The sequence below is a fragment of the Nipponia nippon genome, unplaced genomic scaffold, assembly GCF_047370975.1.
Source record: "Nipponia nippon isolate SJK-2023a ecotype South Korea unplaced genomic scaffold, ASM4737097v1 scaffold_9, whole genome shotgun sequence".
Lineage (NCBI taxonomy): Eukaryota > Metazoa > Chordata > Aves > Pelecaniformes > Threskiornithidae > Nipponia > Nipponia nippon.
In genome coordinates, this window is record NW_028262413.1 from 28,015,058 (window position 1) to 28,277,112 (window position 262,055).

General features: G+C 51.8%; 1 protein-coding gene and 1 long non-coding RNA gene across 7 annotated transcripts; one reads left to right on the forward strand and one right to left on the reverse strand.

Annotated features, from left to right (window-relative positions):
• The first annotated feature begins 220 nt into the window (after positions 1-220).
• Positions 221-166,512, forward strand: LINGO1 (leucine rich repeat and Ig domain containing 1). 6 transcript variants are annotated; one of them, XM_087744674.1, is made up of 5 exons: positions 221-375; positions 15,667-15,830; positions 51,338-51,380; positions 95,207-95,377; positions 164,231-166,512. In XM_087744674.1, exon 5 carries the CDS (start codon positions 164,243-164,245, stop codon positions 166,082-166,084), a length of 1,842 nt encoding a protein of 613 aa, XP_087600800.1. In that variant the 5' UTR covers positions 221-375; positions 15,667-15,830; positions 51,338-51,380; positions 95,207-95,377; positions 164,231-164,242; the 3' UTR covers positions 166,085-166,512. The 6 variants fall into 6 exon arrangements, with proteins under 6 accessions (XP_087600800.1, XP_087600802.1, XP_087600801.1 ...); XM_087744676.1 differs by lacking the exons at positions 221-375; positions 95,207-95,377 and adding an exon at positions 100,512-100,597 and having other exon boundaries at positions 15,721-15,830; XM_087744675.1 differs by lacking the exons at positions 221-375; positions 15,667-15,830 and adding an exon at positions 28,506-28,617.
• A 70,629-nt stretch (positions 166,513-237,141) lies between these two features.
• Positions 237,142-258,393, reverse strand: LOC148050246 (uncharacterized). The gene is made up of 3 exons (XR_015701641.1): positions 258,332-258,393; positions 238,723-238,851; positions 237,142-238,150 (listed from the first exon to the last, which is right to left on the reverse strand). It is a non-coding gene; the product is annotated as an uncharacterized LOC148050246 (long non-coding RNA).
• Between the last annotated feature and the right edge of the window lie 3,662 nt (positions 258,394-262,055).

The window sequence follows — 262,055 nt, forward strand, 5'->3', positions numbered from 1 at the left end:
CGATTTGTCACCGGGGCCGGGCGCGGAGGGGAGCGGGGAGGCGGGGGCGGGCGCGGCACCTCGGTACGGCGGCAGCGGCGGCTGCTGCTGCTGCGGGAGGTTCCCGGCGCCGCGGCGGCGAGCGGAGCCTTGAGCCGCGTTGCGGGGCGGGGGGAGCGGCAGCAGCTGCAAGCCCCGGGGTATGCCCTCGCCCCCGCCGGAGCGGGGTGTGGGTAAGCGGGCGCGGAGGAGCGCGGAACAAAGCGGAGAGCGGCGGGGAGCGGGGCGCAGGAGCCCGGCCGAGCCCCCAGCGGCGGAGGATGCGCCGAGCCCCGCGGAGCCGAGCCCAGCTGCAGCGAGGCGCGTCTCTCCCGGCCGCCGCCCGAGCCCTCGGAGGTAACGGGGAGCGGGGCAGCCGCATGGGGCCGGGGCTGGGAGGGGGGTATCCATCCTGCCACCGCCCCGTGCTCCCTGGGGACCCGCGCCTCCTCGCAGCGTCACTCAGCAAGTGGTACCCGGCCCCCCCGCAGCGGGGCTGGGATGAGGGAAGGGCCCCCCCGGCGCGAAGGGCTCTTTGGCAGGTGGGGGTCACCGTGCTCTCGGCCCCCCCGGCCATCTGCCCACCGCCCGAGCTGCTGGAGGCCCAGCCCGGAGCGATGGCAGATGCTCGGCACCAACCTCAAAACCGCCACGATCGAAGCTCGGCTTTGAGGTTCGATGCATCCAGTAACCTCAGGCAGCGCTCACGGGAGATGGGCAGAGCTCGGCGCGGGGCTGCCTGCTGCCGGCAGGCTGGTTGCTTGCCCGCCTTGCCACCCGCTCCCTGATACCAGCCAACTTTGGGCTGACTCTATGGGGCACCTGGCACCCAGCGCTGCCGGCAGTGATACGTGCAAAGGGAGACGGTCCCTGCCTTGGACAGCTTAGGCTAGAGCTAGAGGAGATGAGAAGGGTGCCTGGAGCATCAAGGCTGGACCTCTAGGGACCAAAGGCTCAATGATGGATGATATCCTAGGTTTAGCAACAAGGGGAGTTCAATTCGATTCCAGACATTTGATTTCCAGTGCTCCATTCACCAGATGATCCGCCCTGCTAGGGAAGCTGCCTGCATGCATCTTACGTCTTGCTCAGCTCCCCTGCCAAATTAGGGCAAATTGCAAAGCTGTCCCCCTGCCCCCCATCCACGTCTCTGTTGAGAAACTGAGTCTCTTCTCGTGTTGCTCAACTTGCACAGGAGCAACCCACTGCAACAGCGACTGGAGGGCCCCAGGGCTCTCCTTTTATCTGCTGCGCTGCTAACAGAGGAGAGAGAGGGGTTTAATTATCCTCAAGTGTCAGTTCAAGATAAATCTGCTGGGACACAGTTCTTGGCAGGTGCGAAATAACAGGACGTTTTCATGCATGGGAGGCTGAGCTGAGAACAGTTCAGTGGTTTAATTGGCGGCTCCTAGGAAAGGTTCATAGCAGGGTGTACAGAAAATGGGACGGTGCAGGCTCCAGCAGTGATCCTGGTGCTACAGCTGTGGCAGAGGGAAGATGGATGCTGGAGGTGAAGAGCTTTCTCTAGTGTGTTGCTTTGGGGGCTTGGTGCAGAGCAGGTGCTCTGGGCTGGTAGCACAACCTCAGGTCAATACTGTCCTCCAAGGGGCTGATGCTTTTCCAGCATCGCTTCATTTCTGCTAATCTTTTTAGTCCGTTCCTGAGGGAATCCTTGCAGGACCATCAGGAGATGTGCCCTGCTTTATGGGGTACCTGGGGAGCTGAGAACAAGGGGATTACCTCCAGAACCAGGGCACTCAGCGGCTGTCTTCTAGGCGTGTAAGGTGGGATGGCCTCAGGGTTTATTGAACAGCTTCTCTTCCCTCCTCCTGCCAAAATCCCTGAAATGCTTTACAGGAGCTCTTGAGATAAGCATTTGAAGAGTTTTGGTTCTCCTACTCCATGGGGAAAACCCTCTTCCCTCTCCAAATGGCTGTGTCAGGGGAGCTTGGCGCCCGTGGGGATGTCCCCGCCCTGCCAGGGCTGCAGGGATGCACGGAGCATCTGTCTCCTCGTCTCCCGTGCTGTGCTCGTTGGCCCCTGGAGCTGGAATCGGATCAGAGAGCAGAAACTCCTCCATGCAGTGCTCCAGCTGTGGCATCCCACCGAGGCCGTATCGCTACCACGAAATGAGGCCTCTCTGCAGCCGGACTCTATAATGTGTTGGTCTAGGCTACACCAGCAGGAGGAAGGACATAATATTCTATTTTATTCATCCAGATGTGCTGAGCTCTTCTCTGTCCTTAGGCTTCCCGGGGTGGTGTGGGACAGATGTTTTAAAGAAATGGTGCCCCCCATCCCTGCTGACTCGTTGGAGGGGATGTGGATACGGGGAGCTGGTGCTGCTGCTTTTCTGGATGAAGCTGGGTGTTGTGTTGTTATTGTAGTTATGTTCCTTGTTTTAGGGTCCAAGATAATGACTTAGTTGTACTTCATTTCAATGCTGGGTGGAACAAGCCAGCCCTCACGCAGCTCCCACCAGCACGTAACAGCAGCTGGCATTAGAGGTCTGGGGTTGGTCCTGTCTCATACGTACTGACCACTGTCAGTTCTGGCTCCTCTTGCTAATCGCTGGCATCTGTCACTGACACTGTTAGGAGAATTCAGTAAATGTTCTTGTAAGACGTTGAGCTTGTAGATGCGCAGATACGGTGTGTTCAGGAAGACCCCGTTATTAGACGTCATCTCAGCACTGTCCCTTTCCATTTGCGCTTGGTAATGCCGTCGTTTGCTGGCAGCCATGCTCCAGTCCTGCCAGAGTCGCATTCCTCCTTTGCAAATCCGCATTAGTGAAACTTGTAGATTGTTGTTCGGGTGCAAACCTCGTTGATGCTTCTGGTGCTGATCACTGTGACATGCATGCTGCTGATGTGGGATAGTTGGGTGTCTGGCCAGGGGTTGCTTGGCTGAGGACAGCTCTGAGAAGGGGCTTTCTGTCCCTCACTGTAGTTATCTGTGCCTGAGTCTCTGACAAAGGCATTGTGGAGGTGTGATTGAGGGTCAGAGACCCTTCCTCGCTTCTCCTTGGAGGGCAAGCTGCCATGAGATGGGCTGGATCAAGTGAGAGCAGAACCCACACTCATTTCAACTGCAACAAGCTTTTGATGCCACCTGTGAAAGAAGCATATTTAGACTTGATGTATATCCCCCGCCTAGACTTTGGGCTTTGGATCAAGGTGTAAGAGCTTTTGACGCATGCACACACAATAAGGGGGAAAAAAAAATTAAAACCACAATCCTCAAAATGTTTGCAAATCCAAGAGCTTATCCTCACCCCGGGTAGGCAAAATTAACCAAGGGTAGGATCAGTAAATCATAGAATCAGCCACTTTCATCATTGAACATGAGGCAGCTGGGAGCACAGCTGGCACAAAGCAATGTAACCACACCAAGTCTTTGTGGGGATGCTCAGGATCTGGTGCCGCGGGTTTTTTCTTTAATACCATTGCAGCGAGTGGCTTGGGAACCAGTGATACATGGTCAGGATTGGGCCTAAGATGAGTGTGATTGATTAAGAAAAAAAGGCTGCCTGAGGTACCAAGGGCATCCACTGAATGAACCCCTTGGGTTGGTGGAAGGAGCAGTGGCTGATTCAGGACCAAATGGGCTGAGCTAACGCAAGCCCCCATCTTTGTCAAAGGGCTCTGATGACTTCTCCCTTCTCAGCACTACAGATTTTGGTCGTACTCCCACACTTTTAGCCCAGGGAGGAGATTTAAACCATCCCTGCAAAGCTGAGAACATCCCATACAGAGATCAGCACGTCAGTGCCAACAATAATAACCATAAAGGGGCTGGTTGTCCAGCATCCCACCACTTTAGCAACTCTCCTACCTCCACTTGTCATCAAAGCCCCTCTCCAGCGAGGCTGGGTTCTGCTGCAGAGCAGTGGCCGTCATCTCTCAGTAATTGGGGGAGCGGTGGGAAGGTGGAGTGGAGCCGTATGGCGAGATGGGAAGGGATCAGGCTGCCCTAGCATATCAGCATCAGTGGTGCGCGACACCTCGAGGCAGCCTCTGCTGCAACTGACCATATGTGAGGCACGCGCCAGCAGCAGCGGGGAGAAGACAAGCTGGCATCTGGCCTTCAAATCTGTCCTTCTGCCACGCCGAGAGCAAGCTCAGAGCGGGCAGAAGTAGGGCAGGTGGCATCTCCCTCACCTACGCTTCTGTTGAGCCAGGCTGGTGTGTGCTCTGCGGGCAACAGCGAGCCCAGGCTGCTCTGGGGCAAGGTGCGAGTGGAGGAGGACAGCACAGGTCTCATTAAAGTCAGCGGGGGCTCAGAAACCCAGTGCACAGGGAGCATTGCAAGCGTCTGAAGGTTTTTTCAGTGTGTTTGGATCTGGGACATCAGCCGGAGCAGCAGCAGCAGCTCCCGAGTACTCTGGTGGTGTTGGAGGCTGGGGTCAGGCCAGTCCATCTGGAGTTTCATGGCATTATCTCTTAAACGCCTTTAACTGTAATAGGATGGCCTGACTGATTGGATTGTGCTCTGTAATTAATTAGCTGGGTGCACTGCACGGGAAGCAGCTACAGTGGGAAGAGAGGGGGAAACCTGTCAGCAAGAGCCATTAAGCTCCAAATGGCCATTTCTCATTAAATCAGCATCGTGCAGCATTAGTCACTGGGCACAGGGGGTTAGTTCCAGTGTCCTGGCCCTTTTCTGGGCAAGTAATTGTGTTTTTGCTGCCTGATCGTTCCCCCAGAGCTCGGTGTGCTGCACCCTACTGCTGCCATGGGAGCCACCAGCCCATCCGGCCTCGGGGACCTGCTGGGTCGGTTCAGGCTGGGGTGTTTACAGGGGTGGTGAGGGGGTGCCCCCTCTCCTCGGGAAGCCCTTGCTGGGGTGACAGACCCTTCAAGGGGTGTAGGATTGTGCAGCCCGAGCTGCCCCGCAGGTTCCCTTCCCATGCCGGTGATGGCTCCTGTGTGTTAGAGGCTCCCAAGCATGGCTGGCACGAGCCCCACCGCTGTTCCCTCCCTTGCCAGGGCCCGTGGGCTGCTCCCTGCTCCTTCTGCCATACTTGGGCTCCTTTGTCTGCTTTTAGCATCCATTTGTATCTTTAAACAGAAAGCATCCCTCTTAGGTTAATTGTTTTTTGGTTTTTTTTTCTTTTGTGTTTACTGTGGGGATTAATAAGGAACTGCAGCATAAGGAAAATCTGCAACGGCTCCTTGTTTATTGTTTAATTTAGGAAAATGCTGCTGGGCTGGGCTCAGCCTGCCTGGTGCTGGTGCTGGGCCAGGGGCAGGGAGGGGAGGGCAGGGCAAGCATCCGCGTGCCCAGGGGACAGGCCGGGAGCCATGGAGCAGGTCGCCGCTCAGCTGGCCTGGGCAAGAACCATGCCTTGCCCCTGCAGCCGGTGCTCCCTGGCTGGCTGCTGCTCCGGCCCGCAGAGGGCGGCTGGGCCCGGTCTGGGCGGGAGCGGCGGGAATGGCAGGCACCCCTGTAACTGCCGGCGGGTGCCATGAGGGCCCTGGGGAGGGCCAAGGCCGCTGGGGTGGGGGAGCCCAGGCAGCCGGCCTGCAGCAGGGTGAGTCCGCTCGGCTCCTTGCGGTCCCCGCAGCTCTGGCTTGCTCAAGTATTTCAGGTCTTTCTTTGCTGGTTTTTGAGGGTTCCTTTTTGGGTGTGTGTAAAGCCCCGCGGGTGGCTGAGTGCACCTCAAGACCCATTTGCGCAGCTCCCCGTCCCCGACCCTCCCCTGGCTCTGGCTGACGGCAGGAAGGGCTTTGGCGGCCTTCACCCAGTGTGAGGGCAGGAGGTGGCCCCGCAGGCTGAGCTGTCCCCCCGCTGCTGTTGTGGGAGGGGGGTGTCCCCTGCCAGCCCTGGGCAGGGGTAGCTCCCGGGTGATGGCACCTTTCAGGCCTGCAGCCTCTGCCTTCTCTTGCTGGGTGCTCCTGTGGGTGGAGGAGAGAAGTCTCTTCTCTGGGTGCCTCCGCCAGTTGTTGGATGTGTCCCCTGTGAGGTGAAGCCTGCTTTCTGCCCGGGGCATCCTGCCCCCCGGTGCAGGGACAGCAGGCTCGTCTCGTGGTGCGGGACCCATCTGACTGATCCATCCAACGTCCTCGGCTCCATCTTCAGCTCCCGGGTTCCTCTGGTGCCTGTTTGGAAAGTGGCGAGCTGGGGTGTTCTCTGCTAAAACAGGTGCATCTGTGCTCTTGTAAAATTTCAAGCTGGCTTGTGACGGGAAGCTGATGCTCTGCCTGCAGATGCCTGCTGGCATCAAAATGGTCCCTCTGCCTGTTTTGCCCGTGTTCGAACGCCTTTCCCCTCCTGCAGGCATTGGGAGGCTTTGCCGTGCAAGCCTGGGTGCAGCTGTGGAGCACAGCCTGTGTCCCCCTGGGCACGCTTGGCCTCAGAGCTGCCCATGAGCACCCCTTATCAGGCAGCCTGCTGTGTGCTGGGGGGTCGGGGATGGGCTCTCCCCAGGCTGCTGAGGGCCAGGGGCTTCCCGATGGTGTGAGGAGGCTGGGGTGGTGGGGGGTAGTGTAAAACTCCAGGGGGGTCAGCATCACTGCCAAGCTGGAGAAGAGTTGTAGTGCCCTCTGCACCAAAGGCTGATAAATCTTGGAGGAAAAAAACAAAGAAAAACCAACAAAAAAGGCATGTGCCAGCTCAGCTTAACCCACAAAGGAAAATTACGTCATTTAAAAAAGAAAAGGTATTAAAAATAGATTTTTTTAGCAGAGAATGCCACTCAGGAGACTCAATGAGCTCTGTTTCAAGAGTTGGGGAAACAAAACGCTCCAGGAGCTGTGAAACGAAACCTCTCATTTTCAAAATTTCCAAGTGTCAGGTGTGGCTCCTCGAGCTCAGTGTTTTTCCAGCCGGCTGTGCTGGATCTAGCCTGGCTGTGTGATGGTTACTGGCTGCTCCCGGCCGCTGCTGCTTGCTGGAAATGAGGAATTCACCATCTTGGTGAAGGGGAGAAGCTGTGACTTGGATCTGTGTTACATCTTGCTTTGGTTTCCTACTCGCCGGCGGGGCCGAAGGGGAGGTGGTGAGCCCCACGGGGCATCCCTGATTTTTTTGTTTTAATTGGCTAAGGAGCCCTCTCATTTGCTTCAGCTCTGACTAATGAGGCGCATCTCACTTTGACAACGTGTCACAAGCAATAAATTTCTCGGGAGCTGCTGGGCTGCAGGGATGCCCTCGTGATCCTGCCTGGGCTCACCCTCCTCCACGTCGCCCTGTACCGCTGGCTCTTTCCCCAGCCTGACCCTTGAGCATCCTCCCAGAGAAGGACAAGAGGGTTGCGATGAAAAAGTCTGGGTGTGAAAGATCCTATGGAACACACTTTTCCCATCAAAAATGCATTTTTATTGGAAGATTTTGCAGGAACAGGTCTCCTTTGGTGAGAAGGGGTAGGTGTCCAATAGGGAAATCTAGATGGATCCATGATTTTCAAGGCATTCTCCATGGGAAGGCAATTCTGGCTTTATCAGAAGTGCCCCGATCGCTCCAGGGGGGTGCAGAGACTAAATTCTCCTTCCCTCCCCATCCTTCGGCCATCGGGCCACAGAGCACAGTGACAGGGGCCAGAGCAGCCGTGTCGCAATCCTGGCTCTGGAGGGTGGCATCCTTGTGCATAGTAAAAGCATATGGTATAGGTATTGTATGGTGCTCATACAGGTGAGGAGAAGGCTTGTGGGTGAGCTAGGGACTGCCACCCTGGGGCAGAGATGCTCAGCCACGTCTGACTGCGAAGGAAGGGGACAGATGCTGCTCTGTTTGAAGGTGCGGATACCTTTGTGCTGTTTGTCAGTTCTCCTGGGTGACACTAACCTTAATTCTCCCGGTATCATTAAGGGACTGCTCAAGGTTCTAATCATTGATGGGAAGCACCAACTATTAACGCAGCTCCTCTTTGTATTCTTGATGGATTCTCTTTAAGCGTTTCTCTTAGTGGCTCTCCACTGTTAGCTTTTGTTTTCTCCTCAATAGCTTGTCTAATAAACGCCATTATCTTGGGCACAAATCTACTTCATGTCTCAATTCCGCTTCCAAGAGTTGGTAATAACAGCGGAACAGCATCCTCTGAAAAGGGGCTCTGTCACCAGCAGCCGCGGATGCCACTTCTCCGCTTCCCACACCTGTCCCCAGAGCAGATAAAGACGAGGGGAAGATGCGTGGCCAGAAAGCAAAAGGGGCACCTGCCTGATAAATTGGATCTCTAAACAGTGCCAGCAGCAGTCAGTGCAGCAGCTCCGGGGATCAGGGCAGCTTCGCTCCTGCCACCTTGGTAATTAGAGAAGATGTGCTATGGCCTAGGATCCTTCTTAATTCCAGCAGATTAGAGGGGAAAAATGGCTGTGAAGGGTGATGGCTCGTAGGGGAAGGAGATCAGAAGTGTTTCTTATACCTTGAAGGAGCTTCTCATCTATGGCCAAATAAAGCTGTTGCCTCCCAGTCTAAATCTGGGCCTGGAAAGGCTTTAAGTGGTAGGTGCTGGGGTGCTTACTGGGTTTTGGGTCAGTCTGCGGGTTCATAAATGGAAGTATTAAGGTGGCTCCATTTTTCATCTGAGGGCAGCATGTTCCCGAGGGTGTTTAAGCCCAGCGAGACCTGACCCTGATGCCGGTGCTGCAGGAACTCGTGCTTGTTACCGTCCCTCCTGCACAAGCAGCCAAAGCGGAGGGTGACCGGTGTTTTAATTAAGGCAAACCCTACTTCTGCTGGGCCAGGCAGAGCTCAGCTGCTGTGCTGTCAGAGCTTCCCAACGAGGATTTGCCAGGCTCAGGGGGAAGGGGACCGTCAGTGGGAGTGTGCTGCCCAGGCTCCTCTTCTGAGCTCTCAGTTGTCCCATTGCTGGGATGTCTGGCTGCCTCCAAGATCTGTCCCCTCCCAGAGTTATAAATATTTTATCCTCTCAGTACCTACTGCATCAAATAATTTTTTTAAAAATGCATTTTCTTTTTCTATTTTTTTCCTTACTCGATTCTTGCATTTTAAAATGTACCCGCCACGTGTGCGGCACTCAGACATGCTTTCAGCTTCCCCCCAAATGTAATTGCTTTAAAACTGCAGATAGTTGGCGAAAGCAATTTTCTCTACATTACGGAATACTCCAGCTCCTCTCATCCTTCATGCAAGTCGCTCTTCTGCAGTCCTGCCTTCTCTCTGCCGCTGTGCGATGCTCAGTGCCTGGGCTTGCGGTACCTCTGCTTTCTGGGTTGATGCTCTTGCTTTTCCAGGGCTGTGGGAGGAGGCTCCAGTGGGCACGTGGCGAGGGACTTCTCTAGGGGGGATAACTCACTTCTATTGCAGCTTCTGCTGAGCAAGGGTGATGCTCGCTGGCACCAAAGCCCTTCCCTTGGCCGTACTGCTAGCAGGGGGCCTGCTGGTGCCACGTCTCTCCGGCTGGCTGGGTACCTGTGCCAGGCATGTGTTCATCTCGGTTTTGCAGCTCCACCGTCCACACGTTTAACATGCTCTTTCTGTTTGCAGGACGTGTTGGGCTTTCAAAAGCATTAATGATGGAAAATAAATTGGAACCTGAGAGAAATAATCTTTAGGCATTCTCTGTAGGCCTTGTCTTGCCTTGCCTTCCTCAGCCATGTTGAAGGCTGCAGCTGGAGGGGAATACAAATGAGGAGGAGCCCCAGGTCCCTCTGATCTGTTGTGATGTCTCTTGCTCAGTGGATCTTGCAGCAGGGAGCCTGCCTGCTTGCTGGTGCTGGTAAACCCGAGGAGGTTTGGAGAGGGTGAAACTGATAAGGCATTGCTGGACGTTCTTGGAGGGCTTACAGTCCTGAGTCCAAAAAAGGAGCTTGGGGCATGAAGGCTTCTGAGGGTCGTGCCCTGCTTGAGTGGCTTTAGTTGCATTCTGGCATGGGGCAGCATTTCTCTGTGCCGTGCTCTTTGGTTCTGCACCAACCTGTCCTGGGGAACCAGGACCTTGTGTCAGGGACCCACCTTGCAGATGGAGTTAGGTCGCAGGTAAATGCACTTAAGTGTGCTCTGTGCACGCTCCAGCTGCAGCATTCCCTGCCCTGTGCTGAGACTCCATCAGGTCTCAGTCTCCTGCTTGGAGGGAAAGATGGGATCCTCCCCAGGACCACTGCCCTCACAAGTGTCAGGGCATTGGTAGGCGATGGGTGCAGGATGTTTCCTGCCTGAAGCTCAGTTTGAGCCTACAAAGGATGAAATTTGCTGTGTGTCTAAAAGCCAAGGGTTTTGGCAGGAGCAGATTTGGACACATGGAGGACTGTCTGCCCCTCTGTCATAAACAGTCCCTGCCTGAAACGTGACTTCCCGTGACTGGATAATTAATGGCATGGCAGGTTATTCAGATGGGAACATGGTAAAGGAAATCCTATCAAGTTCTCAGTGCTGACGTTTTCATGGCAGCCTTTGGAGGTTCCCTCTCCTCCTTTCCCCATGCTTCCCATGCTGGAGAGAAGGTGCTCGTCACCCTTGGGATGTCCCTGCCAAGGCCAGCAGCATCTCTGGAGGCACCCAAAGCTCTCAGCTGAGCACTCTCACAACAGGAAAGGGTGCAGTGGCTTTGTCGGCATCAAAACATTTGGTCCCTGGAGAAGAGCCAATGTGCCAGAAAACCCGCTCATTTCTCTTGCCCCTGCTCCTCCAAAACAAACGTGGAGCTGGACCATGAGTCCACGGAGAGCCATACCTCATGCCAGCCTCCAGCGAGAGGCTGTTCAGGCACCGTTTCGTATCTTAGCCCAGCCCCTGAGCTGCTCATGGACAAAAACCAGCCTTGTACTGAAAGCTTTTTCTATGTCTGTTGGTTTTCTGAGCACCAGTTTGACATCTGCAAAATCCTGTTGCAGTGCCCAGAGCACTTCAAAGATGCTCGGGGAGAGGTCCCCTCTGTAGGGACCCTGCGTATGCCAGGCTGGGAGAGAAAACCAGCTGGCCTCTGCAGACAGCTGCCCGATCTGGGGGTCAACTCTCACGCTTGCAGCAGGAAGGGCTCAGGTCTGGTGGCTCTGAGGTCTGGAGGCTGTATTGCTGAACAGTATTTTCCTTGAAGGACAGAAACTGTAGGTTTTTGGTGATTCTAGCTCTCGGTTGTTCATGTGCGCATGCATCTGCACACACTGAGGGCAGATTGTCTCCTTCTCTCTCCTTTTGAATGGGAAGAAACAGATGTCTCCCACTCAAAACCTACTGAACTAAGATTTTCTGTGCATTTCCAAGGGATTAGGCTTGCTGTGGCAAGGGGAATGCCGAGGTTTGCTCCCACAGCACAGGTGCCCATCACGGGCGGTACATACCATGTCCTCCCAGCCTCAGACCTTTCGAGATGTCTAGATGAGGAGCTGGGGGTTTGGGCAGGGAGGATTCACAGGTCTGAAGCCTGCTGCAATCCTCACGTTAGCATGTTGAGTAGTGCTTGTACATCCCTCTCTTCCGGGGCTGAATGGTGCTGGTGGCTTTCAGCTCCCACCAAAGCCGGAGTCGGGACCATCTGGCTGTTCCAAGGTGCTCTGTACCTCCCCAGAGTGGGACTTCTTGCAGCGGTATCCTCCCAGTTGCATAGTTACGTGCTGTCTTAATGGTATCAAGCTCTGAATGAGCTCGGGCAATTTGCTTTATAAAACAATGCACTAAATATGTCAACACTCAGTGCATGTTTTTAATATAATATTTCAGATTGTTTTGAAAGAAGCCAAGATCCTTCTTTCCCTCTTCATTAGGAATGTTTTGTGTGAAAGAGATGAACAATAGAGAGAGTTTGCCAGAGAGAAAGCTTTCCCAAGTATTTATTGCTGCTGAGAAATCAGCTGCTTTTTACCAAAAAAACCCAAACCCTCAATGCATAACTATCAGGGCAATTAAGCAGCACGTAAGCTGCCAAGGAGGATTGTAGGACTGGCTTTGCTGGAGATGTTGAAGGCCAGGCTTGACCATAGCTGTCAGGCATGCTTTAGGCACAGTGAATCCCTGTTCCTAAAGGGGGAATGGATTAAATGACCCACCTGCAGCTCCCGGCCACCTGGGAGTTTCAGAAATACAGTCTGAGCTGCTCTGGCATGAGCACTTCCATGCTGGGGGGTATATTCTTGCACTGTTCACCCAGAAATGATGGCTTTGGCTTTTAACTTGCTTCTCGGCAGGACCAGGGGTGGGTTCTTCCCTGGTCTCCAGCTGGGAGACTTGGTCTCTTGCCATGGAAAGGGTAAGACCTTCTGCCTGGCTGGTTGCAATGCTCTGTTCTGGCTGGTGCTACTCAAAAGAAAAAAGAAAAAACAAAAATCCCACTGCAATACTTTCATCAGGGAAACGGGGTTCCTGTCTGTTCTCTAAGAGTTTCGCTTTCATCACAAGTTGGAGGAAACTTTCAGGCAACTCCAAACTTTCATCTTCAATGAGGACAAACCTGAAGAGATGGTGGGAGGGAGCCGTTCCTCAAAGTCCCTGCCAGCTCTGGCTCTCCTTCCATCAGGCCTCCCCAGCCGTGGCCCTGCGGAGGCGGTCTGAGATGATTTCCTCACAAAACAGAGGGCAGCCAAGAGCCTGGTGCCTTCCCATCACAGAAAAACCTGTCTGAAAGCCAGGGAGCCCCAGCCTCATTAGCTGGGGTGGGTGGCACCGAGGCAGTGGACCTTGGAGAGGGATTTGAGCAAAGAGGGTGATTTCACTGCCAGGATCAGTCCAGGAGAAATGCTCCAGGCAGGAAAGCGTGCAGATGTTGGCATGACAGCTGACTGTGCCGGGATGCTGGCTGTGCCGGAATACTCTGATCCAGAGCTGGGCTGTGCCCTGACCCAGGGCAGGGCAGGGGAGAACAGCCAACGCGGCTCCGAGGTGGGACCTGGCACTTGTGTGTGTGTTCGCTGCAAGATGCTGCTGGGGACTAGGGGAGGCCCGGTGAGAAGCTCCCTGGGGATGCTGCTGCCCCACTGCAGCACCATCCCCTCCTGCACCCAGGACAAGCAGGATTTGTTTTTTCTTCACCTCCAGGTAATCCTGCTGCTCAAATATTCTTCCTGCAAATCTGTTTTTTTTTTTGTTGGTTCCCCCCCCCCCCCCCCCCGCTCCTAAATGGAGTGTTTAAGCTTATTCTTTTCTTTTCTGTGAAAGAGGCAGTAAATCCTTTATCCTGCCTGGCTATTTCTGTGTGCGTATTTTCTCATTGTGCTCCAGCTTGTCAGCTGTGTCAAAGCCCGGAAACCTTGGCCTCTGTTGGACTCCAGACTTGGATTTCTCTGTATTTAACAACACAGGCTCCCTTGGACTAACAGTTCTTTTTTCTCCCCTTGGTGTCTTTTTTTTTTTTTTTTTTTTTTTAACTATCTGGCTAAAAAAAGCCCTGACAAAAGAAGAAGAGAGAGCAAGCGGAGAGGTAATGGTCTGTCAGGTTCATCCCCAGCACAGCCTGCCAGCACCGGCAAGGAGTCACAGCGGGGGTGTCCTCCTGTCCCCCCGTGCCTCTGGGGTACCACGGCTGCCCTGGGGAAGGGGAAGCCTGCCGCTGCCCCCCCGGGCAAGGGAGCTTTCTGGAGATTAGCTTGAGATTGGGGGTGCCTCATGCTGGGGCAGTGGATCTGGCAAGCACAAAGGCAGGATTTTGGCATGCAGGGGGATTAGCCGGGGGGAGGTGGATGGCTGCTGGCACACCGAGGCCGTGTGCCAGCTCTGGCTGCGGTGCCTGCTCCTGGGAGCAAGCGTGGGGTGTCTCCCCGGGGGAATCTGATGGAGGGACAGACAGACAGCTGTCCCCGTGGCTGGAGAGAGAGGAAGACCACGTTGTGGTGCTGATGGCCACAGCTGGGACTTGGGTTGGTGGCACGTGTGCTCCAGCCTGCTCTGTGCCCCCGTGGTGGTGGCAGCAGCCTCAGGCAGTCGGTGCCCCCTGTTCCCCGGGGCCAGCTCCACCAGCTTTGCTTTGCAGCCGTGCTGGCACTTCGTGAACGCCATGGCAGCTTACCACGCCGAGCAGCACGGGTGTTTGTGCAAGAACAAAAGAATAAACAATGGAAACTGTGATTAATTAGTACACCTAATTAGCAGCATGCTTGGCCTGGGCTGGAGCTTGGTAAGGTGCCAAGATCAGAGGAAAAGCCAGGGGAGAGACTCTGGTGGGAACCTCTTTGGGGAGTCAGCCGGGGGAGAGGGGAAGGGGATGCTTTCTCGCCACGCCTTTGCTACATGCCTGTGCAGGGAGCTGGGATTGGGAAATCGCCACCCATATACCTCAGAGGTGCTGCTGACATGCAGCTATCACCATCCCCAGCAGCATCCTTCCATTCCCCAGTGCTGCCTTTGCCGAGAGAGCACTTCCCTCCGCCACAATCGGTGTCAGGAGCTGGGCGTTAGACCCACCCTGTGCTCCAGTGCTGCAGGTGTTAATTACCGAGCCCTCATTAGGGTTGGCGGAGTTGTCTTCCCTGTGGAATAGGATCCTCCTTGCTTGCCTTCCCCTACGCCGTCTTATTCTTTGCTCTCCTTTTGCAAATTAGCGCAAGGACCATGATCAGCAAACAAATTTGCAGCAAGCGTATGGTGGGCTTGGAGATTTGGAAGAATCCTTGGCAAATATTTGCCAGCCTCCACCGCAAACCTCGTGAATACTTTTCATGACTGAGAGATGCTGAGTGTAACTGGCAACTTGGGCTAGGATGCCAGACCTCAGGTTGAGGATGACTGCTGAAAAATACCTAAGCTACCAGCACTTGCTTCCATCCCTCCTCCTCCCTGCCCTCTCACTGTGCAGTGTGGGGATATCTTAAGATGTGATACACTTGACTGCAGCTGTTGCAGGATCACATCATTCCCATTAAAAGGTGGCTGCGGCTAAATACCATTTGCTCAGCGAGGTCTAAAGCAGTGCCCTTTGGAGTAATTGGGAGACGCGGCCCCTTTTCTGAGGATGGGAGAGTCTATTTTTCAAGGCGCCATTGCTTTATTATTAATTTGTTAAACACTGACTGCTGAAAAGTGTTTGAGACGCAAAAAAGGATGTAAGCTCTGCCTTGGGGACCTCACTGCTAAATAAATGTATTAAATCAAACCCATGCTGGAGAGGATAGTGCTGCACGAGAAGGTGAAGCTGGTTAGAGGAGGGGTGAAGGTGCCACCTCCTCCATCAGAAAAGGGTCTTGCTTCTCTTTCAGCATCGAAGTCAGGAGGAGCGCTCGCAGATCAGCAGGTCAAGGACCTGCTTTCTTGTAGTATTTCAGAGGTAGCAGTGGGACCCCTTGACTTGGGAGCAGAGAGGAGAGCTCCCCCAGCCTCATCAGACCCTCAGCTGGGCCCGTTGAACTGGGGGGGTCCTTCCCTTGCATGTTCTTGACTGTGTGCATCAATGTGGGCAGGGGGGCTGCTTGCCCAGGCAAGCTTGGGCTTTCTCTCCCTCCCCACCAGTGATGCTGGAAGTACAGTACCACCCTCTGGGAATATCACCCTATGCCTGGCAGGAGCTCCTCAAGGGGTGCTGGACCTCTTCAGGTATCCACTTAGTGTCCAGAGCTGTGTGAGACCAGAGAGGTTCCCACCTAATTCTTGTTTACTTGATGATAGGGAGGGAGGAAATAAAAGCAATATAGAAAAAAGTCAATGTTTAAAGTTCTTCACCTTCCTAACTTTCAAGTCAAACTTGCTGTAGGGTCGGGTTTACTTGGTGGGTGCTCAAGGCCGTGCGTTCCCAGCCTGATGTCTCCTGTGCCTTCTTACCCGCAGCCCCCTGCACCCGGGAGCCATGAGCCGCCCGCAGAGCCGCCGGAGCAGCTCCCCGGCCGCAGCCCCCCAGTGCTGCTAGGCTTCCCTGCTCCCTCAGGAAGGTGCCTGTCGCTGGCAGGGAGAACTGGCTGTGCCTGCACCCAGCCTCTCGCATCCCTCCCAAGGTAAGGACCGCATCCTTTCTGTCTGTGAAAAGCAATGGGTTTGCAAATGCAAGCAAAAGCCGGGTTATTTCTTGGGTCATTGCATCTCCTGCCTTGCCCAGGTGGGCACTGTTCCCTGGGCAGCGTGCGTGGCTGCCTGCATGCAGTTTGCCCCTCTCCACCTCAGCTTGCCAGGAGGGCGAGGTGCTGGGTCAGGGGTGAGAACTACCCTTGTCTTTAAATTAAAAGGTGGTTTTGAAGGTGGAGTAGCTCCTGATGTCACCCATTGCTTGCAGACTGAATCCCATCTGTGAATTTGCTCGTAGCTTTAGAATTGCTGCTGGGATGTAGGCTGGGCTACTGCAAGGAGCCGGGCTTGGGTGGGACTGGCGCCTTGCGACTGCCTTGGCTTCCCTGATGTACTTCTGAGGATAACTGTCTATAATTTGCCTCTTAACGATGCTCTGGAGGCTTCCCAAGCACACGCTGCCTTTCCTCACACTGTAAAAGGTCTTTGGGCTATTTTGGAGGCTTCCTGTGGCAAGGGAGCGAGGGGTGGCTGTGGGGGTTGTTTGAGAGGAGGCTGAGCCACTCTCCCAGTGAAACAACCTCATCTGCTCTTTGCATTTTGCAGTATGGGTTTTTTTAAGGCTAAACAAGTAGAGCTTGGTTTGCGGGGAGTGAGCCGGGGCTGAGGCTGATGCGGGGCTAACCACCCTCCCGATGGGCACAAAATCGGTGTTCACAGCTGAGGAGTGGCAATCAGGTTTAGAAACCAAAACTCAATTTCTGGGATTGTTTTGGGTTTTGAGATTTTTGGGCCTCTTGTTTTCAAGCTTCTCCGTGCAAACAGAGGCATCAGCTGTGTGTGGGAACATATGGGAATCGTGATTTCTCCATGTGTGTAATCCCCTGCACAGGGGAGCTGGGACCCAGAGGAAGATGTGGATGTCACCAGCCTATTGCAGGGTGGGCATGGGCACAAGACTCCTGTTTCGGGAGATCTGCGAGAGGGTCGCAGTGGCCCCAGTGAGCTAAAGAACATAAGTTAGAGCTGGGGTCTGGCTTGTTGTGATTCCCTTTGGGAGCTCCCTGCCCATACCTCTGGAGCTGGGATCAGCTGGGATGCTCCAGCCCTCCAGCTGGGGAAGCAGGGGCCAGTTAGCGCTGCTAAGGCCGACATCCTCAGCCATAAATATCCAGCCCTCTCTAATCCTCCTGGTAGCTGCAGCACTGCTGTTTTCCTAAGAGTTATTTGACTCTTTGTGTTGCACTTCTCAGACAAATGGCTTTTAAATAAAACCCTCTGCTAACTCGTTAGGCCTCCTGTCCAGGTCACTTCCTGCATGGGTGATATATAGGGCTGCTTTTAACATTTTATTAACTTTAAATCGCTGGGGCCAGTCAATTGGAGTCTATCCCATTAGCTGTGGTGAGTGGCAGACTGGGGCACCAGGCTCTCCTGCAGCCTCCCTCGCTTCTGGGGAGGCCTCGATGCTCTGAGAGCGACCATGGGGCGAGAGATGGGAAAGAACAGGAGGAGGATTCAGATAAGGAAGAATAGATCTGGGATGAATAAGTGAATTGCATAAGGGTTAAGGAGATAATGGGGCTTGTGATCATATCTGGGGAGCTGGCTTATCTCCTGCCATTGGTACTTGTTTTCTCGGCTGCATGCCCTGCAGCGCGTGCTGGACCATGCAGCGATGGAAGAGGAGCATCAGGGCTTGGTAAGGAGGTGGCTGCTCCAGACTGATCCCAGCAGAGCATTGCTGCTGGAGCATTCCGGAGCACCCACCCTGGGTAGCATGTGCCTGTGTTAAACCCCTCCTGTAGCAGTGCCAGAGACAAAGCCTTCCTCCTTGCCTCCTGCATGCACAAGCCCCTTTAGCTCCTGGCATCCCATCCAATCCAGTGGGCTGCTCCCAGGGAGCCTTGAATCTGCTTCCCTGCCATCTCAAACCCTCCTCTGCAGCTCCTTCTATCTGAGCAGAGCCAGCTCTGGACAAGTCCTTCAGTCCCTGGTTGTGGGGTGAGCAGGGCTGGGCGCAGCCCCAGCACGCAGGAGGCTGCTGGGTGCCGCTGGGGGCTGAGCAAGCGGAGACTGCTCCGGCTGGGAAATCCAAACGAGACGGAGGTCATAAGTGATGTGAGGCTGCAGCAACAGCTTTGATTATCTCTGGTTTTGTTGCTGCTCTCCCCCCGTGCCCTGTCTTTGTTCCACCCGTGCTCGGAGATGTTATTCAGTGGAGTTTTCCAGCTCTTGGTAACAGGGGAAAAAAACCCAGAACTTCTGCACAACCAAAGCTAATGAGCTCTCTCTGGAAACAAAAGCATCCTGAGGACAGCCTTGCCATACAGAACAGCCCGTTCTCTGTGGCTGCTCCGGCCACTGCCTCCGAGTGATGGCCCAGCGCGGGGCTGTTGGGAGCTGAGCAGAGCTGTCACCTCCCATCCTTCCCCCCAGCCATCGCTCATGTGAGGCATCGAGAAAGCTGAGCCATGGTTTGCTCCTCTGGCAGAGCTCTGCTGCGAGGACAGGGATTTGGGAGCACCCCTGTGCTGTCCAACACCCTTATGCAGACACCATTGCCTTGTGCATGCTTGCAGGACAGGGGACACACATACCCACAGGCCAGGACCAGCTTTAACTGGCTTGGAAAGGGATTTGGGTAACATCCTGGCTCTCATCACCCATTCCCCTGGGGTGGATGGGCGTAGGGAGATGGGCCAGCCAGGCTGCAGCCCCACGTGCCTGCAGGGAGAGCAGACCTGCAGTCCCCAAGGGCTGTCGGGGTTGTCAGGCATACGGCCAGGAGGGAATTTATCTTGCAACAAAGCCGGCATCTGAAAGCCATCACTTCTGATGTGCCCATGATTTGCTGAAACCTGCGTCTCCTTTGTCATATTTCTGTCTGTCTCTGCCTCAAATCCCAGAGCAAAGACTGAGAACTTGCTCGCAGAGAGGAGTGGGGTTTTTTTTTCCTCCACCTTTAAATATTTATTCTGAGCTCTCAAGATACACATGCTGTGATCTGGGGAGCCTGCCTGCATGCTGGCAGTGTCTCCTGCATGGCAGGGCGGGGGGGCTGGCTGCCCTTCCCTCCGGGGAGTGCACGCAGAGCCTTCCCCCTCCTCCTGCCGCTGCTCCTGTGCAAGAGCTGGGTCCGAGAGGAGTGATGTGGGGTGTTCACCTCTTCCCACGCACGTGCTCACATGGGAACAGAACCCAAGGCCCACTAAAGTGCTGTGCAAAGAAGGCCTGGGGTTGTGAGCTGTGTTTTTGGGGAAGGGGCTGAGAGAGAGGTAAAAGCAGCCTGGCCCATCTGGCGAGCTCCATTGCTGGGGTGGCACATCCCAAATGGCACCCACCCCTCCGTACCCTGCCTGACTTTCCCTGTCAGCACACAGAGCTGCCGCTGGAGGCTTTCCCTCTCATCTTTGCAGCTTGTCCTGGGCTCTCAAGGTCGTGCAGGTAACCAGAGCGATGCTGCCAGCCTTGGCTTTGCAGCCTGAGCTGCTGTGCTCAGCTGTGGCTCTGGGTCTCCTTCCCTTTTGCTTTTCTTGCTCTACTTTTCAAAACCTTCCTGCTGCCACCGCTTGGGTACACAGATTGAATTCAGGGAGAGTGGCCCCATGCTGCTGGGATGCACGTGCCCGACATGCTGATGAGGAGCAGGGCTGGTGCTGGGGAGCAGTGGCTCTGCCCTGGGATGTGCTGGGCACTGAGGGGCTGTGCCAGAACACAGCCACGCTGCAGATGTGGTCCTGTGTGTCCCTGCAAAAGGGGAGATGGAGTCCCAGCTGGCTGTGAAGCAGCACCCTCCAGCACTTCCCTGGAAGCTGTTTATCCTGCAGAGCTGGCTCACCTCTGGCTTGGCCACAGAGGTGCCTGGACCACGGGAAGAGGGGATTTTGCATCTTCTCCGTGCAGCTCAAGTATGGTGGTGTTAAACTTCTAGGAGAAAAGCTAGGAGCTGGTTTCTCAGCAGCTCTGCAGGGGATGGGAGGACGTCTGCCTTTCCAGGTGAGCACACAAATTGCTACCTCTGCCTCCAGCTGCTGCAGCCCAGGCGACCTGCTCAGCAGCTGGCACTCATCAGCAGACTGGCTTGTCCCTGGTCCCCCCCGGCGGTGCCAGCCACGGGCTCCCTGGGACCTGTAAGCATGTGGGCACCGAGGCAGAAAATCCTCTGCAGAGGCCTAGGATTGGATGGCAGGTGCAGCTCTGCTGGGAGATGCCTTGAAACCAGCACGTAGCCAAAGGCAAGAGGAGGCAGAGGAGACAATAGCTGATATAGTGGGATTTTTTTTTTTTAGGAGAAATAAATGCAAGCCAGCTCACTGGTACAGTGCTAGCACTGGAAAGCTAAACTCCAGTAAGCTGCAAAGCAATGAGGTTGGGACCATGGAGGTGGTTTCCTGAGCTGCTTTTCCCACGCCTGCCTGCCCTCTGCCTGTACCTGCTACAAGCTGGCAGCAGGACCAGCCCTCTCAACTCTCACTGAATTTCAGACCAGAACAGCCTCATTAGCAGGAAAAGTTTCCCCGAGATAAGTTACCTCTGCTGTAAGAAATGCAATTATCTCTCTTCTGCTGCAACTGTGGGCATTGAAGTTTGTTGCTCTTACACCGTGTCCTCGCAGAGCTCTTGTGCACAGGAGGGCGCCGCCAGGACAAAAAAGTTAAATTATAGCAAGGACATTTTTGAGAAAGAAGCTCTCATTATGGGTTTGTTCCCGCTTGGCTGTCTCATTGTGTCAGAGCCGCTGCACCCATGCAGAGGGATGCCACCCCTGCCTGCCCCTTCCCTCCTGCCTGCCCTTCCTGGCACCTGCCTGTGCATGGCTTGGTTGGGGTGGTGGCTGTGAGTGGTTTTTACGGAAGGCGGAGGAGATGTGCTGCGTGCCGGGCTCCTGCTCTGCCTGTGCCCCTTCCTCCTCGCGGTGTCACCCCTTGCCCAGGGCTCCAACAGCCCAGGGCTCCCTGGCTCTGGTGGGATTCTTTGCCGAGCAACACGTCTGCAGGAACGAGAGTGCCAGAAGTGCCTCCTGGGAGTGAAAATATGAGGTCTGAGACTTGCAGGAAACATTTCCTTAAGATTCAGGTTTATTCAGTCATCGGTCATCTGACCTAACAAAACCCTATGGCACTTCATGAGCCATGGTGAAAGCTCCCAGAGCACAGGCAGGGGAAGTTTGCAGCTGGATGTTGCAATAACTTATTAGTGAATGGTTGGGATAAGTCATATTTCATAAAATCAGCCAGGAAAAAGATTGCTGATTAATTCTTTTTAATAAACAATGGTGAGCAGTGTGTCTTGGTTCAAGCCAGACTGACTTTTACAGTGATTCATGGATTTTTCCACAGGAAAAAATCACTTTTGTGGGGATTGCTGGTGCGCGGGGTGTCTGCTTGCCTCCGTGAGTAATTCCCCCCCTGAAAGCACCGGGGTGTGGAAAAACGATGAACTTCTCTGCGGGAACTGCAGGGGGGACTTGAGAGGGAGGAAGGGTGTGCTTGGCTCTACCACTGTAGCCGATGACTGTATCCTTTTGAAGAGCACCGCAGGAGGTGGGGGAGTGGGAATTTCACCACCAGAAATGCTGAAGGAGGCAAATCTTGGGGAAAAAAGAGCAGAGCCGAGACATCTGTGCGTGCCGTCCTGGGCTCGCTAAGTAAGGTTGGCTGGGACCAGCTGATGCTCCCCCTTGCAACATGCTGCAGTGCTCCTCTGGCAAAGCAAACACCTGAGGAGAAGCGTGTCCCAGCATCGTTCATTTCTATTTAATTTCTTATTTTTTTTTTTATTTCCAGCACTTTGGCTTTGTGCTGGAAGCTGGCCAGCCTCCGTGGTCCTCCGTGCCGCTGGGATCCACGGGTCCAGGGCGGGAGCGTGCACAGGAGGCGGCAGCGTGCGGCTGGAGGTGTAGCATGAGTCTGTGTGATGCTGCTTTTTTAAAACGGCCAGAGTGGGATGGGGAAATGCCGGGCGAGGCACTAGTCATAGGTGTGAGCAGTGCCTGCGCCTCGGAGGCGGTGCTGGGGGCGGCGGCGGCCCTTGCTGCGGCGTTGAGAGTTGTTTTTTAGTTTGGAGCTGGAAGCAAAAAAAAAAAAGTAGTAGTTCTGCTAAGCCTAAACTTGAAACTTAATTTGGTTTCTTGGTGACGTGTTTTTGACTGTTCTTGGTGAAAAATGCAGGTATTTGGCCAAAACCTTGAGTTTTCCAGCACAGGAAAGGAAAGGTGGCACCACGGCAGGAGATGCTTGTGTGGAGATGCAGTTGGGAAGGAGGAAGAAGAAGTCAGCCTGGAGGCTGGTCCAGCCCTGGGAAGCCACAGGCAGGCTGACACATCCCGTGGTGCAGTAACACCCCACAGCAGGGTGGATCTGCCCACCAAATTCCCACCTGGGTCCCCTGTCCCCACAGCCACTCCATGGCATTGCCAGGGGCTGCGTTCCCAGCCCAGCGTGCCACCTCCTCCTTCTCCAGCCCTCCCTCCACCATGGTCCCCATCCCATATTCATTATGATGCCCGTGTACTTCTCTAAGCCCAATATACTTTGAATTACTGCTCATCTATTCCTCTTGACATCCTCATACTCATAACTAGGAAGCCTGCGTTACCCATTTGCACATCTGTCAAACTGCGTGTTCCTTGGCCATTTCCAGAGATACATAAAATTGCCCGTGGTTATGACATTATTGACAACTCGCCCCATCTCCTTCCCCCTCCCCGAGACCAAATGGCTGCCTCGCTTTATGAGGATTGATATTTGGGCAGTAAATATTTTAGCGCCTCATCTGATGAGTGTGTCTGTGCGGGTGAATACATTTCTCGCTGAGGACAGATGTTGGAGCTATCTTCATTGGAAATGCAGGGCCTTGGCTTTCTCTCTCCAGCCGTTGCGGCATCTCTGTCATCTCTCTCCAGCCCCCCAGTGCTGCCTGTTCCCGGTGGGAGGAAAGGGAATTAGAGGGAAAAGCCAAGCAGAAGCTGCCTGGAAGGACTAGGGCTGGCTGGGCTGGCAGAGCTTTGCGAGGGATGTTGGGTGTCAATGGCCCATCGCTGCAGCATCCTGATGCTGGACTCCCCATGTCCATCAGCAGCAGGATTGAATTTCTACGGGCAAAGCGTTTTCCTTTCCCAAACCCGGGGAAACCACCAATTCCTGCTGTGTTGGACAAGTAGTTCCAGCCCTTTTGAAAAAAAGATGACAAGCGTCAGGTTGTCTGTGGTTTCCAAGGGATATATTTTGACTCAGCTGTTCTGAAAAGCTGCTTCATCTCCAAAAGTTTCAAAACGCACTTTGGTAAATGCCTCTAAAGAGGAAACAACTTGGGAACAACACAGCCTGGGTGACCTGAACAATTTTTTTTTTATCTTGCTGAGAAAAGCAAAGGAGCCCATTTTCAGTTCCTCAAAATGATTTGCTCTCTTTTCCTTCAATCAGCAAAACAAAAAGTGTTGCCTGATTCCTAGGGAAGAGCAAAAGCAGATGCAGCTCCTGCAGAGCGAGCTGGTGCAGTGGGAGCAGTGCTGGGCTGGGCTGCAGCTGGCTGCAGTTGGGGTGTCACAGCTGGGCTTGGGCTGGCTCTCAGCTGTGGGCATCAGGAGTCAGGCAGCTTTTAAAGTACATCTGCACTTGGGCTCTCTGGGAGTTTTGCTTGTGCTGCTAAGTCAAGTTGTCCTTGCACCCAGATCCGAGCCTGGGCTGGGACCCAGGTCCCTTCCCTGCAGGGAGGAGAACGGCGCAGGCGTCTGGCACAAGCCCTCTCCCCTCCAGCAGGGTTGGAGCACATGCAAGCCAAGTCAGCCCATGGGTCCACCCGCTCTGTGCCTTCTTGTTGCCATTTTGCTGCATTTTTTTCTCTCTGATCCTGGAGTGAGTGCATTGAAATATGTAAAAAATCAGCTGCCTGAGGGTGGCTTTGTAACCACCACTCCCCGTCGCAATTCCTCTGAGCCTTTGCTGTGAGGGCAGGAGTTTCCTGGCTCCGAAGCGGGGTGCTGCGTGCCAGGCTGGGACCCTCCACCGGGGGGACTAGGGCAAGGTGAAGCGGGGGCTGCCGGGCTGGCACCCCCGCCAGCACGTCACCCGAACACCGGCTGTTCCCAGGGCGTGGGTTTCCTTTCCCCACCCTCTTCGCTTGCCGACGGGGTAGCAATGTGCAAAGGGGACTCGGCAGCATCGCTGGATGTTTAGGGGCAGGGAATAGGATGGAGCATGTCTGGGTTCTGCTGCTTGGGCTTTGAAGCTGTTGCATAGGCAAGGGGGGTGTGCAAGGGAGTACGTGGACTTTCAGGGGTGCCCTTTGGGGCAGAGCCCGTCAGCCACCTTCTTGGGGACCACTGTGCTGGTGCTGGTGAGTGCAGGTGGTTGCTGGTACCACAGTGCCGGTGTTTGGTACCGTGGAGTCCATTGCAGCTCTCACATCCAGTTTGCTCATGAAAGGAGAGATCTGTGACATCGAGGAGCTAATCGGTGTGGGACAGATCTGCAAAAGTCCTGGGGAGAAGAGACGATGTCCAACTCTGCTTGCAAAGGTTTTTGTCCCCATCTCCAAAAAGCCTCGCTGCAGGAGCCGCGCACCGAGGTGAGGAGTTCAGTGGCCTCGTTTACTCGCTGATGAAGGATGCTGTCCTGGCCCTGGCCAGTCTGGTCTTTAATGGCAATATAGTATCTATTTATTTATGATTTCCGTGGGTGGTGTTTTGGATGATCTATTGAGCCAGCGTGAGATATTTTGAGGCACGGTGAGATATTTTAAAAACATCTCATCACTCTGGAAATATCCATGGTGCGATAGCTGCGTATTAGTCATTTGGAAAGCGAGTGATTTCAATGAAAGAAAAAACATTTCATCTTGTCAGAGCATTTTCACTCACTGTCTGCCAGGCAGCTGCTGTCAGTCTTCAGTCTCTGTGGCTGGTTTTACTCTTCTCAGGCTCTGCCTTTTTATTTTGTTTTCTAACAAGAAATAAAATAAACCCTCTAATGGATATTGGTAGCTATGAACTCATCAATTGTCAGTAAGAAAGAGCCTTTAAAAAAATGCAATAAACCCTCTTTGCACTGGATTATTTCCAGTGGGATTATTTCTCCCGGGGACTATCTCCATTTGGAAGGAAAAACTCCTCCTCCAGGTATTGGACCTTGAACAAAAGCCCCTGCTGCCGACATGATTTATCCCCCTGGATAGTGGGAGTAACTCCAATACTCTCGCACACCAGCTGGGGATGCAGAATTAGTCTCACGGAGAACAGGATGGTTTTCTCCTAGGAGAAAAAAAAATCTGTAAGAAAACACAAATGATGAGGCCCCATCCTGCAAGGGAAAACAGCACAAAGCCGTTCAGCAAATCAAAAGCCAAATGAGCTGTAAAAAAACCACCACCATGGTAGGAGAGATTTTCACTTGGAGGGAATCTGCCATAAATCACCTAATATTCAGCTTTGCACTGCCATTTGGGAAAACGTTCATCATATTCTACTAGTCTCTGCTCTACTTTATGTGTATCTATAGCTGGGGTTTCTATAGCACAGCCCACGCGCCCTGGGGAGGAGGCGATTCGGCCGAGATGCTCCCATCTAGTTTGATCATTCTCCATAATCAGGCTAAGAGTAATTACACTGTAGTTACGCTGTGAGTACTATGCACTGTTGCTTTGCAGGACACAATTGCCGTTGCCTTGTGCAACCAGTAGATAACTGCTTGAACGACTAAAAATTATCCCTTTGTGATTAAATGCTTGGTTGGTGTTTATACCTAGAGTTTTCCTGGGGTGCAGGATGCTCGAGCACATTTAAGGGCACCTCCAGGGAAGCCTGGTGAGGATGTTTTGAGCTGTTTGGGGGATGTTTCTCTGCTGCTGTGGCTCCCCCTTGGCCACCTCCTTTGAGGCTGGGTTTCCTTCGCACCCTCTGCCAAAGCCCTGCGTGCCTGGGCAGCTGCCTTCGCTGGGGCTTGCCTGCTCCTCTCGGCATGCTGCTGTGGTGCTGAGCTCTGGCTGCATCCCCATGCATGCCCACTCCACCTCCCGCCACTGCGGTCAGAGCGACTCCAGCCGGGGGTTTTAAATAGAAGCTATTAAGTAAAGAGCAGGAGAGGGCAGGGGGGAGGCAGCTGGGTCCCTCTGGGAGGATGCCAGCGCTGTCTTGGGGTTTAGTGAGCCCTGGTGTCTTGGAGCCTTCTCCCCAGCTCCCCTGGGATGGAACGGGCATTGCTCCCCGTGAAAGCAGGGGTCAGAGTGGTGGCTGCCCTAGACCAAGTGCCCATAATCCCCATCTCTCGCTAAAAGCTAGGCTCGGCAGTGGGGACTTGTAAGCTTTACAACTGTTGCCTTTTATTTCTGGCAAAGTCAAATGAAAATGACAAACCAGAGCCATTTCTTCCCTTTCACCTTTTCCCTTTCACGCCCACACTTGATCCAAAATATTCTTCTTTTGGTTTGCACTTGGAGCTTCCTTGCCAGACGCTCTTAATCCAATTAATAGAAGCCGACCTCTTGCATTTCTTGGCCAGAGGCAGGACTTATCACCCATAAGGTGAATCCTCTACTCTTTTGCCCTCTCGGTGTGGCACCTTCTGCATCCCTTTGCTGGTGGCGAGCATGTCCCCGTCCCGCGCCCTTGAGTCAGCAGTATGCTGCTGCTGCCGGCATGCTATTTCAGCTTAAAAAAAAAAAAGAAAGTTTCAGTATTTAAAGTATTTAAGCAGATGGGAAGCCACAAACTACAGTCGGTGGATGGAGCGTGTTTCATGACTAACAAAATATGCCAGGTAGGCCGTTCCACTTGAGATATTTTCAGGAATATAATCACTTTCACACATCTTCATAAATTTGCCAAAGTGTTAGTTTTCCCCCATATGGATCGGGGAGGATGCAGCATGTCATGACTGTTGCACAGCATCTTGAATGCTGTGTCTTCATGGTGGTTTTTTTTTTTCTTTCTTCCCCCCACCCAGGCTGTAACTGAAATAAAAGTTTGATTCCCCCTTCCCTGTAATTAGCGTGGGCAGAAGGTCATTGAGCGTTTCGGTGGGGGAGCTCCTTGGCCTCCATCCAAGGCAGGGCAGAGGAGGCAGCAGTTAAATCTCTAATAATTCCCCCAAAAAGGGCTGGGGTTGGGCTGGAGTGGTGCCAGGGATGCTGTCCGTGGCGGGGTACCAGCAGGTGAGAGAGGGATGCTCTAAGCGAGCCCCAAAGGCTGCATCCTTCCTATTGAGCTCCTTTGAATAGGTGCTCCAGCGTTGCACTGGGGTAAACAAATGCAAAATATTTTGAAGTCATTCAGTCTCAGCATTGGATTCTTTCTTTTCTTTTTGATATCGTGGCAAAATTAAATAAAAGGACCCGTTTTCTGCATGCTATTGATCTTTCACTCAAAATCTGGGCCCTTTTCCAGGAAAAATGAGCCCTTTTGTGAACAAAGAGACAGGCACCTTCCCAACAAAAGTCAGCTTTCAAATCCAATGTTCCGTGTGTTTGAAATTTCATGTTTCTGATAGGAAAATATCAATTTCACTGAAATTTGCAGAGAAAGGGTGTTGGAGGGTGGAGTGGGGAGAGACTGCTCCGAATGGATTGATGAGCACTTGAAGGCCAGATTGCTGGAGGGATTTAAAAGCAATGGGAAAAGTAACCTTGTCACTGATTTTGAACAGCTTGTGTTGTGAATCCAGAGCCAGGCTGGTGGGCTGGAGATGGCCCTGCTGTCCTCGTCCCTTGGGGACCTGGAGCCTTCATTGTACGCCCTGCACATGGCAGGAAGGCTCAGCCTGGCTCTCCTGACCAGGTCTCAGCCTCAGTGTTTTATACTCCCTTTTTTTTTAAAACGGTTGCTGCTGGGGCCGAATACTGAACTGCTGTAAGTTGGTGTTGCTCTGTTACCTTGTTTGGGTGCCCCACTGAGAGCTGTTTGCTTGTCTTAGACAAGCTGGGCTTTGCCAGCAGTGTTTTACAGGTTAAGTTGTTAAATCTCTGTAGCTCGTTTATTTGTTGGTAAAGCACTTGGGAATTGCTTGGGAGGGGACGTGTTATGCTCCCTTGGACTACGCTACCACGTGGATGCTCAGCTGTTGAGCAGGGCTGCCGAGCTGGGTATCCTAAACACGTTTATAGCACAGCCCATCGCTGCGACACCCTCATTATAACGAGGGGGGCTGCATTCACCTCCCAGTCCTGCTGCTGCATCCTTTGATAGCAAGTACATTGGTTTTCTGCATCTGTTTTCTACCTGTGCAGCAGTGATGCTCTTTCCTCACTGTAATGCAGAGGGGATGGAGGCAGAGCTGGCTCAAGGGCATCACTCCCAGGGCTGTTCATCTGGCACCCTGCTCATTCACCACTGCTACATAAAAAGTTTGCCTGGTGACTCTGAGCAGAGAAGCTTCTCGCCCCACCCCGATGGGGTTGCTCCTGGTGCTTTGATCCCTGGCTGCGTGTGTAAGCTTGCTTATCTTTGGAAAGCATGGCGGCGCTGACAAGCGGTGCAGGAGATGGGGGCTGTAGGTGGATCGTTTTTAGCAGCGCGCACGCATGGAGCAGACAGCTTGGGCATGTTCCAAAACACTTCCCACGCCCCCAGGCTGAATTTTAAGAAGCTGGGGCATCTGCACATTCAAAACGCTCCGGGGGGGGTGGGGGGGGCGGGAAAGAAGGAAAAAAATCCCAAAGGCAGGCAGAGCAGCCAGCGCGTGGAAGGGGCGAGCAGCACCCACAGGCTGATGTCTTGCTGCGGAGGGGAGTTTTGTTGCAAAGGCTGAGCAGTTCCAAGCCACTCTCTGGAGGGGCAGAGCACAGGTGAGCATGGAGCAGCAGCCACTGGCTTGCCTCGCGGCTGCTTGCAGGCTGATCTTGCTCTTGGTTGAGTGGGGGGAATGGGAAGAGGAGCTTGAGTTATCCAGGAACGGTGTCTGGGTGAGTGCCTGTTCCTCCCGTCCAGCTGGGGTAGTGCAGCCTCTGAGCAGCGCCCTACATTTGGGGGCCCCAGAGCCTTGCAGGAAGAGGGGGAGTGGTGGGGGGCAGAACTGTCTTCCTTACAGTAATGGGGAGCTGGGAATGAGCCCTGTACTTGTCCCATCTTGGGTGCTTCCAGGGGCTGCCCGGGATCTTGCCCGTTAATGGCAGGAGGTGCCCCACCGACTTCTTTTTGTGGGGCTGCAAGGCTGAGGGCAGCCCTGGAACGCAGGACCAGTGTCAACCCCTTCTGCATCTGCTGGGGGGGATGAAGCAAACAGGCAGTGGGCAGGGGTTGATGCTGGGAACTGCAAGCCCTGGGCTTGCACCAGCTGGCTATTTCAGCCCTATCCTGGGCTCCCAGGGGCAGGGTGGGACATACAGCTGGGGAGGGGAACCTCTGGGGGATGGAGGATGGAAGACAGCTTGTGTGTACAGTCCAGTGAAGTCTTGGAGCCCCTGGAGTGGTGATCTAGGGCTTCTTCTCTGAGTCCTGGTAGAGCTTTGGATAAGTAGCTTCAGGCTGTGAAAGTTGGGAGTCTTTCTGTGCTGGGTGCCCAGCTTAAGTGCTGAGAATAGCCCCAGTTCTTGCTGTTGCTGCTCCTTTGAGATCCAAGGTCCCTGGTCCTGGTGACATGGGGCCTCGGAGGTCTTGCACTGGAGCGTTAGGAAGGGATGGGTGTAAGTCTGGAGAGCCTGAGCTGTCCTCCGAGTTCCTCAGCTTACCGAGCTGGTCTGCACTCTGAGATCCAAGAATGGAGAGTGCGTCCATCTGCATGCTCCATCGAGATCCTATTCCTGCTGCCGGCGAGGAGGACGACTGCGTGACGTCCTGGCAGCCCTAAGCCATCCTTGTAGGGGTGTCTGGACTCCGACAGTTCCCTCCTATCTCGCAAAGCGCACGTCTGCTGGGCCAGGCACCAGGGGATGCTCCTCCCGGCGCATCACGTGCCAGAGGGGCATCTTCCCGGCGCTCCCCCATGGTTGCCTTCAGTGCTGCTCAGCAGACTATCACCCTGGCGTCTGAGCGACTTGTGCTGTGCCCTTCTGCAAACAAAGCGGGTGGCTTATTTAAACGTGACTTTTGCCTGGTGGCAGCAGCTGGCGGTGAGGAGATGGGGAAGCTGGTGAGGAGCAAAAAGGAGAGAAGTCCAGGCATGGAAAGCAGCCCTCCCTCTCCTGCAAGCGAAATGTCTCCAAGCTCCGGACTTTTTTCTTTTCCTTTTGGGAAGAGGAGACTTCTTGGGAAGCCTCCGCTTCCTAAGCGTCCTTCCCAGAAGAGACTGAAGCAGACTCTAAATTATGAACTTTGTAAGTCTCTTGGTATCAGCAGAACTAGTGCTCTCTGCCGTGTCCTCATCCCCCAGGTAGCCTCATGGCAAGGAGCAACCTCTTGGCAATGGATAAGTTTCTGGGGTCCTTCTGTCCTCTGTCCCTTGTCCCTTGGGTGGGCAGGGGTACCTTTGCATCTCTGGCATCCAAGGGAGGAGGACAAGGCCCTCCCGGCTGCGGTGCTAAACACAAAATGCTCTTCTGCTGTGCACCCCGGGGTGAGGAGGAGGAGGAGGAAGGCAGAGAGGGATGGGGACGGACCCAGAGTGCCCTGGGGGACTGGCTTATTCCTGCTAATTAGCGGTGTAACCAGCCATCGCATGGCCGGGCTCCTGGCAGATAATTACCTTGCTGGGTGCAGGAAAGGGAGCAGAAAGACTCGCTGTCCACGGGGACTTTAAAACCTCCCCATTCTTGAACTCATTTGGGAAGCGCAACCAAAAAAAAAAATAATACGTATATATATTTTAACAGAGCTATTTCTGCCAGTCAGGCAGGCCAATTTGTTACCGAAGTGACACATTTGATTTTAACTGTAAGAATTAAGGTTTTTTCGCTTTTCTCCTTTTTCAGTCCTTGGGGCAGGGGGTGGCTCAGCTGTGGGGTGAGCTGGGGGGCTGCGGGGGGTCAGGCTGGGGGCTATGGCTTCCTCCCCAGCCGAGCATTGCTAAGCTCCTGGGTGTTTTAGAGAGGGGGGAGAAAAATAAACCTGGGAGCAATTCCCAGTCTGGCCACTGCAGCACGGTCAGGTTTCCATGGGGCCAGGGTATCCTGCCATCCTTTTGCTAATGTGACCGTGTGGATGCTGCCTAAGGGCTGCCGGGGGTCCTGGCCCCGAGGCTGGCTGCTCTGCCGCCCTGGGGATGGCTGCCGGGGGGTGCCCCGCAGGTCCCTGCCAGCTGCACTGGGGCTGTGCCGGGCAGCACCATACCTTGTGTGCTCCTTGTGCCCGGTGGGTGGGATCGCTGCTGGCCAGAGCAGCGCCTATGCTCTCCTTGCATGTTGCACCGGGGCCGGGGACCTCATTAGCTGCCCCCATCTCCTCTCCCCTCTATTTATCTCCAGTCTTTCAACTGCTTGTCTGATTTTTATTTTCTTTTTTAAAATTTTTTTTTCTGGCTTGAGGGGAGAAATGACTGCATGAGTCATGATGGGGCCTGACAGCTCCCTGAATGCCCTGCCAGGCTCTACCAAAGTTGGGGCCGGGGTGGCTGCAGCGATGGCTGCCCGTGCGGATCCCATCGGTGGGTGCAGCGGGGACCGGCCATCCCAGCATTTTCCCCCCATCACCCATTAACCCTTTGCTCTGCGGTGCTTGGCACGGGGTCTGGCAAAGCTCAGGTGTCCAAGGAGGGGTTGGGAGCAGCTTTGTGATTCTCCTTGGGAGAGAAGGGGGGACATCATGGCATGGTGTGACAGGAGGGCAGCAGGGTGGGAACAGCTTGGGATCAAAGCCCCGTGCATCCCTGCCTCTTTCTGTTGGCTGTAGTGGATTTGGGGCCGTGCTGAGCTAAAGGAAAGGCTCTTGGCAACATGCATGCACCTTGTCCAGGAATAGGCTTGCAGGGATGACAGGCTCATTGGGTTGGTGGCCTTGTCCCCATTCCAGTGCACCCGGGATGTCTGCTCCTGTGCAGAGTGGGGTCCTGGGCTGGTGCTCTCTGCAGCACCTCCCCGCTGAAGGACCACTGCTGCTTGGTGCCACACACCGGCAGGGTGCAGGGAATGGCAATTCCTCCTCCTCAGTGTGGAGCTGCGGGTGCCAAACAGTGTCTCTCCTGCTGCCAACCCTGCCCTGTCGGCAATCTCAGTCCCTCTTCCTCCACACCCTTCGGAAAACCAGCAGTAGCTCTTAGTCAGTGCTGTCTTACTTCGGAAATCCCAGGGAGAAGGGTGCTTGCCCATGGTCCCACATGGCCAGTGCCATCCTCTGCAGCGCATTGCCACCCTGGCACCCCTCACTTAGAGGGCAGGGCCACCCCGACCTCTTCCTCGCCGCTCTAGGATGCTCCCAGCATCTTGCCCATGCTTTTTATAGCCCGAGCCCGCTCTTCCTGGCAGGCTCACCAGCTGACCTGGATACAGCCATGCTGCATTTGGGCTGCGCTCATTCGCGTCTCCCCTGCTCCCTCCTCGCTTCGTGGTGGGCTGGAGTGCGCTTTGCTGGCTTGTTGGTGCCGAGGAGGTGGCCTGGTGCTCTGCCTGCTACACCCCGGGCTCTTCTCGTAAAGACGGCAGCATCTGCCTGCTCTTGCATTGAGTGTTTTCAGTCTGGGCTGGGTAACAGAGATTTCTGCAAGCACACACCCTCGGATCTCTGCTCCATGGGGGTCCGTTCTCTGTAGCAGGTGCTTTTTCTCCCAGATGCTGTTCTGCAGAGAGGAATCGGGGACAAATTAGCATCCCCGGCATTTCTGGCTCTCCCCTCTCCTTGCCTGCCTACCCCCCCTCCCTTCTCTCTTTGAAGAGATTCAGGTCATGCCTGGAATTAGGGCTCGCTGAACTGCAGAGAAACAGTGTTTAAACTGCTTACCATCGATTAGATGGAGTGGTTTGGGTTTGGTTTGTCCCCCCACCTCTGCCCTCAGCTTCGGATGGGTGTTTGCAGCACGGTGTGTTAATCCTTGCTTCAATGCCTTTGCCATCATGGGCTGCTCTTCCCTGTGCAGGCGGGTCTGGGGTCCCTGGGGGGCTGCTCCCCCCTTTGCACCCCACTAGTAGCCAGCTGCTCTCAACCCAGAGACTTTGGAGGAAGGCATTTTACTTAGCCAGCTTCGTTTATCGTGGTGCTCCGGCTGGGATTAGACGCAGATAAGACGATCGATAAATCCTCCTCTTCGCTGAGATGTGCTGCGAATTTTTTGGGGAAGGGTAGGGCAAGGAGGGCGCCCCTTCAAAGGCAGCAAGCTGGATGCAAGGGAGGGGCAGCCAATGCTGCGAGGTGGCAGGGAGGGGACCCTGGCCAGCCCCACCACGATCTTGCTGCTGGTTTATAAGAAGATATCTGTACATGTTAGAGGGGACAAGAAACCCCGTGCCGCTGCTGCGGCTGGCGTGGCTGTGCCACTGGAGAAAGTAGGTCAGGCTGTGCTGCAGAACCTGGCGCAAAGGCAAAGCCCCCGGACCACCACCCGCTTCCCCCGGCACAGCTGGGCACCCACCTCTCTCTCCCCAAATCCCCCCGGGCTGCTCTGCTTCCTGCCCAAGGCAGCCACTGCAGGGCTGGGTTGGCATCAGCCCCTCACCCTGGCATCAGGGCATATTTGGCTGCAGGAGAGATGCCCAACGGATGCAACTGCAGCATCACGAGGGAGCAGCTGCTACTCTGGCTCCCCAGCATTTTGGGGTCTCCCATTAGCTGGGGGCGGGCAAGTGCAGGGCCAGCCCCCCCCCTTCTGGGAGCATTTTCTGCATCAGCAGGGAGATTGGGGGGGGGGGAGAAAAAAAAGGTTAAAGGCAGGTTTTAACATCTAAATCTGCAGCTATTTTGGGTGCCTTGCAGGGCTCTCAAAGCCCCTGTTGGAGGGGGAGGTGGGGCAGGACAGGACGAGTGACGGGGATCCCGTGGGTCGGGCTCAGGCGGGGCTGGAGGATGCCCCAGCTTGGCTCAGCAGTTTGGCTTGGTTCATCACCACTTCGAGGAAGGTTTCGTGGCTGCTGGGGCGAGGGGAAAATTAAGATGTGCTTTCAAGACAGAGGTGTTTCAAGTGCAAATCAGGAGCGTTTCCCCAGCGGAGCCCAATGCAGCACTTTTCTGTAGGTACCTGTTGTGAGATGGAAGAAAACTTTGAAATTGCCTTTGCCATGCAATGGTATGGCTGGGCTCCCGCTCCCAGCCGCACTGTGGGGAAGGATGCTGTGGGTGCTGGATCACAGCCATGGGAGAACGTCTTGCTGCAGCCAGGGGCACGGAGCCACCAGTGCAGGACTGCCAGGCTCAGGGAGGTGACAATCCTACGCTAACATGGCTCTGGTGGCATCGGTGCCATGACCCAGAGGGGAGAGGTGGGCAGAGGGACTGCATCCTCCAGCGAGAAGCTGGATGGAGCCGAGAGGGCCGGTGGTGAAGATGCAGCAACCCAGGCGGGGAGTAAATTGAATGTGTATATCACAGGCAGGTCTGGGCTTTATTGATTTTCAATGAAAGGCTGTGTCATGAATTTTTCTCTCCCACTGTATTTGCTGCAAAGTTGCATCTTGACTCCAAGCATTAACCACTAACTAGAGAGCTTGTTTCCCCCTGCAGGAGATGCTGGGGGCGGGAGGCAAGTTTGCACATGGTCTTTCTAAGTGCATGATGGATGCAGTGGCTTTACTAATCCAACACCAGAAGAGAAAGCCGGTATTAACAGCGGAAAATGTTATGTCCAGCACTTCAAGTGACTTATCGCTAAGGGGCTGCATGTAGGATGTGTCTTATCTGATGGGCTGCGTTATGCATCCCCTGCTGCTCTGGGATCCACCCAGGAAAGGTGGTCCTGGTCCCTGCTGTCCCCAAGAGAGATGGGACATCAGCTGGGGGCCTGGTGGTTGTCACTGCTCTTGCTGGTTTTCCTTTCCTCCTGACGAGGGGAAGACTCTAAAAGAGAGGGGACATAGTCCCTATGTCAAAACTTTTTTGGAAGCTGCTGAGACATCTTGTTGCATCCCGCTTTTAAGCTGTTGTTTGGAATTTGGAGCGTCTCTTTAATCTTGAAGTCATTTTTAAACATTAAAGAACATTTGGAAATGGGTATGGTATGAAATATCTTAGGAGACATTTCTCCCCGTCTTCAGGAACTCTTAGAAGTCTTTTTTGCTTCTCTGATGAATGTGTTGAGAAACCAGGGGAAAGCATTGCAACCAGCTGAGGGCTTTAAAAATAGATGACCAATGTTTGAAGGGCTTTGGATGGGTTTGTCTGGAAAAGAGGCGATGGAGAGGAGATGTTTTACCCGGGTTTGGGTAGCACCGTGCAGTGAGATGCACAGCTGCGGCAGCTTGTGGCCTCATGGGGAGAGGCTGGGAAGTCTTGCAGAGGGTTGGGAGTGTCCTGGAAGGGTTAACTCTGGTGCTTGGATATAGCTGGATGCACTGAAGCTGAAGTGGAGCAGTATGCAAATCTATCCACTTTCATAAACTGCTTAATTAGGCGAATGTTAATGAGACGTTAATTACTGTTGTGCCGGCGAATCCCACGGAACGGAGATTATGTTTCTCTTCAAACATCCAGTCTTAATTATAACTTGCACTTAATTCCACTGTCTTGTCTGGGACGGAGCTGGGTAGGGAGGACGAGGCGCCAGCTCCCGTGGGTGCCCGCAGTGCGTCCTCCATCCTCGCCCACGCCGCGGCTGAGGGCACGTGGTGATGGCTTGGGGACAGCGGCTGTGAACCCCTCCCTGCAGCCAGCTCCTGCCGCTCGGCTCCAGCCCAGCAGTGAACCCTCTGGGGGCATGTCACTGGTGGCTCGGGGTGGAAAATCCCATGTCATATGTAAAAGCTCCCATCTTTTTCCTTTGTGGGCTTGGGAAGCCTTTAGGAGGTCCCCGTTCGTGCCTCGTGTGCTCAAGGGATGCCACATTGCTCTGCAGTGGAGGACCCTGCCCCAAACTGGTCAGACTGGGGTGGGGGAGCCTCCGGGGATGCGAGCATCCATCCTGTGCCCAGTCCCCTCCTTCCTTGCTTTCTGTTTCTACCTGCCTTGGCCTTTCCAGTCAAAGTGCAAGTGCTTTCTTCTGCCTGTGATTCCCGATTCCTGTATGGATTTTTCATTGATGGAAGTGCAAACTGCTGGAGGTACTGCTTCCACAGCGCCTGACGTGTGCATGTGAATGTTCTTAAATTATGGCTTCAACCTGGAGATCAGCAAGAGATCACTGTAACAATGAGCAGAGAAACCGCATCCCATTTCCAATTTTAACACCTGTTTTGTTTTAGGTTTTTTTTTTTACATGGCTTCCATTAATGTTCAGGATAATGTAATGCTTTCAAATGAGGTATTAGCGAGCCATGAAATCTGCATCCTCAGGTTTTTTTCGTCTGTTTTTCATCCGTGCATAGTTGCTGCTGCTCTGGGCTAACTGCGAGGTTTCCTTGGTCTTTGCTTGTCACCGCCAGCCAGGTGGCAAAGCACGCTGGGGCTCCAGAGGGCCAGAGGGGATGGCGTCATAAGGCTGAAACATGAGGTTTGGGCTCCATCAGGGCTTTTTTGGTAGCTGCGAGGAAGATTTCTTCCAGCAGTGGGGCTCTTTTTACGCAAGGAGTTGCTCACCTCACTGCTGCTGCCAGTGGGAAAGCCCAGGGGCTGCCTGCACCGCTCCTCTCTGCAGGAGCTTGATGTCCTTCATGTCCCCAGCAAACGGGCTTTTTAATTATGCATGCTGCATCTGCACACCTCAGAGCTTGTCGCCAGAAACCTGCAGCCGGAGGGCGGCGGCCATCGTCGTCTCGGGCCCCCTCTGCCAGCCGGTGGTGGCTGGGGAAGCTGCTTGGGGTCAGAGTCGCTTTGGATTTCAATCGCACGCTGCTGCAGCCTCGAGGGGTGATGAAAAAGTGTGTTGTCCCCCGAGCGACCCGCACTGGGGGTGATGATTCTCCATATTGGATTTTTTCAGTTACAAAGGGTGTCAGCTTACGTTTCCTTTTCCCATCATTTCTTTCTTTTCTTCCCTCTGTTCCGATTCTGCTGTTTGATTTCCAGACAGGTTTGATATTTCCTCTCCCAGCAAGCTGGCAAGCCCTGGGGACTTTTGCGGGCGGCTCACTCCAGTGCCGCTCCTTTGATCGCAGGCAATGTCCCTCCCGTGAGGGACAGGCTGGGCTGGAGGACCAAGCGCGGGCAGGCTGGAGGCTGCACCCGCCACAGCACCCACGGGGGGTGGCACCGCTCGGGCTGCCCCGCCGGGCTCCAGCCACCTCTGCCTGCTTCTCACTGCCTTCTTCCAAAATCGTCTGAACGTGATATTTTTTTAATCTCCTGAAAAGCTTTTCTACCAGAAGAAAAGTGTTCAACAACCAGGGATTTTTGCCTTTTTTTCTTCTCCTCCACGCTTTGCATCTCTCAATGTTGAAGTCCCTGTTAATTAATTAAGAATTAATTAATTCCAATTCCTTTAATTTTTTAAAAATGGCAGGATCCGGCCACGTAACCCCTCGCAGAGCTGCCCGCCACTCCCTCCTCCCCTCCTTGCAAGAGCAAATCTCGAACAAACAGAGCCCTGCTGCAAAATCAACAGCTGCGTGGGAGGCAGAGGCAGCGTTTTGCATACGATTTCAATAAAATATAGCATGTTTGGGAAACATGAAGGATGGCAAAGCCAACACAGGGGGCACCGAGAGAGGCTATTGCCTGTGTCGAGACCCCACCGCTGAGATGCCCCCGCATGTCGGTGGCTCCTGTGCCGCTTTTCAGAGCCCCAAAATGTCATGAGCAGGCACCGGTGGGACCGGGTGCTCCGGTGCAGCCCCCCCTGGGTGCCAGCACCCAGGGTAGGTACCCAAGGGGAGCGGCTCTAGATGGGCATCACGGGCAGAGGAGCAGGCAGGAGGGGAGAAGCCTTCACCCAAACGGGCAGTGTTCTGCCTGCAGCTGCCTGTCGTTTCTAATTGCTGAGCCCAGCACCTGCTGGCTTTAAAATAAAATAAAAGGAGGAGAGAGGAGAAAGAAGGGTTTGGCTCAACGGCATGTTGAAATTAGCCTTATTGTGCTGGGAGTTGGGTGTCGGGGTAAATCCATTTCCACAGCACCGTATATCTTTACTGAGTGGGAAGCTGGGGGATAAATGAATGTTCTTCATATATTATCATGGCCTGACAACGATGAGGCAGACAGACGCGATGCAAAGGTGATTAATGAGAAAGTTTGAGTTAACGAAGTGTGGTCGTCTCTCATTAGAGGGAAATGAGTTCCCTTTACCACCAGCCGTTGGGCTTGTGAAGTTGGGATCGCTCTCACCTTTCTATTTTTTTTAAATGCCAGATAATTTGTTTCTTACTTACCATTGATTGCCAGGTTGATGGCACGATATCGCTCACCCCATCTGGAACGACAGTGCCGGACTTGGGGCTTTCTTGCTACCCGCTGATAGAGTGCTGAGGGCATGTGGGGGGATGCTGATGGTGGACGGAGATGCTCCTGCGGACACCAAGGCAGGGACACAGTGTGCAGAAGGGGATGCTCAGGGCTGGGGAAGTGAAGCCCCTCTCTGCTGGGCAAGGAAGGGGGGAGAAGTGGCTCTCCAGCAATCAGCCAGAGCCAGGAAAGCAGGTCTGCAGCAGGAACCTGCAATATTAACAAGTCTTTTAATGAAAAATACATCTGCTGTTCAGCTGCCTCATGGCCCGAGATGCAGGCATGCCTTTTGGTTCAGTGATGGTTGCTGCAGGACCTTTTATTTTACAATAGTTGAAACAAAACTGGAATCTATTTTTAATCCTTTCCCTTTCCCCCTTGCTGCCTTCCCTTGTCACCCTGCTGTTTTGCTAACCCCACAAAAGCTCACTTGGGGTTTGGGAGAGGCCAAGGGCTGAGCTGGGTGCCCTGGTTCACAGCAGGAGGTCAACCTATCCCTATACAGTCCCTTTTCCCTGCAACCTTGGCTGAGGCCATCCCGGTAAGGGCTGCTTTGCAAAGAAAAAAAGAGCCATGGCTGGCTGCCATTTAGCAGCTTTAGCTTTTCAAGGAGGGAGGATTTTTTTTCCCTGCCAGATTTGGGGCAGGCTGGGCAAGATCTCCTCAGCCTGGATTTCAAATTGTCTTATGGCAATCGTGCCCGGAGGCAGAGGTAAAGGCTGGGTCACGACAGTTCGCTCTTCGCTGATGCTTTTCATGCTGGGATTTCTTAGCAATTCCCAGAGAAGCCATCCATTGTGAAGCCCATCCTGCCGGCAAGGAGCCCAAGGGGCTGGAGAGGTGGGCTGAGGTCCCATGCAGGGTATTTGCTGCCAGACCCTGCTGCTTGGTACATTTGAGCATCCCCAGAGGTGGAGTACATGTGTTCAGGCAGCATCTGGCCCTGCTGGGGCCACGGGCAGCCAGGGCTGCAGCCCCCAGGAGCTGCCTTGCCTTCCCTGCCGCCGCTGCCTGCAGCCACAGAGGCACCGTTTATCTAGAGCAAAGAGAGACCTTAGAAAAATAACAATAAAGAAAAGGTATGTGAGAAGCATCTGTGAAATAATAACAAGATCCCGGGGATGGAGCTGCTTTCATCTGGGAGCTCTTTGCTAACTGCGGGTTGCTCCTGTCCCTCGTTAGAGAGGGAGCCGGGCGGCGATGTGCCCGCTCAGATCTTCCTTCCCTTTCAAGATCCCCTCGTGGCATCCCACAGGCTGGTGAGCCTGGCCCCTGCCAGCACATCCCTCCTGCCGCCAGCTGCTGAGCTGGTTTTTAATCCCTCTAATCAGCCCTGCATCCAACCCCCGTGGCAGTGGGAGAGCTGGGCTCGCCCGGGGCCGTCGCGCCTCCCTGCTGCATTACATCCCAAATGATAGACGCGGCAGGGCTGTTCCTGTGCTGGAAGCTACGGAGTATGGAAACCCCACGTCTTCCTCAGCACGGCTTTGTAAGGCTGAACTGCCGGCCTTGCAGCTGGTCACCTCCCAGCCAGGGTAGATGCTGGTTTATGCTTGTGCCGGGTCTGGTCCAGACCCCCAGGGAACACCCGAGCAGTGCAAATTATGCCAGGCACCGTGCTCCTTTCCAGCTGGCTGGAAAATGTCCATCAAAACTTGCTTTCCTGGGAAAAAGCTGGTTCGGCCAAACTGAAACACTTGTGGGACTCTGTGTTGAAACCTGCGGAGATTTTTGATGCTCCCACATGGGTGCAGAGGAGCCTGGGCTCCCAGGGCTGGGCTAGGGGAGAGCTGCCCCTGCAAACGGCCCCAGAGGGGGCTAAAACGTGAAGGGACCCCACTAGCAGATGCTGGGGAGCAGAGAGGAGGATGGGGGGCTCCGGGCACATGGAGAGCCCGCTGCTGGCCACGCCTTGGGCAGAGCTGATGTTTCCAGTTGAAGCCTGCATTTCTCTGCCCTGCTCTGCTGCCTGCCAACGAGAGGGCTTTGCCGGCTTTTAACATGTGGTTATTTGCACATGGCTTGGGAAGGGCTTTCAGTGTGGTCCCTGGTTGAACTTTTCCTATAATAAAATAATTTTGCTCCTCTGGAAAGAGACCCTTCTGTGAGTGAGGATTGAGATGTATTTCAGAGCGTTTGTCTCTTGGTCTGTGGCATGAAGGGAGGTACGGGGGAAAGGTGCAGCATCTTATTTCGAGGCTTGGTAGTTGAAATGTCTCGTGTGAGCTCAGGAGAGGAGGGATTTCTGCAGACCTTGAGAGCTACAGGCCTCTGCACGTTGCTGGAGCTAAAAAGTGGGTTTGTGGAAAAGGAACTGTGTCAGACCCAGGTTACATTGGTGAGGTGGGCTGGGGGTCTTGCAGGCTCATTGTCACCTTGGAGGCAAAGGGAGCGATGAGCTGGTGAGCATCCGAGATTGCACTCGGACACTGGTGTAACATCCAGCAACACAACATGCTTTCAGCTGTGGATAAACACATTTACACTGCTGTGCATGAGAGCAGGATCTGGCCCAGGGCCTCCAGCAGCTGTGGAGACACAGGAGGCCAGAAGCAGAGTGTTTAAAGGCTAATGAAGACACACTAGAAAATGATTAGCTTTGCAAGCAGCATTCCTGTGTGCTGGAAACAGGGGTATTATGAAGTTCGCACTAAGCCCTTGGAGATCTCTTGAGCAAGAGTGATCTGCATGCTGCGCAGTGCTATTATTGGAAAGGGTGCTTCGCTGCCTATCATCTGGCTTTGCTGAGTTAGCTCCATGGACTGTCGCCAAACATAAAGCATCTTTTCCTTGGCCGTTGCCAACCCACCTACTTGGAGTGGGTGATGACTTGTTTGTTCCTCAGCTCAGCTGGAAAAAGTGAGTGTCCCTGTGGGAGGGTGGGAAGAGGGAGCGTTGCAGGGTGGCATCTCCCAGGGAAAGAAGCGGATGGCTGGACTTGGGTGTTCAGCCAGAGAAATGTTTGGTATCCCACTGCGATCTTAAGATGGTCCTGCTTGGCTCCTGCAGACACCCTTTGCTGCATGTTGGGCTGGGGCATCGCTGTCTGTCAGGCTTGGTCGACTGATCGCTCCCGAGCTCCCAAGAGAGCTGCATGTGGTGGCAGGGCCCCCCTGCTTTCACTTCTCGGGGAGCATGGGGAAGCTCTTGTTTGGCCTGAACCCGACCCAGAGCAGCCAGTCTCTCCCCAGCTCTGCCGCTGCGGTGAGGCTCAGCCCAGCCTGGCTTTCCCGGTGCTGGTGTGGCATAGGATGAGACGTAGTTCCCCTCTTGACTCCTGCTGCTTTCAAGGCGAGGAGCGCTTGCCGTGCTCCTGATCGTTGTGGGAAGCATCCGTTGGACTTGGCACTGGATCCGCGCATCCCCGTGGAGACATGCTCCTTGGGGGATCACTCCCTGGGGCTCTGACAGCAGCCGTGCTGGCAACGCCTGCCGCTGCCAGCCCTCCCGCTGCCGCTCCAGCTGCGGATTCCCCTCTGTGTCACTGCTAACATAAATCCCCAGGTCCCTTCCATGTCAGACACAAAGGGGTTGCTTTGCAATGAATTAGGTTGTTGGGGTTTTTTAAAGAAAGGAACTGGAAAGCATCCCTTCGGCCCCAGAGCTGCTGCCCAAAGGACAGGAGTGGGAAGGAGGTGGAAGGTGCCGTGCAGGGAGAGGGGAGATATCAAAAGGAGATGAGGGATGCCCAGGTGATTGCCAACACAAACGGGAATGACAGGAGAGACCTCAGGAAATGATAAAGAGCTGGGGCACAGGCACACAGCCTTGTGGCCAAAGGCCTTAAATCTGGCTGGCGAGGGCGAGTGCTGGGGAGAGGGGGTGTCTCTCCACCCCCTTGCCCAGGGTGCGGGAGGGGAAGACTGATTCGGCTGCCTCCCTGACGGTGAGCATCCCTCCTCCTGTGCCAGCAGCCCCGCCGCTGCTGAGGCCGAGAGGGAGTTTGCAGATGAGCCATACTGCATTAGGGCACTAGGGGTGCGATGCTGCCGGGGCTGCCAGCCCCCCTGGCCTCATTTCCCTGGCAGGGAAGCTGGGGAGGAACCGGGAGTCCAATTCCGCAGGGACCTCTGGGAGGGCAGCATCACTCCGAGTCAAGGATTAAATCCATTACAGCGAAGCGCTTGGGGGAAAGCCCTGGACGTGATGCACGTGGAGGCTGATGCATTAAAACTGCTTCCTGCGGAGGTCTCCCACTCATGAGGCAGGGAGAGGGGTCGGGCACGAAACCACCACGCCGGAGCTGCCTCCAGCGCTAATGGCTTGCATTTGCTGGCAAGCCAGGAGCAGCCTGGTTACCAGCCTGGTGCTGGCTGGTGAAACAAGCCCTTCAAACCCCAGCCCCCTCCGAGGCAGAGCTGAGCACCAGAGGCAACTGAGACCCTTCCCTTTGCTGTGCTGGTTGGGTCCCGCGATCCTGGTGGCTGCCAGGCAGAGCTGCAGCCTGGGGACACGGCTGTGCCTTTGCTCTGCCAGAAGGTTATCAAAGCCCATGTGTTTTTTCCCAATCATTTAAAATCCAGCCATAAGCATCGCGCAAGGAGAAAACCCATTTAGTCAGAGGGTTCTCGACCAGCTCTGATCATAAATGATATCTGGGTTCCCTGGAAGGTCGCGTTGCCTTGCTGTGGCCCGGCACCCAGCTGGAGATGGCTGCCTGCACATGAGGGTACAGGCAGGTGTAGGCAGGCATGCCTGTGCCACTTTCTTCCTAGGTGTTGCCTAACAAATGACAGGATGCAAAGAGCCTTCCAAAAGTTGCCAAATTAGTAGACCTTTCCTGGAATGGGTGCTGGAGTCGAAGCAATCGGCCATTCTTGATTTGCTTTGAAAAACGTGTATTTTTACTCTTCTTGTATTTTTCCCTTTTCTCCCTTTCCATCTTGCATCCCCACACATTTCCTTTTATTCCCTCCCCCTTCCTCCTCCTTTTCATGAGCTATTTTGAAATGCCAGGATGGGCGAGATCTGAGGGGAGGAGGAGTAACCGAAAGAAAAAAAAGGGTGGTAAAACTATTTCACACATTTGGGGGAGGGGGGAGGGAAGGTGTGGGTGTGGGGAAAGAGAACAGCTCCAATTCCCACATGACAAAAAGCAACTTCATTCATTTCCTGATGTAATTTTATCAGGTAGAAAGGTTTGGTTACATTTACACAGCCCTACAGCTCCCAGTGATGGTCGTGGCGGTGCCGCTGCCGTGATCTGGCATGGGTTTGATGCCAGGGCTTTGGTACCGGAGGAGCTGGGGCAGGAGGACGCTGAGTGGGGACAAAAGGAAGGATGAGCTGCTGAAAAACCTGGCTTTGGATTAAGCCAAACTTTTATCCAGCTAGGCCCCAGGAAGAGTAGGGGAGATGTTGCAAATATCACCAGCTTCACGGGAAGCATTTCTTCACACAAGGACAGTATGTTGGATGATTTCCCGTGTTTAATAAATAGGATTAAGCCCAGCAACAACAGTGCTCACTGAGAACTAGGAGTTCAGGTTGTGATAAACTCTTTAGATGGCAAAATCTTCTTATGCTCAATTGTTTTTCCATTTAGCTGGGAAAACTGGAAATAACTGTTTTGGCTTGATCCGAACCAATCTTTAAATGTGATTTGTTTGGTTTACTGGCCGCACTGACAAATCTCGTACCCACTGGAAAAGGGAAGAAAAAACCCACAAATCCCAAAGGCAGCTTTTCTGAGCCACTCGCTGCTGTGATGCTAAAGATAACGCTGGAGGACAGATGCTCTGGCTGTCCCACACTGAAGACCTGTCCCGTTCACGCTGTTACCTTCGGTGAGCTTTGGAGAAGACCCCTGGCAGGAGGAGTTTGGGGACCCAGCAGCAGGGATTAGCCTGCCCGTCTCCTCGTGGGTGAGCCTGGGCGCTTGCAGCAGGCTGGCATTTCACACCTTGGGGAGGGTGACATTTTCTTTGCAGCATTTCCACGTTCGAAACCTGGCATTTCACCCCAAGAGGAAGCTGGTATTTATAAGGCAGGGCACTGGCATTTCATTCATTGTTACCATCCAGTGATTCAGACAAGGTCTCTTAGCCAGAAAGGTCAGCTGGGTCTCTGCTGTTCTTTGCTGCTTTTCTTTCTTCCCCCCCCCCCCCCCCCCCCAAGGGAAAGAGGGAAAAACAAAGCCAATCCACACACCAGAACTGCTGATTGCCATTTTTCTTGCCTTGAAAATGAAGGTCTGCTATGCTATTTAAAAGCTAAGACTTTCCAAAGTCTGTCTTGCAAGGGTGGCTTTTGTAAGGTTCTTATTTTATTTCGCTTTGAGTTCCAAAGATGCAAGCCAGAGCCCAGTGCTGGGGCAGCATGCGTCGCACCAGCGTTTGCCCCAGTGCTGTGCCGATGCTCACCATTGCTCTAGTAATCCTGCATCATCCTCTTTCTTGGCCTGAAGAGCTGAGCTGAAGCCCACATGAACCTTGATATGTTTCAAGGAGCCCCAAACTGCATCTTTTCTGACCAAATATCAGCTTTTTTCCCCAGAGTTGCCCTGGGGCAGGTGATTTCGCATTGCCCCTTCCAGAGTGGGCGAGGCATGAAGAGCAGGAAGGGAAAAGCAAGTGCAGGTCCCTGCCGTGACTATGGGGCTCTCGTTGGACTGGGGCAATATAGACACTGCCAGGGCCTGGGGAACATAAATAAAATCAATAAGAAGCTGTTAAATTGTGCCTGAACCTCGCAAGGAACAGCGTGGGGAGTGCTGGCTGCAGAGATGTATCTGCTGCCACTCCGCGGGCTGTGGCACATTCATTAAGTATCTTTAAGATGGATACACCCCCCAGTTCACCTCCTGCAAAAGCCTGGGAATTTATTTCCTCCTGAACCGTGCCATCAATCACCGGTGACAGCACCGCCTCGGCACTGTGCGGCTCAGCCGCCAAACAGCCAGAAAGGCACAGGGCCAGCCGCCCTGCCTCGTTGGGAGGGGGCTGCCTCGGACTCCCACGCCCTGGCCGGGAAGAGGGGGACCCCGTTCCTCTGCCCTTGGCAGTGCTGTCGGGAGACATGCTTTCTTGCCCACAAATGCCTCTGTGCATTTTTTTGCATTGCTCAGGACCCCACTGCGGCTGGGCTCCGCATCCCTTCGCCATCCAGCGCTGAGTGCATTCGTCTCTAATCCCCGTGGGCTGGTGGTGTGGAGAGAAGTCGATCGTTCCTCCTCTTCTCTCCCCTCAGCACAGTGCCCTGCGGTCCTGGCCCCCTCCTCGGCACCCTGGCTCCGCTCCTGGCCCCGCGTTCGGCTGCTGGGAGCTCCCGGGGCACCGCACTGCGCATGTAAATGAGAGAGCCTGAAGTCTTTGCAGAAAAATTTTGCCGTGCCCGACTTGATTCTTGTAGCTTTTATCAGAGCAGCCAGACAGGAGCAGGACGAATCCAGAGACCAGGGGCAGTAGGGGAGATGCCGCTCAATGACTGAGCTGCTTTGCTTTCCCTCCCTCCTCCACCTGCTGTGTCAGTGATCCTTTGGACTGGAAAGATGTGAAGGGTCCACCTAGCAGGAGAAAAGACCAGCTAGAGGGGGCTGAGTGACCCTCCTGCCCTGCACCCACACCCTCTGCCCAGCCCTTCCCAGACCCCCGGCTTCCCCTTTCCTTCCCCATGCGTTTCACCCTCTGGTGCCTTCAGCTGTCAGCCAAGGTGCACATTACTTCAATTTATGCAGAGTCCTGGGTTTTACTTCTTCCTGTAATTTCTTCTGATGCTTTTAATTTTCCCCCCATATCAGCTGGGAACCTACAGATTACCCTGTAAGAGCAGAATAAAGACTTGTCAACTTTTCTTCCACGCTCCTTGAGATGAAAATAACTTCCTGAACCCCTTATAATGCTTTATTTTCTGCCGCTTCTGCTACTCTGAGTATAATTTGACTGACTAAAGGATCTTGAAGCTAAGGGAAAAAAAAAAAAAGATAAAGTAGACTAATAATAATAACGATAAAAACTGCTTCGGAGAGGGCGACAAGGGCCTGGAGACTCACACCCCAGCACCGCCTGCCAGGGCAGGTGTGAGCCCGGCTTTTGTTCCCCAGCTCCGTAAGCCGGCGCTGGGAGTGGGGACAGTCAGCCTCTGCAAAAATGGGACGTTTTTCAAGAGAAGAAAGGTATTGTGTCCCCTGTGATATGGAAATGAGCAGGGAGGTAAGGGCAGGGAGAGAGGATTTCTGATGATAATGAGGCTTTACACTGGCTTTCTCGCCTTGCCTCCATCCCTCCCTTTCAAATGTAGGATGGGGTTTCAGGGGCTGTTGTATTCTTTTCCTTGGATTGTTTGTCATGTTGTTTTTTAACCCTGCCTGTTGTGGTTTTGAAAGATAAAACCTGGGAGCTGCAATTAAAGGGAGTTTGAGGAGGGCTGGGAGAAGCTGCAGAGGTTATGATTACTGAGCTGGGGCCGATGCTACAGTGCTATGAGCTCTCGTAGGCGGGTTAGGTGGGCTTGGGAACGCTTTTCCTCTCCCATCCCACAAGCCTCAGTGCTGCTGGAGATGGATGTGACCTGCTGAGCTGGAGCAAAGGCTGGTGGCGAAGGTCAGTGCCATAGCTGAGTCCACGGTGGCCGTGCCATCCCTGAGCACCCTGTCCCAGCTCTGCGTCCCCCTCCACAGCGCTGGTGGAAACCAGCCCCTCCACTGCTGGTGTCCCCAGGCTCCTATGGGAACATTTGTAACTCTTGGACGTTGCTTATGAGCAACCATATAGCACCTCTTTTGGAGGAACAGCCTCTCTTCCCCTTGAGATAGCTGAAAACAGAGTATTCCTCTTGCTCCTAACTTAGTGGCTGCAATAGTACTTGTGACTGTCCAACAGTTGTGCCTTATTTTTAGTCTGAGCTTGTCTAGATTCAGCCTTCCAGCCACTAACTCTGGTCCGACATTTATCTGCTGTCTTGAGGAATGCTCTGCTATTCCAAAACCTTTCCTCATGTAGGAAGCTGCGCTGCTTGATGTGGAAAGGGCTGGACACAAATTTCCTGGGCAAACAATTTCTGATGGAAAACTGAGGTTTGGGCTGAGCTCAATTTGTCATGTAAAATATGTGCTCTCTGCTGAAGAGGTGAACTTTCTCCTCTGAAAAGCCAGGGCTGCAAGCCCATGGACTTAATTCCTGCGGGAACAAGGTGGGGAGCAGCTGACTTGGGTCTCGCTAGAGGAACGAGGGGGCATTGAATGAGCAGGAGCTGTTTCTCGGGCAGTTTCAGGGTTGCTGTTGCCTCTGCGTCATGGACGGCTGCTGAATTCCTGCGTGGCCAGCAGTGCAGCGAGAGCCACCTCAGCCGGGAGAGCAGCCCGGGATGAGAGCCGGGGCTCACCCTGTGCTTGACTGTCAGTGATTTTCATCCTTTGTTGATCTGAGGACCTTTACTGACCCCCCCCCCCCCCCGGGGCAGCTCGTCTGCCCACGCTGGGCAGCACCCGTGGGCACAGGAGCTGCCTGCCCCTGCTGCCCTGCCTGCCCTGCCTGCACTGCAGCGAAGCACCACTGAAATCTGTCTGATTTCAGAAAGTGCTGATTCAAAACCCAGCCAGCACTCTGCTGGGCTGCCGTGGGTCAGGAGGGCTCATAGGTCAAATTCGCAATTCAGGCAGGAGCTGTAAGCAAAGATGCCTCATGGTGAGCTTCGGTGGTGTTTATTCCGGGGCTCCCTTTTTTAGCCAAAGCCCTTGAGTCGCGCTAGTGGTTGCTCCCTCGCTGCCCAGCAGACATTGCTCCTCAGCTGTTTGATTTTAACCCTCCTAATTTTACAAGAAGTGACAGTAAATCTATCCTGTACGCACAGGACCGTGTGGGGTGTTTAAACAACCATTCGCATCCAGATGTGTTGATAGCTTTGGGGTATCTCCTGACAATGTGGGTTGGTGCTGGATATATATTACTCCGTAAAAGTTAACGTTCGGAGTTTGACATTCAGTCCGCAAGAGCAAGCAAGCGTTTGGCAATGAGCTCTGCTGTGTGGGGCAGTCCCATTGCCCATGGGTGCCAGGAGGGTGTCTGAGGGGTGCCGGGGATATCTTCCATCAAACCTCCCTGCAGACACCACTGCACCACCATTTAACGGCTCCCAAGCACAGACAAGGGTACCTATACAGCTGTATCCACATCCAAAAGCCCATTAGCCTGGGAAGAGGAGGAGGGGGAGTGAGGAGATGTGGCAGAGGAAGATAAGGCCGGGGAGCGGAGGATTTGCAGGGAGTTAATGGGCGGTGAATTGGCATTACGCCCCGGCAGGTTCTCATTTCCCTGGCTCTGTGCTGGCTCATCTGCACCCCGGCGTGGGGAGGGAGCACCTCCCCGAGCATCCCCACCTGCCACGGCTGGACTGCGCAGTACGGGGCAGGGCAGGCAGGCACCGCCGGTGCCAGGGGTGCATGGGGAGGGGAACACAGCCAGAGCCGGGGGCTGCCCCAGCACATCGTGGCCACGAGCCCCCGGAGCGCAGGGAGCTGGGGTTTGCAGCTCTGGCGTGTGGCCCTGGGACCTCTGGCACATGGTGGGTGGCAAAAGGGACAAAGCAGAGGAAAACGAGATTACTTTGCTCCTCTCCCACTGGTGATGCTGAGGGAGATGCTCCATTTTAAATCAAACCCGGATCAAAGTGGAGATGGCTCCTCTGTTGCTTGGGGATATATAAGGCTGTGTCTGAGCTCATAACATAAGGGCAGCTTTTACTACTTAAAACCATCTCCTTGCTCTGCTTCGCTCATCTATGCTCGCAGAACAACCCTGTATCTGCTGTGCTTCATATTACATCAGCTTGGAGGAGCTGGATCTCGCTCACTGTGGCTTCTCCTTTGGGCAGGAGCGATGCCCCAGCTCAGGCTGTGCCCGCTCTGAACCGGGAAGGATGCTGACTCCCTAGGAGGGTTATTTTTGAGGTTTCCTTGGGCATGAGGGCTGCAAAGCAATGGTTGGCTACCCTGCTTCTAGGCACCAGGACAGGATGTGCCCCCCCCCCCCGCTGTGGGCTCAGCTTTCACCCCCAGGGCAAGTCCCCGCCAGGGAGCTGGGGTGCAGCGGGGCTGGGGGCTGGCAGCGAAGTCTGGCCCACAGGCATGCTGGCATTGCGGCTTTCTTTCCCGCGAGGCAGACAGAGGCCATTGCCTCGGCCAAAGCAGAAATTTTCTGATGTGGTTATTAACTCTCCAGCTTGAAGATAATGGCTCTTCTCCTGGTGCCTGGAGAGCACTCTCAGCAGCAGCACTGTGACCGCTTAAGTCCTTCACCGTGGCCACTGTGTCCCCGGCATGCCACACCGGGGAGGGCTTGGCACTTCAGTGCTCCAGGTGCTTGGCATAGGGTCGGGAGCATCCTGGACGGCAGCACACTGGGTTTGGGAGCCGCCAGTGCGGACTGATCCCTGGGGCTGTGGCTGCAGGTGCTTTGGCCCCAGCAGTTCTGGCCACCTTCCTCCATGTTCCCCCTGCGCAGAGCTGAGAGCCACACGCAACAGGTCCTCAGCAGCAAGGGGATATGGTGGGATGGTCACCTGCAGGCCAGGTCCTGCTCAGTCCAGGGGCTTCTGCAAGACTTTTTTCCTGCTCATATTCCCTTGCACGGACCTGGATGGATGAAATGGACTTTGCAGCCCCAAATCCCTTAATCTCCAGTATACTTAACAGTATTAGCCAGATTATAGGAGTCATATACACAGTAATTGCACTCATTGGAGGACAGGCTCAGAATTTCATACTGGAAGGAAGCGTATTATTCATTTTCCCCTGTCTCCCAGCCATCTGCACAGCAGTACATGGAAGTCATGATAAGGATACATTAAAACACGCAAAGAAATGTCATAGCTGAAATACAACATGCTCTCCTGGCAATTAACCTGGGCAGCCTTGCAGGAGCTGCTTGGGATGAAATCTGCTGAACATGGGGTCTAGCAGTGAGGCAGATTTTTCAATTTTAATTTATTTATTCTTTCTGAAGAAGCATGGAAATGCTGGGCACCAGTCCCTGAGGTGCAGGATGTCCCTTGGCGACATGGACCTCTGGGTCTAGCCTGTCCCCCCCTCCCCAAGAAGCCACCATAGTCCCCTATGTGCAGAAGGGGCTGTGGACATTGCCACTTCCCCGGGACCTGCCACGGCCCCGAGCAAACACAACCTGTTGCTGATTGTGTCATTTAAAGCATTCCCTCAGAGGAGCTGGTGACGTAAGGAGCCAGTCCCTCATCTTTACAGCTGGGTGTTTGCACGCCCCGTGCCTGGCGCTGCTCCTGTTTGCAGAGCCGATAACTGATGGCGGAGAAGACTTTATTGTCTGAGGAATACTTATGCAAACGAGCACAATGGCTTAATAGGGAACACCTGGAGAAATCTCCAAAGAAAGCGCTGTAAATTCCCCTTCCCTTGGATTTATGGAGAGATTTTTCACAGATATTTATGGTTTCCCAGGCGTGTTGTTGTGACTTCTTAGCATAGATTTGCATGGCATGCTCCAGGAGCTGATGAGGCACTGGGAGAGGGGAGCAGGGATGGGACAGCCCTGTGCTCATACTGGGACAGGAGCGGCAAATGGCTCCTTGAACCCTTGGCGAATTCCCACTGTGTGCCGCAGTTTGCAGCCCTGCCAGGACTGGCCGAGCGCCCAGAGAGGCTGGCGAGCAGGACCAGGTGAATTTAGGTGGCCCTAATGAATTTAGATGGCCCTGATGCAACGCAGGCAGAGGTAACCTCCCTCCCTGTCCGAGCGTGCTGGCTGAGAGGGACACAGGCAGGGAAGGTTCATTTTCTTGCTCTTAGGATTCAGCAGCATTAGGCTGCTTTGTGGGAGCCTGTTGGGTGCTGGGACACCCCGGCCAGCTCCAGAGGCAAACCATGTGCGCCTGGGTGCCGTGGCTGAGAGTGCAGCCCGGAGGGTCCATATCCAAGCAACTCTGGTGATGTCCAGGCCATTAACTGGTGCTAATTAAGTAGGATGTGTAGGCACCTCGTCTAAGACTCTGTCAAACTCTATTGCAGGGCAAGGCTGTGGCTTGGGGTGGCTGGGGTTTGTGGAGCAGTTTTGTGCCCTGTGGGGCTGGGCTCAGCGCTGCCACGGGGGAACATGCCCCGTCCCGCCCATGCGGGGCTAGTGCAATGCCAACACTCCCCTGTCGCTCTCTTAAAATGCCCACTGCTGTCAACAGCCAACCCACTGAACCGCATCTCTCTCTCCTCCTTTCCAGGTTCCTTGCCTCGCCAGCAGGTCCTTGCAAGATTTCAGCTCTGGTAAGTGCAATAGCGTTTTCTCCTCGCTGAGAGTGTGCCTGTGCTAAAGCATTGCGTGGTGCTGGAGGAGCACTGGGGCCAGGCACCATCACTGCTCCCCAGGCAGGTGTCAGAGCCTGAGTGCACCTCTGCCAAGGAGCCAGCTCCTGGCGTGCTTCACCCAGCACGAACAGAGGCCTGCATGCTAGTGCAATTATTTCCCTGCCATGTGAAAATTGGCTGAGATACATTTATTGCTGCCTTTCTGTAATCCACGAAGGGAAACTGTGTGGGCATCTTCAGTCCTTCCTGGGTAAACTTTGACGGATGGGAACTGAAAACTTCAATTGAGTAATTGGGGTGATGATTTCAATAAAAGCCAGGATGGCTCAGCCACTGGTGCCGCAGCAGCTCTGAGGTGGGACTTGGGGGACCTTTGGAAAGATGACAAGGCAAAGCAATGGGTGGGAGTGGAGCAAAACCTCCCTGGGGACCTTGCAGAGGAGCCAGGCTTAGAGGAGCATTTAGGATCTGGAAGAAATGTGAAAGTCAGAGGTTGCAGTCCTGGCTGCAAGCTAGTGTCGTCACCTGTAACCTTTCCAGCAATGGCCTCCTCTCAGGCCACCCGCTCTGCCACCAGCCACCCTGTTTGCTTTCTCCTGGGGAGAAGCATAAAATTTCCCCATTCCCTGTTGCTGTTTTCCCCCAGCAGTCCCTACACCACTGTGTTTGACATTTTCACACTTCCATAGTCACCGCAGATTTTCTAACCATGCACTTAATCCAGCAGAAAGGGTCATGCTTCTGTGCTGGGATAAATTAGCAGGACTGTCTTGCAAGCAGCAGGGCTGCTGCGTATTGTGTCGTCTTCACCCTTGCCCTCTTGACATGTGTTCTTTAAAAAAATATGTATTTATCAAAAAAGCAGCTTCTCTGTTTGACACTACCTGTTGGGTTGATAATTGAGTCCCACCGAAGGCGTTGACAGTGGCTGTGTGTCCAAGGATTTGTCGCCATTGTCCCAGCTCGCATGGCCCTGTTGAATTCAAGGGTTTTTCTTTTCTTTAGCAGAAAATGATTCACTAGTTGGAGCCTAAAAATGTCAAAGGGAGGGGGATTATGGTGGTCTCAGGGTTTCAGGTGCTGCCGGCATCACCTTGCTCTGGGACAGAGCTACTCTGGGATGGGAACACCATCCCCCAGGGCGTATCTGACCACAGCATAGGGCAAACAAATGCCTGCAATACTGTTTGCTTCTTGCTGTTGCCAGCCATGTGTTGTGTTCCCTGGTCATCCCACCTTCATCCTGTCCATCTCCTTGGTTTCCCAACTGTGTTGTTTGACAGCTCCCTGGGCTGTTGTCCGTGTGGGAGCATTGGGACGCAAGCTGCTGCGCCGGCTGTGTGTCACCTGCCTTGTCCCCTCCCTGGCTGCTGCTGGTGGCATGGGCGGCTGTAAAGCCTGGTGCCCAAGGGACTGGCCTGGTGCCCTCCTTGTGTATCCATCTCACCGGAGAGCATCTGGCATGGCATCAGCTCACACCAAAAACTATTTCTCACTCCAAAACTGTGCAGAGACTCCTGATCTGTTGATGCTTTGCTCATGATGTTGGCAGCCTCAGCTGGCTGCAGCTCAGGTCCCTTCCCTGGTGCCGCTCAACTCCAAGAGCCCTTCCTGCCCAGCCAGGATGGGTGGGCTGGTGGGAGACATGGGCTGCCGTGTGTCATCCTCTCCGGTCGTGTCTGCTCCGGGAGCCCCCGCTGCCTCAGCTATCGTGTCCGCCATGCACGCGCAATTGCTTGAGCCAACGATTCCCATGAAGGACATGTGCAGCCCAAAGCCAGCATCTCGCCCCTAACACTGGCTGGCACTCTGAAGGGGATGTCTGCTAGCAAAAGGCATCACCAGCCAGGAGAGCCTGGAGAGCCGGGGAGGAGTAGTGCTGATGCCACCGGCGGGACGGACCCTGACCTGGGGCATGTGCCGGTGCAGGATGCGATGTCACGGTGGGAATTAAGAGAAGGGCTGTCTCAGCCGCTGCTGAAACACTTGCAGGCTGCTGTGCAGCAGCATGTTGGGCTGCCTCGGCCCTCGGGAGAGCTGCTCCATGTCATGCAAGCAGCATCGCCATGTTGGGCGCTGCTCCAGCGCGTAGAGAGACTCCAGTCAAGGGATGGATGAACCGACTGGCTGATTTTTCTGTGTCAGGGCCGTGTTACATTGGGAAGTGAACAGAAAGCTCTGCCTTCCCAGGCAATTCCTCCAGGAGCAGCTCTGGCCAGCAGCGAGGAGCAAGTGTCTCTGGCTGCAGAGCAGGGACATGCAGGACGGGACCAGCTTGTCCCCAGAAATGAGGAGAAAGTGTAAAATGGCCTGGAGGAGGGGGCAGTGAGGGGAGAAGTGGCGGCAGTGGTAGAATTGCCTCTCCTGAACCGCGGTAATTGGCTCATGGCTTCTTCTCCCCGATCCTCTTACACCCCTCCCATTGCACATCTCTCCCCAGACGCCGCCATGTGTGTTAGCAGAGATAAAAGCTCTCTTCCCACGCGGGGCTCTTCTTCCCCAGTGTGCTTAATCACCAGCCAACGTGGCAAACAGCCTTCCTGGGAGATGCCCCAGGCTTGGCTCCTCGCTTTCCTTCCCTGCCTCCTGCCTTTTGCCTCTGCTTCCACTTTTCCCCGTGCCCCGGGGCTCCCCGCACGCCCCTGCAGCCTGCGCGGCCGTCACGTGCCTCTGATAAATGAGCTTCATCTGCACCCAAAATTAATCACATTGTCATGCCGGCAGAGGATGAGGCAGCTGCACGAAATGCCTGAATCTCTGGCTAATTTATCACAGGGGCTGGATGCAGAGCAGCTCCGCATCTCCTGCCGCGTGGGGACATGCTCTGGAGAGGCAGCTGGAGCTACGAGGGCTGGGAGCGGACGCCTTGGGAGGGGGTCTTCTCTTCCTTCCTGGAGCTCAGCCGTTGACTTTCAACCAGGAGAACCTGGCAGGTGGTTGCTCGCATGCAGGAGGGCTGATGCTGCTGGTAACAGCCCGGCTCCTCTGAGCCGCCTTGGACCTGGGAGCTGACGTGTCCTCCTGCACTAGAGGATGCTCAGGAACCTGGAGCAGGAGACTAATGAGGAAAATGGACGTGAAGAAATCATTCCAGGACTTCCAAAAACGTGGTGTTTGCGGATGGTGGAAGCGGGAGGTGTCTGGCCAGGCTGATGTGCCTGTTCGCTTAATTACTACAGCGCTGCTTGTCAGAAGGAAAGCTGTCATCGGCTGCGTGCCCACAGCATGCGTGCAGCCTGTGATGGGCTGGTATCGATGCAGAGGACCAGCTGCAGGGCTGGGGGCACTCGGCTGTGCCAGCTCCTGGTACAAGACACATTTGGGATGGGAGTCGGTTGTGGTGTTTGCTCCTGGTGCTGCACGGGGGATGCACATCTTTTTGGGATTGAGATCATCCTGCTTGCTTGTTGCCAGCTGCTCCTCTCCATTTCAATATGGGTTTGGCTGGGCAGACCCTCTTTTGCTAGGTCCATCCCTATGACAGACGCGGGTTCCTCCAGTATATTCCCTCTCTCTTGTCTTGTGGCAATTAATTACTGATTCCAGACCAGACTCAGCTCTGGAGTGCTCGTTAACTAATTGGACGCCTTCCAGCAAGTCCCAGCAGTCCATCCGTGACGGGAAAGTCGTGCGTTCATTGTCTGCTCCCTGATTGCTTTGTCCCCCTTAGTCGATGGGAGCACCTTGGAAGAGGTCTGCGGGGGCTGCTCTCCTGGAGCTTGCAGGGGGGCTGCTGACAACAAGGCAGTGAGCAGATGCTTGGCTTTGGGATGCAAAATAACAGAGAGCAAAGCAAAACACCTTGTAGATGCCCTGTATGGTGGCTGATGGTGTGCTTCAGTAGGCTCCAAGCTGGTGGAAGAGGCTGGAAACTTGCTCTGCCCACTGGTTTCTGAGGGTTTCTTTGCAGATGTCATTAGATGTGGGTTTTTTCCTTGTGGCCCAGCTGAAATGTAGGGAAAGAGTTGTACTTTGTGATCTGAGGCTCTGTGTGGCCCACGTTTTGCTGTTGTGCAGAGAATCGGTCCCATGTTTTTGGAGAAGAGAGGCTTTTATCAATAAAACTTGAGCACCAGCTGGGAGCACCAGCAGCTCGCTCAGACAAAACAATGAATTGCTTTTGTTAAAACTTTAAATCTTAACTCATAAGGACATGGGCTCCCTTACACCCGCAGTAAGCTAGCTTTCAGACAAAGACGGCGTTTGGGGGAGGGGGGAAGGGTGCTCTGGGTCTCCTTCTGACACGTGTCCATGACGGCCCTGTGAGGTCTCTGGCCAACAGGCACCGGCATTCGTGGGAAGCTGAGCAAGAGGGGATGGAAAGCTCAGTCTGACCATCTCTGAGCCTCGTCCTCAGACCTTGCAGCCTGGTGGGCCAACCGTGGGGTTTTCCTTCTTCCTCGTCTGCATGCTTTAGAGCAGTTTTTGGGGCTGTGCTTGTGACAGCATTTCCAAGCTCTTGGGAGAGGCAGATGTGTGCATGGCTGTCAGTGGGAGACATGTCTGACCTGATGTTCATCCCTGACTTCCCCGGGGGCCTGTGGTTTATGATGCAGCCTTTGGTCAACACAGAGGAAAAATTTCTGCTCTCTCAGCTTGGCCACGTGCTCAGAGCGAGCTGCTGCTGTGGGGGGAAAGTGCTCCCAGGGGTGCCACTGCTCACCCTGGTGCCACTGGTGATGGGTGCTGGCGGTCGGTGTTACTCAGCCTTGCTGAGGCTGCCTGCTTCATCAGGCTGCCTTATTCTATTCATATTCTCTTATTTTTTTAAAGTCAGGGCTACAGCCAAGGCTTTGTAGGCACCTCTCTGCCAAAACACGAGAGAGACTGGCTTGTGCCCCCAGTTGAGTAGAGATGCTGGGGAGGAGCTGGGGAGCAGCTGAGACATTACGTGGGGAGTCGGAGGCGCGTGGTGACGCCTGTGCGAGAAATGATTCAACAGCCTGGGAAATAACAGCTTGGGTTGCCAAAGCGCGTGTTGAGAGGGTGGCAGGCAGCGCTCCTCGGGAGTCTGACAGCAGAGAACAGCGATGTTGGGCGACTCTGAGAGATGCCTTTGGCTTGGGTTTGTCTGAGGTGGAAGAGTGAGGATCAGTCCCAGGTCTGGCTGAAGTGGCTTGGTGGCTGCTGGTGCTGGGATGGGGCAGGACCTGCTGCCAGAGCCCGGCCAGGGCAGCCGCCGGTGGCTCCGCTCAGCGTTTCGCCCTTGGCTGGGAGGGAGCCTGGGTGCTGCCTGGGGCATGGTAGAGCGAGGCATCCCTGGGAGGACATGGGATGCTCCAGGGATGCTGAGCCACCTTGGCAGAGGGAAGTGTTTGTCTGCCTGGAGAAAAGGCTTTTCCAGTCTCCAGCCACTGTCAGAGCTTGGGGAAAGCCAACTGTAGCTATTTTGAAGTGCTTTGCCACACTCTGCAGCAATTGCTGCGGAGGTGCCCAGGCTTTTTAGGGCTCAGAGTTCAGTTTCTGAAGGACCTGATCCCTTGAAATTCAAATAAAATGTCTCTGCAGATCCCCATGTACCAGCAGCCAGGGCAACACTCAAGGACCTGCTGTGGCAGGGCTGACACTGGCAAATTTGCCGCCTGTCTTTTCCTAGGTGCAAATAACTGTGCCACAAATTACATCAGATTTAACTATCTGTTAACAGTCCTCTGTTTTCTGCTCCTTCATCTTTCATTGGCGCCAAGGAACTGGAAGTGTTTCTTTGGGTCTAGTCCAGCCACACGGTAGTAAATCGGGGTGGCGGTGGAGGCTGCGGATAGGCAGGGAGTGCCAGGGAAGCGCTGCCCTGCAGAGCCTCGGCCTGCTGGCCGTGCCCTGCCCCACGGCTCGGAGGAGCAGGGGACACCGTCGCGTCTCTGTGGGCACCAGGAGATGGTGCTGAGCCATTCCCTGCCTGGCTTTGCAAAACAGCTCCAAGGCAAGTTCATGGCATCTCCTGTCCCTCTGTCTCTTGTAGGATCCATGTGGATGCCATGGATTTTAGTGGCATCTTGCATTTTCCTCTGGTCACGCACAAATAACAGTATTTCGCCCTTGCACCTGGCAATGCAAATCCCCTGTACCCATGTTTTGGAGAGGGCTGTGCTGTGAAGTACCTGCCCAGGTTCCTCTGAGCTCTGCCTTTGGGGGTTTGGCATGGTTTGTTTCCTCGAGCCTCCATGCTTTTGGACAGAGCTGGAAACGCCAGCCTCCCTGGGGCGGGTGGTCCTGGCACGCTCCAAAGCCAGCTCAAGGGAGCTGGAATAACCTGATACGACTCTGCAGAGCCTGATTTCTAGTCCCTGTAATTAAACCCAGCTGTTGAGATCTTTTATGTGTATTCAAATTGAAACTTGGCAGGCTTACGGGTAGCAGGGAGCTGGATTTGGTGACCAGGAAGATCTATTGCACTCTTAAAGCAAACTCCATTATACCCCAGCCAGGATGGGCAGGGATCTGAGCCTGCCAGGGATGCTTTTATGGGCCAAGCTGATGAGACTGGGTGGGAAGCTTTGTGGTGTTATTGCTGATACCTGGCCTGTGGGTGGGGGTGAGTGGGGGCTTCCTTAGAGATGAGGTCTTCAGAGGCCAAAAGGAGCCTCCAGAACCCCCTAAGGCACATAGGGGCCACACGTTAGGCTGTGGTCTTGGAGAGAGAAGAAGGTTCAGCTGCTGGAGATCTTCCAGGCAGCGCCTGAGCTGAGCCTGAGCAACAGCCGCCTAATCCCGGTGGAGCTGGCAGGAGAAGATGGCTGTTCCTCTGAACCAAACCCCTAAACTCGAGATTTGTCCATCACTAGCGATAATGTACCGAGAAGTAAATGTCACTTACAAAATTTATGGGAGAGATGCTTGGCTAGTCTCCTTTTTAAGGTTATACTAAAAATTAAACCACATTTTCCCCCAGGGGGGAGCGGTAGGCTGTCACCGTAAAAAATGTCCCCGTGTGTCACAGAGCGGCACACATGTGCGTGCACAAAGCATACGCAGGGATCAAAAGGCGGGGCAGCACAAAAGGCACCACTCATGTGGCTGTTTAGCTGAGGAAAATCGTTCATACATATATTTTTATATCGTAATTTCCTGTCCACATAAAAAAAAATCAGAGTGTTACACAAGCGCAGAACTGAGTTCTCAGTATAAAAACCTGGCATGTGCCTTATTTATGCAACTAAAGCATAAACTCATCAGGGGTGCAGGCAGAGGTGCTTGGCATGGCCTCCTGCTGCTGCTCAGGTAGAGCAAGAGAACATCCCATCCCGGTAGGACCTGTGATTCCAGAGCCACGTGATATAGGCACCGTCGGCTCGCAGGAAATGTTCATTTGAGGTTAGGCAAGGGATCATCTTGGCTTTGACCAGTGTTTTCCCTTCCCACCCCGAGCGGTGGGGCAGCGGCTCAGGGTCCAGCTCTCCCCAGCCGCTTGCGTGGCACGTGGCTGGACGGGGCTCTGTGGCTTGGGGATGTTCATCAGGTCTGGCAGCGAAGCTAATGCGATTAAGGGCTTTTCTCACCCTCCACTCAGTGCTCATTAACATTTTCTTTCTAAGGCATTTATGAGCATTGCTTCATCTTTCTGCAGCTTTGGCTTGCACTGAGAGGAGCGTGCGGGCCAGCTGCATGGGGAAGGCTCCCCGAAGGCCATGGGTGCTGCCCAGCCGGCAATGGGGCAGCAGAGGGAGGGAATGTGGCTGGGCGAGCTGCCGTGCCACGCCATGCAATGCCACCAACCCCAGCGCTTCCAGCAAGGAGTCCTATTTATACCAGGGATTGGGAGCTTGGGGAAGGCAGATGCCCTGGATGAGGGAGGGTGAGGCTGCCTATCTGGTAGCCTGCGAACGGAGACCTACAAACGGCTTCTCCATGGTGTCACAACCCCATCCTCTGCGCAGGCAGGGAGAGAACCCAATTTTGGAAACCTCCTTCCCAGCTCTCTCAATCCAGAACCAGGAGAGGTATTTTTATTTGGTCTTACAAGTAGGTCTTGAGACATCTCTAAGTGGGTGCTTCATAGCCTGCATGCAAAGAAAACCCTCAACACAAAACCCTTCACAGCAGTAAGCCTGAGGCTTTGCTCTGTTGTCTCAGCCCCATGCTCTCCTTTTGCTCCATGTCCCCATCCCAGCTTGAGCCCTCTCTCTGGGGATGCCTGCAGCAGGCTGCCACGGGGACTGACCCACACCCAGCGGAGGTTGCTTGCAGGAGATGCTTCTGGACTTTCCATGGTGGCTCCCAGACAAATGGAGTTGGTAGGGCCTTTTCATTCTGGGGAAAAACTGAGGAATGGAAAAGTAAAAATTTTTTTTTTAAATACAGCATTTCAAAAGAAACATCCCGCTGATGCAAAAGGGGATGTTTGGATTGTGTCCTGCTGCTTGGCTGTGGTCCCTCATGTGCTCATGGGGCACGTGGAGTCCATCTCCAGCCCAGGGAGATGAGGGCAGGTGGAAAATGTGGAGCAGGGACATGGTTGAAGGTTTAGTTGAATCGGAGCCAAACTTTGTTGTCTTTTTCAGTCACCTGAAATGTGTCGGCCTGTGTTGAACCAAAGTAGAAAAGCATGTTTGATTTTTTTTCTGAATATTTTAATTCTTCCACCAAGAAAACCTGAATTTCCCATGGAAATTGCATTTCCTATTTGGAAACAGGTTGTTAATGTGCCGATCAGCACTACAGAAGGCTGCTTTTCCAGAGGCTAATACCTGAAGATTGACTGATTTCAATATCTAGCAAGATGCATCGTCTGATTCAGCCTTTTCCCTGCGTCGTCAGGGCTTTCATGCTTTTTCGTTCTCCCATGTGGATACTCCAGAGCCTCGCAACACCCGGGCTCCTCCTGCAGCCTGGCTCAGCTGAGCCGAGGAAGGCCTCTGCTCTCTATCCACCTGCCTGTTTTCATGAAACCTCCAGGAATTTAATATCTTTGAGATTTCCAGCTGTCACTCACACACTGTTGAATTTGACTGCTGAGTTGGGAGAGTAGTTAGGGGAGACAGACAACACGTGGAGCATGTGATTGCACAAACCTTGTTTTCTTAAGGAAATCATGCCAAAAAAAGAAAAAAACCCTTAAAAATTCCCCTTTTGAAAATTTTTGGGTGCCACCATGTGCAGGATGGGTGCTCTCGTCCCCGCAGTCCATGGGGACATGGCGCTGAGTGCTTGGTGTGGTGACTTTGGTCCTTCTGCTGTGATGTTGGGTCTTCATTAAAGACATGGCATGAGCATATCCAGTGGCACTGCACAATTTCAGGGCAGACCCACCAACTCATAGCCATCCTTTATAAATAAAGGAGATTTTAATTAAAAGCACTAATTGTTAACAGTCTATTATACTGCACATTAAGGTGAGATGTTAGCAAAATAGTGGAACACCCATTAAAATACTTGTTAAAATACTGAATGGTGCTGCCACTAAAGGGACTTTGGCTGGATGCTGAAGGTGTTGCCTTCAGCCCTAGGTCAGTGTCCTGCTCCAGGACGCGTTGGCGGGACGAGGCGTCTTGGTTAAAGCAGGAAATGTTCAACGGTGGCTTTGGAGGTGACGCCTGATTGCTTTGTGTAGCCTGTGTGCCCCATCTTGCCATTGGCATGGGGGGACACCAGTGTCGGGGAGCAAAGGGATGTGCCATGGGAGCTACCAAGCCTGTTGGTATGTCAGGAGGAAGCATAAAAGGTGCTGCCTTGTGCTGCAGGCAGCAGCAGGCAGGAGGAGGAGGGCTGCCGATGGAGGCTGCAGCTCCTGGCCTGCTTGCTGCTCTCTGGGGTCCGGCTCAGCTCTGAGATGCTCAGAGAAACCTGGACCCGCACAGCTGCCTGCCCATGCCTGCTTTTATTCCCCTTCCTCGCTCCTTTCTCTCCCCGTTGGCAGACAGCCCAGAGCCAGGCTTTTTATGCTTTTTCTTTTTGTCTTTTTCAACGAGAATAAATCTTTTATCTGTTGACTGTGAGACCGTGCTGGAAACAAAGTCCTACAAATCTTGTGGGTTTTTTATAGCCACCTCCATCTCCCAGGTTGCCTGTTTGCAGCTTGGTCTGTGCCTGGAGCTGGCACTGCTGGCTAGGACGGAGCTTAACCCCAACTGGTCCGTGCTGGAGGCAGGGATGCAGGGATGGGGACATGGGGGGCCCTGCCACCCCCATGACACTATGCTGCCTCCACTCGCCTTGCAGAGAGTGTGATAGGAAAGGGGAAGCATGTGGATGGGAGGAAGGAGATGTTCAGCAAGGAAAACCAGCTCATTTTGCTTAATTATGACTGACTGTGACAGCCCGCATCTTTAGTTTGAAAAGTATCTGTGAGGTGCGGACTGCTTCTCTCAAACAGGATAATTATGTTAATTAAAATGCTTTCTTGATAGCAGTTCTGATTAATAAAAACAGTTCCAGTGCTCTCTTTAAACACGCTAACCTTCTGTTGTGCAGGAAAACTGGCTTTTCTCAGCAATTTATGACTTTTAAAACAGATTACAGCGGGACAGCCTGCTGCTTTCACACAGTAACGCTTCCTACCCGGGGGAGAGAAAGGCAGCCCACCACCGCAGCGCCCTGCTCCCAGGGAACAGACGGAGGAGAGCGCTTGGGCAGCGGCGCCGGAGCAGGCAGCAACATGTGCCCGTGTGGGAGCTGCGGATGGGAGGCGTCGGGGAGCTCTGCGAGAGTGCCAGGGAATAAAAATACCACTTATTTCTCTAATTGCTGTTTATTTCCTCTGCGAAGTATTGGGATAATTAACAAGCTCCCAATTAAGAAAAAAATTGTGTGTAGGGGAAAAACAGGTACGGGTGCCAAGAGAGCTGGGTTTGTGGCAGAGCATGGCGAGGGGCACGGGGGTGGTCCCTCTTGCTGACCACTCGTGGGATGGGGCCCTCCGGCGACTCCAGGGCTCTGGAGGACACAATGGTTCCCCAGCTCCTCACTGGAGACCTTTACCAAGGCAATGGTTGTGCTTCTAGACATTTTAAAGGTTAGGAGCTCACGTGACCATTGGCATTGGACTGGTCGATGTTTCATCTCTTGGCTGGTTTGTTGGCTCTTGAAGAGGCTTATTTCTTGCATGTGGAGGTTCAAACCCCCTGAACATAGTCTGATGTGGGTTTGGAGAGTGGGTGAGCATATACCACCCTCCTGTGAAGCAGTGGCAAGCCAGGAGGGCTTGGTATTTCTGCTGGTAGCTCTGAAAATACTGTAAACAGGCAGCTCAGTACATCACTTGATGCTCCTAAGGAGGGTAGGATTGCCACACACTTGTCCCCAAATGCCGGTCCCCAGCCAGCTCTATATTCCCACCATGGCAAGGAGGTTTTGCGTCTTCCCCTCCCTCCCTTTTCCTTCCTCCGCGTCTTTCCCCTGGCTTGCTGTCCCTGCTGGCAGATGGTGCTTTACGCTGGGCCAGATGCTGGAGCAACACATGAAGCACTTCTCAGCTCCCACTTATGCTTCCCAGGCCCAGCAAGGGGCTCTTACACAGGGATAGTGATTTGCATCAGATCCCTTCCCTCCCTCCATTCCCTGGAAGGGACCAGCACCGCCAGCAGCCCATCCCCAGGCTTGGGCATTGCCATCAGCTGGGCTGGAGCCGTCCCACAGCTCCTCTCCTTCGTCTGGTGCTTTGGGAGGGGTGGAAGTGTCCGTCTGCCCCGCAGGCAAACGGCCAGAGGGACATGGAGGAGTTTGAATCTGTTCTGCCTTGCTCCTGTAAAAGAGGAGGAAAGGGAGAGCTTGTCTCTGGTTCTGTGAAACACTGCATGTGAAAAGCCGCCCTTGCCCGGAGGGATGACGACATTAGTTTGTCATCCAGCTGTGACCCCTGACGTAGAGTGGGGTGGCTGGGTGACTTCACTGGGTTCGCTCAACCCGGGTGAACTGCTGGCAGGCGTGGGGAGAGGGGCTGCTCAAGAGCTCCTGAGTCACCACCCCGTGACACACGCACACTTGGAGGCAGCCGTGCGATAGGATTTTCATGCCCTAAACCCCTCCAAATGGCTGCTGCTGGCACTGCCTCACCACACACACACCACGAGCCCCCTGGTTTTGAAACCTCACCTGGGCATCCAGCGAGGCTTGGCAGAGCTCGCCCCCTTGGGCTGGGAAGGCTCTGCCAGCCCCGCGGCTGCTGGTCTTTGATTCCCTGATTGTCTCCTGTTGTCACCACTTCTGTCCCCCCATCCCCTCTCTCCTTCCTACTCCTGCTTTCCCTTTCTTGCCATGTGTGAAGCCTTTTGGGAAAGACTGGTGGGGGAGAAGGGGCAGCCCTGGGTATAAACCCCTACAGGCTTTAGGGTACCGTATATAGGGCAGGGGACTGAGGCGAGGGGCCGTGGTGGTGAGGCTCCCACACATGTGCAGCAAGGCATCTCTCCCCTCTGGCACGTTTGCACCCCGCAGAGCCAGGCGAACGGGGCAGTCGCACAGTGGGGCCATCCAGAGCTTCCCTGCAGGTTATTCCCCCAACGTGGGGGGCTGCAGCCACCCCAGCCCACCTCAGCGGGGCTTCAGACCCTCAGCTCAGCCCTTTCCCTGCCCCGCAGGCTCAGCTGGCTCTGCTCTGCTCCCCTCCTCTCCTCTCCTCACTGCCCCGTTTACCTCTGCTATATTTACATGTCTATTTTATGATTTCAATTTTTAATGCTTCTGCTCTTTGAAGATGCTTAATGCTTTGGAGTGGAACATTTTCTTCTGAGTCCTGAGTGCCAATTGAGGACAGACCAATAAATCAACTAATAACTGGAACCTCATTTTCTGCTCCCGTGGCTGCGAGTTAACCCTCCTTGTGCCGCCTAGGGTCTCCTGGTGCTTCCCCAACTCCCCTGGCAGGACTTGGCTCCTGCTGCCGGGCTGGGCTCCGTTGCTGTGCCTGCGGTGGCCAGGCAGGCATTGCCTGTACTGTGGTGCTTTGAGGGCATCCCGTGCTATGGGTGTAAATACAGCAAGCATTTGCATGGTGCCTCTGCCGGCTCTGAACCTCCCTTGGCTGGGTTGTGTCAGGCTTTTGGGGTTCCCATGCTGGGCTGTATCTTAAATGATGGTTTCCAGCTGCCACCTTCTTTCCTCTGCCGTTACCACCGGCCCTAACGCCCCATTGCTGGATGGTCAGCAGAGCTGGAGATTCGCAAGGCTGCCTGTGGAGGAGGGAGGAACATGGTGGATGGGTCTGGCAGGTCACCTAGTGAGACACAGGCTGTTCTCAAGCCCTCGGCAGCTCCTCAGACTGGAACAGCCAAGTGACAGCTTCGTGGCTTCACAATGCCACAAAATCTGGGACCTCTAACTGCGCTCTGCAGGAACGATATCCGGAGAAAGCCTCTTCCCTGCTGCTTGCACAGGTGCTCCACAGCCTGGCAACTTGTGGCAGAACTGGAGGAAACCCTCAGGAAGGCATCCCATCTCTGTTTCACTGGCAGCTGGAGCCGACGAACCTCCAGCGCAGGACAATGTGCTCTGCACTACGAGTCTAACAGAAAGTGGCAGAACTCAGGAAAATCTTTCCAGCTATTCACCCTAGCTCATAAGGGCTGAGGACTTTCCACACTGCTGCCTTCATTTGCCCAACTCTATTTACTGTTCCCATTCATATCAATACCATCTAATCCTTTAAAGAAGCACCCGCTTTTACCACCTCCTGTAGCAGCGAGTTCTGCAGGTTGCTCGCAGGGCGTCTGTGCTTCCTTTCCGCTTCACCTGCACGCACAGACCTGCATGCTTGAGGATTCAGGTGCTAGCCCTGCTCTCAAGATACCTTCCCCAAGACAGGCTGCCGGGCTTACCTTGCTGTAGTACTTTATTGCCTGTTGAATTATGAAAGCACTGCTTGCATCACCTGGCAGGCAGCCACGGAGCTGCCTCTCAGCTGCTATTTAACTTCTGACTCGGAGGTGTTGCATGCATTAGCCTCCGCTCCTCTACATCTGGAGCCAGGCTGTGTCCGTGGGCTGCGTTAACGTGGTGTGGCCGGGGCCCTGGGGAAGCCCTGGCCATGCAGAAAGCCGCCAGCCCCAGTCTCCGCTCCCTGCAGGCTGCTGCAGTACCGTGCTGCTGTACAGCTGGGCAGTGCAGCGGGCAGGGGTGCAGGCAGGCCAGGCAGGGTGGGCCTTTGGGCAGGCAGGACACAGGGGCTGAGCATGATGTCCTTTGCTGAGCCCCACCGGGCAGGGGAGCTCGGTACCCCCATGCCCTGGTCTCCTGCCGGTCTCTCTGTGCCCCAGTGCCGGCCTGCTGCCTTCAGCACTGCGGCCTGGCAGGGTAGAGTGGGACTTCACAAGGCTCCACGGCTGCCTAATGAAGTGCTGAGGCTTCATTAAATGGTTCCCGAGACAGGCACATCTCCCTTGGTACCCTTCCACTGCCGCATAGTAATAACACAGCCATGGCTATGCTATTCCCCCCACCTTTGTTTTTTAAACAGGCTTCTCTTCAATGCTGTGGTTTTGCTCCCAGGGGCTGGGGCCCTACAAATACATCTGCACGGCCCTCTGAAGGGGCTGGGGCTCGGCTGCAGGTGCCTGGTGGCAGCAGGAGACCAGGCTCAGCCAAGGTTTGATTCCCACTTTTGCTGTCAGAAGTGATTTGTCCCCAGGGAGCCCTCCCAGTGTTTGGCTCGGAGCAGCCTGGCGCCCCGCCAGCTCGTTTCTGGCAAGCCAGGAGTGCCCGGGGCTGGTTGGCAGAGCTGCTCCGGTGCACGGCTGATGGCTCAGGCTGCCCATCACTGTCTCCATCGCTCCCAGTGAGCACTGGGGAGAGGATGGGGAAGGGAACAGGGCCCTTCTCTTTCCAGCCTCGCGCTCTATTGCGCTCCAATGGCCCACGTTGTGTTTATCCATAATTATAATGGGGTGACACAGTTACAGTTTCCAAACCCATACACAAATGCTTAATAACCCAGGGGAGTGCTTTCCCGCTCATTAAGTGACACAGGCAGGAGCTGCTCTGCCTCTGCCCCTTTCCCGGGTCCTGCGCAAGCCGAGAGTGAGGAAGCATCTCAAGGCTGCAGCCTGGTCCCCTCTCTGCTGGGGACCTGATGCTGGAGGGACACCACCTCTGTCCCCTGCATCCTCGGTCAGGCAGATCTGTGCACCTGTGCTATGGAAATGGAGGCAGGGGGTATCAGGGATAAAATTTTCCATTGGAAAATGCATTTTTTATCAGGCTGCATTATCAGAATTGGCGTGTAGCCATGAAGCAACCATTCAGGTGGGAGAGTATCGAAGCAGATCATTCTGACTTCCCTCTGTTGAGAGTGTCCAGGAAATTCAAATGTATCTCTTTGATTTGACATATTTTGACTTTTATGTTTTAATTTAATAACCAGGTTATATTTAGCATTTTATTATGGTTTGTGATTGAGAAATGAAATACTTTTTCCCTTACTGCAGCAAAATGCCTGAATGTTTCCCAGTGAAATGCGAAGGCTTGGGTTTTTCCTGAGTCCTGTTCCGTGGATGATTTTGATTCGTTGAATTCAGTACGAAACAAAACTTTTCATTTAGGAACCTTGCACGGACCAGATATTGCAGGTTCTGACAAATTTGCGGCTTTTTGGTTACCTGTGCCCTGCAAAAGGGGCACCTGAGCCCTGGAGCAGGTTTGGGGGTGCTGAGGGAGCACCGCGTGTCCTAGTCTGGTCTTTGGAAGTGCTGCTGAGATAACATAGAGGAAGATTTGTGGGTTTGACCTGACCACCCGGGGATGGAGATGTCCATGGAGGGCCATGTCCTGCACTGGTGTGGGTACATTGCTGGGGAGGGTGCCTGGGAGGTGGCATGTCCCTCCGGCAGGATGCCATGCAGGGCATCCTTCCCTGCCCCGGGGCAGTTGGACTGCTTTGCTCCCACTGCGACCCTAACAGGTCTTGGGGTGCCACAGATCAAATCCACCTTTGCACCCCCAGCAAACCCCCACCCCACTTGAGCAAAAGGAAAGTGGAGCTGCAGGCAGAGCTCAGGGCGTCTGAAACGCTGCTGCCTGTGCCTGTTGGCTGCTCGCTTGCGTGCGCACGTGAGCACGTGCGTGTGTGCTTGTGCATGCATATAAGGATAAAGCTGCTTTCCAGGCAGCTTTTTTAAAAAACAAATGACAGCTTGTTTGCTGCTAGGATTGCAGAGCTGCCTGGCAGAGGCTGCACACCAGAACTTTGTTTGGAAGATGCCGCCAGCAAATAGCCAAATGCATTTGTACGGTATCAGTCGACAGCATGTTCCAGCCTCCAACTCTGTTGGGGGGGAAAAATCATCTCACTGATATATATGTTTCAACACCAATTATCCAAGCCTCATTTGCTCTAGACTCACAAGACCATGTCCCATGACATCTATTAATTGCATTAAAAATCTCTCATTATCCTAAATCTCCAGGATGCAAAATTGGAGTTGCTCGGGCCCAGGTTTTTGGGAGGGCACACATGTGTGACAGCGTGGGGTGGAGGATGCATCGTGTCTACGGCAGGCAGGGCACGCACAGCCACTGCTGTCAGCAGGGCCTGAGCCCTTTCAGGTTGGCAGCAGTAGTGTGTTTCTCCCAAGCCTCTGCCCCCCATTTATTCATAATTGGGTTGTACTTCTTATGTGGCTGATCCGTCCGGCAGGACGTGACAGTTCAGCTTGGGGTGGCTCGGCAGTGCCGTTCCCTGCAGCCCCTCGCAGTGTTAGGCAGCGTGATGTGAGCGACCCTGCCAGCGCTCCGCACCATACGCCGCCAAGCACGAGCCGCTTGCCTCCTCCTTGCCAAATACTTATTGTTCCTGCTTTGAACTTCTGCAAAGCGAGGTTTGCCAAGGCTCCAACATGAATCATTAATTAATTCCTGGAGGGTTTTTTTTTTTTGTGTGTTGTTTTGCTTTGATAATTGAAAACAGGGAGCGGGAGGCACTGTAGGTGCAGGAGAGCAGAGGTGCATTCGGGGCTGTTTCACCGTCCCCGGTCAGGAGGGTGCTGCGGATGCCCCGCTTGCCCTGGCTTCTTGGGACAGGCTGTAATTGCTACCAGGCGCTGCTGGCACCAGGACCCTGTGCTCAGCCTCTGCCCTCATTCTGCCTGCTGGGCTCCATGTGAGAAAACATACCCATCTCTGGCTGTGAGCTTCCCTCTCCCCTCGTTGTCCTCCTCCAGCGACCTGTGGCATGGTGGGGTCTCCTCTGGTATCCGAGTGCTGGGGGTGCCCTTTGCCAAGACCCTTGCTCAACACAGAAGCCCTGAGGTTGAGCGATGGTGGAGAATCGCTTTGCTTCCTTTGGAGACGCCGCTCCCTGAGGGGGTCCCTAGCGGTGCTGGTGGAGGCAGAAAGCTCAGCAGGGCACCAAGAAAAGGCTTGGAAAGAAAAAGGCAAGTAAAAAGGACTGAAAAGTCTCATTACAAGAGAAAAATATAATTACTGGGGCAGCCTTGGGATTGTGGGGAGTGGAGGAGAGCAGTAAGATCTTGCCTGGAGGCTGAAAACCCACCTTCTCCTTGTACACCACGTGCTCCAGTCCCCAGCCATCCCGATGGCTCCCTGCCAGTCTCACTCCAGTATTTCAGTGCCTTGTTGGGCTGGGGATCCCCAGATGGGTCAGTCTGGTGCTGAAGAGAGGGAGTGGCCTCAGCCATGGCCACGGAGAGCAAACTGTGTCCCCACACCCCAGAGCCCAGGGACAGCAGGAACAGGCTGCATTTGCAGTAATGCCCAGGCCCCCGAGCCTCCGGGAGCTCTTGCCATTTCCATTCTCTTGCTGGTTTAATAACTTGTTCCTTATTGACATTTTTATTCCGAACACAGCAAAAATGCCAGCACGGTAATTGCAGTACATGTAAAGCAAGGCACTGTGCCACATCCTCCAGATCATCTCCTTCCCGCTTTCCCCAGCTTGTAAGGCCCAGGTGGAAGTGAGCAGTGGCTTGGCTGGAGGGTGGGATACAGGGACCCACACGTGCTATGGGGCTGCCACCGATGGGTGGGTGGGACATGGACACCGGCCGCTCCTCCACGGTGACTTACAGGGCAGCGGCAGGGCTGGGAATAACACCAGCTCTAATTGCTCCACTAACAGCTAGACCCGCTGCCTCCAGGAACACTTACATCTGCAGATATCTTGTGGTTTCTAATACCATCAGAAATCCCTCTTGCTCTCATGTTTACCAGCATGCAATCGCAACCCCTTGATGTCTGCATAACAGCCTTCCATCTCCTAGTTCCCCGCAAAGAGTGACAGAGCTATAACAATCTGGAAAGAGGCAAACAAGAAGCAAAAACCCACTGGGATCCAGGGAAAAATCTGTGTCCTGCAGGATGTAAATTAAAAATAGAAATGCTCTTCCCTCTCTCCACCCCAAAAGTATTCAATAAACAGATAATGTAGGAAATGTATAATTTTGCAAAGCCATGGTAGCCACCTTTTTTCATGCAATAAGCCAGATAATGTTTACTGCATGAGCAGAGCAGAAGCTGTAATGTTGTAAAATGATAGTGATGGGGAGCCATCTGCTTATTGACTGAAGTCTGGAGCATGGGCTTTCTGCTACAGTGTCTTACATAGATGTGTGCGCATGCATATATGCCAGGTATACATACTGAATGCATACTGACTACATGATTCCTTGTGCCCAGGGGCTGTTTGCTCACGCCTGGACACACGAGAGCGCGCGCTGCGGCGCACGTGCAAGCTTGCAGGTAGGGCTGTCCCGTGCACCGGGGCGCATCCCGCTCAGCAGAGGCAGCAATGTGCTTCGGCAGCCTGTCCGTGCCCCGCGTGCACTGGCAACCTCTCCGTCTCAGCTTGGCTTTTTCTTTTTTTGTCCTGACACATTTCTCCTCCTGCCTTCATCAACCAGCCAAGCCTCTGAGCCCTACCGGCATTCTTTGTCGCCTTCTGTGATTTGATTGTTAACATGAAACCACTGTGGTTTTCCTAAATTGCACTGTCACTCACAGTGAGCGAGGGACCCCATCCATGCACAGTGCTGGGACCGGTGTGGAGCTGCGGGCTCTGGGCGAGCTGCTTTCCCCGTCATTTGGAGCAGGGCATTGGTATGGGTGGGCTGCACTTCACCAGGGCTCCCTATTTAGCTCGGAGAAACCTCGGGGTGTTGCTGGGTTATGTCGGGACGGGCTGTCGGGTGGTGGCTGGGGTGGAGGGTGGGCTGGCAAGGTCAGGCATAGGGGATGCAGCAGGAGGGTCTCCTCCCCTTGCCCCCTGCAACTCACGGCTCTGGTTTTCAAAGCAGGGTGATAGAAAAGCGAATGTGAAGCAAACAAGCAGACCCATCAGCTTAGGGGCTCTCAGGATGGCTTTGCACTACCGTACAGTGAGAGGGGGATTTTGCTGGCACAGCACTGGCAAGGGGCGCGTCAGAGGGCTCAGCACAGACCTTTCACGGATTTGCATCCGATGAGAGCTGCGTGCCTCCGGGGCTCCTCCTGCTAAAGCCTCCAAGCCACGCCAGCACATGGTCGCCTGTAGTTAAGTGAGGGATTATGCATGTATGAATGGTTGGCACTGAACTCCTAAACCCTCAAAATCAAATTCTGCCCTGCAGAACGGCGGCACCGCTCCTGCTGAGGTCAGGGGGATTTGTGGCTGCCTGTAAGAGAGCCAAATCTGTCTTTCCTTCTCCCTCTGAAGGTCGTGCCACAGTGCCCTCAGCATCTGGCTAATCCAGCCAGTGCCCGTCACCCATACGCAGACCCACACCTCTCTGGTGCCTGCCAGGGCCATGCTGAGCCCCACGCTGATGTCCCATCTCACACCACGGGAGCAGCAGGGACCCGGGCTGCCACATGCGTCCACGCACCCAGCAGTGCAACAGCCTGGCTGCAAGAAATCAGTCTGCAAGTCTCTGACGCAGTGAATTTGGTCTGTAGCATTGCATGCCTTTGTTTTGATGACAGGAGTGGTGAAATAACACCCATGGGACAGAAGGGATACCAAAATTATGATATTGCCCTTTGGAATTATTTCACAGTCAATGTAGCTTTCCTGTCCTCTCGGTGATATTTTACCCAGATGTTGCTCAAAGGATCACTGTCTTATATTAATCCATTTCTGTTGATGCACCGAATAAAATGCTATATTCCCCCTAGCACTCCTGCTGTCCATTTTGTTTCCAAGCAGCAAGCTGCCACCGTTCACGGGCAGCGGTGTTTGTCTGCTGCTGTGAATTATGATCGGCTATTGCAGAACAGGAACGGGGTACAGATTCATTCAGTCTTCTGCTCTCTCACAAGCTGCTCTTGTATTATTGATAACCCAGGGCTGAGTGATTATTATATATATAAATTTATTTTAATTTCTTATGATTACTGCTGTGATTAAATTACGTGGCAGGTTGTACTTACCCTGGCACTGATTAGGCGCTGCAAGCTGTGGCAGAGTTTACGTTAGTGAGACATAGATGAGACAAGACTGCTTTTCCCCACGCAGGGTTTTGGCCCAGACCCGCAGAGGGATTTCAGTGCGTGCATTTGCTTGATTTCAGTTTTGGTGGGTCTGGGTCCTGGCCTTGAGCTTGGTGCAGTGCAATTGTTCTGGATGTGTGGACTTCACACATTTCCCAGGAGAGCTGTGGCCCCGGTAGCAGGTGTCGGGCTCCTGATGTGGATTTTCTTGGCTCAGTTCCCTTTTGCATTCCTGGCAGGGTTGTCCTTGTGCCCTGGGATTGTTTGGTCCAAGCCAGGCAGGAGCGAATGGCTCTGCCTGGGCAGCCGGAACCAAATCCAAACTGTATTGTCTCTTATTTTTTCCAACTTGTCCCATTTTCTATAGAATTACGAACTTTGGGCTGGAGTTACAAAGGCACTTAGGCCCCTAAAGATGGAGAGAGGAGCTGAGAAAGATTAGGTGTCTCTTCTCTTGTCCCTTAGACACCGATTTGCATTTTAAATATCTTTCAATATCTGGCTATTAGGGCCAGGTAAAGCTAATTGTATGAGTAATTCTGTTGACTTAGTTACTCCTGTAAACATTGACAGAATCAGCCCCCCTGTTATTCAATAGAAAACACTTCCCAGCAGAAAATACAAACAAATAGCTCCTTATATCATAACATTTTAAAATAAAAATATCAATAAGGAGCTAAGTCAAAACTGCATTTTAGATTCAACAGATTATTCAGCAGAAAACGCGAAAACAATGAAGCTCCTCTGAGTATGATAATAAGTGCACACAGACGTATTGCTTTTTCAGATCACAAAATCTCAATACCCAAGATCAGTAGAAAACTAAGTAGAAAATGCTTTTTATAGGATTCAAATTCCAATTAAATTAGAGCAGATTATTCAACAAGAAAGCCTACAAAATGAATTCTCAGCTTATGTATTGGAAAGCAAAATGCAAATATGTTGCTTTCCGGCTCGCAGGTTTTCAAACCAAAAGACAAACTTACTTTAAGTAAAAATGATTTCATTCAAATTCTGGGGGAATCGACTCAAGTAACTGATCCTCAACTGAATTATTCAGCTTTTTTATCAACAGACTTATTTCTTCCCTCTTTATTCTTAATTTGCCTATTCATAAATTCCACCGCTTTGTCAGTCATAAGAAATACTTTCCAGTAGCTTTGACAAAGCAAAAATTAGCAGGGAAGAGAACTGGCACATAAACGCTTCGCTGCAAAATACTTCCTTGCAGCGTAAGATATTTTTCTCTTCCTGGAGCTTTAATGCCAGCAGAAATCAATGCCATCATCTCAGCCAACCCTCCTGCGCGGCGCTCGCCGCAGGGCTTCCACCCAGGCTTTGGAGACAGTCCCCAGGCTGGCCCTGCAGTGGCCGTTTTGGACCTGCAGTCTTCGGTGGCTGTGGGAAAGGCGGGTGGGGGGTTCCGGTGCCGCCGCTCGACCCTGGATCCCTGCTGAGCTGTGAGGCGTCCTTGGGCATCCCCAGGGGAACAGCTTTGCTTTTAGAAACGCTGCTTTGGGCTGAAAGGTCCCGCGGGGCAGAAGAACGCGCTCTTCAGTAGACGGCTCTGTTACTCCATTTCCTTTGCTCTTAAACAGCGGTGTCTTCTCTCCAGCTTGCAATTGCCTGGCTTTGACTTGGAGCCATTGGATCTCATTACGTGAGCTTGTGTGGGTCGTGGGTGTTTCTAGGGGAAATACCGGTGATCATAAATCTTTCCTTTTGATCTACAAACATCAATCTCTGCTGATCTAAAGAAGACTCAAAGGTTACAGTAAGAGTTTGAGTCAGAGGGGTAGAACTAGATGAAAATCTTAGTTCTGTAATTTTATTAGGAATTGGAAAATATTTTAACAGGGGGATTAAATGTATCTTTAAATGCAGAACTTAAAAAGAAGGAAGGGATTTGTTCAAATGATACACCAGAGGAATTGTAGGACCTCAGAAACAATTTGTAAAACCTCATTAAATAGGAGAAGGCTCTGTGAATCCATCCAGCTTTCCTGAAGAACTTTGAACCTTCCTTCTTGCTCTGGTTGTCAGCTATTAGAGCAGTAACCTGCCTGCAGGCACCACGAGCCACCAAGCCACACCCCGGGACCCTGGGGCTGCGATGCGGGGTAGGAAATGCAGTAGGGCTCCTTGTAATCGCTTCTGATTCTCCCAGTTTCTCCAGGCGATGGCTCTCCGTGACGCTTGCATTAGCACATGGAGTGGAAGGGGCAGTGGATGCCTTGGGTTGGAGATGGGACTTTGGGGGTGAGATGTGGTCTTCCTTCTGCTCTGGAAACATTACCTCGTGCCTCTGCTGCGAAGTGTCTCCTTGTCCTCATGTCCTTGTTTGGAAGCATCACAGAAGAGAAACCAGTGACGCTGTTACCATTTTTCCCTCTCTGGAGAGCGGGCTGGGAGAGGACACAGAGGTGCCGTAAGGATCAGAGGTAGCTGCCAGAGAAGCACTAACAGGGGTTGACAGCTTGGACCCGGCATCCTTGCACCCTGCTGTGGCATGCTATGGTCAGGGCGCACTGTGCCGGTGGCTCATGGGGACATGCCACCCAGCCCTGTCCAGCCCTGCTGCCAATGCCCCACGTGCTGCAGATTTTTGCCCCTTGGGATGTGAGGAATGCTGGAGATTTTGGCAGCAGCACAGAGAGCAGCTGGGGTTTCTGGCACCCGGGAAGCTATTGAAGATGGCTTACGTGTTTGAGAGACACGAGATGTGTTGGTGCTGAGAAAGCAATGTCCCTCCACCTTTCTTCTCCCTTGTTTCCTGTGTGGGGGTGAGGGTTTTCCACCCTTTGGTGCTCCAGCTGCGAATGAGACTCCCTGTGCAAGGGGCCTTGGGAGTGTCACCCCTTTGGCACAGCTCCAGGGCTCTCCTAGCAGCCTTGTGACGAGGTTTCCCAGTGTGCTGGTCCCCCCGTGGGGATCTCAGGCTGCGTGGTGGGGGACAGAGCTGGCAGTGATGCTCCTCTTGAGGAGAAGGCAAGCCCTTCAGCCACTGCTGCTATTTATAACACTGTCTTCATGCTGCCCAAGCCCTGTTCTATCTCTATCTATCTATCCTGTCCTCTATTTTGAGGACATGGTTTAGTGGTGGACTTGGCAGTGATAGGTTAACGGTTGGACTCGATGATCTTAAGGGTCTTTTCCAACCTTAACGATTCTATGATTCCATGATTCTATCTGGTGGCAGAGAGGCACAGAAGCATCAAAGACTAACAAGTGCCCTGGGGAGAGAGGAATGTGGATTTGAGGGAGAAGGGCTCTCATCACCCTCCTTCCGGATTTTAATGGCCCGCTGATATGTAGAGGTTGGCAGCAGAATGAAACCCCAGCCTGTATCCTCTTCCCTGTGTGATCTGTGCTTTGTGCCCATGAGGGGAGAGCCATCACGGCTGCCGCAGAGCAGAGGGGCTGGGATTCCCCCAGGATGTGGCTCAGCAATGCTTTATCAAACCCTCAGCACTGACTGAGCCAGCAGCTTTTAGGTCCTGCCTTGGACACAGCAAGGGCACAACTCAACCTTTGCTGGAAGGAAGGGACAAAACACAGAGCAGGAGCTGCCTGTGCTCCAGGGGAGCTGGGGAGGGAGAGGCAGAGAGGGAGGGAGAAGGAAAGGGAGGGGAAATAAAGGGAGGGGGACACAGGGTGGTAGAGGGCTGCTCCCTCCATCTCATTTCCCATTAGGGTGCCTTGAACAGCCCACGGCGTCCCCTCCTTGCAGAGGGTAATGGGCTTTCTGCAGAGCGCTCTGCTCTACCAGGAGAGAATGAGAAAGCAATGTCAAATATATGTTTGAAATGTCAACAGAAGGGCCCTGCAAGATTGACTGCAGTCTCGTGAAATATTTAATTCTTTCTCTCCTTATGAAGAAAGACGTTATTCTGGATGAATCAGGGAAGTGGTTGAGTCACCATCCCTGGAGGTATTTAAAAGACATGTAGATGTGGTGCTTAGGGACATGGTTTAGTGGAGGACTTGGCAGTGATAGGTTAACGGTTGGACTCGATGATCTTAAAGGTCTTTTTCAACCTAAACAATTCTATGATTCTATGGTTCTATGAAAGATTTATGCAGGGAGAGGAGGGCAAGAGAGGAGGGGAGAGAGAGGGGGAAGAAGCGTGCAGGGAGAGGGAGGGGACCGGCTGGCTCCTTCTCTCACTGCTACCCCTAACAGGGTGCCTGTTTGATCTGCCTGCCTATTACTCATCGCTGGATATGTTGGATGTTGCTTCACTATCTCAGCCTCCTTGATTTCTATCAGCATATTTTCCCTTTCTGCTGCCTTGACCTTTGCACAGATGTCTATCGCAAAGCGTGTGCCCACCTGCACACCAGCCGCTGAGCCCCAGGCAGCCCCGGCACAGCCCACCCCAAAGCACAGGGTACCAGGAGCTGGGGACACTGGTGGTGGCATGGGGCCCTTGGTGGGACAGCCACAAGGAAGCCGTCCACACCAAATGGTGGCAGAGGCATGTCATATTGAACAGGATACCCCTTTTCCAGGCCTGCAGGTTTTATGCCGCCCGAGGGAGACGTCTTGCTTTCCCATGTGGGGTACCAGTGTCTGATGCTGCAGATCCAGGAGGACACAACTGCATCTAACCAGGCTGGGGGGGCCAGGGAGGGCAAGGAAAGCATTCCCCTTATCTGCTTCCCGCTCAGCACTGTCATCTGCTCACTGCCTGTCCGTCTGTTTGGGGTCTGCTGAACGGGGAGCCTGTGAACAGCCAGATATCTCTGGGTTCCAGAGGGACCCATTGCTCTTGGCAACTTGCACCAGGGCTGTAACCTGCATCCTGCCCTGCCTCGTGCCATCAGCTCACGAGGGTGACAGCTGATCCCACGGGTCTTCCTCGCTCACCCTCCACGGCAGGGCTGGCACTCGAAGCAGGAAAGGAATGGATGTCTGCAGACATGCTCACCCAGAGCCTCCTGGGCAGTGGAGCTTAGCGGAGGCCTCTGGCATCTGTTGTAATGTCAATAACAGCAATAATCCATCTGAGGTCATGCTAGCGAGACCAGAACCGGCTGAGGAAGCATCTCCCCACCCCTGCAATTCTTGAGATAGAAAAGAAATGAGTTCCTACCAGCAACAGGACTAGAGATGTAAAATTCCAATAGCAGTACAAGGAAAAAAAATCTTGAAAAAAAAAAACCTTTTGATTCCACTGAATAGTTTTTTTTTTTTTTAAGTTATTTCAAAACATTTTGATAGTTGCTTTTCATTTCTAGTTCTTTTTGCAAAACTATAAATTACCTTAGATTTATTAACCTAAAAATTGATTTTCTTTCATTTTGAATGTGTCAAAAATGGAACATTTTGACCTCTGAGTCTTTTTCCAGAATTTTTGTGAAATAGGTAATTTGTCACAATTGATCCTTTTTTGGAAGGCTTTGAATTTCAACGAACTGGTATTTACTGATGAAAACACATTTAGTTGACAAATTCCCGAACCAGCTCTATTCAGGCGGTGGCTGTGATTTCAGGTTTCCAGAGCGGAGCCGAGAAAGGTTTTGGTACATGATTAGGAGCTTTCACATCCTGGGTGGGGACGCGTCCTGGGAACGGGCGCCTCTCAGACAGTTACAGCTCTCTGCGCCTGCCTAGCTCAGATTCAAAGCAGAGACCTGGAGCTGAAAAGGGCGGTAGTGTCCCCTCTCGAGTCCCCTTGGCCACCCGTGTCCCCACTGTGCTCTGCATGGCTGGCTCTGGGCAGGGCAGAGCAGCTCAGAAACCCATGGCTCCCCTTGCACCTTCCCGCTGAAACCACACGCACTGGCATCACTGGCATCTGAGCTGTTACACTCACTGCAGCATTAAACCATGATAAATGCCTTTAATATTTAATTGGTCTTTAAAAAACATAAATAGGCAGGATATTAAATGCAATTCCTCAGGCAGAATAAGGCGAGTAATGTATGTTACCCAGTGACTGGTGGCATCTTGCAAAATGCACTTAATGTGGTTTGAAACTGAGGGCTTGGGAAACATTTCCTTTTCTTCTGTATGCTGACAGGAGCGGGAAGCTGGCAGTGCCAGGGAAAGCCCCTTTCCTTCCAGCCCCGTGCCCTGCAGCCCAGCCCCGCTGCAGCCGTGCAGAGTGCTCGACTACTGTGCCCCACTGCCTGGTGATGAAGAGGTGGTTCGAGAAGCCAGGCCAGGCTCATGCTCACTCCCAAAAGCAGATGCATCACATCTGCGGCACAGACCCGCCTCGCGCCACCTGGCCCCAGCTCGGGGAGCCCTGCTCCGTGCCGAGACGTGTGAGTCGGTGCATGGCTTGTTCTTCAGTGTGGATTTTAGAGGTGCTCAAACGTGGGACTTCACTGTCTCCAGAAATGAGATGTGCGCCTCCGTTATGCACGCTCCGTGGTGCCTCTGAGGCCACGGTGCCCACTAACGAGATCACCAGAGGCCCTCCTGCTTCAGCCTCCACCGGCTGCCTCAGCCAAGTGGGAGCTGTTAGTTCCAGCCATTAAAAACTGTTTCCTGAGGGTCCAGCAGTTTTTGTGCAATTTGCAGTAGTAGATAGGGGCAAAAAACACCGAAAAGTTCAGATGGGAATAAGGCCATGGATCCAAATTAGGGGTCTGAATCTCAGGGCTGTGTCCTCTGCGGGTGACAGTGGCAGCAGTTTCTCCAGCCGCAGTGCAGCAGTGCAAAGTCGCATCTGCTCAGGATTTTGCAGGATTTGCTTGCAAATTCCCACCTCCAGCTGTGCCAGGTTTTCAAAGGACTTCAGCTCCAGCCCCACATATCCTGGCGTGAATCCGTCCCTTGGGAAGTTGATTCCACTGCCCCATGGAGACACGAGATCACAATCCAAAGCTTGGACCTGGCTGTTGCTAAGGGTAAGTTATGGACTATAAAGCAGATGTATGGGCAGATAATTCCTGGGAAAACTAAAACAAACAAACAAAAGCCCCTACTCAAACATCTTTTGAAGTTCACAGGAGGTTCAACTGATGTGCTGAGGGAAAATTTAGGTTTATTAGGGAAGCTGGGTTTCAGTCATTCTCCCCTAACCACCCGAGCCAGCAGTCCTCGCAGAGGAGGTGGGAGTAATACAAAGAGCATCCTCCCCTGCCATCACCAGCACACTCGTCCGACTCCTTCAGCATTGCCAGCACAAGTGGTGGGTGAACCTCCACGCATCTAAAGGCTGATTTTTCAATCAGATGAGCACTTAAGCCTCCCAGAGTTCAGGTACTTGTCTCTCCGCTGCCACTCCTGCCTCTTCAGCGTGAACAAGTGGGCTGGAGATCCCAAGAGAGCAAGCTTTGCTATGAAGTTGCTAGCGCCTGAGGCTCGCGGGTTGGGGGTGGCACGAAAATAGCCGCTCTTCGAGCTCAGCTCCCTGTTGTTCACCCACAGCAGTGTCTCAGCCACCATCAACTTCTTCTAAATATGGAGAAATGCTGCAGGCCTTCGGCAGCAGCGCCGGGGAGCTGCCACTAAACGTATGGGAATAATGATCCCGCTGCTGGGCGGCCCTGGAAGAGCAAAGACTTTGGGAGGGAGTGGAAGCAGCAGCAGCAATAATAAACAAGAAGTGATCTGGCGGGGAAGGGCTTGATCTGAGGGCTGGGTGGCAAGGTCTGCTGGGGCTTTTCCTGCGCAGGCTGAGGGAGGGACCTGAGACTTGTTGGAAGGAAGCAAGAGGCAGGAGCAGCTTACACCTCACCCGCACAGCATTCAACCCACTGCAACTGTGCCTTTGTGCGCAGCAGGGAGATCCCTGCGCGAGCAAAGCCTTCTGCTCTTCCTCCCTCCAGATGGAGCAGGCGGGGGTGGCATGCAAGTCTGGATCAGCCAGACCTCGCAGCCGTGCCGTGCTGTGCAGGCAGTCCCTGCCTGCCCAGGACCGAGCTGGCTGCCACCCTGCACCAACCAGCAGAGTGGCATTTCCCACCCAAGAGCAGAAATGCTGTGCTATGGGACCCGCTACACACATGCTGGTCCTTCTTCTCTCATGAAGCTCCTCAAAACCCACGCAAAGCAACATGGAAGAAGCCACCATCGTCCTGCAGGAGCTGGCAGCATCCAACTCTCTGCCTATTCCTTTCTCTTTTCTTCCCTCCTTCCTCCACTTTTATTCTCCCTCCTCTGCAGAACCAAAACATTTTGGAGACTCTGCACTCTGTGCTAGCCTATTATTCACAGAACCTCCTATCTCCCTGCTTCAGGATGCTGCCTGGATCCGACCAATTACCAGCTCCCTTGATGTATAACACCATAAAACCCTTAACCTCATTATAGAAAATTTCTTTTGAATGGCCTTTAAAAACCATCTCATTACACAGGAAGAACTGTAATTACCTTTAACAAGACAGAGATATTGTGCGAGCGAGTGCGTTTGGGCTGTCAAAACAGCAGCGGTGGGAGTTCATCTCCAGCCGGTTTCACCACAAGGGCAAACACTTTGTAATTCCCTCCCCTGCCCCGCTCTTCATCCCGGCCCTCCTCCTGCCTCTCGTTCCTCCCTTCTCCACGCATTCACCGGGCAAACACAACTCCTTGCTTGGCTCCGCTTTCCACAATAAAGCCCATCTTTCCCAGGTCTCATCTCTCTAATGCTCCTGGTCTCTGCAGTCTGAGCAAAGCTCTTGCAAAGCCTATCCCTGCTCTGAGCTACCATGTGGTCGATGCAGTCCAAGGGCCGCTGGGGTTCCTGGACTGAGGGTTCGGCTTGGCCAAGTGGAGCCAAGAAGGAGGTGACAATGTGGCTCCTGGGACTTGTCATTGCCATGGCCCTGCAGTGCCCGGGCTGCAGAGATGATACCACCTTCACCTAAACAAGGCCACCTGGGTTTAACAGGGAGGGCTGAATGCCATTTTGCCTTCACTGCCTTGCACGGAAGAAGAAAAATGCTGTTTTGTACGGCAAAAATCCTGTCTCTGCACCTTCCAGCTTTGGCCTCTATTGCCCTGAAGGGCAGGGGTCCGTCCCTGCAGCCCAGTGGAATCCAGCTCTTTGCCGCCATGTTACAGCTCACCCTTGGAGGGGGACGGAGGGGTTAAGCTGTTTTCCTTTCTGCATGCATGTGACACAAAAGAAGATATTTTTTCCAAACAAAAATTTTTCCATCCCATCTGTCACTAATGTCAATGCACTCCTTTGCCCAGATCCATTTTTCTTAAAAAAAACCACCCTAAAAATCTAACATTATCTTAGAAAAATCTGAGTATGTGTTGCCAGAGCTGTGATATTTTCCATTGCTCGGGAAGGAGCTGTTACAGTTTTTAACCCTTGGTGTTCATCCCGAGGGGCTTCACTGCCCTCGCCCCCACCAGGCAGCTCTGCCCCTTCCTCCCTGCTCTCTCCTGGGGTGTTTCTGGCTGTTGCTTCTTTATTTCTGTCCTTTACTATTTCTGCCTCTGGGTTGGGTTTTTTTTGGGTGTGTTTTCATATTGACAAAGGAGAAGCTCATCGAGTGCCGTTTACCCATGCCCAACATGTCCGCCTCTGGGACCCCGGCAATGTTCACTCTGGTATTACGTGTTGATAGAGAAAGAGCATTTACCATGTGTTTCCCCTGGTTTTGAACATTTATGAACAAATAAAAAGTCAGGGGCCGGGGGGCAGCCAGACCCACCGCACTGCCCTCCCCGCTGCGGGGTACGAGGGAGCGCAGGTCTCAACCAGGCGGGGGGCTGGCGGGGCCCTGGTGGAACCAGTCAGAACTGGTAGGAACCGGCACGGGGCAGCCCCGCTCTCCTCACAGCGGCTGCCCCGGCAGCCCCCTTCCCCCCCGCAGCCTCTCAGCACTGATTGCGCTGCTGGTTGTACTGGGAAATGGTGCCAAAACCAGTATAGGGACTGGGGCAGCTGCCCCCCACACCTCAGGGCTGTCTGGAGGCAGCGCAGCCCATCTAATGTCCCCTGACACAGGTAGCTCTCCCCAGCGGGCTCACAGACCCCCTCAGCAGGCAAGCTGCTGCCAAAATATGGTTGTCTTCTGCCATATGGAGAAGGAGAGGGTGGGCATTGAGAGCCCAGCTGCTGTGAGGCATGCTAATTGCTTAAGGACCTTAATTGCCCTAAACAGCCCCACCTGCAACTTCCACCTGACCCTCTCCAACCACTGCTCTGGGAGCCATATTTAAGCTCAGAGCTGGGTTCTTCACTTTTTTTCCTGAGCTTTGTGTGGGTGGATGTATCTTCAGCCCTGTCTCCTTTTGCTACAGCCTGGCTGCCCATGGGGCCCCTGGGCCTGGTTTGTTGCTGTTGATGGGCCTGGCTGCAGCACCTGCCTCTGCCTGCTGTGTTTGGAGCCACAGACCTGTGCCCCACCAGGGAGGGCACCCCCTGCTCCTGGTTTGCCTTCCGTGAGAGAGCAGCCAGCCCATGCTGCACCCACATGCTCCAGGGGATGCATTTCTGAAGCCACCTGGTGAGCTTTGACCCCATGCTAGAGGGCCAATAGCCATGCTCTGGAAAGGCACCACCTTTCCTCCCACCTCCCTGTTAGCAGCTCCCTGGTTGATGTTCTCCATGTGGATCTTTGGAGCTGGCCTTTCTCAATGTAGTGTGTTGTGACTCTGGGCATGTTGAGGACCAGCATGGAGAGCTAGGCTGGGTTTACATGTGTTATTCACCCATGGCCCTGCTTGGGATCTGCAGCCTTGCTGAGGGCACGGCTCATGCTGCCCTCCTGGGGCTGGAGGCTGTGTCTGGGAGGAAGGTTAACTCCTCATGCTTGCCTTTCTCCTCTCCAGAGCAGACAAAGGGGATGCCAGGTCTTTAAGGAGGGGGTGCGATGCTCTTATTTCATGTAAGATGGCTGGGCTGTGGCTGATCAAAAGGCTGTGAGTGAAGCAGCTGTGCTGTTTGTGTGTGTGTGCTGTCCCTGCCTGGTGGCATGCTGTGCTTGCCTGCCTGGCTTGCAGCCTGCTAGCAGGGCTGAGTTTTCCTTTTGCTCCCAGGGGAGGCCTGGACTCCAGACAGTCTTCTCTTACATCTACTAAAGATGGGTGGTAATCACATTGGGTAGTTGCCTTCCCTATCCCAGTGTGCCAGAGGCTCTGGGAGATGTTCTTGGTCCTCTCCCTGCTGGCAGTGCTTTAGGAGCCTTGGGCCTCTCTGTCACACCAGTTGTGACTGTTTCTGCAGCCTCCCCCTGTGCTGGGTTCTGTGGTGTAGGAGCATGGCCCTGGCTTGTGCTTTTCTGTGTTGTGGAGTTATTTATTGCAAGTATCTGTACCAAGCGTATTGCAGGGTGCTTCCATGGGCAGGCCCTCTTGCTGCAACAGCTGGTCTGGTTGGGAGCAGGCATGCCTGTGGTGCAAGGTCCCTGCCACCCCGGGGATGCTGTGGCAGGAGTTCTGCCTTGGGAGGGTCCCTGGAAAACAGGTTGTGGTCTGTGCCTTGCACTGGCTGAGGAGTGTTCCTGTCCCACTATAACTGCCCCCCTGAGAGTGGCTTCGCTCAGCCTCAATGTCTCTGACCTTTTCAGTGTTGTGCAGTGGCATTGGCTGCTGGAGCTGCCTTTGGCTCTGCTTGCTGTCTAATGAGCCTGTGGGGATTGAGGGGAAATGGGCAGCCAATAAAAATACAGAATATTGAAAAGGTCAGAGCTGTTTGGTGTGACACAATAACTCACAAAACTTGTGAGGCATTGCATCTCCTCTCACTGCCAACCCCCAGTCGTGTGCCCAGGTGCAGGGGCTGTGGGGCTTGCAGCTTGGCTGTGGCTGGCTTACATGGCCCTTCCCAGAGCATGGGGTAAAGACTCACAGCTGTGCTCTTGAGGCAGTGGTGAGCTTTGCAGGCATGCCAGTACCTCTGTGATTTTGCACATTGGTTACACCTCTGCAAGATGTGTTGGAGAAATCCTCCTCCAGAAGGAGTCTTCAGAAAGTGGGCTTTGCTCTCAGGCTGTTTGTGGAGGGAGATTTGCCTCTGTGGTTGGGGTGTTAGCTGACTTTTGCTAGCAGGTTCCTGCCATGATCCCAACAGCAGGGAGCTGGACAGATAGGTACCTGGTTAAGGTTGTTTCAGTGTTGTGCTCTGGATCCATGCCCTGGGTGTCACAGCAGTGGCAGGCAGGGACCACAGACCTCCTGGAGAGTGCTTGCTCCTGCACTTGGTACTGCTGGGTGCAAGGGGCTCCTGCTCATCCCTGATTGCCAGTAGCTGAGGGTGCATTTAGAGTCAGATGTGCACCTGGCTTTTCTGTGCCCCTCTGGCAGCTCACCTACATGGGGGGAGCTGAGCCTCTCCTGCTTGCCAATAAGGGCAAAGCTCTCCTGCAAAGCTGTGCTGATTTAGCAAATCTGTCCTTTCTGAGGGCAGGAGGGAAACATGCATCCAAAAGGTCTCTAACTCACTCCACTTCTTCAGCATTAGCATGAGGGGAGTCCCCCCTCCCTGCCTCTGACCCTTTTTAGTTCTCCACCTCTGTCCTAGCACATCTGTCTGCTCGTCCTCTGCCACGGGCAACTGGCTGGTGGGGACCTCACCTCTCCAGCCAAGGTACATTTGATGGCCCTTTGTGGTGGCAGAGCAGGGCCCAGTGATCTTTCCATATGCCTGACTATGGAAACACACTGTAAGCCTGCCAGGTGCTGGGAGCAGAGGGAGAAAAAGGTCTTCTAAAAACTACTTTTTCATCCCACCGAAACTGTCATGACAATTTACAGCTGAAGGCTCCATATCAGCCCTGTGCCACAATGACAGTTATTGGAAAATATCAAACAGCACTTCATGCAGTTCCCTTTCCTGTGGGCAAGAGGCATTTGGAAATGACAAGTCATCGAGCTTAGGAGTGAAAATTTTTAAGTGCTGGAAGTGAAAACAAAGGAGCAGGAGGAAATTGCGAGTTGGTGCCAGGCAGGCTGCAGCCAGGGCTGTGCACTGGCACAGCAGCAGGTCTCGCCCTGGATGCTGCATTCCTTGTCTGGATGCTGGTTTCTCTGCAGACTCTATGCCCAATGGTTGGGGCTTGCCCAAGTTTCTGGCAGAGGAGACCAAGTGTTTTATGCCGCTTCCTTTGGTTAAATGAGATTATTCCATCAGCTCCCCACAGCCATGCTCCTGTGTGCCCAGCTCTTGTGTGCACCCGAACCCTGGCCGTGGGCACTGTGGATGTCTGCCCAGCCTGGTGCTTTTTACAGCCCTCGGCTTTGCTATTTCAAGTCCTCATGTGGTGTCCTGGGGATGGTCTTTTGTGTGACATGTAGTTCAGTAAACATGTAATGTGTTGTTTTAGGGCTTTATTGCTTTTATGCAGCACTAATGTAATGCTATTCAGAGAGCTCTGGCATGCCTATTAGCAGCTGAAGTGGAGCAAAGGAAGGATGTTCTTCCGCTCCAAGCCCATCATCTTTCCCTCTTGATGCTCTCAGCCATGATATAGTGGTCTAAAGGAGACAACTTGTCTCTCTTAGCACTCAGTGAAAAACAGTCAATGAGATGGTTAGAAGTGACTATGGATTGGCCTTGTTTTTAAAAGGGATCTAAAATATTTGGCCAAAGTCCCATTGGAGCATTTTCAACTTCTGCAAAAACCTTTTGCTAGACAGCTTGTTTCTAGAGTTCCTATCAAAATCATGCTCTCAGGTTTGGGGTGGACCTCCATAAGGAATTGCAGGTGCTTGTAAGGCCTTTAGCCAGTCTAGGAGGTGTCATCAGCAGCCTGCCCTGGCCATGTGTCAGCCCTCCAGCAGCTGGGCACAGGGTCAGGTCTTAGCTGTGTGTTGGATGGGGTTGGAAACACTTTCCTCCCTGGGATTCCTCTGATTCAGGGTAGGACTTAGCTCATGTTCCTAGCTGCATGCAAATCAGCTTCTTCCAGGCTGTTCCTGGGCATGGGTGTTACCCTGAGAGCAGAGCCTGCTCTGTGGTGAGCCTTGTGCCCCTGTCCCATGCTGCTGCACCAAGGTGCTTGAGCTTACAGATGCATGGGTGCTCCCAGCAGGTTGTTAAGCCACTGTTATTCTGGATTGGCTCTTCAGCACCTTGCTGGTTTGGGCCCCTAGCAGTTAATAATTGTAATACCTAATTTTAGTGTAATGGCACTCGTTCAATTTGCAGCTCCCAGAATGTGTAAGTGACATAGTTTAATATTACACAGAAAGAGTCAAGCTTCTGGTGTGAGATCAATAGATCATAACTTGGTGACATTTGAAAATACATCTTATTAGCAGTTCCTATTTTGGCATTTTCCATATATTCCCATGAATGCCCCTCCCTGCTGGCCCGGGGAGTCACTGTGCATGTGGTTGCTGATGGCATCGGAAGTTCTGTGAAATAACATTGCCTGTGCTGGATGCCACTTTGTGGCTTTTATCTCATGGAAAATAAATACCCTGATGGAGAAAGGTGAAAGTGCTGTTGGTCACTGCGGTGCAGCGACCAGGAGCCATTAGCATCTTGCAGCTGTAACAACTAGGGCTTTTTTCCGAGCTGGCTTGGGGCCTCTGAACCCCCAGCAGGCACCTTGCTGTTGATATTGTGTGTCGCTGCTGTGACCAGCCTTAATAGAAAGGTGAGACTGGGAGAGCAAAGGGAGCCCATGGTGACTGTCCTCTCCTAGATGAGGACGGAAGTTCATTGGAAGGACAGCAGAGGTCCTGTGTGACCTGGGCTGTGCTGTTGGGTAGGTGAGCAGAGGCTTTGTGCTTTTGGGGCACAAACCAGCACCTTTTACCAGCATTAATGATGAAAGGAAATGCAAGGCCCCCCCCATGGCAGGGCATGTCCTTGCCTTGCAGTGATCCTTCTCAGCCCCAGCATATGGGGATCTTTGCACAGAGGCACTTGTTTGGCAGCTTAAAGTGACTTCCTTGAGGACAGGGCTCAAGGTAAAGGCTGAGTCTATTTGACTCTGGACCTGGGTCTCCTGTAGCTCCTGTGCTTATCTCCTTTTCCCACATGGAGTGGATGGTGCTGGGCTGATTTGTCTGCATGAGTCGGGCTCTTTGGCAATGAGTTCAGAGCTGAGTTTTGCAGCCAGCTGTAATCATCTCTTCAGGGCATGCACACGCATGCGCGTGCACCTCTCCCCTCACATGTCTTGCTCTGCTTTCTCCTCCTTGGGAGGAAGCTAATCTCCTCCACAGTCCTCACCCATCAGAGCAGATTAGAGCAGCTCTTGGCTCCTGTGCTGTGGAGAAATTGCCAGGATCAGAGGTTTGGATCATAGCTGCGGGGGATGATCCCTCTTTCAGTAAGCCTGGATGAGAAAGGTGGTGTGCAGTTATTCTGCATGAGTGGAGTATGCTGGAGAAGATGCACTTCCCTTCTAGTCCCCAGAGTCAACGGGAGCTGTGCCGAGTTTTGCTCAAATGGAAGATACTTGTGTACACTTCTGTAAGCAATGAAGTGACTCAGGTTGCCCACTCAGTCTTCTCTTTCCACAGACTGTTCCCGAAGTCCCTCCGGATGTGTCTGAAGCATCCTAAATAAGACCTGTGTGCGCTGTGCTCCGAGGTGGAGGCTGTGCTGAGCTGCTCAGAAAAAAATAGGCCATTGCTTTTCTCACGCAGGCAGGCATTTAAAGAGCCTGTGCGGGAGGAGTGTGGGCATGTGGCTAAATCAGAAGTGAGGAGCTGTCCCCTCCTTTGGCACCTCACCTGCCTTGCATGAAATGGGGACATTGGGAAGCCAGGCTGCAGGCTGGCTGGCTTTTTTTGGTAGCTTTCTTGGTGGCACTGGCTTTTGCAGTGCTCCTAGCATCCAGCAGAAATCACTAGGGAGAAGCAGCTTACTTTTTGCTTTGCCTTTCTGGGTAGAATTTCAAAAACTGCTTAGTTTTTTTTTTTACCCCTCCTTCCAGAAAAGTGAATGGCAAAACTTGCTTGCCTGTAGTGGGATTAAGTAATTCACCTCGCAGGAATCCCTGCGTTGCTCCCACAACCATTTCTCCAGCCAGATGCCCAGGTGAAGGCTCTATCTTTGTCTTACAACCTGAGATGTTGTCTCTTTGCTAATTAAATAAGGAATATCATCTCTTTATATTTCTGTCAGCTGATTTCAAATTAAAAAGGGACCTATAGGACCAAGAACAACCTTATCCTCCCTTTGGGCATTGCCTTCCTTTTTATTTAAGTTTTTTTTGCAGAGTGATAATTCCATCTGAAGGTCTCCTGCGATATTGCGGTAACCCTTGGATGCTATTCAAGTGCATCCTGGCCCCTGGCGTGTGCTCATTGCCTCCTAATTGCTCTAAATAAGTTGGGAATGATGAAATTAAAGTGCCATTGATATCAGGCAGCCCTGGCACACTGCAGTTACAGGCATGTGAGGGAAGTGGACAGATGGGGAGATGTTAGAATAATAGGTATTAAATGCAGATTTTACCCTGTTTGGGATCCCCATCTAAGCACAGTTCAACTTCTCAGTGCAGCAAGTTTGGCAGCTTCCATGCTGGTGCCCCAGCTGAGCATTTGGCATGGGTTTGTTATGTACAGGACATAAAACTGAATGACCTCCCTTGATTCCCCAGAGATTCCTGGATATTGTGCTCTTCAGGGGTAAGGACATGCAAAATAACCCTGAGGCCACACAATGTCACCAATCTGTAAATCCTCAGTCACCAGTCCTTGGAGCAACATGGTCAAACTGAAGCAAGTAGGCTGTTGGGGCTGTGCTGGTTCATCAAACATGCAGGGCTTGTCCTTATGTTCACTCCCTTAATCTGTAATGGACTGGCAGCTGAGTTTTGGGTTCTGGCATTGAACCCAGAAGGGAGAGGGTGGGGTGTCCTCCTTCCCTGGTGTGCAGGAAAGCCAGCCTGAGACTCCAATGTGCCTGGGAGTGGCAAGCCCTGCTCTTGCTGCCCTGCCTGGGAAAGCAGCCCTTGTCCCAGTGTGGAGCAGCGCTGGCAGGGATGATGGAGAGGTAGGGAGGACATGGGGGATGGTGGGGCTGGGAGCTGCCCTGGGGAGAGGCTGGGATCTGGTTGGTGTCATTCAGTAGCTGCTCTTGTGCTCTGCTCACCTGGAAATGCTGCTGCCTTTAGTTTCCTTTGCTCTGAAAGAAAAGAAACTTGATTTTTAGCATATGTAGTCAAAGGGGAAGAATGATACCTTGTTCTTGACTGGCAGTGTTACTGTGTCCCATAGGAGCAAAGGGGCTTGGATAGGACCTGAATACAGATCCTAAGCAAAGGTAGTTTTGTGACAATCTGTTCCCAGACAGAATAGACTCATCATGTAACCCACGGGGTGAAATTCATCCAAGTCATGGGGCATGCAGACCAGCAATTCAATACCTGTCCCCAATCCTGCAGTGAGAGCTATCCAGGTGTGGTAACACAATGCTCAAGGGGAGCATCTTGGCCAAAGCCCCTCATTTCTGGAGCCTGCAGGGGGTGGCTCGTCCCAGGACTGCAGGTGAGGATGAGCTTCACCAGTCTGCAAGCACTGTTGTGCTTGTGTAGCCTTACAGGTGCATCCAGTTTTGTGACTGTACAGTTAATAGCTTTCTGAAGATGGATGGCAGGTACAGCGCAGCAGTTTTCTTTCCAAAAAAATGCCAATCATTTTAATCACTTGCCTAAGATTTGGGTCAAGTCCAGCCACCTGGCTTTGGATAATAACTCTCCCAAGCCTTCTTGAGCTAGTCTTATGAAGCATGGGTGTTATCAGGACACTTGAAATGGATGGGAGGTTCACTGACATGGCAGCCAGCTGGCCTGCAGGATGGATGGCTGGTTGCAAAGTGATGGAAAGTTACATTTGCTCTGTCTGAGCCAGTTCTATTCTTGTAACTGGACTTGGCCATGACTTCAGCTTCCCCATGGCTCATCAGATGCTCACCTGGGGGCCTGTTGCACAGGCTGTGGGTTGAGACAGCAGGATCCCTTGCTCTGGGCAGCCCTCCAGGCTCAGCACTGATCTTTTAGAGGAGTTCAAGACCTCTGAATTCCACCTCTTGCACGTTTAAAGGCCAAAGGAGGCAATTCATGACCCACTAGTCTGACCTGCTCAGCAGAAGCCAGAAGTTGTCCCCTGCTGATTCCTTTGTCAAGTGCGGTAACTCCAGGTGCACTCAAGCATGCAGGTCCCAAAGACAGGGAGCTGCAGGGTCTTGGCTCTGCTGGCAGGCAGGAGAGGTCTCTGTGAAGCTGCAGAGGAGCAGTCATCTCTTCCAAGCTGGGGCATTTGAAGCAATCCTTCAAGTAAGGGTGCTCTTGGAGTGCCTGGGCTGGCCGGTGCCACTGGCACCCTGCTCTGGCAGGGGGCTGCATGGGGTGAAGCAGCCTGTTTGCATGAGGGATCATGGACACTGCTCTGGGCTAGTCCAGGTGACTGAGTGCTCGAATCTCTCTAACACATGATACCTCCAAGCAAATGGCTCATGCTGCAGGAGGTGGTTACAGTGGCTGTAAATTCCTACAGGCAGGAAACACCCGGGGTTTGGGTGTTAATTCATTGAGTTAACTTTCTCAAAAGGATCTACAAGCTCCAGGACCATGAGCATGATGCCATTTGTGCTTTCCAGTGAGTGAGTGGGACAGTCTCCCTGGTGCCCAGCACCCTGCAGTGCTGCAGTCCTGTTCAGGGGTGCCCTCCCACCCATTGCTGCCATTCCCTCTGCCCGGGTAGAAATGCCCCCTCCAGCTGCAGCCCCTCTGCAGTTGTACCCGTGGCCCAACATGCTGAATTATTGATGAAAGCTGATGCATGTGCTGGTTGGCACAGTGGTCTATGACCTTGAGATCCCCTCTCAGTGCACCCTTCTGCCTTTGTGTTGGCTGGAGCAGAGTTAATCCCTTTCTCATCTTGCGTGCGTGTCGGCTCATCTCTGCTCTTGCCTTGTCTTCCTTTGCTTCCCTTTCCCCTTGGCCACTTCCGGGAGGTGACTGCCTCTGGGCTCGGTGCCTTGGGCTGGGATAGGTCTATGCCAGCTCCCACCAAGAGCCATTCCCTTCTCTGCATGGCTGAACACAGCATGGTACATCCCTGAACCTGCAAGGAAAAGGTCCTGGTGTCACTCATCAGCAAATGAGCTGGGCACTGCCATAACACTAGGGGAGTGCTGGGCATGGCTGGCTTATTTGTGCAGGCACACTGGGTTTTGGCCAGTGCTAAAGTTGGCTGTTCCTGCCAGGCAAGGAAGAGGAGGAAGGAGCAGTGCTGGGTAGAAAGCCCTGGTGAGCTGGGCTTGGCGTGGGTGTAGGAGGAGGAAGGGAGCAGTGCTGGCTGCTCCCAGGAGGAGCCACAGGAGCTGTCACCCTGTACAACCCCCTTTTTGGCAGCTGCAGCCAGCTTGGCTATCATGGGCAGTGAAAAAAGCCAAGCAGATCTCCTCAGGGCTTGTTTTGCCACCAGGAACTGCTTGATGCTCTAGACAACTGCCTTGCTGGTCTGTGCTGCGTGTAGCCCTGGCAAGGCTTGGTCTAGGGGAGCTTCGTTCCTGGGGAGCAGATCCCTTGGGTTTGCTCCAGCCGAGTGCTGTTCTGGTGGTGGTGCAGTTTGTCACGCTAGGACTCTGCTAATTGGACCAAACTTCAATATCCCATGGTCTTTGCATCCCCTCCAAACAGGGCAGGTCTCAGACCCTATTTGGCACTGAGCAGAGCAGGTTGTTACTGGTCCTCACTTGCCCTAGGTGCCCAGCGATTTCCTGGCCATGCCCCACAGGGCAGTAGGTGGAAGGAAGGACTTGTTTTCCCATCTTGATCCCTCATGGCTGACACTTCATGGAGCCTTTCACCCAGAGGTGAAGTCACTCACCATGACCACCTTTAGCAACTGCTTCTCTGCATTGTGGGTTGTAAATGTCCCCTTAATTTAGTGCCTGCAGTGCACTAAAGCAGCAACCTTAGCACAGCCTCTGCATAATAACTGAAGAGGCTCTAGATCCATTGCTCTGACATAAGGCTGCTCTCCTTGACTGCTGTAGCCCTGGTCGCTGATGTCTCCCTTACCCCTGGGTGCCTCTGCCCCATCCCTGCTGTGTGCCGTGGCCAGGTCTGCTCCTGGAGATGACAGGAGGGACTGGTGCCTCTGCAGCCTCTGTGCCTGGGATGAGGGCAAGAGTGGACCAGGAACGGCAGCAGGATCCTGCCCCTGGGGTTGGAGGTGCGGCAGGGCTCTCTGCATGGCTCTGGGGTCCTGCCTTGTCTGAGCAGGCACCAAGCTGGTCAGTGAAACACCATGCTCCTCCTTGTTTGCACCAGATTGCCTCTCTGCCCCAACACTGAGCCTCCCCACAACTTGCTTTTGAAAGATAACTCCCTGTTAAATAGAGATATTTAGCCTAATCTGGCCAGGCAGGTCAGTCCAGGCAGTAATGTACTCACTTCCCAAATGTTTCATTTCTTTTGGCTAAACTTATGAGTGAAAGGTGGGTTTTTTTCCTCCTTCATGGAAGAGAATAACAGCTCTGACCTTGAGGAGAGAAATGATGAGGGTTCAGAGTTTTCTTTCCTTTTTTGTTGCTGTTTTTCTTGCAAAATATTCAAGTTGAGAGGGATTTTTTGCTTAAACAATTTATGCTCAGTGGATAGATTTATTCCATTCAGCTGCCAGCCACAAGAAAGCCCCATTATTCCCTGTGGCATGGCTTTTTTTTCCTCAATACTCATAAATACTCTTTGCTAAATCTGAGTTTCTACTCCTTGCAAACATGAGGGACCAGGTACTCCTGCCCTGTTCCTGATGCTGGATCTGCCTCCTTGTAGCTCTCTCTCCTCCTTTGTTGGCCTGGCCCTAGGTATCCTGAGTGGTGCTCAGGACCTTCTCCTAAATCTCCCTCTGTCTCCCCACACCTGATCTCATTCTGCTCCCTCATTATTTCTGTCTCTCAGGGATAAAGGCTGTGTAAAAATTGCTTTTTTTTGAATGTCCTGGCACCAAGAGGTGCTTTGTAGGCAGTGCTTCCAAATCCCACCTGGCCACTACGTCCCACGCCTCTGCTCCCAGCCAACACCCTGCTGTCCTGGCTTTTAGCAGGAACTGGGCAAAGAGTGGATTTTGAGGCTGGTTGGATGGTTTAGCATCATTCCTTCAAGGGAGAAGGGGAAAATGTGAACGTTTGGTTTGGTTCTGAATGATTTATTTGAATGAATGTGGCAGAAATGAAAGTGAGTGTTTGGGCTTGACAGCAGAGTTTGGATTGGGGGTAGAAAAAAAAAAAGAGGAGATTCTTAAAATGAAAAGTGGGCTCAGAGGGAGGAAAAAAAGGGAGATGTTTTCTTTTAAACACATCAAAACTGGCCATTTTTAATGTTGATTGATCACTTAATATTCTTTTCTGAAACACTGTTCTGCATGACAAGGCACGTTTGCCAGGGCTGGGATTGCTGCAGCTGTGTGGCTCATGGGCACATTTGGCTGTGGTAGCTCCAGAGCTGGCATGGCACCACCTGCCTGCCAGCCCCTTGCACCACTTCTGCCTGCCTCAGTTTCCCTTCCCCCATCTGCACCCCGTGCAGCTCATCCATGAGGTTTGGGGAGCCCCAACTGCCTTATCTCATCCCTACTGGCGTGGGCTAATGTAGGGGATCCATGTGCTGCTGCAGCTCCCTTGCTCAAGAGATTTAATTGAGGTCTGGACTGAGACCTCCAAACCTCATTGCAGTAGCGAGCCTGAAATGTAGCATCCCTTCTCTGACAGGCAGCTTGCTGGCTCTGTCTCTCTGGTACTTTTGATTTCTTTAGAGCTCAGATTTTCAGCCTCCTCACCTTTCCGCTAGCGCAGTGTTTTAGGAACAGATGGGCTTAATTTCCGATTGCCACCCCCTGAACTTAGGAGGAGGTTTGAGTTTGGAGCAAGTCTGCCTCTTATTCCATGTGACTCCATCCGGCAGACTCCTGCCTGCAGGCAGCCGGGTCTGCCCTGCCCCTGCGGACACAGAGCTTCCTACTGAGGACCTGGCAAATACCGCGCTTTGTGCTGAGGAGGGCTCTCTGAAGTAAGATTTTTCTCTCTTAGCAGATAAATCTGTCTCTGTGTTACCTTAGCAGTAGCAATGGCTGAGCATCATCTTACGGCTTGATACTGTTGAGATGCTTAGTCTAAGCTTCATCTAATCCTCTTTCATCTAGAAATCAGGCTAGTGATCTTGAAAAAACAGGTTTTCTGACACCAGCCTTGGCATTTTGTGGTGTGTCCTCATGCTGGAAGGGTAATGCTCCCGCAGTATCTCAGTGCCGCTGCCCCTGAACTGAGCCAGAGGCAAAAGGGAGAAGAAAATGAACCTAAGTTTCTAACCTGAACTCTGTACCTGACTTGTGGATTTCGTGTTTAGGTGTCAGCTCTTGTTTTCATAGGATTTTGTGGCATGTGACTTCCTTACCTGGCTGCTTGTAGAACAGATTTTTATAACCATGACTTTGGGTTCAATTAAAGGTTTGGGGTTTTGTTTGAGAACATCCTCCCAAATCTGACCCATTTTGCTTCTCTGCTGCACACTGCCAGTGCACCCCAGAAATCCTGCAGCTCTTTAGGGAAAGATAGGAGTCACAGTGCTTGGCAAGAAAATGGAGGGTCTCAGGTCAGCACTGAGGAGTCATTTGGGAGAGGAAGAGAAGGAGGGATTAAAGCAAAATTAAAATATTTTCATTCCCTTCCTGTGTGTTAAGGCCCTGAATTCAAGGCAGAATTGGGGGCTGCTGGACTTTGCTCATGCTTGAAAATGCTTGGACTGTGAACTTTGCAACCAAAACCTGATTCCTGCTTGCTGAAGGTGGGAGCCTTGTATGTGTCGTTCAACGGGCTTGTTGCCTCCAGCGTTGCAATGTTACCTAGACACCCAGCTGGGGGACAGGGCTTGTGGTGTAGGGATGGAGTGACCTAGCTGTGGTCCTGGCACAAGGCAGTGGCAGGGACTAGCACCCAGGACCACCCTCCCATGGCCTCAGGGCACGGGAGAGGGATCATGAGTTTTGCTGCCAGTAAGATCTGATCAGCCCCAAGCTGGTTACCAGCTGGTAACTGCTCTAACTGGAGCTCATCCCTGGGATCTGATTTTGGCCAGCTCTGGTATGAATATCATCCCTCCTTGAGCAAGAGAAGTCAGGTGGGCAAAGCTTTCCTCGATGACTGTCTGCCAATGCTGCTGTGGTGTGGGCTGGCTGCAATGATCGATGGCTGTGGGTGAAAGGGAGTGAGTAACCCCTCCTGGACATGCTCTCCAGCAGGGCAGGTGCCTTGGCTTGGGTTTGCTGCTAGTGTGATACTTCAGGAGTCCTCCTGCTTATCTTTTGTGTGGCCACTGGCACAGAAAGCCTTGTGCTAGCAAGCAGATGGGCGAGTGCACCTTGAGAGCAGGGCAAGAGATAAAAACTGTTGCGTGGGGCAGAGTGTGGTGTCAGAGAACAGGCCTGACACCAGCAGCTGCTTGCTGCCACCACCTTGCCCTAATCCCTTACTGTGCTTGGCCTCAGCCCCCAAAGCCTGCATCCTTTTCTGCCCAAATTGGATGTTTCTCCCCTCAGCACCTTCTCACGCTCTCCCCATGCTCCTGTCTTGCAGGGCTGTGTGTCCAGGGCTGAGCGAGGTGCCCTGCTGCTCCGCGTTGGGTCCCATGAGACAGGCAGGACCACCTTCTCCTTCCCGCCTGGGGCTGCAGCACCCCCCTCTCCCTCCGCTGCACAGGAAGCCCCTTCAGCACCTGAAACGAAGCTGCAGAGGTCTGCTGCCACGGTAAGGCCCTGAGCTTTTGCTTTCCTTTCCTGTGCCCCTTCTCTGGAGAAGGACATGCTACAGGGTTTGCTTTCCCATTTACTCCACGTGCTCTCCCTGCTGCTGCAGCAGGATGCACGCGTGGGGTGCGTACGCAGGCCTGCAAAAAAGGCTTTGAGTGAACAGCTTATGCACCGAATAATTCAGGTTTCAGTCAACAGAAACAGCTCACGAATTCAGGTTGTATTTAGCAAGTGGTTTTGGCTGGGGAAAAAAAAAAGTGAAACACTGAAAAGTTTCATTTTGACATTTTCAAAATGAAACCTTTCAGCCATCTGTTTCGAGATGACATTTCATTTTGAATTTTTTCTAGTTTTTTTTTCAGTGTGGGGGGGGAAGCCACCTACAAACAAAATGAAAGCTTCACTTCAGACCAAACAAAATGTTTCATTCAGCCCCAGGTTATTACTGGGGTTTTAAATTTGGAAAAAAAAAAAAAAACTTCAGTCAACCTGAATTACTTTCTTTTCTCAATTTGGCCACCAAAAAAAAAAACCCAACAAAACAACGCCCCACTCCCCATTTTACCAGCCCAAATCCTCAGAATATGTTGCTGTCGGGGTTGAAAGCTGGAGGAATGGGTGTTACACCAGGGTTGCCGGGCTGGTGGGCAGCACGAGGGAGTTTGGGCAGCCGTGCAGGCAGGAGGAGTGAGCCTTGCCCTCAGCAGCGCAGAGAGCGGGGAGGTGGTGGCCACAAAACCTGTGGGGTTATTTGCTTTGTGCGTGCGAGGGAGTCGGAGCTGCGAGGCACGTACTATGCATCATTGGGTTTTTTTGAGTGAGAGCTTGGGAAGAGCCTGTGGTGGCAGAACATGTTGTACCAATGACTTCAGGGATGGCAGGAGAGACTCTGTGGGAGCTAATTTTAGCTACGGCAGAAAGCTTGTGCCTGCAAGGAGGGCATGCTGTGCTGAGCCCACCTGGGAGCCAGCATCCTCCTGGGAATGGGATGGAGCCCCAAGGCTGTGGTGGTGGCAGCCACTGGCACTGGTGCCCAGACCTGTGCTGGCTGCTGCTGGGTGCCACGGGTGCATGGCAGGTCTCACCCAGCCCTGATTGCTCCCCGCAGCATCTGTGCCTGTTATCTCAATGCTTTCCCTGTCTAGTGTTTGAGAAAGTCCAGTTTGGGGGGGATTGATGTGAGACTGAAGGAACCTTCTCGTCTGCCTGGAAAGTGTTTGCAGCTGGGCTTGTCCTGCACAGGAGAAAGTGTGCTGGGGAAGGAGCCTGCTGGGCTGGGGAAGCAGCAAGGAGGGAAGGGAGACAGGTGGCTGGTTGTATGGCCAAAGCATGGAAGTGAAGGGTTCAAATGCATCAGCTTGGTTTGGGGTCAGAAAGTAGCAAAGTCATGGGAATGAGGGAGAAACCCCATCTCCCAGCAGCACCTTGACTTGCAGAAGAGCAGTGGTTGGGCACTGTGAAGGTGACAAGCTGCTGATGCAAGGCAGAGGGACAGTGCCTTGCAGTGAACAAGACCCTACCCATGGGGCTGCAGAAGAAGCCTGCATGGGCTCCTCTTGGCCCCTTAATGACAAGGAGGGAGATGGTCTTGCCAAATCCCATCGCTGTGAGCCCTTCCACCATGCTCTCAGCTCAACTGAAAGCTGAAGCTACCTACTTAGAGAAAGAGGCTGCACTTTTCATTTACAACACCCTCTCCACACCCAATTTGTCCCAAATGTGACCTTATCAACAATCACATTGCAGAACTGCTGGATGTGGAGGTGTGTGCCGGAAGGGAGATTGCTGTGCTTGGTGGGGGCTGCTGGACTCCTCCCTGGCGTGGGCTGTACCTGCCCTGCCATGGCTCATGCCCTTCATCAGGAAAGAGGAATGGAGGGCTGAATTGTAGTGGGAGAGTTGGAGACCCAAAATCATGCCATAAACAAAATCTGTGCAGCAGTGGGGGGGGGGGGGGGGCTGCAGGAATGCATCCTCCACTGATTTCCTAGGAGGAGTGTGCTGCTGGCATGTCCCTGGCTCCCAGCAGCCTGGGTGCACAGGACTCCTACTCCAGCAGAAAGGCTTAAAATACAAAGAGTACCAGGCAGGTGTCTTGGTATGTGGTGGGACAGCAGGTGTTTGATATCCATTCTCCTGTGCTCCCCATGCTTTTGTCAGGCTAGCTCCCTGCTGAAGTGTTACAGTGTTGCTGCCTTTGTTGCAGAGGCAAAAATTGGCTGTTCAGAGCTATGTGAGATCAGAAGGGATCAAGGGTTGTTGCAGATCTGAAGTCAGTGTCAGCCTTTATTTGGAGGGGAGCCAGTTGTGCCCAAGCCCCTGTCTGCTGTTTTGCAGGTGGCTGTGAACCCAGGGTATGCAAGTGGCAGTGCTGGGGAGGGTGGTGGAACCTCATCCCTGTGGCCTCCATGCCAAGAGGTTCTTGCAATGTGCCCATGCACAGCTCAGCTTCTGGGTGCTTGGAGCAGGGACCAACCTCTGGGATGTGGGGTAGATGCACAGAGGCAGAGCTTGTGGGGCTGTATCTTCCTATGCATGATATGGGCCTGGAAGAAGGTGGTGGTTGTCCCTGTGCAGGAGGTGGGTTTGAGGAAGGGGATTTATCCCACAGGGAATCCCTCCAGTCTGGTTTGGGAGGGATGGGAAGGGTCTTTCCCCAGGTCGTTACCGGAAGCCCCTGAAACCTGCTGAATCACTTACCTCTGTTTTTGCATTTATTATTCCCATCTTCCATTCTCTTTCTCTGTTTTCATCTCTCCCTCTCTTTTTTCCCCTCTTCACCTTTATCAGTAGCTAATGAAACAGGCAGGGAGAAACCCAATTCGTACAGTAATTAAATTTACTTAGTGGGTATTCAGCTGGAGTAATGAGAAGTTTAATTCAATGATTAGTTTTTTCTTTCATTAATTAAAAATGGAACAATGGTGCAGTTACAGTGGGCTGCATTGATCCTCCTTGTGGAAAGCTGCTGATGGAGGAGGAGGAGGAGGAAGGAAGGCCTCTCATTTTTTCTGTCCTCCCTGGATGCTCTCCCCACACACAGATGCCTTTATTGTCCCCTGTCTCTCACTTGACCCCTCTGCCCAGGTGTCCCTGATGCCCTGGGTAAGGGGTGCTTGGGGCAATGATGGCAGAGAGTGGTGGAACAGGCCCTCCCTGCCCCCAGTCCTCTCCCTAATCTGTCCCCAGAAGCAGCCTTTCAGCTTAAAAAGGGGTTTGAAATATTTTCTGTGGGTGGAAGATTGAAAAGCAGGTCCCAGCCTACAAGAAGTTTGGGGTGGGAGAGTTGTTTTCCTTCCCAGCTAAACAGATTTTCATCCATTTAAATATGTTACATTCATAAACATGTTTTTAGTCTTTTAAAATAAGTGATGTGTGAAAGCAAAAATAAATAAATAAACCAAATAAATTTCCCATTTTTCAATGCTTTCTGCAGGCTCTTGAGCAATGTTAGGACCTCAGATGTCCTTTGAAGGGAGGTTGGGCAGATTGTGTTTCCCTAAAGCAGAGGCATTGGTTTGCTCCTAGTTTTTACATGAAAGGTGTATTTTGGTAGCTTTTGGGATCACTGTAAAATCTGCTAAGTATATGAGTTTATAAGGAAGTGTAGTCAATAATGGGAATAGAAAACCCCACAACAAACAATGAACTAATTAGTATTATAGATCCAGTCTGTGCAGGAGCCATGTGCATAAGGGGGCTGGCTCAGGCGGCTGGGCAGGAGAGAAAGTGCTGCATCCCCCCTTGCCTGTGCCCTCTCTGCCCCATGTATCTTCCAAGTCATCTGTTTCTCTGCTGCTGTTGTGGGGACTCTGTGATGGTGAGAATTAGCCAAGGGCTGGGGGCAGTGAGCACCTGGGGTTGAAGCCAGCAAGTGCCAAGGGCACTCAACACCTCTGGAAATGAGATGTTTTTGCTTTCCTTGGGTGTTCTTGGGTTATCTCAGATAACTGCTTTGGAAAAGCTAGTGGGCAGGTGAGAGGCTCTTGGCCAGCCCAGTGCTGTGTCCCTGTGCTGGGAAGGGCAGGCAGAGTCCTGCAGCGGGGCTGCAGCCCCTCCAGCAGCTCTCATGTCTCCTGAGGCTCCTCTGTGCTCCTCCCCCCCCACCCCCCACCTTGTGGAGCTCTTCAGGATTCAGAGAAATCTGAATCCTGGCAAGTGTCAGCTTGCCCAGGTAGCATCCTCTACCTGCCAGGATGGCAGCACAGGGTGAGGCTGCGGGAGAGCAGGGTGCGACAGGGCCAATGTCCCTGTGCACTCCTTGGCTGGACTGGAGCTCCTGGCATCTGGCGGTGCCCAACTGGTTGTCCCCAGGGAGGTGCAATGGTACTTTGCTCTGGGCAGTATTTTGGGCTGTCCCTGGCTGTAACACAGCATCTCCAAATCCCAGTACATCTACGGGAGTACCCCCAAACACTCCCACTCCATGGGATGCAGTGTCCCCCAGCCAGAGCCTTGTGCCCCATTGCTGGGGTCCTGAGCTGCAAGACCCTTTTGCAGCTCTGGCCTTTAGTGGTGTTTTGCAATTCCTGTCCTGTGTGAAGCATTGTATTGCTCTGCATGACCTGGAGCCACCAAGGCTGGGGTTCAGGGATGCAGCCAGGCGCAAGGCCTGGGTCTGAGCTGCCCTGGCAGTGCTGCCTACCTGGGGAGGCTTACTGAGTGCAGTGCAAGCCCACGCTGGCCAGCGAGTGCTATCTGGCCTTGTAGACAGCTACAGTGCTGTTTTACAACAGTGTTTTTCAGAGGGCTTTTGCATGCATGTGTTTCTTGAGAGATCACTGCAAATGATTCCCAAGTGCTCTGGCCCAAATCTGTCCCGGTAGCTGTCAGCAGATCAATGCTCTGCTAAGTACAGGCCTGCTCTATTTCCATGAGAAAATGGCTTCTATTAAGCAGTTCATTTTGGTCCTTTCAGCAGCAGGTCCACTAAATTTTGGTAGTTGTGTTTTTCTGTCTGTTGCAGCCTGATTCATAGCTTTTAAATATCAGCTCAGATGAAGATTAAGCTCAGCTGAGCTCTGATTTTGGGAGGGAGAGGGGAAAAGCATTCACAGCTTTTTAATTTCTCCCCTGCTTGCCTCTCAAATGCCAGGTTTAAAGCCCTAACTGCAATACCATTTCACCCACAGTGCATGAGTGGAAAGCAGAGGAGAGGCCGAAACCCAGCACACCCCTGGCATCTGATCCCCCAGCATCCTGCCTTCATCTGACCTGGGTAGGTGGCACGCAAACTCGGGCGCTGTTGTATTGCTGAGCATATGACACTCGCATGCCTTTGTCATGCTGAGTCCAGGACTGGACTGGTTTCTGCTGCTGTAAGCATGGTAGAAATGCCTTCCCCCCCTGTAGTCCAGGGCTGCTACCCAGCCCTCCTGGGGCATAAGGCGATGCAGCTTTCAACCAGGATTTGGGGCAAGTGCTGCCTGTATGTCTGGAACAGGTAGGAAATGTTCAATCCATCATGCCTGCACAGTGGAGGGTTTTACTGGGGGGGGGGTGGGGGGGGCATCCAAAATGAACATTGTGGCACTGTTGAGAAAGGAGGACTTTGTCCTGGGGCTGTGCAGCTCTGCTTAGACAGGTGGGCTTGCTCCAACTCGTATTACGTTGGTGAGGGGCAAACACTGCCTGCGTGGAGTGAACCAGCGTGGACAGCTGAACACTGCAGCCTGGGGGATGCTGGCCAGAAATAGTTTCATCTTCCAGGAGAGGGCAGGCGAGAGGGTCCTCGAAAGGCAGTGTTTTCCAAGATGTCTCTATTACTGTTGCACGATGCCTGCGTGGTCTCCGCCGACTCAGCTTCCTTCCAGCGCTCTCGCTGGGACAGTTAAAAGAGGTGGGAGCAGGTTTCAGCTTGTACTGTACATACAAATCCTCAGCTGAAATCTGTGAACTGTCAGTTTGGTGCAGGCAATGCGTGAGACAGCAAACATCAGAGCTGACTGGGCTGAGGCAATTTCCCAGGATGTCAGTCCTCAGGAGAGAACAAAGGGATCTCTCTGTGAAGAGCAGAATTCACTTTCCTAATGAAAAAAAATTAGGATGATTCAAGCATCTTTTATGTGCCAGAGCTGAGGAGGGGATTTGTTCAAATTGGATGTTGTCCAAGGTGGTATGAGGTGGCGGGGTGTGCTGTGATCTTGGTGCCGCATGTGCCACCAGGAGGGACACCTCTGCTTGGGGTGCCCCTCTGCAGGGGCTCTCCTGGGACTGCCCAGGAGGCAGCTTCCCGCACCCATGGCGGGTTCAGAGAAAAGGGAATCAAAACTGCGAGGCAGAACTGGCTTTCACACTCACACATGCATATAGATACATAATCTCCCCTTTACATCGTGTTCTTTGCCCAAAGCAAAGAGCAGCCTGCATAGACTCAACCTGATGCATGCAAAAAAGGGGCCTGTGTCCTCACCTTGCCTCACGTTCCTGCGCGAGAGGGGCTGGTAGAGAGGTATTTCTAGCTTCTTGTTGCCGTTTCCCATTTTATAGTAAGCAGGAATGAACCCAGGCACCCATCCCTCCCTTCTCCTGCAGCCACTCCTTGCAGGTTGGGCTCCAGGGAAAGGTGTGTGCAAAGGATGCTCGATCAGAGGAGTTCCCACTGTGTTAGGGCTGACAGAACAAGTGGAGGGACCATGGAAATAGCAGTTTTCTGTCAAAACACCTTCTCAGCAGCAAGCCCTGAAACACATTTATTCTTAGTGATCTTCTATCAAAACAAAATTCCACCAGGAAATGGTCATGCTGGTTAAAGTCCTCCCTGAAAAAACGAGCACTGAGAGCCATCTGGTTTTAGTTTAGATCTGGGTATTTTCTTCCAGAGCAAAAGCTGAAGATTTTTTTTAAGAACAGTATTTAAAAAATGAGGTGGTCTTGATTTTTCTTGTGCTTTTTTCCTTTGAGAAAAGAAAAAAATTAGTTCCTAGGAAATTTGGGATAGCAGTGTGGGGTGTAGTCTGTTTCTCAGCCTGGTCTCTCCACTAACTAGTGCGAGACCAGGGCAGCCAGGTGCTACGTAGTGTAACGGCGGGCAGCAGCCACATCTCAGGTTCTGAACACCCTGGGGTCAGCACACAGCCCCTTGCCCTGTCCAGCATCCCAGAGCAAAGCAGGACCTGGTGCTGGGAGGGGGCATCTCAACCTGCACCTTGAGCGGCTGCATAAGCCCTTTCCCCAAGGAGACAGCGAACCTTGGGGCTGGATGATGTGGTGAGAGGTTTTATTTAGTTCTGAGGCAGGGCTAAATCTGAGTGGATTTTTAATGCATGAATTTTTAGTATTTAAGCTGAGCAAATCTTTGAACCTATGTGGTTTCTGAGGGATGTTTCTCTTCCTCTCTGAATGTGTGTACCATAAATGCTCCCAAAAAATCCTCCCTCTCCTCTCTGTTGCTAGCTCTGGTGATGCAGTCACAGACTTGCAATAGGTCAAGCTTTCCACTAAGCACCTGTGTCTTGGATTTTCACTTTTTAAAAGCAAGTTTTCAGCATCAGGGTTGTCAAAAGCCTATAAATGCGATCGGGGCACCGCAGGCTCCCCATCTCATGCTGCAATGGGCCAGAAACCCCTTGTGAGGGTGGCCAAGAGCAGAGAGGAGGATGTGGAGGAGCTGGGAGTGCAGGAAGAATGAGAGAGGGGAAGGAGCTGGTGAGGGGAGGAAAGGGATGGCAGCTCATTTACCAAAAGGTATCTATCCTGGGAGCATGCCGCACTGTGCAGGTCAGCGCTTGCTTGAGAAGGAGCAATAGGTAGAAAACATTACCTCCACTGATAAGTTCATTTTGCTGAACAACCTCCTAGCTCAGAGCAAGGAAAATCAATGCAACAGAGCCTGGCTGCCTGTGCAGCAGGAAACCCTGCCTGGGACCCCCTGCCACCCCATGCTGTCCCCAAAGGGGACCAGCTGGTGCCCTCAGAAGGGGGGGGGGGGGTGTCTCATGTAGGAGTAGCAGCAGTGTTGGGGCTGTTCCCAAGAAAGTTGCATGGGACAGTGGGGACACTAGGGATGCTCTTGTCTTCAGCTGGCCCAAAAGCTGTGGTTAAATAGGGTGGCTGGAAAGAGCCGAGAGACAACAAGGCTGGAGAGGGGGATGCAACAGAGGGAGAGGTAGCCTGTTTCGGTAGGTGCTGTTTTGGAAGGTCTGCTCCTTCACCCCAGCAGGGCCAAGAAAAGCCCTGGAATTTCTTTTCCATACCTTACCTTGCTCCCACCTGGCTCTCTGAACTAAACCAGATTCCTCTCCAAGTGTCTCAGTTGGATGACTGACAAAGCCATTAACAGATTTTTGCTGTTTAATTTTTTTGGTAAGCACATTTGCAAAAATAAATATCAATTGTGCAAAATGCTAATAAGCTAGGCAGGGAGCCAGGCTGTGTAGCCTGAGGATGGCACCATGCATGCAGCTGCGGGCCCTTGGTGCAAACCTGGATGCCACCACCACAGTCCAGTGGCTCCCAGAGAGCTTTGCAATGTTGGGATTTCATGCAGGGCACCTGATGCTTAGGGCTTTGCAGTGTCCGTGAGGCCTGGCAGGGACCATTGGGGACTATTTGTGGCAAGAGCCTGGTCACTGTGTTAGCAAGGTTGAGAGGCACTTGAGGTTTTCTAGCAGTCGAACAGCTCTTCCCTGTCTCGGGGTAGGAGATAGTATCGTGCACACACAGCTTGGGATGTCACATTAATGTTAAACACAGGGAAGAAGCGGGAGCAAGCGAGAGCAGGAGCTGGGCATGTATGGCAGTTTGTTTCTTTGGGTTCATGCGCTGATACTTTCTGCTTAATTGCACCCTGACATGCACAAAGGGGGCGGGGGTGAAAAAGGGGTTTTAAAGCTTTAAAAAAAAATTACCTTCCATGAAATACTCAAGACAGGCTGGTTTCTTTTTAAAAACTGGCATAATTACTCCTGCAAGGCTTCCAGTTTTCCTGGTTTCATTGCATTTGGAGAGAGGCAGCAGGAGTGTTTGTCCTCATTAGCATGGAGAGGGGCTGGGCTGGTTTGTATTCATTAGAGGGAGGCAATCACTGTATTGATACTGGGAGATGGGTGAGTTGGGGGCCAGTGCGTTGGTTTGTTCCTAAGAATGCTTGCTGGGGATGGACTGGGGACTCGGGAGGGAATGAAGGCAATTTAGTGATGTATTAGGGTGTATTAGGAACAAGAAAAGTCTCTTGTGCTCTGGATGCACTGGGCTGTGTACCAGGGTGCATCCCACCCTGATCCCACTGCTCCTTCCTTGCTGTGTCCTTTCTCCTGCAGATGTGGGGGAGATGGCGGTGGGCCATGGCCACGGGGAGCATATCCACCTCTCTGTGGAAAGGGGGCTGCTCCAGGAAGCGCTCTCCTGACGCTGTTAGGTATGATCCAAAATTAGCATCCCATTCACTTGCTCTTAGCTGTGTTAGCTCTGTGAGGCTAATAGGGCTTAAAAAAAAAGAAGTCTCTTGTCACCGAAATCAGCAGCTCTGACTCACAATACACGGAGGGAGCAGACTTGCTGAATAAGGCAACATTGCTGTTGTAAGCACTTGCTTGGCTGCAGCAGTGCTGGGGGACTTGCCCAAAGTCAGTTCCAGAATCAGTGTCAGAGCCTGGGAGGGGTCCTCAGTTCCCATCTTGGTGGCTAAACCGCTGGGTGAGGAGGATGAAGGTGTGAGCATCAAACCCAGCCAAACCATGGAGCGTTCCCAGTGCTGTGCCGTGTTCCACAATTAATCAGTTCCACCCACATTACACCTTCCCCCCTCCCCTAAATCCTCCCTCGCCTGGTACTGGAGTGGGGAACGGAGGCAGCTCCAGTTTTATGAATCAATCAAGGACAATGCCTGCTTTTGAGAGCTGCTGATTTAGAGAGCCCTTTGCAAGCATGTGTGCAGTATGATTTCTTATCAGAGCACGGCTCTGGATGAGCCTGCCAAGAGGAGCTGTTCCAGCTCCTGGCCACATCCTGGGGAGACAGGCTGAGTGGTCTTTTCATCTACAAATAAAACAAACAGGAACAAAGAAGGCAATAATATTGACTTTCATCATTGATATTCCCATTTATCTCAGTAATAATTAGTATTTCTATTGCTGCAAGGGTATAGCTCATAATCTCACTGTTTCAGGGGAGCTTATTAATGTCATCACCAAGAACAGCCAGGCATAAAGTGCTGGGCAAGTGCTGAGGAGGGTGAGTGGGGTGGAGGACTGGGAACAGAGCAGAGCTGGACATGGAGGAAAGGCAAGAGGCTGCAGAGGGGCACAGGGATGCTGTAGGCAGGGGTGGAGCAGCAGAGCTGAGGAGGGTAGGAGAGGTGATCTTGGGCATATGGGCAGAGCCTGGGTCAGCTCTGACCTGATGCTCCTGCTGTGCCTGGGGTGAGGTGGGAGAGCAGTACAGGCTTGCTGACAGGAGCTGGGGCTCTCAGGGTCCTCATCACCCAGCCCCTTGCTGCCTCTTCCAGCACAGCCAGAGCAAATCCCACTTGTCTGCGTTCAGGAGGGGAGGGCAGGACAGGACTGGTGCTTCATTGCAGTGGCCCCGGGGGTGGAGGATGCATGGTGAGATGCAGTTGCAATGCCTTCCCTGTGGCGTGATGTGCCTCCAAGCTGTAACAGTGCCCTGCCCCTTGTCACTGGCACACCAGGCAACCTGCGAAACCAGGGCAAGTTCTTTCATCTGTCCCCATCTGCCCTCAGGGGTGCCTGTGCCATTCATGCACAAACTTCCCGCAGCATCCCCAGCACTTGTTACTTGCTGGCACTTCATTAGTCATTCCCTGTCCTCTTTTAAAAACCCCTCACTGTGCTGTGTGCAGGTGCCTTGTTCTGTCAGAGATGCATACCTGGGCTGATCCTCCTCTGGGATCCCAGAGGAGGTGGGACACTGGGATTTCAACACTGGTGCTGCTGCTCTCCTATGTTGCTGTGAAAGCTTTGGCACCCGACTGCTCCGTGCATCATCCTGAATCAGTCTAGAGGTCCATTTCCTGCATCTATTGTTTTAATTGTCCTATTAAGTGCATGTCCCGACCCTGACTGTGAGGGACAGTTTCTGGTGTGCAGCATCCTGAGCATTATCAATTCCACAGGAACCGCTGTCACAGCAGCCGCAGGGACCAGCGAGAAGCGAATGCAAATGCAGGGTGGTGTTTTTATTAGGATTTAAATGAGTTTAAGGCTGTTCAGAATTACAATGTGATCTGAGCCAGGAGGGGCTTATAAAACTGGTATGAGTTCATATATTATACAGTAAACGTGCCAAACCCTGTGACTCCTGCTGAGCACTTTCCTCACCAAGGTGGGGAAGGGAGCAGGGCAGCTGCTGGGGCTCAACCCTGTTGCCTCATCATGTATGTCCCCATGGGGGAAAGGGCTGTTTGAGGTGGAAGGAGGGCTAAAAGGCTCAGCCATGGAGGTTGCTGGGTAGGGAAGCTGGTCCCTGTTAACAAACCTGAGCCCATGGTGCAGTTCAGGCTGGCAGATGGTCTCTGGCTGGAAGGCAGGAGTACAGGGGAGGCTTGAGGACATGTTTTGGGGCAGGGTGCACTTCACTCGTGTCCTTCCCTCTCTGTATAGCTCCACTGAGGGAATGTGGCAGTGGGTGCTAGCGATGCTCCAGTGCTGACCATGCTGGAGGAGGCTGTGCACCAGGGAAGCAGCACAGCTGCACCTTCTTCCTCCCTGTGCAGCAAGCTGTGGCTTCTCTGGGTGGACACGCGGACCCTTCCCCGCTCCAGGTTTCTGGTAGCAGGGAGCTTTCTTCAGTCTGTCCAGGATGTGCTAGCCCTAGCTTGCACCTCTCTGGAGACCTCATAGCACCCAGATCACCTGCCTGTTGCACAAGCACCACTCATAAAGGCTTTAATGGCCATTATGGTAATCTATGGCTGTGTGGGGCTTTGTGCAGAGATGGAGGAGAAAGGTGGGTGATGTGACAGAACTGCACCTGTGTGCACAGGTGCCCTGGGGCTATGACACCTGGGAGCCACTGCTCCTCTGTCTGCTCCCTCAGCCAGGACAGAAATGAAAGGGAAGTTTGAGCTATTGGCTTGGGATGTTTGTGCTTTACCTCATTTCAGTGCTGTGCTTTTGATCTCTGAAGGATACAGCTGAATATTTGAATGAGAAATGTGGTTGTATTGAACTCCTAGACAAAATGCCTTTTGTGCCTTCCTGCATGTTTATTTGCGTAAGAGAGTGTTTTGCTGGAGAAACACGGGAAGGAGCTCGAGGGAGAGGAGTGAAGGTGGGGGTGAGAGCATTGGGAAACTCGCAGTACGATTTCAGGACACTTAAGAGCCTCTTATTGTCAGTGGTGAGACAGTGACATTGGAGGCAGCTCACGCAATTGCCTGAGACAAATTGCTTCATTTGATGGGTTTGTCAGTCTCCCACTGGTTAAGTTTCCGGGTCTTTATATATATATATATATATATATATATATATATATATGTATGTATATATACACACACACATACACAAAGCACAGGAGAAACCCAGAAATACACATACAGATGCATATATACATGTCTCTGTATCCGCAGTTATCTCCCATAAATGACCTTGCAGGCATGAAATAATGTTATCAGCCTGCCTGGTGCTTCTGAGCAGCTAGATGTTTGCTCTGTAGATGTGGGGAGCAAGGGAGCCAGGCCACCTCTCGGGGCTCCTGCTCTGAAGCCACCAAGGTGCATGCTCTTGTGCCAGGGAGCTGGCAGTGTTTGCCACAGGAGGGAGCATCTCCCCTCTTCCCAAAAAAGAGAGGTTTTGCTCACTTCAGGAGGTGCTGAGGGAAGAGCCTTTGCTGACAGGTAACATGCTGCTAAACAAAGCTGCTTTCCCTAGAGAGAGAAAATTGTTGCTGGTGCCTGTGGGAGAGGTGAAGGTGGAGATGTGATAGATAGCAGCCCTGCTGTTTTGTCCTACTTGGAGGAGAGAAATGGCAAGCCAGAGATGCAAAGGCACCCTGATAAAAAGGCCCACTGGTGGCATTTGGATAGTGGCTGGTGACAAGCAATCACTCAGCTTTCCCTTTCCCATGCATCTGAAAGTGCAGAGCCCCTGCTTTGGACAGCCCTGCCCATGCCAGCAGCTCTCATTGCACCATCCCCATGGTGAGGATGCAGGAGGAGGGCAGCCAGGGCGGTGCTGGCCAGGAGAAGATGTGTGCTACATCCAGCAGCCCAGATCAACGGGACCTCAGCCAGCGACATCCACCAGAAAGCCTTTAATGCCTAGCCCTGGAGCAGGGAGATTTACTCAAGGGAATAATTTCCTCTCCTGAACACACCAAAAAAACCCCAAAACAACAAAACAAACACACACACACCAAACCCAACCAAACCTGTGTCAACTTGACTTTCAGGAAACTTTATTTAATACCTTTTGAGTCATTTAACAGTTTAGCTAATTGCAATGCTTTTTTGGTTATATTTATATACTTTTTTGATTCTTTCCGACTTTGTCCTCATATATTCTTTGTTCTTTAAAGCCATTTCATTATGGGTAGTTATTGCCTGTGCTGGTTCTCTGAGAGGATGGGGGAAGGAGAAGGGGTGCCCTGACTGCACCCATGTGCCAAAGCTTTTGGTAGCTCAGGTGACACCAGCCGGTCTCAGCAGACTGAGGCAAGATATTGCAGAAGCTGCTGCTTGTTCTCGTGGTGGTGGTTGTTGAGAAAAATGAATCTTCAGCAGCACTGGAAGTTTGCAGGCATGGCTCTGTTTTGCTGAATTGTTTGTTTGGGGTAGAAAAACAAAACAAAATGTCCCAGGGTTTCACTCTGCTGTTTTCTCTATGAAGTGATTGCCATTTTCCTTCAGAAAGAAAACTTTGGTTGTCAAGTTCCTCAACTTTTATCTTAAAGAAACAGATAAATCCTTAGAAACGTCCAGATGTAAAGTGAAATACTATTGTGCTTCTCTACATTTTAGATTCACCAGCATTTAACAGAAGAAGTTTTCTTCTGTTAAGCTAATTCTTAGTGAATTGTCAAAAATATGGAAAAATAATTGCAATAATAATAATTACACTAATGGTAATGTGCTTTCACAGCCTTGGCTTTTACCAGAGCTAATTGTGCGCTTTCATTCCTCCTGCTCTGTCTCAGCTGTCTCATCTTCACTCAGACCTTTCCCCAGGCACGGTGGATCCCCACACAGCCCCCCAATACGTGACCTCCCTGCGCCCAAGCTCACGGCAGGCCTGGCTCTGTTATGTATTCATGTGACCAAGTCTCACTGGAGCCACCCCTGCCTGTGATTAGCCAGACAGATGAGCCTGAGTTTAAGTTGTACCTGCCTCCAGCCTTGCCCCTCAGTGCTGGGGTGCCCTATGGCATCCGTACCCCACAGCCCTGGGTGTTGGCCTGCCTAGCACCAGGTCCAAACCATCCCATCAGGCTGCTCAGCGTGCTCCTGAACAGGGCTGCTCTGCCTGCCTCCCAATGGGGTGCCACCCCACTGCCCAAACGGATGCTTTCAAGGCCAGGAGCAGTTTACAGCCTCCTTTCCCCCTGCCTGATGCGATTGTGGGTGGCTGTCTTTTCTGCCAAGTAACAAGTGATAGGACAAGAGGAAATAGCCTTAAGTTGCACCAGGGAAGGTTTAAAGTGGATACTAGGAAAAATCTCTTCACCGAGAGGGTTGTCAAGCACTGGAACAGGCTGCCCAGGGATGTGATTGAGTCCCCATCCCTGGAGGTATTTAAAAGATGTGTAGATGTGGTGCTTAGGGACGTGATTTAGTGGTGGACTTGGCAGTGATAGGTTAATGGTTGGACTTGATGATCTTAAAGGTCTTTTCCAACTTAAATGATTCTATGATCCTGGCTTGCCCCCCCACCCTGAGCACACAAGGACCAGCAAGGAGCAGAACTGGGGAAAGATGTCAAGAGCTCTTACAGCATTTGTGGGAGCTTATATAAAAGGATCCATTTTCATTTTCCTGCTTGTCTGCTTCAGTCAAAATACAATGCCGCAGCTAACAATGTTTTGTGTCATAGCAGACCACAGCAAGCTAATGCACGGGCTGCTGTGGTAGGCGCTACATCTCTCCGTACCGCAGCTGTCCTGAGCCCCTACCGCAGCCCCTGGGGCTGCCTTCACCCCCAGCCCCTGGGAGCCCACAGCTCGCCCTGCTGTGAATCATGTCTCCCACTGAATTGTAGCTCCTTGTGGGCTCTGCAGCTCCTGGCTTGCAAACCACAGCCCTGCTAGGCTCATCTCCCAGATGGAGGAGTGGCTCTCTGGTGTCTCTGCCTTCTCAGTGTGAGATGGAGCAGACCTCTATGTGCTCACTGCGGCCCAGCTGAGCCCACCACAAGAGCAGGCAGGCATCTCTGGCCCTGTGGGGGTCCTGGCAGCAGCACTCAGTTGTGTTGATCTCTCTCTGTTCAGTAGACACACGTGTGTACGCATGCACACACATTCTGGACTGCCCTTGAGGTGTCTGGCACCTGGTGTCTTCATCTTCATTATTTAGAGGCTGTAAAGAGCATCTCTCTTTGTGTGTCGCTCCATGGGTATGTTGCAGGGCCGCTGGGAATGGCTGTGTGGCTGGAAGTGGCAGGGACCCAGAGATGGTGCCTGAGGCAAAGCAGGGGTAGTGGAGGTTTGCGTGCTCAACCCACTGACCAGACTACCTTAGCCGGGGCAGGGTGACGGCCATGGAGCAGGGTCTGTGCTGAGAGTCCTTAGAGATGACATAAGGAGAGTGTGTAGGGACCTGCTTCCTTTCATCTTCAATGTACCTTCACCCATTCCTTAGCAGGGCTGATCTCACCTGGACACCTCTTCCTGTTGAGCTGCAGCCTCCATTTTGGGGATATTTGGCTTTCCTCTGCTGCTGTATCAGATACAAGATATGTTCTGTGTGGCATGGAGCACGGGCAGTGTGTGTGCCAAGCCTGGTCTGTGCATAACTGCTTGGACCTGGCATAGGCTCACAGATGCTCTGGGCAAGCCTCTGCTATTGTGTTTTCTTCTCCCCCTTCCCCCTTAAAAGTCAGTTTTGCATCTCCTTTGGAAATCCGGGCTGAGGCTGCGTGGTTGGGAGCTGTGGCAGTGCAGCTGTGGAGATAAGCGGCTGCCCTGACTTATAGCAGGCTGGAGGGTGCATTTGTCAGGGAGGTGGATGTGGACAGCTCTGCCCTCCAGCAGCACTGCTCCATGATCACGCACCATCAGGGACCATCCTTTGGATGAGGTACCATGTCTTTGTTCAATATCTGCAAATTGCTCATTACAGAGGACTCTGCTCCATGAGCAGGGCCTGGATACTGGAACAGACAATATGAATCGTGAAACCTCAATGCACTGAGCCATTTTCATCAGAGGTTTCCACACCTTTCCTTTCTCCTCTTTTCTTTCTGTCATTTCTCCTTGGTTAGAAAGACATGGAAACAGGTCTCCTGAGCTTTGATTGTGAGCTCGCCACCACCCCTTGCCTCTCATTGGCGCAGGCAGAGCAGCTGGTGGGGCCATGGGGACGCAGCACAGCAGCAGCAGAGCTGCAAAACTCTTCCCAGTGCTGGCTGGACCAAGGCAGAGGGCACCAGCCATCTCCCATCCCCCCAAAATGTTACTTGCTTTTAAATGCACTGGTAGTTTAAAATAAGAATAACCTGCTCCAGGGCTTCCTAAACCGTGGAATTAAATATGGTTCTGGTCTCTAGGCAGTGTCTGACTCTTCAATTCTAAATCTGCTCAGCCAAGCGAAATATTGCAGGGGGGGAAAGAAATCAATATTTCTCAGGCCCAGCATGGAGAGGAAGCTGTCTGTGTGTGGCTGCAGGCGTGTAAGTGCAGATGCGCACACAAGTGCGCGAGGCTGGGGTAGGAGTGAGCGGCATGCGTGAGCACAGCAGGGAGGAGTGCTGCTGAGAGACAGGGGATGGGGAGGAGGATGATGTGGTGTTTGCGGTGCTAGAGAGCCGTGCATGCTGCTCTGGGAGAGGCAGAGTGGGTGTGAGTCAGGGGACACAGCTGGTTTTCTCTCCATGTGGTTCCCAGCACAGTCTTTCACATAAGGAAACACAGCTTTGTCTGTTTCATGGCATGTAATTTAGTGGTCAGTGAGAGGCTGTGAGCTTGTGCAGGTGCATTGTGGCTGTCCTGTCCATACCCAGTATGTGGAGCTGAGCTGCACAGGAGACAGGAGTAATCAAGGCTAATCAGGGTTTCTAGCTGAGCAAAGGACTTTCCCCTGTGACTTGCAGGCCCTATCATTTGGAGGATGGCAGTGTTTCAAATAATGGATGGGATGCCCCTGCTCTTGGTGTTGGTGGTGTGTGTAATCTATCATGTGGAGGCATTTCTGCATGGTGCATCCAGAGCAGTCCTTGAGGTGGGGGTCCCACCACCACGTGCTGCATCATGTGGCCTGTGGTAGCGTGCCCCAATGCCAGGCACCCTGCGCATGGCTGTCCTTGCCGAAGGGCTGCCAGTTGCCCAGAAGACATTGGCTGGGTGGGTAATGGCCCCTGATGTCTGCTCAGGGATGGTTGCTGAAAGTTTCTGTCCTTTCCTGCAAAAAAGGGCTCGAGCTATAGTTCAGGGGAAGATGAAGCTGACTTTCCCAGGCCTAAGTTCTTGAGGTGGTTTCTGTCCAACCCCTCTCCCCACCGTCAGTCTTGCAGAGTCCTGATGTTCTCCCTCTCTGCCACTGTGTGTCCTCCACGGTACATGGTGGTGGGAGGAGGGAGCTGTGTGGCTGCGTTGGGATCAGGAGCGGAGGAGGATCTCCATCTGCAGCGGAGAGGGCAAGGACAAATATTATTGACCTGCTCTGGCATCTGACCAAGCCACAGACACTCATCCCTCCCAAAAAGCCTCTCTGATAGCTTAATTTCTTAATTGCTGTCTGTGATCAGGATGTCAGCTCTGGCTCTCCTCCAAGATATGTCACTTCCAGCAGCCCATGGCTCTCTACCACCTCGCTTGGACACTACTTTCAGCTCACCCACTCAACCGAACGGAGACTCTCCCATCTCCTGCAGGCCACTTCTGCTGTCCTGAGGGTGTCACAGCAAATGTTGAGGGTGCCCAAATTGTTGAGTGCCAAGGCCAGGGCCTGAGCTCCAATGCTGTTTTGTGCCTTGGCCAGAGAGCCAAGAGTTGGAGCTGGACCATGTGCTTTGAGGTCCCAGCTAGAGTCCAGCACAGTGCCTGAGATAAGCTCCTTGGATGCCTGGTGCTGGGCTTGGGATGGAGAGCTGGAGAGCAGGCATGGCAGGGTGCCTGGAGGTGAGGCCCTAGGAAGGTACCCAAAGGAGAGCTGCCCTCTGCGGGGTCTGGAACTGGGCTGATGGGAATTCCCGGCAGCTCCAGATATCCAGATGAGGCAGTGCCGTGAACACATGCAGTAGGAGCTTACGAGCTGCTGCGCAGCGAGGCTCTATATCTCAATAAGCAGCACTACAAGGCAGACCTGAAAATAAATATTTGAAGAGGAAATAGTACTGTCTTCTATTGTCTCTCCTCCTTTCTTCTCTCTCTTTCTCTCCCCCTTCTCTTGTCTTTTACGTCTGACTGAACATGAGAGTTCATTGTTAAAGGGATTTTGTTTTCTTGTATTTTTTCCCTTTCTCTATTCTCCCAACAAGGAAACTACAGGAGCTGCACTATTAACAATTTAGACCTGTGTAGCAGCAAGGGCTGTCTTCATGCCAAGCTTGTCCATGCCCAGGTTGCTGGGTGCTTGTTTTTCTTCTCTGTTGCTTAGTTTGTTTCCTATGATAAAAGACGACTAGGCAGCTGTTTCTTCTGCAGGGAGCAGAGATATGATGGGATCAAACTGTCTGAAAAGAAGTCTGCAAGTGAGGTTCAGCCCAACCCAATTTTCCTCATTCTTGGTAGCTTTGGCTTTGTGCAGGGCAAAGCGAGCAGGTCAGGGTGCCATGAATGATACTGCTTCTGGTCCATGTTGGCCTTGATGGGAAAGGTTAAAACTGGGCCAGGAGGAGGCACCTGGCCGTGTGCCTTCCTGGAAAAAGAGGAGTAAGGGATTGTTAAGCTGCAGATGGACGTGAAGGTCGGTGCTTGTGGCACTGCATGTACTCCAAGTGAGACAGAAGGTAGGTTACTGAGACAGTGGATTTTCACACAGGAGTGGGAAAACCAGTCTCTTGCCTGCCACTGGCTGCTAGCTGGGTAACCAAAGAAAGAGGAGCCCCCTACAGAAATAGTGTGTGCCCCATGCGAGTTGGGATGGGACTGTCAGCAAGGCCCTCCATGGGCAAGAGCTGGTGAAAGTAGGGATGTTGTGTGCAGAAGTTGGTCTTGGAGTGGAGAAGTGAGTGCAGAGTCAGCCCACCCCCCTCTGCATTTGAGGATCCGTGGGCTGGGAAAGGAGCATTGGCATCATCTAGAGCCCTCCTCTGAGCGTGAAGGGAAGTGTTAGGAGAAATCAAATGTAAAAGTAGAGGTGAAGAGTGGCTGTGAGAAGGGAATGGGGAAGAGAGGGGAAGGGAAAGACTCCAAAAAGGAAATGGGACTGAAAAATGCAGAGGTGTTTAAGGATATCCGCGACGTCACAGGCAAGCAATATAGTCCGGGGAAGATATAACTTCGAGAGAAGTCTTCTCAGCCTGGCTGCAAATGTTTGCTAAGCTTCTCTGCTATATTTAGCAGCCTCCGTGTCCTTTGGAGAGTTCTCCACACAGATGGCAGAGGAGCGGCTTGCCAAATGGTGGATGCCGTGCTGCGTCGGAAGGGGGTGCCCAGTGTTCAGGGAGAGAAGTTTAATGTCGGCTTCGCCCTTTCAGCAGCAAAGCCAAACGGTTCGCTTTGCTGCCCAGTGGACGGGGCTGCCAGATGGCTAAATATTTGCTTGTAAATTAGCAATGGGAAACATGAGACATAAAGCTCTAAATTGAAGAAACACAGTGCCTGGATTGGACTCTTCCTGCAGAGGATGGTCTCTGCAGAGCAGGGTTGGGTAGATCCATTACGGGAGCAGCACAAGGAGATCTCAAAGCAAATAACATGGGCACTGTGCTGCCATCTCTCCCCTGTTCGTTGGCACAGTCATGGGCCATTACTCAAGTGGGTGCACCTCTGGCTGCGTTTGCTTTAAACCAATATGCAGAGAAACACAGCTTTTCTCTCTAAGAAAAAAAAGCTGCTCGTTCTGTATCTGTGCAGTATCTCACTGAATGGGATATGACTAGAATGAAATTTCCAGGCACTAATGCAATATAAGTACTCATAATGTGCGTGTGTGCATGTGTGGGGATAGGCAATGTAATGGTCCTGCACTGTGTGGCCCTGAGCAGCATCCCGTACAGTCCTGCCCTTCTTGAGCACAAGCCTGCCTGCGAAACTGCTTCATGGCTCACTTGGGGTGTCTCTACTTCGCGCCTGATCTGAGGCTTCATGCTGGGGTGGAAGGTGGGGAAGGAAAGTGTGAGACATGTCAAAAGACTGGGGGGGACATTCATAGAGAATCTCACCAAGGTAGTGTTAATGCTGTCTCCTGCAAATCCTCCCAAACCATGGGGCTGCCCAACTCCCTGCACACCTCCACTCCAGAGGCGTAAGATAATTTTAAAAACAAGTAAATATTAAAATATTAGCTTCCTTTTATTTGCCATCTGGAGTTGGAGCCTAGTGTTTTCACATTCTCCAGTGTTTCTGCACAGCCAGGAGGGCTGGCCCCTCTCCTCTCCCCTTGGTTTCTAATGAAAGCCAAGCTTCCCGTATCTTAACTTGACTCCAGGGGCTGGGGCTCTGAGAAGCTCTACCTCTGTAATACTGGCAATAAAATCATAAGAGCTGGCTATGCTGCTGTAAAACTTTTATTGCTGTGTGAAGAGGAACAGCAAATCCTCCCTCCCTTCTTCCCGTTCCTGTGCCTCCCCAGCTCTTGCTCCGCTCTTCCTCCCGGGCTCTGAGCCTTTGTGCCAGGCAGCACAGACTGCATCCCATTTCCTTCTGCTCCTGCTGCCCTTGATCCCCTCCCTGTCCTCCTTCCCTGGGGCTGCTCTGCCACTGCTCTTCCCTCGTCCGGCCTCTCCATGCCCTGCCAGCAAGTCTGCTCCTGCCCCCCATCCTTGTCCTTGCTGATGTTGCGTGGCTGCGCGTCAGCTCTCAGTTTGCGGCATGATTGAAAGGAGAAGAGCTGTAATAGCTTCCTGCGTGGTTAGGCCATCCATGCATTTTGTGTTTCATGGCGACTAGGAGCGTCGTCTGCCTTCCCACACCATCCCCTACTGTATTTATAGATCACAGCGGCATTATCCATGTGGATGCAGATTGTGCATGATGGTTTTCTATAAATACAAATGCTCTGTAATTATCGTTAGAACTATTTAGCCCAATTCAAAGGTAGATTAAATAATGAATGTGTGTGTGATATGCCTGTCGACATCAACAAATGGAAAGAGACATCTCTGGACGTGTATCTGGAGGTTTCCCCGGTGAAAAAGTTGGGGGAGGAGAGCGGGGAGGGAGCTGAGCAGCCGTATTGCTGTAAATGCCTCTTTCGCAGGGGTTTGCACAGCACAGTGTGGCCCGACAGGCACTCTCTGCTTCCCAGTGGGATCTTGGGGCAGGATAAATAGGTGGTCCAGGAGATACTGTGCCAAGGGATCAACAAGGAGGATCTGCATGTGCAGAAGCCACTTGGTATTTACGGCTGCCCATTGCTGTGCGTCTTCCTCCGTCCGCTTTCACTGTGCCTCAGGAACAGCGGGAGGTAATTTCAGGCTAGGCTGCTGATGAAGAGCAATGGAAGGCATATGATAAGGCTCCCCAAAACTTCTTGGCCCCTTGTTTCATAAGGTAATTGATTTTCTCTGAGGCTGTGCATGCCCCAGTGTGTTTCCCTGTCTGCTAGTCTCTCCCTGGCCACAAGCTGGTCCACAGCAGAGCCCTTTGGAGACACTGGCTCTCTCCCCTGTTCCGGCTGTGCTCCTGTCCCAGCCCTTCCTAAGGAAGAGGGGAGCTTTAGCAACGCGAGCCCAGGGACAGTCCCCTGGTGGGTCCTTGCTGAGGATGGATGTGGCTTTACCAGCATCCCGGAGGGGAGCAACAAGGCAGGACTGGCATGCTTGGGAAGAGCGGTGGCATTGGCATTTCAAGGAGAGGATGCAGATGTGGCAACCCCTAAATGCTGTGTGTGCCCCAGGAGGGGAGTTTGCAAACCAATGGAAGGACGAGGTAGATGTTGCCACTGCTTCTAACACTGGAACCTCTGTCTCTCCCTCCTTCGCCTGCTCCCCAGGCACAGTGAAGCCTTGCCACTGCTCGCAGGCAATAGCTCCATTACTAGTTCTCAGCCCTTCCCTGGCTCTGAGTCACATCATAGCTGCTCCCCTGCCCCAGGGACAGTAGCGTTGGGACCAGTGAGGGAAGCAGGGCTGGGAGGAAGGGCTCCATCACAGTAACTAATAACTGTGTGCTGACAAATTGAATTATACCTTTTCCAGTTGCCTGCACTATTGATCAGAGAAAAGGTTTGTGTTTGTTAGGCTTTTTTTTTTTTTCCTTTTTCCTTTTAAGTTACAGTTGCACTGTCCTGGGGGCTTATAATGAACTAAATAAGGTCAGGTTAGCAGAAGAATCAAATATGCTCTGGCAGCAGAAGCGTGGGCTTTTCCTGGTGATACTGAGTGGAGAGGAAAGCAGCAGTCAGCGGCTCTTGCTCCTCAGTGCCCTGGTGCATGGGAGCATCCTGCCACAGCCTCCCGCTCCCGGGGAGGGCAGCGCTGAAGCAGAGGGTGGCCTTGCGAAGTTGGCAGTGCAGGACCAAGCAGGCAGCTGATGAAGGATGAGCAGTGTGAGGTGAAACCAGACCCTGCTGCACCAGGCAGTGTATGGAGGGCCACTTGGAAATGGGGTGATGTGGGTGGGCTGTGGGGGAGAGGCGATGCAAGTGTAAATGTGCTTGGCCTGATCCTGACCAGTGTGGCAGGAGCTGAGGGGTGGGGTGGGGGAGGGAGGGAGGGTTCACCAGGGTCTCTCTGCTGCCTGCTGCAGCTCATGCCAAACTGTGCTGCTTGGGCTGCTCGAGTGGCTCCCACCCTGCCTGGGAGGCTGCTGAGGTGGGCAGGAGGTGCATGATGGGGTGCAAGGAGCCAGGATTTGGCCAGATGCAGCATTTGCCCAGCAGCTCCCTGTGGGGTCCCTGCTTGGGGAAGCTGATGGTATTTGGTTCTTTGCTCTGGTGCTGGGATCCCGCTGTGAACTCAATTAAAGCTGTGTTGGGGAAGAGGGAATAAATTATCCAGATGAAAAGGATGAGTAAAATACATGTGCAGAGAAATGCCAGCCCACCTTTGAAAGGCTTTATCAAACTCGGACATGTGTCACCTTGGCAGCAGCGAAGCTGCAGGGAAGGGGGAGCACTCCCTGGTGTCCCCCTCCAGGTCCCCGCTCCTGGGCTGGGACCAGCGATGAAGTGAGGCAGAGCTGTTACAGAAGAAGCAGAGAGTTGAGGTAAACCTGTCGGTGCCAGACTCTGGATGGGGGTGAGGGGTTGGAAAACCAGCTTGAAGCTGCGCTCAGGTAAAGGTTTCCAGTGGTAGCAATGTCTGCCTAAGAGAGGAGGGCGGCTGCAGGTTCAGCAAGTGGCTTCACTGGCTCTTGTGTCCCATTCTCTGTTTGTCCAAATACCCAGCCATCTGCCCTGCTTGCCCCCAGCCCCTTGAGTTCCCGCTCTGTGGCTTGAGTTGCTCTCGTGTTGTTGGAAGAGGCTGGCAGCTCTGGGTAAAGGCTGGATTTGCTGCTCAGGGCCATAAACATTATAAAGGGAGCAGCTGCCATATGGGAGCAAGCCCTACTGCCACCAGCCCCAACACCCAGCTTCCGGTCAGCTGGGGCTGGCAGATAAACCCTGTAATGGTGGAAAAACACTTTGAGAGGCCAGGACTAGTGCAGGCTGGATCCCGCCCCGGGCTGCTAGTTGGACAGACCCGCTCCTCCAAAAGAGGAATCTCAGGGCAGTGTAATGCAGTGGCCAACTCCTCAGCCCTGGGGCCGTGCTTGGAGAGGTGACCTGAGGGCAAGCCTTAGTGAGTAGTAGAAGCAGGGACATTCACGGCTTGGTTTTGTGTAGCTCTGTTTACAAAGACTTAGATTGAAATCTCAGCTGCCCCAGGGTGGATCTGGATGGTCTCCAGAGCTGTCTGTGTGCTGGCAGAGCTGCTGTGCTCCACACTGTGGATTTTCCCACTTTGCACACAAGTCGTGTCCCTGGTGACCCAGGAGCCCCAGGCTTTGGAAGCAAAGGCTCTGCCAGGGCCAGTTCACAACCTGCCTGTGTCCCTGCCACTGCACTGGGGCCTGCTTCTCTCCTGGACTTCACTGTACAAAACTCACGGATCACATGCAAGGACCAACAAACTCTGCGCTGTCATCACCTGTCTTAGCATATTGGGTCTTGGCGGAGAAACAGAGGCTCATTTCCGGCTCCTTTCTGTGTCACTTTGTGTAATATGATAATCCCTCCTGAGAGCAAGTTGTGCCCCCGTCACCCCACAGCCACACTGGAGCTGGAGCACTGGTGCAGGGTTCAGAGGTGTATGTGAGGTGCTGTGCACGCTTGGCAGCCGCTGCTTGCGTTTCTGTCACGTCACCAGGAAGGTGAAGTGCTGGTCCCTTGACAAGTGCCTGTCATCCAGCACCTTACCCGGTTGCTCTATACCCAGCCCTGAAAGCCAGGGCAGAAGAGCTGGGTCCCATCCTGCTCGATGTCCCCTGGGACCTGCCAAGGTGTGACCAGCAGCTGGGGGACGCTGTCTGGGCACAGACCTGACAGCTCTGCTCCTAAGTGCAACCTTCCTCCTCCCGCACTGCCCTGCTTGAGAGTCCGGCCACATCGGGTACTGGATTAACATTCCCAGCACAGTGTCACTCCATCACCATTTCTATTAAACTCATTTGCTATCTAAAGGAATTCATTTTCCACTTTGTTTGCCCATGATAAAAAAAAAAAAAAAGTCCTCTGAGCTGAGGCTCTGGTGGTTAGGGGGGGGAGCACCTGACCAGGGAGCTGGGTGCCAGTGTCCTCTCCTTCAGGCCATGTGCTGGGAGGAGGGAGGGCATTCCCACCATCCATGCAACACGATGCCCCCGATGCCCCCGTCTCTGTGTGCTTCCACCATGCTCCTGGAAGGAGGAGGTGCCAGCTGCAGGCACCAAGGCTAGTGCTTGCTTTTTCTCTCAAGCAAATGACACTGTTTCACCCTAGGATGAGGCTTTTCAAAATCAAATTGTCCCCTTTTTGCTCGGGATATACCTGGACTTCAGGAAATCATACCCCCTTCCAAAAATCAGGTTTTCTTGGAGTCTACAGCAAGTCCAGGGAAGGTAGAGACAAGCTGGGTTCTCTCTGCCTGCTTCCCCATCTCCTTGTGTGTCATGTCCTTCAGTCAGTCGCTTTGCAACAGGCTGAGAGCTGGATTCCTGCCCTTGTCTGGCGTTCATGGCCTGTGTGTGTGTTTGGATGCACGAGGGAGGGGGAAAACAGGGCTACGGGGAGAGGTGTCAGAGGGAGAAAAAGTGCGTGTACGCATGCATGTGAGCAAGCCCGCTTGCGTTTGTGCGCGCATCCCCTCCAGGTACTGCGGGGCTCCTGTTGACAGCCCTCCCTGCAGTTTATCACCGAGCCTCCTGGCATAGGCACCTCCTGCTGGAAAAAAGGAGCAAGATGCTCTGCAGCCCTCTGCGCTGCTGCTTTCAAGGTCAGAGGCTGCTGGTAATTGATCTACAGCCTTGCTATAAATCTCATGCCGAGGGGAGCCTTCCCTGCTGGCTCTCGACAGCAGCATCCATCCTGCATGGCTCGGCCAGCCCAGTCACCAGCAAGTGGGGCTTTAATCACTCCCTGCCTCTGCCGGACAGCATTTGGGTCTACAACTGGCCTCGCTGGCTCCCAGTTCTGCCACGCACACTGTGCTGCTTGTGGCTGCGTTTACAGGCAGTTTCCTCTGGGGTCAGCTAACAACTGCTGTGGTCTGCAGCCACAGGGCAGGAGAGCATGAGCGACTGGCGTGGGGCCTGGGGTGCAGCTGCTGGGGCCAAGTGGCTGATCTAGTGGGCCTGGGGTCTCCAGCATGGCCTTGGGTGCCCCACAGGACCCAGTGTTTAGGGTAATCTCCCATCAGATGGGAAATCTGGCTCTGAGGCAGGCAGAGGAGGAGTTGGAGTTGGCATCCGCCTTCCTGGGGAGCTGTGTGTTATGGGGGAAAAAGGAGTTGGGGGGAGAAGGGCAGTGATGGTGGCCATCAGCTGTGGAGCACTGGGGCTCAGCGCTGGGCCACCCTCTTCACCTGGTGTTGTTTACCAGGTCTCAGGCCTAAGCAGTTGGATGCCAGGGTGGGTCTCGGCTGCAATTCTGCTGCCTGATCAACTGCTGTGGTCAGAGCAATTGAGTCTGTTGTTGTCAGCACATGAGCTTGCTGGGTGTAGTTTGCAAATTGAATTGGAGGCCCTGCAAAATGACAGCCCTTCATAAATGCAAAACGTTTCCCTTCATAATAATTATTTGCAACTAAACAGCAGCTCTGTTAGCGATCATGGCAGCTTTTGGCCCTGGAGCAGGTGCTGACTTCAAGCCCTCTTCACCCGCACTGTGAGCAAAGCTCTGCTCTCCCGGTCCCTTCCCATGGGATCAGCCCAGGTGCCTGCCCTGTTCCGACAGAGCAAAGGCATATCCTGCTCCATCTGGAGAGAAACCAGTTTCCCTCATGCAAATCCTTTCTCAGAGTCGCTGGTACTAAGGGAGAAGACAAGCAATCAAGCCAGTTTAACCCCCCTGCTACCTGTGACTTTCACTGCAAAGCCTGCTAATGAGGGAGCTCAGGTTGTGTTAATTACTCTAACCCTGGCAGGCCAGATGAGAGCACCAGGAGTTAACTAATACTCAATTAACCCCTGGTTGCTTGTGCTGATTTCCCCTGTTTCCAGCAGCCGTCAGAAAGTCAACATGTAAACAGTGACAGGCAGGAGACAGATAAACCTCCATGCAGCTGGGGCGGGCCGATAACCTCCCCTGTGTGGCATAGGAACCATGCAGCCCACCCACACAAGGGACACGAGCCCACGCTGCTGAGCTCTTTGGGCACTCTTTCCTGGTGGCTTGGGGCACCTTGGAGCCCCTCTTTGAGTCAGCAGCATTAGGTCCCGGCTGCCTCTCCATCCCTTGATGCCCTCATCCCTGGAAGGACCAGTGCAGCTGGACGGACGGATGCAGGGAGCTCCCAGCCCTGTGCAAGAAGGCAGAGCAGGCAGGAAGGAGAAACCTTCCTGGGGTTGGGTGGTCAGAAGGGTCCTTCACCAGGAGCACAGCTTGCATCCTGTGAGTCTCAGGGAGCTTTTGACTGTGTTGTTTCTCACACGCGCAAACCTGCTGGTTCCTGAGACGCCTTGGCTGCGGGGCCGGGATGCGCAGGAGCCGGGGCTGCCCAAGCCCATCGGCAGCCCGCAAGGTGTGCTGAAGGGCTGGGGTGGCCCCGGGTCCTGCCAATGCGCTGAGCTGCCGCCCAGAACTTGCCCTGCAGTTGCTATGGTGACGTTGCTGTTTCTTACCTCGTTGGGGGGGAAAAAAAAGCCTCCAAACATTTAATTCTGCAGCCCACCTGGGAGCCTTTTAAACTCCCCATTCGGTGTTTGACATGTAATAATTTTTCTGCTTTTAAGATTATCCTAAAATGCTCATTCTCTTTCTCTCTCTTGAAATCTCAGCAGTGGAGCCTCAGAAAGAAATCAGCATAAAAAATACCAATACAAGTTTCAAATGCCAATTTGTCACCGTCATTGGGAACAGGCAGTGACAGGCACCACGGAAGGGGATGCATCAGCAAGAGTCAGGGCTGACCACTGGCGGCACAGGCATGGTGCAGCCACGACAGAGGGCTGGGCCCAGGGATGAGATACTGGTGCCAAGTGAGAGAGGGGAAGGAGGCGATGGCCTGGATGGCAAGTCAGGGAAAATAGTGAGGGAGCAAAGAATTTGGGAGGAATTTGGGGAAGAGAGCTCATCCTGGTTGGTAACAGGGAGCACTTTGATCTGCTGCCCCATGTACACAGTGATGCCATTGCTCAAGAGAAGAGACTCATCAGTGGTGTAGGCATCAATGCAAAAATGAAAATAAGATAAAATCTCCCTAAAGAAACTGAATTAAGACTTGGCTCAATTCCCTGAGTCTGCCTCGGGCTCCCCAGGTGACCTGGGCTCCCCCGTCCCTCCCTGGATTTCCCTGACGGTGCAGGGGAGCAAAGCCCAGCTCTGCATCACAGCCTTGATGTGCAAATAAATATAGTCAAAACTGTCAGGTGCCGGGTACTGCGGAGACAAGAGGCGCTTGGGTACCAGCAGTGGGACACCGTCATATGGCTGTTTATGCTTGGGTATCTGCACACCTTATCAAGCAGATGGTCTGCTCCAGAGCACTGGGATCCAACAAGCCTATGGAGCAATTTAATCTCCAGAAATAATTTAATATGGCTTCCTCCAGAGTATGGTGGTTTGATTTTTTTTTTTTCTGGTCAGCCATAGAGTAATTTAATCCTGCCTTCTGTGTGAAGGTCTATTTTGAGCTTGCCACCTGCAGAGTGTTTTAATCCCACAACTCACAAAGTAATTCAATCCTCTCCCTTGGTGAGTAATTTAATCCTCTATTTCCAGGGTAATTTAATCCCCTCCCTGGGGAATAATGGAATAATTTGATCCTCCATTTCCAGAGTAATATGATCCTCTACCTGAAAAGCTCAATACTTTAAACCAGCCACCTGTGAAGCTGCGCACACGCCTGTCTGCAGGCACTGCTATCACTGCAAAACGGTCCCGGCCTGGGGGGATTTGGCTGTTCACAGAGTAAATCCATCCCCGCGCTGGCTGGGGTAATCCAGGCAGGTTCAGAATGGGCAAAACCATTCGGTACTGCCTGACCTTGGGTGGGCTTTTTGAGCCTGGATGTGTGTGATTGCTTCATTTAAATTCCTCCTCAACCGATTAATCCATTTGCTCGTGAATTAGTTTTAATCTGGTTGGTGCCATGGTTATTAAAGCAGGGCAGCCTTTGCCCCCCTCCGTGGGGCTGCTGGCATGAGGGAGGTCTCCTGCAGGCTTGTTTTGGCCCTAGTGGGGGGCGGCTCAGTTCTATCTATAGATAGATAAATATATATATATATATATATATATAGGGATTGTCTTCCCATTTATCTGGAAGGGCAGTGCTGCATCCTCCCACCTAGCATCACCTCCAGCAGGACTTGCTGATGGGGAACTGGCTATTGAAATGGCTGAACCCTGGGTGCCATTCAGCCAGGACCCCCCTTCTCTGGGGGTCTACAAGCAAGGTCCCAGTATCCAAGTCTACCGCTGAGGAGCTGGGACCACGGCAGGGCCACAGAGACTGCCTGCTCCTGTAGCTGAGCATCCTTGCCCTGCCACAGCATCTGGGACACCTGCATTGCCTCTGTCCATACTGTCATCCTCTCATGAGGCTTCTGGGCATGTCACACACCTCCTCCCAGCATGGAAATCCACCTTGAAAGCAACAGAGACTCCCTGTTGGGCTGCATGAAAAAGAGATTTGCAGCAGGACTCTGGCTGTTTTACACTTCTTCCCCCTCATTTCTGCTATAGCAAAGGCTCATGGTTAATAGGAGAAAGAGTATTTCCTTAGCTGAGATGCTAAAAAGAGAGAGAGAAGTACCAATAATGATAGTGTCCATTTCCATGCAGAGGAGTATCTGTGGAGTATTCAGAACAGAAATATTTCCCTGCCCCTCTGAAGACTGCAGCAGTTTGTACTCAGGAGAGAGATTAGCACACTAAAAAAGAAATAGCACCCTGAAAAAATCCTGTGGAAGAGGAGAAAGAGGGAGAGGTGGGGCATGAGGAGGGCAGGAAGAGACACCTGCCTAAGAGGAGGAAACGCTGAAGGACTGCGCTGGCCCCAGGTTTTGGTTGCCAAAGCATAGATGGGAAGATGCCCCAGCATGGCAAGGCAGAGGGGGGACCGGGTCAGAGCCTACTCACTGCCCCGGGGAGCCCCCATGCCAGCAGTCCTGCCCACACCCCGTGGGATCCTTTTGCACAGGGGGATCTGCCCTGCATCACCCATCACATCCCCAGGGAAAAGTTAGGAGGTTGAGGCTATTATTATTATTATTGTTTAATCCCGCTGTCAAGTTAGTGCTTAAGTCTTTCGGAAGCCAAAGGAGAAGCAAGTGGTTTGGAGGACCAGAGCCAACTTTCATTACTCCCTGTCTGCAGCTCCTGTCTGCACAGTGTTGGAAACAACTCCCCATTCCCCCCAGCCTGCTGCAGCGCCCCGGGACCACCCCGTCACCTGCCGTGGCTCTTGGCAGCCTCCAGCCAGGGCTGCACTGGACTCAGAGGTGCCAATGATAATTGTCTTTCCTAGGGACAGAGAATTCAGACAAAAATCCTTGCCTGGGCTAAACAGAAATCATTGCTACTTCCACCACATGCTTTACGTGCCCAGTCCCTCCTGGGACTGCTAAAATTCTGCTTTTAAAACTCTGCTTTATACAAAAGTCTGCCCTGGATATGTCATCTCACATTCTAACGTGATATATTAGACAAATAATTCTTTATGTGCAAAGCGTTCCCAAGTACCTGCAGGCCAGAGGGAAGAGAGGGGCTTGAATATCTTTAGAAATCCCATTCTAAATGTCTTCACTTCAAAGTCTCTTCTGCAAATTCTGCTCTGTGCCGCATCTCTTGCCCAGAAGTCAGCTCTGCCTGCAGTTTCTTGGTCGCGCTGAAGGCCCTGCCAGCCTGCACGCCTGGTTCAGGTGGCTGTGCCCTGCCCTTTGGCCAGGGAAATGGTGGGCTTGCGCTGGCTATGGGGTATCTCCCAGACTTTGTAGTCTTGTATCAGGGTGGGGGGAGAGAGCAGGAGAGAAATATCTCCCTTTACTCCTTGAAATGTGAGCTGCTCTGTTTAACTAGTCTTGGTGTTCACTCACCTCTCTTCCCCTCTAATGAGTCAGTTTTTGTTCTCCCATATCACGTCTGAATGCACATTGTGGGTAATTGATGGACAGGACCTGGCCTCTGAAAGCTATCAACGTAGCGACTGTGAAATCACACGTCCAAATATGTTTATCTTCTCAGCTTTTTGGGCCCAAGTGCTCTACGGACATGGATTTCCGTACTTCAAGGAGGAGAGCAAATTTCCTTCAAAATGTCAGCATAGAAATGAGAGATAAAAGAGAAGACACAGGGGCTGCTTAAACTTTGCATTCACGACAAAGCAGGGCAGCTTGGCTTGGAGGGAAGAAACCAGAGCTCAGCCACAGCTGAGCCTTATTTCAGGGGGTGGGGATGGTTCCTCGGGAGGTCTGCATGCTGCAGTGGCGGGATGAGAAGGCTGGTGCCATCCCTGGACGCTGCCTTGTGACAGATATGCCTCCCGTGGTGGCCTCCAACCAGTGTTGGTTGTGCAAACCACCCGCTCGTTTTCCTCAGGAGGAGACATATCAACAGGTTGGGGTCTGGGTGTCTTCTCCCACTGTGAGCTGACCCCTGGGTGTTTGGCATGGGTGAGTCCCTGGGGTCACACCTCTGTGTCTGCCCCAGCATTGGGGAAGGTCTCTGTGCACCCCGCATTACTGCAACATGCGGGGAAGCAGCCATGCCAGCTGCAGCTGCTGCTGAGCTGCTTTGCTCTGCGAGCACTGGGACAAGGCTGTGCCATGGGCTGCGGCCCGCCAGGGCCAAGTCGCAGGCAGTGGCCTCACGGCGAAGGGCTCAGGTCCGTGCCGGTACACCCTGCCTGCTCTCGGCATGGTTCTCAAGTGCTCTGAGTAATTCTCGAGTGCAGGAATTACTCTCCACACAAGGACCTCTCCAAGTTTCGCATAGTGACAGCAGATGTTAGGTGTTTTCTGCTCGGTCCCTCCCTGAGCACTGGGCATGGGAGGACAGCGGGTGAGCTGCAGCGAGGGAAGCAGGAGGATTTCCCCAACTGGCGAGGAGGATGGAGCGTGTTCCCACTGCCTGGGCACAGCCATCCTCCTCCCCTGCCCAGACTCTGGTGGGGCTGTCCACAACCACCACGGAGTAATTTCAGTGAAACCATGAGCTCTCCTCCGTTGCAGACGGAGACGGAGCAGCCACAGTGCGCTCCCTGTACGCTGCTGATTGACGGCAAAGACGCACGACCGCACATCTTGTTTTCAGCAATGTCGGTATTTGGGTTGGCAGAGCCTGGCTCACACTAATGACAGGAGCTGCCTCTCACTGTCAGCAGCAGCTCCGCTGTTGCTGAGCCTTTTCACGCCCCACTCTTCCCCGGAACCGCAGCAGCTTTGCCAGTCTCTGCTCCTGGCACCACTTGCACATCCTCTTGCAGCCACAGTGCTGGTTGGTCCTGCTCTCTGCCCTTTTGCAAGCATGGGTTTTGCCCCTCTTTTGATATAGCCCTGTTGCTCACTGTACTGCAGCCGTCATCCCTCTCCTGCTGTCCTGGGGGGCTCCTCGCACACCAGCACCAAAGCTTAGTCTCCTTCAAAACTGCACTCTTGAAGACAGAGCTGTGCATCTGTCTTAAATACCGATGCTGGGTTAAGTGAGGAACCCTTGTGGGTTTGATGTGGGAGCTCCTGGGGGATGATGTGGTTTGTGCTCAACAGAAGCTGGGAGTATAGGCTGAGAGTGGTCCCTCCGGGCTTTCTCATCATTCAGTCTCCAGTCTTCTTTTCCTGAAGAGCTCTGCAGGATGGGGACGAGCCGCAGGAAGGAACCACAGGTCCATGGTGGGACGTGGGTGGAAGCAGGGTCAGCATGCCAGGGCCCAGGGTGCTGGGGCCTGTGCAGCCCCGCTCAGAGTAGCACTGCTCAGCCCATCAGCTGCAGCCTGTCTGCCTTGCTTGCACTCCCAGAAACTCCCCAGGAGCTCTGAGGCTGCACTGACTGTGGCTGCAGCCCCCAGGATGGGGCTTCCTGGCCAGGCTCCTGCTGCATTTCTACCTGGGCCCCATTTGATCCGTTTCCAGTGTGGAACACAGGTGCTGGATATGAGCTAGACCTGCTGAGCTGCAGCCACTGTTCCACCCGATGTGAAGAGCACAGGTCCCCAGAGTCCTGCCTTGGCTCCTGGCTATGCAGCTGCGATGTCCATCCCTCACAGTGCCGTGTCCTCCTGTTCCACTGTCACCAGGAGGCTTCCATCATGGAGCCGGTGAGCCCACTGCCTGCCACCAGGACTCGGGCTTCGCCCACTGCTGCCGTGCAGGGACCTGACAGTGGCACGGTGCGAGAGGCTTGCCTCTGCCTTGGGATGACAGATGCTGCCGTGCCACTGCAAAGCTTTCAGACTCAGCCTGAGAGCAGTCAGGAGCATAAGAAGGTCTTGCCTGGCATTGCCAGAGAAGGGAGGTGAGGAGAAAGAGGAGGACGAGCTGGAGCACGGGTGCACGTGGGGACATGGGCTTGGGAGCAGGGCTGTGGGGAGGGGAGAGCGCAGGAGCATGGGAGGGCTGCGCGCTGCCATTGAGCCCAGGCAGTGCAGGAGAGAAGCCTGGACTCTGTGTGTGTATGTGTATGCGCAAAGGTCGTGTATTCATTGCATTTGACTTACAATGCGTCCGTGTAACAAAATCACTGCTGAGGGTCCCCACCCCAGGGACAGCAAATAATAATGAGACATGTGTAGATGCTTCATGACTCAAGTGAGAGCTTGGTTGCCAACCCACTCCTCTCCCTCTTTCCTACAAGCACTAAAACAATCAGAAAGGAGTTTTGCAGCCCCAAATCCAGCTCCTGGCCCATTGTCAGCCTGCTGGCACAGTATTAAATTGGGGCACTTGGTCTCCAAAGGCTGGGGCTGCAGGAGGAAACCTTGAGCCACCCTTGAGACCTCTCAGTAGCCCCGATGCACCTTTTGGTTCTGTCACCAAAAATGCACCTCTTTAATGGAGAAATGGAAACATTTTGGATACCAAGAAATAGACTTCTGGAAGTATTTCTGCAGCAGTGAGGGAAAGCCAAATTTCATCCCACTCCCACCCTCCCTGGAGCCCAGGAAACCCCTTTTGCTGCCAGAGAAGCTCTTGCACATGTAGCCCTGCCTGGGTCGCGTGTACCCTCCTCTCTAGCAAATGCGTTTACCACAGTGTGAAGCACTAACTTGTCTTCTCCACGTGTGACTTCAGGCTGTACTGTAGATTAAAAGATTTGTCTTTCTTCTTTATCCAGCAGGTGGGTCTCTGGTGGCTATTTCAATACCATTCCTCGCATGGGCTCTGGGACGTCTGTGCTGAGGTTCTCAGTAAACTCAATTACACCGTGGTAATAGCATGGTATTGACTCAGGAGCCTCAGCAGCACAGGACTCTTGCCGTTTATTAGTTGTTTAATTATATGGCACATCAGGCCAAAATAATGTCATTAGCTAATTAGCCCGTGTTGGGGTTTTTTGTAATTTTTCTTAAATGAATGTTAACATCAATGAAAGGTGCCAGCTGGTAGCCCAGGAGACCAGGCTCCTTTTATTCACAGAGAAGGTCGAGACTGGCCCCAGCCCAGATGCTCCTCCACACTGTCCCACAGGCACAGGTCCCCCACCACCTTTGGGGAGCCATGGGGGATGAGACATCCCGCACAGCCTCTTCGCAGGGTTTGGGTGAGCTACCTACAACAGCACCTTCTCATTACAGGCCAGCGCCAGTCCCAACAAGACTGGGACCCCCAGTACCCTCCAAAGAGCTTCCCATGGGCATGGCTGGGCCAAGCGCATCTCCAGGGTGCTGGACTTGCGCAGGGTTTATTCACTAGCAGTGCTTTTAGGATTTAAGGAGTAGTACTGTGGTATTAGAAAGGCACAGCTCTCCAGGACTGTCATGCAGCTCACCCCGGACAGTGACCACGCACTGCTGGAGCCCGCCCATGAGTCACTGCCCCCTTGTTCGACACTGGTGCGATTATGCACCGCTGATTATGCACCACTGAATAAGCAGCAAAATGAGAATAAGTGTTCAAATGCCAACGGCATGTACTACATTTATAACCCACCAGAGGGGGTGACAGCAGCGCAACTATAGGTCTAAACCTTTTATTACACACCCAGCGCCGCTCAGGCTGCCCATTTTGTCCAGGAATTAACGAAGTTACTCAGCAATGCTTTTCTCCTGTGTGAGAGGGGCTGAGCGTGGGTGTGCATGCGTGGGGCTGGGGAGCCTATGTGTCCCGTGCAGGAGACACTGCCGGCACTGCTGTGACTGCCTGCACACGCAGCATCCCCGTGCATCCACCAAGACCTGTGCCTGCGTGCAGGCAGAGCTGCCTGCCTTCCCAGACCGCAGTATGGGAGCTGCTGGACCAGGACCATGTGCTAGAGGTCAGTCTGCAACAGGATCCACTCCTCATTTCACCCTTGTGTAGGTGCACAAAGGAGCAACATCCCAGTGGTTCACCCTGGAGGTGGACACAGGCTGCTGACATGGAGATGGGGTGTGTAAATCCTGTGGGATAAATCCTGTGGGATTAGGAGATCTACAAGACAGCTTTAGCTATCACTCTGTGGTTTCTGTGGCTTTTCTCAGGAGGAGGCAGCATTGCCATGTGGGAGACGCTCTGGGCGGGACGCTGCAGGACTTCCATCAGTGGTGTTTTTATAATTAGCATGTCTTGGCTGCTTTATCACAACAGCACCAACGATTTTCAGCGTGATGGCTGCTGACTTATGGAGGTCCTTCAGCTGGCTGCTTCAGGCCTGCAGTTCCCAAAGTGTTCATGTTGTCCCTGCAGGCTTCTTACCATTATTTAAACCAAACAGATCAGCTCTGGGCTTTACAAAATGCATTTGCTGCTCCTAAAGATTTCTTAACATCTTTTGACCTGGCTGGGTCTGTTCCAAACTCTGAAAAATTGCAGGACCCTGCAGATGCTTTCATGTCCTTGAAGACAAGTGCTGCAGACTTGAGAAACTCCCTGGGGAGCCCACGCACTTTTGAGAGGTTCAGGAGTCCGTAGCAAATAACTCCAAAATTAACCAAGCAGTCCTCCCCCAAGTCCTCAAAGGCACTAGTTCAGATGAATAAAATGTTTGGAGTTAATAGACCACACTGAATTTAAAATATGACATTCCAAAAAGGGGGTGGGGGGGAATAGAAGACTTTTCCAGTAGTGAGAAACTTTCAATTTTTCAAACTTTCTTGTCTCCCCAATGCCTTAGCTGATTAATTGGAGACTCTCTTGTATAATTATTTTCCAGAATAGAGAATTCTTTGCCGTACAGATTTTTTTTTTTTTTTAAATTTTAAGAAGCACTAGGGAGAAACAAAATTAGGCTTGTAAGGAGAATGAGTTACATCCTTAAGCTGGACATTGCTCGTGTGCTTCCACAGTACTGCTGCGAGATAATCACCCATTCTCCCATGCTCTGCCGCTCACCTTAATAACTCTCCCAGGATTTGATGTAATGGTTTACATAACCTTTCTGAAGCATCCTGAATTCTGATGCATCCAGCACTTAAATGTGACATTGAGTCAACTCCGAAGTACTTTACAGCTGGGTGACGTTGCTTGGGGCTATCCAACACAATGAATGAAAAGTTTCACTTACCAAGCTGAAGTGGTCATAACTTTCTAAGAGCCGCGTGGCTGGAACAAATCTCAGGGTTTCAAACCCTGAGCCAGGGGTGTGTGTTTGCCTCCCTGTGCCGCCTGCGGATCTGTGTAGTGCCAGGGTTGATCCAGAGCAGCAACTATGTACTTGGATTTGCTTCACCTGGGTGCACGTGGCCCCTCTGTAGGTACCTGCCTCTGAGCCTGCTGGCTGGATGACATTTATAGTCAGCAGGGAGAAAAAAGACACGTCCAGGCACAATTCATCTGACCTTTCTCAGGCAGCCACCTTAGAAAGAGATTAATCCTGCCCCTGAGCGGCTTTTTCTCTCCATTAGCGATACGACAGTTCATCTGGCTTGTTCATGGATACGGGCTGCATTGGGGCAGATGGATCCCCTCTGGCTCCCTCTCGCTCTGTGGGATTTAGGTACCTCCACACCCTGTGCATGGCTCTTGGCTTGCACACCAGGGAGGACGCTTTGCTCCTTCCCAGGGCAGTGTGCAGAGTGCGTGTGGGGGAGATGGGCAGCCCTGCCTCCCTAGCACCCTCCCAGCACCCATACTGCCTCCCTACAACCCTCCCAGCACCCTCCCCAGCTGGGGCTCTGGCACGTGGTGTTCGCCAGCCTAACCAAAGGCACAAGCTGAGAGGGCAGAGATAAAGATAGCCATTTTCTGATATCTGGGGCTGATTCTGCTGTCTTAAAAATCCTTCAGTGATTTCTGGTGTTGATTATATATGTAAATCTGTATCTATAATAGTCTCTCTCATATATGTCTGTGTATATATATACGCACACACACGTAGATGTGTGTATATCTAACATATGTGCTCTCAACCCACACAACATATGCGGCTCTGAAAGCCGCTGGAGCGTGCGCATTTCTCAACTCCGGCCTGCGTGGCACCCACGGAGCGGAGCAGGGTGACGCGCCTGCCTGCACCAGCCTCACTGCTTGCCCCAACGTGACATTGCCCTCACTGTCTTTCCAGCCAGGATTTTCGCCCTGCACAGCACTGGCACAGGACCACTGTCGCCCCCAAATGTGTGCAGGGTGGTGGCACCCTCCTGCAGTCCCCAGGGTCTGCAGGGCTTGGGCTTTTTGTGGGGAGGACAAGGCTTGTGAAGAGCGTTGGAAGGCTCAGTTAGCCCAGTGCAGGTTGGTGCTATGGGATGTACCGGGCTCCCAGTACTTCTCAGTGGCTCATTCATTAGTTTGTGTGTCTTAATAAATCAGGCCGGCCTTCTGCCAGCAGGCATTAACTCAGGCTGGATTTGGGGAGGGGAGAAGCACCTTGGGCATGGGAGTGAGCCGGTGCCCCTGGAAAGCATGGCTGTGCCCCAGGCACACACAAGACCCCACCCCACAGCCCTTGGGACTTGTGCTACTCCAGATTCTGGGCCAAAATCACTTGGAGAAGGGGCTTTTGGGCAGCAGCGTTATCCCTTTCACCCTGGTGTGAGACCCATGTGGCTGCAGGGCATTCCTAGGCCAGTGTCCGGCACCAGCACAAGTGTCCGTGACATTGAAGGTGGCAGTGGGGGTGACTGGAGTTGCCTGGGCACGGTGCTCCAGGGTCTGCAGGCACAGCGGGGTCTCCGGCGTGCCAGTGGCTGTACAACACTCAAATCCCACAGCAGTTGGATGTGCAGCCTGATCCTTTTCCCCATCTCTAGAAAGGGCATCGTGTCTCCCAGCTTCTTCCCTTTGCCAGTCTGGGTACATCAGACAGCCGAGCACAGCCCCGTCGCTGTAATGCAGATAGCAGTAGCACGGCCAATCACAGTTAAGCAACATGATTCAACTTTGTAATTTCCAGCCGCAGCATATTCATATTCTGCCTGGAGGAGCAGATCTGATGGAGGCATGCATCTGTGGGAGCCGCAGGGATGGGGAGGGAGAGCGCACACATCTGATTGTCTCTCGGCTGGCTGTGAGCTGAGCATATCCTGCAAAAGAGCAAGAAGCAAAACAGGGAGGGGAGGAAAGGGCAGGTCTAAGAAAACTTCAGGTGCACAGCTGAGAAAGAGCCTTTCCTTAAGAGAGCTGTTGGTGTTGATGACATTAGTAGTGTCACTGATGGAGAAATTCAATCACTTCCAATGAGGGAAAAATAATTGTCTTTTGAGGTACAGTAGGTTGTTGTCATTTTCCTATGACACACTCCATCAACTTTCAATTTCTAGCACAAAAGCCCTTCGTTCTTGCTTGGGCCTCTCTAATCCATTGTGGTGAGCACTCATGGCAGACCTGGCATGGGCTGGGTGAGTTGTCTGGGAACAGAAATGCCCAAATTGTACCAAAGTGAGAACATCACCCTGACCTCGCTGGGGTGGGGAGGGTGCCAGAGGGAGGAAACCAGTTTGGGTTGGCAGTCAGTGAAATATCTCATCTCCCTGAGTCCCCGTTTCTGTAAAACAAGGAGAACAGTATGGTGAGCGGCTCACATAGCTTGGGTGGAGGGGTTTGGGCTGACCCCCAGCACCGGTGTCCCAGGCAGGTTGGGCATGGGGAAGCTCAAACCCTCTGGGGCTGGAGGATGCAGGTTTGGCTCTGTCATCCCCTCCGGTATCGGTGGCAGTAGGGAGGGCAGTGGAGAGGAGAGGAAGGGGAGAAGTGCGTAGCGGTGACTCAGAGCAGAGGTGTGCGTGCAGGAGAGCCAGAGCTCGGCATGAAATGCTTCCCTGCCACTGGGTGAAATAAGAGGTGATTAGCAACGTATCCCAGCGTCCCAGCCATGGAGCTTTCTCCTCAGGCATTTAAAAAGGAAATAGTATTTAAAAATACTGCTCTAACAGAGAGATGTAATGATGTGTTTCGAGGCAGAGATGGTATCATTCATAAAGCCTGTGCTGCTTAATTACATCAGCACCATTTAGAAGAGGAATGATTTCCCAGTGAGTTTCTGGTTTGTTTTCCCTCTGCCCCGCTGTATCTCGCCATGTCTCCAGCCGTTTGTCAGGCTCTTTGGTATCTCTGTCTCCAGCCACAGCTTGAGGCTGGCTGTCAGCCTCAGGGACTAGCAGACTGTCACTGTCACCGTCACCAAGTGTCAGCCCCCAGAGAGGCCCCAGAGGCTCAGGGTGGGCAGCACTGTGGCACTGAGGTGATGCCAACCTATTTGGACCCAGGGTGGGGTAACAGGGGTGAGCAGTGGGTTGATGCTCCTTGTGTTTTTGGGGCAATAGTCAAGACTAGTTGACTTCACTAACTCTACATCCAGTATTCCCATGGTCTAGGGAAGATCTGCTGCCGTGCGAGATGAAGGACACCATCTCCATTAGGCGCATAGCCGTACTGCCCTTCCTGGGGGCTCCTTGGGGACCCCAGTATTTTTCTAGCAGGCTTTTCCCTGATACGCTGCTGTCCTTGTGCAGACATGTGCCTGCTCACCCCTGCACCTGCTGCCGGCCCTGCTGCCCGCCGGCCCCGCAAACCAGGGCTCTTCCTTCCAGAGAACAGTGTTTCATGCTGCTTTTAACCGGGTTTACCTCATGGTGCTTTCCTTTCACCTGTCAGATCTAGCCTGACGTTATTTGGGTAGGAGCAGAGGGGTGGGAGTTTAGAGAGGCAAAATGGTGGGTTTTTTCCTTGCATTCATAAGACATTTCAGGTGACACACACAGACAATAATGTATCACTCAGCCTGAGTACAGCTTGAATGGTTTAAAAATACGCTCCTGAACTTTCCACCCCTATTCATGCACAGGCACCATCCCTTTGGGGTCTGCACTTTGGCAAGAACAAGCAAGGAGTTAAGCAGCTCGGCAAGGCGAGCTATTTATGGATGTTGCAAGCTCCCTGCTCTCCTCTGATACCCCATTCAATCCTTTAATTATCTGCAGTTGTTTCATGCTGTGTCTCACCGCATGCTCTCTGGGGGAAACCGCTGGGGCTTTGCCAGTTGATGGGGAGGGGAGTGGGAAGGGAGAAGACTCTGCCACGCGCGCCAACACAGCCCAGGAAAATAAGGGACACTGTAAGGTTGCTTATTTGAGGGCTGTGAGGGCTGCGGGGAGACCAGGGCATGGCCATGGGAACTTCTGGGACAAGGAAGCAGAGCTTATTGGAGCAACACCCCCCGTGGGAGTTGCCTGCGGGGAGGAGGACGTAGCAATAGAAAGTGGGAAGAGACTTCCCACATCCCTGGGTTCAGTCCCCTGTGTCCCCAAGCCCTCCCCATGAAATGGAGCCCAGAAGCTGCAAAGCGTAACATGTGAGAGGGAAGAAGGCAGGAGGGACCGCGTGGCTTGTCAACCTCTGACGTTTCTGCCCTCCAGACAGCACTGTTTCTCTACAACACTGCCAGTTTTGGAGAAGAGAGCGGCTGTTGGCAGGACTCTGTGCCTCTTGCTGTTCCCCTGGCAAGCCCGCCCAGCTGCAGACTTGCTCTGGGGTAACATGAAAGCTACCCCTTCCACCTTCCTAAACCCCCTGTGAAGATGCTGCTCCAGCATCATAAGAATTTTAGTTTATCCACTAATAGTCTTTGAGTAAGTTGGCCAAACAAGAAAAGAGACGAGAACAATCTCCAGCACCTGGAGCTGCGTAGCTGTTAATGAAACCAGCTCTTCAAGTATCCTCCATACAACAGCCTGCACCCCACCTCCCCAGGTGTTTCTTACGCCTGAGACCCACTCTCAGCACCTTTTCTGGCCCTTATGAACTGTGACAAGATGGTCCAGGGGAGGCCAGCCAGGACCAGTGCCTCATGTCCCCTCCACGCTGCAGGGAAAATGGGCACTGGGAGGGTTGGAGGGGACAAGCGCACCCCTGCCCACCCAGGGGCTGGCCAACAGCCAGGCCAGGGGACCATCCCCTGGAGATCTTTGCAGATCCATTTGAGCACAGGGTCTGATACCCTCCAAGGCTGGCATCTGCAGTCAGTGCTGTTGGACTGGTAAGAGCTGGGGGAAGTTACTGGTTACACTGATCTCAGATATGTTGCTCATGGGAACTGGAGATTCCCGAATTCAGATTTTTGTATGGGTCTAGTCCCAGGCATGCAGGGCTGTTATCTTCCCTACCTATAGCTACCCATGTCTCTCCTTCTTCCTCCAATCCACCACCTTGCACGTCCCTTCTGGCTTACGCTGGCCAGCACCAGGGATCCTGGGAGATGCCTGGGTCCCTCTTCCCAAGCAAGCTGTGGCCCTGCTCTGTGCAGGGATGGCAGGGAGGGCAGGAATGGCTTCTGGATTCCTCGCCTTCTCCCCACGCTCTCCTCAAGCTGGGCCAAGGGGCCATCTGCCCTGGGGGTATGCCACACATTACACCCCTGGGAACAGCGCTCAGACCCAAGAGCTTTTACGGAGACGCACACGTACTGCATGTATTACCTGGCCTGTGCCTCTCCTGGCATCGGGGCTCTTCCAGCCATCCGCCCTGCTCCCAGCCTGCTCCCAAGCTCATCAGCAGGGCAGGGAGGCTGCAGCCAAGCCAGTGCGTGGTCCCAGCAGGCAGCACAGGCAGCATACATCCACTTCCATCTGCCATGGCAGCCGGAGGCATGGGCAGCCCCTGCACCACACACCTGGGCTCGAGGAGTGATCCTGTGCACCTCCGTCTGCTCCATCTGCAGGGAGTGGGGCCAAGCTGCCAATGCCCCTCCAGCAGCTTGGGCTGCACAGGAGCTTTGCAGGACCACGCAATTTCGTAGGAAATGTCTCTGTTTAAAGTGCTATTTCAAGTGGAGACATTGTTTTTTAAAAATGGCTGGATACTGCAGATGTCAGGGGGGTTTGTCCTAATAATCATAACAAGATGGGGGGGGAGGGCTCCCCTCCATCTCTCTGCTTTCTTCTTGGCATCTGTGCTCTGGTTCAGCTCTGGATGGCCCTGGGGAAAGGCAGGGCCCTGGCAGCCCCTGTGTGTGTGGGATTAGATGCTGGAAGGGCCCCTCCGTACAGACCCTATGGAGCAGAAGTTTGGGGCTCATTCCCGCAAGAGTGGGGGGTCCCTTCCCCTGGAAGCCCAATCCTGATGGGTGCTGATGGGGCGCAGGGGACCATTGCCACGAGCCCCCTCCAGCCCCCATGGGGACATGGCTGTGGAGCCGGGAGTGCTGCCAGGAGCTAAAGGCTCCCCCTCCTTCCCCAGCTCCTCTCTGCACGAGTTTGCTGTATTCTCATCTGCTTAGCAGATTTGAAATACAGCCTTTGGCTTTGAGACCCAAAATAGATGTTAGGTTGTCTTTACTCCGCTGGAGGCTCCTTAGTATGTAAATCCCTCCCCAACGCGGTCGGTGCAGCACCATGCCTTCTGAGGGGATGGCACTGCCGGGATCCCAGCTTTGTGGGAGATCCCTGCCCCAGCTCCAGATCTGCAGCGTCCCGCTGAGCAGGGACAGCCACGCTGTCCTCTGCCAAGCTTCCCTGGGCCCTGCTTGCAGCCGTGGCACAGGGATGCCCTGCACTGTCTGAGCAGGGCTCCTGGCACAGCTCCCCTGTGCCACCGCTTGTCCCTGTGATGGGCACAGAGGGGGCCTGTGTAGTGGTGTTAGGGACAGGGCTTTGCTGGGGGGAGCAGCATCCCCCCTTCCTCCCCTTGTGCTCCACAGGGCCCGGCAGGTTTCCAGGGAGGCGTCAGGGCCAGCAGGCAGTGACATTTGTTTTGTCACTTAGGCTGTCATCACCAAAAAACGGAAAAAATAGCTGCCTCTAGGGGAGAGTTGGGCCCTGTGACATTTGCTTCATCTTATGGCAACTAATGCATCCCGCAGCATCCCCAGAAACTGCACGCTCCACCAGGATAAACGAGCTCTCTGCTGCCAGCAAAGCCGCAGTGGCAAAGCTGCCTCCCAGGCCATCCCGGTGCTGGTGAACCACCACGCTGAGGACCCACCAGGCACAGGGCAGGACCTCTCCCGGGCGTCAGGGATGCCCTATGCCATAACAGCCACCTGCTCTCCACGAACCGTCAGCTCTGCACAGAGCAGGGAGCGGGTGTTCATTAAGTGACACTAATTGCTTGATACTTCTGCAGTGTTTCCTACCTTGTAAAAATTGAGTCAAAAACCAGTGCCCTGAGGAACCGCCTCTATTAAACTGATGTTCATTAGAGCTGACTTTGCGCTACCTCATTAGGCTTCTGTAATTGAAGGAGTTAATTGATTATCAATAGTTTCAGCTCCCTCTTCCCATGCCCGCAAGGCCCTGCCGGGTCTTCTTCAGGGTCCACCACTCATCATGTGGCTCACACGTGCCTCACTGCTGGCAGTCGCGGACAGAAGCAGCTCGAGTTGCTCCATACGTCCCCATCTCTGTGCCATGCCGTGGTCATTGGGATGCTCTCGCCGCCGGGTTCACTGCAGCAACATTTTCCATGTGGGTTCTTTGCATTGCAGCATATTCAACCTGATTTGGCACTAGCTACTCTAAACTCTGTTTAAAATGCGTTTGATGGCTCCCCTTTCTGTATGTTTTTTAATGAATATGTATTATATTTGGAGAGGGTGCATGTGGGGGTTCATCTCTTCAGTGACTCTCTCATGGGTGTGAAAGTGGAGCCTCCGAACCAGCTGCTCCCTGAGCGCAGGCTTGCTCTGCCTTGGCGGCGTGCATTCGCTATGCCCCGTCCCGCAGCGCAGAGGTGGGGGGCACAGCCTGCGCGGGGGGGCCCGGCTGGCCGGCGGAGGCTGCGCGGGCGTGCTTGCATGCTGGTTTTCCTGTGCGCGGGTTCTCTGGCTGACTCCCTCGCACAGACACGTGCTGCCTGACTCAGTCACACGTCTGCTGTTTTTAGAGGCGGCCTTCTAACACCCTGCCTCTCTCAGCAAAAAATCACGGAGAGGCTGTGCTTCCCCCAGCCAGCCTGAAACCCAATCCCCTGTGCTCAGGAGCAGCCTTCAGACTTCACGCCCTGGCCCTGGTCTGCTGGAAATGGGACAGACATGGCTATTGCGGTGAGAGGACCCCCAGGCAGGGACACATCTGTGCTCAGCCCTCCTGCCCTGTCCTGCCCTCAGGGTCCATCTTCCGTGCTTGCCCTCCCCCTGGGAGCAGAGCACCCAGAGCATCCTTGGGTACCCCCAGGAGCTAACAGAGGAGCACCCCAGAGGTTACGGGTCCCGCGGGCCATTTCTCTGCAACCAGTGCTTCTGATTTGCCCTGGGACTTTGGTTTTTAGGTTAATGCCACTGCTCTGCCCCAGCCTGGGGCGTGTGCTGCATCACAGATGACAGCAGAGACAGCGAGAGGGGAGATAGACAAGGCAAGAGGAAACTGTTGCTCCCCACCTTCGTTAGTTTTAACTAACGAGCTGTTTATAGGAGCGACATGACACCTACTTTCCTCTTTATAAATTCAATAATTTATGAAAGGTATTAAAGGCAAAACAGCCTCCCGGATAAAGCCTGTGATGCGTGCACTCTGGGTATTAGCCAAACGGGACAATGAGCTACACTTGAATAACACACGAAGATATTTACCCTCTCCCTCTATAAATTATTAAGGGACTTTTTGCACATAATTACATGAGCTTTTATGTTTCTCACTCCCTGCTTTTAATCCTTTTTGGAAAGGCGCCAGTCACTTATGACAGGAGCTGAGCAAACAGCAAACGTTAGAGCTGGTTTTAGGGTCGCTGCAGATGAAGGTGTTGCAGGAGAGGGCACTGGCGTGAGCCCACCCCACTTGGTGTGCACCGAGGCCGGGGCTCTCCCCGCAGACCTCTGCAGGGGAGGGAAATCAAAAGGCGCGAGCCGTAGGGGACCGGGCCAGGCTTTGGCCCTGGCACAAGGTGCTCTTCCTCCTCAGCATGGGTTCATGGAGGTGGCCGTGGGAAAGTGCGAAGCAGGCTCCAGTGTTTTAATTGCTCTCCAACTGTGCATGTAAATCAATGATATGCAGGTGTAATTGGGCGTGCAAATGTCACTAGGCGGCTGTTTACATGTGCAGCGTACATTAGGGGAGCATGTATGTGTGCAAAGAAACACTAAGGATATTACTAATAATTACACTTCCGAGGGTGTCTGGGTGCTGGGTCTACCGCCTCTGCTTCTCCAGCTCTGACCTTTGGGGAGCAGAGCTCCCTCCTCACCCTGCCCCATGCCAGACTCCCCTTCCCCAAACGATGTATTTGCTCCCCATCTCTGCCCGGCCTCCAATGCAGCTCAGCTCCTTCCCCTGCTCCCCAGCATTACCTTTCCCTGCGCCGCTGGCCAGGCTGGCTGCAGCCCCAGCTGAGGCATGCCCATCTCTCTGCCTGGCCCACCAGGCAGGGGCCAAACCTCTTTTAAACATTAAGGTGAGGAGCCCGTTTCATCCCTTCCAGGCACCCTGACCCCTTTCCATTAGTTGCCAAGCATTTGTGAGTCAGCCCCAGCGGGACATCTCCCACACCACCTTCCCATCCTCCTTGTCCAACACAGCGTTTTCTTTTTCTGCATGGGCATTTGACACGACTCTCATGTCCTCCACACTCACTGCAGTCTCCAGGCCCTCTCTCCTTTGTGAAAAGATCTTTAATCATTGCTCTTTGTCCCATTGTGCGCCTCCTATTCTTACACCAAGCTGTTAAAAAACTGTCACTGTCGTAACTTCCTTGTCCCAGAAATTATCTTTCATCTCCTGGATGTGGGCTACAATAGACACTGAGATGCTTGATATTATTAATACCTTCTGTATATGTGTCAATGAGCTTAAGAATTTAATGGAGCCTTTTCCCGCAGCCCTTCACGCGGTGTATTTGGGCTGCTTGACAGAGCAGTCAAGCTATCAGGCACTTGAGTCAGGCTGACATTAGGACATGTGGCCTCTCTCCGCGGCAGAGCATTTCATAGCAGGATTAATTTCTGCCCCCTGCGCTCAAACAGGACGGGGTGGTGGCAGTGCCCTGGCAGAGACCTGGGTGAACTGAGCTGGAGCAGCCCCTGTGCAGCAGCATTGGCACCAGCAGCTCATCTCCCCTTCGCAGCACCTGCTTGAGGGGGGCTACAGGAAGGCTTTTTTCCCCTCTTTCTACCTGTTCTCTGGAGCATCGCAGAGGTCGTCTCATGATTTGAGATGGGCAAGGCATGAGCACGGCATCTCCTACCTCTCACCTCGCTTTAGTTGAGCAGAGATGCTTCGAGATGGGCTGGGCCACATGTCTGCTGCCAGAGGGGCTGCAGCCTCCCAGCGAGTGAGGCTGTGCGTGGGGATGGCAGCGGGATTGCCCTCAATGGCCTGCACAGCCCAAGCCCATGTCAACGGCGACGTTGCGTGGCTCCTGCCGCAGCTGTCCCAAGTGGGCGGCTGGTGGTCGAAGGATTTTTGGTACATTGCCTCCTTCTGCTCCAAATCAATCAGCTGACCAGGGCAAGGAGCAGTACAAGACAGTACAGAGAGAAACCATTATGATAATACTTGATAACGATCCTCAATTTCACTCAGGAGCAGCCGTACAATGCGGAATTTGGACTCCCTCCAGCTGATAATGAGAAGCCACTGGACTGAGTCAGCCTGCTGTGAGGAGGCATCAGTACACATCCAGATGGCCATGGGGACGGGGGAGCAGGAATATCCTGCATTGCCCCTTCGTCCCACTCTCCGCCACACACCCTGAAATGTCACCACCTCCGAGGAAGAAAGCACGCGTGATCTGAGAGCACGTTTCTCTCCTGACTGTATCCACAGGGGCTGGGTGCTCTCAGCTGTCCTCAGGAACAGGTCCTACTGCCTGCAGAGCTGCGGCCCCAAGGTGGGCAGAGGAGGTCTGTGCGCATGTATTGTGCAAGGCAAACACGAGACAGCAGGGTCGCTTTTCCATCCCTGTCCTGAGCAGTCAGGAGGTTACAGCTGCCTTCTCCATGGACTGGTTAGTACTGGGCAGGATTGAGGAGCCAGCTGCCGGCTAAGCGCTGGGGAAATGCAAGGCACCCTCCTCTCCGGGTGCGCAGGGGCAGAGCGGGCACAGACCCTCCCTCTGTCCTTGCTGACAAAGGGAGGAGGCTGGAGGGGCAGACAGCCGATCTGGCGTTCCCAGAGCTGGTGCTGGCAGTACTTCAAGGTGTGGTACATCTTATCTCAGCCTGGCATTTGCATGTATTTTCTCAGCTCAGCTTGTTACGACAAAAGTGTGAAAATCTGAAAGAAAAGCATCTATAATAATAATGAGAGTAATTAAAATCCATCTCCCTCCTGCCAGCTCAGCCCTTTCTGAACCTTTTGTGGGATTCCTGGACACGCGCACTGAAACCAAGAGAGATGCTGCTGGGGAACATCAGAGCATGTCCCAGCTAGCCTGGTTGAGGGGCAGGTCCACTCCCTGCTGCCCGGACGGACGGGAGGCTTGGTACCTCTGCGGTGTGCAGGTGCTGCCTCTCCGGGAGGGAGCTCGGAGCAGGGATAAACTCCTGCCTCCTGCCAACAGAAGGGAACCATCTGCCACAGCCCGTTATCATCTGAGGATGGCAGTGGCAAAGAGCTGGAGCATCTGTCTGAGGGATGAGCCCCCGCAGATGGACACCCAAATGTTCTTGCTGCTCCCTGCAGGTTTTAAAGAGGAAAATGTTCGATGAGGACTTGCAAGCAGAGTTCCTCTCTGTGGTGTCCTCTGCAGCCTGAGGCTACATGGAGGTCAGGATGGGATAGTCACGCCTGGAGGGCTGGGATGCCCTTGTTTTGAGTCACTCCATGCTGCAAGAAGGAGGTTGACCCAGCTGAGTGGGTCTTTGTGGCCTCCCACAACAGCCGGAGTTGGTCTCCACAGCATGGGGGAGGCCAGTAAAGGTGATGGGAGAGGGAAAAAAAAGCATGCCTACTGTAAAGCTGGCAGCTGCAAATAGATACAGGCTGTTAGTGGAGACAGGAAAGGGCAATACTTCCAGCGAGGTTTGGGTGCGTACTTCTAGCTGTCCCCAGCGCTCTGTCACCCATGCTACAACACCTCGGGGACCTTAACAGTAAGCTCACCCTTACCTTAACTCTGATGTTCCTCTACAAAAGCAGCCCCTTGCTAGGAACAGTAGCACCCAGTTATCCTGTTCTTTTTCCTAATGTCTCATTGATGCCCTTCTCCCAGGTAACATTACAAACTTAGCCCCTCTGAGCTGCATCGCTGCTCCCCTTCAAGCAGGGCCTTCATGTTAAGGGTGGGCTGCGTTACTGTCTGTGTGTGGGATGATCTCAGCCCCTCGTGGTAGTTGTTTGTCTGTGGTGGCGAGATGCTGGCCAGCGGTGGCCCATGAAGAGCTGGGGACAACCTGACAGTCCCAGGTAGATCTGGGTCTCTGGTGCTGTGTGGGGTGAGCTGTGCTGCTCACTGGTGTCTGGGGGAAAGTGCCTTGGCCTCACTCCTGGGTAGCCGTCCTGATTGCTCACACCAGTCCCAGGAGTTCACTGCTGCACCAGGGCTGCACAACGGCAACATTTTGGGGCAAGAAGGGCACAAAGGGTTGTCCAGCACGGAGCTTACTATGACAGGTCAATAAATGCAGAAATGTCCGAGCCTTTGGGGCTTCTGTGCAGTTCCTCCTGCAGAGATCAAGGGGGTTTATTGCTGCTGGGATCTGCCTTTGCCCAAGGTGTCCTTGGGGCTGTTGGGGTAAGGAAGTGTCACCCATGAGGTGGGGTGAGAGTTTTTGGAGGAAGGAAAAAGCCCAAGTGGCAGCGCTGCTCCTTCGGGGTGTAGCAGATCTTGGGGAGATTAGGTGTAACAGCTCCTGATAAACTCTGGTGCCATGGATAGGGGCCTTCGTGCTCCTGCGCCCAGCTAGGAGAGGGGTTATTAAGTGATGCTTTCTTTTCACTGTGCTCTCCATGTTCCCCATTGCCTTGCCTCACTGCTGGCCAAAACGCACCACCATAGCTGGCAGAGCAAACCAGGGCTCTGCTCCGCCGCCGTGCCTGGCATACCTGTGCTGCCCTTGCCTCTCCTGCTGCGCCGCTCCCTCTGCCTGCCCAAGTCGGAAATCACACACAGAGGGTACAGAAAAGGCAGGTGCAGGTTTTGCACAGGACTTTTCTATAGGAGAGGCGTGCATGGATGCCATCTTAGCCCAAAAGCTCGTCTCTGCTTCTTCACTCCAAGTCCCCCATCCTCTGCTGCTCACCGCGCCACCGGAGTGGGGTTGGCAGTTGGAGCTGAGGTGGGAAAGATGGTCTTGGAAGGCCCCCTGCTTCCAGGCAGCGTATAGCATCGCTCTCACATGGCCACCAGCGCCGCTTGCATGGCGTTATTTGCTGTATCTTTGTGGAAGGGCTGAGGTGAAATTTCCCCTCTCACACCAGACAATGCCAGGAATTATTCTGGAGTGTTATTATTGAATACGTGGTGCCCTGCACTTTAGTGGGGCTTTAACCATGGGGGGGAAGCATTAAAAACGGCATTCAGAGCTCTTAGCCTGTCTTTTGTCCTCTGTTTGTTTTTTCTGGCCGCATTCAGATTGCCAGCTTTGTCTGTGTTTGTGAAGTGCTATTAACATCGATGGCATCGCTGAAATAGCCATAATAATAAGAGGCATCGATCTGCGCTGAGTAAAGGTCTGAGGACCACTGAGAGGGGCCAGGCTGAATTTCCTTGATGTCAGGAGCAGAGCGCGCCTGCACGCACACACACGCTCTCACCTCCCCGTGTTTCTTGCCATGAGGACCCTTTGCACAAGCCCACGCAGGGCTGCACGCCTGACAGGCACCCACCCTCCCAGCCGAGCCGGGGTCTGCGCCCACAGGAGGAGAGACGGCAGCCTAGGAGTGGGCAGGACCGCCAAGCGGGAGCAGGGAGCTGGAGTGATTCAGCCCTCAGCTGGCAAGCTCTTGGTGCCTACCCTTTGTTTATTCCTGCTCCACTCAGAAGCTCGCGTGTGCCAAGCAGGAGGATAACGAGCTCCGCTGCGGGCTCCGGGGAGGCAGCAGCCTCTGTCTGAGTGTGGAGGGGGGCCCATGCCGCCCTGGGTTTGCTCGTAGCCCACTGCAGGGACATGAGCTCGGGACAGCCGCTGGGCTCCCATGCTCCATGGCAGGCACGCGTGGGCGTTTGGCCCAGCTCTGGCACGCCGCCCGCTGGCCTCCCCGCAGGCTGAGGGGACGCCATCACACAGGCGAGGCCTGGGGTTAGCACGCAGCTCTGCTTTCGCAGGTGGGAGGAAGGGAGGCCTGCCCAGAGGGATGCTCTGCATGGGAATCTCCACCCCTGGGCTTGGTTAAATGGCTCGTGGAGGAAGGCCAAGCCATTGTCTTCCTCAAAAGCTCCCACTGGCTGAAAGAGCCGTCCAAGGGAAAGCTCATGGGACCCAGCAAAGGGACTCCCGCAGAGCCTCTGGCCCCAGCCTGTGCCAGCACAGAGGGCCCTGGCGCAGCTGTCTCGGGCCCACCTTGGCCCATGGCCGGCCACGCTGCGGGGACAGCTGGGTAGAAGCAGGATGGAGTGGGAAGCGCCCCAGGAGAGCCCTGCCGAGAGGAAGCAGGAGGGGAAAGTGCACATTAGAAGCAAAGTTTGTGTCCATTACTGCTGGAGAAATCAGCCTCCGCTGGAAGAGCCAGTGCTGGGCAAATCTGCTAATGCTGCTCAATAAATCAGTGTCCATTATGGAAGGGGGTGAAGCAGTGGGCAGCGCTTGGGAAGTCGTGCACTTAGTCCTGAATGAGAGGCCACCAGCTCAGCATGCGCCGAGCCTCTGAGGAGGCCTTTGGGATCACCAGGTCCTAGATCAGTCCCCGGAGGCGTCTCCCGCACCCCTTGCAGCCCTTTTCCTCTGATGTGCTTGGAGGGGGGGGGGCAGTGAAAAAAGAGGAGCAAAACGCTTTGCAGAGGTAGCTGCTGTAGGACGGACCACTCTGAAATCTCCAGGGTAGCCGGGCATCTTCCCTCAGCAGGCAGGGTTGGGCACTGAAGCAAGGGCGACCGGCAGCGCTCCTCTAGTCCGTCCCCTGCGAGCAAGGAGGCTGCACCAGCGGCGGAGGAGCGGGGACTGCCGGTGGCCCCCCTCCCTGCAAGGGCTGCCGGGGGCGACCAGCCACCACCGGCCCCGGTTCGCCGCCGGATGGCGGGGGCAGCCGCTCGCCCTGCCGGTGCCGCAGCACCCTCGCCCGTGCGAGGGAGCCAGCGGCTCTTCCCCGAAAAGCACCGCTGCCCCCTGCCCGCGGGGGACGCGGCGCCGCTCCCGCCCCGCAGCCCCGGCCCCGGCCCCGGCGGGGCCCGCACCCCCGCCCCTCGCCTCCCCTCGCCTCGCCGCGCTGGAGCGGGGGCGGCGGCGGGAGGAGGGGTCTGGCCGCGGCTGCCGCCGCCGCTCCCGTCCCCGCTCCGCTCCGCGCACCGCCCCGCGCCCGCCGGCGGCTCCTCCCGGAGGGGAGGCGGGGGCCGGCGCGGCGGCGGCGGCGGCTTCCAGCCCGGCCCTGCCGCGGCAGACCCGGCCGGCGGCAGCGGGCGTGCGGAGCCCGGGCCGTGCCAGCCCGCCCGGTGGGGCGATGCCGCCGCCCCGCAGCGCCGCCGGCCGCCGCCCGGCGGGAGCGGAGGGGAAGCAGCCGGTCGCCGCGCGTCCCTAGGGCGGCCCCGGAGCGGCCCCGTGCCCGGCCCGGCCCGGCCCGGCCCGGCCCTCCCCCGGGCTCGGGGCTGGGGGGGCGGCTCGGACCCGGGAGTGCCGCCGCTTCCCGTGCTGTCGCTGCGGAGAGGGGGAGCTGCGTTACTGCAGGTGGAGGTTTTGGCGGAGGGGGTGGGGGCCGGGGGAGATGCCATTTCTGACCGAAGGAGATCGCCGGCGAGAATGAGATGCGGGTAAGACAGACGGGGATGCTGGAGCGGGGGGACCGGGGCTGGCGGTGCGGAGGAGCTGGGGGGCTCCGTGCCCCCGGGCCGGACCCGCGCCGGTGCTCGGCGGCGCCGGGCTGGGAACTTCGTGCGTGCACCGGGGAGGGCGGGGGGGTGCGTGGGTGTGTTTGCGGGTGTGTGTGTGTGCGTGCGCGCCGCGGGTGCCCGCCGGTGCCGGGTGTGCGCCGCGCCCCGGGGTGCGGGTCGCGGGGAGCGGTGCGGGCACCGCCGGGCGGCGAAGGGACAGCGGGGCCGGGGGCTGCCGGGGCTGCTCGCCGTGGGGCGGGGGGGGGGGGGGGGCGGAAACGTGTGCCTTGCTGTCCTCCAGCCCCTCTGGTGCTGGTCCTGCCGCCTCCACCGCCCTGCTCTGCCCGGGCGTCCTCCCTCCGCTGATCTTCCCCCCGCGCCTCTCCCCAGCCGCTCCCCGCAGCCCCAGCCCAGCCCCTGCGGGAAGGGCAGCTTGCAGCCAGGCGAGGCCGGCGTGCGGGGCTGGGGTCCCGGCCACCCGCGGCTGACTCCCCCGGCCAAGGGCTGGGGCTCGGTGGTGCTGAGGTGAGCGCAGAGCTGCATCCTCATGTGGGAGCCCTCCTCCTCCCCCCGGTAGCTCAGCAGATGAGTTATCCAGCCTGGAGCAAATTACATATTCAGGTAGGGTATGGCCGGGACAGCGCTAGCTGCCAGGGCTTGCTGGGGAGCAGGGGGATCAGTTCTCAAACAGACTGTGCGCAGCTCCCCAGCCAGCAAGGGTTAATTCAAGAGGAGGAATCGGCCTTCTGCCTATATCCCCAAGGCAGAGACACAAAGGGTTAAATACAGGCAGAGGGAGCCCACCAGCCCTGAGCAACCAGGCTGGAGGCAGGAGTCATGAGGGGTAATTTTTTGGGGTGGGGGCTCACCCCTCCATCACCAGCCCCCCTAGCCTGGAGGTAGGTGAGTTGTGGCCATGGGGAGTTGCTGCTGGATGGGATGATCCCTCAGGCTCTGGGGGGGGATGTGGGGGCACTGAAGGGTCCCCCCGTGGGGCCCCACACACAGGAGCCAGCCTGGAGGATTGGAGATGCTGAGGAGGGTCAGGCTGCCAGCGTGGGCTCAGCCCTCGGTTTGCATCTGGCAGAAAAAAGAAGGTTAATGTTGAAGGGGCTTCACAGGGCAGCCGGGATTGCAAGGATGCCCAAGAGCCTGCTGGCCAGAAGGGCTTTGGGAGCCCTCCCGGGCAGTGCTGTTGCTTGTTGCTCTCTGATGCTGTGTGTAGGTTATTGGATTTTTTACCTTGTGCCTTGGATGTATAAATAGCTCTGAGCGAAGGGCAGAGGCACGCTTCGCTCCAGGTGCTGGAGGTGCTGCCTCTGAGAAGAAATGAGAATGCTGGTGCTGTGAAAGTGATTTGCAGTAGGAGGGAGGGACAGCGTGAGTGTGGGCACTGGTGGGATCAGGTCTCCTCACCGTGGGTACGTGCTGGTTGTTGAAGCCGAGGCTCCGCTGCCTCTCCCTGCCTGTCACTAGCCCAGCTACTACCCAAGCAGTCGCCATCCACACTCCTTCCCCAGCAAACGCCCTTTCCAGCAAATGCCTCTACCTGCTGGCCTGCAGCAGGGGACCCGTGTGACAGCCCTGCGCTTGCCCCCCAGCCCACGCTGTTCTCTGGGTCTTGGCCCACGGGGTGAGCATGGGGCAGAGCAGTTCAGGCATCCCCAGGAGCAGCCCTGCTCTACAGATCTGCTCCTTCTCCCTCCATCTCCCCTTCCTCTGCACCACCTACCGGAGCCCCACTCTGAAATGATATCCCTTCCACATCCCCATCCCAGCCCTCCCGCCAGCCTTAACCCTCTCCTCCCCGCTCTGCCACTTGCAGCAGCCCTGACCTGACCTTCACGCCTGCCGGAGCAGCAGCGTGGCTGTGCCTCCAGCCAGCCCGCCGCTGCGGGGGCTGCAAGGACCTCACCAGGGCTGCCTGCACTGCCGACCCATCCCCACCCCAAAGGCAGCTATTCCAGCCCCACGCCCGCACCACAGCCCCAGCCTTCCTCCGCTTCTGCTTCCCCGGTTTCAAGTGCAGCTTTGTCCGTCTCCTGGACCTCTTGCAAATCCCCATGGCCACTAACAGCCCGTGCCTGTCCCAGGTGGCACAGAGCCGAGGGCAGCCTCGCTCTCCTGGTGCACGAAGCCTCGCTCAGCCCTCCGCCCATCCCAGCAGCATGGGCTGGGGCTTGGTGGGAGGAGATGTCTGGGCTGGCCGTGCCTTCTCGCCTGCTGCTCCTGGCTCCTTCCTGGAGCACGTTGGCTCAGTAGCTGAATACCATGGAGGAGACGTGGTCTCTGAAGATCTTAGCCTAGCAAGGCTGGTGAGCAAGGCCGAGAGAGAAATGTGGCCCTGGGCTAAAGCTTCCACGTCTTCCTTGCAGACATGCTGGGGCAGTTTTCCCCATAGCCAGGGCCTTCCATTCCCTCCCTGGCACTGCCGCTCTGGGGTGGGGACAGACACTCCCTGGAGGCAGCGGTGTCCCTGGCGGGGACTTTGCAGGTTACCAGGTGGCAGGAGGGGGCTTCTCTCTCAGCCGTAAGCCCCTGGCCAGCAGCTTGGAGATGTCAAGGCCAGGGGCAGGGGCACGTGCCTGCACCAGGCGCTTGGGCAGCCCCAGCTTTCACTGAGGCTCCCACAGGACGGGCAGGAAGCGACTGGAGGAGACAGTGGAGCCGAGTTTACGGCACCTGGTGAAGAGTCAGGTTTTCCAAGCCTTTTTGTGGAGGGATTAATTACAAAACGAATGGTTATACTTCTGTAATACTGTACCGTGCTGCAGTTACTCTACACCTATAACGTAATTACTCTGTGATACCTCTAATTACCACTGTTTCATATCTCTGGAAGGTTAACAGCATGACTGAACGACTTATTATTCCTTTAGTTTCCTGCTTAATACAGTCACTGTAATGATGCTGAAGTTTATACTGCTTGATGTATGTAACAAGTATGAAATCCTGTAACTTGAGGTTTAATTTCAGGGATTGATAAATCACTTTATAATAACGCCACAATTATAGTGTAGTTATAGTGTAATTACAGTTGCTGAATTATAAAGCACAGCTGAACCTATCGTGGTTCGATGAGGATTAATACACCCCCTCAGGTGTTGCCTCATGTATGTGGTTGTCATTGGGCAGCGAGGGGCCCGGGTGTGTTGGATGGCTGTTGGGTGGGGGTGCTGTGATAGCTCTGGGGTGACACCTGTGTCAGGGCTGGGGGTTGGACCCGTCCCCTCGAGGCAGGGGAGGACGTGTTGCAATGGGCACATCTCCATGGCCATCCTGGTGGAAAATGTGACTCCACCAACTCCTTTGAGAAGCTTCAGGTGTGGAAACTGCTGGAGAGACACTTTTCCATGTCACCTCAGCTGAGCCCTGCCAGCCCTTGCGTCCCCCCCTTGGCTTGTGGCTCCTTGGGGTGTTCGCTTGGGCAGTGCTGGCGCTGGGGTAGACGTTAGCGGCGCCATTGGCTCGTATTGACTCTCCTTCCATGGTGCAGGCTGACGTGAGCAAAGAGTCCCCATACTCACCCTTTATGCTCGACACCGGCCACCATGGCGGTGGTTTGGAGGTGGCGAGAGGAGGGCACAGCCAGCGGTGCAAGCTGTGGCACAGCTCAGCAAGGGAGGGTCTTTGCCCAGCTCTCAAATGTATCCAATGCACTGAGTCAGCAGCTCCCCTCCCTTCTCTGCTAAACTCTGAGAAGAGAAGGGAGAAGGGTTTATCCTAACATGAGCAGAAATGGTTTTTGGTGGGAAAAGAGCCAGATGAGCTTGTCAGGTAGTGGGGAAGGCTGGGATGAGAGAGAATAGGGCTACAAATGCTTAACTCAAATCAAACAACGCAAGAAAAATAAAGGGAGAAAGCAACTGAAGGCCACGGCCTCAATTTTCTTCCAAGTCAATTTTTCCCCCCCTCTGTCTCTCCATCTGGGGGAGTAAAATTGGAGCTTGCGGAGGGAAATGGCTGCATGGAGAGAGGTTTCCCTGCCTTTGCTGCGTGACCCTGGCTGGGGACATGTCTTACTAACAGCCAGTTTTGGTGGCTGTTTGAATCTGCAGCCTCTGGGACAGTGTCAGGGCATGTGTGATACAGAGAGGGAGAGGAGCATCCAAGGACGGGACTGGCTTGGGGAAGGGGAGAAACACCACAAGTAGCGCCCCCCCCCCCCCCCCCCCCAGCCGTAGCTTCCCCAGCCCCGGGAGTGCCATCAGCAGTGCGGCGTGGCCTGTGCCCCACCTTGGCACGGCGAGCCACGAGAAAGACAGGTCGCACAAAGGTGGCCGTGTCTGAGCGGGCAGCGTTAATTGTCAGCTTGACCCGGGCAATTGAATAAATGCTGATAAATGCCACAGAGGGCCTCATCTCCTGTTTAGCCGAGGCAGGGAGCAAAGGCTCCCTCCATTCCTGAGAGCAGCAGGTCGTGCCGGCTGGCTCGGGAAGGAGGGACAGTGGGGGGAGAGCCCAGCTTGAGTGGAGACCCCACACTGCTGGAGTTAACAGCTGTGCTGGGGCAAGATTCCCACCTTGCGGGAGCAGCAGTTAGGAGTCAGTAACAGAATCCATCCAGGCCATGCCTTGCCCGGCCAGGAGAATGCACAGAGTGTATTGATGCATTGGCAGCAGCATGGCCATGTCGGGGGGGAGCCCTGCCATGAGCCCCGCCAGTGGCTCAGTCCTCCCTCTGGCCTCGCGAACACCTCAGCCACCATCCCTTACCCTCCATGGCCCCATAGTTCATCCAAACAGCATCTCCTAACTGAGCATGGGACCAGGCTAGGCAGCAGGTCAGCATCCCTGTCGCGGGGGCCAGGGAGCTTGGCTTGGTTTCGCTCATTCTCCTGGTTAAGCACAGAAATGGCTTCTGTTTAACCGTCCTGCATGTTTTCTTCCATAATTTTTTTCCTTGTGTCTCTATAAGCCAGTCAGCCTTTCGGTGCCCACGGCATCCTGCAGCGGACATGTGTCCATCCGTGGACATGACTCTCCTGGGCTCCAGAGGAGGACAAAGCAAAAAGCCTTTGCCCACTGAAGCTCATGTCCCTTGTCTCAGGGCTGGGCTCAGTGTCCTGAGCTGGGGACAGTCCTGTGGATGAGCTGGAGGGTCCCCACAGGCAGTGGGGACAGGGTGAGGAGGTGCAGGACTGACCTGTGCCTCCTGGGACATGGTTCCTGCGACCCAACCCATCCAAGTGATGCCCAAATGGCAAAATACTTGCTGGCAGCCATCAGGCTGGGCTGATCCCCTGCTTCGGGACACAGGCTGGCCACTGCTCCTTGAGGGATGTGCCATGAGCACCCAGCCCCTGCCCTTGCTGCTGTGGGGTCTCCAGGCTGGGCACCCATGGTGTGGCCCAGCCCCTGCCACCCTGCACAGCCCTCGCTCCCCTGGCAGCCCTTTCCCTCCCGCCACCCCACATTGCTCTTAGTTATCTCAGCAGGACCCACAATTTCTTTTTTTTTGTCATTTCCATTCTGTTTCTTCATCAGACTGCAACACATTAAATATCACTCTTGTAATTATGGTTAATTTCATAACCAGCACCTTAATTGGATTGGTCTCTGATGGGGAATTCTCGTAGGAGGGAGAAGCAGAAATATTTTGACGTGATCTATTCTTTCAGCTCTTTGTTTGGATTTGAGATGTCGAGTGTGAAATGGGAAACAACTGATTTAGACCTCAGAGGCAACCTGGGGGTGGCGAGCAAAGTCTGAGCACTCTCAGAGGCTCTTCCCTCTGCGCAGGCACGTGGACAAACCTCTCCCTCCCGTACCTGAACCCGGTGTTTCCCCACCGCCCCTTTGGATTGGGGGCAGTTGCAGAGAGCCAAATCGATATGGTCTAACCCAAAATGTGAGCCTGGGGAGCCAGGGAGGGCATTACAGGTAAGCACTGGCCTGGTGGCTTGATTCTGCCCCAGCTCCACTGGCAAGCAGCTTGTGCACTGTACCATGGAGCAAGGCACAGCAACGAGGATTGGGTAGAAAAAATAAATGGGAGCTGTAGCCATGCTTTAAATGAACGTGCGCTGCTGGAGCCAGGCGCAGGAAAGGAATTGGGGCCACAGTGGTGAGCAGGACGAAAACCTCCTTGCCCAGCCCATGCTGGGGGAGCAGTCTGGCACAGCTCCGCAAGCTCCCAGTGGGTCTGAGTCTGCTGCCAGGACCTCAGGGATGTGAGGGACATCCAATGAGACACCTCTTTTCTGCTGGGACTTGGCCAGGCAAGGGCCCGCTCGCATCCCAAAGCCCGGACACCAGCCCGTCTTGCGCCCTGGTGAGCCAGGTTATTTCAGCACTGCTGCCAAGGGTGGAAAGTCCTGCGGGAGCCCTGGTGGTCCCCCAGTGCTCAGCTGGGGCTGTGCCATGCCATGGCCGTCCCACGGAGCTGGCATGCTGTGTATCGTGCTGCCGCTTTGGGCTTGAGCTACGATTTGCTCTGGGAAACGTGGAATTGTGCTGCCATTAGGTGCTGCCATTAAACTGATTTGTGCTCAGCATGTTTATCCTTTTCAATGGGAAATGATACAGAAGCTCAGCCGAAATGGAAACCCTGGTCTTGCATTTCCGATTTAATTTCTATGCACTGTATTTCCCTGTGATTACTTTTGTTCTCACCTACAGCCCAGAGTGCAGTCTCTGCATTATTATCAACATCACTGGGGAGAAGGAGGAAGGGGTGGAAAGCATCTCTTTCAGCTAAAGCAAAACACAACAAAACCACCCCAAAGCAGCCCTCCGCTGAGGGCAGCAGGGGAACCGCTCCATCCCCACGGTGGGTGCCTCCTTTTTCTCTGTGCCCACAGACTCAGCACGCTGCCCGCTGGAAGACAGAAAAGGCTGGGGAACGGCGCAGCTCCCTGCGGCGCAGCTGAGGCTGCCGGCGTGCTGACAGCCCTTATCATAGGCATTAAACCGATCGTGCTTTTCGCCCCTGCTCCAGCTGCTTTGCAGCCGCGGGCCAGCACTGCCCGCCCTGCACTGAGCCCTTCCCCGGCACAACACTGCAGGACGGTGTTGCGCCTCCCGGGATGTGTTCCCAAAGCGCCTGGGGCTGAGATTTGCTGGGGCACAGCACCCGCAGCCAGTGCCAGCTCAACTTGGGGCACCCTCGCTAGTGAAATCAGCACGTTGAATTTCATGAAATGGCTCTAAAAAATCCCAGAGTTTCCACTGCTTCGTTTTCTCCTCTCAGCCGGCATTTCCCACCTTTTCCTTCTTGCTTGGGGGATGTTTGAGGTTTGGGTTGCAGTGCCAGGACCCCAGGAGCTCTGTGTGCAGCCCCCATACCTGCAGAGGACACATATCTGCAGGGCTGGCAGCACCCAGAGCCCAAATCCTGGCCAGGCCACAGCACCTCCCCACCCACAGGGATGTGGGCTGGGAAGGGCTGGCGAGGCGGTGACCCCTCGTCCCCAGGTGGCTGGCACTGCCCGGCCACTCGCACCCACAGCGCCCGCTCTGCCAGGCTTCGTGGGTACGGCTGACTGCAGGACAGGCGGGCTCAGCCATGGCTCAGCACAGTTTGTTTTTATCTAATCTACTTTATTGTTGAATGAAACAATAACAGCAAATACAGGCCCTGAAGACAAGCCATAAATAATGCAAAAATCAAACAAGCGAGAAAGGGGGAAAGAAAAAAGAATTATACATGTAAAACCAGCACAGAGAAAGCCAGGCTGGGAAGAGGAATCTTCTCCCTGCATTTGCCATTGCTCATGCTTTCTTTGGCTCCCTTTTTTCTCCACTTCTCTCTTTCTGGAAATTCCTGCGGCACTAAATTTGTTATTATGTGAACGAAAATAATAACTGGGAGGGGGGGAGAGAGAGAGATCTGGCTTGCGGGAAGGAGCTGGATGGAGAGGACCGGGGCTTTTGTCTCTCACAGTGCCTTGAAACGCAGCCATGCCCCTGCCCGAGCCTGCCACCCTGCTCTGCCCCTGCATCCCTGCAGGAGACGGGGCAGGGACAGCTCTGCCGATGCCGCCCGGCGCTCGCGGGGCCATTGGTCCTGGCAGCACGGCACATGCACCCTCATTGCCCCGTGCAGCTTGTCCCGCCAACGGGTTATCAGAGAGCCATCTTTGCTGGGCTGGGCTGCAGTCGGCCTCTCCCAAAAGGCTTCCGAGGCCGCTTATTTTAGGCAGCAGTATAAAAATATCAGGGCTGGTCCTAAAGGGAGGCAAATCAGCAGGTTCCCCTGGAGTCAGCGGAGCTGCCAGGTTTATGATGTCCTCTGAAGTTTTCTCGCTATTATCCCAAAGGTTTCCAGGGAAAGACGCAGCACTCGGAGCAGCCCTTATACATTTCTAGGTATCCTGCACTGGTTGTCGGGGTATTTAAGGGATGTGGCATGGGAACAGAAGTGGTGCCGTAAGTATGGTCTAGGCTTAAATTAAACGTACAGAACATGACCAGTCCCTGGCAGCAGCGTTGCTCTGTAGCACTGCAGGCTTGGGACACGCTCCCTGGTCCCCACTTGCTGCATCTGTGCAGTGTTTGGGACTTTGATCTGGGGTTTCCACCTTCAGGCAGTGGCAGGGACACAGTGAGGACACAGCGGCTTGGACTTGTGGCTGTTAGAGGGGGTCACATCGCAAAGCTTCAGCGATGTCCCCTTATGGCCCTGTGGAGTGAGGTTGCTCATGGGGCCAGGGTGTTGGGCTGGTTTGCTGTTTGCTGTCCTGCTGAGCCGGCCCTGGGTAAAGGAGGGCAGAAAGCACCAGGGATGCTCCCCCATCTCTGCTTGTGGCCCTGGTTCTCTGCTGCTGGAGCTGACGGGTGCCCCAGCCCCGCTCCGGGTGCTGAGCAGAGCTCCAGGGCGCTGCAGAGCCATGGGACTGCAGAGCCATGGGACACCTTTTGTCAGAGGCTGATGGCTGGAGGGGACGGGATGTCCCCAGGCAGGGAGTGGGAGGGAGGGAGCAGCTTGTCTTGGTGCCAGACAGCCGCCCCTGCGAGGCCCTTTGTCGTGTCCCCAGGTGTGGTTTGTGCATTGGGACTGCCAGGAGCAGCGGCTCAGCCTGGCAGGGCCTGCCCACCTTGCTGCTGGGACGCAGGCGCTGGCTGCAGCACAGGGACTGTCCTCGGGGTCTGGTGCCTGGGTCTGGGGGGTGGGAAGCCACCAGTTCCCAGACCAAGCATCGAGATGAGCCCATAGAGAAATGCCATCTGCTCCTGATCTGGAGGAAACGCGCTCTGGCAGCAGGGTGACTTTGTACCAGCCACTTTATGCTAGATCAGGTGGTGTCCTGCCCCTGACACAAATGCAGGGTTTAGCACAGGCACCGTACAGCTGCGCTCCGGCTGATTCAGCAGCGCTGCCACAGCGTGCTGATCCACGCAGAGCCGCCCCAGCAGCACTGGGGCTGTGTGGAGCCGGTGGGCAGGACGGCAGAGCTGCCTGGGCTGTCCCCCATCCTCCAGCCCAAAATCTACTGCTGCTGCCCAGGGTAGGTGCCAGGGCTGCTTGGAGCGCTCCTGAGGAGCGCAGAAGGTGTTCAAGTACCACTCGAGCCCATTCCCAGGAAGAAAACCATCCTCTCTCCAGTGCAACAAGAAAGGGTGGCTGCCAGCCATAGCTGGGCTGTGCTGGGAGGAGAAGGCAGATTTCTCCCTGCATGAGCAGGAGCGGGACGGTGGCCCAGGCTCTGGCAGCTGCCGATGCCCTGCTCTCCCCGAAGGGCGTTGGGGACAGCTGTGTCCTGCGACGCCTTGCTGGCCGCAGGCACTTCGAGGCAGAGGGCAGGGGATGCCTTCGCAATGTCATCGTGACACTGGCGGCTCTCCCAGAAGACATTCATTGGACAGACCTTTCTTTCACCTCTCCGTTACAAGTGTTTCTGTAGCCCTAGGAAGAGGCTGGGATTTTTCCATCCTGTCACAGCTACAGACAGGGAAGAAAAAAACATCTACAGAGGCCCTACATGCCATACTGAAGCTGCCTCTGCTCAGCGCGCGTTCATCACTCAAGTACCTGCTGAGCTGGGTGCCTTTGGGTGAGCACCTCAAACATCCTGGTGACCCAGACCATGTCCACAGAGACGGGAATCCCAAGGAGATTTGCCGAAATAAAGAAAAAGGAGAAGCCCCATTCAACTAGCTGTGCATGTCCTTCCCAGCTTCCCAGTGCACACCATCCTCCTGCTGACCCAGCCCAAAACATCTCCGGTGCTGGAGTCCCAAGGCTGACCCTTGGGAGATATTCCCCCAGGAAACACAGCTCTCCTGCGCTTTGTCTTGCAGGCAGAAGATAATCCCATCCTCCTCCTGGCTTGCCTGACATGGGAAACGTTGAACCACCAACCGGCAGCGGCTGCGGCAGCGGTGGGCCAGCCCGGGTCCTGGCCACCTCGGTCGATGAGTAGGGGAGCGTGGCTGGCTCCAAGCCCGAGCTCCACGGTGCGCTGCACCCTTACACTCCTCATTTATCTCTTGCTAGCTCAGGGCTTTACACCCCCAGCATCCGCAGCTGCCTTTGCAATTACTTATTGATCACTTGTCAGGATGTTTTCTTTGCTGATGGGGCACTGAAGCATCTGCAGCCAAAGATAGAGAAAAGACGTTACAAACGAGGGAGCAAAGGTGCGAGGAGGGTGAGCCGCTCTTGCACAGATGTGATTGCAGCAAGAAACAGCCTGAGCAAAAACTGCTCTGAGCTTCAGTGTCCTGCAGAGACAACCGGGATCTCCTTCCCATCACCCTGCTCCGATAACCTCTCCAGGTTGACTCTGGGCCATCGCTGGTTGTCCCTCCACCATGCATATCTGTCCCCACATGGAGTCAAGCAGATCCACATCCCAGAGCTAAAGCAGTGGAGGGCTGGGCCAAAGCCTCCCCCCTCCAGCGTCCCGGCCCCTCAGCCCACTGTAGGGCTTTTCTCCCCTGTGCATCCTCCTCCCTTTTTTTTCTGCTCTTCTTGCTCTTTGGCTTGGTGCTTCCCTGCCTTAATCCCCTGCAGCACTGGGGCACCACATTTTTGGTAGAAGAGCCAGTTGCCACGATGAAACACTTTGGGTAGAAGAGCCGGTTGCCATGAGGCAATGCCTTTGCAGGGCAGTCCCGCAGGCGGGCTGCTGGGGGTATCTGGTGCCAGCCAGGCGTGTCAGTGCCGGAAGGGGATTTGCATCTTAAATACCGCTTCGTGCTCTTTTACAGCCTCAGAGCAACTGCCAGAGCAGATCAGGTTGCGGCACACCTATTCCAGGCTCCCGCCTCAGAGCAGCTGAAAGCAGATACTTCAGAAGGCTGAGCAAAAGCTCCGGGCTGGAGAGCCATGCCTTGACGTGGGTGAGCGGGAGCCAGTGACCTGGGGCAGCCTGTGGCTGGTGGGGCTGGAGGTGGGTTTTCTCTGGCTAACCTGCCGTGGTCATTGCCTTGCATGACTTGCTCATGTGTCCCCACCACTCTGAACTGGGAGGTCCCCACCTCCTGCTGGGAGGTCCTTCTCGGCTTCTGCCCGTTTCTCCCCCACTTCTCACATCCTCCTGTGCTGCTGCTGTGGCATTTGGGGCCAGGACAGGACACAGGGCAGCCCGTTGCACTGTGGTGGCCTCTTTTCATGCCTTTCGTTAACAGCCCAACCATTAGTGAAGGCCCAGAGGAAATGTGACGGCAGCTTTCCATCACCCAGGCCAGCACTGTGCCTCCAGCCGCCCCATCCGCTCCCCAGCAGCCCTGGCAGCGCTCAGGGCTTACTTCAGGCTCTCCCTCTCTGTTTTGAAGCGGCGTGGTCCAAGGAGGGAAACTGCCCCCCCTGCTCTGCGTGCCGGCCTCTGCTCCCACCCACCCCCGCCCGTCCCGGGGCACCGGGGAGGAGAGCAGCTCCTACCGATGCCTGTGCTCTAGGGACTGGGTGGGAAAAGAGGAGGAGGAGGGAGCAGGTGGGGTGCGGAGCAAGGAGAGACAAAGCAAAAGGGCCCAACGGTGCGTGCTGGACGCCGGGGGAATGATGGAGAGAGGAGGAAATGGGCACAAACGTGTTTGGCAAATTAAAGCTTCTCCCTTTGTTTTGCTGCTTTGCAGATAGCTACAGGAACACTTAGTGCAGAGCCCGGGGTCTGGATAAGCAACTCTTTTAGCAGCAGGAAAGGTTGTTAAATATTTATTTGTAAACCTGGAGTCTTTATCTCTAAAATGTAGTCAAGTTCAATAAAATTTGATTTAGCTGGAGCAGCTTGGAGGAGATGAGAGCACTGACTCCAAGAGCTGTGTCTCGGCAGCTTCATGCAAAGCCAGCAGGACAGAGATGGGGGTGAGCCTGTGGTGTGGGAGCCCAGCGCTGCAGGGGTCAGGCTCGCTCCTCTGTGGAGCTGGGAGCACAGGCCGTGCTGCCATGGCACTGCAGCAAGGTCAGCTCCTGCAGGGATGGACGGGGTGGGGATGTGCTCCCCCAGCCTTGCTGAGCCCCCAGAGCACTGCAGTTCCACCCACAGCTCCCCCCCCGGAGATACGGCTCGCTTAGTCCTAAATTGCCCGTTGTCGTTCAATGCTCTCGAAAGCATCTGGTTCAAGGGTGAACGTCTCCCACGCTGTAATTTATGGCTGCCAGGTGGGGGTTATAGCTGACTCGGGGATTTTTGCTACTTGCTCACTGTCAGTGTGGCAGATTGCTCAGTGCTGAGGAGCACCGGCCCGGCCCCAACCACTGGGCACCCCATGGGGCAGTGAGCAGAGGACAGCCCAGGGACAGCGGTGACAGTGGAGGGCACGGCCAGGCGTGCTGCCCACCCCTCAGGGCAGAAGGGCAGCAGCAGCCTCTGGAGCAAACCCAGGCGCAGAGCCTGGGCTCCCTCCTGGGTTATCTCCTGGGCTTGGTTGCCCCGGGGCTGTTCCTCCTGCACCAGGGCAGCCTGTGCCTCTCACAACAGAGCGATCCCCATGCACATCAGCACTCCAGCCCAGCCCTGGGCCGCGTTTCCAGGCACAGGCCCATAATAGCATCTTTCTTCCCAGCACTGATCCCAGCCAGAGACACTCGGCAGGTCCTGCTGCATTTAGCACCAAGGCAGCGTGGCGCCAGTGCGCCCATCTGCACCCCTTGGGCCAAGTCTAGCACCTTCCCTGGGGAAGGGGTTGTACTTTGGAGCCCTTGTCCCCTGGCAGCGGGGTGGTGAGGACAGGGGTCAGTGGATGCCATGGCTCTGAGCATGATTTTTGCTGTGGTTTGCACTGGATTGCTCATTGCCTAAGGGCAGTGAGTCCAGCATCTGCTCCTTTCTTATCGATTCTTTTTTTATGTGAGAAATGAGAGCCGTGTTCATGCCAGAGGGCTGCAGCTCTCCCTGGGCTGGCCTGGCCTGTGCGTCACAGCCATGCAGTCTGATCCTGCCTGGCAGCTCATGCTGGGGCCATGGCTGGGCACCCTGGAGGGGTGCTCGGGCACGTTTCAGGGTCGTCCTCAGAGGAAATCTGGAGGGCTTCAATTTTTGGAAAGTCCTTGGTGGCATTTTGTCTCAGTCACTTCCCCTGCAGGCAGCAGTTGCTGAGAGTGGCCACTGCCATCTCTCCCCCGGTGACACCAAGCCCCGTCCCCAGAGTCACCCAAGCTCACCTCAGGTGGCTGCAGCCCCTTGCCCGGCCGGCACCCACGGCCCCAGTGCAGGGCACCGTGGCGCCATGGGGCGGCAGACGCGGGATGGCCGCAAGGGCAGCCCTAGCTTTGGGCTGAGGTTCGCTGATGCGGCACGAGTCCGGCCACTGTGGGGGGGATGCGCAACGGTTGCGGTAAAGCCATGCATGGGTTGGTGACCTCAGCTCACACCAAAATCACGATTTGAGTAATTTTTAGAAGGGCATCTCTTGATATCCGCCTCACCTTGAAGCATGAATATTCCTCTCTGAAACAGCCAGAGGTAAATGGGAACCAGAAGTGATTTAAAGCTCATCTTAGCCCAGAATTTTTCAGCTTATTCATTGTCTTTCTCCCAAAGCTCTTCTGTGACTCTGGCTATTAAGATTACGGATGTTTTTGTCAGGGATTGTATTTATCACGGATTTAAATTTAGCTGAGAACTAATAACGTGTGGGGTGTGTCTAGACTTTAATTCTATGCAAGTGGGCTTGTCTCGTCTTTAACACCATGCAGATTTTGCTTCATTCATCTATCACTTCTTTGCTTATATTTTAGCCATTGATGCTGCATTGCTCCTAGCAGCTCTGGCCGCTGCCCCTCCGCTGAGGCCAGTGCAGCAACAACAGCATGGAGCCAAACATGTTGCAGGTGCAGTCCCCTTCCTGCTGGTGGAGAGGCAGAATTTGGCCTGGGGGAGGCCCAGGCTGATGCGGGAGCTGTGCGTGGGGCCTTGCGGCAGGATTCGGCTCTCACCCGCACCCTGCAGGGACCAGCACACGGCTGCACGCACGGGCAGAGCTGAAATTTCAGCACAGAACACAGCCAAATAAGGCCGGCTGCCGAGCACTCTAATGAGCTGAAGTCTTTTCAGCCCTGGTATAATTAAGCCCCTTAGACTGTATTTTGTTTCGCATGCAGTGTTTTGCTTTCTTTGATGGCTTTCTCAGCACGGCTGTGAGGAGCAGGAATTGGTTTCTGAGAAACACCGTCCGAGGAGGCTGCGAGTGAGCTGGCGCACATTGGCAAGCGAGCCGTGGGAGCAGTAGTGCTGCCGCACCTCACGGGCAGGAGGACGGGGCGTTCGCCGGCGGGGAGAGGCAGCGATGGGAACCCTGGCAGCTCAGCCCCGGCCAGGGCTGTGGCATCAGCCTGGGAGGCAAATCTACGTGCAGCCCTTTCCCTGAGAGCTGCCAGCTGGCGGTGCCATCCTGGCCCCGGGGCCCCGGCCCATCCCTCCAGCAGGTCCCAGCCCCAGCCCCACCCCAGTGGCATCGCAACGGTAGCAGCAGCCCCGCTTGTAGTTGTAAGGTTGCCCAGCACCGTCAGCACTAGGGAGGTGATGACATGAGAGATGATGAATTGTAAATACCCAGCAAATGACTCTTTGCAGCCTGGCCCAGGCCCAAGCGAGCCCACTGGAAATGTTTCCACCGGACGGGGATGTGCTGGCCCAGGGCCAGCAGGAGGGAGCTCGGCACTGCTGCCAGGGGAGCTGTGCGGGATCAGCTCCCAGCACCGCACCCCTTCATTTCGGGGGTGACGTACTTTGGGTGGTCCCCAGCAACCAGCCCCACTTGCAGAGGTAGCAGGGGAAGGGGATGGAGAAGGACAGCGAGCCAGGACAAAACCGCAGGAGGATTTCTGTGGGGACTCCGGGACCTCACAGCCAGACCGCCTGGTGTGCCAAGGCCTGGTGGTTTCCGAGATGGTGCTGGTGGACATTTTTATGGCCAGTCCATCATCTTTCATCCTTGCATCTTGCAAAGAAATTTTGAATAATTTTTTGGGAACAAAAGTGATACTTGGGTCATATGTCTGGAGGAAATGATGAATATAAACAGATGCAATGGAAGTAATGCACAGAATGCATACCAGACCCATAAATAGCGCCAGAGCAGGGAAAGTAACGCACAGGATGTATAATGATGGATACAAACGGAGGCAATGGAAGTAATGTATTGAGTATATTCAGTGATAGCCATAAATAGTAATGTACACGTAACAATAGATAAAAGCGTGGTCCCGAGTAGCTGTACATCTAATATGCAATGTTAATACGGTTTGATCCCTCATAACAGCTTGAACAAGGAAATAAATGCAACAGAGGGAGCGTTCGCTTCCACCTGCCGTGGGCCAGCGCGGTTCTGGGCCAGGGCGGTTCTGGGCCAGGGCACAAGCCAGACTCTAACCCCCGAGTGGGTCTCCCATCCCTCCCCAGGGAAGGCAGCAGGAGGCCAGGCCTTGCCCGGTTGAGGCTGGGCAGGCCCCCTTATCCCGCAGACCCCTTACCTGCAGTGCCCCCGGACCTCACGTCAGGGGATAGCTCACTCTGTAGATGGATACACTGACCAGGTGCTGTTTTTCAGAGGTGAGCGCTGGCGGGTCTGCACCTTGCGGGCAGGCGTGGTGGGAGGCAAGGGACTAACCCTGGGCGGGGACACCAAGAGCGGGCCGCTGCAGAGCCTGGGGGATCACGGAGGAAGGGGGCTGGTTCCCGCAGAGCTGTCGCCATTGCTCCCCATTCAGACATCCCATTCCCAGCCAACCCCAAGCGGGGTTCCCCCAGACGCTCGATCCTGTGCTCAGCTCCTCTGCATTTGCAAAGCAGCCTTTATATTCAGGCTCCATCTACAGGGAACAGAATAATTTCAAGAGCTTAAAATAGGATGTAGATAGATGTGTTTGGTATTAATTTTTTTTTTTTTTTTTAAGAAGCCGAGGAAGCGAGGTCTGTCTGACACAGATTCCTCAAGGCTTTCCACTCAAAGTCTGTGCACGTTCAATCATCAAGTGGAAAGTTGGGGGGTGGGGAGGAGAGATGGTCTTGTAGCCAAAGGGCTGGATTTCAGCTGGAAAATGAGAACCTCTGCTCTGCCTCAGCAGTGCCTTTCGCCTTAATGTCAGCTCTACCAGGACAGTAAACCTTTTGTCATGGTCATGCCCGTTGTTTGCTCATGTCCACCTTGCTCTTTCTCCACCCTGTGTTACCTGCAGGTGAGAGATAGGATGGTAGCTGGGGAGGCGAGTATGCGCAGCCCAATCCTGGCCTGCTGGCAGCCGATTCTCCTCCTGATGCTGGGATCCATCCTGTCCGGCTCCGCCACGGGCTGCCCGCCGCGCTGCGAGTGCTCTGCCCAGGAGCGTGCTGTCCTGTGCCACCGGAAGCGATTCATGGTCGTGCCGGAGGGGATCCCGACTGAGACCAGGCTTCTAGACTTGGGCAAGAACCGCATCAAGACGCTCAATCAGGATGAATTTGCCAACTACCCTCACCTGGAGGAGCTGGAGCTAAATGAGAACATTATCAGTGCCATTGAACCTGGGGCTTTCAACAACCTCTTCAACCTGAGGACGCTGGGGCTCAGGAGTAACAGGCTCAAGCTGATCCCCTTGGGGGTGTTTACCGGACTCAGCAACCTTACCAAGCTAGACATTAGTGAGAACAAAATTGTGATCCTCCTAGACTACATGTTCCAGGACTTGTACAACCTGAAGTCTTTGGAGGTGGGGGACAACGATCTTGTCTACATCTCCCACCGGGCCTTCAGCGGCCTCAACAGCCTGGAGCAGCTGACCCTGGAGAAATGCAACCTGACCTCCATCCCCACGGAGGCCCTGTCTCACCTTCATGGCTTGATCGTGCTGCGGCTGCGCCATCTGAATATCAACACCATCCGGGATTACTCATTCAAGAGGCTGTACCGGCTCAAGGTCCTCGAGATCTCACACTGGCCCTACCTGGATACTATGACATCCAACTGCCTCTACGGGTTGAACCTGACCTCCTTGTCCATCACCCACTGCAACCTGACGTCCATCCCATACGTGTCGGTGAGGCACTTGGTTTACCTCCGGTTCCTGAACCTGTCTTACAACCCCATTGTCACCATCGAGGGCTCCATGCTCCATGACCTGCTCAGGCTGCAGGAGATCCAGCTGGTGGGAGGGCAGCTCACCACGGTCGAACCCTTCGCCTTCCGAGGCCTCAATTACCTGCGCATCCTGAACGTGTCGGGGAATTTGCTGACCACCCTGGAGGAGTCGGCCTTCCACTCAGTGGGCAACCTGGAGACGCTCATCCTCGACAACAACCCCTTAGCCTGCGACTGTCGGCTGCTCTGGGTTTTCCGGCGGCGATGGAGGTTGAACTTCAACAAGCAGCAGCCCACCTGCTCCACCCCCGAGTTCGTCCAGGGCAAGGAGTTCAAGGACTTCCCCGACGTCCTCCTGCCCAACTACTTCACCTGCCGCCGAGCACGGATACGGGACCGCAAACCTCAGCAGATCTTTGTGGACGAAGGCCACACGGTCCACTTTGTCTGCCGGGCAGATGGCGACCCGCCTCCCACCATCATGTGGCTCTCTCCCCGGAAGCACCTCATCTCTACCAAAACCAATGGGCGGCTCACTGTCTTCCCTGACGGCACGCTGGAGGTGCGCTACGCCCAGATCCAGGACAACGGCACCTACCTATGCATCGCCAGCAATGCGGGTGGCAACGACACCATGCTGGCCCACCTGCACGTGCGCAGCTACTCCCCAGACTGGCCCCACCAGCCCAACAAGACCTTCGCGTTCATCTCCAACCAGCCCAACGAGAGCGATGCCAACAGCACGCGCGCCACCGTGCCTTTCCCCTTTGACATCAAGACTCTCATCATTGCCACCACCATGGGCTTCATTTCCTTCCTGGGCGTCGTCCTCTTCTGTCTGGTGCTTCTCTTCCTGTGGAGCCGGGGGAAAGGCAACACCAAGCACAACATTGAAATTGAGTACGTGCCACGCAAGTCCGACGCGGGCATCAGCTCTGCCGACGCGCCGCGCAAGTTCAACATGAAAATGATTTAACCAGGCAACAATTTGCAAATAATAATGGTGTTTTTTTAAAAAAAAAGGAACAAATGAACAAATAAAAAATAATTAAAAAACGAACATTGCTACAAACATACTGACCTCTCTCCTTCCACCACGCCCTCCACCCCTGTCCAAACCCACTGCACCCGCACTGTCACCACCTCTTTCTCCTCCTCTTCTTCTTTATACCAGGAAAACATTCAGCTGATGTCTTCAGGACTCCTGTGTTTGTAAGGACTTTGTCTGATGGACTGTGGTGTCAGATATAACTCTGAGAGGGAAAAACAACAGAGGGGGGGAAAAAAGAAAGAAAAAAGAAATAAAATCAATAAAAAGTTACGAACTTTCTTCTGTAACTTTGATTTCAATAATTATGGATTTTTATGAAAACTTGAAATAATAAAAGAACCCTATTTCCTATAGATAGTTGGAATGCAAAATCTTGACTTCTTGATCTGTCCAGTTCTGTATCTCCGGCGAGCGCTCGCTTTCTCGCCTCGGAGGCATTTTCCAGCCGCCTCACTAAGAACAGCCCCAGGCCAGAGTGAGTCTCCCGCTGACGCCAAAGGTTTGGGCTTCCCCAAAAGGCACTTCCCGCGTGCCTTGGGCCCCGCACAGCACCGAGAGGAGTTTGACCTTTTTTCCCAAGGACCGGCTGTGGTTTTATAGCCAGTTCCCCTGCCCACCCTCAAAGCCCGGGGGAGCCGGGCTGCAGCACTGATGTGCGTGAGCAGTACATAGCAGGGCTGTGTTTGCCTGCCCTCTGCGCGGTGAGAAGGATGCGAAGCCCCATGGCAGGGCAGGCAGCTCGCCGTGCTCGCGACCCCCGAGCTGAGAACCAGCGGGGCCAGGCTTTGCCCGGGTGGTGCTGGCAGCGGGACCTGGGGAGAGGACTTTCTGCGTGCCGTTGCCAGCAGCACAGTGGTGTCTCCTCTCCGATGGGGGACAAGCTGGCTCTTGTGCTATGGACATCTGTCCCTGTGGGCAGGGATGCTGCAACTCCATTAGCGCCCTTGCTGGCAGCACAAGCAGGCCGTGCCCTGCCTGGCCCTGCCCGCCCGGGCACCCCTGACCCCTGGTACCCAGCGGCCCCAGCAGCTCCAGCGTGGCTCCCCGCCTGCCTGTAATGACTCTCACGGTGGTTTTCAGACCTGAGTGCTGGCAGCCAGACTTGCAAGCACCTTCAGGCACGTCCAAGGGAGTTTAGCTTCAAGGCTTGCAGGAGACCTTGTCTGAAAAGAAAAAAAAAAATTACATACGTTTATAAACACACACACACACAGCGCCTGAGCCAGAAGAGAACAGGCACAGGGCTGCCACAGGGAGGTGGTGCAGGCTGTAACGTGCTGGCTGCCCTGGTGCTAGCTGCAGCGTGCCCATCACCACGGTGTCTGGTCACCAGGCATCAACCTCCCTTTGCTCAGCTCTGGTACTTGCGATTGGGAGGTTTGTGTTGTCTCAAGGAGCAAAAACGTGAGGAATGTGGGACAAACTGGCCCCCGGGCAGGGCTGCGCTGACGGGTGCATCCCTTGCGGGAGAGGTGTGACAGTGCCACCTTGCCCCGAGACCAGAGCTACCTACAGCAGCGAGACATGGCATAGGCTACAGAAAGCATCAGCATAAAAGTGTTGTACAGCAAATGAATTAAAAGGAGTAAGTCAGGAGGGCAACCACAGAGGGAGAGAGCGAAATTAAGAGACAGAGAGCAATGGGGAAAGAGATGTCTCAAGTCAAGCCTTGAAAATAAGAGAAGCATCATCAGACCAGCTCAGCCCTTCCCCGGTCGGTTTGTGTCAACTTCCCAACCCCCAGAAGGTGCAGAGCGGGGCGAAGGCCATGGCCAGCCCTCCCACGGGGCCTTTCTGTGGGAGAAACAGGGCTGGTACTAGGTGGCCTGGGGACCCCAGCACAGCCCGATTGCCTTTGGCTGTGCCAGAAGCACAAAACATCCCTGCAAACCGTGGTAATGTGGGCACTAAAGGTTTTTCTAAGCCTTACTGAAGCAGCGGGTGCTTCCCATCCTTCCCGGCTGCCACCAGGATCGGTGGCACCGCACCAGCAAGCGGCTTCCTGGCCCGCCCAGCCTCGGCGGCATCTCCAAGGTGGATGAGCCGAGATTTGCATGCTTGATTTGTAAAGCACTTAAGGAGTCTTCAGGGATCAAAGTCACTACAAGATGATAAAAAATAAGCAACAGGAACCTGGAGCGCCGACAGAGAAAAGAATGGATTTGCTTTTCTTTCAGCAATGTGCCAATCTAGAAGAACCAACCTGAAACATCTGTGCTTGCAGGGAGGGGGGATTTTTTGCTGGTTTCAGCTTTCTATTCATCTTCAAACAAAACATTTTGTGTTTCTTTCTCCACAGCAGGTTTCAGGAGCTTTGATTTGTTAGTTTCTCATCTCTAACCCATCTTTTCCTTTTTAACTTTGAAACCAAAACATTTTTAAAAGCCTTTTGCTTTTGTTTTGCTTTTTAAGAGAGCCAAAGCAAAATGCTTCTTTGCGAGCTTCCCCTTCCACCAGTGTTTAACCAACATTTTCAGTGAGCTAAATATGAAACCACAAACAGCAACACACAAACCTAGGCCTGAAGCTGAAGGCAGGCACACTTGGCTCCACCTGCACCACAAATCCTGCTCCAGTGACCCCGGGCACCGGCTTGGAGCAGCGCTCCCCTGGGAGAGGCAGGGATGTGCCGAGGCCTCAGCCCTCCGGAGGAAGATGCCAAGCCGAGCACAGCCGAGAAAGCCGCATACAGCGGCACGTTAGGTGCAGAAATATCAGTTTGAGCCTTGTTGCCAGGACTGACAATAACTCAATCAGCAGTTCAACAGACGGCAGAGAGGTGGAGGGGAGTCTCCATGTTCCTGGGCAGCTATCAACACTGGCAATCCAAAAGAGCTTCTTAATTGACTCCAGTTATCCTTTTTTAATGCTGTAATTAAAAGAGCTAATTCAACACACACAGATTAAAAAAAACACTAATAACCAAGTCCAAGAAGGTATTTGCAGCACACTACAGTATCCCAGCAATCAAAGGGAGGAATCAAGTCTTTCACAGTTAAAAAGAAGCTTTAAAAAAAGAAAAGAAGAGAGAAAACAATTTCTGTTCTGCGTAACATCTTGGGCTGCGCTAGCGCGGGATTTTTCCCAGCCGGGGACCTGCGACTCAGACCCACGTGTGCCCCCAGACCCACCACCTCTGCTGCTCAAAACCCTCCTGGGGGTAAAGCCGTGCTGCCTGCCCTGCATCTGAGCTGCAGCTCGAAGTCCCTCATTAGCGAGTTTGCCTGATGCTCTGTGGCACTGCTGCCTGCCCTGCAGTTTATTATCCACACTGATTTTTTAATCTTCGACGCTTTGTGAACTGGATTTTTTTTTTTCAGTCACCATGTGATTAAAGCAGATGGATGGAGCAGAAGAAAAGCATCTCAGAGTGGCCAGCATCTCAGCTCAGCAATTTTCATGGCTGGTAAAGATGGGAAAAAAACCCCAAAGAATAAACTCTTTTTCTCTCCTTTGCTGAAATTTAGTGTGTGTCTTCTGCAGTTTAATCAGGAATGAGAGAGCAGGGGCTGGGTTCCAGCATTGCTCCTCAGGTAATCGTGGGCTATGTGTCAGAGCCAGGCAGCTCTTCTCACTTGTGTTTTGTTTTTTTGTTTTTTTTTTTAATAAGGATAAATAAAAAGCACTTAATAAAACAGCTTAAAAGAGGTAGCAAAAAAAAAATCAGGAAGAGATGTGTTTAGGGCAAGGAGGGGAGGCTGCCTGTGAAATGTGCCTTACCTCCCCTACTTCCAAGACTGACGGGAGCCCGAGGGGGATCTCCGTGACAGGCACCCGTGTGTTGGGACCCGGCGGGGAGGAGGACGCGAGGTTATTCAGCATTTCTGACCTGGGCACGTCACCCGCCCCAGGCACTTCCCTCCTCACCAGGCTCCCCATTCCTCCTCACCGCAGTGGGCTGTGGCTGGCAGGCACCCGGCTTTCCCCTTCCACCACCAAGGCAGGAGCAGAGTTATGAGCATCCTGCGGGAGAGACATTTATACCCGCCGACTCCCCAGCCCTCCTCATCAATCCCCGCGCCTGCTCAGCCTCTCGCCCCGGAGTGTCAGAGGCATGCAGAGCAGCGCAAAAAGCCAGGTTTGAGATCAATACCTGTGCCTAGGCAGGGGTGACGAGCGGCGGTCGGGCTGGCCCTTCCTTCGCCTCCCTGCGCCCCGCAGCCCTGCCTGGCTCTCTGCCTGCAGACCCTGGCTGCGCTGCCCAGGCTTGCTGCCTTCCCCCATTTCTAGCAGGCCTTATCATGCTTAATTTTACTCCTTCTCTCACTAACTGCCCTCCCTCTCTTATCTCTGCTTCAGAGTCAATTTTTTACTCTCTCCCTTTTTTCTTCCTTATCGCGCTCTCTCTCTCTCCTTTAAAAAAAAAAAAATTTAAACACTTTCTGCCTTCTGTGCTTCTCTCTCACTCTCCTGCCATTTCTCTCTGTCAGGTGCTCTTCTCTCCCCGCCACATCTGTTTTTCCCGCAGTTCCCTCTCTGCACATGCATTTCTCGCCCACATCTCTGCCTCCCTCCTCCCCTGGCAGGGTCCCATTCTGCTCCCTCCGCAGTGAGCAGCACCGTGGCACGGAGGGGAGGAGGGAAAGACCTTTGGGCTTCACCTCCTTTTCTCCTTTTTCCCTTTCCTTCCCTCTTTTCCCCCACCCTCCTGCCTTGTCCCCCTTTTCCCACCTCCTCCTTCCTCACTCCCCACGTGCTCTCCAGCCCTGCCCGACCGGTTTGCCATGAGACAGGGCATGGACTTTGCTGTGCCATCCCTGCTACCAGGTTTTTGCAGGACATGGCAGAGGAGGAAGGCTTTGAGGGACTCAGCACCCCGGACGAGATGGCCAGGGGAGCAGCCCTGCTCCCCAGCTCCCTGACGCCACCATAGGTACACGCAGCTCCTCCACGAAAAAATGGGCCTATTGCTTTCCTCTCTTTTTTCTGGGTCCATATCTGCATGCTTATGACAGATTTACTGTGATTCTATGGGTTTATGATTAAAACCCATAAATTTTACTAGGCCTTTTTCTTATTTTCTATAATCCGCAGGATTCAAGGCAATCAAATTTTAACTGGAAAGCATGGGCTGTGCAGTTAGGTCCCGGTGTAATGGGGAACGGTTCATTTCCCAACCCATCCCCATTACTGGTGGTATTAAAGAAATATTGCCCTGTGAAAGAGATTTTTCCTCAATTCCCTTTAAAACAACGTACTTACCTGAGCAAAGGATCAGAGGAACAATACAAACCTCGACTAAGACATGGTGCCCCCTGCCACCGCAGTTTGTTCCCCACCTGAGGTTTCCAAGCAGAGTTTCCCAGTGGACTCGGGCAGGCGCTGGGGGTCTCGGGGGGAACCAGCCTGGGGTGAGCAGGGTGGCAGTTCTGGGTCCCTGTCAGCTGCTCCGTCTCAGCTCCCCATCACCAGGCAGCAGGTAGCGCCAGCCCCTCTGGAGATTTCATCATGTGCCTGTTACGACCCAGGTAATAAGACATTTCATTCAAATGAGCAAATTTATTCCAGTGGCACTTTAATAACAAAATCAATAAAACTACACTTCCCAGCAGGGCTTTATCATATGCTAAAACTACAGCATATTGCCTGGATATACTAAATTCTCTCCCTGAAATAAAATGCAAAGTTTAGAAGACAGATGACACCATTTGCGGCACTAGTAGGATAATACCCTAATAAATCCACGGCCACCTGGGCACTTCAGAGTTGTCACACGCTCAGTCCGTGCACTCGGTGGCCACTGGGAACTTCCCAACGACGGCAAGAGCAGGAATGAGACCTTTGTGATCCTCGGGCTCGCAGTGCAGATGTAGGGAGTGTGGGCTCTGGAGCACAACCCTGTGTCAGAGCAGTGAGGCATCTGCAGGGACAGACCAGCCAGAGCCAACTGTGTACATGGGAGCATCGTGGACCCAGTTATCACTGTGGGTTACCTTCATCTGTGGTGGCGCTCTCTGAAAGAACCGGCTCTGATCAGGTGAGAAGGTGAGCAGCCAGCTTGGGGACCAGCTGCTCCCTGTGGCGGGAGCTGGCCTCTCCCAGCAGAGCTCCTCAGTGTCACCACTAAGCTAGAAAAGAGATGGGACAGTTGGGAAACGCTGCTGGTCCTGCAAGCCCGAGTCAGCAGCACCTCAGGACAGGTGCTGCCCAAGGAAGCACCCATGTAAGAGGACAGTTGCTGCCCTGCCCTGCATGCGGCTGTGCACCCCTCCGTGCAGGATCCCACCTCCCGAGCCCTGCGGCAAGCACCCAGCCTCGCGCTGGGCTCTGCGGCCGCTCTCCCACGGACCATCTCTCTTGCTCCCTCCCCACCTTGCCACCCCCCTCAACTACCACCTGACGCTTCATCGTGTTCTCCGTATCATTACACTCCAGCACCTCACCTGACACGAAATTATGGCTCTTTCCTCCTCCATCATCCCTCCCAGACCATCATACATCAGCTCTCCAAACCCTGCCCTGCTCCCAGCCATTCCCATCTGCCAGTCAGCCATCTCCCACCAGCTCTCCCCTCCTCCTCCTCGTCCCTCCAGCTTGTGCTTCCCAAGCCTATCAGTGTTCCCCAGCCTTGAGTGCTGCGAAACTAATTAGCTCACTACAAAGACTGAGGAATAATTAGGGACTCCATTGAAAGCACGAAACTAGGGCATCTCGCCTTAAATAAACGCGAGGAAGTGTCTCTCCGCTCCGCTGACGGCCTGCGATTGCTTCAAGCAGATGATTACACGACTCACCATCCCTCAGCTCCCACTCCAGGCATGTTCACCAGAGGTGCCTCTGTCTTCATTTCACCCCTTAGACAGGTGCTTTCTGGCTTTTTGGCTTGTGTCCCTGCCACTAAAGCCAGCTCCTCCCTGGAGCTCCATGGCTAGCCAGGCAATGAAGCAAGCAAGCACCTTTCCTGGAGATGCTGGGGCTGCTGGTTTGGGTGCTGCCTTCTCAGTGTTCCACCACCTCCAGCTCTCTCTGGGGGAAAGCTAGCACCAAGTACGGAAAATAGTTAGCAAGAAAAACATTTGCAAAATTTCTTTTCCAGTTGCCTCCTCTAGGTAGAGGAGACGCTAAAACAGCCTTTCCCCTGGGCAGCTCCACCATGATGGGTGGGAGTCTGCCCTGCCCCATACTGGAGTCCCTGAAGAACAGGGTGATACAAGAGGAGGATCTGGGGACTGCACAGGTCCCCTTTCCTCACGCACAGGCCATCCTGGGGACCCCATGCTTGGGCATGTTGGAGGCTCCCTGGTGACATGCAGGGGTTGTCTAAAAACCCATCTCCCCCTGAGGAAACACCCATCCCTCCTGCCTGCTCGAGGTGATAAGCAGGAGATGGAGTCGGAGGCAGCCCAGAATGAGGCATCTCTGACCTCACTCACTCGTCTCCCGTGCGCTGCAAACAATCCCTCCTCCAGCCATTGTCTGTGCCTGAAGTGCTCCACACAGTTTTGTCACTTACTAATGATATTTAATAACAACCTGACACTCAGCCCCTGCGTCTCACTCGGAGACCTGAGGCAGCCACGCTGGAAGCCTGACTAATGTCCCCAGCCATTTGGGGAGGAGCAGTGCTTGCTGCCTCCCAGGGAAGGCGGGACAGGTCGTGAGGAGGGAAGCATTGCTTTAAGCCTTTCAGAGGAGCCCCCCAGCTCCTGCTCCCTCTGAGCCTGCTCAGCCCAGGCTGAGCATCCCCTCCTGTCCTCAGCCCACTCCTCCTGCCCTCGCCCATGGTGAGTAGCGCTGGCAGCCACAGTGGGAAAGGACAAGTTCTCATCTTAGGGATCAACCAGCGAAGGACCTCAGTGAGACTACAGCACTTTACATGAAGCCACGACCCCTGCCATCAGTCTTTATGGCCTTTACAGGTTTGGGTTTTTTCTTCTTAGGGCTTCTATTGCCTCAGGTCATCTGCCTGGATCCACAGCCACAGAAGGGGAAGAGAAAGAGAGCTAGGAAAGGAGTCCTAAGCGGCAGCCTGAGGACACTGTTTCAGCCCCAGGTCCCTGATGCAGGCTGCAGGGCGTATGTCTCTGCGCCTGTGCTGGGGAAAGCAAACCTAGCCCGCATCCAGCCACAGCTCCTCCTCAGTGATCTGGAGAGGTGAGGGATCAGGTGTCCATCAGCCACAGGAGGTTTCCTTGCCATACCCAAGGACACAAGCTTGGGGAAGATGAAAAACCAGCTTTCCCTTGTATGAGGGTTCAGGGACCAGGGAAGGTCTGCACCCCGAGAAGGGTTGCGCTGAGTCAGCTCCAGGGCTGTGTCCCTCAGGAGCATGTCCTCAGGCATGGCTGCAGGGAGGTGCCTATGGCAGAAGGAAGGCCCAGGCAGGTACAGAATAACCCCAATTACCCTCCTTCTGTGCAATCCCTCCCAGCCTCAGGCAGCCTGAGGTTAGAGAGCTTCTGAGCCATGCAGTGTCTCTGCACCATTTTCTTATTAGTCCTTAACAAACCTTTACTTCCTTGAAGTTGTCTGCATTTTTTTAATCTACTCATTCCCCTGGCCTGCAGCAGTAGTTGTAGAAGTGGGTGCCACCTCCAGATCCTGCTTGGTGCTTGGTGCCACCAGCAAGGGGCATTTGCTCAGTATACCCTGCACTGTGCATGGGAAATCTACGCTGCAAATGTAGTCCTGCCCCTTTTTTACGACCTCTGAAGGGTTAAGGATTTGCAGAGAGCAGGTGAAGCTAGGCAGAACAGGCAGGGCTGCCTGGCTGCCTGCTATTGCTGTATCTGCACCAGCAAATGGACTGGAGCAGCTGCTCCCTTCTCCAGGGTGGCTGCTTAAAGGGACAATGCCAAGGTCGATTAGACCCAACCCTGGACCTGACTTTTCTTTCTCTTTTCTTTTTCCCAGGGCTCATAAGTGTTGACAATTCAAACAGATGAGAACTCAGGACAAAAAGCAAGAGTGAGGGCTTCAGATGCCTTCATCTAACAACGCTTCCCAGGCAGACTGGCGAGGCAGCTTAGCATCGCCTTTTCCACTACAGCTTGCCTGCCCATTGCGACCCGCTCCAGAAACCACAGGAGAAGAGACCCAAAGCTTTTTAAATTCCCACGCTTCTCTTTCTCTGTGTAGCCATAGCATGGTTTCACACTCACTGTGTCTGCTTACAGCATATAAATCCTTTGTGGCAGAGCCATTCTAGGGATAAAACCTCCACCTGTGCCACCTTACATCAGGCTGAAAACAGAGGCGGGGCCAGGCTGTTTGCCCTGGAGCAAACCTCCTTGGTTCTGTACCAACAACCAGAGAGCAGAAGAGTCCCTGGGCATTGCTCCAGCCTGGCAGAGGGCTGCCACCACGCAGAAAGAGGCAGGAGTAGATAGGGAACGAGCTGCAGGCTCTCCAGCCCCCTCCATGGCAAGGCTCTCCGATGGGATGCTCTTGAAGCAAAACTGCAAAATGCCTCCATGCCTCAGGTGTTTCCAGGTCCACGCACCCTGAGCTGTCAGTAATGCTGTGTTGTCAGGACCCCAGTGACAGCACCAAAGCTGAGAGTATTTTCCAGAAGCAGAAGTGTGATGAGGAAGAAGAGACACAAAATCACCTCAGACAAACAATCTTGCCCAGCGACAAGAGGGTCTGGCTCTGGCACCTTCAAAGGAGAATGAGAAGTGCCCTGAACGACTGGGGTGGGTCGGGATCTGTGTAGAAGCAGAAGGTTCCTTCTGGCACAAGGCCCTCACAGATGGATGCTCAAGGCAGCACACAGATACGTCTTTATCCTGCAGTGGAAGTGGAGCTGTTCTTGTCTTTCGAACACACACCTAATCATTTTTAAGATCTCTGCCTCAGAACTATCTTTTTGATAAAACTAATCATGGGCTTAAATTACAGATAAATACCCGATATTAAAAGAACAGTTTGAAAAGGAGGAAAGGGGTAGTTTAACGGTGCTCATTTTCTCTGCTTTTCTATAGCATGCATCTTGGGCTATTTAACTGCAGAGCTTATGAAGCTTCATTCTGACAACTCTCCTTTCTTTCAAATGTGGCTTCCACAAATGTTTCCCCTGGCTTCTTTACGTGCTATGCTGCTGTTAGCTGTTTTATTGCAGCAGTCACCATACCTCCAGCTGAGGCTAGGAAGCAGGCACACGAAGAGCTGTGTGAACACACACAAAGGAGTAAACCCAGTGCTTAAAAGGCTGGACCCAAAAGCTTTCTATGTCGGCAATGAGGGACACCTAGGTGCCTGCGGGGGATCTGGGCTATAACAGCTCAACAAAGAAGAGCAGCTGAAAAAAAATCAAAGCTGCAAGTGGCTCAAGAGCCAGGATGAGGACAGAGGGCTGTGCCAGCACAGCTCTCCTGCCCACACCTCTGCTGGTCCTTGTGCCGCCAGCCAGGAGCACAGGGCGGCTGCTGTTGGGCTGGCAGGAGCGATCCAGCTCTAGGTGCTTTTAAGCACCGCACAATCCAGGCTCACGCTGGCTCCTTCTGCTCTGCAGGGAACAATGGCTTTGATCAACAGAAGATTGCTGAGTTAATTGTAATGATATTCTAATAAAGCTGGGGAGATTAATTACGGCTCTTTATCAGAGCTGGACCTCTGCCAAGGGTTTGCAAAATTGTTTTCCTCTGTTTCTTGTCATTTGAATTTAGGAGAAGAAAGGAGGAAGTTGGGTGCCTTTTTTTCCTTCAGCAATCAGGACTGTGGCCTCGTGCCCTGCTCACGCTCACAGCTCGGCGCATTTACGGAGGGGAGCAGGGAGGGCGCAGACAGAGAAAGCAAATGGAGAATGACAGAGCAAACCAATTAGACATGATGCAGCACAATTATGCTCCTAGTCAATAAGTGGCTCAGTGCAGAGACGCACAAAGGAACGAGGCGATGGCGCGCGGACCACAGACATTACTCCATGGAGGGTAAACCCGGGGCACGTTACACCTTTCCAGGCCAGGGGGAACAAGGTGCACGCGGTGCTCGCCCTGAGGGATCACAGCAGCGGTGCTGACATAGGGCAGGCTGAAGGCAGCTGTCTTTCCAGAAAATTTTCATGGCCTTCATTCTCACTCGTACCACGCTGGTGCAGAAAAGCAGGTGTCCAGAGAGCAGCCAGAGCCCTGCTAAGTGGCCTCAGGGAATGTAAGACTCAAACCTTCCTATTTCACTTGACAAATAGCTGTTCCTTCCAGGGAAGATTTAGCAGTGCCCAGGCAGGTGAGAGACAGACCTGCAGAGGAATGATCCAGGCTGGAAGGCAGCATATCAATCAGGCAGAGCTGCCTGCTCTCGCTCATGGAGGAGAAGGGAGAAGAGGCCCTTCCTGCAGCTGGCTGGCACACGTTGTGCTGGGAAAGAGGCTGCAAGTCAACCTAGGGAAGGAAACATGCTCCTCACACAAACCAGAGAGAAAGCTGAGGATTAAAATAATACCACTCGCTTTTAAGCGGGCAGCAGAGCAGTACTGGGAAACTTCCTACAAATAGGTCAGGGCTTGCTGCTTTGAGGAGGAAAAATGCCACCATCTAACCCATGGCCTTCAGCTGTCCTTGGGGCACCCACGAGACACACAGCTGCTCCAGGGGCATTTTCCTGAATGGCTCTAGGAAGATAACACAGACAGGGTGGGAGTCTAGATTAAAACTTTAAGTATTATTCCTGCCAAACAGAACCTAACCAGGTTTTATGCATCAGAGACATGCTCACGCAGGGCCAGCCCCGCAGGGCCCCAGCTCTCCCCGCAGCAGCGGGACCGCCACACGGCACAGTGCCTTCTGCTGACCCTTTCCTCTGCCAGGCGCATGCCATAACATTCACCTCCCAGTGCTGAAATGCAGCCCATGCTGGGGTGGCACACAGCCCACGTTGGTGGCTACCAACCCACCATGTGCCAGCTTTGGCCAGGGTGTCACTGAAATGGAGAGGGCTGGCACAGCACGCATAAATATATTCATCCAGGCTGAAAATTTGGCAAGAGTAGCCAGGGAGCACCAACCTCCACAGGCAACACAGCCGCTCACAACCTCCGACTGCCTTTCCGAAGCAACGCAGGTGCACCAAGCACTTTTTGCCTGCTGAAGGACCAGAACACAACAGCAATATCCTCTCTGCGGTAAACCAGAGGACTTACAGCAAGGTCAAAATAGGGCAAGAGTAGGGTCTGTGTTTTGTACTGTCGCCCTGATAACAATCTAGATGATTCTTTAGGGTTTTCAATGACCCATAAAACTATCTCACATCCAAAATGTTTGCTCCAACTGAGAGGAAAAAATGCTGATCTAAATACTTTTCTCCTGGAACATGACAGAAACAATTATTCATTTAGGCTTTTGTAAAGACTATTTAGTTTAGCAAAATGTTGCTCCAGGTGTAAAATAACTGGGGAAAAAAGTTTCAAAAACATTTAAAAGCCCTACTTTTTTTAGACAGGGAAATGCCAGTTTTCCCATTTCAGAACTAATCCGCACACTCAATCTGAGTTCATCTTAAATACGAAGAAATAAACAAAACATTAAGAGAACAATTACCAAGAAGATAACACTGGAAGGCAAAGTGTTGCAAAACACTTTTAATTTCCTTCCACCCCAAGAAAATTTGCCCTCTTATATGGATTCTGGGTGGCCACAGTATTTCAGCAGCTTAAGATATTTCTTAAGAAAAAAATCTCATTTTCAGCTGCCTCGAGACCTTATCCCTGCCTGTGATGGGTCTGGTACCGGTCCCTCTCAGAGGGCTCAGGACCAGCAGCAGCAGGGCAGCGCTGCTGGGGGCTGGGCGTGTGCCCAGTGGCACCCACCGCTCCGGCACGCGCTACCCGAGATTCCCCGTAAATAAAATCGTCGGCGTCGGCTCTTGTGTTCATTTCACAGGCGGCTGCTCTGCTGACAGGTTTCACACGCCGCTACCGTGTCTTGTCAGCTTTATACTCTCAGGCCAATGCTGGCTCACCAGCTCCGATGTATATACATAAAAATAAATGGCTCAGAAACCCCAATAAAGTGACAGATAACATAATGGGACTTGGCTTCAGAAAATAAGCTTGTTTATGGAACCTCTGTGCCTCCAAATTTGATTTATGTCACGCAGGCTGTCTCTCAGTGAGGGTCTGGGGAGGAGGGCTTGCTCGTGCTCACTTCCCGCAAATGGCAGGGGGATGGCTGCTGGTTAAGAGCTGCCTTTAGGGCTCCTGCTTTAAGACTGGCAGCGTTACTGTCAGGAGCAGAAAGCCGAGCTTCCCACAGGATTTGATTGGTGCATTCTTCCTCCAGCTCCCGCAGGAGCTCAGCATTTTTGCTAGCAGCCGGCCCAGCCAAGTCCAATACCTGCCCCACCTGCCTGCCTCAGGGAAGCTCTCCTCATCCTCTCTAAGCCTCCTCCCACACAACTCCCCTCCTTGGGCTTTCTGGGCTTGCCCACGCTGTCTGCAAGCTGGAGGTAGCTGCAAAGAGCTCAGGGCTCCAGCAGTCAATAGAGCATATGAAGTAAAACCAGACAGCGCCTAAAGGAGACCATGTGAGCTTCAAGCAGAAGAGCTCCTGATGGCATGAACAGGTTCTCCTGGTAGTCCCTTTGCTCTGGGCTGCAGATGGTCCTTATTCAATCTCTTGCTAGAAGAGCTTCCTTGCAAACAGGGATAATCCTTCATTTGATGTTTGCTCCCTTGGATATCACTGTTCACAGCAAGCATTGCAATTTGTGTTTATTCTTGCCAAGCCATGTTTATTCTTGAGCCACTTTGATTGTTACAGTGAAGGCTGGGATGGCTCTTTCAGTCAAAGTGCTTGTTTCCAGGGGGCTAATAATGAGAGACTGTCAATCTGGAGACACAAGGGAAAAATCGCAGCCCCTCCTCTCACAGAAAACAATCAGCTGCTGCCAGACCCCACACTTCATACTTCTCAATCTGTGATATGCAGCTGGAAGATCCTTAGCTACAGTCTCAAGTGGACGTGCCAACAGGGCACTGGCCCCAACGCCTTTCCTGCAGAGGAGCGCAGAGGCTCTCAGGAAAAGCCTTGCATCTGCAGTATGTGAATCCACGAGACACGGGTGTTCGAACAGCCTCATGGACTGTTTGCACAGTGTGAGCCCTGTGCCACGCACAAGATAGATGCTTGGTGCGGGGTGAGCCTAGTCTAGCCTAGCAGATCCTGCATGGTGGAGCTGGGCTGCTGGGACAGACACACCAGAGCTCCTGCCCCGGTGAAGCTCTTCAGAGCAATCCATGGGTCCAGAGAGTTCAAGCTGCAGATAGCGGGTCACGGTAATTTGCTGCAATTTCCTACACTGTGATTGATGCACCCAGCAGCCCCTGTCCTGAGCCCAGGCTCCCACGTGCAGAGCAAATCCCTGGCTAACTGCTGCCAAACATGAACCACCCCTTGAGAGAAAGAATTACACCTGCGAGATGCAGGATCACACACACAGACCTGCCATGGCAGAGCAGGGGGACCTCAGGCTCGAATGGCAACCACGTGGCTCTCCATCCCTTGTTCCAACCTCCAGGCCTTCATCCCATTCAGATTTTAATCAAACCTTACATTATGCTGCCATTTGTCTGGGGCTTAGTACTAAGGAGGGCTGTGGGGGAGGTTTCCCCTCAAATTAAATAATTAAAATGTTTTTCTCAGGCTAAATAATTTTAATTTTTCCCCCCCAGCAGACCAGTGGCAATAAATATTTAATACATTCCTTGCTTCACTGCATCCAGCGTGTTGCCATTTTAGATATCATTTTATTGTGTGTATTTTTCTTCTTTTAATTACAGTCACCCAGTATCAAACCACTTCAATAAATAATCACAGGCAGGGGAGACACGGGGCAGCCGTGACTCTGCTGCCAGGCTGCTTCAGGAGATGCGTGCTGTGGTACCGGCACAGGGACGTATGCATCCTGCCCTGGTGGCCACCACCGCTCCTGCTTGGGGCTGACATCTGACCCTCACCTTAACACTGCAATCCTGGCTGCAGCCAGCTCCTTTGGGGTTACTGAAATAATGCCTCAGGAAGGCAAGTGGAGCCTGCTAGCTACAGCACAGATGTCCGTCCTGCCAATATCCTCTCTGGCAAGGCCCAGCAGTGAATGCCAGGGGACGGGTGTAAAAGCTGGCCAAGCGTGCACTGATACCTCCCCAGGATGCTCCTCCAGCCGCCGGCAATCTGCGGCTGAAGGACTTCCTGAGTCAGGCATCCTATCTCTCCTTTAAAAGCCCTCAATGGATTTATTTTTTTTTTCTTCCAGGAATTTCTCTAATTACAAGGCTAGCCCAAGCGCTTCTTAACTGTTCTCTGTCCAAACCAGCCACTGATTTCCATTGCTGGCAGGTAAAGACACCCTCTGTGCCGGCAGTGATAGGTGGGCTGCCAGTGATGCTGAGTGCAGCAAGGGGGACTACGTGGGAGCAGATGTCAGAAACTGCCCCCCCCCCCCCCGCCCCATTGGAAGCTGGAAAGCTGGGAACCCCAGCCCTTCATTGCATGGCCAGATCCTGCCACTCCCACAGCCAACCCCACAGCCACCAGGCTCATGGCCGCAGTGGCCTGGCAAGGAGAGGGTTACCATCTCCCGCAGCCACCTCCGCAGCCAGCCTGGTGAATGGTATTAGCAAAAATGAATAGAAATACTACATGAAGCTAATAAGATCTGAGGGGAGCTCCTTAGACAAGTTGATTTCCAAATTGGACTGACTTTAACCTCACATAAATAAAAATGAACGCTTATAAAATATGGTGGAAAAATCCATAAGGGCAGATGAAACCATTGATGCGTTTTTATCTCCCTCCCACACTTGCGGTACAGAGCGGGACTCCACGTCCTGCTCAGGATCACTGCGCCCCTGCCTGTGCTCCAGATTAGCCCAGGCAGGTAGTGTCTGGGGCTGGACTCGGTCTGCAATAGCAAATGCTGCCTTGGGGTGTCCCTCAGCCACCAGCAAGCTTCAGGGCCAGGGAAGCTCTCCTGGGCTGGCTGCCTGCACCCTTCGCTCCAGGCACAATGGAGCGGGCAGCAAGCAGGAAGGGGCAGGGGCTCAAACTGCCCCCGCCATCAGCACTGAGCTGTACAAACCCAGTGCAAAGCAAGCTTCCATCTCTGGGTGCCAGAGAAGGTCCCTCTCCAGTATCCAGACACCTCTTTTCACTAAACCTGGAGGAACTTAATATCCCAGCCTGCCAAATCCAGCTTGAATTCACCACTGCTTCCATAAAGCATGGCAGGAGGACAGACACATCACAGATGCACAGAGCCAGGAGGATCTCACAAGCTTGTAGTTCTTTAGGCGACCACTGCTAAAAAAGGCCCTGCCCCAAAGGACTTCAACCTAAGCAGAAGATAAGAACCAGAAGGAGAAAACAGGGTCGCTGCCTGACAGACAGGTGGTTCCCACACTTGCACCCGAGCCATCGTCACCAGTTTGGGACAGAGGCTGGCAAAGGAGGGGCGAAGGGCAGGGAGACATTTCTTGCAGGGTGCATCTAAGAGCTCCTCTTCGAGCAAGAGGCACTGAGGCAGAAAGCAGAGAGCTGTGTGCTGGGAGACACAGCGAGTGCTGGCAGAGGCTGTCACCAGAGGCTGACTGACAGTGAGAAACCACGTGTGGAGAGGGACTACGAGGTTAACAGGAAAGAAAGCTGTGAAAGGCCTGGAGAGCAGAGACAGGTAACTGCTGTTTGCCAGCAGGAACCAGCAAAAGCAAGTAAAGCATGGGTGACACAAGCAAAATGACAGGCGAGGAAAATGATCCTTGCAGCAGAGCTCTGAACAGGCAGGAGTGGGAGAAGATTGCATTTGTCAAGGCTAGAGAAAAGGATGTTGCAGGAATTGAGCCATGAGATGATGACACTCTGGATGAGAGTTTTAGCTGTACCTTAGCAACCCGATATGAGGGAATGAGGCAGGCTGAGCACAGCCATCTCACCCGCAGGCAACACCAAGCTGGCCCTTGGATTGGGGTAACCTTCAGTTACCCACGTGGAGCTTGCACATGGATGCTGAGATTCAGTCCAGGCAGCGCAGGAGGTGATGGCAACTGAAGACGGGCTCTGGGGAGCCATTCCTGAACCCAACCATCTGCCGGCACGATGAAGAAGGTCTTCAGACAGACAAGACAAACAAAGAGGTAGACAGAAAACCTGGACAGATGATTTGGGTTGCCAAGGGAGGACAGGTCTTCAAGAGGTCTGTGGGACGAGGGATCAGGAGGAGGGAAACATCCTGCTGGTGCAGAGCTGTTGCCAGGGAGAGCTTATCAGCATCGGGGAAAGCAGGGCACAGGGCCAGCCCCATGCTGGAACCAGAGGAGCAGAGCTGGCCAGCAGTAATCGACAGCACATTCAAAAAGCCATGGGAATTGGGGGGGGAAAAAGGAGGGGGAGGACTGATAGGGTCTTAGGTAGAAGGGAAGAAAATCAGACCTGTCTGGGAAGGGAAGATCAAAGGGGAAAGAGGCAGGGAATCACAGTGCAAGGAAAAAGTCACTCCACCCCCCTGCAAGCTCAGCCAAGCCTCCCACAGGCCAACCAGGTGAGAGGCATCAGGAGGCAAAGCCCTAAACCAGCCGGCTCAGAGATCCTGATAATGACAGCAGCTGCCCTATAAAAAGGGGTCTGGCCTTTGAAAAAAATGTGGGCAATAACAAAGTGATGCAGCCTTAAATATCCATTTCCTCCACATAAATAACACTGTCTATAACTTTGGCTTTACAAGCAAATATTTACAGGGCAGAGAATCTACAAAAGATAAATGAAACAACTTCTGGGCTACTTTGGACAGAGACAAGGAACTCAGAGATGAGCTCCCCTTGCCTAAAGTGAGCAAGGTCCCTGGAAAAGAGGGATGGGTCCAGGGACCTTGGCAACTAGCTGACACTGGGGTCCACATGCCCCTCTGAAAGCACGGGCAGTCATTTGATGCTTGTGAGGTCTTTGCTGCCACGTGCTAGCCCAGAGCTGGTTGTGTGCAGGACCTGGTGTTCACAGCGGGCTTTGCTGGCAGTCAGGGGAAAAGTCTGCAAACTCTCAGCTCTGCTTCTGCCAGGAGATAACCTGGGGACGATAGAGGAGTCAGGGTCCAGCATCTAGAGGTCTGTGCTCACCCATGAAAGCCAGGCTTGGCCAACCCACCACTCTGCCTGTACCAGCAGGTTTCAGCTCAAGAAGAGGGCAAACAGCCTCACGTGTGTTGTACCAGTTATGAGCCTCCCTGCTATCCTCCCTGGCACCACTTGCACACATTTTTGAGAGACACATCATTGCCAGACAACACCAGCCCCAAGGAACTAGTCCTGATAATGTAAGCATGTCCCAGGGGAAGCCTGCTGGTCCCCTTCCTAGCCACCCCCTGGCAACTGGGGGAGCACTAGGCACACGGCCGTTGCAGTGTTTCTGAAATAATATCGTGCACAATTTTGGATCCATAAAAAAAGGCAAAGCTTTTTGACCTGATTCAGAAGTGAAAAAAAACAACAAACCCAGACCCATGTACTAAATCCTCCAAGGATTTTGTGGCACTGAAATTCAGGCTCAGAGCAACTTTCTAGGAGAGAGGAATTCCCGCTGTGTCCCTCTGCACTCACCGCTCATTATCCCCAGCATGGAAATTTTTCCTACCATTTTCAGGAGGTGCTTTGAGCTGTTTTCAGCTCAAAATGCTCTGTGCAGTGAATCCAGATTGGACTTGGTAGGCAGGGGCAACAGGAGGCTGCAAGCAGGAACAAAAACCCTGCGCAACACACATACAACATAAAGACACTTCTAGCCTCGAAGGGCTTATCACCAGAAGTCCAGATCTCACAAACATCCCCTGTGCTTTACCAGTCGAGTTTTATTGAATTTGACAGTGCAAGGAATTAAACCCCTGTGTGAGTGTGTCCAGGATCAGTGCCTCAGTGTGCAAGGGGCACAAGCACGCAGGCAGCTCAGGAGCACTGAAGGACACGGCGTGCACCCACTCACCTCCCTGCCTTGCGTCGGAGCAGATCAAGCACAAAAAACCCACAAAGAGGGTTCTTCTCTGCAAACACTGTCATGGCTATTCCAGAAACAAAGGACGACTACAAGGGAAGAAGAGTCCCTCTGCCCGGGGGAAATCGGATTGCTGCTTTCATGTTTGGGCTGTGTCGCTCCCCATACACGGGGAGCCGGTGTGCTCCCAGTCAGCGAGGCTGCAGCATGGGATGGGTGGCTCTGCCCATGGCATGACTCAGGGTTTGGGCAAGTCCCCAATCCTCTTGTAGGGCATGAGGTGCTGGAGAAGGACTTACAGAGGCTTCGTAGCAAGCTCAGGCAGGGACAGACACACAGATGTCCAGGGCAGACTGGGACGAAGGCAAGGGAAACTGTTCATAAAAGCAATGGATTTACCTTTCCCCTCTCCCCCCTAAAATGGAGGTTTCATATCAACCCAGAGATGTACAGGTCAAATTTGGAGAAGAACTTCAGAAAAAGAGTGAAAATGGAAATTTCAGACCTGATTTTTTTTTTCCTGGACATTTCTGAAACAGAGCACTTTTCACTTAGGAAGTGAGCCAGCATGCACAAACAAGAAGCAAAATGAAGTGACCCCAAACAAATGAAATGGATTTTTATGGTTTGTTTCTTCCTCGGGGTGTGTGTGAGGGGAAAGGGATCACTGTCAGTCTCCCCGAGACATTTTTTAACTGTTCTGCTTAAGACACCACATCGAAAAACTGAATTATTCAGAGAGTTCTAATTGCAGCTCTGAGGTGCCCTTCCCTTCCTTCACATAGTACCATTCTAGGCAGAAACTGCTGTTTTCCTACTGCTCTCCCAAGAGATACAGGCTCTACCTGCACCCAGAGATCATCATGTACCTTGGGAGGAACTGGGTTATTACAGACGAGAGTGCGCAAGTCCATACATGCGCATATAAACTTTGCGGGATGGAAAGAAGAACAAGAAATAATGAATCCCCTTGCACTCACTAAGTCCAAACAAATAGACTGAAGCGGGAGCCTGATTTGCATTGGTTTGATTGAAGATGTAATTTGCTGCTGAATAAATGTGGTTGCATCCAAATCAAACCTTTAGTCCCTCAGACATTATAACTCTTTCCTTTCTTCCCTCAGGGTTTGCCAACCTTTAAGGCTGACCAAGGATGATGTATTGCAAGAAGTAATGGCCTTAAATAAGAGAAGGGCAAGTTTAGAATAGATATAAGAAAATACTTCCCATAAGGAAGAAGATGTTTAAAAACAAACTCCAAGAAAAGGTGCCATCACTAGGAATGATCGCAGCCAGCCCAGCCCCACATCCCACACAGCATCCCCTCAGGATTACAGCTTCCCTCACACAGAGAGCTGTGCCCTATGTGCCATGGGGCTGGGGCTCTGTCTCCCCAGCAGCCTCCTGCTCAGAGCACTTTATATCCACCATAGCTCCCCTCAGTCCATCCCACAGGTCTCCATCAATGCAGGCAGCTCTCCTGGTGCTACCATTTCACCATGGTTGCCCATAGCATGGTACATGATGTCATATCCTCAGGGCGGGTGGAAGACACACAGGTCTTGGTAATCTTGCATCACTGGGATCAGTCACTGAAAGAAATCTGGGCCCGAATTTAATGCTATTAAAATTGGGAAGAATTTTCCAGAGCTTTTCAGGAACCTAGGGCCTCAGCCCTGCTGCGTCTCCGCCAGCAAAGCCTAGTGAGATTCAGACTTTTCCTCCTTTGCTCATATCTCACTGGCCATCACAAATGCCATCCGGCTGGAATTAGCACTTAAATGCCTTCCTCAAGCTATCTCTGACTGGGTGAACCTGCTCCTTGTCAGAGACCCACTACACACTGAGCTCCCTCGCTTGTTCTCTTTTCATTCCTTACAGTACCATATTTATGAGATCCCTCCAAGGTCTCCATCAATTGCTTGGACAGCCTTGGCCACGCAGCAGCTATCAGAGCAGTGAGGATCCCGCCAGCCTCTCAGCCAGGGAGCAAAGGGGAGCCAGGGTCCAGCAAGAACAGATTTACCGGACAGCAAAGGAGGACACAGCCCCCATCCTTGCTAGCCCCATCCCAAGGCACGCCACGGTCCTTCCCCTCTGCCTGCCCCCCCATCCACATCGCAGCTGCATCCAGCTGTCAGGCAGCATAGCGCTAAGTAGAAAAGACACAAGCCAGTGCAAGAGAAAGGAGAACAACAGCCACAAAGATGAAAAATTGTGCGTTATAGCCAGGGAGGAAGTTACTCGCACATTACTGAGCAGCTCTTTGCTTTGCCCTTTGTCTGAAGCCCTGGGGACTCGCAGCCACACTATGAACACGCAGCAGAGACTTGCATCTCCTGGGCATGAATTCTGCCCCTGCACAAGCTTCACTGCTCCAGCTGCACCTTCCCAGTGCAGAGCATCCCTGGGAAGAGCAAGGATGGTCACAGCCTCAATTTATGTGAGGGAAATCCATCACAAAGCATGAAAGCCTTTCATTCAGGACAATTTGTTGCAGGAGTTATAAACTGAGGTGCTGGGAAGCCAATTGTCAGGCCAGGAGCACTGCAGATTGGCAAGGTGGAGAGGGCTGCCCCTGCAAGAGGGATGAGAGCTACCTAATAAATGTTTATTGGGCAGATGAGGCTGTAAATAGCACGTCCACTCCTGAGCTGAGCATGGGGGACAGAAGGGGGCAGAGGTAGGCAGCCTTGTCTCTGGGCGCTGCTTGTAGACTGGAGTCATCACTCAGAAGCAAGGACCATGGTGCAGCCAACGCCAAGGCCAGAGGAAGGGAGAGAAGGAGAGATTGATTATCCCATAAATCAATTGCTGGGCACTGATTACAAAATAAACCACCAGGGCAAAGGTCAAGTGCTTTATTATATCACTCAGCCCACAAGATTTATTTACCACTTGGGCCATCAGTCCCTCTTGCCATTTATTACAGGGAGCTGCAGCTCTCCCTTCCCAGCTTCAGGCATGGCTTCTGCCTACAGACACAACCAGGCATAGCGCTGCAGGCAGCAGCACAAGGCTTAGAGAAAAGGTCCAGCAGCCAGGACTGGGCAGGTCCAGGCATCCATCCTGTAGGACCTACACAGTCACATCTATGATGCTGGGAAAGGTGGCAGCCAGGCAGACCGACCCTGCTGCACACACCAGCATTGGCTGAGGGTGGTCACCAAGTCCTCCATCACCATCAGGCTGCCTGGAAGCAAATCACTTCTCCCCGGTGGGAGAGACCAGAGGAATGTGGTCTCCTCTGCAAAGAGCCACCAGACCTGGAGGGGGGTGCACCATGCAAAGACTCTCACAGCAGGTCGGCCTCTGGGTGCACTTGACATTTCTTTCTGGGCTCCAGGAAAGACCGAACCCTTCGAGAGGATCAGCAAATTCCCAGCAGGGGAGCAGGGCCTCGCTCCAAATCAGATCTGTACCCGGCCAAGCTTTCCATGCCCACTTCTACCATCTGAGCTCTGTATCCATACAGGGAGAGCTGCAGAGACTGTCTCTCATAACACTGAACTGGAATTCAGCCTACAAAACTTTATTTTTTTTTTCCCCCCTTCCCTTTCTAACTTTAGATTTTAAACACAGGCAGCAATAAGATGAATTCCTGGGAGTATTGTTCATCTGTTTCCCATAAGCTGCTTGTCACTGACCATGAAAAGATTTTTCAGTCTGCCTCCCAAAATATAAAAACCCTAAAATGGACATTTTTGAGTCCTTCACATCAACCAAAGGAGAATAACGTCAGAGCCGTAGGATGCGTGTGTGCGTGTACTCAGAGGGTGGCAAAGAAATATCATGGGGAGGAGGAGAGGTGCCAGCCCATGTGCCATAGGCAGGGTGCCTTCTACCTGCCTCCAACCGCACAGCCCACGTCTGCCTGCAGCTGGGGGAGGCGAAGGCACGAGCCTGGATGCTGCTGGGCAGGTTGTGAGTGCAGATAGCCTAGGCTGGGGCTGTTTCCACTTATGGATGTTCCCATTGACCATGAGGCTGTTACCCCCACCCCCCTGCACAACGGTACTCTGCCAAAATGGTTGCGGCAGTTGGCACTTGCCTGGGAGTTTATTTTTCTTTCCAGAAGCGCTGAATGTTTCAACTCCTATTTTAGCCCATCTGCCAGCAGAGAGTGGAGTCTCCAGCTCACAGGCCCAGCCACACGTTCTCACAAGATGCATGGGACACCGCCATGTAGAGCGGCACCACCACCAAGGGGACAGTTGAGGTGATGAATTGCAACACACTCCGACCCTGATGTAAGTCAGTGTTGTCACTAGAAAAACCTCAGTGATTGATCCTGGCTGGGGATACAGTCCCCACAGACACTTCCTGGGTAGGATTCAGCCATCTTTTGCAGGGCAGCCCATGGCCCTGGCAATCCCTGCTCTACTCCTATTGATGCCACCCTCTTGGTGAGCTCAACCACCACTCAACCTCCACTGTCTCCAGCTTGAAAACACAAGGTAATCCCAAAAGAGGTAAAGCCCCCACCCTAGTTTCTCTGAACTGCAACAGAAATATCCCCAGTCTGCCAGGACAATTCTATGTCCCAGCAGAGTCAGAAAAGCACAAGGACCTGTGATTGCTCCATTGGTCCCTGCCTCCCCAATGGAGGCAGCAAACTCCACAGGAAAAGTCCTAACCGCGGAGATCTACCAGTAGCTGCGTTGCTCTCAGGAGTTACATTTCCCACTGCATAGGTGGGCACCTCAGAGTATGGTGCTCATCTCCGGAGCTGGCATTGTCAGCCACAATCACTACCTTGACCTTGGTGAGGAAGGGTGTGATAGGTAGCCAGCCCCTCCTGCACTCTTCCCAAGGAACCTGATGGTGACAATACATTATTCCAACATTGATTGCCTCATTCCTGGAGGCTTTTGCAAATCCCTTGGAGTCAACAGTATATTACTTTTAGGGCTTGGTATGTCTGCTCCTCTCCCATTGGGGTTTTGACCTGCACGGACATCCATCACTCCTATCGTTTGGCCTAGCTCCATGTTTCTGATGGCGGTAATGAACCGAGGTCAGCATGAGACAGTTACATTCCCCAGCCCTCCCTTCACTCCTCCTGGCAGATTTAGAAGTTCACATTTAATCTGAAAGAGGGAAGATGGAGAGGAGTCTCACCAGCTGCAGTTTCTGTAAATGTCAGGATAGGAATGAGATCTTAGCAAGCCTTAATATACTATGCAAATCCTCAGAGCATGACCGTGTGTTGCCAGGGCTTTTTATTCCCCTCCGTGGTAATCGGAGAGACAAGGATTAAAAAGAGGACTTGCCACATAACTAGCTGGTCCCTCTGCTTTACTAACCACTGTTTAAAGACAATATCTGGACATATGGGCTTAAGGCTCTGTAAAGATCTACAGGCAGAGGCAGATGTTCTCCTAAATGGTGCTAGCCAAAGACTTTTGCCTGCATCTCCCTACTTTGGAGTATATTTGGTATATGTGCAAGGAAATAAGGCACGCGTGCATGCTTCTGGCTGTGTCAGCGAGCAGCCACAAATTTGGCATGTGTGTGGCTGAAAGCGAGACTGTGCTCCATGGAGACGGGATGAGGAGGCGGCACTGCATGGTGTCCAGGCATTCAGCTCCATGTACCTCTTTCTACAACTGCATGTTTACATTGCTTTTTTTCTTTACATTTTTTTTTATGCATCAGGAAAGCTCCATCACTTTCCTCTCCTGTAATGATGTTGACCTGATTAAAATTTTTATTGGATTTCACAAAATAATTTCATACATACTGTTCCCTGGAGCCCTGCAGGGTGGAGGGAAGGCGGGGGAGAGAGAAAGAGAGAAGAGAGTATATTAAGAATGAGGTGGAGAAGGAAAATATTTTATTTTACTCTGAAATGATTTTTCCTGAATGAATAATAGATTAGAAATCTCACTTGCCTTTTTTTGTTGGTGGTGGTGGGTTTTTTTGTTTTGTTTTGTTTTTTTTTTAAATAGTGCTCTTACAAGTGCCCCTGAAACAGGCAGGCATGAAAGTCACCACTTGAGCATTTTGGGCCTATTTCAGTAACAGCTTCGCTTTCCTGCTGCAGCTTCCAACCCTTTTCACCACTGCTCAGCAGTAAGCAAGGTATGGCTAATGGGCTGCCACAGCCTCGGAGATGGTCTGCACAAGGAGACAGCTCCCTGACCCTCCTGGCCATCCACGGAGCTTTCATCAGGCAGTCCAAAGCATCCCCTGCAGTCTGTCTCCTGTTTTAACTTGGTGCTTTAACGCAAGACCAAACGGGGTGGAGGCACCACAGTGTCCCTCTCCTGTGGGGACTATAATCTGGGGTTGGTCTCAGGGACTCCTAAGAGCTTCTTATTACCAAAGCCACAAAGACAGGCCACAAGCAGCAGGTTGTGCGAGTCCACATGCCAGACACTCGGTTCCTACCTCCCTGTCCCCAGCTTTGGCCAGTGACAGCTTGATGAGCCTGATGTGCCCCAGGGGAGCTCATTGAGCAGGGCAGACCTCTGGGAAGCTTGAGGCAAATGAAACACAAGCAACAAAGGAGGGTTTGAAAGTTGTGATTGTCTTGCTGTTTTAGCATTTTTCTACTGTTTTCCCTTTCCGCCAAGGCAATGTCCTAACACTAATGTTTCAGGTGTGTAAATCCCACTGTTGTTTTGCTCCAGTCCCTAGAAAGAAGTCAGGTCTTTGCTAGTTTGAGGAATGTAATGGGGATGATTTAGTTACCCCAACTCCATTTTCATATATTTAAGTTAGATTGCAACCCTCTGGCCCAGGGACTAGCTGTTGCCTTCCAGAGGAAGGCAGCCACTCCTGCAATGGGCAGCTTAGGTCCCAGTACAATAAAAAAAAATAAAAATAAAAAAAAATGCTTTTCAGGGAGCTCAACATTTGCTTTAGATGTCCTTTCAGGAGTACCCCCGCAGGGCTGGCTTGTTTTGCAATTTAGTTTCCCTGGTGGATGCTTATGAAATAAATATTTCAGTGCTGCTTAGATGCCTCACCAGAACCCCCCCAAGGGGCAATAAGTCTCCAAGCCAAATGTGATGCCAGTTGAGTCTCAGGTGACAGCAACCGCAGTCAAGTGAAATCAAGGTGAGGAATAAAGCACACTACTCTGTGGGCACCGTTTGTGGCCAGCAGCTGAGATTGCCTGCAAGTTTCTTGCTCTCTAGGTTGTTCTCAAGGTCACATTGCTGGAGGTATTAAGGTTACCTGGGTAACCTTTAATATATGTTTTGGAATTAATTTGTGGGGTGAGGGTTGAAATTTTTTCCAGCATCATGTTCTCTAACAATTGCTGTTTGACATTTCCCCACAGGTTCTAATTTTCTTCCTGCAGCAGCATTCAGACAAGCTCCCGGTCACACCACCTCTGCTGAGCTGGGAGGGGATTGCAGCCCCCTAAATTGTGCATTCCTGCCATTTGCCTGGGTGGGACAGGACTGCTCTTTTACACAGCATTCTCCATATCTGCTCTGTTGTTACAGGGAGCAGTGGCAAAGCGTCATCTTGCCTCAAAACACAGGCAAACCACCTCACCCCCAGCAGTACTGCGTACTACACTTGGGACTTCGGAGGGCTCTGCTGTCTGCTCTCAGACCACCATCCCTCCCACTCCTGCCATCTCCCACTGCGACACTGTCCTAAGGGCATCCATCCACGTGATTTCAGGCTGCATCTGTCACCCAACGCATCTTAATCTTGACTTTCAACACTCCCTGCTACTCCATTCCCTCCTGGGCAAGGGCCATGGGCAATGAGTGGGACCAACTCCAGTCAGCGCAGGCTCTGTGCAGACTGGCCCTGACCCGGAGACCAGCAGAGCATAGATCTGGCAGCACACAAAAGTATCTCGCAGCAGAAAGGGATTTGCAACATAGTGAATAGCTAACTGACAAATACTACAGCAAGAAAAGTCCACGCCCTGGATAAAAATGGCTTATGGTGCTAAGCTGTGCCCGTGGTCCAAGAAATGGAGGGCACCTGCAGCCCCTATTACATTGCCCCACACCCAGCACAAAATGGTCATTTGTTTGACTGTTATTTCAAGTTAAAGACAGCAACAAAGAAAAGAAGATTATAAAGCCTCCCCAAGAGGCTAAGCACAGCAATTCGCCGCGCAGCCTAACTGGAGTGAGAGACAAAATGGCAGCTGCTCCTGCATGTGGGCAAAGCCAACTCCTGCCTTCACGAGCGCAAAGAGCAGCGGCGGCTCCTGCTGCTGCACAGCTGCCTCCGCCTCAGTCCTGGCTCAGGATCTCAGGAGGTAGACAAGAAACCAGGGACATTAATTTCTACTCTGTGATGGGCAAAAAGAACAACCCACAGGCTCTAAACCAAACCTGAATCTTTCTGGAACTCAGGCATTAATCTTTAGAAAGAGTAACAACTCCCTCTAAGTATTTGCATTTTACTCTCCCTAGTTTGTGAGGAGCTACAGCACAGACACAGCCCCTCTCTGCTGGGCAACCAGCTCATGCATAATACAGAGCTCTAGGAATCTCATACATGATCTGCAGGCCCACTTCCAGACCTCACAGCTTCATTTCCTCCCATAGGAGCTCCTGGGAAGCCTCCAGGCTTTGAAGCTCGCATCTGCGTATCAGCAGCCCTCCATCCAGGCTCCCTGGAGCGCCTGCCTCGCAGCTGAGGGCAGCCACCAGCTCACGGGGCCACTGGCTTGGCTTGTTTCTTGTCCCTAAATCACACACGCAGATGGGTTTAAATACATCAAATGATTTCCTAACCTCACATCTCCCTGAGAGCAGGGGCTGGAGCTGTCACAGGCATGTTATGCAGGGGCAAATGGGAGAGGCATGAATTTGGGAACCCTTGATCTGCTCCCAAACTTGTGGGAAGGGACAGGTCAACATCAGCTCCCACCAACCCCTGCTGTCAAAAGCCATCTTTTACGGGCAGGGATTTGGCAGCCAGCATGTAAAAGGAGCCTGTAGTCCACACCACAAAACGCCATCACCACAAGTCACATCTCTTGGCCTTCACCAAAGCAGTGGAGCATTAACTGGGTCCCTCGGCACGTGGGGGACACTTGTACTGTCGTCAATTCTCCCTGGATAACGAGGGCTTTAATCTCCAGGTTTGTCAACTTAGCACCTTGCCAGAACTAGGACTCATTTTTAGTATTAAAAAATAATGCATATTTATCAAACCTAGTCAGGCAGCAGGGAGGGGGAAACAGCTGGCAGCAGTCTCCCTCTCCCCATCTGACATGTGCTTGCCATTTTTCGCAGTTTCAACAGCTCTCCAGCTCTAGTCCTTATAATTACGACGAAAAAACCTCACACTCAACCATAGAGCCTTGCAGCCAAGATGCCAATGTGTTTCCACATAAAAGCCTTGTTGCAAAAACCCTAAAATTTTTCAGAGTCTCTGCTTTATTCCCACCTTCCCTTACATCATTGTATTCACATGGTGTTCAATTATTTACAAGCATACAAAACATGCCAGCCCGGATTCTCAACTGGTATTAATCAGTGAAGTACCAACTAAATCAACGGAACTACAAAGATTTGCTCCGGAGAAGGATCTGTCCTGCTGTCCCTGAAGACCCCTTCTTCCCTCCACAGCACACATTGGGAAGGAGAGGATAAAAAATGGCTTGTTTTTTTTCTTTCCCTGAGTTTGCCAGACACACACAAGCATGCTAATGCCCATGAAGACCTGCTCCCTACTGCTGACCTACTTTTCATTCATGTGCCTGCAACACACTTGTCTACCATGGCAGCCCCAGGTATTCCTGGAAGCAGCCATCCACACCTTGCCCAGAGCCCTGTGGCAACACCAGGAGCTCTGTGCATGGGACAGGCCCCTGGGTACTAAGATAGTATCCTTGACTTTAATGATGGTTAAAGCTTTCAGATTATTCAGCCAGGCCTGGCACTTCCTTGGAGCTGGTGCAGCATCATCTGTCGCCAGTCATAGAATAGAATCATAGAGTCTTTTAAGTTGGAAAAGACCCTTAAGATCATCAAGTCCAACCATTAACCCAGCACTGCCAAGTCCACCGCTAAACCACGTCCTTCAGCTCCCCATTTACACATCTTTTAAATACCTTTAGGGATGGGGACTCAACCACTTCCCTGGGCAGCCTGTTCCAGTGCTTGACAACCCTTTCAGTGAAGAAATTTTTCCTAGTATCCAAACTAAACCTCCCCTGGTGCAACTTGAGGCCATTCTGTCTAGTCCTATCTCTTGTTACTTGGGAGAAGAGACTGACACCCACCTCGCTACAGCCTCCTTTCAGATAGTTGTAGAGAGCAATAAGGTCTCCCGTCAGCCTCCTTTTCTCCAGGCTAAACAACCCCAGCTCCCTCAGCCGCTCCTCATAAGACTTGTGCTCCAGACCCTTCACCAGCTTTGTTGCCCTTCCTGCTGGCCACACTATTTCTGATACAAGCCAGGATGCTATTGGCTTTCTTGGCCAGCTGGACCCACTGAACAGTCAGTTCCTTCAGGGCTTTTTCTCCATGCTTTTCAAGTGGCAGCAGTTCCAAGGAGGCCTAAAGCGAGACAGCTTCCCCTGGCTAGTGAGCATGGAGGGCTAACAGGCAAGATGGTCTCCTTTAATGATGGCTGATCATTTCTAGCTTTCCAGCCCTCCACTATTTTAATTCAAGACCAACAGAGCCCCAGGACATAGATCATAAATCAGAGGCACCAATATATTGGGATAGGCATGGGACATTCCCCTAAAGCTATGGGACAATCTTCAATCAATTAGTGCTTTTTTAGGATGGATGAATCCCCAATAGACAACACTAAGCTTTCCACACGACCAGGGCCAGTACAGCCAATCTTTCAGTAAGTCTCTTTATCAGGACTTTGTGATCACACAAAGAGCAGAAACTGACTTTTGAAAGACATTTTGTTATTTGCACCTTCACTTAGAATCACAAAGTGAAGAGTTCATGTAAACATAATAGGAATGCAAAGAACAGGTCTGTTCCCTTGAGAGCATTTTCACACACAGACTGGAGAATCATGTGTGAAACCCTGGGCCACTGGGCATCTCATTAGAAGACAAGAGTTTAAATTTACTCCTATTACCATCACCAGTTCACAAACTGGGGCCACTCCATTCAAAACCAGAAGGCCAAGGAATTGCAGGAGACAGACACTAGGCTGGGTCTTACTGCACTGAACCCAGCTTACTCATCCCTCGTGTACCACCACAGCAAAGAGATGTCACAAGGCCTTCATCATGACTGGAATCATAATATCCATGATTCACATGGAAGACTTTTTATACAAAGCACCAAGATAAAAATAAAATGAAGGGGAAAACTTAACAAGAAACTTGTTTCATTCCCTACAAGATGGATAAACCAAGACAAATGTAAACAGCTCAACTTGACCCAAATATTTTTTCGTTGCTGAGTAACCCTGCAAAAAAATGTTATCTCACTAGCATCTGTGGAGATTAGATGGAAGGGAATTTTAAACAAACATTCATTGTCCCTGTTTTAGGAATTTCAGCCTGGACATGAACTCTTGGGACTGCTGCTCTTGCAGCACCCCAACCCCTTTCAGTAGGGAACAAACAGTTGAGGAGGGCAGGAAGCATCTGTAACATCTCCAACACATTAACATGCTGTTGACATGAAGGTTTACATGAAACATTTGGGTTTACAGCTTTCCAAATTCTCCCAAGAGAAGGATGTGGCTGCTTTGCAAAGGCTATGAGCAGGAAATACACGCTCAGGCCATGACTACAGCAGGAGGTGGGAGGAGGGGTAGTCACAGCAGATGGCTTTGAGCCATTTTGGGTGGCAGTAGGCACCCACCGAAGGGCTCAGACTTTACAACCCACACTGGTTGCCATATGTTGCAACAGTGGCTCAGCATCACACAGGACCCAATTTATAGCATACTTCATGGCTGCAAGTACCACACTACCCTCTTGCTGTTCTCCATTAGTACCATCGCCTTTCTGCCAAGTGTCTTCTAGCACCTTGCTATCATATTTACCGATTTTTTAATGTTTTTGTAGGTGGAGGGAGATCTGATAGATCAGCTGAGGGATTCAGGCATGAGGTTTTAGTCTCATTTGTGCTCTGAAGTCAAGCCTGCTCACTCCTTCACTCCCCTCCCAACAGATAAGCTCTATCTCAACAACACACAGGTGCTTTTAGAGATCACCTTGGCCCCTGCTAAGCTGTGCGGCATTTCTGCCATGTGTGTCCTGGAGTTGGAAGTACGTGGGAAGCAAGGCTGTGCCTGTGACACTAGGAGCTCGGAACAGGTGGGGTGGGGAAATTACAGCTCTGAAAATTGCAGCCCTTCTGGCAGACTTCCTTGTTGAATTTCTCCTGGAGTAACTCAGGGAAGTGAGAGCAGAGGGGAAAGAAAGGCCTGAAGGTGGCAGGATGGAAATTGGTCTTCTATCAGCCAGGGCTCAGAGGGAGAGGATGCCAGCAGCACCTGGCAACAGGCTGCAATGAAAAGACGTGCACAAAGGGCAGAGTGAAGGAACAGCATTGCTGTGCTATTGTGTGCTTTTGTTATACAGGAGCAGCAATATAACCCCAATGTGGTGGCAGGATGGCGGGGCAATGCTGCAGCCCAGCAAGCTCGGGAGATGAGGGAAGTGGGATGCCTTCCCCCAACCTGAGAGCAGGGTCCTTCCACCCTGGGACGGAGGAGGCTCTCACCTCTGGAGGACTCTTTGGGAAATATGGCAGTCTGCTCAAAATATTTAGTCTCAATCACATACAGACAACTTCATGGGCTGGACCTTCTGCCCCACATGAGAGCAATGAATGAGAGATCGGTTCACGCTCAGCCACTGGAAGGAGCAGATCACCCTGAACCACTGTTTTACATCCCAGCTGGGTCAGCCCAGCTGCCAAACTAAAGATTAAGGCACTTTACTCTGTAAGGGTCCTTAAAATATCAACTCAGTGCAAGTATTACAGCTCCTACCAGGGCTCTGAGGGAGGGCAGTCATCCACACTCATGCTAGGCAACTGCAGTTGCATCTCAGATTCATGGAGAATCTGGGATATTTTTAACATTTTGGAAGAAACAGCCACTCAGCATCGGTTATTTTAACTCAGTACAGAGTCCGTGCATTCAGACCAGTCCTACTGCATGTACATTTGCTAGTGCCCTACCCCTCCCTCCATGGCAGCTGCTGTCCCTGTCCTGTTTTGCCTCCCAACTCACAACAGTTGCATTTTAATCCTCAGGTGATGCATCTCCTCGACATGCACAGCAGGCATAGCCACAGAGCTTCCTGAAGGAAGGGATTACAGAAATTGAGCTCACCCAAACAATTAAAAAAGCTGAGATATATCTCAAAGCTCCAATTTTTCTCTCTACTACACTTAGGACCCACATCAGACTAAAATGCATCAGTGGGAGCAGAATTTGCTCTTCTCCAGTTGCTGCCTGAACATCCACCAGTGATGACAGCTCTACAGGGCTAGCCCAGAAGCTTCAGTTCACCAAGGAGGTCAACACAGCCCAGCTGTCCTGTTTAGGTTGGATCAACAAGTTCCATAAAGGAAGTGGTATTGGTTGCACCAGTACAGACCGGAGCCTAGGAACATTTGGCCCCACAGCACCATTGTCAGCCCTGGAAAGCAGAGGCTTCTGTCTGATCATAGCCTGCTAAAAGGCTTTGCTCATCCTGCCCTACCTGGCGGCTAACGCATCACAGCCAACTCCATAATCCCCCCAGCAAAGCAGATCTCAGCTGCAACTTAATCTGAAGTTCTAGTTCAGCTCTCACAGCCAGCTCAAGTGAAAATGAAAAGCAACTGATAAAGGAAAACCCACAAAGTGAAGCAGGTGGTGAAGGGGCCAGAGGCAGAGAATGCGACTGGAAAGAGCAATGCCACCACAGATCTAGCAGTGCAAACATTAATTGCTTTTTAATTATTCCAGTGCTTTCCTTCCCTGGTGGCTGGTGATTGTGGGATTCCTCCCTGCCCTCTGGTGGCTAAGGAGGAGAGGAAAATGAAGAGCACATCAGAAGAGCAAGCTCAGGAACCCAGCATCCACAAAGGCCTGTTTTACCCTACAGTGGGCAGCAGGAAGCTTCGGTGACCCTGAAGCTGCTGCCGTTTCTTTTGAGCACCACTGCAGAGCAAGTCTACTGGGACACCTCAGCCATCCGTGGGGGAATCTGAACCACCACAGTGCTGCCTACTGGAGAGGCCAGTACCTTGAGTTTCACCGACTCAAGAGCACGATTTGCTTCTTATCAGAGATACGGGTAGGAAAGAGCATAAACAAAGCAAGGACAGCCCAGATGTTTTGTCCCAGATTCAGCTGCATTTCTGAGGCTCTAAAGAACAGAGGGAATGACCTTCTCTGTCCTGCTGCCCCCATGCCCCTGGATCCAGTAATTTCCAGCTCTCAGAGAAGGGCTCCACTGCCTCTCAGCACACCTCTCCTGCTATCAACACCCTTATGACAAAGCTGGCTTTGTGCATCTCTATGCTGCTTTGTGACCTGGAGAAGCCCAGCTTGGTAAAGCACAGCCAGATGATGAATATGGCACAGCCACCAACAGGTACCGCTCATCAGCTGTCATGGGTGCCATCTGCAAGCGTCCCCATCCTCTCCAAACTTTCCCCACAATAGTCCTGAGCCAGCACCAGGCATGAGGTTCAGACCTTCAAGCCTTCAGCAGATCTCCTCCATGGGAATCTCACCCAGCACCACACAAGAATTTTGACAGACACAGGTTGTGAACAAGTAAACAGACCGCTGAGAAAAACCCATCTTTAACTTTCAGGTTCAAATATATTCTTCTCCATCCACTCCAGATGCTATTCAGACACTTTGGAAATGGATATTTAAAGATATCATGATCAAAGCAAGAGGAGGAGGAAGGCGAGGGCAGGGGCACAAGAGTCCCATTAGTAGGAAATCAGAATTCAGCTACATCCCTTACACAAGACAAAGGTGAGATAAAAGCTCTGCGAGGAAGACAACATGGGATCGCAGCAGCATTGACTTCCTTAACATCTGTAAGCAGAAAACATGCTCACTGCTTCCATATGGGAAAGGGCACAAACTCAGCAGTTTTCTTCTGGTAGGCTGATGGGAATTTGAAGCAGACTTTTCACAGCGCTGGTTATTTCTGGATTTTAAAGGCCCAAGAACAGTTTCTGCTTCTTGTGGGCCCAAATTTGAGCACCCAGACACCTGCCTAGGGAGCAGCAGCCTACTCTCAGTATGGCAGAATATCCCCTAGCAGGACGGGAATGGGACTAGTATCCAGGAGACCTGAGCACAGTTCACTGTGTGATCCCCTGCTTCGCCTCACAAGAAGGACAAAGGTTTCCATCCACCCAGCGTTCCCACTGGGGCAGCTCCGTGCTAGCACTAACATGTTAGCAACCCTACGATTTCAGACTCGATTACTAAGAGCGCAAAAGCAGTCCCACAACTGAGCCATGAGTGCTTCCTTAGGCACTCATAACCCAGAACCCATAAAGAACAATCTTTCATCACCCCCCATAGCTCAGGGAGCTCTAAAAGAGAGTCAGCCACCAAGGAGCTTGTGACAAAGTATTTGTGTCTACTGGTGAGTCAGAGCAGCTCAGCTTGCACCCACAGTGTGATGTGTCTTCTTCAGGACGGTGGTAACCTCCCTCCACCCATTTCCTCTAAGGCAGGAAGGAATGGGCTCAAGCCACAAACCAGTCTGGCCTCAAACCCACAACACATGTGAGGGAGGTATGTGACAAGCTCCCTCTGCCCCAGCTTTGGGGTCTGCATGTTGTACCATTAGCCATGTGCTGACCACAAGACTGAACACTGTGATCCCATAGCAGCCACAGAAGAGTAAGTAAATAACCTATCTTAGCCAAACCTTCCTCCAAGTGGGCAGGAACTGGTGCTGACTCCACAAGGCCATTTTTGCTGGCATTGTCATTACAGTGCCAGAAAGTGACTCACGTCTTTGATGGGAGCTCAGAGGAGAGGGACTAGGGAAATCGCATCTCATCCTGCCTTTCCCTAGCTAAGCCTCTTAATGGGGGGGGGAAATAAGCATCATCCTTTTTAACACAGGAGAAAAGAATTGGTGCTACAGAAGCACACCCTCCACTCAGCACAGCTGGTCAACACCCCAAGGGCTGCTGTATGGTGGGAAGATTTGGGGTTGAATGCTGTCAGTGTCTGCAAGGAGACAACCAGGCATGCTGTGAGCAAGGGGGGACTGAACCCCAGGCCACTGGATCACAGGACAAAAGCTTCCAAAGGAAGAGTGAAAAGTGAGTCCCCTGAAGCCTGCAGCAGCACCACATCCATAGCCACTGTGACATCCAGCCACTAGGGTGTGACAAAACACCACCGAGGGCACACGGATAACCACCCCATTGCCACTTTGGTGCTAAGGAGCAACAATTAATTTGGGGTCCAGGGGAGAGACGCTTCAGTGACAGCGGCCAACACCACAATGTGCGTACTGCAGATAGGAAGATCTTTTACCTTCACACGCACTGCCCTGTTCCCCAAGGACCCAATTCCAAGCCCTCCAAAAATCAATGAGATAACAAGGAGATGAGTTGCAGCCAATATGGATTTGTCAAGAGCAAATCACATCAAGCCAATCTATCTTCCTCCTATAACAGCGTAACAGGCTTTCGGCAGAGAGCACTACCTGTCAAACATCTCAGCTCTAGTAAGGCTTTTGACACTGTCTTGCCTGCCATTCCCATAAGCAAGGGAAATATGGTCTTAAGAGAAACTATGACAGGGTAGGTATAATACTGCTCAGATAGCCATATGCAGAGGGCAGATACCAGTGGTCTCCTCTGCTGCAAAGGAAGAACATGTTGACAAACAGGATTTTGTAGGAGTCTGTCACATACCAGCTCTCTTCAGGGCTTTCGCTACTGACCTGGATAATGGAGCAAAAAGGAAACTTGTTAAATTTGCAAGTAGCATGAAGGTGGGAAGAACTGCAGGTACTTTTAGAAGACAGGATTAGAAGATCTTGATATCTCAAGAAATCATCCTTTTTTTCAGGCAGATACAAGGGCCATTTTTTTCTCTCAGGCAGGAATAATCAGCTGTCCAAGAACAAGTGTCCAAATACAATGAACAAATTTTCAGGGACTACTGCTTCACTACTCTTGCATATCAAAGGCTACTGATGCTGCAAGGGGTCTTGGGCCTCTTGTTCTTGACCCCATGACAGTAGTGTCTAGGGTCCAAGACAGACTAGCAGCATGTTGTGTTAGGCAGGCATGTACTCAGAGCATCCCTTCCCAAGCAGCTTGCAAACAGAATCAATATCAAGCTCAAAGGGCCATGAACAGTATCAGAAAACATGAATTCCCACTCCCAGGCTGCTCTTTATCTACTGCATCACTGTCACCTCGTTGCAACTGGCACATTCACTGTCTCTTCTGAGAACTGCTTTCAGCAGGGAGGGTGTTCCTGTGCCAGCAGCACATCATGCTAATGATGACAGCCAAGCACATACTAGATCTGACTGCTGTGCACACCATACATGTTTCATAAAGTTGTCCCAACTGCCTTCTCAAGCCCTTCCCATAACCAGCTGCATCTGATTCTGCTGTCAAGTGATCTTTCTCTTCCCCTGCTACATCTCACACAATTTTAACCTGTAGTCTCTGCAAGACAAGGACTTCCCATCTCCAGTTGAGTTTGCCACTGGAAGCAAACAAAGCACAGATGCCCTGCAAAAATAATGAGCCAGCATGTCCAGACATGGCACTTTTTATAGAAAGCCATGGCCAAGCCCCTGCAATGAGCTACATTTCTAGCCTGCAGGGAAGATACACTTGCAGTCATTCTCCACATGATCTTTGGGCTTTCCCCTCTGACCATGCATTTGGTTCATCTTAGTGTGAGCTGGTAGGGAACCAACCCTGCAGCCCTGGGAATTCTGATGTTCCAGTAAGTTCATTCACTGCCAGAATAAGAAAGCAGAGTTTCCAAAGAAGTGACATTTCTTTTCCTTAAAAGAGTTGCTTTTGGCAGGCAATTGCAGGGAAGACTGTGAAGCAGCAATGGATTTATTTGTCTCCTATGGAGGTGACTAATGGGAACATGATCCAACTGCTAAGACAGAGGACTAGATGGCAGTGCCCCCCCACAGCTGCCTTTGTAAGAAGACACCTCCCTCACATCTAATGAGGGAATCCTGGTACCAGGTTCCTGTGTGTACATCTCCTGGGGGCAAATACAGTATGTTTTTGCCACATGCTCCAAGAACCCAGAATGGGAAGTAAATGCTTGAAATGAAAGCAGGATATCCAGGCTAGGGAAGGAAAGTCAGCATCGCACTTCAAGCTGAGAAGCACCCAGTCAGCTGGCAAAACCCTCTTCACTGCTGTGGATGTGAGTGATGGGTATTGACAAGGCAGATTACACAGAGCATCACCCAGACCATGGGCTTTTAGCACCCTGTGGAGCATGATTGAATGCAGTCTTATCCCTCCAGAATAAAGTCTGAAATAAAGCGTTGCAGCAGAAATTATAGTGAGACTCAGGGTCATCCCAGGGCAGGTCTCTTCATGGTGAGGGGCGAGACAATCTGTGCATCAGGAACTGGACCAAATTTAAAGAAAGGTCACAGGAAGAGCCAAAGCAGAAGATGAACTGGCTTGTATTTATTAGCCACCACAGAAGACAGGAGCAAGATCAAGCCATAAAAGCAAGGCATTAGCACCTCCATGATCAGCATAAATCTGTGAGGATTTGCCATCTCTCTCACTGCTACTTATTGCGGTTTCTCTCCTGAAGGATGGACTATGCATGTACATCTGTACACACTCTTTCAGCCTAAGAGCCTCACAGCATCTGACAACCTTGGAGGAGTCAGGTGAGGCTCCGCAGCCTGCCATTGCATTTCCTCCTTCAGAAGAGCTTGGGCATCATTACTGCACACTTAACACTGCTGAAAAGCCTGCGAAGTTTAAAACAGGATGGTCATCGCTTCTGTCATTCACACGGATGCCAATGCCACAAGGGTGTCCTAGAACTTAGACAAGATCAGCTTACAGCTAAGGGACCACACTGGGAGCTGAATGGAAGCTACAGGCTATGTAAATTCACCTAAAAAACTGCACTGAGTACTGGAAGCCAGGGGTTAGTGGTGCTACTGGCACAGTCAGTTCAGCTCTTAGCTTATGCTTCCTTGCATCCCTTACTGCCTTTAAGCTACCGTGTCAGAGCACCTGTGATCCACACTATTAATGCCAGGATCTCAGCTCATCCCAGCCTGAGAACAGTGCCACAGCCACAGTTATTCTTGCCTTTCATCACCTCTCAGCTAGACCGCAGCAATATAACAGCCCTGTAGCATGCAAGAAGTTCTAGCTGAAATATGCTCTGTATCCCTGAGTGCTCTGTAATCCTGTTACCACAACCACACCAGGCTAGTCCCCTGCCTCACAGCTCCTGATGCAGAGATCCAGGAAAAATCTGACTCAAGGCCTTGGCTCTGATGTTCCTGTAGCCTCATCACCAGAGCTAAGGCTGCCTTCCAGGATGGAGTCCTGGGCATGGTACATTTGAAAATCACAGAGCACCACAGTGCCTCATAAGGGCTGATCTCATCTATACGCAGCAGACAACCTTCTCAGCCCCCATTGAGCTGTCTCTGCCCAGGGAGCACAGGTTATTGTAAACATTTCCTGCTGCAAACAACCGGGTTGCTTTGGGCTACCTGGTCTGACAGAAGTACACCATGACATGCGGATTTAAAGGAAATACCCTAGAACATAACTTGCCACTGCAGGCACTTAACTCCTGGGATGACACTGAAATATCCAGACCCTGACAGATGCAGGCACATTCACTGTAGTGCATGACTCAAAGATGCTCAGATACACACCCTCAGAGCACAGGAAGCTCTGTCTACAGCCCGTGTCTGTTCAGCCATGTCAAATTAGCATGGAAGTTGTTTCGTTCCTTTGGAACAGGACTAGGACAGTTTATTTGGAACAGGACAGATATTATAGACATGAATGGGAGAGGTGGGCTCTCCAATGCAAGCAATGACTATCATGGCATGAAGTGACAGAAAGAAAGAGATGGTGTTTGTGCCTCTGCTGAGCTCATACAATTCCCCTATGGCTTAGCTCCCTCATCTGTAAAGACAAGGATAACTTTGCTCACCTATCAATTTCCTATTTGCATCAGCTAAAAAGAATGAAGGTCTCGTCCCATGAGGTTCTGATTCACTCTGCTGAAGGTGCCTTATTCAAGTTAACTAAGACAAGTTAATGGGAGCTGTGGTAAAAAGCAATCCACCTTGCTTGGATGTGCTGAAAGAGATGACTTATCAAGAAAGGCAGCCTCAACACCTCATCTTGCAGATTCCCAAGCACTGCTATAGGCCTTTTCTTTACCTGCCTCTGCCAATTTTCACCATGACCCATACTGCTTTATTATCATCTCTCTAAGGTTCCTCCACATGCTCCAAGCTCATCCCAGACTACCTAAATGCCAGTCGTTGCAGGCAGAGAGCCATTAGCACTGCAGTACTGTTATTGCTGCTGCCTGGGCTGGAATTAATGCAGCTCAGACACAGCACAGTGAAAATATTGACTTTCCAGCTAATCAAACCAAATTCCATGAAAGCTACAACTTCAAACTTCAAAAAATCCATCAATGATTCATAAATATTTGAAAGTGCTGGCTTGATTGCATCTGGATTACTGCAGCAGAGGGGGCTGAGGTCTGGCTGAGAAGGAGATGGACTAGACAGCTGCTCAGACCTTGATGTCATGTATCACCCTGCACTACCAGAACTGCACCGATCTGCCCAGCCTCAGACAGAGGATGAACACCATATCCCAGTGCTATTTTATCGATGCCAGTGTAAGTCCTACTCACTCCAGAGCATCCAGCCTGTAGGTAGGATGTACCATCCCAGTTGCTGGGACCACAAAGATTAGAAGCCTAACAGCTTGGTTATCCAATTTCTGACCGTGGAATTAAAAAAAAAAAAAAAAAAAAAGCAGGATTATTTATTAGCCTGGCCTTCTCTCCACCCAGCCCAGCCCTCTCATCTTCATGCCATCCAGCCAGCCAAGGAGGAGTGTTTTATTTTCCTAATAATTTTCCCAAAGGAAACAAAATCCAGGAAATTACGCAACATGCACAAGTCAAGAGGATCTATTTTTACTTCACCCCACAGAGAAGCTCCAACTTTTCCCATATAAAAGAAAATTAATCTGCTGTCCAATTGCAACTTAGATGAGAGGAGGGGAAACTTTTTGCAAAGAAACACTTACAATAAATAACTTTGGTTGTGTTGCAGACAGTCTTTGCTGCATAAAAGTTGGTTTGCAAAGCCATTTCAGGCTGCCTTTGTCCTCCAAGTCTCTGGAGCTACATTTGTACAGAAGAGAACTTAGCACAAAGTCCTCTCTTGTGAAACCATATATTCAGCTCCTGAAATCAAGAGGAGAAACAGAGGCCTACAAATCTTACCCTGAAACACAAAACTCTCCTTCATTAGCAACTGATGTGAGGACAGAGTCCCAGACGAACTCAACAGCCATGCCCCTTCAGGGCACGGAAGATAAGTATCAGAAGAGGACCAAGGCAGGTGCACGGCACTGTGCTGAGCCTCATCTCCTATGACCATGCCTCATACTTCAATGACTCCCGTGGCAGGAAGCACAAATGCCGACGGAAGGGCTCCCATGATTTCAGCATTCAGAGTCTCTCCTCTATAATCCTCCTCTGTAATCCCGTCAGCTAACACAGTGCAGCTCCGTGCTGCAGCCTCTCCCTTGGTGGGAGCATTAATAACTTCACAGGGTCTGCTGAGGCAGGCTACAGAGATAGCTGGGGGAGCACACATGCTGCACCTGCGCAAGCCTGGTCTCAGTACTGAGGGAAGCAGTAAGGTTCAGCTCTATCTCGAGAGGCTGGCAGTATTCTGTCAAACATGCCAAGAAACCCAGCTTTCCCAGGGACACTGTATCCACCTCCGCGTGGAAAGGCATGGGCTTGAAAACCTCAGTTCACTGAGTCAGGTACCTCTTGTCCACGGTGTGCACGCAGTGTGCGGTGCAGATGTGCTGATGACAAGGACTGTCCCACACCATAGGGGACAAAAAGTCTTTAGGTATCTGCTCCTGATACTTTATAGAGGTCAAACTCCCAGAGCCTGCCAGCTGCTTGACCACAGACCCTGATAACAAGGAAAACATTTAGCTGCCAGCCTTCTCCAGTTTCAAATCTCCACCAAACTCAAGCTCTAGGCAAAGGACCTTTCCCTCCCTGGCATTAAATGCAGTGGACAGTGCACCTCAATACTCAAAACACTGCTTGCACTGGAATAAGGAAATTAAAGCACCCATTTCTTTCTCACCACTGAAAACAAACTGAGGCCCTAAGATAGTGATTCTAGACACAAGATTGGAAAACATTCCTTGTCCATAAGCTTCCTGGAGCCTTCCCATCTTTCACACCAGAGTAAAGATACCTTTAATATAATTCATTCTACAGCACTGTTGGTTCCTCCTGAAACGTCCAAGAATAAAGTCTCACCCTCTATGTATTTAAATAAGATTTTCCGCTAATCAGGAAAGAAATAGGATAATCATGTAATTTAGTGAACTAGCTAAGATTCACAAAAACATCACTTTTATTCGGCAGGGATGGCATATACATCGGTTTGACCCTCAGTAGTGATGTTGGGAGTTTGAGGGCAGGGCTGCATCTCAGTTCTGTGCAACTGCAGTGCCGGAGCATGGGGTTCCTATACCACAACTGAGCATCGCAAATATCACAACAATCAGCAAAGCAGCAAACATGCAGATACTGCTCTGCCTGGGTTTTCTGCGACAACGCTGCACTGTCTAGGCCTGTGACACTGCCTTGGAAGAGACTGCATGAGGAGGAAGAGAAGGGTCACCTCAGCAAGAGGAGGAGAGGTCCCTGGTAGTGCCACATAACAAATATCGCTTGTCTCAAATGCCACCTCCCCTCATTTCCAGTGCCACTGCCTTTTCCCATTCTCTACCATTCAGTTCTGGCTGCCCTCCCCACCCAGGTCAGCTGCTTCTCCAACCCTGCTGCCTGCACAAACACACCATTTCTCACCATCATCCACCTCCTTGCTCTCAAGGGTGAAACTGTTTCTTTTCATGAAAATCAGAGGCCAAGGCTGAAACTTGGACTTCAGTTTAAGTAAAAGCCATTTAAAAAAAACCCAACCAACTGTACTCTGAGTTTGCTCATGTACATCAATAGCATGCTAGCAGATGTACCAAATACCGCCCCCCCCGTGCATGTGTCAGTGTATTTCTTCCTTCGGAGATCATTAATGGCTCATGACCAAGGTCAGGAGTCAAGTCTAAGACTTTGCTGCTGATACAAAGGCAAGCGTCTTTGCAGTGACACAGGGCACAACCTGCCCAGCTAATAGACTCGCAGGAACTCCATTCCCAGACCTTATCCATCCCCCAATTTATAAATAATAAATAGCTGTTTTAAAGCTGCTCTCTAGGAAGAGCATCCTGAGCCTTCCCTACCCCTTGGAAAGTGTAAACAGAGATGAGAAGACTGAAACACACAGTGGATTAAAACCGCTGTAACTAAAATCAGCTTCAAAGCCAGAATAAAAGCAAAGCACAGTGCCAAAATCTTCTGGAAAAAGAGAAGTTTTTAGCAGAGAAGGCCTAAAATGGGCAGGCCTGGGACCAGCCCCCCCAGCCACCAGAAGGAAGGGCACTCAGTCACCATAGAGACAACACACAGGCGCAATGCTTCCGTCCCCGCTTCACAACCTCCGTCTCCACCGAGGCTCTGGAGCAGATGGCAAGCTGTGAGCAAGGGGAAGGAGGGACTGGTGAAATGCTGCATGTAAATAAGACTGCTAAACACTCCTGTTGTGACTCGACAGCAGCCGGGAGAGGCTATTAAGGGGCTGCTGCAGGCAAACGGTTAGCCAGCAGTAATGAGCTGGCTACGAGTGACTGATTCCATGTCAAGGTTGGGCGGTATCGATCAGAGATGTACAGCTGCAGTCCTGCCACTTCAGAAAAGATGCGGGCTGATGGATCACCTGCAAGACCCGCATCAACAGGGGAAGGCAAGGGAGCACAGTGTCCCAAGAGAGACCAGTACAGCACCATGACTTTGGACAGGAGCCATCCCAAGCGTTGAGGTTCTGCCTATTTCCAGAAGCAAATGAAGATATTCCTTTCACTGCTGTCCTGATACCCTCAGGAGCATCTTTTCATCGCTAATTTCTATCTGGGTCTGGAAGCAGAGAACGGGGATAACTTTGCTTCTTTGGAGAAATACATTATGTGATTCACACCCCAGCAGCCATAGTGCTGTTGGAGACTCCTCCCGACTGAGAGTAAAGGGAAGGTGAAGAGGCACATTAATGTCGCCATGCTTTGACATGGGAAACCCTGTGTCACTGCAGCTTAGACTGTCACATCACTACCCCAGCCAAGAAGCAAGTGTTTTTTCAGCAGCCTCACCTTGCTTAACAAGGCTTGGTGGGTGTCTGGGCCTTTCTTTTTTTTTTTTTTCATCTGAGGAATTTTCTCCCCTTAAAATTATCTCTTGCCTTTGTGCAAGGAACCCGTGTATCTCCTGGGCTCAACCCACTGCTCCAAGAGAAGGGAACTGCTCCGTGCCTCACAGATGGACTGATGTAGCTTCTCAGCGCATGTTTCCTGCTCAAAGCAACATCAGCCAGTCCCTCCACACACATACAAGGCCAAGCCTTCTGCACAGCTACATCAGCACACCAGTGCCCAAGGTGAGAGAAGCAGGAAAAACATCCATGTGGATTGCATTATCACAGAAGACCTTGACAGATTATGGCTGCAAAGGGCAGCCTAACAGCACATGGAGACTGTCCCTTGGAGGAGAGGATTATGCCCAGTGCTAACTAGTGTACCTTATCCCAGCTCAGTTTTCAGGGCCTGGGGGTTTGAGATGAAGGATCTGCCCAGGATCAGTCATGAGACCAGTCACCAGGAGTTATGGATTTCTCTGGGTCTATGTTCTTCCATCCCTCCTTGACTCATACCCTTATACAGCCTAAAAAGACTAGTGATAGTCTCAGCTCAAATACTCTATTTAAAGGCTGCCTTGAGGACTAGAAGTTAATTTTAAAACTAACTGACCTAAGCTCTCTGCCATGCTACCTCAGGAGGAGTCTGGAAGGGTGGGGGTACTGCTAATGCATGTCTAGAGAGCATGTGTTTTACCTCCCAGCTCTTATTTCTCATTATTAATGTCAAGGTTTTTTAACAAAATTTGTCTTGGTCAATTAACTCGGACAGGGATGCTTGTAACATTCCAAATAAAGCCAGCCACATCCTGCGCTCAGAAAGATGAGCGAGTACAGCTCAGGAAACAAGGGAATGACAAGGGCGAGGCATGACTCACATCCACCCCGCTCCCACATCCCGGAGAACAACCCACCCCACGAGCCTGCCAAGGACACCGATAGACCAACGGGCTCCTGCTTTCCCCATAAGAGTTCTCTTTGCTCTCCTGCAACCTGAGGCTAACACCTGCCTGTGGCAGAGAAGATAAAAAGCCTGGTTTTTGAAGAATATTTGCCCAGTGGATCCACCACAATAAAAGCGCACCGCAAGCCACAGAGAAGCTTGCAATAGCACTGTTGCAGACTAAAAATAGAAAGAGGGGTCCCTTTTCATACAAAGGTGTTACTTTCAGATCAAAATATCTCCTGGTTTGATTTTTACCAAATTCAATCACAGTGTATCGCAATTTAAGGTACAGTCAGAGAGACCATGACCATGAGGTGCCACCAGCATCCTTGCAGTTAGGTAAAAATCACATTGTGGAAGCTGGGGCCAATACCCTCGTTTCTCAGTAGTTAATCACGCTCTGCAGTGGGTCACTTCATGTGGTTTCTTTTCCTTGCCTGGATGACCACTGCTGTTGAATTGGAAGGCAGTGACGGGCTGGCACCTAAGAGAGATGCAGGCACAGCTGTATGAATCCTTGACTGCTGAATGACCCCAATTCCCTTCCCAAAAGGGCTTCATACTGTGCCCAACTGAAGAACATTGTTTCTGTATCAAAACATCCAAGTGTTGGTCTAAAGTATGTCATATCCAAGAGAAAGGATTAGTTCCAGGGAAATCTGGTCCAAAAAAAGTAATTTAAAACTGCTTCATACATCTGAAACAAAGTGTTTTGACTATCAAAATTTCACTTCTCAGCTGAAAAAACCTTTTACCAAACTCAGCTCAAATTTAGGGTGCTCACAGAAGCTGTACTTTCACATAAATAGAAGTCATTGTACAAATAGTGAGGAAGGATTTCTGAAAGCCGTCATCTGAACTCACTGCTTTTCCCGAGGAAGGCATTCACAAGTATATTTTTTGCTACAGGAATTATAGCACATGTCATTTCCAACAAGAACATCCACAGGACTCACTAACATCTCAAATCTGAAATATGGACAGACCAGGCACAAACCAGTGGGTGCCTGGAGCAAGAATTGCCTCTGGCCTCCCTCAGCAAGTCAACTGCTAATGAAGAGCTAGTAACAGCCAGTCTTAGGGGACCGGCCCCCACACGCTACGTGGGCAGGGCAGACCTTGCTGCCGACTGTCACTTGGATTGTCAGATGCAGTGAGACCAGGAGAGGGAAGACTCCAGCAAGCACCGAGATCTGCAAGGGATGAGGTTTGTGTGGAGAAAAGCAAAGCGCTGGTGACCACGATGAGAACCCAACCCTGCGCTAAATGGTTGGTTTGGGTGAGAGTTTATTCGCACTGCCACCATGATTTAATTTTCCAAGCGATGGAAATAAGGACGGTTCTACACATTTTGTTTTTAGGGCAGAGCTCACCTAAAAACTGGATCTCAGCAGAGGTTCAGAGCATACCATTTTTGGCCGGTCACCTATCAGGAGCTGTGTTTTACAACCAGACTGTTTCAGTGATGAAACGTGAAGTGAAGCCTCGTAAACACCTCTATCAGTGTAACGAAGGGAGCCATGTAGGACCTTCTTGAGTCATCTTCACAACAAAACACCACAGGCATACATCCCTGTTCAAAACACTTCAGTATGTGCTCTCTGTTTAAGGGTTACTGACCCCAGCACTATTTCAGCTGATGAGTTGAGGCTTCATTCTGGTTTTGCACTGCTCACATCTGCACAGACTTGTGTGGAAGCATGATGGCTGACTTCTGGTGCTTCTCCCTGCCACAACACACCTCACCCATGCCAGTCCTTTGCAGGCAGGGCCACCTCCATGACACTTACCCCATGCCAAGAAGAAGCCTGCACGCAACTGAATTAGCAAGCCATATCAGTAAGAGGGCATCCCATTATCTGCACCAGAACACACAAAAAACTGTAGCTAACAAAATAAATAAATGCCAGTCTCTGACCCAGGAGTGCAGAAAGATTATTGCTTTAATTTACAATACAAACTAGAACTTGAAGAAAAGCAAGACTGATTTCTACTAATTCTTGGAGCCTTAACTGGGTTTTTGTAATTCATTCAAAGGGGAGGTGGGAATTGCACGGAGCAGAATAGTCCATGAGCTGTTGCTGCTGCACACGTGTGGAAGGTAAGTTGAGAAACACTTGCAGAAGGTTGATTGTGTCCATCCAGCAGCCCAAGAAAAAGAGTTTTCCAAGTAATGTTTTAGTAGTGAATCCTGCCTTGGGCTGCCCCTGGCTCGCCAGCCCTTAGCAGCATAGACCACCTGCACTGGACGACAGCAGCCAGCTCTCCAAATCCATCCATCCAACACAGCCCTCATGTAACTGGGGGCACAGTGTTGCATCCTGCAGATCCCCAGAGTCAAAGGGCGAGCACAGCCCACCCGACCCAGCAGTAGAGACAGGCACTGCCTCTTAGGCCAGCATGGGTGTCTGTCTGCTGATGTCAAGTGCTGCAGGTCAGAGGCAGGATCAATACCACACTCCTGCAAAACCAGCACCGCATTGAGGTCACTGATTTGATGCTTACTAAAAACAGAAGTAAAACTGACCTCATCGATTTTCATTTTCCAAGCAAAGGCAGAGGGAGAGTCAGGAGGAGATTACTGGTACCAATTTGGTGGGAGTTTTCTATTTTTAATTATTTTGTATTTAATATCCATGTTCTTGATTCCACAGAGATTTAAGATTTCTTTGGGCCTGCACACTTGAGTGAAGTTATGCATGCATTTAAGTGACTGGGATCTAAGCTCAAGCTGTTACTAAGTACTAGGTAAGCAAATTTGCTTAACAGGATTTTTAATTTGCCATTATCCCTTTAAAAATGTATTTGTTCTCTGCCAAATAGTAATAAATTAGCCTAACAGCAATCATTTATATTTCTTTAGCATCTTGGAGGCATCTCAACACATTTTACCAACCACAGCAGTCCAATGAGGCTAAATCAACTGACATGCATAGATCTCGCAGGGCCTGGTTAGAAGATGGGGTCTTTACAGTAGGAAGCTTGAATTTTTCACTAACTCACTGAAAAAGTGTATTTATAATTTCAAGTAGGAGGGGAGATGCACAGGAGCTCTGCAAGAAGAGTTTAATCTGTTGAAAGGAAGAAATCTTGCAGCGGATTTTTCTGCCCTGCCCACCTACCCCCCTGTCCCGCCATCACACATCGGGAAACTGAGAAGCACACAGCAAGCCTAGCCCTTTCAGGGAAGCTGACACAGTCTCTCACACACCTGAACTTTGGCATACGGGAACTCAGAGCTGGGCTGCTTATACCAGTGCCACCAATTGCCTCCCCCTGTGCTACACCAGATCATCCCAGCTCCGGAGGTGCACACTCCTCCCAGCTGCTCTCCTTCTCCCGGTGCAGAGATGCAGCAAAGCCCAGAGCCCAGGCCAGGCATGAGAGCCTAGGCCTACCTGCATCTTTGATGCTGGTTTCAACAGACAAGGACCAATCCTGGAGAAACCTCTGTCTTTCACAGGGACTACAAACCTTTTATCTTGGGGCTTGCCTGCTTCCCAGAGCTCCCTCCCCAAACCCAGAAGGGTATTAGCCCCCGAGAAGAGGCTGAAGAGGTGACAGACGCTAACCAGGCAGGCATCTCTAAACTGAGGCACTAAACCCTCTAGATTTTGGCACTCCTCCTCTCGACCATAACCTGCAGCATGTATCACAACCGATTTCACTCCCCACACTATCCTCAGAGCAGCACTATTGCAAAGGCAGCAAGGGGAAAGAACAGCAACGCCCAAAGAGGCAGAGATGCTTATCCAGGGTGACACAGGAAAAACATGCTACCTCTCCCCCAAACAGCCATATCCCAGGCACATTGCCCTCCCCTCTCTTCACCAAACAGGGCTGTTCATTTGAGTGTAGCTGGATGGTAACGAAGCACTTGGTGGAAACAGATTTTTTGTTCCGCCTGGCTGTGGACTGCTGGAGACAGGGGCCATTAGCTATGCATTGCTAGCAGGCAGCCGTTCCCTCATTAGCAGGCCACTCCAGCCACCTACATTATTGGTTCAAAAGAGTGTGCCCAGCCATTATTGCCCTCAACAGAAACTCAGCCTAATTGGCTTAGGAGAAATACAGGTTAAGAGCATGAACAGCTCTGCAGCTAACGTGGTTCTGCCAAGTCATGATTTTACGAGTTCAGGGAATTGCATACCCTCAGGTCCTGGAGTCTCAGGCACTGTACTTAACCTCACTTTCTGAATCCACTGAAGAAGATGGGATGCTTCTAATCCTCATGGCTATTGGGGGGGAAGAGCTGGTCCTCAAAGGGCTGCAAGCCAGATGGAACAAGCTTACTTTTTTTTTTTTCTCTTTATCCTTTGAGTCGCACAATTTGGAGGCCATTTCCCAAGAAACATTTGGTAACACAACCTCCACAAATGTGGAAAAACACAGGCTCGCTGCAGCCCCTCGTCCTGCACCCACCAGCCTGCCCCTGCTTACAAGGTTGGCGTAACTCAGTCCACTACTGCAATCCAATGTCACATTTGAGGAAGAGTGAAGGAATGAAGGCTAGAAGAGCTATCTTCATTTCCAGCCACAACCACCACCAAAACACATCCAGCAAAGCATACCTTCAATTTCTGAGTTTTTCCCGTTCAAATCACTCACCCTTCACTGACCAACCATTCACAGTCCTTCTCAGGCTTCTGCAGAGACTACACTCCCCTGAAGCTGAAACAACGTGCCAGAACTGCCCCCAAATTTCTCCTTGCTTGTACACCTCTCCCCAGTACCCTGACTCTTACCCTCACCTCATCTGGTCAATGAAAGTTATTACCTCTCGTTACCAATTCCAGGTGCTGCAATGCTCACCTGGCATCGGCTTTCTTTGCTGTTCCCCCCTGCCAGTGCCATCTGCTTGCAATTACCCCAGGGCTGAGCAAGGGACATTACTGGTGGGCTACCACCCCCCCGTCCTTGCTACCACTTGAAACTTCTGTACTAACACATCTCTAATTTCAGCTGCCCCCTCATTTCCAAGCCTCTTGGCTAGGGCAGGACTTGACTTCAGCCTTACAACCAAAATTCACAGAAATGGTGGGGTGTGCCCCGTTTCCTGTGACCTGTACTCTCAGCAGACACTTGACTTGGTGTCAGGGGTCTGTCTGAATCTTCATCACAAGTCAGGGCTTAGCTGATCTGCTGAGAAGTCAAGCAGACTAAAATGAATGGGAGAACTAGCACTGTTAAGCTCATCTTGCAGCCTATTTCCATGGCTGGAGACCCAGAAAACTCCAAAAGGGAAAATGGCTCCAGAAGTTGCATCTGATGTGGTACAGCCTGTGACCATGCATGCAATGACTCTTTAAATGGTGCGCACACATCCAGCTGGAGGTGGTAGGATTGCAACCAGAGTCATAGAAAGAGAGAAGAGAAAGCTTTAAGAATAAGTTGACTTGCATCATTTGGATAAAATTCCCTGCAAATTGCTAGAAGATATTTAATTCTTTACGCTGACGTATGACACAGAGGAGTGACGTGATTAAGGCTTTTTTGACAGCATTGTTCATGCAAGCTTCCCCGTACCTCTTGCAGTAACAGCTGCCTCGCTCTCTGGATAGAGACCAATATGTAATACAGACCTTGCCTATCTTACTAGAGCAGATCAGAAATTTTTCATAAAAGCATTGCTTTCCACCAAAAAAAAAATTAATCAATTTTCATTTAAATCAACACATTTCAGAAAATACTAATGTCACATAGACTGTTTAATAGTCTTTCAATTTTTAAAAAAGAAACAAAGCATTTTGATAAGTCTAAAATGCCTTGTTCAAAATAATTTTTTCAAACAAAATAATTGTTTTTGTATTTTAAAAATACTGGCAAACTGCAAAGGCTGAAATAGAAATGAAATGTTTAATTTTGGAAGAACATATGCTTCATCAGAATTTTTAACATTTGTTTCAGAGTCGAAGGAAAAACGGATGCCACAGACTTTCTTGTCAAAAGGGAAACTCAATTCTTCCCCAGTCCTAATATTTATCACTTCTGCTCAGTGTTAACAAAATGCAGAAATACTTTTCACTTCCCATGGAAATGCAGGGAGCAGATTTCTGTTAAATAGCTGCTGCACTCCGCCCCAGAGGCAGCTGCGTTTCAGCCCTCTGCAAATCCCCCATTTCATGTGCGAAAGGCTTTGGCTGTGGAGGTGACAGCCTCACAGTGACAGCAGCCTCCTGTCATGACTGGCCAGAGCAGCAAGCAATAGATCAACGTTCCTGTTGCACTCGCTGTCAGTATGCGGCCGTTAGCGGGCAAAGCGATGAATCCGCTGGGACTGAATTAATTGAATCCCGATCCTACAGGCATCCTACAGGCATCCTCCAGAGAGAGGAGCTGGACACAGCAATCGGTGCCTTTGGCACAGGAGTGCTGCTTTTGTTTTAAAGTATCTCTTTCCCAGAATATGTTTAAAAGTGATTAGCAATTGGCAGGTAAAAAAATGACAGAAAGCATTAAAATTCAAATCTGTGGTTAGCACATCTCCCCTGCTCCCCACTTACCCAGACTGGGAGAGACCAGGGAAAGGGGCAGCGTGGGCCTGGATGGGCGCGAAGCTGCTCTGCACTGACAGGGCAAGAACAAGCAGCAAATGTCCTTCCCATCTCCCCTCTGAAAAATGGTCCCTGGAACAACCTGGCAAACCCAGCTCTGGTCTCTGTGCACCATGTGGTCTTTCAGCCTCTCTGCTAACATTGCCTGGAAAAGTAGCAATGGGTGATTAGTGCCTGTCTACATGAGCGGGATTGAGGCATCCATCAACCTCACACAGGCCACGGTACAGCCAGGGGATGGAGAAGGGGACTTCGCTGCCAGAGGAGATAACAAAATCCATGCTTGGATCAGTATAAGCAGCTCCAGCTTTCTCACTGGAGGAAGAGTCAAAGGGTTTGCTGTTCATGTCCCAGTGACCACCAGAGTTAAAGGGCTTTTTGCAAGTTAAAAAAAATCATGCGGGAAGGGGAATACTTAAAATGAAACATGCAAAAGAAATCCTTCCCCATTCGCTGCTGATAAGGTGCTGTCATGACCTTGTTGGCCATAAAAATGCTACGTTGTTCCAGGACAGAGGGGTGAGTAAGCGTGCAACACTGCTGTTTCAAGTGCTCCTGTCTCAAATGAGTGTGTTTCAGATGCACCTGCAGGCCCTGCAGAAAGGGGCAGCTCCTGCCAGGAGTGCCCAAACTCAGTGAGGCTGTGGGGCTGTCCCAGGCAGCCGGAGGGTTTTGCTCTCAATTTAAAGCTGCTCCTAACCCCACCCAGATATAGTCAGGTGTAGAGTTGACACAGCCTCAGAGTCTCAAAAGGGTTCTGCATGTACACCAGGTTACTCCCACCCCAACAGGCTGCAGGGTCGGAAAGGACTGACAGCGTTTGTTCCATGTGATATTTGCAACTTTCTCTTTCCTAACACCTTTGAGAAAAGGAAGAGTCTTGTTGCAATAATTATACACCTATCCCCAAACAGTGCCCATCCCACCAAGACCTGGGCATTTCTGTCTCTTCCGATAGTGCCTGTAACCCTCAGAGAGCCACAAAACACCATCAGCAAGAAGCGGGCTCTGCAGGCAGAGGCAGGAGCTTTGCACTCAGCAAAGGCCAAATGTTCAGAGCAGCCTGTTTGAAGGCACAGGGACTCACACACCTCAGCAGCAATGGGGGTCCCCGAAACACCCATGCATTAGGCTTGCTCTCAGGGAACAAACAGCTTCTGAGTCATTTCACAGCCTTCAAACATGGGTTTTGTGCACTGTGTTAGAAAGAGATGGGGAAAGAAACCTTGAAAACATCAGGTTTTTTCATCTTTGAGCAAGGTGGCCTGGGAAGGGGTGGAGATCATGTGTCTCAGTGGTGGAGCAATTCATGAGGCCCACAGGCTTCCCTGAAAGGAGGCAAGGCAGTCCTAGAGAGATCAATCGCAATTTTATCTACCCTTTTCAAGTTCTCATTTCTTTTTATCCCGTATTGCCAGATAAAAATCTCTGCCTCAAACATGGGTAAGGAGATAGAGCTTTATTATACTATTCCAAAAACATTAGACGCTGTAGGCTTCGCCCTTTTATGAGTTCACTTTGCTGGCACTCCCCTTGCTGCCCCCCCAAATCTCTTCTCTTTAATATTTTTTCTCTCCAGATCAGAACAACAGGCACAAAACTAATTATGTGATATTTCAGATCCATGTTGTGTTAATGGCACCAGATCGCGTGTGACATTTCCGACTTGTTAGACTATTATTCTCGCTTATTGTTATCTCTGCCGCTCTGAATACAGGCTCAGGGCTTTATTCCCCCCCATGCACCAGGCTCCCACCCCCTCCTTCCCTCTCTTGTTCTCATTTATCAGCCTGGGAGGATCTGTGGAATATTAAACTGGGCCATGCTGGATTGCTCTGCTTATTGTGGGCACTGGTGGAAAGGAAGGTAGAAAGGGTAGAGCAGAGAAAGGCAGGGAAAAGCAAATGCCAGCAGGGATTTGTGGGGAGAAGCCACCATAGCAAGAGCCAGCCCGAAGGAATCACTCTGACTTCAGGTGGAGTTGTGTCAGGCTGTGAGATGTCCACCCCTCAGGTGACCTTCCAATGATGGCTGACCATCTCACCTGGCTTGTATTCTCCAGGGATGGACAGGAGTTCACGAAGGACCCTTCTGATGTAGCTTCATCTCCCAAATGCCTTGCTTGAAAAGACAAAATTGTTGCTTCTGCTTAGACCTATGGGTCTGGCCTTAGGCTGTAAAGGCAGCATACTTACACTGGCCTTGAGCCCCTGGGCTGCCTCGTAGAGGTGATAGCTGGTGGGACATGTCACACCTACAGCCTTTGTTGCTGACCATAAACCCAAAGAGATGTCCTTTAACTCTAGGTTTAGTGATGGAGGCTGAGGTCCAGAAGCACAAACAGCCCAGCAAACATCAGCTGCTTTGCAGCCGCAGCACAAGGCAGAACAAACGGCAAGATTTAATAAAGGGGTGCTGCTGCCACCATACACCTACCAGGCAAATATCTGCAATGCCACCTCAGGGATGGGACTTCCTAAGGGAGTATCACAGCGCATCTGTTGCCCCTTTAGGGCTAGTTCATGGTCCCAGGGGTCCAGGGGAATATGCAATCATTTTAGATAGTTTTAGCTGGTCCTTCACCTGCCTAAAGAGTTCCGATATCCCTAGGTCTGCTGAAGGTATTGGCCCAAATGCTGCCATCATTTTGTTTCACTTCCTGAATGATTGTGCTCCTGGGTCTCTTTAGTCATACAAACACAGAGCTGATTTGTCTCCATGCAGCACTCAGTGAGATGGAAGGTGCCAAGTTCTTTCCATTGATACAGGCAGCAGCAGTGCAATCATGCCAACGCAGAGACTACAGGGAAAAGACTGAGAAGGTCCTCCTGCTCCCACTCCTGCTTGCTGAGGGTTCCCAGCCTGCCACAAATCACTCTTCCCTCTCCATCCAAATTCCCCCACTCCCTTCCAACCTCACACTTGCTCCTGCTCCCTCCCGTGATGACCCTGCGCTGCTAGTGAGCAGCACTCCAGGGAAAGCCTGCGTGCCTGGCTCCAGTCCAGAGACTAGTGGGTCTCGGAAACTCCTTTACTCTGCAAAAGCGTCTCAGGAGAGATCTATATTGGTTACTAAAACAGGGCCAGGGCACAGGCTTCAGACACTGTGTCATGGTCATCCAAGCCATTTAACTGCTCACATGCTCCCTGGCCCGCAGTAGCCAGCACTCTCCCAGACAATCCTGGACACAGTTCAGGAGATGGCATGAGCCAGGGACTGTCACCAGTGAACTGCATGGGAGAGGCCAAAGTTTAGTTGTATCAGCACAAACCATACCACATCATACCCCCTCAGGATCAGAGACTGGATCCTGGCTCGTTATATTTACTAGAACAGATACAACCTTGGTACAAATGAGCTTTAGAGAGGAGTCCTCAACAGGAATATAGTCTCCAGCTTTGTCCCTCTAGGGCTCAATGCAGGAAGAGTTTGCAATCATGTACTGCTCCCTCCATGTCAAGGAGCTGGGAAGGGGGTGCAATATCAAAACCTGAATATTCAGGGTAAATTGCTTTGTATAACTCTGAGCCTCTGTCTTGGTTTAAGCCCTATCCAACTTTGATGCCACCAGCAGGGCTGGAAGCACCCTGACTCCCTGCCATGGGAGCCCTTAGGAGGGAAATCGGGGAGGCCACAGATGCAGGCAGGGCTCTGCAAGTTCCCAGACAGGACTAGGCTGTTTGTACAAGTCTGTGGGTTGTAGGCTATTTAGCAGACACACACAGAGACCTGAAATAAACTTCAGCTGGGAATAGGCTGCTTCCAGAAGCATCTGCAGGATCTGCTGCAGGAACAGCTTGGCAAGAGCTGCTCATGGGAACGGTGCTGTGCCACCGTGGTGTGCCCTGGGGGATGCCAGGCTTGCAGCAATTTGTGGGCTTTCTTTGAAACAATTCCTGCCCGGAGACACTCCGGCTGCCCTTCTGGTCCATAACCCACCGAAACGCTGGCTCTGAGCAGCTCCAGCTTCAGCTCCATGACCCCATTTCTGTGGGCTCTCTACCCCTTTCTTGAAAAGAGAGATTGTTACCAAGGAAAAAGAGAGTAAGCTGGCCTCGCTGCATCCCCAGCCTTTTCACAGTGGGGTCTGTCACTCTCCCACTTTAGCCCCTTGCACCCCCTGCCCAAGCAAGTATCCCAAGATGGGTATCTGTGCTCTCTGCCTGCTCCCGGACCACTCTGCACCATCCCCCCAGTCCCCATGTCACCGCTCCTCCCTGGAACAGCTGCAGCAGCTGCAGCACAATATGTTCCACAACTTGTTAGGGGGGATGGGAGGAGGAGCGGCAAGATATAAATAAATAAAATTAAACATGTCTAGCTTAATCCTTTTATCACTATACTTCTTTCAGTCGTTTACAGAGATAATAATCGCCCAGGCTCTGCAGGAAGCACTGATGGAAGCAATCATAGAAATCTCATGGCAGCACCCTACCCTCTCACCTGCTGTCACCTGGGCGCGAGGCAAGAAAACAAAGTCTTAAAGAGGGCCAGGCTGTGAGGTGAGCAAGGTCAGGGCCAGCGGGACACAGAAGAGAGAAAAAAATGGGAAGGGGGGGAGAATCGGAAGCAAAGCTATAGAAGAAGGAGAAATGCAGAGAGAGGAAGAAAGATAAAACGGCACAGTGGTAAAAAGGAACAGAGTGAGAGAGGGAAGAGACAATACGGCAAAAAGCAAAGCCAGCACATGCGTAAGTTTAGTCTGTCAGTAAAATGCTGCTTTCCTTGAAGACTGACCAAAGGTCAAACTGCTGGTCCATGCCAGGGTCCGGAAGCCCTGCCTGGGGCTGCCGGCTGCTCTGCCCCAGAGTGCAGGAACAGCTGGAACAATTCAGATTCCCTGCGGCGTCCCCAGCAGGGACAATGCTCCCCTGGGAGGGACCAGGCATCCTGATGGCCACCAGGGTCTCTGCTACACTCAGCAAGGATGTGGGAGAGTAAAATGTCCCTCTGGGCAAGGGCAAGAAAATCACAGCAGGTTCCTCCTGGGGGAAAGTGGGCTCTCAGCTCATGCTGGCTGAAAGCCACCCAAAACGTGGCAGCAGAAAGAGCTCAGCATGTGCAGTCCTCTTAGCACATGTTGACTCCAATGCTCCTACATAAAATGGTAGCTGGCTTTTCCAGTAAACAGATGCCTTCAGGGCTCTAAAGGGCAGTGGATCTAGGTCATCTTTTCCCAAGGGTTAGCTATCTCTTTCTTTTCCTTTCAGGCTTGCTAATACGGTACATCAGTCTGCTGGCTCCTCAACACATCTCTTCCAGACATACTGATTCACACATTGATTCACTTAAGTGCAGCACCAAGTGCAACCCCACTTTTCCCACGTTCTTCCCACCCCACAGAGTCTCCTACCAGACCCCAAAGGTACCTGCCACAGAGCCCCCACCCCTCTGGGGTCCAGCCAGGCCTGCCATCTGCAGCACCCAGGAGAAAGAACCCTTCATCCAGGAAACATCAAGTACCTCTGGGTGTGATTTTTAATTTCCTGCAACACTAAGATCTACAACATGATGCCAGGAAAACAACACTGATGTTACCTGACTTGGTTTTATCCTGCCATAAACTGTCACCACCGCAAGACTGAGGGAGCTGTGCCTATAAAGACTGCACATGCTTTGAAGCAAGATCCCTATATGCAGGTCACTGGCTCCTGCCCAGGGTCCCCATGCATCAGCCAGGCCATGGGGAAGCTGCCTCTGGCTTCTCTCCAAGGGGAAAAGCTTCCTGGGAGGGTCAGGCTGAGATTTCCCAGGCAATTCTTGCTGAACATGGTGGGTTTTAGTCTCTTCACTTCCTTCAGGCCCCTTCCACAAGCCCAGACAACTGCAAACCTGAAGTAGTGCCCCCTCCACACATCCTGAGCAGACCTATGTGCATCGAGAGTGCTTTCTAACTAAAAAATGCCACTGCTTCATTCTGCCTGTCCCCACAGAGGGAGGCAATGCCCTGAGAGAGAGACAGGAGAAAACAGAGCTAGTTAATTCAATGCATTCCTACATGGGACTATTGTCAGTGCTAAAAACATGCCATGGAACCGAAGAATGGTTGAAAAAGAAGCAAAAAGCAAATCCCCAGAGAGCAGCTTTCCTGTTCCTGACAAGGACACTCAGTTGATCACCAAATGTCATCTCTTCCTCAGCCCTCAGGTCCCTTGGGCTGTGCTCCTGATTTTATTCCCTAGCTCAGTGAGGAGGCCATACAGATGGGTTTGGGGAGAAAGTGGCAGGGGGGAAGGCTGCTTCAGCTGGATCTGTTCCTTGCCTAGCACACTGCCTGCCCTGGTCTTAGGTCCAATGCCAGGAGGGTGACACACAGCCATGTCGCATTTCCCCCGTGCATTTCCAGGGGACCCTCGTAAAATCTGACCTTCGTGCAATAAACCTGTGGCTGATTGCCGAGTAAGTCATTTTCTCCTGGGTGATTTAGCAGGGACTGTCGACAGAGCTGCAGTTTGTCTGGATTAGAAGAAGAATTCATCAGGCAGTGGCATGGCCCACCTGCCTGTCTCCTCTCATTCCCATCTCCACAGCCATTCCCTGCTCGTTGCCCCAGCAGTCCTGCCCCCTTTCTCCCCAAACAGCCCTGAGCTTTCAGGAGGGGGAGAAGTCAAGCAAGGAAAGAGGTGCTGGGCTGCCTCTGTTCTTTTCTTTCCCTGTCCTAAAGCTCTCAGGGCCAGCTCTGCAGTCAGGGGAATATTATCTCTCCATGCTGCTGTTAATCTCTTTATGGCATCATTTGACCCTTTCTAACATCCATTGATTTTTGAACTACCCTTTACGGCAACTCTTTAGATCCCTTTGGTCTAAATTACTAAACATCAGTGCCCAGGGCAAAACATGGGAACAAATAAAGCAATAGGGAAAAGTCCATTCAGTAACCGTGACTTCACTGGCTGCTTTTGAGTCCCCTTCCCCCTCATTCCCTGCCTCTCAGCCTCCCCTCTGTGGGCATCCTACAGATCCTCCCAGCAGCTGCCCCCTCTTTCCCTCCCTCCCAGCACACAGAGGCACCTCACCCTACCACAGCTGTGCTCTGAAAACAGGCACGATGGTACCTGCCATCACACATCGGCCAGTAGGTACCGAGCCACCTGGCACCACCTCAGATCTTCCAGCCCTGTGCCTCCCCCAGGCACCGTCATTCTCAAGTGCTGCCTTTTGCAAAGGATGTTGCCATCTGCACAGCTGAGATGGCCAAACTCACGACAGTTAAAGTCACATCCAGAAGAAGCTCCTGGCCAAGCCTTTGTAAAGCAGCCTAATAGGGGAGCTCAACAAGAGGTGAAGACTGCTGCTTTTAATTTACTGGAGAAATGACTTTTCACTCCAGATTAATATGTTTTAAATTATTTCTGTTTTCCTGAGCTCACCCCTTGTCCAGCAGTGGCTGTCTCCTTGCCTCATACTTGCTACTTGTCCAAATGAAATACTGAGCTGTATTGTCTACTATTATGGTAAAATACACAATATATCACACTGATGCGTTCTGTGAGTATGACATAAAAATGACGAATGTGCTCTGGCCAAACACTGAAATGTATTCATCCTACATTAGTGCAAAATGAATATTAATACACTGGAAAATGGCTTGGGTGATGATGGTTTTGTGTCATATTAGAGAGGACACTTCATTCCTTCCTCATTTTTTAGACAGCGTCAGCCCCCAGTCCTGACACAAGCCCCAGGATGTCTAGCACAGGCCTGTTTCGACAGAACTCCAGCCAGGACCACAGAGGGTGAAACACTTGAACGTGACACAGAGCTGAAGCCCATAGAATAGATTTAGAGGGCCAGGGTGGTACCAAAGTTAAAATGGTCCCAGCTTGCTCGGTGCTGCAAATGCCTCATGATCTACCTTTTGTATATTATCATCCCCTCCTCCAATTTCTTCAATCTCTGACTAAGTCAAAGACCACCATGAGGGCTTAATGGGTTGTGGGATCAGTTAATCAAATTTGGATTTGGCTGGATTCACCTGCTGAGTGCAAGTTTGTGTCAGCTTTTCATAATTACTGCCCTCCTCTATGAGGTATAGTAGAATAGCTGATGAGTGCAATGGTGAAGATAATACACTTTACAATTAGGCCATTTAATTATTCCATTGTGTGATTTCCATAACCACAACCATATCTCTGCAAATTTATAGAGCACATGCAACAGAATATACCAAGTGAAGAGGAAAACCAACAATTTTAATGTATCAATCATAAAAACCCCTTTCCTCAACTCAGATCTGAAGGACTCAAGCACTGAAAGTGGCTCCACCTAAGGTCTGCACACCACAAGTATTGCCCTGGCAGTACCAGGAGCCCTACACATACTCAGAGACAGTCGTTACCCCAGAATACATACTATATGAGTAAGGCAAAGAGGGGAGAGGCGAGGGAGATTTTCACCTTATCTTAGTCACATCTCAGGTGATGTTCTCATACACAGTTGCTTAGTTGCTGCATCTTTGCCATATTTCCTGGACTGCAACGCCCCCAGGCAAGGCTAACCCAGTGTCAGCAGTTGAGCCCAGCTCACCAGGGCTTCATTTGCTTCCAGGGGATGAGCAATTCCAGCCCAGGTCTACCACATCCATTTTTCTTACTCTGGCCAGTGCTTCAAGGGAAGGCGAAACAAATATGTGCTTTATCATTATGGGTACAAAATTGCAAAGCCAGGACCAGCCAGATGGCTCCAGAAATGCACACTTTCAACATTGCAGGCCCCAAAGCAGAGTCCCTTGTGCCCCCATGCCCATTGCACACAAACCCTCTCTTGCAGCCACAAGTTACTGAACAAAAAAGCCTCAAGAGCAGCCCCAAAAGAACTGCTTGTACCCAGACTGCTCACCACTGCCTTTCATCTCCACCAAGCGGGCCTTTCTACAGCACCATCAATACAGGATAGAGAAGGAATCGTTAGATGTGGCGCTTCCATCAATATCTCTAAGAGGAACAGGTGACATGAAAAAAGGTGAACCTGAGACCTCTTCAGACTGGAGACAAAGAAATTACAAGGATCTTTTATTTTAGATGGGTTAGCATTTTGGTTTCTATCTATATCTATACCTAATTTATATACCTAGAAATGTAGCATCCATTTTTCCTTTGTAAATGGGAAGCGGAGGCTGAAAGCTACAACCTTTGCCTAGAAGACTAAATGGCCTTTGGAATAGGCTGATAAGTGATAAAAACAACCTGCAAAAGCATGTATCCTTGCATCATTTAAGATGACCTTTTAGAAGGGAGACACAGGAAAAGGGGAGAAAATGAATAGGGAAAAAAAAAAAGCTGGGGGAAACAAAATTTTAAAACCAAACATCCGCTGTTGGCATTTGAAGCAGCTGCCGCTAGAACAAGAAAATAAAAATAAAAATAAAAAGAGATTCGACATTTTATTTCCCCCATCAAACAATATATCCCAGCTAATGGCAGTAGAATAAAAAATTACCCGACGCAGCCTGCAAGAGAGGCAAGAGAGGAAGAGGAGAAAACAGGGAAGAGGGAGGGGAGAAAGGTTATTATAAATGTGTCAAGCTTGTTTATGGCCCTTTATCAGCAAGTGCAGCGGAAAGAGAGAGGCACCGTTAGCGCATTTTAAAAGTGTTTGGCAGCTTTGTTTGGGAATGTAAATAATCTTTATATTCAGGAGCATTTATGTTTCAAGGAACACGCAGGCACGTGCCACCTGTGCTGACAGATTTTTGAAGGACCTTCTGACATCCCTGCTGGGCTCTGCCTCCCAGGTCTGCGACATGGGTGCTTCATCTGAAGGTCTGAAACCATATTCGATGGAAAAGGCTGCACTGGGAATATAAAGGGATTTAGGGGAGGACTTGAAACCCACGGAAAACCCTTCAGTCAAGGTCAGAGGCTGGGCTGGTTCACTGCCTCCCTGAAGTCAGGGGGGTTAGATCCCACTTCTGGTGATGTTGCTACAAATCTGGAGGAAGGCAGCTCTGACACTCAGCACAGAGGACCACAGCTATACCCACACCGCAGCCCCCCAGGAGCAAACCACAGCAGCAGGAGGTCAGTCCAGCAGAGGATCTGGTCACCCCTTTTTCTGCTGCTCCCAGTCTCTACTTCAGTTAACTGATAGGTAAATCACTCCCATTTATTTACATAGAAAATATATTATCAGGAATACCCATACCCTGAAGGGAGCTGACATCTCATTTTTCACAGGCAGGACGGGGACGGAGAGCCCCAAAGAGCATCAATGGCGGAGATAAACCAGAAGACTGCCATGAACACGGAGACAAAGGAGGATGCCACGGTGCTTCTCCCCACCGCGGGGAGGGAGATTCACGCTCCACAGATTAATTCTGAAGCAATGTTTAGTGCACCTCCCTTTGGGATGAAGGATTTGCCCTGCGTTTCAATGAGACATTGAAAATCACGCTGATCATTCTTGGAAATCGCACTTAGTTAAATTGTCACCTCTCAAGCGTGAAGGCAGGCATGGGGCTGTGCTCTGCACGGGAGCTGGACAGCCCGGGAGATGGGGAGGAAAGCGGAGCCAGTGGGGCGATGGCGGGACAGCCATGCAGCCAGGGCAGGGTGGCGTCACTCTGGAGGAGCAGCAGAGGAGCTTGAAACATGGCAGCATGAAGCCGAGCGGCTCGAGTCGAGGGCTTGAGGGAGACACAGCTCATGGGATGGCCAGGACGCTGGCGAGGACCAGGAGGGAGCCGGGTGATGAACAGGTGGGTGCGTGACTGCCAGTGTATGGAGCAGAGGAAAAGAAGAAGGCCTGGAAGAAGGGTAATGGCCAGAGGCCAAAGTTTTCCTTCTTGCATGGGAAATGCAGAGCAGTCAAGCTAAGCCTTCCCTTTCTCTGATCTCATTTTTTATGCCTTCATCTTTCTTGTCTCTTTCCTGCACTCCCCGATTTGGCAAAAGAGTATAAAATTCAGAGGGAACACGTAGCTTTGCTCTCCTTGCACATCTTGGACTCCCACAGCCAGCAGAGGAAAGGGGGAACAGCCCAAAAGGGTCAGCAGATGAGTACACGCATAAACAAACCCAAATCTCTACCATGTACCTTGGTGGTCTGCTCCAGTATCTACCACACATAAAAGGTATGAGATGAACGGCCTTGTGAACATCTCTATAAGCACAGAAAGGCAGAGCAGATGCAGTGACAGCACAGGCTGTTCTCACTGTAAATCCACTCTGAGCTGGAGGGTCGGACCCAAGTCACCAGCCTGGGTCTCTCCACTCCGGTCACACACAGCGCTGGCCTGTGGGACAGTTATCAGAGCAATTCCTCTCCCACAAGTCTCCAGAACTGCCAACTGATGAGTGACAACTTCAGTTGCTACTGACCTGAGGACATCTGAACAGAAGTCCAACGGCATTTTTTACCCTTTTATTGCTCTTGAGATTCTTCACATCTGCTTTATGAAAAGTTGTGGCTGCATTAAAGTATATATTTTGAAGACGTGAACCCAGTGTAAGAACAAAAGGTGGTTTTTTTTTTTAAATTTTGCACACCAGCACCTTCCAGGAGGCACTGGAATACTGTCAAACCTGTGATACTCTCCTGCTAAGGAGCCAGCAAATTTACCTTCTCCTGTGCAGCCAGGTGCCTGGAAATCGTCATATAAAGGAATTTAAATGTAGATGTGTGATATTTACTGCAAAGCATGACCCGCACGCAGACAGGGGAAGGAATGCTTGAGCAGGAGGAGTAAATGACTATCGCAGGCAGAAAACCCACTGCAATTCATGCATCACACAAATGGTTGTGTATATTAAAGCAATGAGGACAAAGGGTATTGATTTAGCACAAGTATGAAGAGTCCCAGGTGCTAAAACCTGAAGAAATACAAACTGTGCTGGGCAGAATAACAACAAAACGAAATGATAAAAGGATATGAGTGTTTGAAAAGACGCGTAGGACGGGCTATAAATTCTAATAATCCATATTTCTCGAAAGCAGCAGCTATTGACTCAAAAACAAAAGAGCAGGCATTGTAATGTAACAAATGTCAGACGGGATAGCAGCAGGAATTCAATTTGCTCTGGCCATATATCAACTTGAAACTTAATGTAATGGCACGTAGTTAAAGCTGCACCCTCACTTAATGGCTATTACCAGTCCTGGGTGGGTTTTCCAGCAAGCATAAAGCAGTGAGTAATTGGCCCCGCTCTGCCTGCATCGCTGCTAATGAAAAAAAACGTGCTCTAGCCTGGCAGCAGCGGGAGAAGGGGAAGGCAGGGAACCCAGGCAGAAGCAGACAGCACTAGAGCTGCCAAGAGCCTGCCCTGCCAGGTTCCCTTGAAAAAGTTTCAGGAGAGACCTCTGGGACTTCAGTTGACCAGCACCCCTTTTGTATAAGGGTTGGATTCTCAAGGCAGCAGCGTGACATCCTTGTTAGCCTCCTAAGTGAACTGGATTCAGGCCTGCTGGAAGAAGAGGAGGAGAAACCCTGGGTAGTTACACCTCATCCAGCTCCTAAGCATGCACTATTTATTACTACTTGGGCAGTGGCTCTGCAGTCAGCCAATTAAGGCCATTGTAATTACTTCTCTTCAGTGACTGCAAACGGCCGAGTTAAACGACAGATTTCCCGTTCAACAGTTATTGCGGCTGCTGAAGTGAAGAAGCAGAAGTGTTGGCATTCCTGAGAATATGCTCTGACCATATGTTAGAGGCAAGAGACACGTACTGAATGGAAGAGGAGGCATTGGTGGAGGAGGGAGGAGGCATGGATGTGGGACAGGAACCTTTGTAGCAATGAAGCATCCAAAGCAATCAAGGGAGGGCAAAGATGTAAAGCTGTCCTAATCGCTTTATTGCAGATAGGCAGGGGCATTCCCAATAGGTACATTATAGTTTCTACCAAAAGCAAAGCTTGCAAAATGTTAACTTTCTAGGGATATGCCACTCCAAATTTCAGGACACAATTTTGGAACAATCAAAAATAAGATCAGCCCTCAGAGAAACTCTCTCAGGTTTGTCATTGAGCCTCACACATGGCAGAAGAGGACTCCGGAAGGTCAGTCAGTGTTGTGCTAACCTTCCTGCAGCACAAACACAATCAGTTGTATTCTGTATCATGAAATATGGAATTATGGCCTTTGACATTACTTTGTGGGAATGATGCTCTTTCAATGCTTCTCAGGAGGCTATTTAAATGCCTTCTACAGCCTTTTATTAAAGCAATAAAGATACCCAGAGCTTGGGTCTCAGCTTCGTCTCCTCATTTACCATGAACCATACCTAGAACTTGCAGAGATGTCTAATGGTGGCATAGATTACTGCAAGTAAAAGTGTTAGTCACTTTGGGTGGCACAACTGGTTTTCATTGTGTCGCAATACCACAAGGCATTGGTTGGGTTTCTGCACAGAGGAGCTGCCGAACTGCATAAACCCTGGCACGGGCTCCCAGGGACCCCAGCTGCTCTCCTCGGGAACAGGAGGTGTTCATTTTGCTGACACTTTTCCCGCATCCATCTGTGGGTGAGGACACAGCCTAGCCACGCCACCACAGACGGAGAACAAGGTCAAGTTAAGAGCCCAGCTCTCTTGTTTACCTCTGCACCTGGTGTCCAGTGCACACAGGAGGTAGGGACTAGATTTTTGCGTTGATCAGACAGCGGATAAATGCAAATGGAGCACAGGAGGCTGAGTGTGCCCATGGGAACTAGGTCTTCAGAGTGAGAAACTGGAAGGGGGAAGGGATTTTGTACAAATCCACATTACAGATTACATCTCATCTTTAAACCCCAAGTTCCAGTAACAGTATCTGTTTTAATGCCCACAGGCCTTGCTTTCCTCAGTAATCTCAGCCATCAGTCTCCTGTGACTGACAACACCAGGAATGAATCTCTTTTGAAGCTGACAAAACTCACTCCGAACTGATTTTCTCTTGAGCTGTGTTTATCTGAGACTGATACTGAAGAAAGCAGCTCTGAAGCAATCACAGCCTACATTTACCCCCCAGATCTGCACTGATGCAGCAACAGCCACCAAGCGTGGCCAAGGCCCGTCTTGGCAAGAGCAATACCTGCCAGCAAGCAGGCCAGTTCATTTTCTGTTCCCCAGGCCCCTTCCCCTCTGAAGGCCAAGGCGGCGTTGACATGGTCTTGGCTGATTCTCAAGAAGACCTGGGGCAGGGTGCCTGGCAGAGGGGGGACCCCAGTCTGACTCACAGCAAAACAGTTGACAATATTCTGGGCGTCTGTTTACAGCCCCATAAAGATTTTATGCAGTACATTTAGCCTCATGTCTCTGCATTCATCGTGTTAAATGCTGAACGTTTTACTTTAATGCTATAGTGGCTACAAGCAGGAATAATTAACTTCAATAAATAAGAAGTAATCACATTTTCACAGTGAATGGATTGAAAATGGCCACTGTGAGAACTCACCTTCTGAAGTCAAAAGCCAGGGGCTGTTGCTGGGCTTTCCAGCAAACTGTAGACCCTGTGGGAGCATCTCCAGGGGAAAAAAAATGATACAAATGATAAAGCTTATGGATCTTTTAATTGAGGAACTGGTCTGTAGCTTGGGCACAGCACATTTGTGCCCAAAAGCCAACATTAAACATTCAAATTTAGGCAACAGAGGGAAAGAAGGACAGAAGCAGATGGACTAAGACTCTATGCGTTTGTGAGTAAAATCTACCGGGAAAAGCACATTAATGCTCCTTGGAAACTGGAGCATTTCATGGAGGAACACACACACAGAAGAAGAGCTTCTCAAATGAGTCCAGATTATTGCAACAGACTCCTAGGCACAGTTTCTGCGGATCTCTAACTGGCCTTATCTAGGCTTTAGGCACACTTCTTTTATCTGCCTGGGAACTCCAGGCACTACGACCAACTAAATTCCCTTGGATGCAATAACTCCTTCCTTGAGTGGGCACATGACCAACTCACAGAGCCGTGCTTCAGCCTACGATCTAGATGTCCGCTGTTAGGAAGAGCGCGGTGTCTCATGAGATAATAGGTTCATTGCAGCACCCAACAGGAGTTTTACCAGGAAAGGAATTCAGGGTAGATTAGCAATGTATTAATTAAGTACGTTTGAGTTACTCCAATTGAAATGATACTCAGTAAGACATCCTGACCAAGAAGGTCAAAACCTAACTGAATGTCTCCTGATTTTATCTCAAAACACCTTGCCACATTGATAGGTTCACATTAGGTAACTATATTCTTCCATCTCCTTCCAAACACACTTCCCACCTTTCTCCTCCCTGCCTCTAAGCTTTTCTCTACTCCAATCTTCCCATCTAAAATTGGCCCTCCCTTGTTCCTCTCCAACATTTTCTCCTCATTCTACCAACCAGAAGACCAGCTCAATTCATTTGCATCCTAACTTAACCACACTCCCAACCTGTCATTCAACTGTCAGCTGTAATGTTAGGAAGCAACAGTTCAACGCCTTCTGCACCACATCACTCCCAAATAAGCCCTCTTAATTCTGAACTATTGGGTTCTGTTGATACCTGGTTGCACCACAGTTGTCTAAATCTAGTCCTTGGCTATAGACAAGAAATAGGATCCATAAGGGGTCTGATGTCCAGGTTAGTGTTTCAAAGGCATAGGTGGTGCGGACACCAGCAAACCTGATGCACATTACAACAGAACTTCTTGTCCCGAGATGAGAAGGATGGGGTAGGCAGAGACGACGCCTAATAAATGGCAGTACTTGTCCGTACCGAAAACATCCTACTCACATTTCCCAGATTATTAGATTCTGAAAACACAAAGATGTTTGTGTGAAGCTTCTTGCAGCTTCAAGCTATCAGCTCCACTAAATTGTTCCTGAGAACTGTACTGTGAGACTGTGGAAGTGAAAACTGAGATGGCGGTTGATTTGCAGCTGTGCTCTACAGCTTGCCCACGGCATCTATTCCCAACCACAGAGACGCTGGGAATTAGACTGTGGAGAGAGAAGGTGGGAAGATCATTTACTTTCTCCATCTCAGTCTTTTTTTCCCCTCTTACTAAGTTGTCTATAAAAAAAATGGCAACTTTGAAGTTGACAACCAGACACCAGTGTTGTCCCACGACTGGTGGTCCACCAAAGAATATGACAAGATTTTCAACTTCCTTCAGCAATCAGAGATCTTCCAGAAGACCCTTGATCAGTTCTCCTCAACTCTACACAATGATCCACAAGGTCTCTAACAGGAGCTTGCACATCATCACCCAGAATACCTTGCATGTCTCCCTTTGAAGCTGTGACCTGATTACCATAAGCAACACACTGCAGATGTACCTCTGTAAGCCCAGAAGCACCAGGGGAAATGAATATATTAGTATTTATCATATTAATGCAGATCAAGCTGGGTATTTGTTCTGACATTTCAATAATAGCTTTTTCTATTTTTTTAAGCAGCAGCTTGTATTTTCTTCTCCGTTAAATAATTCATTGTTACATTAAACTTATTTTAAATTGGAGTCTTTTTTTCATCAAACTAAAACCTTATTTGGATGGCCAAAGGGAAAAAAAGGTATAAATGAAAACTTTCTCTTTTCTCTTCTCCATTCTTTCATTCCCTCTTTTTTCTCTCTTGTTAAAATCTCTTAATCAAAGTGACAATCTGTCTTTCCCAGGAAGGAAGCTGGCGCCTTTGAACAGTGCTGCTCCGATAGCTCTCTGCTTTGATGTGGGATTTAACTTATGCCTTTAGCAATCTCAAGTGTCTGTGCATGCTTGCACTGCGTGCCTGCATGTACCCATGTGTGTGTTTCTGTGTTTGTCCTTGCTGCATGTAAACAATCTGACCTACCCACACTGCAAAAAAGAAAAAAAGGGAAGGGCAAGACAGAAAATGCCATGACCACACAAAGCAGCGATGTGAACCTTGTGGAGCTGCTACTGAGCACAGTTCAGAGGGGACCTTGTTCTTTGCCTTTTCTCACAGTGACATCTTCAAGCACTTCATCATCTGTGAAGTTCAGCAAATACAGAACAGTCTGTTACAGGAGGCTGATACCCTATAGAAGGTCAGGTGCATACTAGCAGCTCTGTTCATGCAGTTCACGGTCCCTGGACCATGGCTACAGTATGTTCACATCCAGCATCCTCCTGGGTGATGAGACAGAGTGTGCGATTGTGGCGTTATCATGCAACTTGCTGTCCCCTTCCTCTTCCTTCCCTCGGTTTCGCTGCAGGCTGCCCCTGTTCTCATCACAATCTCTCTCCTGCTTTGACAATTGTTTCCCTATTCCTTTCTTTTAGCCCCCCTGACCCTCAGTACTGGCTCTGGGGGACAGCAAGGTCTTCACCTTGTCTCCTCTTCTCTGAGAATACAGCATAGCTTTGTCTGGCATGGCACAGTTAGCAGATTTGACCTCAGGGAACATAAACCCAGGCTTGGGCCAACGGATCATCTCAAGAGGCTGGGCCCACCTTGTTTCCCATGGGTGATTGCTTCCTCGACAGCTCCTCCTTCCCCTTGCCAGTAGGGCTAGCCTCTCACTGCTGTCCCGGTGCCTCAGTGGCATGTTTTGTTGTGGGATGAATATCACAGAAAGCAAAAACAGAGCAGAGCTATTGACATCTTCCCATTTCACAGCCAGAAAACTCCCTCCCTACCACATAAGGAAGCACCATCACTTGCTGCTATGATTTTACAGCAGTTATTCATCACATAATTCTCCAAGACCTCCACTCTCTTTCTAGCAAATGCCTTCTGGGATTTCATGCAACCCTTGAGAGACCACCTTCCTGATCAGTATTGGGACCTTTCTCATCCTTCAGAGAAGTTCTTGGTTTAAGCAAATCAGATCTCTTGGTTTTCTGTACATTGGAGATTTTACAGGTGCTTCTACTTACTGAAAGCCTTCCCCAGTGGTTTTCCCTAGCAGCAGGCCAAGTGTACAAATGCTTTACAAAGTACTGAACAACATGAACCTCAGAACTACAAATCTCCAAAGCAGCTTTAAGTCAGAGAAAACAAAACCTTGACAAGAACAGAATTCCAGTACCACCTCAAGTTTCTTGTACCAAAAGCCAATCTTTAGAGCAAAACTGGTGTCCTCTCATAATGCCCCACTATCAGTAGTCGGAGGGTTTTTTTGAAAGGTTACTGTTTCAAGTTTTCCCCACTTTTCTGCTCCTTTAGAAACATACACAAACACACACACACAGAATTTTCTTCTGCTTTAAAAACAAACACACACATACAAACACATAAACAGAAACATTATTTTTTCTGGATTGTTTCTTTCTTTTGTGTGTGTCCTGCTCCTCACCTCTTCTAAGGTTTGCTGGAATTTGTGTTGGAAATCTGTCTCACATTTCTACAAGCTGAGGGGATAACAGGGTGGGAAATAAAGCCAATTTTCTCCCCGTCTACTCTGGGAACCTCTGCTGAGCCACCGCAAATTCCTGCACCACTGGGGAAAGCTCACACCTTGCCCATGGTGACTGAACAGGGAGATGCCAGAAGAGATCCATCCAATTTCCAGTATCTGCATTGCAAACAATGGATTCTAATCACGACAGAAAATAATGACAGCCACAGAGTAGGAGGACACAATATTCCAGACAGCATGGGACCTCCAGACTCCATCTAAGCAATTGCTGCCCCTCCTTCTTTTTTGATTGAGACACACTCTGGCCAATCTGATCTCTGCTGCATGGATGCTTTTTTCATCTCCATGGTACCCTTAGGTTCATCTTCCTCTGTTTTGAGAATCTCTGTGTTCTCCTTTGCTTGGGTCCTTTCAGTGCCCTCCCAGGGCATTATCCCATTGAGCATATATTGTTTCCATAATCTTTTGCCCTTTTGCCCCTGCTCCAGATCCCCTTCACTGGATATCTGTTTCTATAAGTCCTTGATCAGCCAAAACCAAGGGTTATATGCCTTCCGTGGAGGAGTGAGGGAACACAGCAGTTGTCACTTAAAAACCAAGGAAGCCTGGAGGCCAGTGACAGACTGCCTACATTCAGAGATTGTGGGAAAGGATACAAGGTAGGCTTGAGATGGAGACCAAGGAGAAATGGAGGTCTTGGGGAATGAAACTGAGAGAAGAGGTATGGAAGAGACAAAAAGTGAAAAGACAGTGACCGGGGAATGAGAAGAACATGAGGAAGATGTTTTACAGTGGATAGGAAGCATTTTTTTCATATGTATCAGGAAGCAGGGTGATCTCCAGGGAGGTTCTGCAGGGCATTCATTCTAGCTAGAATATACACGGGAAACTTTCCACCCCTGGCTTTTGTAATGTTTGAGGTAGGAGCTAAAGTCTGACTCTTCCTCCTCGGAGGTACAGCCCTGAGCTAAAACTTTACCACTTCACTGTCTGTCCCGACTGCTTTTACATGGACAGCCAAGTCCATCTAGATACACTTCCCATCTAAACCCCTTGCTTTCCAGAGGTACTGAGAATCCACAGCTCCTGCTACATGTAATGCACAGCCCCTCTGAGAATCAGGATGCCTACTTAGATACTCAGATCCACATCTCTGCGCACAGCTTTGAGAAATGGTGCACAAGAAGAGACTGTGCTGAGTCTTGCTGCCAGTTCCAAGCCTGTTCCCCCAGTGCTCTCTGGGGTATCTGGGGTCCAGCTCTGCAATACATGGTGGACACATGCCTTGGAGGTTGCAAATTGTGGACTCGGTGTGCTGCCCAAGAAAAAAGCCAGGAATGGGTTCTCTCTGCAGAATCCCATGTCCTTTCTAGCAGGCAAGTAAAGCAAAATGACAGGATAAGCATGTCCAGGTATAGGACACCTATGCATAGCCATGCCAGTCCAAGGGCACCTCCTTTCCTGCTTTGTGCTGGTGGTGCTACCTAAATCCGAGTCTGCTGTCTGCAGTCACTGTGCTGCACTTACCCTTGCTTTACATTCTGCATCTCCCTCCTGAGATTTGCTGCCAGCTTAATAGAGTGCATACTGGAGAAGGTCCCCCCCGCCCCTACCCTCGTGCATACCCAATCAGGCCTCCTGATTATGCAAATTAAATACAGTAACATCACCCCCCCTGCACCTCTACCCCGCCCCATTCCAGCACAAAAGGGGGGAAAAAAAGTAACAAACCCTCCATTCATAACCAGAAACATTAATTATATGTAATGATGGGCAGTCAACTCCCTGAAGCGTCTGCATAATTACTAATGCTAATGGATTCAGAGTGCCTCTCTCCTTCTCGTGGAGGAAATTTAATTGGAAAATGCATAAAAGCATGAGGAGGGAGGAAGGTGCTCTGAGTGGTCTGAAGTGGCACACGCAAAGCAGAGGAGCTCTCTGGGAACGGTGGAGGGAACCTGGTCACTCCCTCCCAGTTCCCACAGCCAGCCTGCCTCTTCTTCCCTCACCTGCTCTGGCATCACCCCCATTTCTGGGGAGCAGGCACAGGAGAGATCGAGGGGTAGGTTTAGAGAGCATGAAGGTTAGCTGTCTTGATCCCAAGGGGATTATAAATACAATATTTAATGAAATTAGCAAATTCTCATCTAGGTGCCTCAAAGACAGCGTGTAATAATACATGCCACTTTTTTGGCAGTAGGATTTCTTGAGCCCTCTGGCCCCACAAATCTCCAATAGCTCTGTCTCTCTCTATTCCCCTATACATGCTGGTAGCTGCTGAGCTTCCCTAAGGCAGAACTTGCTGCTTTTTTCCCCGCTGCCTCCAGTTACGTTGCCACCAGACTTGTTTCTCTTTCCACAGCAAAACCGACCTCGCAGCAAAGGGCTGACTGCAGCACAACAGCAAGAGAGCTCGAACCTCTCCATGCCCTTGGGGGAATGTCTTTTCCTCATTTCTGTCAACCTAATGATGGCTAAAGGAGGTGTCAAATCTGGGGCTGGGCCATCTCCTGGGGTCTTCTCAGGCCCACAGCCCCCCCTCCCACTGCTCTCCAGGCCAGCACATTTCTATGGCCAGTATTCTGTAAGGAGTGAACAAGTCACTGGCCATGTGTTTGAACTTCACTTCTTCCACTCTTTCCCTGCATTTACTCCCCATCTCTCTGGAGTTTGGCACCAGGTCTGTGTCCGTGTCCTGCAGACAGTGCACAGGAGGTCAGTTATGCACCTTCAAGCCCACCACCCTCCCCTCCTTGGGGGTCTGAGTTCTTGAATGGAGATAAGTTTTGTGCTGCACGGGGAGCAGCTGGTGAGGCAGCAGATGGCTGGGAATCTGTAAAAATAAAAAAAAACTGGGGCTGTGACAGCAGCACTTTTATTGTTCACTCATTCCCACTGCTGCCAGACTCCGAATGCATATCAAACAGGGTACATGCCCTTGCAAACACAATCACAGACAATTGTGCAAAATGGTGACAAAGCTACCCTAACATCCCCAGCCAAGTGGCCCGAAGACGACACCCTGTAACAATAACAAATCTCTGCATCATCGCAGAGGGAGAAGCAACCCCTTCATCTTGCCCCTTTGCCATACTTCAGCAGCGGTGCAACGCCCCAAGGGACTGGACACCAGTCATTTTATTTTATTGCACTATAAAGCACTGTGCACACCTTTGGCAGTGCATAAATAATAAATAACAGCAATAATATGGTCCCTTGAGCAAAGCAGCATTTCATCAGCAAGAAATCATCCTCTCTTTCCCTCTTAACATTCCAGTGGGTGCCCACTGGCAGCCCCTTGCTCTGGGAGGGGTTTGCACATCTGCTTTCCATTGCAGCCAGCCCATAATTCAGGGGCGGTCTTGGCTGCTTATCATCTTTCTGTTGTGAGATCAGTTTGGTTACCTTTTAATACTTGTGAGGGTGAGGGACCAGAGCCAGGCAAAAAGCAGCTTTAGCGACGAATCCTGCTCTTCCCAACTTCTGACTTGCAGCAGCAGCAGCTGCTCTGGGCCTGGGTCTCGATTTTAAACACTGCCAATAAGACAGAAATACGACTGACACCTACATGCACCAGAACCAGCACCTTAGGCAAGGCTGAGATGGAAAACGTTTCAGCTATCCTTGTCCTCTTTTGTCAGCGCGCCAGGGACCTCATTCGAGACCTGTCGAATTCAGTGGAAGCTGCAGGTTTCCAGCACCTCCACAAAACAAATGAACAAAACCCGTCAGGAGTCCAGCTTATGACATGGAAAGTTGAAGTACTGGTATATACCCAGACAATATTTCTTACTCAGGCATGTTTGAGTGACTGATTCTTTCTCAGAATATTGTTTAAGCTATAAGGGACTTAACGATAACAAATTCTGAATTTTACCAGTATACCTTGCTCACTCTAGAACCCCCAAAACAGGTTTTAAACTATTTCCCTTGGGAGATTTCCAGAGTCTAAACTCTCAGCCTACATTTCGCTTTACTTTGTTATTTTTTTTAATAATGACACATTTGGACATATAGATGTTTTGCCTGGATTACAAAACACTTTGAAATCCAGTGCACATTTGATACATTTTCCAATATAGTAGAAACACACAGACACCACGGGGCACATTTTCACTCCCTCCAGATAATCCCAATGCAAAGAGTAGCCCAGCATCCCTTCTTTGAGAAAACATCCTTTTTTCATTCATTTATCCCTAGAGAAAGAAGAAGATCGAATCAAAGAAAATACTGCCAAAAAAGCCACTAAGCAGCGTATCTGCTGATTAAACCTTTTTCCAGTTGAGAGTTCAACCTGAACAAATCTAAACTTTTAACAAAAATCATCCACACATTTCCACTGAGAAAAAGAAAAACCTTTTTAATTGTTCTCTGAAGCCTGCACCAGACTGCAGACCAGAAATGGGAGCCATGAAGGTGGCTTTACTTGATATTACCCCAGAGCTCTGTTCTTGGCTTTGTAACCCAGGTAAGGGAAAGAAAGGCCAGGAAGAACAATTCTGCAGGAGCGTACTAAGGTAACACAAAAAGCAAACAACTACCACAGTGAATAATATTTCATTTTATTGCAAAGATTTAATGCTACCGTGTGCAAAATAGGGGCTTGAAATATGGTAGCAGATCTTTCAAGTAAGGCCCTCTGACTTTTTAAGTGGAAGCTGCCCCAGAGCACTGTGACAATATTTGCCCAGTTTCAGTATCCTGCACGCATAGGAAAACTCCATCCCCTTCGGGGCTTGCCTGTGCTGGGATGCCTGCCTGTTCCCAGCTGCGGGAGAACTGCCAGCAGCACAGCAGAAATAACGAGCTCCCTTACAGCTCAGGACAAGAAACAGACAAGAGTTTTGGGGGACAAAAGAGATGAAGATTTCCTCAAAAGCAAGCACAGGCTCTCCCTCTGATCCTGCAGCGAGGCTAGAGCTTAAGAATGGAGAAAAATCAATGAGTATGAGTCGAAGGACTGGAACTGACTGAGAAAGGTACTTCAAACGCTCACTCCCCCAGAGACAGTCCGGAGTGATTCAGGCTGTCTTGCAAAGGCTGCTTCATTTCCCCAGACTATCTTGTTATTTGAGATCAAGTGTTGGGTAAGTGATCTCAAACAGCAGTAGTTCATACTTGTATAGCTTCTTCAAGACCAATGGACCCTAAACGTCTTTACAAATTTCACACAGAAATGGTCTTGACCGTCACCAGGATCCAAAAGGCAAGCGGGCAGACTATAGCTATTTTTAAAAGAGAAGTTCACCTGGATTATCATATTTTCTGAGCTTGTTGATCTCTAAAGATTATGATGGCCTAAATCCTGAGTCCCAGTATCCAGAGGGTTGCTGGCCCATGAACCAGAATGATACAGAATTTAAAAAAAAAAAGAGAGAGAGCGCGCGCAATAATAAAAAATTAGTCTAAGAATTATTTACTTATTTTTTCGTGGTCAGGTAACAACCTCAATGGCAATGGCAGCACTATAGCAATAACTCAAGATACATCTCCTGAAGATTTAGTATTTTCTAAGATGAGTGGAGAAATGATTTTCCGTGAATCATTGAAGGTAGCTACAATTGTCAGAAGACTCACAATGGATTTTGCAGAAGTTGTTTCTCAGTTGCTCATGGTGGATTGTCCAATGCAAGACAGCATGCAAACAAAACATTGTAAAAGGTTACTACAGAATAGCTGCTAAGAACAACATTTCTGAAAAGAGTTATTGGTTGGAAATACAGAAAGTAACAAAGTGGCTTCCCTGAAACCACAAAGACACACAACAACACTAGTTTGCACAGATCTCTTGAATGCAGCAGCAAATTAAATAACATTGTTTCTACAAGATTAACCCATAGCTAATATGCTGCGTCTTAATAAGGCAAAATCTTTGTTTATTGACAAAAATATATTAACTTCTTTTTCAGTACAGGAAATAAAGACCTCCTGGAGAACAACAATTTTATTTTGCTGTCTCTGATGCTACAACCTTTGGAAATAAAAAAATATTTCCAATAATCATTTATAACTACAAAGCTGAAAAGGAAGCAACCCATTGTCTTCTTGATTACTTTGAAAGTAGCGGTGAAATTTCATTTGGAATATTTTTAAAAGTTAAAGATTTACTGTAATGAAGTTATTTCAATATTGGCAAAGCGTCTCCACTTGTAATTGGTAATGTTCATGTTCATTTGTATGTGGAGTTGTATTTCCCAAGGCTAATGGAATATAAAAATATATCATATAGCAAGTATACTATGGATATATCACCCTTTGATGAAGGAGGCTCCGTTGCAAAGTTCTAAATCTTTTTGACTCATCTCCAAAAGCATTCCACTGTTCGCACAGGGCACTTCTATACGCTACATTTGAAAAGATTTTTTTTAATGTTCTTAAGCTACTGGAAGTGGCTTTGGTGCAGGGGAAGAGGATCAGATTGTTCAGTAGCAATTTTTAAGCTCTTTCAGGCTAACGAACATGGGGAGGCACTTTCAGTACCCCACGCCACTTACGGTCCTTTCACAGTGTGCTAAAAGCTTTTTAATGATAGAGTTTTAAAATTAAAACAATGGCAAAACACATTAATTGAAAGGTAAGTTACAAAAGGGAATTGAAGAGAAATTTGACCATAAATGCAACTTTAATCTAACACATTGTATCCAGAAAAAAAAAAAAAAAAAAAGAAAGGAATTGCATTCAGCAATATGCATTAGCTCTCAAATGTCTGCCTTCACATTTCAATTAACTAAACTGCCTTAATCCAATTCAGCCACTAAAAAAAAAACAACATTGACTTCTCAGAAAACCACGAATATTGCTCAAAGGCCAAAATTTCTCAAAAATCATTGTGGAGCTGTACCCTGACTACAGCACGTACTGAGAGAGTCGGTAACGTGAGCGCAGGCTTCAGAAATCCTACAGTCACAACTGGCCAAAGTTCTTTAAGCTCTGGGTCTTGAGCCTCCTAACTCTTGCAGCATACATCATGTCCCTTCCTTCCCTTTGCAGCAATAGAAAAAACATTTTCCTTGAGAAACAAGCTGAGACAGATTGTAGAAATGTTGACTCTGTTAAGGCTGAGTTTCAAATTGAAGTCAATTTCAATTATACATGTAAAGAGTTTTGTGAAATAATTTAAAAAAACAAAGATACATTGAAATGCATTGAAACTGCTAATAAGTATTATATTTTAGACAAAAATTGACACTTAAGAAAATTGAATTTTGTACTTGCAGGCAACGGAAAAGTAGACTAGAAATGGTAAGGAAAATAGTAGCTTTTTAAAAAGTCATTTAAAACAATTAGCTAGGAAAGGTGGTTGTGCTAATTCTGGGATATTAAGAGTCCCACCTGTATCTAGTTTCCAAGAAATGATAGTCAAAACTATTATACAGCATGCCTTCAGCCAAACACAGAAAAAGAGGACCTCTGTATAGCACAGGTTTTCAGCTCAAGAGAAGCCATTTCCACACCCTCAGATACAGCAGAGACACAGTCCAGGGAACTTTCCTGACCTGGCAAAAGAGAATTAGAGGAAGGATCACCATTTTTTCCAGTCCTTCACAGATCATTCTGGCAGAAGGAAGCTGTGTAGGACAGTTAGTTTTCTAGGTGGACGCTACTTTCAGCACTCATGTGGTTCCCATCACACGTGAACCAGTGCACCTCACAGTTTTTTTTTTTAAAAGCGCGTATTTTGTCATAACACTTCAAATGTTGTAACAACACTTTAAAACGTTGGCTTTCTTGCAAAGCTTAAGGTTCTTAGCTTACCTGCTTCTGAACATCAAGGCCCATACAACTAGGCACATGAGCCACAAGACTATGCTCTTCCCCAGCCCAAAATTAGATCAATGACCACCCTTTATATTTCACAAGTATTGCACGTATTTTTGTAACATAGTCAAAAATAGCGAAGGCTTAAATGAGAACGCTAACATCTACCACCTTGTTGAAGGCTCTGTCCTTGAACTACTTAGAGATGTGCATTCCAGGTCAGCATGCATCTTGTCGCTGCTATTTGCTAGCTATGCATTTATTATAGCACCTGAAGCTCCTCACAGACATGCTTGCACCAGGAGGGCGTATGCAAATCCAGTTCCCATCCCAGAATTGCACCCAGACGTACACATACACAGGCAGCATTCTCACAACTGCCTTCCTTAACAAGGAACCTGGTTAGATGCTTAAATAAAGCCTGGGAAATCTGTATTCCAGTCATGATTCCAACACAGACTCCCTGTGTGACCTTCGGCAGGTCATTTAAGCTTTCTGTAAAAATAAGACTGATAACACTTCCACTATCTGCCTTGCCTGTTTAGACCTTAAGCTCCTCAGGCAGAGATTGTCTCTTACATGCACTGAGCCTGTAACAGTTGGGGCCTCTAATAACTACTGTAATACAGATAATTATTAACAGTAACAATGCAAGCAGCACTGACAGGGACAGGGCTGCACTACCCCAAAAAACATTGCAAAGGGAAAAAAGTACAAAGCAGAAAATTGTGGTTGAGCAGAACAGGGATATTATCAAATGCAAACATATTTTTGAGCTCTGTGATCAAACTGGAAGGCAGGTTTTGGGCTGTAACGAAAGAAATCGTGTTATTACCCACTTGCACAGCCTGACAGCACAGCCCCATGCAGAACGCATGAAAGCTTTCCCTTTCTATTATGCTTAGGTGCTGTGATGGAAACTCATTTTTTCCTCCTTTTCATAAATAAAAACATAAATGACTAGCAGTCTGGAAAGTCAATATCTTGCAGGGGTGGAGCTGCTCTCATGTTTTATCAATGAGGAAGCAGAGCACTGGGCATCATGATTTGTCTGTTTGCCTGTTTTCATTATCTTTTTAATGTTAACATTAAAGTCTTCTGGAGAATATTAAAAAAAAACCTGGTGTAGAATGACTATTTGAATAGAGACAAAACGCACCTTTGAGAATAGCAGGTAATAGCAAGGCTTTGCTTCTGCCTATGACCTGGGAAATATGTTGTAATGTCAATGCTGGGGTTTGCTGAAAAATTCTTTCCTGTTGCAGGTTCCCTGTTTCTTCTCCTATCTTTTGGCCTTTGCTCAACAACAGCAGAAAGAGAGCTAGGGGCCACAGGATCCCAAACAGCAGCACTTACTAGTTATAAATGACCATGCGATACAGCTGCTCTGACTCACTTCAGGCTGCTTCTCCAGTGGGTGCTGCCCCGTTGGCTCACAAGCTGCTTACAGGGTACAATCCCAGTCCATCCCCTGGGAGCTTGAGTGATTAGGTATGCTCTGTTTAAAAGGGAGGTGCAGAGGAAAAAAAAAGCAAAGAAAACAGCTCTACTTTTGTACCCTCTTCTTATGGCATATGAAGTAGAGCCTGAAACGTTTGGTCTGGGTTTTGTTTTGTTGATTTTTTTAATTTGATTGTTTTCATTCCTGCTCAGTTTTTTTTATTACCTTTTTTTTTTTTCAATTAGACATTCAGGTCTCGTCAATCCTGTTTCTCTGGAAGATTTTGTGGATGGGTTGAGAACTAATGAGTTTAGGATATCAGGGGAACCAATAAATTGGAAGAGCCCTAAAAATCACAAATAGATTTTTATCTAAAATGAGGCAGTTGCTTAAAGGGTAGCACAAAGATGCATTTTACTAACCTAACAAATGTTCAGGCCAGCTTTTGCATAGCAGGAGGTGCAGACTGCTTAGGAAATTTGCTTCACAGCCCACCCAAAAATGCTGAGGCAAGTGCAAAACCCATACGCACACATGCTTATGTGCACACGCACAAAGGGATTTTTAACAAGGAGTAAGCAGCTTGCCTGTGAATTCTTCTGGTCCTCTTACTGGTTTCTGACAGACTCTCCCCAATTCCACCATTGCATCCCTGTGCAACAGCAGCTGATAATTATCCTCTCTTGGGCATTAAACCCAGAAATGATGGGTGAGATCACTTATGCCACATTCACATTTTTCATACATACATGTATGTTGTATGTATGTTGTTTATGCCATAATTCATTCCTTCTGTCATTGCTCTGCTACAGAAATACTGGCGATGGGGCATGATTATCTGCTTGTGCTCTTCTGTCCCTGCATCTCCTGATAGAGCTGGAAAAAAAGTGGAAAAGAGTAGAAAAGCTCTACCAAATTCTCTCTGAAGGCTCAAGCAAACCTGCCACCTCTGAGTTTCCTGGAGCAGCTATTCCCACATGTGCAGTGTGCAGATGAAGGAAACTGTTTGATTTAAAAATCAAAAACCTGATCAACTCTAAGGAAAAGTAAAAACACCATAGCCCAGAAAGTGGCCCATTAGCTAACTGTGAGTGACAAGATGACTCCATCCTGTGTTTCTTCCTTGCCTTCTTCATAAAGGCCCATCCACAGCCTCAGCTTCTGTCCAGGAACAAGGGTGCATGCTGGACTCCCATCTGAGCTCCACAGAGGAGCCAGGGCTGGTCACTGGGGAGCCAGAGCCCTTATAGAGTGTGATTAAGGGATGCTGTACCCCAACTGCACTCAGCCAAGTCCTTACCTGCACAGAAAACTCATTAAGTCAATAGTAAAATTGAAACTCATTATCATGGAAGTCACTGGGACCTAAAGTTCAGGCCTAAATATGAGCACAGTCCCCAGTGCACTCCTGAATCAGGGCCAGGATAAGCAAAGAGCAGAGGAAAGGGAATTATTTCAGCTTTGTTCCCTTCTGTGTGCTCCATATGCTACAGCCAGCTGTTCTGGGTTTGTTCATACTCATTACAGTGGGTATGTGTGACAGACTACCTCCCTTCAGCGTGACTCAATCATACAGGGTCTCAAATGGTTTGCTCAAAGCTCTAATGCAGTTTGCGTTCCCGCCCACCCCCGTTACACACACACACACACACACACACACACACAACCCCCCCAGTACTCCCTCCTGTCTAAATCTAATGGCTTTAACAAGTCACACCCTCCGGACAAGAGGAAGGTTAGGTGACTGTTCTCTCTGTTCATTCAGAGTTTCCTCTGCCCACTGCTCATCTGCCATCATATATACAACTCAGCAACCAGAGGGAACATACTTCACTAAAAGAACAAGGAAGCTTGTTTTGGGGGGTCAAATTTATAGCCAAGAAGCTCTTAATTTTTTTTTTTGTTTTGGTTTTTTTTTTTTTACTTTCAGGAGGCTACACAGCAAAGCTAAGAGAAAAATGGTGATGGGGTGCAGCAAAGTCCACCATGCTCTGCTGATCCCACCAGTTTCACATCATGCAAACTGCACGTGCAGGTCTGGAGCTGCTAGAGAGCAGCCGCCTCAGTGAGCATGCTCCTGCAGTATTTTCTGATAGACACACCAATGCAAACACGCACACCCCTGCCTATGTCCTGAAACGGTGTAAGGCAAGCCTGTGAAACAAATTCACAGGTTCAGAGATTTCATGATCCCAGAGCCTGACCTGCTGCATAGACACCATGGAAGTGTGCCCAATTAGCTCTGCCTCCAGCACCCACGCGATGTCACCGTCCCCTTTGAGTCCCCTAGCTGCCAACTCCCTGCAGGATCCCAGAGGGAGCAGAGACTCGACCACAGCAATAACCCAGCATAAGCTTTTCACAGGGTACTCTATACAGCACAGGACCAAATCCTGAACTTTTGGCTGAGGAGGACCTTTGGCATACAACAGAAGGTGGCTGGCACATCCCAGGATCAGACCCCTCAATTTATTCTCCGTGTCCCCCTAGGCACAGAGGCACGCTGCTAGGAAAAGTCTTTGGGTTTTAGTATACTGTCATTCTTTCCAAAAGCTGCTGTGCCACTTGCCCATAGTGGGTCTGAAATATGATGACAGGAGAATTTGCCTGTTCTCCTGCTGCTGTCCCAAACCATCACATTTCCCAAGGACCCACAGCCTTCTCTGAGCCTTTCTTATCTTATTACTTCATCCATTCAAACAACAGAAATCCTTTTCCAGTAGATTTCCCTTCCACTGGCTCAGAGTGGTTCCTCCCACTGTTCCCCCACATGTTGTCTCTCAGCTTTAATCAAAGTCACTTCCTTATTTCCCATCTGATTACCCAAGTGCTGCCTGGCCCTCAGCCACCCTCAGAGCTGGCATAAGCAGGTGCAGCTCTGACAAAGTGACATCAGTCTGCGTGCACCCTGAATTGGAGTTGTCTCTCTGATGGAGACCTCTTGCTCCCAACTATTCCTGAAAGCACAGTCTCATGGTTTGCACATGAGACTGAAGTGCAGAAGAAAAGGAGTCAGTTCTTGTCTCTTTAACCTACTCCTAGGATCACCAACTGAATAAGCTGCCTCATCCTGTACACCTCCTACCTCTCTTTGAAATGTAAATGCACTTTTTTCAGCTTGGGTGTTAGCCTTGTGGGTCAGAGGGATTGATGAGACTGCTGAGCGCTCCTTCGGTATCAGCAGAACCTTTATTTACATTTCTCACCACCACCAGATCACTCTGCCACTCTGTGCTCTCCCTTGCTGTTGTCCTATTGCAAGCTTCTCTCATTCAGAGTCCTTTCCCAGCAAAAAGAGTGTCATATTCTCCTCAGTACCCAGCATAGGGAGCCAGTCAAACACACAATCAACGTCTGGCTTTTCTACACCAATATTGCTATAGCACTACACAGGTAGTGGAGCCTGTCGAACACAACCTGCACCTTGCGTAAGTAGGGGGCACCTGCGATTGCACTATTGCATGTAACTGTAACCTGATGTGACGGAGAAAAAGAAACTTATTCTCTTTCCTAGCCTTACTGTTTCCCAGCTGATTTGAAGAAACGCCTGTCTGCAGATCCATTTTCAGGGAACTCCCAGAGTCCTGGAGCACAGGCAGATACAAACCAGAGCCTAGTTGTTAGAAGAAATATTTGTGCCAGGAGTCTTGAAAATATTTCTAAGCTACAGGCAACACCGTGCTGACTCACACTTCCACTGAAACCCATTCAGTTTTCAGAAGCATCAATGATATCTACCTAGGGACCTCCAGCTCTTTGAGTTATTAGGTTTGCTTTACTAGTGACGCCAACACGAAATCTTGTGTTTTGGACATCAACAGGATTTGAGCAGTGGAACTCCTTGCTTTAGGGGGCTGAATGCTATAAATTCTCATAAGCTGAAAAAGCGACTGCACAAATTCAAGGGAGAAAACCCCACCTAGAGCTACTGAATGTAATGAAATTACATTTGGCTAGGAAAGTCATAAATCTCTGGAGGTGGAAAGAGCGTATTAAGGAGGTGTCACTAGATGCTTGCCCCGTTCCTACATTCTACCTCAGGTATCCACTATTTAACACCAGAGGAGACAGAAAACTTGGCTGGATGGACATTTGGTCTCACATAGTGCAGTTGCTCTTATGTAGGCTAAGGCAAACAAAGCACTCTCAAATTCACCTGTATCTCTAAAGTACTTGCACAAACCCCCACAAGCCTGTGCACTGTCCACCCATCACCTCACTCCACCAGGAGCTACAACAAAGAGTCACAGTGTCACAGTGAATGATTTGCCTCTTGATACAATTCAGAAAGGGCTCCTATCTAGAGTCAGAAACATACGTTTACCTCTATTACCTTAAACACCCAAGGGAGTACAGGAAAATAGTCATCCCTTTTTACAAGGAGTCCCATGGTGAGGACAAGGGGTAATGGGTACAAGTTACTCCCAGGGAGATTCCGATTGGACATGAGAGCGAAATTTTTCACAATGAGAACAGTCAGTCATTGGAATAATCTCCCCAGGGAAGTGGTTGATTCCGCTATGCTGAATGTGTTTAAGACTCAGCTGGACATGGTGCTGGGCCATCTCGTCTAGACTGTGCTCTTGCCTAGAAAGGTTGGACCAGATGATCCTTGAGGTCCCTTCCAACCTGGTATTCTATGATTCTATGATCCCAAGCTCATTTTATAACCAGCAAGAAAGGAGGGCATGGCCAAAAGGCAAGTGGCCTTAGATGAGTTGATTTCTTTCACTCCCTGAGTGCAGTGACTGTGTGCTACCAGACTGCGATACCGTCACCAACATCACGACTGCACTCGCAGTTTATTTGCATTCCTCAGCTTGGATGGGATGAATCCAGACTTCAACAACATACACACGTACAGAACAGAATCTGCACCTCATTGCCCAGTACGATGAGCTAATGCACTGCCAGAGTCCGAGTCTTTCATGAAAAATGTTTTTGAGGAATTACAGGACAGCGTCCCTGTGAACACTGCGAGAAGGGCTGTTCTCTCATGCTCCTGTGTTTTGTGCCACTGTGGGCAAATAACCTCAGCAGAGTAATCGTTGTGTTCGTCCAAAGTAAAAGCAAACAAGACCAGCGTCCCACCGTGATTCTAGAGAGAAGAATGTGCAAATGAGGCCTCCCAAGGTCATGGCAGAGAAAACACATCCACAGCTGCACCGGCAGCTGTCAGGCTCTGCCAAGATGCTTTTCCTGAGGAGGTCTCTGCAAAAACAAAGGGCATCACTGAGCACAGAGCCTAGATATGGGCAGCATGTATTGGGCTCCTCTGACCTGGGTACAGAGAATAAAGCCCACCTGCTCATTCCCTGCACACGGAGCTGTGCACCATCCCTTCAGACACAGTTCAGCCTCACACTCAGCTAAAGGCTGGAGCTTCTCCTTTTTACCTTGACAGCTCTGAAATACCAAACATACTACAGCATCTGGCTAAGCAGCCTGGCTCATGCTGTCGCTCCCTTGCCAAGGAGACTGACTGACAGATTAGATCAGACACACAGATGATGGGCTGGGACATCTTGAAGTCCCATCTCAAGCTGCCTGCCGATTTCTGTTTGCAGCATTAATCTCCAGTGACAGAGGGGCCCCCAACATGCATAAACCAGCTGCGCAGCACTGTAAGTAGGACATCATGTCATATATGCTGAGGGGAGCACAAGGGACTTCTAAGGTGTCTTGGTGCATGCTAGGACAGAATATCCCAGTAAGAAACTCTGCCACTGATGTGAAGAAAGGCTGAAATTGCTGTTATGAAGAGGGAAGTAGAATAGAGAAGTCCCATGATACGGATGGTAGGGTTGAAGCCTCCCTGAAGACAGCTTGTATGTAACACATTGCAAAGCTTCTTATCAGTAGGAGATCTATAAAGCATTTTCCTGTCACTAGGAGATCTCTGAAATCACTAAAATTAATGCCAGAGAGCAGTGACAAAATTAAGCCTTGATCACAGAGGGTCATCTCCCGCACTGGCTGCGTTGCGCATGCAGCAATCCATCAGCCCTGTCGTTCACTGGCTGGCTGCAGGGACAGCCTCTGCTTCTCCCTCTTCTTCCACATTCCAGTGTGACCTCTGCCTGATCTCCACTTCCAATACTCCATCGTCAGCCCCTCTGTCTTCCCTGGCGGCACATATACCCTCTGCTTCTGCCACAAAGCTATAAATCATGATAGAATAATAAGCTCGTTTATGAGCTGCACACAAGCCCAAAGGACCAAAGAGCAGAATAAATCGCTACAAAGCTCTCTAAGCCGATTTATTCATGCAACAGTTTTTCGCTTTGACTCTAGCCTCCTCTAACTGGTGTCCAAACAATGTGGTAGTACAACAGGACAAACAGCAACCTTCTTTCAAGAGGTTCATTACTTTTGTCTTTTCAAGATCAAGAGATGAACTGACTTGTAAAGGATTTGAATCCCAGCATGACAGCTGAATGCATCACTGCTCTGACTGATTCTCAGGCTTGCAGTAAGGCCCGCAGCAGTGTGTAATATGTAAATGAACTGCTAACACAGGCTTACAGCACACAGCTCCACCAGGGAAAGATACTGCCTAACCTCCAGGGTCCCCTTGTCCTCAGGATGGTGGACAAGGATTTAATCATGGGCCTCTCTTGGGGTAGGAGGACTTCCGAAGTTGAACACAGCTGTTTGCTGACTGGTACGATACCGTCCCAGTGAGGAAGATTTTGTTCTTCTTTCACACTAAGGATCACAACACTCTGCAGATACCAGTCCTCCCAGGCATAACTGCATCCCTATGATAGCTCAGAATCACTCACTGTATCTTACACATAGGAAACTGAGGCAAAGCAGGTTGAAAACACTGATCCCAGTTTGCCTTTCAGGGTAGGTACAGAGCTGGGATAGAAGTCTTCAGATTCCTCCTGCCTGTCCCTTTCACCTTTCCCCCAATCCTTCATGCCAAAACCCCAAGTCTGCTTGTTGTTTTTTGCCAGGCCTGTCTGTTCTTCAGGCTCACCCATTCCTGGGCTTTTTCACCCCAGCCTCACCAAGATGCTGGCAGGAAAGTTGTATTCCTGTAGCTTTTTCCAACTTCATCACAGCTCAGGTGCAGAGAATTAGGAGAACATGTGGTCACGCAGGATATCCCCTTTGAGCAGTCACCCACAGAAATCCAGGCAAGTATCCAAGCCTGGAGTTTCTTCTCTTCAACCTCACAACAGAAAGTGTGATCTAGTATAATGCACGTGACCCAGCAACCAGAGATCCCAGATCTGCCGCTGTATCTGCCCCTGTATTATCTGAATGGCTCAGGTAACAAGGTTTTCTCATCCATAAGAAATGCACAGCAATTGACCCTTAAACTCCCATCTCTTACTTACATTACAGCACATCCCAAGGGGTCATATCTCAGGCCCACAGGTAGAGGCAGATTTTTTTTTTAGGAGGGCAAAAAAACCTGTAGAGTAACTCAGCCCAGTGGAACATACATCCTGGGACACAAGAGAGGGTCAGGGTCCCATGGCGGGCTACACTGCTGCCCCCAAAGCCTCCCTGCGACTGCTAGGTGCTATACAAATGCAGGATATTACTCTCCTATAGATGCTTTGGGAAGGAACTGTGAAGGGAGAAGAAGCAGGGCACAGCTAAAAGAGCAAAAGGCACAAGATGGCATCTATTATCAAGCATCCTATTTAGTGACTATCTGTAAACCAGGCAGCATGAATAAGAGACAATGGAACTCTCACAGGCCCTTGCTATTATTGTTTCACAGGGGCATCACAGCAAAAAGGAAGTCTTAAGAATGAGTAAGTTGAGTCCCTTGATTCATTACTCCCTGTAAAGTCCTAAAAGCACCATAGCGAGACAGAAAGCACCAATTCAAACTGCAAGCAGCATTTCTCTGATCCAGGGGGGGTTACCCTTTGGGAGGTAGTTGGCTACTTTCACTGATGTCCTCTCTGCCAAATCCACAAGGTTTTCTGAAATCGCTCTGCAGAACAGTTGGCTTTCCAACTGCGTTGCCCTCATGCTGAGAGTATCCCTAATTTATCTCCGTGGGGATGAAAGGAGCTGGGAGGAAGGCATTCAGTTCTTGCTCAAATTAATCCCTCTTTGCTTTCAAAACAGCCCAGGAAACTCTCAGCTGGCATTTTCGTTCATGACTAAACACTGGTGGAGGGTGTAATACGTGGCTTAAAGGAACAGCTCACTGTGAACACATAAACACACTGCCAGGCTCACGTTGCTTTTGCTTTGCAGCAGAACTCAGAGACACTGGGCTTTGAAGGGCTTTTACAACCCCCTTTCCTTTACATAATTAAAAAGTGATTATTTTTGCAACACAGGACGGAATCATGTTCAACGGCCTGATGACAGCAAGGAGCTAAAGTAGGGGAGGGGGAGGCACACTTTGCAACTAGAGGATAAATGGCCTCCAAAAATTGTGGAGGAGGAACAGAAATTGCATGGAAAAGAGAGGCTGAAGTGAAAGGAGGAGCTATTAGATTCCTGTAGGGGTGTAAATTTCTGCAAGGTGCTTGCTTCAAGATCAGGGTTGAGGTCCATTTAGCAGAGCAGTGGGGGAGAATCTGAGAACCAAATTAGTAAAGACAATGAATTCTTCCCTGTGCCCTCAGTGCAGGCTCGACTCAGCACCCATTGCAGTCATTGGAAATCTTCTAAATGACTGTACTGACCCTTAAAGACTGCCAGCCTGGCCTGGATTAGGAACCATTAGCAGGAGCCATCCAGGACTGAACAAAATCTGAAGTCTCTGAAGGTATCCCACATGAATTGGAATCTCTCCAGCTCTATGGGGAACAGGCCAAAGCCTTCTGCCAGAGTGCAGGTGAAGCTGCCAAACAAGATAGGAAACAGTTTGAAAAAAGAAGGCTGACCTCATTGATTGCATGACTGGTCATTTGTCTTTAGGAAGGATAACGCTGTATCTTTCTTGCAAAAATGAGGATGAAGAACAACTTGCTTGGCAGTTCAGGGGAGCAATGGTAGAGGCAGTTATGATGTATCACGGGCGATAAGCTCACATTTGCCCCATGTTGTAACCCAGCCAGGCACATGTTAACTCAGCACCGTGCTAATTGAGACCTGACAATGCCTGAGCAGCTCACAAAACAGGCAGAGCCCACTTGTGCTGCCTGTCGAGAGCTACCCCAGCAGTACCACTACTTGTACGCGAAGCAGCCCATTTAAATTTGGCCCTTGCCTGTCTTCAAGAATGGCAGCCTCAGAGCAATCACACTGTACTTACAGAAAGTTTTCTTTGGTTTTGTGGGGTTTTTTTTGGTTTTGTTTTAAAAAAAAGCAGTTTTGGCACTAATTTCAAAGGCACGCAGGCCATTTGGTGCTTTCAAGAATCCCTTGGATTCAAGAATCAAGAACCCACATCCTGAATGCTTTGGGGCACTTTTCTTAAGAGCCCACAAAGTGCTTCTGAACAAGGGACTCAGCTTCTTGAAGGCATTTTGCTACCATAGAGGTGCTACTGTGGCTTGTACAGCTGGACGGCTTCAAACTGGTTCCAAATAACCATAATGCAGAGACTGATCCAACACCTCACTGCACTCAGTTTAGACATTTTTTCCTCTTTGTCACAGGCAAAATAACCACTTAAATTTGGCTTTGCATCAATAAATTGTCCAAGACAATAGGACAGATGAAAAGAAGAAGGGCTGACTAGCAGGAAAATATAATAAAAAGGTGCTTGACTGTGTGAGTCAGTACTGGCCTCTGTGTCAGCGGCACAATTAGTCCTCCCCTTGCAGGCCACATGGTTTGGTGTTGCATTTGACAGACAAATCAATCCTCCCCTTCTTCTAAGCACTGTCTAATGAATAAATCAGCAAGGTCACTGGTGCTGCTGCTTTGCCCTTTCCCTGCCAGCCAGCTGGAGCTGGACCTGCTGCCTGGCTCCATCTGCTGTGCTTCCAACAGGATCCAAGTGTCCTGGGGAGTGAGATGGAGCGGTTAAAACACGCGACTGGGCAGTAAAAGTCCCTGGGTTTACTCCTGACTAATGGGTTGTCTTGGGCAAATCACACCAACCCTTTAGACCAAACAATGCATTCACTTTGCACATCTTGTCTGCCGAGCCAGCTGTGGAGGAAGAGGGGGAAAAAGACTTCAGGTCACTGCTGGCTTTGTGTTGGTCTAGCTCACCACCACCATGTGCAATGAAGGTGGAAAACCTGCCATGCCCAACTAAGAGTCCTTCAAGGAGGACTGCCCAGCTCTGCAGTGGTTGAGGCAGGCTGTTTTATTGCATGCTGAAGCAGAGTGAGAACTCCCATGCATCAGCCAGCACGCATGAGCCGAAGGGGCAGGAGGATGTGCTGCAGCCAGCCCTTTCCCAGCCAGCCTCAGTCCATACACCTCCTGCTTGCCCACAGCTTCCGGCACAGGAGGCCCAGAGCTTTGCTTGAGAGCCCTAGATTGTTATGCCACAGCATTATAAACAAATTGCTATAATGATCTGGTCTTGTGCATGCAAAGGGGCCCTGAGCTAATTAATGCAATAATAATAACAATAGCAGTAATTTACGCAGCACCAAGTATGTATTAAGTGTTTTCAAAACACCCAGGAAGATGAGGCTGCTGTCCCAAAGCACTCACTCTAAACAGAGAGGAGGGGGAGATGGGAAAACAAGCACGAGGGGACTAGGTGAGAACAGCAGCACGTCTGAGACCTGCCAGATGAAGCTTCTTGCAGACCTGTTGCAAAACTGCCACCCGGCCCTAGAGAAAGTTGCGCTGTGCTTGCTTTTTTTGTTTTACCCCAGGCTACTCCCATGGAGTATTTGCCCCAGAACTCCATACAAGGCCTCCATCCCCTCCACCGCTCCCCCAACTATAGAATTTCCCACCTCTCATCTAGTTGCTTCACTCCCACATCTGCCTCTACTTCGCTGAGCACCCCTAAAATCCCAGCAGACCAGTGAATAACACACGACCTAAATGCTTTTTGGGGGCCCACAGAAAGTGCTTCCCTCAGCCTGAGCAGAAGCCTGGCATAAGGAGTGAACGTGATTTGTGTAGCAGCCAGAGGAGTGGCTGGGAAGAGAGATGCCCTCTCAAAGGAAGAGTCAGCTGAGAAGGCAGAGGCAAGTGCTGAAGAGGAAAGGGATGACACATTGCTCGCTAGCCCTGAAGACAACTGAGGAGAGTCTCTCCCTTTCTGACCTTATGGACAGGGTTCCTTGAGAGAACAGCACATATAGCCCCCCAAGCCCTGGGCAGCCATCAGTCATACATAGGAGAAGTATGACTGAGCTAGAAAACGGCCAAGGACTCCATGTGATGAGACTCCCACCCTCAAAAGGAGGCATTTTCTCATCTCATACCCTTTCCTTCATTGCCCTTCTGACACTGCAGGTCAGTTCCCCAGCCCTACCTTCAGCACCCTGCCCAACGCTTGCCGTCCTCCTTCTCAACCTATTGCTGCCCTCCCTTTTCCCTGCTGAGCTGCCCTTCAGGACCCAGGGAGCTTTGCCCCTTTGGTAGCCTGTGAGGTGTCTGGAAAAGGGGCCTGCCTTCCCTCTGTTAGCTCCAAGGGCCTGTGATGCTATGGGAGCCAGTGGTTGCTCAAGCCCCCTAGTTCTCACCCACACATCTGCATGATTTGTGGATGCGTTGGCACACAAGCACTTAAGAGAGCTGTAAAAAACTTGTGCAGGGATAACCCAGCAGCCTGGCACAGCAGGAGTACTCTGAATACAAACAGCCATGAGCAAAAGAAGAAAGTAGAGCAGAAGGGAAAGCAGAGGCAGGAGGAGGAGACAGTGTGGACTTGCAGGAGGAATCAGAGGAGCGAAGTGGTGGACCTCAATGCAGGGCAAGTGGTCCAGCAGGAAGAAAGCAAGAGGCTGATGAAGTCCTTGGGAAAATGATTTGCAAATCAGTCCCTTTTCCTTGATATTACAGCAAGGACGAGTTGCCTACCACTAACCTTGCTCCTGAAATGGGCCAGGAAACCCTGCTCCTGAGAGAGCGTCATGGCCTGGAGAAGCATGTGTGTCTTCACCACACCAACTTTGCCCCCGAAGGGGACAGAAGATACTCCTAGGAAAAACACCAGAAAAAAACCTTTGCCTTAGCTGGGCTAGCCAGAACACGTCTCTAACATCCTACCTGAGGTGCTGACTGGAAGTTTCATTTAGATATTAAGCAACAAGAGGAACACTGCAATGCCTTCCTTGCCATACAGCACACTTAAACCACGTCTGCTTGAGCAGTTAAAGCTCTCAGGACAGCTGACTGGCCCTGACCACGGAGTGGCTGTTAGCCACGACATCAAGGAAAGGCCCAGGCATGGAAGCTGCAGAAGACGAGAGAAACCCCATACAGTAATGAAAGATGACTAACTGTTAGGCCATTGGTACAGATATTAATTACAAATACAGATTTCTGCCATGCAGGCATTCTAGTAATCGTACAAACAAGTTCAACTGCTTCTTTCCATCAAACTGATGGAATTAGAAGCAGCCACTCCTCTGGGTTAGTATGAATCACCAAAATGCAGCAACCCCTACGGTGGGTCACAACTGTGCGAAGTAACAGCACCTAATCTATTAAGGCAGAAACGAGCATGGCTGTACCCAGCCAAAACAGAAGACAGACGTGAAACAAGGCAGAGTGTGCCAAAACTCCTCCCTGCCACAACTTTCCTAAAATCGGAGGGGAGAAACCAGAAGCAGATCTTTTGTTATTAACCCTGCAGCTGGCCCGGATGCACAGTGACCCCCATTAGTGATTCCAAGAGCTAAAGACACTCAGCCTCAGAGGCTCACATCCCATTTTGAAAGCACTCCCACTAGTGATCATTTGTACATTCCTCGCTAGCATAAATGTGAGAGGGGCTGAGGATGTTGTAAGGACAGAGCAAAGCACTAGGAAAACGAAGAGCCTGTTGGACTTTGCACAAGGCATAGCTCCACGCACTGCAACTTGTAGCAGGTCCTCGATCACATCACCCTCCCACACCACAGAAAACAAAAGCGCTGTGGGAGGAGAGATGTCTGGCTGCCACTGGCTTGGCTTGGCCTCCCTTCGCTGCCTTCCTCCTTACCCCCAGTTCGGAGGAGTTAACAGTATGCTGACTTCAGTATACCAAGATGCACAAAAGCTGCTGCCTTTTTTCCTGTTGGTTTGTTTGAACATGCAACGCTTCCCCCCTCCCTTCTCCCCTTCACTGTCTTTTATAGTAGTCTGTGTATACAGGTACTCAGTAGACTGCTAGGTTGTGAATCTAGCTCTAAGACAGTAAATTCAGCTTTCTAAAAACACATTCATTGTCAGCGAGTACAGGAACCCGGGGTTTTGAAGACAGCAAGGCTATTAAATGCTGCTGTCAGAACAGCTTTATTTGACTGCATCAGCTTTTGTAGATGTAAGTGAAATGGAATTTAGTACTGCTTGGGATTGCCACCAGCACTGCACAGCCTGGGAGTAGAGGTAACGGCCACTGCCTTCCAGAACACTCTTGCCTGCTCATGTGCAGACCACACGGCACATAGTCACCAAGCCAATAACACAACACCAACACAACAAAACCAGGCTCTAGCTCCATGAGCAAGACTAACCTTTATAGTGCATTTTGTCTATATTTAACTTGAGAGATAGAATTACTCCAAGTTTAAGCTCTCAAAGGAGTGTCAGGAAACAGCAAGGTCCAGCTCTCCCATAAATACAGACAAGCCTGGAAGCAGAGGGTGGCCATGAGCTAGGCTGGGCAACAACCTCACCAACAAGATATAGTCCCACAGCACCAGACCTAGGCAGACAAAAACAGGTCCCATTAACAGATCATCAGGCAAAAGCAAGGTAACAAACCAGGTGTGGGGCTGATCCAGGAAATCCAAACAATCTTCAGTTCAGGAAAGGGCTGGGAGCAGGTACATCAGAGCTCAGGAAAGGACTGAAGCCCAGGCCTTAAACGGTGCTCTAGGGCTGATGGGCAGAGGGGGTGGATGGAGGTCCCAGGTGAGGGTGGTCAGGGCAATTAAAGCCTATTAGTGCACTCACTGCCCTGACAGGGAAATGCTGTGTTCTGAGGGCCAACTCTGCTGCCCCTTTTCATGAGGAAGACTTTTCTGAAGGGAACATGGCTGCTTGAGGTTGTTCCTTCCTTCCAGAGCTGCTGTCAAAGAGTATCAAGCTGAAGAAGATGAGGAAGCTGCAAGAGATAGCAGATGCTGAAGGAGGAAGGGAAGATGACAGAAGGGAAGAAAAGGGAAACTAGGAGAAAGAGAAGGCAGAGGACAAATTATAATCACTGGAGAGAGGCAGGAAATCCTTCCTGCTCACATGAAACAGAGTCCCTCATGCCAGTCCCTTCCTCCAAGCCCCATTGAGATTGCTAGTCAGCACTGCCATGACTTGAAAGCACCATTCCTCTTTAGTGCAGACAGGACAGGCAGCTGCCTGGAGCCTACACCGTGCGTAGTACCTCTGTGGCCCACTGACCCCATTTCCTGCTTCAGTGGCAGGATTAAGAGAAGCGACAACTTTCAGCAGGCAGCATAGTGGGAGGATCTCCCTTGGGACCACAGAGCCAGCATCTCCTCTGCTGAGGATCCCAGGAAGAGATTTTGCTGCAGGACATTTAGAGAGGTGACCCAGATCCCACAAGGATGCTGAGCAGAGGCTCTGTTACAATGACCAGCTCTTGCTACAGATAGTTGAATTTACTTTATTCCTAGCAACTTCCAGGGTACCTTGAAGGAGATTTTCTTGTTTCAGACAGCTTGCTTCACTAACCTAGAAAAAAATTGGCCCTTTTTTATTGGAGCATTCAAAACAAAGCTAGCTTCCCAATGTCCCAAAAGACCATTGCTTCACCTGCCGATACACACACTTAGAGTTCATTTTGGGTTCTCTCTGGAAAAAGGATTTACCTTGCAGAAGCATCCCAGGATCAGTTTCTATCCCAGTGGAAGCCCCACAAAGCCACATCATTGCTTAGTCATATGGTTATCCAGCCCCGTGAGACTGACACTTCCAGGTCCTCCCAAGCTACAAAAGCCAAGAAGTGGCTTTTTAGAGATCAAAGTGCAAGAGGACTGCTGTAAGACAGCAGCATGTGCCACTGGACTAAACCAAGTGAGAGAGAATTAGGCTCTGCATATAGAGGTGTCACAACTTTTTAGGGTGTCTATAAAGCAATAGAGCTAAAGGCAATAGAGCTGGGCCCAAACGTGGAGAAAACAAGGGACAGAGCAATATGGACAGCCCTTTGTAGTTCACACAGGTGACCACTAGATAGCTCCCTGGCTAAACAGGGCATATTCAGCAAAATTCCCATCTTTCTGTTTTTATGAGATTTTCAAAGCTGCTTCAGGGAATATCTAGTTCCACTTTAAATTAATGTGAATCAAGCACTGAAACCCCTATGGTAACTTGGCAAATCTCTGCTTTAATATAGAGCCTCACTGTAATTAATATCAGATTGTAGAGCTCTGGGATGCACTGCAAGGAGGTCAGTGGAGTGTCTCCGGCATTTTCCTAAAGGCCTTTAAGCTGAACAATAAGGAAATTGCATGGGACAAGCACAGCAGCTTTACAGCTTCAAAAGGACACTGCCTCCCTCCATAACAGCTTACAGAAGTAGGGTTCAGCCCATGCTCTTCATGTCCCTGGAAGCCCAGGGACTAATTTTGAATTGGATTAGCAGACCCGCTGTCAGCAGTCTGAAACTCATTTTGCAGCAATCTGCACCTAGCTTAGGAAACCTCTCAAGGTACAAATCAAAAACTTGAAGATTTTGGAGGAAGACAGCCTCAGTGCATCCTCCTGCTGCATCAGGTCTACTATTAGTACAGGCCATTAGCCCTCTGTCCCGTGCACCCTGGATATGCAGCGAGACCTACACACCCATGGGGCCACGTAGAGCAAGGTTTGGCTATTGCAAAGCTGCGCCTTCAGAAGCTGAGCTACAAAACTTCAGCTTAATGTTTTTTCCTTGTTAGTATCCAAGTATGCCCAGCCCCTAATGATCTCCCAAGCAAATGTCCATGAAAAAGGCCTGGCACAAACCAACAGCCCTCTTGAGCTCTGCAGAGAAGAAGCTGCAATATCAAGCCCTGAGTTCACAGTTGCCTTATGTTTCTCCAGCTGCCCAAAGCCAAAGGGGGCAGCTCCTCCTTAGGGTACAGTAGCAATATGAAGGAAAAGCAAAGAGTGACCCCATGATGGATTAAGGACAGTAGAGACTAGACGTGGCAGGACATGTGCGGGTTCTCCCCAGCAGCCCTGCAGATTGCAGGAGGCACATGCCAGCACCCAGGGGTATTTCTGGGACCCCAGGAGCGCTCTCTGCACCAGTACCGGGCAGGGGGATGGCAAAGGGCTGCACAAAGCCAGGGCACAGAGCTGCCACTGCTCGGGAGGCAGTACTGCTCCCCTCCTGCAGTGACTGGCAGCTGGGGCTCCCTGCAGGGCTGCCTCTTCCTGCCTTGGCACCCAGCAGCTGCAGCCTGGAGGCAGAAATGGAGACTGGTTTGGGGGCACAGCCTGCACCGAAGTCCTCTCTACCTTAAGAGCTCTTCCAGATCACAGCTTGGACAGGAAGAGAATGTAAAGGATCCAAGAGAGCTCCAGCAGACTTGGCTTCATTTCTCTCTCTTCACACATAGTTATCACAGGCTTTAAATGCCCACACTTAAGTGACTTGTCAAAACAGTACTACCAGGGCACAGGCACCCCAGGTCTTTGCACCCAGAGCATCTCTCTACAGTGCAGTGGCACTCTGCACTGACTCCCGAGGGTGGCTGTCCCCAGGCACTCGCTGCCCTGCTGGCCACCAGCACTGCCAGTCTGAGGGTCCTGGAGAGAGTAAGGTCCCCTCCAAAACTGCACACTGAGAGGTGGACAAGTCTTCAGCCCCCCAGAGCAAGCCCACCCCGAAAGTCCCATGGGACAGGGAAGCAGGGATGTCCCCAATGTGTGAGCCTTTCCTGTGGGAACCGGTCTGAGCACAGAACGCTGAGCAAGGTGCTTTCACGTGTCTTCTATAACTGCAGGTTACACTCATCCAAGCCAACGGTTGCCTTAAATCGACAGAAAATAGGATGGCAAGAAGCAGGCAGTAAAACAATGAGAAGTGGATGAGGAGAGACCAGGAAGTACATATTTCTAGCTTCTAAATAAATCTAACAAGGAATATTCGTCTTAAATCAGGGTTGCCACCAAGCCAGTTGGAAATCTGCCTGGCCAATTTTCCTGTCACCTTGCCAGTTGCTGGGGAGACAGCTGAATTTGCCAAGAGTATTTTTTTAATGTCCAAGAACAGGATTTGCTGCACATGCCCAGACACTTTGTACATGCCCAACTGCACTGACTACCTTGGACTTGCTCATCTTAAACTGCTTTCACAACAGAACCACACAGGTGCTACATCATTTCCCAAGTTAGGCCCAAACCTATCTAAGTGGATTCAAGAGAGCTGTGCAATTAAAGTATGCACACAGTGCATGCCGGACTCCCTCTGACCCAGGATTTAGCATAAAATGCCCCATCGTCTACACAGACAGCTCTCAGCCCAAGTCTGGACACATTT